This window comes from Rousettus aegyptiacus, unplaced genomic scaffold, assembly GCF_014176215.1.
Source record: "Rousettus aegyptiacus isolate mRouAeg1 unplaced genomic scaffold, mRouAeg1.p scaffold_m13_p_1, whole genome shotgun sequence".
NCBI classification, from domain to species: domain Eukaryota; kingdom Metazoa; phylum Chordata; class Mammalia; order Chiroptera; family Pteropodidae; genus Rousettus; species Rousettus aegyptiacus.
Window position 1 is genome coordinate 106,895,063 of NW_023416284.1, and position 288,358 is coordinate 107,183,420.

Genomic DNA, 288,358 nt, shown 5'->3' on the forward strand with positions numbered 1-288,358 from the left:
GGAGATGTAAACACAAATAAAGTCATCACCTTTGAGGAGCCTGCTCTGTGGTTGGGAGAGGCATTTAAGCAGGTATATATTGGTCCTAACCTTCTCTTTCTTTTCATTGTCAAACTTCCTGGGAGAGTAATCACCTGCTGATAACTCAGTCCCTGTGGGCCTCACAGCTCTTTTGAAGTAGCCATCATAAAAGTCAGCTAGGACTTCCTATTTTCAGCCCTCATCTTAGCGCTAACTTATCCTGGCACTTTTGCCAAATTAGACATCTTCCTGAGTAATTATCACAACATGGTTCTCCAGAGACAAAAAACTCCTGTTCCAGCTACACTTCTTACTAGCCATGAGGCCTAAGTGAACCACATGTCCTTTTTGAGATATAGTTTACCTGGCAACTCTGTCAACTAAGGATTTAAAAAGTCTCTATATCAGGATTATTGTGAAGATTAGATGGGGGTAATGTATGATGAGTTCCTGTCACGTGGTAGATGCTAAATAAATATTAGTCTCATTTCCTTGAATGACACCATACATTCTTTTTAGTTGTTTGCCTATTTCACTTAGAATTTTTACTAGATCTTTGTCCTCCTTATCTCCCTGTTTAGGCACTGCTTATGGGAAATTTGCCATTTTGGAATCCCCTCACCAACAATCCAGGGAAAATCCTAGAAGTCTAGAGATTCTACCCCTTCCCAATCTCCAGCTCCACCCTCCAACCCCAGTCTGAGTGGTTTTAGTGAAGCAAATCTGGGCATGGCATGTGCACCAGGCCTCGCAAAACAAAGTCTTGTATTCTCTTGGACAAATGGTGATTTGTTAAAGAATGAGTAGAGACTTCTCTCAGAATCACTGAGACTCCAGGAGACTTCTACTGAGGCTTCTGGGAGTGCGGCACTTTTTTCTACTGGGCTTGAATGTGTGAAGATGAAAGACCAGAGGCAAATGTAGCCATTCTGCTACCATGAGGGACAAAAAGCCCACGAATGGAGCTAAGCCAGAGGAAGCAGTGTCAAAAGATGGAGAAATAAAACCTGCCAACATCATTTGAGCCTCTGCATCGAATTGCAGCTAAAAATAACTTCTGGGCTTCTTTGTTTATATGAGCCATTAAGTCTTTTTTCTGCTAAAGCATTAATCCCTTTTTGGATTAAGTTTTCTGATAGTTGTAAGCAAATGAATTTTAACTGATAGAGAAATGTGTTAACATTCACTCCTCATTCATTTAACAAATCTTATCAAGTACTTTCTATGTTCTAAGGACTGTCCTAGGAACTGGACACACAATTGCAAGCTATACCTCATCTCTGCCTTCAAGCTTGTCATTAATTAAAAAAAAAAAAAAGGTAATGACAGTACAGTGCCATTAGAATAACAAAAAGTGGCTGGTGGCTGTACAGCATGCTCTGGAAGCAAAAGAAGGGATACTTAAATTATCTCAGGGGATACTTAAATTATCTCAGGGGATTCTGGAAGCCTTTCCAGGGGGTATAACCTACATGAAGACTCGAAGGATACATAGCAAGTCAATGGTGGGGGAAGGGATGAAGCATTTCATGCAGTAGGAAAATGGTTAAGCAAAGGCTCCAAGAAAATAGAGAGCACGAGACATTTGGGAGACCTGTAGGGAGTCCAATAGAGTTCCAGGGAGAGGGTCTATCAAGAATGTAGAGAGATAAGCAAGAGCTAAATCATGAAGGACCTTGAGTGGAAGAAGAAATTTGAGTGGAAATATGAAAGGCTCTCAGCAGGAGGTTGTGTGGACATGGCCACTTACTGCTGTATAAACAAATATACCACTCATTCCCACACCTGTAAATGCCATCTACTTCTAGGTTGATGATATCCAAATGTGCATCTCAGGCCTCTGTCCTAATCTCCAGACACACAACTTCATGTGGACATCCTATGGGAATCTCAAATGAATCTCTTCATCTTCCTCCTTTCTCTTTCATTCTGCTTGAGTCCCCAAATTCAGTTAATAACATCGTCCTCTTTCCAGTCCCTGGCTCTAAGCCCTGAGTCACCTTTCTCTCTTCCATTTTCTGTACCATACTCACCGGTTGCCAAACTTTGGCAATTCTATTTTCAGAAGGTCTCTTTCATTTTCATGTGAACTGAAGGAGTTTATATTTAATTTCCCCGAAAACTTTCCCACCGTCTTCTGGTAACTGAGCTGCGTATATGCAGGCCTGGCTATTCTTTGTGTCTGTGGCAGATAGATGCTAGGGTGACCCTTCATGTTCCCCACTTCCTGATGTGCATGCCTCTATGTGGTCCCCTCTGTTTTGAGTGTGAGTGGGACCTATGACTTGCTTTTACCCAGTAGTCTATGGCAAAGGTAATGGGCTGTCATTCCAGTGTTAATGTTGTATATATTATAGAAGACCTGTCTTGCTAGACTTGCTCTGGAGATTCTTCTTGCTGGTTTGATGAAGTTGAATGTTCATGTTGGGAAAGCTCACTTGGCAGGAAACTGTGGGTGGCCTCTAAAAGCTGAGAGAAGCTGCCAGCCAACAGCCAGAAAGAAGTCAGGGATCTCAGTCCTACAACAGCAAAAGAAAAAAAGATAAAATAAAAATCTGCCGACAGCCTAAGTGAGCTTAGAAACAGACCCTGTCGCAGTTTAGCTTCTAGATAAATCCTAGTGCTGTCCGATCCCTCAAGTGCAGGCTTGCAGAAGACCTGTTGTGTTTTACCCAAACTCTTGACCTATAGAAACTAAGATAAGAAACATGTTTTATTTTAAGCCACTTAGTTTACAGTAGATTCACATGCAGCCATAGAAAACCTACAATGTCCCATTTGCCTCACCAGTGATTGACTGAACATGGGTATATGACACAATTCCAAGCAATGAAACTTAAGAGGATGTTTCCTGAGATGCTTTCTTGCCCTAAATATGCATGCAAGTCAAAGGTTTGCTGCTTCTTTCCCCGGACCTTGTTATGTGAGGAGATGATTCTTACAAATGCAGCAGCCATCTTGCCCTTGAAAGGCAGGTCAAGAGAATAGCAGAGAAGCCTACATGTGACCCTGACATCATTGAATCACTATTTTAACTAGCAGTAAACCACCTGGAACTTTTTGTAAGCAAAATATTGCATTATCCTCATTATTTAAACCGCTTTTAAATGGGAATTTTATAGCTCACTGCCAAAAGCACTCTAATTGAAATCTTATAAAAGGTTCAAAACAAGGAATAGGCCTGTGACCAGAGCAGAGTCTCTCAGAGTCATTTGCTGGGATTAAGGTCCAGATAATGGACAGAGTCCAGTAGGCTTGCTAAACCGAGGGAGGAAATGAATCTTAGACTGCTGGAAGCTGTCTAGACCACATTCGAAGTCCTCTGTGCAGCAAAGAATAAGGCAAAATTCATGGAGCGAGGGAGAGACAGAGCAGTAATAAGTCCCTATGTTGTCAGCTCATGTCATTTGGTTCTGTAAAATAACCTCTTGTTCTTCCCGGCCAATAAATAAACTCTTTTGCTTGCCTGAGTTTCAGTTGAATTTCTATTACCTGCACTGAAAGAATCTCAACTAATATACTCTTTCTTCTATCCTAGTACCTGCACTACCTTTGCTTAATTTATTGCCTAATGGTTAATCTCTCTCACCCCTCAATCTATTATTTCTCTGTTTCTGGTTATACCATTTTCTCCTGAAAAGTCCCCAGGGCACATGGAGGGGAGCTATAAACCAGAATTCTTCAGACTGATACTCACATTCTAGCTCCAGCCTACCCTATTTTTTCACCATCTTCTATTACAGTGTTTCTTAAACTTTTCACTTTTTACCATCACCCACAGTAAGATGTCAGAGAGTCAAGAGGCTTTTAGAAATAAATGACAAAGGTTTATTTAAGGACCTTAGAGTTTACAAGCTGGAAACAAAACTAGACAACATCCAAAGTGTTCAAAGATATAAGAAAAACTTTATATTAAAAAATACATTCTTGAGAATAATCAGTCCTGCATTCTTAGCCTTTGAATGAGCCTGAGATGATAATCTTTCAGATGTCCAGTTGTCTGGTAATGAGTGTTAAGTGGACAGGTGGACATTCTTTCCTAAGGCCTCAGGGAGTAATCATAGGGTTATCTATATACCTATATAGAGATATCTATATAGGTATAGAGATGTAGAGATATTTCCAGGCATAACTGGAGAGTTTACAATTTTAAGTTCCCAGGCTACTTAAAGCAAGAACAGAATTATTTCCTCATGCCTCGGCCTACTTGATTTTAATAATTTAGCAGCTTGATCACGGTGATTCCATTTTATTTCTTCATTCTTTCTTCTAGCAACATTATATATAATGTATAAGTACAACATGAAATAATATACATTATATATTATAAATTATATATAAAATATGTAATTTATAATGTATAAGAAGAGAAAAGATAATGTATTGACACAGTAAAGATAAGTATTGTTTTGAAAAATGTTTATTTTAGCTAGGTATGTATGTGTATAAAGTCAAAATGTAAAAAACATGTACATTTATTTATATATAGTATAAATTATATAACATAATTACATAGATCATATGCTATAAAATTATATACTATAAATACATACATATAACATATGACATAATATACATAATTTATGATATATATGTATATATTTTTATGTTATGATACAACACACATATACATACACATTTTTACAAAACAGTACTTACTTTTGCTATATATATATAATACACTATTTTTTTCTTCTTTTATATTCCATTCATTCTTTTTAAAAATACCGATCGGAGCCCAGATGCTTGTCTCCTCGTGAGAGTAAGAAATGCTAGTGTTTTGCCGCTGTGAGCCTCTGTCACTGTTGCTGTCAGGGGTTCAAAACGTTCTGTGGGGTGAGGAAGGGGGAGCCCTGGTTTTCTTATGGGGAATGACTCTAGAGCCCAGGTTTCCCACCACAAGACCTGGGAAATTTGCCACTGAGGATGAGGTTGGGCCTTGTCAGAAACCCTGGGAACCCTGATGGTTCAGAAATGGAGTACAGTGAGCAGCTTCTCTTGGACAGTCTTCCTAGGGCTCAAGATGCTCAATATTGAACAGCTGCCTCTTGGGAACCTCTTAACGATTCCAGATAAAAAGAATTCATAGAGAGGAAGATGTCTAGGAATTTATTTCTGAACAACTACTTTTCAACACAGGAAAGAAGTTGACTTCTCCTCAATATCCATTTCACCCACCCTCCATCCTCTGCTCTCCAGCACCTTTTTAAGGAGTTTCCAGTGGGACAGATGTGCTCTCAACCTGGACAGCAAAATCCATATGAAACAGAAAGCAAGTTTGGAAAGCAGAAAAATAAACACATACAATAATCACAATGAAAACAAATAAGCACCTTGATGAACTGTTGGATAAAAATGTTAATGAAAGTACAGAACCTTTGCAAGACATATAAAACAGAACGGTACCTTTAGTTAACAAAGACAACCTTATACATTAACATCTTTCCCATTTTCTTAATGGGGACAATTTAGCCGATATTTAACATCCTCTAACATTGCTTTTTTTTATATAATTAATCATGGTGTAGAAAAATAGGAAATTTGGGAAATTCATAAGAAAGGTATTATATAGACCACAATTGAAAAATCTTATAATCTTTAAAAATACCAGTATTCCCTGAATTGGCAGTATGTTAGGTCACTAAGGTAGAAAAAAAGCAAAAGTTTCAGCTTCAGATAAGAAGGACCTTAGACATGGGTACTTTTCATGATCGATTAGTGACATTTTAAACTTTTATATTCAATTGTTGCAAAAACATTTAAAGGACCTCCCTTACCTTGAGAAACATGATAGTAATGAGGTTTTCCTTTTGTCTCTAATTCCAAGAGTCAGTTCTTTTAATATTTTAAGAAAAGTCTCTTTTTTTCTTGTCTCTTACATACATGAACAGGAAATAGAATTAGCATATTCAATATAAATCAATGTACTTGTAGGTTAAAAGTTTTCCCCAAATAGAGCTCATTTTATAATTTATTCAAGAGAAGCCTATAGAAAATGTTCTGTCAAATTTGCTGAACTATAACAGGCCCTCAAATACTTGAAATAGAATTACATGAATATGAAGAAAGCATGCAATAGTGTTGATAGAACAAGTTTCAGTTGAAATGAGTTGGCTTGCTACATATCCAGATTCTCACTACTCCCAAACTCTGTTATGAACACATTCCTCCATCTTTCTTTGACATTTTGTCCCCTTTTCTCATAGACCCTGCCAAGCCAAGCCATTATCCTCTTTTACATATGTTTAACTTTTTATTCTAAAATACTTGCAGATTCATATGCGATTGTAAGAAATAATGCAGAAAGATCTCATATGCTCTATCCATTTCTCCAAGTAGTAACATCTTGCTTAACTAGAGTGCAATATCACGACCAGACAATTGACATGAATACAACCTACCCACCTTGTCCAAACTTCACTAATTTTATATGTGTGCATTTAGTTCTTTACAATTTATCACAGTGCAGATTATGTATCCACAACCACAGTGAAGATACAGAACAGTTCTGTCATGTGGATTCCTTGTGCTACCCTTTTAAAGACACAGTCACCTACTGCCCTTTCCCCCCACCTCCCCTAACCCGAGGCACCTCCTACTTTGCTCTTCATTTCTATAATTTTGTCATTTCAATAACGTTATACAAGTGGAATCATTCAATCATTCAGTGTGTAACCTTTTTAAATCTCCTTTTTTTCACCCAGGGAAATCCCTGGAGATCCATTTAAGCTGTTGCTTAGATAAGTGGCTCATTCCTTTTTATTTCTGAGTGTTAACAACATGGTATAGATGCATGACAGCTTGTTTAACCATTCCCTGGTTGAAGGACATTTGGGTTGTTTCCATTCTGGGGCTATTATGAATAAAGCTGCTATGAACATTTGTGCAAAAACCAAAACCAAACTTAACAAGTGCTGGTTGCAGCTCATTGAACTGATTTCCACTAATGAGCCTAGACATACAATGTCGAAAGGAAGTCTTCAATTACTTGGCTCTACTAATCTTGTTCTCAAGCCACACTTCCCTCACACATGTCTCATAAATTCCCATCTCTCTACTCCTAATTAGGCTATACTTTGTGCCCAAAATAATCTCTGCAAAATATCTTTGTCTAGTGAAGTCCTACATAAGTTAAGAATGTGTTTGGCTATACATTATAGAAAACTTGATTACAGTGTCTTTTAAAAGAAAAGAGTTTTTCTATTTGTTTGTTTTTGTCTGTTTTTCTTCTACTCCATAACAATGATTGTGTAGAGCGACAGCTGGCCAACTTTTTCTATCAAGGGCCAGACAGTACAAATTTCAGACTCCTTGAGCAAAGAGGCAAATCGAACATATTATGTAGGCACTTAGGTGACAAATGAGAAAACGCCTAAGCTGCCAAATTTGCTTAAGATGGGTCACCTGGGTGGTGGGCATACTTTGTTCTAATTGCCTTCTGCTGCAGATATTCTTGGGAGAAAGAGCTTTCCAGTCCAAGGGGGAGGGGTCTGGCCAGATGGGTAACAGGGATGGCAACCTCCATGGTCAATTTCACTCTCTGCCTCAGACATTTAGAGTCCAGTACATCCTATATTCCTGTCGAACTTGGTGTGTGAACTTGATCAGCTGGCCAGAGGACTCCCGTGGTCACCAATCCCCAGACTGAGAGTCCACCACTCAGTCCCCATAAGTTTCCAACAGTGGAGTCACCAACACATTGGCGAACCATCTGTCCCCTCGGCACTGGAGATACTGTGGAGGTAGCTGCCTGCTGGCATGGGAGCAGAGGGGCAGAATAGGATGCCGTAGCTTGGCCTCCCTGACTCACAATGCTAGCCTGCTCAGGTGGTGCCCTTGAGGCATGCAAATACAAATTTGACCTGGAGACTATAGTTTGCCAATCCTTGGTGAGAATAAAGTAATTGTTAGTTACAGTTCGGGGGACGTGAAGATGTCAAGATTGACATCTTTGTGATTATCTTTCCACCACGGTCTCAAGGCAGCTGTTTCAGCTCCAACCATAACATATACATTCAAGTCTCAAGGAAGGACTATCTCCTCTACTAACAGAAGTTCTTCCAGCGCCAAGTCTGGCAGATTTCGTTTAAGTTGCATAGGTCAGACCTGGGTCTATAGTTTCAGTCTTAGCAGAGTCTTTCAAAATGGTAGTCAGTATACTGATGGCCACACTGAGTTTACACGGTCCTCACTAAGCAGATGATGCAGAGAAAAATGTTTCTCTTTACTAATAATTCCTGCAGTGCCAGAGAAAATGGTCCGGTTTGGGTTACATATTCATCCCTGCCACCAAGGGGTTAGGAAACTCTGACTGGCTACTGTAGGTCCATTCCTGACCTGCAGGCCAGGGGAGGAAGGGCCATGTGAGTGTCGGCACTGCCACGTGAGGGCGGGTGAGTTCCTAAAGGAAAAGATGCTGACAGAAGCAAACATCTACTTCAGAAGAGAGTCAATATATTGGTGCATTGAAGTATGATTATAAAGTAGTTATACTCAAGGTTTTAATGGGTTTTTAAATGCTGCTATGCTAGCAGCATTCTGGGCAGTATACAAAACAACTGATCATATTTGCCTTCAAGAAATTCACGGCCTGTTGGTTAAATATAATTCTTTTGATAATAAATGAAAAAATATTGAACAAAATAAATAGCGTAGCAATGTCACCCCGATAATTTTTAATGATAAAAAAAGGAAAAAAAATGGATGGCATATTCAAAGCAATAAGATTCTGAGTAACAGACTCAGAAGTAAGTCAATGATGTACTTTTACATAAAACTGAAACAGAGAAGATTTATACTATGCATCGACAGCTGCATTGAAAGTAGTGTATAAAGTGAGGTCCAAATACAGATTAATACCTTGGGAGGGTCGATTAAACCTCCTGAGTCCATCCAGCTTGGATTTTTTAGAATATGCCCTTAGATGAGAGGTACTCCATTGTGGCAGACATGTGGAGTGTCTACAGACTGTGATCATGTTTCACCTTTGCACACTCAAAGCATCTGGCTAGACATGAAGCATTTTATTGTGCCTGGCAGTACACCTGCAGCCTGGCTGTGACTCAGCTGGTCAAAGAACCTTTTCATTACCAGTGATACGGGACATCCTTGATGACTCAAGACATTCTAGGTTTCCTCACTTTCTTTTGCCAAGTTTAGAATAGAACAGAAGATATAGAAAGTAACAGTGGAAATCATAAGGAAAAGAGAATATAGTTACTGGATGTGTTATAATGTAATGGAGTTATCAGGTGGAGATGGGCAGAGGGCTTGGCTGTAGCAAAGCAAAGAGCAGGGAATCCTCTGAATGTGTCCTAGCCAACTCAGGCTTGTCTTTATTTGATAATTACTGAATTCAACCACCATACCATAGCATCAATTCCTACTTATTAGCCACAGTCAAAAATCTCTTAACAATTAGACAAGGATATATTCCAAGTGGTCACATACCCTCCCTAAAATGCAGTTATAGTCTCCTTATCAGTGACTATTATCAGAGTAAATAGTATAAGCGCTAATTAATATTTCTCTTGTCATTAAATAATGTGTCCATATTTGCATGATACCAGAAGTGTGAGACTGAGAATGAGAGAGAATATTGAAAGAGAAAGACACCTAAAGTGAATGCAGAGAGACCCACAGTCTCCATTCTGACATATCTGTGTGACATTAGACAAGTTTCTTTAGCTTTCAAGATCTCAGTTTTCACATCTGTCAAATGATATCTAAAGTCTCTTCCAACTCTGCGTTTAGAAAAATCTACTGTCTCTATTAAAAGCATTCTAAATTAGAACTCTTGGTTATCAATAACAGAAATTCACTTGAGCTAGTTAAAGCTAAAAGGAGATATTTATTAGACACTCTAGGGTTCGAAGAATGGTACATTAGTAAATTTCCTTTGACTCAACAAAACCTGGTTCTGATCCTACATCCCCCCTTGTGGTAGCAGGAACATGAAGGAGAGGGTGTACGCAGTTGCAGGAATTGGGGTTTGAGAAGCAGGGATGATATTCAAAATATTTAACAACCGCTATAGCCACAAAGGTACATACCAGCTGAACATCGACCTGGGTGAAAGGGGTTCAGAGTTGGTGGAATAGAGGGAGGAGTTGAGGGGAAAATAATGAGACAGAAGTAGCTCTTCTCCTTGCTGATTCTTTTCCCCCAATAAACAAAAATATTAGTACCTCAGTAAATTAGCATACAAAGATACATAGACATTTAATGGAAGTCAGGGGCAGGGTTGCAGCCAGCCTGAAAGAATGAATTGGAATTGGGGGCTTGAATGGCATTGACTCTAGATCCACCTCTTCTTGCAGCTTGCTGTTCTCGGCAGGGCTCCCTCCCTGTTCTCGTCCTCTCATCTCAAACTCTGTTTGCCTTGTTTTCCAGTTTGCATGCTCCTGAATTTACTTTTTTATTATTGTGTAAAATATCATGTTAACTGAGGAAGAACAAAATCTATATTCCTATTGAAAGGGGTCTAATTGGCAAAAGCTTGGGTCAAATGCCTTTTCCTGCACCATCTGACTGTGACCAGGGTGGTATAGTCATATTAGAAAAAAATAACAGCTGGGAGTCTATTGCTGTTACAGTGTGGATGGTAGCACAGAAGTGATATTGAAAATATTTAACCATTGGTATGAGAGAGGTGTCAACTACTGAGAAAGGACACCAGCCATACAGAACCAGTACAGCTGGACCAAGGCATGTTAGCTGGATAGCAGCCTGAAATGAGAAAGAAGAGGACCAGTTCCCTGAAAACAGGAAGTAGTGGTAAATTGGGCATTTAATCCAAGAGTAGTCTATTACAGAGTCTAAGGGGAAAAAACAGTCAAGCCCATTTTTAAAATAAAGTAATAGTGTTCCTTGAAACTTTTTAGCAATTAGAGCGATTATCTAAGTGTCCTTTTGGTTTCTATTTGCTTGTAGATAAGATTGCCATATGACAGTGTGCTAAGTGTTCCAACAATAAAAGAAAAATACAGCCTAAGACATTCTGCCTCCAGGAGCTTTCATTCTGATTTGAGAAAGAAGACCTAGGGAAATTTTACAGAACCAGGTATTGAAATGTGCACACAGTGAGTGCCCTGGGAATCGGAGAAAGGAGAGCTAGATACCCGTTGGCCAGAGAAATCAGGGAAGCCTTAAGGGAGTAGCTGAGGATTCCTTCTATGGCTCCTTTCAGCTGCAAAGACTTTTTTTAATTCTATGGATTAAAAGGTCAGTCCATTCTTTGGACTTTTTGAGTACGGGATTTTTTTAATCCATAGAATTAAAAAAAAATCTTTGCAGTTGAAAGTCAGAATGGAATTGCCAGGAACTTTGCCAAAGATTAAACACTAGTTTTCTGAATGAAATACTGACACATGCTACAATGTGGATGTACCTTGGAAACATTATGCTGAGGAAAAGAGGTAGGATACAAAAGCCACATCATCCTATGATTTCATTTACACAAAATTTCCAGAATAGGCAACTCTGTAGAAACAAAGATAATTTGTGGTTGCCAGGGGATGGAGAGAACAGGGAATGAGGAATGCTTGCTAATAGGGTTTCTTTTAAGGATGATGAAATGTTTTGGAATTAGATAGTTGTGATGGTTATACACCATTGTGAATATTTAAAAAAATTTAATTCCACACTTTAAAATAGTGAATTTTATGGTACGTGAATTGTATCGCAACAGAAACAAAAGCAATAGCAAAACAAAAACAAAGCCAAGAGGCTTCAGTTTAGAAATAACTTTTTTATCCTTTGTCCTCTTTGCTTTGCTCTTTATACTTATCTAACCTACACCTGTGACTGTCTGTCTATTCACTGACAACTACCTAATTGCTTCAAGTGCAGCTGAACATCCTCCCTGGTGACCCCACAGACACTTCAAACCCAACGCAATGAAAATAAAATCATGTTTTGGACTCCAACCATTTTCTTCTCCTCTTCTTACTCCCTTAGTTGATTAACTCCCCTGACCACTCATTCATTTAAGCCATCCATGTGTGTGTCATTCTTTATGTCATTCGTACTTTCATATGTTTAATCACTTAGCAATCTTTTTTAAAGACCCATCATATATCAGGCAGTATGCTATGTGCAGGAAAAATAGCTGGGCATGAGACTCACCTGGTTTCAGCCTTTGTGGAGGACACTGGGATAACTCCAACAAAGTTTGATGAGAGCTACCTCCGGTTAGTCACCAATGATATTGATTTTGCCTTCTAAATACCTCTTGAATCTGATCTCACATACGTGACTGCAACTGCTTCCTAACCAGCCTCCTTGTCCCAATTTCTCATGCCTCCAGCCTTGCTAGTTTTTTTTTTCCCTCAGCCTTGTTAGTTTCAAATTCACACTACTGCTATAAAGATTCTTCAAAAACAAAATGTCTCCTCATGAAACTTCCTTGTTTATGATTTTTAGTTCCTATAGTGATCCAGCACACCTGAGGAGTATATAACATGTTCCTATCAGAACTGGGGCCCATGACAGCAGTGATTGATGACATGAAGGAAGTTTACCCATCTTCTCCAGCCCTGGTGGAGAATCATAGTGTAGTTCAAGTTCCTTCCTAAGACATGCGGAGTCCTTCATAATGCTACCCTTGCTTACTTTCTCCAATCTCACTCCTTGTCATGGTCCCTCCTGTGTAGTAGGATGGATTTTCTTTCTCCAACTTTCCCTAGTGCCTGTGCTCTACATATCATGGAGGTGAGAATACTCCCCAAGGCAGAGAAGTTCATAAACTTAATATATCAATTCACCCAAGTTCTGTTAGCATATAGCTAAAGTACGCCAGGTGAAAGTTCTGAAGATCTCTCAGATATTTGACCCTGAGGCCTGTTCATGGGCTCCTTCCCCCACCACTTGACTTAAAGCCCCTAACCCAGTCCAGCAGCAGAAGTGGATGGAACTGAGTGACTGATAACCTCTCTAAGACTGAACACAAGAAGAGGTGGGATGCTGGGCAGATGAGAGAGTGGAAGGAATGAAAGAGTTTAAATGGACCAAAGAAATGGGGCAGCAGAGAGGAGGCAGAGGAGCCCAAAGAGAAGAATAACTCTCCTGCCTTTGCGCACTCAGTGCACAGATCACATGGCCCCTGCAAACGTTGGTACTCGTTAGAGAAACTGGTGGGCTAAGAGGAGCTGCTCCTGAACACTTTCTGTGAGGATTCTGTATCAGCCAGAACACGGCACCAAAACCCAAAGTAAAAGACTGCATTTACTTTCTTTTATATTCCTTGTAAGTTAATAGTGGCTAATAGTAAAACTTTGGTTATGAACTATACTATCTCTTCCTTCCATGTTGAGGGCTATAAGTGGGGGTCACATCCATATGCGCCCTACATACTAGGCATTGTCATTCCCTGCAAGTGTCCTGATGTCATGTGCCTCTGAACTTCTGCACCTGCTGTTCCTTCAGCCTGGAATGCTTCACTCCCCTCTTGTCTGCTTTTCAAACCTCATCTTTCATGACTCACATTGGAACTTTTGCTGACCTTCTCAGGACTAAAAAGCCAGGTGTCTAGAGAGCTAGGTGCCACTTTACTGTTTTTCTTAACACTCAGTACCTCTTATAGCCCTGTAACACTGTGTTGTATAATATTGTACATAATTATACCTAGAATTGTGTATCTATAATAAATGATGAAACAATTAATAGAATATCGCATTTTGAACAATAGCCACATGTCCCTTTGTCCACAGACTAAATCTTATTTAGCTTCTTTATAGCCTCCTAAACAATTTGCCTTCTGACCTAAACAATTTGCCAAATACTTTGTCAGAAATGTAGAGGGATCAGGGCTAATTCGGTTTGTCTAAAGAGAAAGACAGACAGAGAGAGAGAGAGGGAGAGAGGAAGGGAGAGGAAGCGGGGGAGGAGAGAGAAAGAGAGGAGAGAGAGCAAGAGAGCGCAGCCAGGCCTTATCCTATTGCAAAATTTACTGAACTCAATCTCAGTAAAATTTGATTAGCTGCACAGTTCTCTTCCAGCCCTGATGTAATAGATGGGACAAGAGATGTTGAATGCATCATTAAAGAGGAACATGGGAGGAAGGGGGACTGCTCAGATCCAAAGGAGCCAGTCATGCCCATTAGTGTTAAGGGAAGGGACACGTTGCCTATTACACTCATTGTTCCCTCCAAGAACCTGGGGTTCTTGGAATCTGAGCACACCCAGTCTGACCTCTTTTCCACTTGCTCCCACAGTATCACCAATGATGAAGCGGCTCTGACACAGCTTATGGTTGCCTTAGCAGGTTATCTCTTTTAATGTATATTTTAAAAAGAGAATAAAGGTTCTTATTTGTCATTGTTATGAGCTCAGAAGCACAGGGTACTCACAAAGCACCACACACATCACAATTGCTATAATTAAGTGCCTCATATTTTTGTCCTATAATAATCTATGGTTAATTCTAGCTCATGAGAATTATACTTAGGCACAAAACAATGAATGACAGCTATTCACATGTACGACTTTTATCAGTTATTTTGAAAAACATTGAAAATTATGAAAAAAATTAAGTTCTCCTGGAGCATCAACATCTACGAATAACCATTGTGAGTGTACAACTTTGTTTTTCTTTTTTTTTTCAGTGCATATATGTCTTTCTTTAGAAAAGAAACAATTAGATCACACTGCATGTTTCTCTTTACTATGCGGTCTCTGTGACTTCTGAAGACTATACAGTAGTGTACAGTGTTCCATCTCATGCATGGATCCTAGTTAATTTGGTCAGGCCTTCATCATCACATTTTACCCCAGAGACTACTTGCCTCATAAGCTTCCTGCTGGAATTTCTAGTTGGCATTGCCAGGATTCTAAGACTCTGGTCAAAACCTCCAGGCTGTTAGGTAATTCTTGGAGGCTCTCGGGAACATTTGGGGAGAAAGACCAAATAAAGTGGGCTCCCCACATCCAGAGTGGCTTCCCGAGTCTTCCCTGGGTGTCCTCAGAGCTGAAGGATCCCAGCTCCGGAGCAAAAGGTAATTAGAGATTTTCAATTTAATTGAGAGGGAGAATAGAGGGAGAGAAGAATTTTACTTTAGTTTGAGCTCTTTAGGATGCCAGTTCAGTAGGCCAAATTCCTGCAACTCAGTTTACTACAGATCTATTCAATTTGATACTTAAAAAGAGAAAGGGAAAAAAAATGGTTTATTTCTGTGGCACACCTTGCTGGGAACCCAGAATTATCATTGCCCATTCTCTTTCTATCTCTCTCTCCTCTCCCAGATGGGAAAACATGCTTCCCCTCAAGTGCTTTTTCCTATCCTCATTGTTTCCACCCCTAGCATATTCTCTTCTAGTCCATTTCTAGATCATTCTAGCATCTTCTAAGGGTTCTGAAGGAAATGGTCATGGACTCCTGGAATAACTGAATTTCAAATATGCTGAGCATTCACATTACTAGGTTTATTTTTTGAGCATATACGATGCGCTAGGTTATATGGGTATGGCAATGAATAGCCATAGCATGTATACAAACCTTGCTCTCTAGGAGCTTATAGTCTAATGGAGGAGCCAAATAAGTAAATAGGGAATGGCAAAATGATGCAATGCTGAAAGAGAGTGCAGCTGAAGATGCTACGTCTCCTTAGACCAAAGGTCACCCTTGACCAAACCATAACTTAACATCTGGCCCAACATCTGGGTCCTTGAGTTCATTCAGAGAGGTATACATATGAACTGGAGAAGACTCCAATTTAACTCCCTCAATCCTGAGGTCTGGGCTAGGGTATATAGCCGAGGTCGCATCTATTCTGAGAGGCCTTCCAGATGGGCACATAGACAGCCAGTTCTGACCTTTAGCTCACCCCTATGCAGTGGAAATAGACTCAGTAAACATAAACTGAATTAAACTGGTCAATTGTTAAATTGATTTTTTTTTCTTTTTAAATCATTAAAACTTTGAAACCAAGCCTGAATCAAGCATGAATCATTCAGTTGTTACTCATCTTGTCCAAGATTGCCATTTTCATCTTTCTTTCATAGTTTAAGGAACTGAGAGCCAAGATAAGTCTCCTCTTGATCAACATCAACTAAAAAGCTACGGACAGAACACTGTCACTGCTGGGGATTCTGACCCAAGCTGTCGACAAAGGGTGGTCTGTGCCTTTGCTCATTAGCCTAATGCGGATGATAGATGATCGACTGGAATGAACTCTAAGGGGTCCTGTACTTCCCTTAGCAACGCACCACGGAGGGTGGGGGGCTATGTAGCAAAGCCCAAAGGTTTGAGCCCCGATTTTCCATTGAGAAAGAAACAGAGTTCGCCAACCCAAAATATGCCCTTTTGAGATATTGATTATTTTAAGCTGGTTATTTTTAAGAAACAACAGATTTAGAAAGAATTTTTAAATCTTACCCTTACCTGCCTAAAGGAATATAGCCAGAATAACTTGCTTTACAAGAGAGCTATCACCTTAGTATAAATAAACTAAAAGTGGCAGATGTGGATGAACCTACTCTCCTCTATATCCCATTATATCTAGATGGTTAGACAATGGTTTGTTTACTAACTGTTTGTTCTTTCTCTTCTACTTGTGCATTGCCTACATCCCCTTCAAAGTGCCAGTCTTTTGCCTCCCTCTCCTTAGTCTCAAAGGGATTATAAATGTAAACCTTAACTACCCTATTTGTCTTGGAGTCCCATGTTCTTAGGAAACTCCTGTATATACATACATAATAAACTCGATTGTCTTCTCCTGTTAGTCTAACTCATATTAATTTGATTATTACACTAGGCGGAAAAACTTAGAAGGGTAGAAAGAAAATTGTTTTTCCCCCTCCCTCCCCCGATCCTGGACTAGTTCACATGGCTCTCCTTCTCAAGCCTTGAATCAAAAATTTCCCTCTAAAATCTTTCTTTAGAACACAGTCCAGATTGGGCTGGAGTTAGGCAGCCTGAAAAATCTTTACTCCTCAAAACTTTTGACATGAATCTTGGAAGTTTAATTCTTTTGATTTTCCCTTCGTTCAGGGATTGACCATACCTCCCCCTCCCCTAGGACGAAATGAGCAAGAATCAGGAGCAAAGTGAAGGGGATAAACAAAATTGTCAGGCCCTTTGAAAAGGGGGGAAACCAGGACCATTTACTGAGGCTTTTTAGTTGCAAATTTCTGCTAAAGAATAAAGAAAGACCTCATATTTTAATATCCACCTTTATTTGCCCTTAGATTGCTATGGTGCAATTATGTATTTTATTTCCTAAATTTAGGAATGAATGTTAAAATTAACACACACATCAACTGTTGGAATTTAGAAATTCATATTATTTTGTTAATACTATAAAAGGTTACCGGTTGGTCATTTTATCATTCATCTTTACAGTTTGCCATTTGAAACTCTTCAACCAGGAACTAGTTACCTCAGAGAGTAAGAGATCGAATGCAAGGCTGTATTTCCTCAAATATGCCTGGGTTTACTAAGGCCCAAGAGCAATTTCTGCATCTTGTGTCTCTTGCCTACATGTGTTAATTGATTTGCTTCCTGAATTGTGAATGAATTGTTATTATTAAGAAGTAATATGGGAAAAAATTTAAAAGGATTGAACACTCCAAGTGGAATCAAATTAGACTTTAATAAACCTTTACCATTTCATCACTGAATGAGATTACATAGACATATAATACAATAAAACCATTCTTTCTATTTTTATTTTTACTCTAATTTGATCACAGCTCATTAACAACATCCCATGTATGAAATCGGCGAAATTAGTGTCATGGTTGCTTTCTCACTTGGCCAGCTGACAGGGGATCTAAATAGATAAGCTAAGTGCGGATGGCTATCTGGTGGTGAAATGTTAAGGAATGGGGAGAATTGACTTAAGGGTTAGAAATATAAGTCTTCAAGATTCTTCACATTCCTCCTATGTGGTATGCATAGATAGCACGTCATTTCTTCAGTAGCAGGTATTGGAACAAGGATCCTATCAGCAACCATTTACATGAAGCCAGTACCTTTTCACCCACGTTTATCAAGAATTCATTATGTGCTAGGCACAATGTTGAGTGCTTAATGTGTATTATCTAATTTAATCCTACCAATAACCATAGGAAATAGGTATGATTATTATTTCCATTCTACAGATAAGGAGCCTGAAACACAGAAAGGTTAAGTGACTTGAAGGCTCTGAGTGGTGGTACTGGAGCTCAAATTCAAGATGGGCTGACTTCCAAGCTTATAGAGCACAATGACCCTCCTTTTCTCTGCTAAGATGGTGAAGAATTTAATGGCCCTCAGTTATTCTGTGAGATATATAAAAAGAAAACAAAAATGACTAGGGCTCTTAAATAATTCTGCTTCTTGTATGAGTTTTCACAAGTAGGTCTTTTTTCAGGATAGTGTACGCCAGTGTAAACTAGTGTAAACCAGGACACTAAGATGCTCTAGAAAAATGGTTTAACTACACCATGCTTCCATTTCTCTATGTTACAGTCAGGATAACAGTTCCCACCTCTTACATAAAAATTATGCAGTTTAGTGAAATGACGTCATCACATGGCTTCTTAGAAAAGGGATGCCATGTAAACACGCAGTAGAAGTGATAGAAAACCAGTGTCAGTGTGGTATGTATACAACATAAAATAGAAGAAATTCTCTTGTTAGAGTTTGAGACAAAAATAGCTCTTTAATCTTGCATATCTGTTTTTTTAATCATGTTGTATATTGCTGTGTCTATGTCTTTCAAGGACTATCTGAAAGGGAAATGTGTCTGATAGAATGTTGATTGGATTAGAAGTTTCTCCTTTTCAGAGAAAATATTGCAATATCTAAGAACTTGCCTGTTTCCAGCTTTTGGAAAAACCACAAGTCAAAATTGTATTGCTAGATGAGAGTGTTTCATGAAGTTTGGCTGTGAACGCCCATATACTAAGGCCATCCTGACTCTGCTTTATGAAAGATCCAAGAGCCTTTTATTATGATTCAAAAATAATAAGGTCACTTTAGGACTCTTTTTTCCAGAGTAGAAAATGGAAGAAGCTAGTAGAGATCCAAGTAGTTTTAAAAAGCATGAGGGATGTGATATATGTAATACTTCTGACTTGTATATTTAAAAAATGGTTAAAGGGGTAAATTTTATATTCTGCATATTTAACCATAATTAAAAATATTTTTTAAATTAAGATGGTAAAATTATGGTATGTGTATCTTAATACACTTTTTAAAAAGCATAAAGGATTAGAAGCTGCTATCTAATGGCTCTGGACCACAACCCACACCCACAGGTAAAAATGCTTAACATCCATTACACTTTATGATGCACTTTCACATCTGGCCCGCAGATGAAGTTTCAGAGGAAAGGAATGGAACATTTACCATTTTCTTACTATGACACTGAAAATGCATGAAAAGACTTGTTGATATTTTAAAACAAGAGAACCCTTCTCCACACTCCAGACAGAAAAAAGCTGCAAGAATAATCAACATGCACAGACTCATTAGTTCTCACCCAATAGCTCATTTCAGTTGGGTCAAGCCTGTGGTTACTAGCTGACCTGTAGTTTTGTTTCGAGAGTGGCAGTGAGAAGAAGAAAAGGGACTTTTTATCTCCTCTCAGTCAGCTCTGTTGTATATTTAGGATCTCTGGCTGGAAAATAAATACCTGTTAATATTGATGGTTCAATATTTTGCGAATACAGGCAAATTCCCTGACATCTTTAGGTTGATGCAGAGATGGTGAAGGCAAATCTCCAAAGGCCTACTGTGACATTTCCACCAGTACCTATGTGTGCTAGGCCCACGATTCTGTGGGAAGAACAACGGCCCTGAAGACCAGGACCTTGACTTTTTCCTAGTCTGAACTGTTCCAAATCTGCCATTTAACTGTTTAGAGTCTAAATGTCTTCATTTATAAATTCAAATAACCCCCAATGGATAACCTACTATCTTTGCTTCATGATGTTCTGCTGAGGAAAAAATAAAATAATGGATTTTCAAATGTTTCAAAAAGTGAAAACATTGTACAAATGTAAAGTGTTGTTAGACATGTCACTGAAGCAGGGTATAATGGAAAAGTGCCCGGTATCAACAGACCAGAAATAGGCCCGATTGTCTTAGAAAAGTGATGAAATAAATTAAATAAACCTCTTACAGAAGCTAGTACTGGTGGTGGCCATCTTTCCAGGATCTGGTGAGCTGCTGTTTTTTTCAGATGACGAAGGCCGCTTTTAGACGGCAAAGCCAAGTTGACTTGTTAATTGATGCTCCTACATCTTAAGTGTTTTCCTTATGGTAAAATATAGACAGAACTGTGGGTGATAAGCAAGTCTGGGACCAGCTGTGAAATTTCCTCTTTTCCCCTACTGCTTGTATGTGTAAATCATTGCTCTATAAGGACCAGCTAGAGTGCTATGTGTTGAGGATAGAGTGGCATAGAAATGGAGTCCTAGAATGCCAGTATAAGAAGTGTATTTTAAGCGTAAGTCATCGGAGAGTCTTTCATGAGTGTATCTCAGGGGTGTGAAATCGTGTGTCTCCAAGGACCCTCCTGGGTGTGTTATAACATGGTATCATGGACAGAATGACCCTGAATGTGCAGATGAGAATGGTGAGAGGTCGAGATTTGATTCAGTCTTGAGGTCCACGATGCAGTTTGTTGTTGTTTGTCCCCATCCTGAAAGACTTGGGAGCTGGCCCCCTGGGTCGGGTTCTTGTAAGGAACTGGACAGTGGTTAATATGTCCTTTCTCTCCCAACTCCTCGGGCCTTTAGCAGCTGAAAAGGGGCTGTGTGGGTCTGAGCCCTGTGTGGAAGGAAGAAGCGTCACTCAACTTTGTCCGCGGCGGCAGCACTGGCCGCAGCGGTGGGTGCTCGGGTCTGCGCACCCCGCCTCCCGGCCGGGAAGGGGCGGAGCTGGGCGCCGCCCGCCCCCGGCCGTCCCCTTTTCCCTGCCGCTCCCCAGCTCTGCGCGGGCCACAGCCGCCTGCGAGAAGCTGGTAGCCGGGCACGGAGCGGGAGCGCGAGCTGGGCCGGGCCGGACTGCGCGCACAGCCGCTGGCCCTGACAGTGAGTCGGTCGCGGGAGGCGCGGAGCGGGTGGGGCGAGGGATCAGGACCGCGCTGTTGGGGAGCCCCGGGGCGCGAGCACGCAAGGCGGAATGTCAGGATCGCGACGTAGGGTAGCCCCAGACCCCGAACCCGGAGAGGCGTTCCGTATGGCGATGTTGAGGAACCCGAGCCCCGGGGGCGGGTTGTCAATGCCCGGGTGTTGGAAACTCTCCGAATCCCAACCCTGATGGCGAGGCGGCGGGTTAGGATCACGACGCTGGGAAGCCCCCGTGCTGGGGGTGTACCACCCAAGGGGGCGGAACCAGGGTTGCCCCGTCAGCATTCTTTGGGCGCCCTCCGCAAGGCGGAGGTGAACAGAACCTGAGAGGGGTGTGCGGAGTAGAGGAAGCCCAAGGCGGGCGGGGCGGGATGAGGGAGCCCGAGGGAGGGATCCCTGGAAAGGGTAGGGTGGGGCCAGGCATGTGGCTTCTCCGGGGGAAGATGGAAGGGGCTTCTCCGACAGAGTAGGCGCGGGAAGCCGAGTTGTGCGGAGAGCCGGCGATGGGCGGGGGGGCGGGGAGAAGAGGGGGGCGGGGGACGGCTGGTTACATTACAGAGGATAGGGGGTTGGAGGGATAGAATGCCGCGGCGGGGGCTCGGAGGTGGCTGGATGGGTTCTGGGGCAGGGACTCGGGAACGTCCGGGCCAAGGCAACGCAGTCCCTTGGTAGAATGGGGTCATGAACGCCCCGAGAGGGCAGCCACTCGAGAGAGCAAGACCAGGCAACCTCAGACTGGACAGGTGGGGCCCCTGCACCCAGCAAGCTCTGAGAGTGGCGCGAATTTGGGCGGGAGAGGCTAGGGATCTGTCGCGGGGACCTGAAGGCAGCTCTAGGCCCTCAGGCACCGACTAAAAAGGGGGAGACCCGCAGGCCCGGACGGGCTGTTTGTTGTACCCTGTATTGTTGAGCTGGATTAGAAATGATTTTGGTCAGGGACACGATGAGAAAAGTCTGGGCTTGAAAGAATAGTTATGGAGTGAAATTTCAGTTGTATAGGTTAAGGTCTACCCGTGTGGGTGATTTATGTAGAACTCATAATAAAAGTATGTGCAATTTTTAGATCCACATGTGATACTTGCTCCCCCATTCTCCTGTACCCTGTAAGGGGCTGTTTTTGAGTAAAATCTGGAGGAAAATCAGTAACACACACACTACCCACAAATGTACGCAATTCTCAGCCAAGTGAACACGAGGAGTATTGTACAGTTTGGGGATTATTTGTGTTAATGAGGGTTCTCTTATTGAAGTTAATAGAAAGTTACTTACTTGGAAAGTGGACTGCTTTTGCCCTCTTAAGATGTCTACAATCTGTACCCACCCTTGAGCTGCTGTACCCTTGACCAGGTCACCTGGCAAGGGAGTTGGCTGCTTAGGACTTCAGTGGATGACTATCCAAAGTGTGCCTCTAAAGATACGCAAATGATCTGGGCAGTGTCTTTTGTTTGCTTTATCTTCTTTGTTTTTTGTTTTTGTCTTAGGCGCCAGTTCCCTTTATATACGGTAATTAGTTTATTTGGTATAATACCTAATTCAAGAAGACCCAGGGCTCAGGATTCTGTTATATGAGTTTCTCTATTGGAAGGTTCCTGGGTTTCAGTGGACCAGAGGGAGAGAGATGCCCCCCACTCCTTTCTTTTTGTGATCTGGATATGAGTGCACCTTCTGACACACAGATTTGGGCTTCCTAGGAGGATCAAGGACCATGTTAGCAACTAGCATTTGTTGGGCCTGTGTTTTTTTGTTGTCGTTGTTTTCTTCATGAAAAGGAAATCTTCAATAATTATTTAAGTTAATGGGAAAGCAATTTATGCATTTTACAAGTATTATTTCAGGGCAAGCTTTTTTTAATTAAGGGAGTGGACAGAACCTTGCACAAAAACTGCATTATCATTATTGCAGCAGCCTATTTATTCACTTGGACATAAAGTTAGCCTATTCTTCCAATTCTTTATCCAAATGTTAAAAGAAATATGCCAGTATTTATACATTCATGTGAGTATTTCTCCCCTTCAGAAGCCTCATCTTGGCAAGCTGTGTACTAATTCTAGTGATGCTGTCATTGCTGAGAATAATTTTGGAACTCGTGCTTTGGCTTTGCCTTGAGTTTGCAACGCATTTAACTGAATTGCCTCCTGATGGCAAACCTTCCTCAGCTGGGAAGGAGCCAAACACCTTGTGGGGCCGACTGTGGCCTCTGAGGGGGGTAGTCAAGGTTGGTAAGAGGAAGTATGCCCATTAAAGTAATGAGAGTCCTCTTGAAGGACTGGCAGTTCCAAAGATGGCATCCAGTAAAGGCACGTGCATGTGTTTAGCTTTGGGAAGTAATTGAAGTGCAGCCTTCATCTGCATGTTTATGCTTTTGTATATGTGTAAAAAAGTTGGACCTGTCACCTTATTATTATACTTTACGGCTTATTGACCAAGAGAAAATAAAAGCCTTTCTTTTCCCCTTGCAGGTACTCTTTACCAGGCCCGTTTCAATCACTGCGCATTTTAACAGACAACAAAAGACTTGTTTTCTCACATAAGAGGCACCCAGAAAGGCACTTGATCCATGTGTGTAGTTAATCCTGGTACTTGAATTTTTATGTGAAAGGATCTATATAGAAGCAAGGGAAGAGAATTTCTAAAAATCCATTTCCATTTTGGGATTTCATGGCACACAGTATGAAAAATGAATATACCCCCTTTCTTCCGTTGTTTCCTAAATTCCAATTTTTTTTTCAGGTTCTATAACATAAAGCTTTAAACAGCCATCACTTAAATCTTGATCTAGCTGTGATCTTGGGCAAGTTACTTCATCCCTTTTGGCCTCAGTTTCCTTACCTTAAAGTGAAGATGCTAATGGTATGCACCTCATGGGGCTGTGTTGAAGATTTAGTACAATTTATGCATGTAAACACTGAGTTCCGTGCCTGACACATAACAAGTGCTCCATAGAGTCTAGCAATTTTTGTTTTTGTTTATTGATAGTTATATTAAAATTACTTTGAGGCCATGTACAAATTTATTATTTCCCAGGTACTAATATTCCCTTCAGCTGGGCTTTGCAAATGAATATATGAATGAGAACATTTTGTTTTTATCCTCCTGGACTCTTAGTAGTTTTCAAAGAGTGACCTTAAAAGTAACTGTAGCTAGCTACTTTATTTTGAATTCAAATGTTTTTAAAAACAAACATTCCTGTTCTGATTGTGTATAAGGTATAATAGTTTAGTAAAAATCTGTAGAAAAAAAAGTTTAAAAGTTTCTCCTGTAATTTTTCCCTTTGATCCAATGAAATATTCTAATGAAATAGCTACAGTTATCTTGGCCTATATTGAGAGGGATGATTCCGGCAAACCTTTGCTTCAGTTAAACTTGAATTTTGCTCTGCTTTGTTTTTTAAATGTCAGAGAAAAATAATCTGGCACTGTGCTTTTAGCTTTTCCATAAATATTGCCATTACTTTTTTTCAGATTTATGAATTTTATTAAAGTATATGTTGTAAAATAGGAAGATACAAAATGTGGAAATATAATTTAGCACTGTTTTATCAGATAGTTAAGGATTGTGATTAAATAGATGTTTCATGCAATACTTGACATTTAGTAAGAGTTCTCTGTGTTTCAGGCAAGTATGTACAGGAGATAAAAAGAGATACAAGGAACACACTTTGTCCCGCAGAAGTTCACATAATGTGCTATTTTAGGACTATGCATTAGCACAAGTTTTTTTCCTAATGGCTTATGGGGGCAAGGATTAAATGGATTTCACTCATGTTCTTTTCTCTCAATATCTTGGAGAAAGCTAAGTATATAGCTCTCTCAGTAGTGTCCATATTTTAAAGTGGGTTAACTCTTTCAAGATTAAATCCTGCCATGCACCGGATTCCATGAAAAGAGACTGGCTGTAAAAGTACTTGGTGCATTGTGAAATGATATATAATTATAGGGTAGGGTGATATTACTGTTGCACTTAAAAAGTACCAGGAAACAATACACATGGTGGGTTAGACTAGAACAGTGGTTCTTAATGGCAAGAAGGGGAGAGACATTTTTGATTGTTACAACTGGAAGGCGGACAGATGTTACCTACATCTAAGGGGTAGAGGCCAGAGGTGCTGCTAAGCATCTTATAATACACAAGACAACCTCTCATAACACAGAATTATTCAGCACCAAATTTTAGCAGTGCTGAGAAACCCTGGACTAGAGCATAGGATCTGGAGGGAGGGATCAACCTGAATTAGCATCCTGGTACCACCAGTTATTAAATATACAACCCTGGATGAGTTCCTGAAACCTGAAAATCTATAAAATGCCTGTGTGAAGAGATATTGTAGAATTAAATGAGATACTTAACACAGAGAAGGTACTCAGTAAATGGTAACTCTTAATATTATATCTGGTTTGTAAATACTCCAACAGATGCAGCTTTGGTTTTTTAACCAATCGTGTACAGAACCAGTCCAGGTTTCTTGATCTCTTCCATGTGTCCAAGAAAAGGGCCGGGACACAGACTATGGCCTCCAGCATCCATGGTTCCTTTTGCATTCTGGCCCAGGTTCTGCCCTGCTTCTGCTAGGCAGCTAAGTGTAGGCTGCAGATCTCTCCGACCAGGTGAAGAGGACAGTCCCCTAGACCTCTCTTCTATACAGTAAAGACAAGCTGAGGATAGAGGAGCTTTCTGTTTCATCTGGGCTACACCTGGAAGGAGGAGATAGCCAGTCCACGAAGCCCCCTTTGATTGAGCTTATCTCCAGAGATCTACTGAGACCCCTATTTTTGCATGGTCAGAAGAGGCAAGAAGCAATTTCCTTTACTCTTCCTCAGCCCCTCCTACTCAAGCAAAAAGTTCTTGCAGGATCCCTTCACTTTTAGCAAAATCCTCCAAATCCACTCCAATTTTTGCTCTACATGGAGTTACCCAGCCATCTGGGGGGAGAAAGGAGGCCTCCCATAGAGCCCAGACTCCCTCCTTTGTTTTCCTGGAGCACACTGAAGCTACATGAGTAAGTAATTCACTCAGTTATCAGTGGAGCTTCAGCAGGGTGCGGATGGGGCAACATTCTGAGTGTGGAGAGTGTTTAGCAGACAGGGATGTAAATAACCCGGTGGTTTTTTAGCTGTGAGCTAGAAACCTCGAGTTCTGTGGTACTCAGTCCGGGCTATACAATAGAATCGCCATGGGCTGCCTTAGAATGCTGATGCCCAGGCCCCAAATCATTGCAGATAGGGCCTGGGCATCAGATTTTTAAAATGCTCCTCGGGTGATTATGCCCAGTGAGAGTTGAGGGTCAGAACCATGCCTTATGAAATTTATGACCTGCACCAAAGGAAAAAAAGGAAGAGAACTTAATTAAAAATATCCAAGTAACAAATATTATTTTGTTCAGTTTTTTTTTTTAGTGATGAATGTATGCCTGTTTGCTTTGTAAAATATGTTTCTTCTAATGGGTTTTAGTCCAAAAAGTTTGAAAAACTTTGTTTTAGAGCCTTAGAGGTATTAATATTGACAAATTTACTTCTTAAATGTTTCTGTGTGAGCATCTGCTGGCTAGATCTCAAAGTGCTTTTATATACCTTGTCAAATACGTTTTTGCAACCATCTTATGAGGCACAGAGAGCAGATATCATCATATTGACTTTTTTACTGAGGGAAACCTGAAGTTGGAGAGGGTAAGAAATTTGTCAAAGTCACAATAAGAAATGGCAAAAACAGAGGCTCAAACTTAGAGCTCCTGATGACTGGTGCAGGGCTCTGTTGACCACCTCTTTTTGTCCCTTCTGATTTAGCAGACCTTGTGACAAGGAACTGCAACTAGAGCAAGAGTATAGCTTCAGCACTATAAAAAAATATTATTGACTGAGCACTTACTGGTATTAGGAAGTATATTTATACTACCCCATAAAATTCTCAGAACAATCCGATGAGATTACTCTTATTAGCTCCCTTTCACACATGAGGAAACCGAATTGCAGAGAGTTTGTGACTTGCCCGGGGAGTGGCACTCTGACAGCAAGCTCATATTCTTTATTTGTGTTCTGTGTTGCCCCAGTACTAGTTTGTTGGCATTTCTCTAACTTCTGGACTCCTGTCTCTAGAGGCAATTTAAGTAGCAGAGAAATGGCCCTATGTCTCAGCTCAGGCTGCCATAACTAAATTCCACAGACGGGGTGTCTTGAACAACAGAAATTTATTTCTCACAGTTCTGGAGGTTGGGAAGTTCAAGTTCAAGGTGCCAGTACATTCAGGTCCTGGAGAGGGCTCTCTTCCTGCTTTGCAATGGCCGCCTTTCTTGCTGTGTTCTCAGATGACAGAGAGAGAGAGACAGAGAGCAAGTGCTGAGCAAATGCTCGTAAGCAAGAGAGTGAGCCGCTCTAATTAGTTTCCAAAGGCCCCAGATTCAAATACCATCACCTTGGAGATTAAGACTTCAATGTAAGAATAGGTAGGGACACAAACATTCAGTCCATAACATCCTAGTACCTTTAACTTCCGCTCATCTTTCCTTTTGTGTGTGGCTAGAAACTCTCCAGCCCTACCCCACCCCACCCAGTGAATAATGAGGAAAACAGTGTCTGCTGCCCAGATCTGCTCTAAGGAAACTTGCCCGGGCTCTTTGTGATCCTCAATGTCATGAATTACTGAAATTCATGGTGTGGCTTGGGTAGTCTGGCTGAGGAGGACACTTAACCCGAACACTTAACCATTGTAGAGTGAGATCTTGATGGCCTTCTCAGTGGTCTGGGAACCAAAGGTTGTCTTGTTCATTCATTCAGTCATCAAATATTAAGGACCAGGGCCTATGCTACACACTGGGGATAGAATGGTGAGAAAAAATGCAATCCTTACCCTAATGGCGGTTATAGTTTGGAGGTAAGTTTTAGAGATGACCTTCCACTTCAAAGGGGAAAGTATTTATCATCGTTCTTTAATACCTTCGCACAGGGCTAAAATCACCAGGCCAAAGCAAAGCAAAGCACAGGTCAATAGGAGGACACCAGTTGGTTACCCACTCGGAATGTTAGAGTGGAAGAAATAGACTTCACAATATCCCACGTGATAGAAACCACACTTCCCCAAAGGTGGGGAGCCGCTCACCCATATGATCAGAGTGATTTAAGCCTGGGGCTTAAGGAAGACTTTTCTTCTCTGCCTGTCTGTGAAGGTACAAATTTCCCAGCCATCTAGATAACTAATAACTATCAGATTCAATACTCTATCAGAGTGGTATTTGATAAATGAGCAAATTAATAATAATTATGATGACTGTTAATATATAACAGAGGTAATAGGAAACTTCAAGATTTTGGGACAAGCCCACTCAGAGAAGAGCCAAGGTTAGCTCTCCCCGGTTTCTAGGCTGAGCCAGTGCCTGACTAGCCAATCTCTAGTTCCTAGGACTGTAAAAATTTAAAAGTAGTCAGAGCTAGGGTTATGTGATTTAAGAGGTTTTTATTGGTCTTGAGACACAGCTAGCATTAAGGGTACCGATATTTATCTTTCTAGGGTGCTGTAGGAGAAGATTAAGAAAAACAAGAAAAAAAAAATCTCTATTCTTAAAGAATATTTAAGAGGTTCAAGATAAGTCTACAGTCAGGAAACAGGAAGAAGGCTACACTTACCTAAACCAGTTGAAGATGGAATTAAAATACATTTACTCTGCTGACTATTGCCTATAGATCATTTTTGTGTGTGTGAGAAATGAAACTTTTTGCTGGTGAAAACTATCTTCTCATTTTTGTTTTAGGCTCATTCTAAAGAGGAAAGCTGTGCAAAATATGGAAGAAAATGGAAAATGATGTAAAAATCAGTGTGTGATGGCTCTTGAATTAGAAAATTTATAATCTCCATGGTATATATATAACTCTGTCTAAAGAATTCATTCCAGGAGTCCCATCTTAGCTTTTCTATTCCTGCACTTAAGCAAGATAATGGCATTAATATTATTCTCTTGAGTTGCCATGAATGCTGAGCACTTTAGAAAGCAGAATTAGTCAGTTTCATGCCTGGGCTAATGCAGAGGTTGGAATTGGCTGAAGTACTAGAATGTCACCCAGACAGACAGGTTCAGGTGAAGCTCCACAAATGACACTGAAACTGGATTGTATTTCAGGAAGGTAGAAACAAATTCATCAAATCTCAGTTTGATGAAGAGATTCAGGTTAGTTCATGAAGTGCTATAAGTATTTCTTGAATTGCATGGCCTTTTATTCTCTCTCTGTAAAACATCCTGGATGATGATTTGTCGTTTGTGGCTAATGTCCCTGGAAGTAATGTCACTTTCTTAGTTGCTGCTGTCAATTCACATAGCGTCCCTGACAATGTTCTGTCTCATCTGGGATGTTAATCATTTTGGATCTTTGTAGCTGGATAGTTACTCTGACAGAGGAATACTTGGGAAGAAGAAGAAGAAGAAGAAAAAGGAATAGGTATTGTTGGGGGTACATATGGAATCATGCCAGAGTGGCAGAGGTAGAGCTCAAATGGGAAATCTGTCAGTTCATACATAGGGATTTTTCGACCATTTAATCAGTGCCTAATACTGTGCTAGAGTCTTTGAGGAATACAAGAGAAGCATAATGCATGGTTTTTGTGCTGAAGGAGGCTATAATACATTTGGAATATCAATTCTTTTTTTTTTTTTAATGTGAAAGAGTAAGCAAATTTAGACTTTATAGGTAAGTACTGGGCCTTGAAGCACTAGTGGCAGGTGCATGTCACTCAGTTTAGAAATGGGCAAAGTCAATGTGAGCTTTTGTAGTTGGTATATAATTCAGAAGAGTTAACCTGTGTGAGATCTTGAAAGGGATGACATGTAGATGAAGAAGTGGGAATTTCTCATGGAGAAACCAGCTTAGGCAACAGCACAGAGGCCAAAGTCAGAATAGCATTTGTGCGTGCATATAAGGCCCCGAGGAAATCACTTCATTTTGCGTCATTTCTGTCCAGATCGTGATGTACCACTTCACATATTATATGTTTATTTGTTTATACTCTGTCTTCTGCACTGGGTCACAGTGGTCAGCTACATAAGAAATACAGAAGGCAGGATTTCAGATCTAAATTTCTTTTTGCAGTGAGTGTTTGGAGAAAAGGAAATCATTCCATTCATTAGAAAATATTTTTCAAAGGCCTACTATGTGCTTGGCACAGAGATGATCAAGATTCCTGCTTTCATGTAACACATATTCTCTTGGGAGGAGACAGACCATAAACAAGTAAATCAGGAAATATTTTAGGTGAAAAATGCTGTGAAGAGTAATAAATCAGGGTAAGGAAGAAGGGAGTGCCAGTTTTAGATAGGTTAAGGATAAGAAGATAGATTAGCCCTGAACTTCCTGGAGAAGGCTGGATTACAACTTCATTGCCATTAAAGTCTTTGCTAATGGAGTTCCTGCTTTACTATTTATACCCATCTCATCCAGAACCCTCGCAACAATACAGATACAGTGGACATTTAGCAAGTGTTTCATAATAGTAATAGGAATGGTCTTGCAAGATGTGAATTTGGCCATATTTTTCTCATGACCTTTTACTTTTTATAACTATTTTTTAATTTAAAAGATATTGTCACAAGACAGTTGTGGAAGGAGGAGAGGGAGCCATGTAGGAAAGGACATGTAGGTATTGATGGCAGTAACATAATTATATCAGCTCTGTGGAGAAGATTGAGTGCAGCTGCATCAAAATTGTCACATGAAAAAAAAAAGTTCAGCCATTTATAATTATAATGACGTGGCTGCAGTATGTCTCATGACCTGGAAAACCACTATGACTAAATATATTAATCAGATTTCAAAGGAGGTTATTATAATACATCTACTTTTACTTAAGGACATACAGAGACACAAAATTGCTGTTTGTATTGAACGATTACTATGTGCTGGGCACTGTGCAGTGCACTCTGCTTACATTCTCTCTAAATCTTTGAAACAACCTCAGGAGGAAGATATTCCAGTCTACAGAGGGAAAACAAAAACGAAGTGGCTAGCCCAAGGCCATTACAGTTAGTAAGTGCCAGAGCTGGGATGTAGATTTTTTGTCTGTGAGAGGACGCTAGGCCTGGTGTGTCTGGTTTAATTACAGGCTCTCCTAGAGTACATACTGGCCTGGAGTTGTTGCAGGGTGGGATTTCCTGTCCCTCCTGCTCATCACCCTATCTAAGGGATTATTCCAGAAGCTGGGAGTTTCTGGGACTAACTCTGTGAATTTATATATGTGGTTCCCTAAACCTATTGGGGGCATAGACTCTGGAGACAAAAAGCAGTTGAGCTATTTTTCGTTATTTCATACGCCTACAGAACCGCATATATGTGTGTCAGATAGCTACACAGGCCATTAAAACTTGCAAGTGCTTTGCTCTCAGCCAGGGTTTTAGCAGCTCAATTTGGAGCCACCCAACAGCTCATCTAAACTCTGACTCAAAAATTCCGACTTGTACTTATGTGTATCTGATGAAAAGATACGGGACAATGAATATTTGATGGTTGTGGTTGATTTAGAAAGCTTTCAAAGCATAGAAAACTAATAGTAATCAACTTAAAACAGGTTAGATGGTAAAAAGGTTGGACAATGGACAACCTGGAGTGATGTTGACGTTGTCAATGCAACTCATGCCACCATCACTGGCCCCAGAACCACCCAGGTCTCTAGAGCGGCGGGGTTCTATCATGGCGCTTCTTTGACCTAGGAACAATGCCATCAAGACCCTCTCTGATATATAACATTACATTTATTGAGCACATGCTATGTGCTAGCAGTTTTACCTGATTATCTTCTCTCTCCCTCTCTTAAAACTTTCTGTTACAGAAAATTTCAAACAGACAGAGGTGGACGGAATGGTATAATAAACTTCCACATTTCCTTCCCTCAACTTCGACAATTATCAACTTAGGGCCAACTTCTTTGATTTTGAAGTCAACCACAGATATTGTTACCTGTGAGTATTCAGAATGTATTTCTAAAACATAAGGACTCTTACGATAATTCTTTAAACCTTACTACAACCCTATCAGTCAAGTACCATTATATCCTTATTTTATAGATGAAGACAATGAGACACAAGGAAGTTAAATTACTTGCCCAAGGTTGTTAACTAGTAAGTGAGCGAGTCAAGATTCAAACCTAAGGTGCCTATCTCCAGAGCCCATCCTATTAATCACCATGCTAGATGGTTGCCACCAGACCCTTCTGCTGTAGCTAATCCCACAGGCTGGAATTGGATCCTTGAAGTAGAAGTGTACACTACCAGAAACACAGCTATTGATTTCTATGAATTCAAATATCCTACTATTGCTGCAAAATTGGGTCTATTCAGGTACATAGGGACAGAATGGCTGTGAAAGGCTTGGAATTGTCATCTCCAGGAATGAAAAGAACAGTGGATCCTGTTTGGGCAGCAGAACTGACAAAGTACCATTATTCTAAGAGTGTTTGAAATGTTGGTGAAATCCACAATGAAAAGGGCTTAACAGAAAATATGACAGTCATTGGGCTGCCAAGGAAAGTAAAAGGCTTCTTTTAAAATGAATTTTCCTTTGGTTCTCTCTTGGCAGAAGGAATCAGTCTTCCCACTGAGTCTTTTCAGTTTGTTTCTAGCACAGCTAATTGTGTTTGTCTCCAGAATCACATGTCTGCCTCCTCTCCCTTGCCTTTTCTTAAGGTCTCTTGCCTGCTGTGTACTACTGTTACTGCCAAAAATGTTCTCCTCACCTGGGAGCCAGTTGGCTGACAACACAGAGTAGATGTTGGGAGGCTAACTCTGTCTCTCCAGAGATCTGACCTGGCCTCTGGTGTCCAAGCCCACCTCAGGGGAGAGGAGAGAGGTTATATAAGCTGGCTATGAAAGGAACCGTGTCGTTTGCCTTGTATGTGCCTACTTGGTCCTTCAGTGTTAAGAGCAAAGCAGAAGCAAGTGAATACGATTGGTTGAATAGTCTCAGGAAAGCTTAGCTAATTCAAGTTCAAGAAATTGATTCTCCATTTTCCCTATCAAAACAAGCATCGCTTTGACTTTTCTGCTTAGCACTTTCCTTTGTCTTTGGAATCACTGGCATTTCCTTGATTCTTAAACTTAAGTCTCTTTTCCTTCCCCCTCCCTCACACAGTCCCATTGTGGAAAGCCATGTGACTGCTGGAGGACCACCCAGCTCCTTAACCCTCTTGTCCATGGAATACTAAAAAGTAGTACTTGTCATGGTGCAGTTGAGGTACTTGTCAGGAAGAGCTTAAAAATTTCACCTTTGGCTCTCTCTGGGACATGCCAGCGAGGACCTCAGCTGGTATCCCTTTCAGGGAACTTGTATTTTCTTTAAACATTTATTGCAAATATTTTAAAATAGTTTTTATGATTGATATGACTTCCGCTTTTTTAAAAAGTCAAGTGGGAAAAACAGTGAACTGCAAGTTGCTTAGCTCTCCCATGTTGGATCTGCGCCGAGATGGCAAATACATGGCTCCGTGCCGCAGCATCCTCCTGAGTCTTGTCTCCCTCAAGAGCCTGTGGCAGAGATGGTGAGTCCGTCACGGCATCTCTTCCTCTGAGCTCGGCCCAGGCCTGGAGTGCCTCTCAATACAGGTCTCCAGGAAGCCCTTACCAACTAGGCTGGCATGAGGGTTGAAATCTATTTGCTGTTTGCTAATTAAGTGTTCTTTAAAGCCTTTCCCACTCTAAAATCCCATGAGCTTTTCTTGTGGTCACATTAGGTCGCTAACAGCTAGGGACCAGCTCTCCTCTTTCACCAAGAATCAAATCAAAGGGATCGGAAATGTTACCACCCAAGAATACTGAACCCTTTCTGGAAAGCAGATGACTGGAAAATGTTTTAAATGTTGATGGTTTGCGGAGGGTTTAGAGGTTGCGACACATCCTTTTCAACCCATAGTAGGTCTGTAGGTTGGTTGGCTCATCAGTAAGACTAATTAAATTCAATCTTTTTATGGGAAAAAATGAAATGCTTAATGCTCAAGGGGAATGAAAGGAAATGGAAGTCCAGAGCCCGTCCTTAAGGGCTTCCTATTCTGGCATAATAGTTGTATTAAGCTGAATTTAGATTCGGTGTCAATGAGATGCAAAAGCAAGAAACTTAATCCTTAGTTATAATTAACTTACTATCCGATGACTATCAGTCTTCTTTAATATTGAAGAAATTTGGAGGGTATTAAGAAGTAACAGGATTTCACTGATGAGATGTCTTTGGTGTTCATGACCACCTTATAAATAATGTACTGGGTTGCAGGAATTGCTTGGACCTGTCTGTCATCAGAAATCATTATCTTCTGATAAACTGTGCAGGCAGAAGCTGTACAGGCTGCTTCAGGCATGACTGTCCCTGAGAAGATTGACAGAGGATGCCAGGCTGCTGTCTGCGTCCTGGCTAAGATCAGGCTATGCAGGCATATGTGTGGGTTTTTTAAATGTTTTGCAAGAAAAAAGTCAAATCAGGGCTCATTTTGGAATGCTCTGATTTACTAGCAAGGACTGGTGGGAGGTACTTCATTTCAGAAGGTGGTGTGAGTAAGAAAAGGGAGATAAACATACAGGTCAAACAAGCATTAGATTGGTCAAATATTTTAAAGGTATTTTTAAAGAATCAAGTTAGATTTAGAGGCATCCTCCTTCTGCTTAAGTGTATACTGTTATTCAGCAGTGCTTATCTAAAAATCATACTTACGCTGAAATCACTTCTGGCTTACTATTATTCCTTACACTGTCCCTCTTTTGGGATGTCATGTGAAAAAAACATCATTTGCTCTTGTTATTTGGTAATAACAAGTAGTTCAAAGTAGTTGAATTCTCCAAAGGGGATGAATGGCTAGTGAGGCTGAAACGTAGTGAGCTGGGGAATAATTGTGACTTTTCAGTTGATACTACAATCCTTTGTTAAGTGAGCGCTGGGGTGGTGGAAATGAAACTGCAAGTACTGACCTTGAATTTTCTGGTAACAATAAGCGCTTGTCTCTCCCCAAGACCATCTGATCTGTGAGACTTGCTGGAATAGCTTCTGGCTGGTACTGTATCTTTTGCTTTCTAAAGACACTCTTGGACTTTAAAATGCACCCTTTGGGGTTAAAATTACCCTATTTAAAAGCATCTTATTTGAATGTTAACTCGACGGTGAACTTATGGAATGTTGGCTATTACACACTGACTAAGCTTAAAACTGGGAGTGTTATTTTCTGGACCTGCAGTTATCTTGTCTTTGGCTTATAATTATATTTGTTTTGTTATGTTTTGTTTTATTTTCACTTTAATTCAGAAATCTCAAATTGCCGACCTTTATTATTCTCAGTTTAGAGATGGCACTACTGGTGCCAGAAGAATTGTGGTTTATTTTTAAATGTGATTCATTTAATTTGATGATAGGATTTGGGCCTTCCACCTTCCAACTCACTTTGTCTTCAAGATCGATACAACCTCATAGAAGAAAGAGTTGTCCATTTTTAAATGATGTTTATAATGGATATGCCTTATCGACATTAATGATAGCGTATCTACTACAATATATCTTTGATTAATCAAAGTCTTCAATTACACTAATTTTTACAGACATAGTCTACTTAAAAAAAAAAAATCAAAACACAGGAAAATAAAGTCCTGCTAGAATTTTTGTTTAAGAACAACTTCCTAGTGGAATTGTAGGCTCACCAGAGACACACCGTGCAATCTTTTTAACCATTAGTACCTCCTTTATCCAAGCTGCATAATGATCACTGATATCCAGAAAGAGATGACTCTAAAATCCCATGAGCCTTTCTTATGGTCACATTAGGTCACTAAGAGCTAGGGACCTCTCCTCTTTCCCCAAGAATCAAACCAAAGGGATTGTAACTGTTACCACCCAAGAATGATCTGGATCGTTCTGATATGTCAAAACTATTTTTACTTACTTTAGGAAAGTGAAAAAATACGTTTTAGAATGACTTTCAATAAACGAGGTTGAAACAATTTCCTGAATAGCATGGAAGTTCAGGTTATGGCTTTTGGAGCAAGACTTCCTGTGTACAGTTTCTGGCTCCACCACTTCCTGGGTAACTCTGGGCAAGGGACTCAACCTGTTTCCTCATTTGTACTCTGTGGGGGAGGGAGAAACTTTCCTCTGCCCTTCTAGCTTCTTTCAACTGGTCTTAATTAAATCAACATGAGACATTAGCGAGAGAAAATAACCAACTTTAATTATACACATACTTATGAGAAACCCACATACATGAAAGGTTCAGACAGAAATGTAAAAATGAGGTATATATGGCATCCTGAGAATGAGGTAAGTTACCCGGGGACTGTAGAAGAGTGGAGGGTAATTCACAGGACAATAAGAAGAGCAGGTGTTCAGTGATTACATGGTTGCCCTGCCATGTAAGTGTCATAAAAAGTTATCTCTGGTAATAACTCTTATTATGGACAATGCCCCTAATTTAAGGGAGAGATAAAAGTTTCTTATGAGCCCACAGGGCGTAGATTGCCTTTAGCTCAAAATAATTTACATACGAAGTAGCATATCTTGGGGATGCCTGTTCTGAGCCCCCTTAACTCCATTTCGTATATGAGTTAACAACATGCAAAGGATTTAGAATTGTGCCTAGCTCAATATGTGCTCAATATATGTGAGTCATTATAATTATTATTGACAATTAAATAAAGAAGAGTACCAGGTTAAGATGAAGGAAAAACAGTATCCCTGGCTTGAGCGCCTGGGTGCGGCCAGTTACTGAGATAGGAACAAGGAGCACAGGGCAGAAGTAGGTTCAGTGGAAGAAGCTCAGTTCACTTTTGGTTGTGTTCACTTTGAAGTGTCTTTGTTATAAATGAGCAGATATCAAATGAGCATTTGATATACCCAATGCCAGAGAATAACTAAGTTTTCTGTGTACCTCAGATTCTCTCCTTGGTTTTCTTATGGATTTCTTGTGAGCTCTCCAAAAACGCGAAATTCTGTGTGTTTCAGAATATCCATCTGAATAATATTGAACATAATAATGGCACATAGTAGACAGTTAAGCAAATATTTGTTAGAGGGATAATTACTTTCATAAGGTCATAAGTATTTTGGGTAAAGACAATGTATGTGTACAGAAACACACACACACACACACACACGCACGCACGCACGTATGTACGTTCAAAGCCGTAGACATAGAAATAAGGCCACTATACTTGCAGTATGTCTTTCTTTCGCTATTCATTCTTGCAATGAGTATTTACTGAGCACTTATGTATTCCAAGTAGTGTTCTAGGTGTAGGAGATATATCAATGAACAAAACAAAGATCCCTCTGCTAATGGGGCTTATATTCTGGACCAGCAGCAGGTCTAGGGAGGACAGACAATAAACATAATAAATAAAAGTAATATATTAACATCACATCCATTAGGATGGCTGAAGTAAAAAAACCAAAAAACAAAAAATCCAAAAAAACAATGACAGGTTTTGACAAGGGTGCAGAAAAATTGGAACTCCTATGCACTGTTGGTGAGAATGTAAAAATGGCACAGCTGCTGTGGAAAACAGTATGGCAGGTCCTCAAAACATTAAAAAATAGAATTGAAATGATCCAGAAATTCTATTTCTGAGTATATAGCTACAAGAACTGAAATCAGGGTCTGAGATACTTGCACACCTATGTTCATAGCAGCATTATTCACAATGGCCAAAAGGTAGAAACCACCACAAAATGTCCAATGACAGATAAGTGGATAAACAAAATATAGTAACACATACAATTTCACATTATTCAGTTTTTAAAGGGAAGGAAATCCACAACATGGATGAACCTGGCAGACATTACGCCAAGTAAAATAAGCCAATCACAAAAAAAAACAAATGCTGTATGATTCCACTTATACAAGATATTCAGGGTAGTTAGATTTATAAAAATAGAAAGTAAAAGGGTGTTGGCCACCAGCTAGAAGAAGGGAGGAATGGGAAGATGTTTACTAGGTATGGAGTTTTAATTTTGGGAGATGGAGAGAGTCCTGGAGATTGGTTGTACAGCAATGTGGACATACTTAACACTGCCAATCTGTATACATAAAGGAGATCAGGGTGGAAAATTTTATGATAGGTATATTGTACCACACTTTAAGACAAAGTATGAGAAAGAAAATAATATATTAAGTCACAAAGTAAGAAGTGTGACAGAAAGCAAAGAAAAAGAGCAGAAGAAAGGGGGCTCTGGAGTGCTGGGGAGGATACAGAGGCAGTATCAGAGCAATCAGGAGGTCGAAGGGGAGATTTGGGCAAGGACTGGAAGGAGTTGTTTGTGTCTTGGCTGCTGTTATAATCAGTATCTAAATCGCCCAGGGCCCACAGGTGGTGTGTGGCAGTGCCGAGGCAAGATCAAGTGGTGTATCTGTAAAGTTTACACTGGTGGGCAGCTGATGCAGAAATTACAGCCATGGGCATTTTAGCTGGATTGGAAAAACAATCCGAAAACTCAGCATTTGTACTGATTATAATCAAATGTCATCTGACACTTGAGGTTATGTTACAGTAAAGAGAAATGGTTGTTTTTATACTTGACCCTTTCTAAAATCAAACTCTATAACCCAGAAACAACAATCAGGAGTTTGACTTTTTAGTTACTCTTAAATTTGCATATTGTTGTTTAAGCTATTTCCAATATGAATTTTAAACTTTTTTTTAAGACTAGGATTTTCAAGACTTCAGTTGACCTTTCTGTCAACTCCATAACTAAGGAGGGCAGCTCAAGAGTCCTCATTTCAGTTATTCGCCATCTGGTAGGTCATACGGTATGGATCGGGGAGCTGCTTATAAAAATCCCGTGACCTGGACATGTTTTATTACTAATTTATGAGGCTGGGATTAACAGGTATCAATTTGCCATCATTTAAGCCAATACTTAGTATTCATGAAAAGAATCGAAAGTGGTTTTCAGCATCGGATTCTTAAACTGATTTTTTCACATCTCATTTTTTTAACTGTGTCTAATAAGAAAGAAGTATAATGAACATGTATCTCTACTTTGGAATCTGAAAGAAGTCCCTTGCTACGCTCCCCCCCTCCCGCCCCCACCACACTGAACTTGGAGGGGAGGTGAATATGTATGAGTAGACAGGGACCTTTACCACTCCTCAATCCTGTTCTTGGCCAAAGATTCTGAAGCTACACTAGCGGCCTTTGAAAAAACACGTTTGTTTGTGACTCCCTCCCCGGCTAAAGTTGTACAGTAGTTGCTAAGGTCACAGGATGAGGTGGAGGGAGGAGGAACAGATTTCCTCTGTAAATTCTGTCTACAATGATGACAGTAAACATTGGCTGACTAGAAGGGCACAGCACCAATCTTGAAAATGCCCCTCCTCCCCTGTTTTTAAGATTTCTTTTAGTTCTGAAAAAATCCTTACAAATTTTTTGGCATAAATGTAATATTTTGGGTGCTTTGACAATAAAGAGCAAAGGAAGAATATTTTCCTTGATGCTTACGCATAAGTAGCTGCCTACAATCATTTAGCCACAGGTGGTCATTAAGATCAGAGTATCCTTCTGTGCCTCTAGTTCCTCCCAATGTAGAGGGTCTATGATAGAGACAGGCTTCTCTTTACCCCAAGGTGAAATAATAATACATGGGACTGTAGCGGCCATTAGGTATATACTGTTGTCATTAGATATGTGTCATTAGATGGTGATAGCAGTACTTCGTAGCATAAGAAGGAAAGCTCAGTGGATTCGACTGACATTCCTTGAGGGTCCACTCGGGCAAATATATGTGCCAGGCTCTAAGTGAGGAGAAGGAGGAATTTAATACCATGTGACACGGTACTTGCTCATAAGAAAATTATGGCCAGCTAGGAATATGTGAAAAGTACCCAAACACAAACAAGGACAAAGTTATATGGAATGGCATAATTTAAGTGATGCAAACTGACGTTTACAGGAGAATGGACGGAGGCTATTGCTTTGACTAGGTGAACTGGAAGGCATGGAAGAATCGGCATCTGAGAGGTGCCATCAGGGACACATAAAGTTTCCTGAGGAAGAGATGAGGAGGGGACAGCCTAGGCAAAGAACTGAAGAAGAATCCCCTTCTAGGCATATACCCAAGAAAATATGTATGAACTACAGCCTCGTTTGCCACATTAAATAACTAGAAACAACCTGAATGGCCATCTACAGGAGGATGGATAAACTGTGGTATTTGGAAAATATTCAGCAGAGAAAATGACTCAAACACAGAATCAGGTAGTAATTAATGTGGAAAAAACACAGAGCAAATATTAAAGGAAAGAAGGCTGCAGAATGTTAGGCACAAAATTTATATAAAGGTTAAAATATACAAAATGATATTGTTTATGAAGATTTAATTTCATGATGCTATTGTATTTTTAAATGCAATTGTATAACTGTAAGAGTGTCATAATGTTTTCATGTGAAAACATTAGTAGGAATGAAAAACACCAAGGTTAGTGTATAATGGCTGCTGCTGGGGTGGAACAGGAGGGAATGGGTGGACATAAGAGTCTAGGTCTCAGGTGCATCTGTTTTATAGACAGAGATACATGTATGCACACACACACATGCATTAATACATATACACATATATAATATATATATATTAAATCTGACTTAAATACATATTAAGAGTTAACAAACAGCTATTTGTTATGTTTTTCTCTATACTCTTTTCTGTGTTCTTTAAGTATTTCATAATTTCAGAATGAAAGAGAAAATCACAGGGCATGTAGTGCAATAGCAAATGGTATAGATCAGTGGTTTTCAAACCTTAATATGACCTTTTCTGAGAAAATATATTTTATTTTAGAAACCTAGAGATTCTTGACAGCACTTTCATATGTAGTTTTTACCCTGTTCTACTTTATTTATTCTGTGTTGTCCTGCATGAAACCAAGCAGTGGGTGATGTTTGAAGATGCCCATTAGGGCCAGGACACAGAAGGCTTGGCTGCCAGCCTCAGGAATGTGAGCTTTAGTTGGCAGAGAGGATAGAGTTACTGGCGGCTTTGGGACATATCATCATCAGACCTGAACTTTAGCCAAATCAAATAAGATGGAACTTGGGCCAAAGATGGGAGGATAAACGGTCGGTTAGGAAGTTATCACCGTAGTATAGCTGAGATAGTATATAGGCCTACAGGTGAAGTGAAAAGAAGGAATAGGTTTTGGAGATGCTGCAATTAAAAAAAAAAAAAAGATTTGCTGACTAGGATTTAGGGAAGGAGGAAGAAAAGGAGAAATTTTGCTTTGTTTTCATCGCTTGGTGACCGGGACACTGGTCACACCAATAACTAGAACGAGGTACAGGAGAAGTTTGGTTTTATTCACACAGCACTTAGGGTGCTGATGGGACATCCAGATGGATATAGTGAAGTCTTGGTTGAGTATTCCAAGGCATAAATTCATACAGGTCTCTTAATGTTTTATGATTTTCTGTAGCAGTACATAGTACTTGGTTAGGAAAAAAAACAAGTAGAAGTAATCAAGGTGGGCTGGGCAGGTCAACCCAGTGAAGGGGTGGAGGGTGAGGCATGCTAGCCAGGGTAGAAATGAAAGGGCTGCCTCTGGGACTAGTTTCTGTTGGGACGGCAGTGGGGCCAAATGAGGCAAGTGGACTAGGAGAGAAGGCTGGAGGACTGGGGGTTATGAGGAACCCTGAGTGTGTTAGCAGATGTGAGGAAATAGTACAGATGGAAGTCAGGGGTGTTGTAATGGAGAAGGAAGAACTTCAAAAATGAAATCTTGGAGTTGAAGTAATCCTGAGTGATAATCTCAGCCAAGGTAAAACTTGCAGGGTAGGCAGATGGGTAGCTGTAATATAATGAAGATGGAAGCTGGAACTCTGTGACAGTTCACCACTGTTGATCTGAATTGAGTAGTTTAACTTTTTAAACAAAGCTTCTCTAGGGACTAACTAATGATTTTTAATTAGATTAGCTGCTAATTTTGAATTACTTCCTCAAATTGTAGAAAAGGCCACACTGAAAAGTGAAGGGAGGTCTTCAGGAGTACCCTTAGGAAAGCCCTCGTGGAATGTTCTAGGGGCGGTGGCTTAGATAATACATCAGGATGTTACAATGACCCAGGATTCCTAGCCTGTCATCAGCTCAGAGGCATACAGGCCCTCACTTCTCATCTAGCTCTTCCTTTTCCATCCATGATTGATGGACTTTCTTCTGAGACACAGGATGTCTGGTTCTTGGAACACAGAAGTCAGAAGCAGTGGGGTCTGCCCATATCTTAGGGCCGATTTGGGTTAGGGCTTTGAATAGGTCCGTTAAATGATCTATGCTTCAGTTATTCTCACGATCAAGTAACACAAACTAAAAACTTAAAAAAAAAAATGTTTTGAGGAAGTTCCTTGTGCTACTCAATGAATTTCACAATTCTTCATAAAGGAAGATGCGCCAAGTTACAACATAATGATAAGGGATGCATTTGACCTGCTTGATGCAACAGGCCATATTTAATTCTGCCTGAGGCTGTTGCTAAACTCTACAGAGATTATATCTGAGCCTGAATATGAGAGAAAAGCAAGCTTTGCTAGGCATAGGAGAGGTACAGTTAATACTGGCGATGCGACATGTATAGCTTTTGCAGGGAACCAGGACAAGCATTTCTGCCTTCTATGCAACAAGAATGAAAAGCTGGGTCTTCTAACTCCTGCTACGATATTATTTTACTTTTTTTTTCTGCCTGGCTGCTCTAATCCTGCATCTTTAAGCACAAAAATACCAATGGTGGGAGGAGCTAGACCAAAAGAGAGCTGGTGATTAGAAATCCAGTTAACAATTTAAATACTGTCATGGATACCTACCACAAAGATGAACCACACACAGATAAACAACATCCAACTCAAATGTTGCTTCCTTTTGAAAATTGCCTCACATTTTCATTATCTCAGGTCTCACTGCTTTTACCTTTGAAGGGAAGAGGCCAAAGGAGAATCTTATTTCACTTTGTGTTTGAACAACTATCTCTTGACGCATTCTGGGCTACCTTTGCTCTGATAGTTGCTGATAGGAGAAATAAAGGATGTCAGTGCTCCTGTCTCAAAGAGCTTGCAACCCAATACATAGGAGACACAAGGCTCTCTACTCACACGGTAGTGAAGTGGTGCATGAGTCCGTGTGTCCTGTTACCAAATGTGGAGTAGGAAGGTAAATGTTCAGGGAGAAGAGACATCAAGATAGCTTAGAGAAGGTATCTTCCTGGCCAATGTAGAACTGAACCAGGGTCTCGAGGATATCTAAAGAGGAATTGAGGATAAAGTGACTTACTTGATTCTTGGTAGCACATAAAAAGTCTGGGTCTTGGGGCCACCCGGAGAGTGCACTACGTTAGCTGCAAAAGGGTTAACTTTTCATAGCTAGGGAAATTGCATTCCTTACATAGTTCTCCAGCCCAAACTTAATTTATCAGATTCTTCTGCTATGGAAAGTGCATTTCCAGGATTGATTTCCTGCCAATAGAAATCTGCAGCTCTCTTCAGGGTTCACCTCAGCTGGCCCAAGTCCCAGCAGGTTTGTGGATGGCTGATGCGGCTTCCTGCAGGAGAGAGGCTAGATCAAGCTGCAAAGCTGTGCTACTGAAGTCAAATCATACTAATGATGCCTATAGTTACACTCTTAGGGAAAGTCCAGGGAGGCTCCTTCCCTAGGCTTTAATTAATCGGTGTTTCAGATAGCAGAGCTTACCTTTACCCAAACAAGAAGTCTCTGAAGAAAAGTGATCATCACACCCAGCTCATCTGTTGATTGACCTTAGCCTGCTCAGTGTGTTCTAAACCATTCCCAACCCTTCCGAATTCTCCCACTTGAATTAAACACAGGCACTATTTATTGCATATGGAAGGTGTCTGCATTGTAATGATGCGTTTGGAAAGTCGTACCTGCACAAGTGAGGAGATAAGCTGAGATGTGAGAAGTATAGGAAGTAACAGTAAAGAAAATTCAGGAATCCCAACTGGAGAGTTCCAGCGAAAAGAAGAGATAAAGGCAGTCGGAGGAAACATGCTCTGCTCATCTTCCCCAGAGCACAATAGCAAATTAAGATTGTCTTTTCTTTCTCCTGTTATGGGGAGTTACAGAGGAAAAAGTTCAGAGGTGGAAGGTTACTGAGTCCAGAAGGTGGCATGTGTTCCGGACACACAGGGGTAATTCACCTTTGTATAGGCAGGGTTCAACCACACCAGGTACCCACATGGTCAGGGATTGACTTGCTTATTAAGGCCATTTGGGTTTGTGTGCTGTGGGAAAAGTCTTTTGACAATATTATATTTACTGGCTTTCCCAAGCTAAGAGAATGTGATTGCTACCTTAACAGTAGGCGTGACATACTTTTCCCCCTTCAGACCCCCCAGGACCATTAGCTTACATTATGGTGGGTTAATAGGTTACTCTTAATAATAATTTTATTAGTGTGATATGCTGACTAGTTCAGCTCACAATTCACCAAATATTGCAAATAGGTATATTCCTTTATAATGCTGGGTTTTTTGTTTGTTTGTTTGTTTGTTTGTTTGTTTTTGCAGAGAGTGTGTCTTAATATCCATTGTCCTAATTAATCATGTTTTACCAAGTTTATGTTTTCCTGTCAACTATATCTGTTAGTAGAATAACAGTAACTATTTTTCCAATTACAAAAGTAGTAAATGTATTTTGTTAAAAAGTACTAAAATGATGGTACCCCCCCCCAGAAGAAAAGTTAAATCTCCCATAATCCCACCCATTACCAAAATCTGTTTTAATTATATATAATACCATGCTTGTTCTGTGCCATATGAATATGTTTACAAAAATGGGACACATACTTTTAATTTGCTTCTTTCTTGTAATGGTGTCTTTCATTCATTTATCTATTCAGCAAATCATTGTTGAGCATCTATGTGCTAGCCAGCCACTGTTCTAAGTACAGGGGAGACTACAGTGAAAAAATGGGAGCACACATATATTTCACTTGCATCTTTCTATAACAATAAATGTAACTACATTACATAATTATTTGAATGTGCGCATGATATTGTATAGATTTATCATAATTTATTAAATCAGATCTTCCATTTTTTGGGTATCAAGATGCTATTTATGTTTGTTAGGTTTTCTTAAATATGGAGAGGATATGTGTTGACCACTTGTGAATATGAATCCATGTTAAAATTATCCCTGCTAATAATAGGATTCTGTCAGTAGTGCCACTCTTTAAAATATAAATAATGATATGATACTTGGCAGATGTGGCTACAAAGATTGGTTTGAGCCCAGCAGCCTCTCATTCGATGGATGACTGCGGAGATCCTGATGGCATCTAAGGCTGTTGGCAACTCCATCTCTGTCTCTGGTTAGACCAAAGGTTGCTCAAAGCATAGGTCCAGTTCTTACGAATGGACACCATGCTGGCATTTTGGCCACTGTTCCTTCTCAGCCACTTATGGTTATGCAGCGATGTGTGAAGCTGGGCTTCTGTGGATTCTGGAAGCATTTCTGGTGCCCTCTTTGATGGAAATTGCTTCTCCCTTTTGTTCCCCATCCAGCAACCAGCAGGCCTCCTTCCTGCCATCTGTGCGAGCACCCCGCACAGTGACACAAGGTGATGTCATAGAATCTGTTTGTTGATGATTTTGGGACATTGCTTGATCTTCCGTACAAAGCGAAACATAGCCCGGATGAATTATAGAATTTTACAGTATTCGAGTTTGTAGAGATTATCCCCCTATTTTATGGACTAGGACACTGAAGCACAGAGAGTTTGAGTGATTTGCCTCAAGTCTCATAGTGGTAGAGCTGGAACTAGAAGTCAGGACTTTTAATTCCTGGCCCAGTGCTTTTCCAGAGAACCAGTTATTCCAAATTTGTGGTTCTTTCAGGTAAGGTCCTTATAATAGACCAGGGAACACCATTCGTTTGGAGCACTTCTATTTGGTCTTTAGATAAAATGTCATCAGTACCAAATTATGTCTATTTCCCAAATATGGAGCTTTTAATTTAATTCTGTGCTTTGTTAACCAGGGAAAGGCGATTTAGATAGCATGCTGTGAGTATAGCAGAATTCAATGTCAGTGCACTGTGCACTTTCCTCCAACAGGCTGGTAAACAACTTTATCTCTAGGTTTACAATTGGAATGTCTCACTGCACCAGTTCTGCAAAGGTAGCTGCAACAAGTCACGTGTCTCTTTAAGATGAAAGAGGCTCGTTGGCTTTATGATCACTGTTGTATGGGTGAAGACCCACTTGGATTGTCTGATAGATTCTACTCAGATTTTGTGCCAGTCATGTTTCCTTCTTTTAGAGAGTTCCAGAATCTGATTTACAAATAGACTCAGTGGTAAGGAACTGAGACGCTTTGTGGCACTGATTGCTTTTGTAGGGCCAACTGCAAATTACCTTTGTTGCTGGAGCAAAATGGTGTTGAGTGGCATATCTGAAGTTGTATATTATCAAAAAATATTTGGGTGTAGTCTTAAAGTGCACTTTTGAAGGCATAATGGTTAAAAACCCAGTCTCTGGGTCCAGCTGTTTCAGGTTACTTCCTGACTCTGTGTATGTATGTATGTGTGTGTGTGTGTGTATATATATATATATATATATATATATATATATATAGAGAGAGAGAGAGAGAGAGAGAGAGAGAGTGAATTTACGATTTACTGTGTAGCCTTGAGCAAGTTATTTAACCTCTCTGTGCTCCTGTTTCTCGTCTGTAAAATGAGAATGATGATAAGAAATAGTAACAACACCAGATTGTGGTTGGGAAGTTTAAATGAGTTAGTATTTGTGAAGCACCTAGAACACTGCCAGCCATGTGATACACACCATATAAGTGTTTATTATTATTCTGATATTTTCATTCCATTTATTCATTTATTTAACAGCAATTTGTTGGAATATGTCCTATGTGCTAGGAACAGTGGTAGGTGAAAAAGATTCTCAACCCTCAAAGGATCTTTATAGATTAGTGGGCAGAGAGATATGTAATATAAACAGGGCCATTATATCTGTACATTAGGGAGAATACAGTGGCGATACAGGCAAAAGAAGAGAAAAAGGCTTCACAGGAAATCTGAACTGGGACACGAAAGATGTATAGGAGTTGGCCAGTGGTCGTCAGCGGCATGGGCATTCAGGGGATGTACAGAAGCACAATGGCCTGATAGCAGAGTAACTGGGACATAAAATAAAAGTGGCAAGGGTGGGATGTGGTTGGGGACATTTGTGGAGACACGTAGGAAGGGACCAGAGCAAAGGCCTTTATCCTACATAGTTTCCTGTGGGAGATAATGGGGATCCAAAGTAGGCCAGTGGCTGCACCCCCTGGGGCCTCCACTGCGGGGGAACTCGACAAGGCCGGTGGAAAAGGTTCTGAGGTGCAGTGAGGGCAGTGAGCATACCTGATACATGCGGTTGGATCTGTCCGGAGGAGGCTGGAGACACACCCAGGTGCTGCTCTGCTCATCCATATAGCTCCTACCTGAAAGTTAAAAGTTTATTTGATGGCACCTGACGTGTATTTTTATAGTGTTTTCAGGGGACCACGACAGTCACCAGAAGCAGGTCATTTCATTGTTTTACTTAATGTTAACCAAAAATAACTGCATTCTGGGTAGCTTTTATCAGTCAAAATTAGGTAAATAAAACCAAACCCTATGAATGTGTTCTTTAGTTGTTATTTATTTTTTAAAAGATGATCTAAATACACAATGTTTGGCTAAATATCAAATTACTGCTATGAACATAGGTTTTAACCTGCTCTTCTTTTCCCATTTTTTTCTTAGAGTAATTGCCTTTAATTTTTTAAAATTGTTTTAAAGGAGCACCTGAGATAAAACTTTAAGATTGGGCCCCTAATTAGTCCAAAGTATGATGTAACATTTTATAACACTTTCTTATAAATTCATGGTACAAATATCATACTCACATTGTTAAAATTGAGTTAAATAATAGTTCATATTAAAATAGAACTTTTAATTCTAATCTTATTGTAATCTGGGTCTAATTTAAATTCTTTATAAAGCTGTTAGGGGAGAAGGTATTACTAGGATTCCCAGAAATGTAACCAAAAATGTTAATTTCCTGTTTAGTTTTCAAAGATTGCATTAAAATCAATTTATAAGACAGAGCTATATTTATTTATTTATATTACTAAGTTATATCCTTCTGTTAGTTGTTTAGTTCAAATAGTAGTGTTTTAATGTGCATGTTTTGCCTCTTCAAAGTACTATCCAACTACTACTGCTCATTTTATTATTATTTATTCTTTTTTTTTCCTGAGAGGTGGAGCAACAAGAAGTTACCTTTGTTATGAGGAAAATGACACTGAGTAGTTGAATATCTTGGCCATGGCTACACAGCTGAGTAGAGCAAACATGAACAGCCAGTCCTCCTGATTCCCAAACCATTGTTTCTTTTATCCCTCAGCCTTGCCAAACCGAAAGAAATTGGTGTCCTGTGGCTAAGCCCAAAGAACTAGTCATTCAGGAAATAATGATTAGGTATATAATTATTTTATATGCTTCATATCATTTTAGACATGGGAAGTTGAACACCATCACAGTCCCTGTCCCTAAAGGAGCTGGGGAAGTAAGCAGAGTAAACTGATGATTGGGCCCCAGGAAGGAAGTGTGCAAAGCCAGGGTTAATGGTTGCTGGGAGTTAGGAAGCTCTCCTGGTAGAGCTGGCTCCTGGGTAGAATGTTGGTGAGTTGGGGTTGCTGGCCCAGAGGGTACTGAGGTTGTCATCATGTGCAGAAGCATGTACTGGAAATGGAGTGTGGTGCTTTTTAAAAACTCCCAGGATTATGATCTAAGCCATAAAAGTGACCTGGGGGTGTAGGCCCTATCCTGGAGAGGCAGCTGGGATGGGAAAGGTCAAGAGAAGAAGGTTGTTAATAAACGATGGTGAGGGATTTTGAGAAGGGGAGTGATGATCAGATTTACATTTCTAAACTGTCTCCCTGAGTCTACAGCCACACTACCCTGAACAAGCCCCATCGCATCTGATCTCGGAAGCTAAGCAGGGTTGGGCCTGGTTAATACTTGGATGGGAGACCACCTAGGAAGACCAGGTGCTGTAGGCATAAAAAAATAAATAAATAAATAAGGGATTGTAAGCTCACGAGGTCCTTGCAATCTGTGAGGTCAACCAAGGGTTGCCTTGCTTAAAAAACAAACAAACAAAAAAAACCAAGAAAACAAACAAAAAAAATCAACAACAACAAAAAAGAAAATAAACTGCCTCCCTGAAGTGGTTTAGAGAAGTGAAGATTTGAGGGATGTGAGACACAGGAACTGTCACCTGAGGACGAAAAGTCAGTTATGAAACTGCTGTTTTCATCATCTACATAAGTTCATTTTGAAGGCTTGAATTAAGGGACAGCAGTAGAAACGGAAAGAGCCAATGGGTTCCAGAAACATTGAGATTAAAATGAACAGGCCTAGATGACTGATTAGACCTGATAGGGGAAGGGTCAAATCTGGGCTGAGGGAGAAGTGTGAAAATGTTGAGTTTGAAATTTCCATGGGATATTCAGTTGGACAAATCTAAAGCTGTTGGATATTTAGATCCAAACCTCAGGGAAGATCTAGTAACATACATTTGGGAGTCATCTGAAGCCAAGGACATAGGAGAAGTGCCTGTGTGAAAGGTAGCACGGATGTGGGAAAGGGGGCAGATGGTGGAACCCTGGGCACACCACAGCGACAGGGATGGTGGAAGAAACCAGGTGAAACCAAAGAGGTTAGTGTCACTTAAGCCACGGCAGAAAGCATTGACCAGCAGTGTGAATCCCCAAGAGCTCAGGTGAGATAAGGATTAAACAAGCTAAAAGCTTCAGGGATGAGAAATAAGCTCCTGTCTTCTTTCTGCAATATCAAATCTAAACAACTTTCACTAATGCCATGGTATATACCCCACTTGCTTCCTCATTTCTCCGTACCAGCCCCTCTCTTTATGGGCCCATGAAGAAGTCGCGCCATTCCTATGCTCATGTTTTGCCCTTTCCTGGAACATCCCACAATTCATCCCTTCACTTGTCTAAGTCCCATCCAACTTCAAGACCTCTAGCACCAGTCACTTTTTTCCCACAGCTGCCCCAGTGTGCCCTGATGTGCTCTGCTCTGTAGAGACCTGTTTGGATTTTATTCCACTTGACACTTGTTTACATGCAGTCTGGTGGTGTTGGCTGTGGATTCATTAAGTCTACCTGACTCTTGTAAGCTGTGTGAGGTGAGGGCTCTTCTTCTTCTTCTGTGGCCTTTGCAGCCTGGAATATTGCTGAGCAGATAATCTTTAGTCTGAAAAAGCATTCTGGTTGATCAAAATTATTAAGACTTAAGCTTATCCAGTTCATGAGGATTCTTCAGAAAAATTTACGTTACAGCTGTCTCAGCAGAAGAGTTGGTGTAAACCTTGTGCAAGGGAGATCATTTGAGGGTAGCATCTTGGTAGCATCAGCTCGGGGAGGAGTGCTTTAGGGACAGAGGGCAGAAATGCAGGAGGGGCCATTCCTCAGAGCTAGCACTGGTAAGACTGAGAGACGTGTTTTTGTACTAACATCGTGATGCCAGTATGTGGTTTCCTCCCAAAAAGGCTCTCAAACTTTACAGCTGGCCCTTTGAAGCCTGTCTCGGAGCACCGCTCACTCTGGTTTGGTGAAAGCCTATGGAGGTGAGTGGACTCCCTGGACAGTGGCTGCTGAAGTTAATGACGATAGAAGAATTCTAACTTATTGTCATCACTGTGGCTGTTGTTGCTGTTCTCATATGAAGGGAGAATTTTATGGCAGTGGAAGAGGTGGTTGCTAAACAAAGGACAAAGAAATAATCCTCTCTCTTTCTGATCATTAGTTTAGAATTTTTCATGACCCTGGACTTTCAAAGAGAAATTGAGGTCCTTCTCACCCACAGATGGAGGACCTAGATCTTTGTAGCACCTTCATTGCTGAGGGAGGTAAGAGATCATATCCTGAGTTGGAGGTCATATTGGTTATGCTTCTGGAACTACTAGGTCACTCTGTGGGTGTTAGATTATACTCTCCAGAGGATGGAGTTATTGAGGAGCCCCTGAGATTGGTGTGCCTGCATTTTAAGGATCCTTGAAAAAGGGAAGTGAAGATTCTGTCAATTTTTTTCCTGTGCACCTTTTCCTTTGAAGTTACAGTTAACATCCTTTTGGTAGTGTACCTCTTTGCTTCTTAGTTCTATAAACCTGTTCCTAGTTTAGTTTCCATAAGTAAGAGAGAAGTAAAAATAATTTTCTCAAAAGAACTTGTCAACATAAAGCCATGAGGTTACGTCGGTGACATGAGTACCGAAGGAACTCTGCAGACACATTTTTGTGGAAACTGACAATAAAGCAGCATCATGATCTGCTCTTTTTCCTTTAGAACAAAGAGATGCCAGTTGTCTCCCATGTCTGAACTGGACTTGTTTCTAACTGTTAGACAACCAAAACCCAAGGTTTTAGTCTTTAGAAATTGAGTCGTGTCATCAGTTATAAGAACCTGCACTCGTGTTAGGCACCCTATTTTCGAGGATGCAAAGATGAATAGAAATTGTGCAGAAATTATTTAACTCTGGGTGCAGAATTGTCTGCAACTGCTTTGGATGCCCAGAGATGATGGAAACACTGTTGATCATAGACAGCAAGGCAGGTGGGGCTTGCCAGGGACCATCTTCAGGGATTCCTTCTTCTGCAGCTCATATCCGCAGTGACTCATCTCTCTTCCAATTGCAAAATCAGACCGATATTTTCGTCTGATTTTCCTCTCTGCTTCACAAGGTGAAAACCTGTATCTAAAGAATAGAGCCCTTTAATTCCCCCAGAGCTCCAAGCAGCCCAGTCCCCCCAGATTATATGCTTCTCAGCCAACAGCAACAAGGCAACTTGAAATGTTGTCCCATGTCCCATGCCCAGACCTAGATTGGGTCCACTTGATCCTGAGGCCAGTGTAACCAACCCTTTCCTACCTTCCCTTGTCCTCCTCCCTTACCCCTGCTCTGCTTTGTCACCAATTGCTACCAAGGTCAGTTGGAGGAGTCTCCATCTCGAACTCAACTCTCAGGCTCTTGGATCCCTCTGCTGGCAGACAGCAGAAGTACTGCTCAGCTTTTTCATTTTTTGTTTTTAAATGAATTAAGGTATTCTGATGACCATTTTCTTTCTCTCACTCTTTCTCTTTCTGATTTACACTGTAATGCTTAATAAGTTTCTCTCAGCGTCTTTCATTTTTATACTAAGCTCTCGTTCATGGCCTGTTCCTGGTAGGGAACCACTGGTCAGTACTGGCTAAACAAATGACTCAATACAGGGTTATAGGGGCCACTGCAGACATAACTATGAGGTATGAGGAGGGCATTAGATCTTCCACTCATTAACCACTCCCTCCTCTCCCACCAGTGATAGTCATAATAATGGCAAGGTTTTTTTGCAGACTTGGAACCAAATACTTTGTTAGATACTTTACAGGCATTATGGTCCACTAGTCCTTATATCAGCTTTGTGAGGCAGCTTCACTTTATTATTAGCTCCACTTCTCAGGTGACAAAGCTCAGGCTTGAGTTCATGGCTTATCTGTGGTGGAGCTCGGGGCTGGACCTCAGATCTTTGGTGCCACATCCTACTTCAAGCCACACAAATACAACTTCCTTATGTGCTCCAGGCTTTACAGGCCTTTATTTTGGCCTAAATGCTTTGACCTTGCTCTCTGCCTAGAGATTTCTTTTCCCCTTATCTTCTCTTGGGAATTCTGACTTTTCCTTCAAGACTCAGTCCAAGGGTCACTTGGTGAAGCATGCTCACCCCTCCCTCTCCTACCTTTTATTTTGGTTGTATTTGCAGAGGCCCAGTGAACCATTGCTCGCCTCCAGTGGAGCCCTCATCCCATGTTGGTCATGACTTTCCTACTTGTCTCTCGTAGCAGACTCTAACTTTGAAAGTAGGCAGCATATCTTATTGGTCTTTGTATCCCTAGCGCAGCCCAGCTCATAATAATAGATGTGACAGCAATACTTAATATGAGTGCCCATCTTGGGCCAGGCAGAGAAAGTAAAATGAGAGAATATAAAAACACTATATTTTATATTCTCTCATTTAGGCATCACAGCTACCCATACTATATGTAAAATTATTAATCCCATTCTACAGATAAAGAAACTGAAGGTTAGTGAGTTCTATAACTTGCCCAATGTTCCCCAGTGAGTGGCCAAAATCAGGGCTTGATTCCAGGGCTCCCTGAACTTTTTTCACATTTTGTTAACTGTCATGCCCTACATTTTAGACCTGAATAGATATTTTTTTTTCTCTTTAAATGTTGATTAAGAAATGTGAGTAAAAAGATTATTAATTTTTCTTCATTAAAATTAGTAGTGCCCTGAGAAACATTTGCTATATCTTCCCAGGAGAAAGGCTCTGAAGGAAGGGGGCCATTTAAATAAATCAGGTTTTGAACTTTTCTGAGGAAAAGAGTTTGGGAAATATGAAGTATAGAAGGTAACTGTAGATATGCTGAAAATCCATTTCTTGACTCTGTAACGTCACATGACTTTGCAGCTATTTTATGCAATATTTTATGAAATAATCACTGTGTTTATCTGGCTTATCTGTCATCTAAAATTTCCATGTGTAAGTTAAGCATTTTTGGGGCCTGAAATTCATTGAGTACCGACTTAAGTACCCAAGAGAGACAAATCCAAACTACCTACTTTCCAGAGCACAATTTAAAAACAAAAAGAAACAAAGAAACATAATCTTTGCAAGTAGATTTTCTGTTAAATTTAACATATTAATTTATGTTAATTTTGTTTAACTGTTAAAATATTTCCCAGAATATGCATTGGTCTTTACCAACTTTACTGATGACTCATTTGCCTGTCTTTGAGGTTCAAGTTACTATTGCATATCTCAGATTTTCAAGGTACCATTGAAATCAGTGAAAAATTTAAGATTCTTTACTCAAGAAATGTAGGCTATCATTAGTAATATCAATATTTATAATTTTTATACTTCAATATAGTATTTCATACTATTATAGTCAGTCCAATGATTATATTTTAATAACATCTAGAAAACTCCAAAGCCTTTAAAGGTACCCTTACTTACTTTTTAGATATTAAAACAGGGTTGCTACCATTCTCATTTTATAAGATGTGAATTTGCCTCACACTAGTGGAGAGTAGAGATAAAAATCAGAATATTAGGGTAGTAAGGGATCTTGACCCAACTTTATCATTATATAGATATTTTTTTTTAAAAAAAAAATGAGGATCAAAAAAGCTATCTGCAGCTCCCTGTCCTCCCTAGTACGCTAGAAAGCTACATTTCATTAAGAAAACCCACAGTTCTTTGCTCTCTTAGCTCAGTCCTCCTCTCACTGCATTTTTGCTGATTTTACTTTCCTTTAGGTCGTATTCGTGTCCTGCCGTGCTAGGAAGCCATGACGACTGCCATCTTGGAGCACCTGAGCACCCTGTCTGTAAGTGGGCAGCAGCTGCGCCGCCTGCCCAAGATCCTGGAGAATGGGCTTCCCAAGATGCCTTGCACCGTCCCAGAGACAGATGTGCCCCAGCTCTTCCGAGAGCCTTACATCCGCACTGGCTACCGCCCCACCGGACACCAGTGGCGCTACTACTTCTTCAGCCTCTTTCAGAAACACAATGAGGTGGTCAACGTCTGGACCCACTTGTTGGCGGCTCTGGCTGTCCTCTTGCGATTCTGGGCCTTTGCCGAGGCCGAGGCCTTGTCATGGACCTCTGCCAACACCCTGCCCCTGCTCCTCTATGTCCTGTCTGCAATCATGTACCTCACGTTCAGCGTTCTGGCCCACCTGCTGCAGTCCAAGTCAGAGCTCTCCCACTATACTTTCTACTTTGTGGACTATATTGGTGTGAGTGTTTACCAGTATGGCAGTGCCTTGGTTCACTTCTTCTACACCTCTGACCAGGCCTGGTACGAGCAATTCTGGCTTTTCTTTTTGCCAGCTGCTGCCTTCTTTGGCTGGTTATCTTGCACCGGCTGTTGCTATGCCAAGTATCGTTACCAGAGGCCTTACCCGGTCATGAAGAAGGTCTGTCAAGTGGTGCCCTCAGGGCTGGCTTTCATTCTAGACATCAGCCCCGTGGCGCACCGGGTGGCCCTGTGCCACCTGGCTGGCTGCCAGGAGCAGGCGGCCTGGTACCACACCCTCCAGATCCTCTTCTTCCTGGTCAGCGCCTACTTCTTCTCTTGCCCGGTTCCTGAGAAGTACTTCCCAGGTTCCTGTGACATTGTGGGCCATGGGCACCAGCTCTTCCACGTATTTCTGTCTATCTGCACGCTCTCCCAGCTGGAGGCCATCCTCCTGGACTACCAGGGGCGGCAGGAGATCTTCCTGCAGCGCCACAGTCCCATATCTGTCTACATGGCCTGTCTTTCTTTCTTCTTCTTGACTGCCTGCAGCACTGCCACTGCAGCCTTCCTGAGGCACAAAGTCAAGGCCAGACTGATGAAAAAAGATTCCTGAGGCTGGCAGGCAGGTTGAAGTGTAGAGGCACCCCATTGTGATTTGGGGAAAATGCGATAAAAAAATCAGAGTTGACTTTTCATTTTTGAGTCAGCTTTTAAATTAATACATTTTCCCAAGGATATGCTGTGGCTATGGCATTGAGAAGCCAAAAGATTCAAGAGTTATGTTGTTATAATTATTAATGAAAGGAGTATTCCTTTTTCCTCTGAGTCATAGCCTTTCAAAACAGGAAAGGAAGGGACCTTAGTTAAGATCCATGGGACACTGAATTAAAGACCTGAAAATCTAGTAGAATCTGACTCTGGCCTCCAGGGGCAAGTCCTGGAGCTGAAGGGAGAATTAAATTGGACTGGAAAACAAGGAGATGGCTGGTCCACACCATATTGGAATGGCCATCCTACTATGCTGGCCTTCGGTAATTGAATAAATCGACCCAAGGACCCGATTTCATTTGGATTTCAGATTGTCCAGGGTGGAGAATTCAGAATCTTTAAGATTCAATGAAACCCTTAGACATAATGAATTATTCACTTCCTCTGATTTCTGGTCCCTCCGCTCTCACCCACTCTTAACCCCAATCCTTTTCTCAGGACGATATTTCCCTGGCCGTTTTCTCTAGAGTGCTATTCGCTCCCATTCATACCTTGGTAATATATAGGCCTGTGAAGTAGTCATACTTGCAGGAAATGCTTGGATCCAAGTGGACAACCAGGAAACTTATTCTCATACTAAAGCAAACAGTATTAGAAAGTACAGTGCCAAAAGCCACCAGGAGACCTAGCCAACAAGCATGGATACAGTTTGGTGTCATGGGACTCCTCTGTGAATACCTGTGGACTGCAGGATTACTTGAGATCTATTAGAACTGCGTTATAGGCCAGAAGATCTGGGGCTTGCTCCAGGGAATCCTCTCCAGATTTTGACCAGCATCTTCAAAAAGTCCCTGGTAGAGTGCATTGGTTCTAAGAGTCCCTCTAGGGATCTGATAATTTCAAGAGGAACCCGAAGTCCAGCCTTTTAAATAGATACTGCTCCAAGAAGGACCTAATAACCATCCTAGTTCAGGGTCCCCAGGCGGCAGTTATGATTCAACTTAGAGCCGAACCCTTACAATAATCCAGTCCCGGGAGAGGTGAGTGTGTGTGCTCACTGTGGGTCGGTCCCTGAAGCCTCCTTTGGGTAAGAACGGTGAACCGGCCACCCCATAGCTAGAATGTTGTTCAGGACATTGCCGCCTACCAGCTCTTACTGGATAGATGGTACTAGCCATTGATGTGTTCTGACCATGCAGCCTCTCTGAGGACTGACTTCTGCACTCATCCAGGGAGAAGGGCTCCATTGACAGAAGAACCATGGAAGCCTTCTCAAGGCTACATTTCCTATCTACTCTATTTACTAAAAAGGGAAGTGGTTTGTTTGTACCCCAGTTCAATGAATGTCTTCTATTACTAGATTATTTTGTTGCCTTCAAATCTTTGTTTTCTTTCCTCCTCTGAGAGATGTATGGCTTTTGTGCCTTATAAATGAAAATGTATGAATACTACTTACTATGTGACCATGTGGAATTTTCAGTTTTGGGTTATTGGGATAAGAAAAAAAGAATTCATTGCTTTTCAACTAGTAGATGAAAGAATTGCTTATCAAAACACTCTTTGAATCTGTATTTTGGCCAAAAGAAAGAAAGAAAGAAAAGAAAAGGGAAAAAAAGATATTCAACTGAAGCTTTTCTTATAATATTTGTATCAAGAAAGTATATGTCTTGTCAACTACATAGTTTTCCTAGATAGATCTCTCTGTTACTTCTCAGTTATTAATCCTCAAATACCTAAATGTCTGTTCTACCCAAGTGTCTTACACAAACTTCTGGTGTCTAGGCCAAATTCACTGCAAATAAAGTTAGTAAAACTGAACTAAACGAGGGAATGGGTTGGACTAAACAAGGAAATGGAGGAGTTTTGCAAACATTCCAACTAGAGAGTCAGTTTAAAACAAGGAAAAGTATTTGAAATGTCCATTTGATTTATGTATTCAAAGACAATAGATATTCTTTTTAAAAGTTGGAAGGAAGATGTAAGTCATGCTCTTGAATATAACTATGATGGTCATGGTGGGCAGAGATCTTTAGGCCAAATGCAGGTATTTTCTAAAAAGAAAACAGGAAGTACAGCAGTGATCTTCAAATGTAGTACACAGGCCAATGCCAGCCTGCATACTGTAAATAGTCTCTAACAAGACCAGTACGAGATCGATTAAACTTTTAGGTATTGCCATAAAATTTATATTTTAATTTATGCAAGTATTGGTCCCTCAAGTGATTGGAAATTTAAAAAAAAAAAATTTTTTTTCACTGGAGATATTTGAGAAGCACTGAGGTACACGACTAACATCATTAAAAAATATCAGTATCTCATTAGCAATATATAAACACAGGAAATGTAGGTGTTTTTACTACTCAGACTTTTGTGGGGTTAAATATTCCTTTTAAAATGTTTTCATTAAAATGAATGTACCAGTAAGGAACAGATCTATTGTTTAAAATGAATAAATTTTCGATAAAGGAGATGATTATCTTTCTCTACCATACCCTCTCCAACAGTTAACATTTACTGGAAATTCTGCTGGTTCTCTTTTTTTAACTAGTACTTTCAACCTATTAAAATGTAAATGCCTCTGAAAAAACTAAACTCTCAATCTTTTACATCATGTGAATAAAATTTCTGATGGATTTGTATGAGAGGGGACAGCAGGATGCAGCAGACTGGGGACACGTTTACCTGTTTCCCTCTTGCCAAGTACTTCTTGACCTATATTTGCTAACGATGTAATGTTAATACTCTTAAGATGTTAGGATTTCATTTCCCACTTCAACTAAAAGTACCTCATTCAATAACAATATTCTCAGTCTTCTACTGGAAGCTTGAAATAGCAGGAGCTTAGGCCTCTGGATAAAGGTAGTTCATTTCTGTCTCTATTGCCCACCTGTTGGCAAATTGTGCGGTTATGCTTAAAACCATTAGGTTTTTCAGTTGCTGTACTGTAGTTTCAAGTGAGCCCTCCAGATGGCGCACATGTCTTAGGGCCCAGCCGTTGTCACCAAGGTCTCAGCCTATTAATTGTGTTGGTCCTACTGTTTTGCTTGATTGCTTGGCAGGGGAAAAAATGGAATGATTTTCTGTTTATGTAAATCTACTTACACAAATGACCATTAAACCGATTTTGTATATGGATTGTTTTACTGTTGATAAATACCTTGTGTCTTTGACATGGCCATTGACAAGGACTGCTTTGACAAGGCCCATCTTAAAGGTTTTATCTAGACAATCAGTCATTCATTGTGTGGAGAACGATGTCAGGACACTTTATATCCATCTAGAAGTAAGAAAATATAAAATCATAAAAAAATCTCTATACCCAAACTCCCCAAATACACATACACACACACACACCCCAAATCCTCACTTGTAAATAAATTAAATTGCCCCCCGCCAAAAAGCTATGGAATTGATTTCTGTGAAGACTTCAAACTAATTGAATAAATACTCCTAGTTTCATGAACAATAGTGTTAAAGATTTTGAATCAATGGGCTACATTTTTTAAAATCTAAAAATTATGAATTGTACTATAATTATGCTATCACTGATACTATAATGTGTGTACTGTGAAATGTAACACCTATCAACGAAAGGATTTTGTAGCCTAGCAGATTTAAATAGCTGTGAAAAAGATGATTCTTTAGGTTACTCTAGCTTCAGCTACAGTACTATCACAATAACAGTAAGAAAACAGCATTTCTCTGGCTCGAGGTTTCACTGGTAGAATTATGGATGTCCCTCTTGGACAAACCTTTTTTATTTCCAGCAAGGGCACTAGACAGTTTGCAATTTGACCACTGTTCAGTTATTGATTTATCCAGTATTTTGAGCACCTGTTGGTGGTAGGCACCATGCTGGCTCTGGAGATACTGCAGTGAGAAAAAAAAAAAAAAAAAAAAAGCAAATGGAGATTCTTAAGTCTGCTGAATGAGGATCAGCATCTTCTCACCTGGAACCACAAGGTCTTGGTCCCAATCACAGCCTGAGAGCCAGATGGCCTGCCAAATCTACAGGAGGCTTTGATTGACTTTGGGCCAGAACCTTTTCAAAGGCTTGAACTTCCTCCCTCTTCCCCCACAGAGGCTGGAGACAGCCCTCCCACCAGCAAGAAAGACTATCACATTCTAGCCATCTCAACCCTTCTGGTTAGTCCTGCTTCTTCTCCAGCCCTTCTCACTGTCCACTAGTGTTTTTATTCAGTCTTGGATATCCTTACACATCCAGACATAGGGAAGTCCTATATTTCCATAGGCAGTATAGACTTCCCAGGTACATAAGGTCCCATTTTCAGGAAAGCCTATGTAGGGTTCCAACATGAGTAGAGGTTCTTGATTTGGTAAACTGGAAATAGCATGCTACACGCTGGATGCCTCCTTTAAAAAAAAAAAAAAACAACACAGAAACAACCTTACCCTTTAAGAAATTTTTTTTTGGGGGGGGGCGGGGGAAATAATAGAGAAGGAAAATCATTGCATGAAAAATAGATTTCATTTAAATATTAACTTTGGGAGCATATTTATATAAGGTAAGGGCTTTTCTTACCCAACATGACTCTCATAGGAAGAGGTATGTGATGTGTTCTAGATTCTAGGAAGCCTTAACCAACTGAAATGCTACAGAATAACACCTTAGATCTTATGCTTTCCAAAACATTTCCACATCCATTTGAGCTTCTAAATAGTCTCCATTTAACCAGGAAACACACTAAAAAAGAGAAATGATGGTTCAAAGGCACACAACTAGTTGTAATGTTTAAACTCAAACTTATTTTTCCTTCAGATAAAGTCAAGTCTTAGCTGATCAGAAACATCAAATATTTGCAGAGTTTTTTACAGTGTGCAAAGCACTTCTATTTATTGTGTATACTGTAACCTAATCTCATTTTAACTTTTGATCCTAAATACCTCATGAATAGCCAGCATCATATCATTTATTTTCTGGTGAAAGTAGCTTCACACCATCTCCTTAGATGCCAAATAAAGCATTATTTGCACCTCACAGTCTTCTCAGAAGACCTAAAGTTCCATTGGCCCTTGCTGACCTAGATTATTAAGTAAAATCTCACTCTCCAGAGCTTCTTGAAAATGCCTTTGAATACTTGGATGAGAAACTCATCTAGTATTTAAAATCTTGCCAAGATTCTGCAGGCCCTCTCATCTTTCACTGGGATTGTCAGTTCATCAAACAATTGACTCTCTCAGGGGTTTTGATAACTGATAAGACTTTGAACATGGGATGAAAAAAAAAATGTTTCTGCTTTATAAAGGAGTTATGCAGGCTTAGTAGAAAGCCCGCCAAAAGTGATTGGTTATTTCTCATTTTCAAGTAATATATACTTACTAAAAAAAAAAAAAAATGCAGAGAAAATAGCAAATAAAAAAGATATCCATGGACACATCACAAAAATAAATTCCTTCAGGGGAAAAATAAGGCTATCTCAAAATATTGTCAATGATAGGTAAATTAGCAGTGTTATATAAAGCTTCCTGAAAAACCAGAAATTGGTAACTAGAAATTTAAGCAACCTCATACTTTTATTCAAAATAATAAAAATCGACCATCTTTGGCTCGGTTTATAGGAATACCAAAGTGGTTGCATTACACTCCTTTCTTATATTACATTATGTAGGCAATTTGATGATGCTGTGGCTGAGACAGTGACTCATGAAACAGCCAATAATACATTATCACGTGTTGAAAGAATTATTTGAAATGTCTCTCCAGAATTAAGCCTTCTGAGAATATTCTACTAGAAAGACCTTCACTGAAGGCAAGTCCAGCCTGTTGAACTGGTATATGGATTCATTGACAGTCACACCACAAACACTGAACACAACTAGGTGTCAGTTCCTGTTCTAGGCACCAGGGATAAAATAATGGACAAAAAACACAAATCCTTGCCCTTGGGAGCTTATACTGGGGAGCTGGTGTGTGGGGGGCGGGGAGGGTGCTGAAGCAAACAATGAAACAAATGATATAGTATGTCAGAGGTGATTGCGCCAAGATGAACAGAGCAAAAAAGGATAGGCTGGGGTTGGGGGTAGGGTGCGTATTTTTAACAGAATCAGGGAAGGCTACAGAAAAAACGTACCGGCTCTGTTTCTCTCCCATGAAGAGGGAAAAAGTGCAAAGGCCCTGACGCCAGCATAGCAGGAAGAGCAGGAGGCCAGCAAGAACGGAGAAAGAGCAAAAGAGGAGATGAGGACAGCCTTGTGAAAGCTTTGTAAGGACTTTGGCTTTTACTGTGACTTTAGGACAAAGAATGCTGGGAAAGAATTCTGCCCAAGGAAATTCAAGATACATGTTTATCTATATCAACTAATTATTACGTGCAGATTACTTTTCCTTTGGAAAACAGAGCAAATTCTGCTTCCTGCAATCTATACAAAACTGGGTTATCATTAAGTTATTCTATCTGTGGGCCTGGACTTGAGCTCTGTGTTCCTGTGGACTCACACTTACGCTCAGGGGATTCTTCTTAGATTTATCCTAGAGAGCATTTTCTAAGTACCTGGAACATCGACCACTTCCCAGACAGGTGAGAGTATTCTTGTTCTACTGACACTCATTTGTACTCTTGGTAATCTTATGGGCAAAAATGCAATGAAACATTCAGGGCAGAGTCTGTAAACTAAGAATACAGATAATATTAACAGTTTATATTATCTAGTGCTCACTCCCTGCCAAGTCCTTAACTGAGTTGTTTTCTTAGATTCTTTAATTTAACCCTCATACAACCCTATGAGGCTGGTACTTTTATTGCCCCAGTTTTATCAATGAGGAAACTAATAGAGTAAGGAAAATTTCCTAAGACTACCTGACTAGTAAGTCATGGGATCTCACAGAAACTCGGGCCTTTGAATCCAGAGTCCATATTCTGAAGCACCAAAATTAAGTGAATATAGAAGTTCTTTTGGTCTGATTCCCCAAGTCCTAATTGTGTGAACTAGAAGTGTAGAATCAATGTAGTATAGAAATGTAATGTAATTTTTTTTTTGTCCAAGTAAATGAAATAAACCTAAAGATAGAGTTCTTGTTTTATTTCCAGACATTTTGGCCAAGCAAAAGTCCTTAGTGTATTACCGTTGAAGCAGTACCAATGGTGAGATTCCAAAATGTATTTTGTGCTACAATCCAATGTGGACCTAGTCATGTTACAAATGTTAGTCTCAGAGGCCATCTGTAACCACCTGAAAGATCTTCAAGGACTTAAACCCCTTTTAAGAACCACCAAAGATCTTAAAATTATTTCCCTACTTTTTTCTAGTGCATCTTTCTTCTTCTTCAGAGTCTATTAAATATAGCCTATTCCATATTAAAGTGTATTTGAATACTATTCTGGACTATTCTGGACTTTTTCTTAAAGACAGCTATGGCAACATGCAAAACATCTCAACTCAGTGTTTTGTTTTTTTTCCAAACGAAAACAAATCATTTTGGAATCTGTCTAACTTTACTATAGGAATATAGCTCAGCACAAAGTTTGTGTTCAATAAGTGTTAGTGGCAATCGTTGTCATTAGTATTTCTATAGCTTCACATGAAGTAGGGTGCTATAGGTTCTGTACAAATGCGTCCACCCTCTCTGTGGACTCCCAAAAGTCTCCACCAGAATGGGGACTCTCTGCCCTTGGGAGGGATTTCTCTCCATTCATAACAGATTAAGATGGGTTTTATGTTCCCAGAGTTCAGCATATGATTTGGTGGGGGAATGTATTGCTTTCTTCCACATTCCATCTTTGACACTCTGTCTACATGTCGCCAACTATCACTGGCATCAAAGAGACTTTCCCGTGGTATCCAGACCTACACAGACAGTCTGGCAGTGCCTTATTTTTTCACTGTGGTTCCCATGTGTTCTCAGCCTATGGAAGAAATCTCACTGCTCCACTCACTAATTTTTTTACTTCTTGATTCCCATCTATTATGGCTTGAATTATGTCCCCCCAAAGATCTGTTGACATTCTAACCCCCAGTACCTCAACAGTGACCTTATTTGGAAATGGCAGTTGCAGATGTAAGTAATTAGGAGGTCATACTGGAGTAGGGTGGAACCTTAATCCAATGTGACTTGTGTCCTTATAAGAATAGAGAGACACAGAAGGAATGTGAAGTCACATGGCCTTGCGAAGGCAAAGAGACACTAAAGAAAACCATGTGATGATAGAGGTCAAGACTGAAGTTATGCAGCTGCAAGCCTAGGAATGCCAATTGATACCTTGATTTCTGACATCTAGCCTCCAGAACTGAGAGAACATAAATTTCTGTTTTAAGCCATTCAGTTGTGTTATTTTGTTGTGGCAGCCCTAGGAAATTAATACCCCATCCTAGACCAAGCTCAGTGTTTACCTCTCTATTCAATTAATACAATTTGCACTAACCAGTGGCTCTTTGTCTCTCAGCACAGCAAACACAGGTAGAGAATGGAACATGAAGACCCCATTCTGCCCCCACCTACATTCCATTAAAAGGAGAAATGGGATTTGCTGCTCTCAAGCATAAACTCAAAGGAAATACTAATGTGTAGCTTATCACAAGTGCAAATGCAGTAAACCTCTGTGGTAGGATGTTAAATACAGAGAAAAAAAGTCTGAATGGTCAGTTTCAGTGTGGTTAAATGTGTTTCCTATCCAACTCCACTCTGTTGAAGCAAGTGCTACTGGGCCCCACCTTGGCAATTGCCCACCTGGGTCCTTGTCTCTACTCCTTAGCTCTCACAACTGACTTGGGTCATGTTTGATAGACTTTTTCGGAGGGAAGAGAATTCCAAATGAATCAACTAGAGTCATAGATTGGGGTGGCTGAAGTGAGGAAAACGCAGCAGAAACAAGTTTTTTCCAATCCTTGGCAGGAGCCCATTGTAAAATAGTCTAAACCCAAATTATGTGATTTTGTGTCAAATGAAGATTTCCTGTGGGTCCTAAATCTGCTCCAGAATGATCAAAGTGGCTGACCAGGCACTCTTTTTACCTGAGATTCTAGAGACGAGGGAGTGATGAGAATGGTAGTGCTCTTGCTGAAAGACTCTCCCCTGCAAGTCTTATCTCCGTATTCAAATACTAGTCACATCCCCAGCCCTTTCAAACCTACAGGTGTGTAGTTAGGTTTATTTTTCAGAAATAATGCTGTACTATTTTTATCCAGCAGAGGGAAGTAAGAGCACCAAAATCGCTGCAGAAATATCCAGGATGTGCATGTGAGCACACACATGCACACTCTAGTCTTCTTGATATTTGTCCTGTGATTCTAGGTACTGAAGAACAATGTTACAGGATTGAAACAAATTCTGGATAAAGTCAGCTCTGGGCAAAAGGCTGTAAAAGAAGATGTCAATTTTAGGTAAGTGCTTGCAGCCTCTGCCACTCCTCAGATTCCCTGGGAGACATTATCCATCAGCATGTTGCCCTCTTTTAGGTGTGGCCTTCAGACAGTCTGAAGTTCCATATTTTCCATTCCCCAAGCTTCGAAACAACCTGCTAAGGTCATGCACTGTCTCTGTGGCCTTCTGAGTCCAGGCTTTATGCATAGTCTTCAAACCGTGGCACTTTATATTTTAGCTGCCAGGAATGGTAAGCCTTCTGCCTTCTATATGGTTCACAAAGTGAAAAATAATGAGTTCAGATTGAAGTGCAATGCATCTTGAGTAGTCATGTTTGGGAGAAATGAGATGTAAACCATTAATCATACTAAAACTTTTCAGCAGTCTTCTGCAGTTTTCTGAAGCCCTGCCTGTGTGTGTTTGTTTGTTTGTTTGTTTTTTCTTCCTTCTTCTCAGCCCCGTCCCTGTGCTTTTTAACACTGATGCAACACTGCCTGGCTTCTTCTCATCAGAGGTGGTGGCATTTTTATAATACAATACACCGGGAAGTTTTCTTCGCCATGCTTTTCTAGGGTCCGAAAGTAGTTAAATGTACTCTCTTGACCATTTAACTAGAGTGCTCTTCTGGGAAAGAAAGCTTTTTGAGTACAGGGCACTCCTCAAATAGAAACAGATGACACAATGGACAATAGCCTTAGGCGTGACTCACCCTTTCCAGCCCCCATGGATTCCTTCCCTGCCCAACCCAAGGAATACAAACCACAGTGTAACCATGCATTTAGTCCAGAAGAGCTCTTCAAAGTGTATCCCAATGCTATGGACTTATTTTTATTAAAAGAATAGAGGCAGAGATCATGAGAGTTTAAGGTTATATGAAGAGTAAGGAAGGATTATAGTTACCAGGGATTCTAGGTAGTCAGCATCAGTGGGGGAAGTGGGGAGAAGTGGGAGGGGTATCTTCTTTTTGAAGTTTAAATGTGCCAACTTGAAATATTCTCCCGATGTCTGGCTTCCATCCCAGGTCAGTCGCTAAGGTATAATCCAAAAGATAGATACTTACAAGTTTTCAGTAACTTCAACAATGCAAATTAATTCACTAATATTTAAAAAATGTATTAAATGCCTATATTAAGGTAATGTTAACAATAGACCTTGCAATTTAAAAAGATAAAAAAAATAAAGGATGGGACAAGAACAAGACACACATGTGGAAAGGGGAGAGGAACAGTTAGTAGAAAAGAAACTCTTCAGGCATGGTGCAGGAGACAGCCACCAGTAACTGTTTTAGGTGCTGTTATGCCCTGACTCGTATCTCCACGAACCACCAAGAAGCCGACACCGATGCAAGAGCAAGAGGGAGTTTATTTCAGACACGAGTCCGGACCGCAGTCCACACACCAACGCAGCAGTGAGTAGGAGGCGGTCCTGAACATGGGGCTTCAGGGGTATTTGAAGGGAAAAATCGTAAGCATGGGGAGCGATGTCTTGGCGTTACAGGATTGGTACAACGACCTTGTCGCTTAGCAGGATTGGCTGGGTGATGGCGCAAAGGAACAAGGCGGGGAATTTGGAGAGTTACTTTCCATAGTTGCTCTGATTGGCTGAGTCTAGGGTGGGGTGATCATCTTGCTATCTGCGGCTTTTCCAGGAACTGGCCTGTGCTTAAGATGGAGTCTTATACCTAAGACAGAGTCACTTTGGTTGTTCAGTGCCACTAGTGGATTCATGTCTTGAGCCCCCTGAGCTTCATGCCCATTAGTGAAACCCAACAGGGGGATTTGTTCTGACAAACTGTAGTAAAACAAAAGCTGCTGTCTGTATTGGCAGTAAACTACTCATGACACAGAGATACGCTTTCTGTGTCAGGCTTGCTAATCTATCATATTTCTAAACTGGCTCAATACTGTTAACCTAAAAATAAAAAGGCCTTTCAAAGTGAGAGGCAACAAGATTTATTGAGATCAATAGCAATAGCTATTCAGGCATCATTAACTCAAGCAGAAGACCGAATAATGTTCTGATTGGGAGACAAAAGCAATAGATATTTATGAGAAAGGGGAACAATTACACCAATAAAAGGAAGGCATTTCTATTGGTACAGCTAACATAATATAGCATACAATGTTTGTAATTTTCAGTCCAGTAGTCATCGGTGCAGTAGTCATAACTACTTTTGTTATCTTTGCAAAGTTCTTTGGCAAGGCACAAGGTTACTTAGGCCTCATCCAAAGGTTATTCTGCCCTGTTTTAACATTCCAAAAATTTGAGACTTAAGACCATAAGACGTGCAAGGAAGTTCCTCTGGCATGGCATCTCTGGCTCCATTTCAAAGTGGCTTTGTTTATATTATTGTTTAGATTATCAGAAATAGCTGGTACGATAATGAGATTCCTGGGCTCCATTTCAGACCTAATGGGTCCAGTGTCCGGACACCAGGGTTTTGTTTGCTTTTTATTTTTATTTTTCGACTCCTTAGTGCTGATGAATAGGCTTTTTTTTCTTTCCTGAAAAATGTTTCAGGAAAAGGATTGTTTTCTTTTAAACAGCAACAAAAGTGAGAACTTATGATCCTGACAGTATTTCACCTCATTTGTGTGTCTTTAGTTTTCTCTTTGAAAGAGCATTTTCCCTTGCCATTCTGATCATTGCAAATGCACAGCAGTATAGAGATCAGGAGAATTGAGATGAGCACTCGGTAGCTCTGCATTCAACAAGTATTGAATGCCCAGAGGCAAATATGCAAGTCCCGGCCTGCAATAACTCTTTGAGGATGAAGAACTGCAGGGGATGACAGTAGAATAACGAAAGGTAAGGGTGGAAAAAAAGATAATCGCAGCAGTGGGAAGATTAAGGCCAAGAAGGTTGTATTAGTTCATTGAACATCCTTAAGCAACGCAGATACAACTATGAATGATCCGCAGCCCTTGCCCACAAGAAGCACCACCAGGGTAGTTAACACTTTCAGCGGAACCAACCATTTACACTTCAGTGTGAACGGGGACGAAAGCCCTTTTCCCAGAACTGGGAGAAAAGAGTGCTTGAGCTCACGACGCCAGCGGGGCGCGGTTAGCGCTGAAGTGATGGGAAAAAAGGAATTTCCCTTTCATTAATCCAGGTGCCCCGGAACCTCACTAAGACAACTACGGTCTCCTTTCAACCACCTGCCTCCCACCCCACCCACCAGTTCCCACTTCCCAAAGTCTGGAGCGAGGAGGGGCGGAACCAGCCGCCCACTAACCGCGCCCCTTTCGTAGAGGCGGCCTTACCGCGAGAATGCGAAGTCCCGCGGGCTGCGCATGCGCACACCTGTCCCACTGGCTCTTCAAGCCCCGCCCACCACTCGCGGGAGTTTGGGAAGTTTGGCGTTGCCATGGAGCTTCAGGTAGCACGCGAGCGCTGCTCGTCGCTCAGGCAACCGAGTAGGACAAAACGGATGCACGGTAGACGCCGCGATAGCGGGCGGCTGCGACGATGTCCAACCCCATGCACGGCCTGCCCTTTCTTCCGGGCACGTCTTTTACGAACTCCACGGTGAGGATTTATCCGCTCATCCCCAACCTGTCCCAGTCCCCGGGTGCCCTTGGAGGGTTCGTCCCTTAGTACAATTCCATTTTCCTCCACCCAAGATTGTCCTCCCCCTTCTAACCTCCTCTTCTCTGCCGGGACCCTATTCTCTCTTCCCTGCCGCAATGCAGTTCTCTCGTCCTCCCCCACCCAGCCTCATCCTCTGTCTTCTGTACTTTGTACTTGGCTCCATGTCTCTCGTTTTTCCACTCCATCCTGGTCGTATATTGGCCACCTTCACTCCTCTTCTTTCTGCTAGGTCCTTCCAGCACTTTTGTTTTCTACAATTTGGTCCCACCTTCTCCCCATTCCTGTTTTATTTTTTATCTCCTTTCTCAATTGTTTCTCCAAAGTTAGGCTTTAAATACTTGCCCATCTTCCTCCCAAACTATCCTCTGCTTCGTAGGAGATAATTCCATTACAATTCTTTCAATCACAGTTGATTAGTTGGTATTTTTTCTTCCTTCAGCCCTATACTTTACACTCTAACAATTTTTTTTAAGATTCCTGTTTAGATTTTGTTTTGCTCCTTCCCTACCGTAAGTGTGTTTAGGTGCATTCTCTAGACAAAACTGAAGAGAGGGGGGAAAAGCTTTTTTCTCCTAACATAGTTTAGCCCAGATTATTTAGTATTTGTTTTAATTCTAACAGGATTACTGAAATATATGTTGGAATATTGAGATTCAGTAGACTGATTATCATAGATGAGCTAATAATAATTTATATTTATATAGTTTAATAATTTAAGATGTAAGTTCCTATCCATGGTCATAAAGTTAAGATGAAATATGTAGTCGATTTATTTTCTTTGGAAGAAGTAATTGAAATTGAAGATTTAGTGAGGGACTTTGGATTCTGAGTCTCTTCTTCAGAATTATTCCTGTATTAAGACACAGCATTATAGATGTTTCACTTCAGGGGACTTTTCAGTTTTATGTAATTTGGAAAATGTTGTGTGTACATTCTTGATCTGTGCAGGAGTAATCTAAGCATTTCGTGTTGGTAAGTGTGGGTTACCCACAATGCAGGCTTGAGCTGACTTAGGGAATTACAGAGGTGTGGACTGGAGGTGCCAGGCTCTATTTCTGTGAAAAATGCCACTGGAATTTTAGTAGAGATTGCATTGAATCTATAGGTTGCTTTGAGTATTCCGAACATTTTAATCATATTAAAATTTCCAACCATGAACAAGGGTATCTTTCCATTTGTTTGTATCTTCTTTAATTTCGTCAGTCTTGTAGTTTTCAGTGTACAGATCTTTTGCCTCTGCAGTTAAATTTATTCCTGAATATTTTATTTTTTTATACTGCTGTGAATGAGATTGTTTTCTTAAATTTTTTTTCAGATATTTCATTGTTAATGTATAGAAACAACTGATTTCTATGTCTTGATTTTGTATCTTCCGACTTTACTGAATTTGTTGAGTCGTTCTAATAGTTTTTAGGGTGGAGCTTTTAGAGTTTTCCAAATATAAGATCATATCATCTGCAAACAAAGAGAGTTTTACTTCTTTATTTACTGTTTGGATGCCCTTTTATTTCTTTTTCTAGTCTTATTGCTCAGGCTAGGAATTTCAGTACTCTGTTGAATAGGAATGGTGTGAGAGGGCATCCTTGTCTTATTCCTGATCTTAGAGGAAAAGCTATCAACCTTTCATCATTGAGTATGATATTCACTATGTACTTGTCATCTATGACCTTTGCTATGTTGGCTTATGTTCCTTCTGTACCCAGTTTGTTGAGTTTTTTTTTTTTATTGTGAATTCATGTCGTGTTGCTTTTTCTCCATCTATTGAGATGATCGTATGATTTTTATCTTTCATTCTATTAATGTGTATTATATTTATTGATTTGATTAAGTTCAACTATCCTTGCATCTCAGGAATAAATCCCTAATTATGGTGTGTGATCCTTTTAATAAGTTATTGGATTTGGTTTGCTAATATTTTGTTAATAACTTTTGCATCTTTTTCATCAGGGATGTTAGTCTGTAATTTGCTTTACTTATAGTGTCTCTATCTGGTTTTGTTATCAGGTAATGCTGGCCTTCTGAAATAAGTTTGGGAGAGTTCCCTCCTCTGCAGTTTAGTGGAAGAGTTTAAGAAAGATTTTCATTAATTCTTTAAATGCTTGGTAGAATTCATCAGTGAAAAACATCAGGTCCTGGACTTTTCTTGTTTGATTTTTGATTACTGACTCAGTCTTCTCATTCATTATTGGTCTGTTCAGATTTTCTATTTTTTCATGATTCAGTCTTGGTAGGTTGTATATTTCTGGGAATTTATCCATTTCTTCTCAGTTATCCAGTTTGTTGGCATATACCTGTTAGTAGTAGTCTCATGATCCTATGAATTTTTGTGATATCAGTTGTAATGTCGCCTTTCATTTCTGTTTTTGTTTGAATCCTTTCTTTTTTCTTAGTATAACTAAAGGTTTGTCAATTTTGTTTTTCATTTCAAAAAACCAGCTCTTATTTTTGTTGATATTTTCTATCATTTTTCTAGTCTTGATTTCATTTCTTTCTTCTCTGATCTTTATTTCCTTCATTCTGCCAATTTTGTGCCTAGAGCTCTTCTTTTTTTAGTTTCCAAAAGTGTAAAGTGAGGTGGTTTATTTGAGATCTTGTTTCTTTTTAAAATTTTTTGAAAATGTGTTTTTTAGTTACAGTTGGCATACAATATTTTATTAGTTTCAGGTGTACAACATAAAGATAGACATTTTTATAACTTACAATCACCCTGGTAAGTCTAGTACCCATCTGACACCATACATATAGATCTTTCTTGTTTCTTAAAGCACACATTTAGCACTATAAAAATTCCCTCTTAGATGTACTATTGCAGCATCCCATAGATTTTCGTATGTTGTACTTACATTTTTGTTTGTTTCAAGGTATTTTTTTATTTCTCCTTTGATTTTTCTTTGACCCATTGGTTATTCAGGGGGTATTTTTTTTAAATTTCCACATATTTGTGAATTTTCCAGCTTTCTTCCTGTTATTTCGTATCATTGTGGTCAGAAAAGATCTTGGTATGATTTGAAACTGCTGAGACTTTTTTGTGACCTATTTTATGATCTATTCTGCAGAACGTTCTCAGTGTACTTTAGAAGAATATGTATTCTGTTGTGGTTGAATGAATTGTTCTGTATATGTATATGTATATGTATATGTATATGTATATGTATATGTATATGTATAATTATGTTAGTTTTATTTGACCTAAAGTATAGTACAAGTATAAGGTTTCCTTGTTGATTTCCTATCCGACCGATCTGTCCATTGTTGAAAGTAGAGTATTGAAGTCCTCTGCTATTATTATTATTTTTTGTACGTTTCTCTCTTCAGATCTGTTAGTATTTCCTTAATATATTTAGGTGCTCTGTGGTTGGGTGCATACATATTTACTATTGTTATATTTTCTTGATGAATTGACCTCATCATTATATAATGACCATCTTTGTCTCTTGTTACTGTTTTTTAGCTTAAAGTCTATTTTGGCCAATGTAAGTACAGCTACCCCTGCTCTCTTTTGGTTTCCACTTACAGGGAATATATTTTTCCATCCTTTTACTTTTAGCTTATGTGTGTCCTTAAGTCTCTGAAGTGAGTCTCTTGTAGGTACCATATAGTTGAGTCTTGTGGATTTTTAAAAATTCCAGTTTGCCTTTTGATTGGAAATATTAATCCATTTACATTTAGAGTAATTATTGATAGATAAGGACTTACTGAGGCCATCTTATTGTTTTCTTGTGGTTTTGTAGTTCCTTTGTTCATTTCTTCCTCCCTTACTGCCTTCCTTTGTGAATTGATGATTTTCCATGGTGATATGCTTTGATTCCCTTCTTTTTATTTTTTTGTGAATCTACTGTAGGCTTTTGCTTTGTGGTTACTATGAGGCTTACATAAAACATATAACAGTCTATTTTATTCTGATAACAAACTTTAATCACATACAAAAACTTTACCCTTTTAATCCTCTTCTTTTATGTTTCTGATGTCACCATTTACATCTTTTTATTTTGTGTATCCATTAACAAATTGTTGGAGCTATAGCAATTTTTGATACTTTTGTCCTTTAACCTTTATACTAGAGTTAAGTAGTTAACACATCACCATATTACAATATTAGGGTATTCTGAATCTGACTTTGCTTACCTTAATTGTGTGTTGTATATTTTCATGTTACTAATAATACCTTTTTGTTGCAGCTTGAAGCACATGTTTCAGCATTTCTCATAAGGCAAATATAGTGGTGATGAATTCCCTCATCTTTTGCTTATTAGGGAAAGTCTTATCTCACTTTCATTTCTGAAGCACAACTTTTCTTTTTCTTTTTCTTTTTCAATTAAAGTAGACATTACCTCATGGTGATTAGATATTTATATAATTTATGAAGTGATTCCCACAAATTTGTCTAGTACCCACCTTGCACTATACATAGTTATTACAATATTATTGACTATATTTCCTATGCTATACTTCATATCCCTGTGATTATTTCATAACTACCAATTTGTTCGTAATGCTTTCACCTTTTAAACCCAGCCTTCCTACCCGCCTCCCCTCTGGCAATCACCAGTTTGTTCTCTGTATCTGTGAGTCTGTTTCCGCTTTGTTCGTTTGTTCCTTATTCCACATTTAAGTGAAATTATATGGTCTTTGTCTTTCTCTGTCTGACTTAATTAACTTATCATAATACCCTTGAGGTCCATCCATGATGTTGGCAATTGGTAAGATTTTATTTTTTATGGCCGAGTAATATTTCATTATATATATATATATATATATATATATATATATATATATATATATATAATGGTGTATATATATATATATATACACCACCTCTTCTTTATACAGTCATCTATTGATGGGCACTTAGGTTGCTTCCATATCTTGGCTAGTGTAAATAGCACTGCATTGAACATAAGAGTTCATGTATCTTTTCAAATTTGTGTTTTGGTTTTCTTCAAATAAATACTCAGAAGTGGAATTGCTGAGTCATAAGGGAGTTATATTTTTATTTTTTTTGAGGAACCTCCAAACTCTTTTCCACAGTGGCTGTACCAGTTTACAATCCCAACAGTACACGAGGGTTCCCTGTTCTCCACATCTTTGCCAATGCTGTTGATTTTTGATTTATTGATGATTGCCATGCTGATGGGTTTGAAGTGATATCTCATTGTGGCTATTTGCATTTCTCTGAGCATAGTGATGTCGAGAGTCTTTTCATATGTCTGTTGGCCATCTGAATGTCCTCTTTGGAGAAATACTTATTCTAGGTCCCTTGCCCATTTCGTTTTTAATTGGATTGTTTGAGTTGTATGAGTTCTCTATAAATTTTGGATTTTCACTCCTTATCAGATATATCATTGGCAAATGTCTTTTCCCATTCAGTAGGTTGTCTGTTAATTTTGCTGATGGTTTTCTTTGCTTAAACTTTTCTTATGCAAAAACTTTTTAGTTTGATGTAGCCCCGTTTATTTTTTCTTTTGTTTTTCTTGCCCGAAGATATATATTAGAAAAAATAATACTGAAAGCAATGTCAGAGAGTTTGCTGCCTATGTTTTCTTCTAGGAGTTTTATGGTTTCAGTTCTTACATTTAAGTCTTTAATCCATTTTGAGTATCTCCTTGTATTGGTGTAAGAAGGTAGTCCAGTTTCATTTTTTTCCTTATATCTATGCAGTTTTCCCAACACTGTTTATTGAATAGGTAGTCTTTACCCCATTGTATATTCTTGCATCCTTTGTCATAGATTAAATGACCATTCAGGCGTAGGTTTATTTCTGGGCTCCCTATTCTGTTTCATTGATCTATGTGTCTGTTTTTATGCTGGTACCATGCTGTTTTGATTACTATAGCCTTGTAGTATTTGATATCAGGTAGCATGTTACTTCTAACTTTGTTCTTCTTTCTCAAGAGTGTTGTGGCTATTCGGGGTCTTTTATGGTTCCATATAAATTTTAGGATCATTTATTCCAAATTCAGTGAAAAATGCCATTGGTATTTTGATATGGATTGAATTGAATCTGTATAATGCTTTGAATAGTGTGGATATTTTAACGATGTTAATTCTTCCTATTAATGAACATGATATATGTTTCCATTTATTTGTATCTTCTTTAATTTCTTTCTTCAATGACTTATAATTTGCTAATTACAGATCTTGTACTTCCTAAGTTAAATTTATTCCTAGGTATTTTGTTTTTGATGCAATTGTAAATGGGATTGTTTTCTGAATTTCTATTTCTGATAGTTTATTATGATATATAGAAATGCAACCAATTTCTGAATATTAATTTTGTATCCCACTACTTCACTGAATTCATTTATCAGTTCTAACCATTTTTAGTGGAATCTTTAGGGTTCTGTAGATATAGAATCATATCATCTTCAATTTTTACTTCTTTTCTAATTTGGATGTCTTTTATTTCTGTTTCTTGACTGATTGCTGTAACTGAGACTTCTAGTACCATGTTGAATAAAAGTGGTGAAAGTGGACATCCTTGTCTTAAAAGCACAACTTTTCTGGGTCAAATATTTTTGATTAGTATTGATTTCTTTCAGCACTTCGAATATATTATTTCATTATCTCCTGGCCTGCAAGGTCTCTGCTGAGAAATCCTCTGATAGTCTTATGTAGTTTCCTTTGTATGAGAAGTTTTTTCTTCTTTTACTGTTTTTAAAATTCTCTCTTTGTCTTTGATTTTAGACAGTTTTATTATTGTGTGTCTTGGAGAAGATAATTTTTTATTAAAATACCTTCGTGAACTTATATACCAACTTTCTCCCCAGAATTGGGGAATTCTCAGCCATTCTTTCTATAAATAAGCAATCTCTCCCTTTCTCCTTCTCTTCTTTTTCTAGGATTCCAATGATACATATATTATTTCTCTTGTTTGTGTCCTATAAGTCCCATATACTTATTCAAGTCTTCTTTAAAGCTGAATGGTCATTGAATTTTCAGTTCAATCACTTTATTCTTCAGCTCCAAAATTTCTATTTGGCTCTTTTAAATGTTTTCTATCTCTTTGTTAAACTTCTTATTTTGTTCTTGTAGTTTTCCTGATATTACATTGTTTTATGAGTGTTCTCTTATAGCTCTCTGAACATCTTTAGGACAGTTATTTTGATTTTTTTTTTTTAATCGGGTAGTTTCTGGTTATTCATTTCTTTGGGGCCAGTGACTATAGGTTTACTGTATTTTGGTAGAGTTATGTTTCCCTGGTTATTCAAAATCGCTGTAGTCTTGCATAGGTGTTTTCACATTTGGAGAAGCAGTCACCTCTGCCAAAATTTGTGGACTAATTTTAGTAAGGGAAGAGTTTAACCTGTATGTAGTGGTATGCTGAAGTACACTGTGATTCTGGGTCTAGTGATACAGGGCACCAATTGTGGGTTTGTGTGGCACTGGGACTGGCAGGGAATGGGGTGGGCATGATGCCTCTTCGGCTTAGACCATGAGAGTCCACAGCACTTGACAGGCACTGCATGGGATCTGCAGTGGCTGCAAGGGCTGTTGGGGTTTTCAACGACACGTCTAGGTCCAGCAGCTAGGGACCAAGACAAGCAGCAGTGGTGGCCACAGACAGTGGTGTGTACATACTCAGCTGCAGGTGGCAGTAGCAGTCGGCTACAGGAGCTGTTTGCAGACACACACATAGTGGTGGGGGCCAGAGTAGGCAGCAAGAGCCCAGAGCAACTATGGGCTCACTGGCAGCTGCAGAGGCCCTGATTATAAGTATGCTGTCCCATAGCTGCACAGGGGGAACACTCTCCACCAGGCATGCACACTGCTGTGGAGGCCTGTGATGGGAGTCAGGTCAGTTACATGCAGGTACATAGCTGGAGGGGCTAGCTCCAAGCTCATGTACAGCACTGGAGGTCAGCAGGGCAGTGTGCCTATGCTGGCATCTTGCACTTGAGCAGCTACAGAGACCTGAGCTGGCTACCCATGTATTTCCTTACCTCCAGCAGGGACAGGGAATAGAGAGAGGGGAGGGACTCAAGGAGCTCATATCAGCAAACATGAATTCCTGTGAGTGAAAAGCTGGTGAAATCTTCAGGGGATACGCTGCTGCTGTAGTTATACTTGCTATTAACTTCCAGTAAGTGGCAAAATCTGCTGGGTTTGTCCACTGAGAAATTCTCTGTGAACTGCAATCACTCCCACTGAGTGGCTGCTACCAGAAGCCCCTGCTTTTCTTCCCTGTTCCTAGCTAGCTTTATATACTTCAGCTTTGCTGGCCTGGGTGTAGTGAAACTGAAGTGAGACTTTCGTTTTGTGCCTCAAAAGACTAGAGAAGCTGGTTGCTCATTCTCTTTTCCTTTTCTGGTGAAGAGAACTCTTTATAGCTGGGAGGTTCCCTCTTGGAGCTGAACAATGCCAGTTTGGGGGATGGGATACTACAAGCAAAATGAAGTTGTCTTCCTTCTCCTCTTGTGCTAGATTATTTTCAGTTTCTTTGTTCTACTATGTTGCTTAAACCTCCCAAGTGGATTCTAGAGCTCTTCCAGAGCTGTTTTTGTTCCTTGATAGCTGCCTAAGCATTGATCTTTGTGAAAGGATGGGGAAACTGTTGTCATTTTGGTCCTCTCTGCCTTCAAAAATATTTCCTTTACACTTTTTTAATTTAATATTTTAGTTGTTTCCAATAACCAATAAAAATGTCTTCATTGTAAAGAAAAATCTGCATAATTTGGAAATGTATAATATGGACTGAGAACATTCTCCAAATCCAGTCTCTTTTTAGGCACATGTATGTATGCTTGGAATTATAGAACATGTATGATTTTATATGCTGGTTTTTTTAGGTTTATTAAATCAAACATTTTAAGTATTTTAAAGACCAGGTTGCTACATGGTCTTTAAAACCAATATTTTAAGGACTGCATAATAGTCTGCTGAGTTTTCTATCATTAATTCATGTTTTGTCTTTCTTATTGTTCCTAATGTTTTTACTATTGTAATTAACATTATAATTGTCAGTTTTAGGCACATTGTTCTTTCTAATAATTTTGGATTATATTCTTAAAATAAAGGATCAGGTGGAAATACTGAATTCAAGACTCTAAATATAAACATCTACTTTCTTTCCAGAGTCCTAACATGTGAATGTTATGTTATAACATATACGATGTGAGTGTCATTATAACAAGAAGGGTCTTTCACTTTAGGTAAAAATTGATTTCACAGAACCAGATCTAAGGTTCCACGGTTTATGGCCACCAGATAAGACAAAAAACATGGAAAAACTAGTGAAAAATTACGATATTAAGAAACTAAAACTAATTTAAGATTTTAAAGAACAAAATCTAAAAACTAATTATTTTAGTTTCTCTTGAAAAGTGAGCAACTAATTGATTAGGTGTGCCAGAGCAAGGCTTTAAGTTTTAAGCACAGGACACTGCTTCCCTCCTTGTTCCTGGCCAGATGTTTTTGCTTAAAATACAAGAACCTTCTAATATAGGTAAACTTTTGGATATGAGGTTTGTGGTGTTTATCAGCAAAGGTTTAAATTATGATATTTTTGAAAGTTAGCTCTTTTACCTAACAGACTTAATTAATGACACACTTCTTTTCTTCTTCAGAAAACAGCATTTCATAGAAGCCAGACACTGGGCTACAGGAACGGCTATGCAATTGCTCGACGTCCAACTGTTGGGATAGGCGGGGACCGACTCCCGGTCAACCAGCTGTCCCAGGCTGAACTGGATGAGTTGGCCAATATGGCACCAATTCTAACTTATGGCCCACCGAGGCAAGCCCCACCTGCAGATTTTATTCCTGCACATGTAGCTTTTGACAAAAAGGTATCATCTGGGAATTTAGGGTATCTGTTGAATTCAAATTTCTGAGAGCCAACAGTTTCCAGAAAACTCAACAATAAACCCCAGGTTTTCCAGAGTGCTTTGAGAAGAAAATTGTTCAAATGCCTCAACCTTTAGTCATAGACAGCTGAATTTAGGATTGAAAGAGCCTTTCTTTAGTCAAGGAGCCAGTTACAGAAAATAATTCCCCATAGACTTCATTGAAATATTTTCCAAATACAGTCAAAGAAATTTGGATAAATTCTGAATTCTTGAGTTCATATTGCTTTGTTTACTTCTCTGTGTTTTCTATTTTAAAAAAAGTTTTATATTCTGTAATGATGACAAATCCTTAATCTCTACAAAAAGCAAAATGTCATCATGACAACTTCATCAATTGTCAGTTTTTTCCAGGCTATCTCCATAAGCTTTTGTTTTTCAGGGAACATTTCAGGTTAGCATAACATAACCAGAGGGAAGCATAACATACTTGTTTGTGTCTTATTTACCCTTAGCTTTTGTGAGTTACCTTATTTCCATCTGTTCACATTTCCACATAATCCTTGATTTTCCTTGTCAGTGAGCTGCTACTTTTCACTAAGCAGCAGCAGTCCACATCCTGGCCATATAGCAGAATCACTGGTGGGACTTTTAACCCTTTTCCCATTTGCCCCGAGATAACTCGCAGATTACAGTCCTAACTGTACCTTTAAAGTTTGCCATGAAATGCTTCACCTTTAGTATTATTTTCGCATTGTTCTAGTATATCAAGTGTCTTTGGAACTAAATGACATCATTCTATATAGCATTCTGTTTTTAGTAGTTTGGTTGCTGAAAATGTCAAATCCTAGAAAATGTAGCATCCTATGTGAGCTACACTTTTTTTTTTTTTTTATAAACAGGAATAAGAAACTTAGATGCTTTCTCAGTCCTCATTGATTGTATTTTCCAGATGATTTTTATATATAACTGGGTCTAGAACTACTGACCAATTTTTATAAGTTAGCTTTCCTAATTTACTCCTATTTTTACCCTATTTTTTTTTTACCTTTTTATTTTATTATTTTGTTAAATTTTATGCCATTTTTATTCAGCTAGTCAACCTTTATTGAGTTCCTACTGAAACTAGAGACTTGAAGATACAGAACAGTTTGGTGGTGGAACTATACCATTTACATCAATAATCACTAGTTAAACATTTTAAAAAATGTATCAGCCACTGTGTTTCAATCACACTAGATTTATTTTCCTTATTTTCTTGATATTATAGCACTGTCTGCCTATTACAGGGTCTTCTTTGCACCCTTAAGACTTCATTTAAGGTTAATTACTTCGTAAAGACCCTATTGCCAAATATAGTCACATCGAGGGTTAGGATTTTAATATATGAATGAGGCGGAAGTAGGATAGCAGTCCACGTGGCCTCTATCACAACTTCTGACAACTCTGCTCTTATAATAGGAAAACAGCCATTAGCAAGTAAGTATTATTTACATAATTATTTGTGGATACTGAAGTTTGAATTTCATTTAATTTTCATGTGTTGTGAAATTTTATTCTTGTGATTTTTTTTAACCATTTAAATATGTAAAAAAAAATATCTTAGTGTGTATATGAAAACAGGTGAAAGGGGTATATTTGTCCTATGGATCATAGTTTGGCAAGCTTTTAGAAGACAGAAGTGATGAATATTCAAATCTCCCTAAGTGATTCTCTTTATAGGAGAGTACTTGATATTTTTTAGATGAGAAACTAATACAATGCCGTATCTCCTTCCCTTATGTATTATAGGTGCTGAAATTTGATGCCTATTTCCAAGAAGATGTTCCTATGTCAACTGAGGAACATTACAGAATCCGGCAAGTGAATATTTACTACTACCTAGAAGATGATAGCATGTCTGTCATAGAGCCCGTTGTGGAAAACTCCGGGATCCCTCAAGGCAAGTTGATCAAACGCCAGCGGCTAGCCAAGAATGACCAGGGAGACCATTACCATTGGAAAGACTTAAATCGAGGAATAAACATCACAATTTATGGCAAAACTTTCCGCATTGTTGAATGTGACCGATTCACACAGGTATAGTATATAGTTTTGGGAGTTTTGGTGTCCAAGGCATTGTTCTAATTTATGGATGGATACATTTTATTTATTAGGGTAAGAGGAAGACAGATAATCTGTCCTGTATGGATTATTATATAGATTAATTTGGTATGTGTGTATGTGCTGATATGTGCCAACACTATGTAGTGATGTTGTTTTTGTCACAGTGATACTGATACATATCCATTCAAATAAAATTAAACTCTCATCATAGCTTAACCATTTAATAAGAAACCAATTCACATGCCAATTCAAATAGAGAGTAGGGGAAGTAGCACCCTTGATGGGATGGAAATATGAAAGAGGCATCAATAATTTATCTGAAGTTTGAATTTACAAAAATAGTACTACTTCTGTTAGCAGATATAAGCCTAAAATTTTTTGTAAATTTATATTTTTTCTGTAAATCATACTTGCTATATTCTAGGGAAACTTACTATCTAAAGAATTTCTGAAACAAAGCCATTTTTAAAGGAAAATGCTTTTTTTATATTAACAAAAATCCTCTACTTCCTCTATTTCACAAATATGGATTTTTGACAGCTTACAATTGAGTGAGACCAACCTTTCTTTAGCACAAAATGCAGTTAATAGGCAATCAGTTCCAAATTTGTCTTAGTTAAAAGATGTTTTAGAAGCAAAGGTAGTTTCTGAATTATTTTATGCCTTTAATCTCATATTAGCTAATGCCAGATGTGATTAATTTTTACCATGTATTAAGCTCCTATGAATTCACTCATTTATTTTTTAATTTAATAATTTATTTATCAAATACTTACTGAGTGCCTGCTATGTGTCAGATGTTGTTCTAGGTTCCAAGTATAAGGCATTGCCTTTATGGAGGTTCTGGAGACAAACAATAAGCAACAAATATATATATATATATATATATATATATATATATATATGCTGATAAGAGCTGTAGAAGAAACTAAAGCAGAGTAAAGGGCATGGGAGTTGGAGGGGATTGCTATATATAAAGGCTGGTCAGAGAAGGCCTCATATATAAGATAGCACATGAACAGAGACCTCAAGGAAGTAAAGAAAGAAGCCATGGCTTCTGTGCTATCCCAAAGCAACAGAGAAAAATAATATAGAAGGTAGAGGTGCTAGACCATTTCTGAGATGCTGTCCCATTCAAACATGTTTTGATCTCTCATTGTTTAGGTTTTTCAGGTCCTTTTTTTTTTTTTCATCATAGGCAGTTTCAAAATTGTACCAACAATGAGAAATTAGAAAATGTTACAAAAAGTTAAGATATTAAAATTTTTTTTTACAATTGTATCTTTATGGACAATTTGCACATTTGAAGGTTGACCCCATAGCACCTGATCTAAGCCAGTTACACTCAATTCTCGTTACTCATGTTATATTCTGTAAAGTTGCCATGAACAATTAGCAAGTACTGAATCGTTGCTCCTAGGAGAAATACAGGGTTAGGTTCCTATAAGCCTCTGTTTACAACCTTTTCTTCAACTCGTCAGTACATAACCTTGTTTTATGTGTATTTCCACTTCAAGATGCCATCTTTAAAATATATTTGTGATTCATTAACACTGAACTCATGGCCACAGCATGTTACTTATGCTTGAATGAAGCTTATCTAACATATGTATTTTTTTCTTTAAGGGATATCACACCTGCCTTTTTCAAAAATGGTAGTAAAATATACATAATATAAAACTTACCATTTTAATAATTTTTATATGTACAGTATAGTGGCATTAAGTACATATTACAGTGTTCTTGCATTTAGAACAGAAGTCAGCACTTCAGCACTAAGATTGGAGCCATTTTAAATAGCAAAATCGCCAATGAAAAGCACGAAAGTAAAAACAAAATAGCAGTATATAAACCACAAAAAGGATACTTTTTAAGCGTGAAAGCTGAAATATGGCAGAATGTCACGTTGTTTAATCTCAGTGAGAGATGTGCATATTAGGTAACTCAAATTTTTATTACTTCCTGCACAAGTGTGAAGGACCACAAAAGCACCATAAATAATGACTTAGGGATTACAAATAAATTTTAGCCAATAGGTGAATTTACAAATATAGAATAATGAGTGTCAATTGTATTTTAATGACTGATGATAGACTAGAGCTGTGTATTTTGGACACTGATGATTAGATTGAATTATGTTTTAAATAATCGATCTGTTAGGTTATAAGTTGGCTCCTAAAACAGTTTAAAATTTATACACATCTTATCTAATTTGATGGTTTTTATTACGGCTGGACCTGTGAGTGGATAAGGAAGATAGCTGTCTTTATGGTGTAATTTGAACAACCATTTCTCTTTAAATATATCACCACCACCTCCATCCCTTCTTACCCCTCCTCATTACTTCAAATAAATGTTTTGTACTATAGACAGAGTGAACTGAATACATTAAAAATAATAATAATAAAGCTCTAGAAATTGGAAATCTAGAATTTATCTTCATTAAAGTATTACTGCTAGTAAAGCAAATGTGAATCCTAGTCCACAAATGCAGATGTGCAGAAAACATCGTTTTAAAAAAATAACTTAAAACCTACTTGAGCCCCCAATCCAACTGGGCTGGTGTTTCCATTTATCCTCAGCTTTGCCAAAGATTCTAAGCCCTAAGAATAAGGAAGTACTCCAGCTCTAAAGGAGTCATATGGGTAAGGTCCCTAGGTTGTCCAATGACTAAGGGCGCCTCCCTGATGCTTTGGTGCTAGGTAAGACCCTGGGACTCCAAATGCCTGAAACTGATGTACCTGATTGGCTGCATATTCTCAGAGCACCCTAAAGCACATGTGGTGTCTTGTTCTTCTGAGACCCCCCAACCTGTGTCTGTTTCCAGCCTGAGGGAATTTCCTCCTTTCTCTCTTTTTGCCCTCAGACATTTTCTTCCCTCCCTTCTTTCTGAGACAATAGAATAATTCTTCAAAGAGTTTAGACTTTAAGAGACAGGCAGAACAGTCAACCTGGGGAAGCTTCTACATTCCTGCCCAAATCCCTGAAGTAAGGTTAACAAAGGTCCTGGTTATCTATTGAAAGCAACAGAAAGGAGTAAAACATTTACTAAATAACTCAATCGATAATCCTGCTACACTGCTGCACCATCTCAAGGGAAAGGAGAATTTGTTGTTGTCATTATCTCCAGCTCAGTAGTTTAAATACATGTTAAGATCATAATATTTTAATATTAAAAGGAAATTGAAGACTGCCTAGTAAAACTTTAAATACTAAGATTACAAGCTAGTTAGCAGTAGAGGTAATATTAGAACCCAAATATTTTGGCCCTGAGTTCTGTATATTTTCTGTTGAATCATCCAAAAAGCAAACCACACAATTCACCCCCTAACCTCCCCACACACACAAAAAAATAGATTTCAGGTTAATTTTCAGTTCTAAAATGTAAACAGATATGAAATTGTTTTTTTCTCATTATCAGAAAAGACATAATTCATTTTGGTCCTTTAAAGGAGAAACAATGTCAAGTTATATTAAAAGATATGATCATGTCAAGTGCAGATACTTTCCTTAACTTTTTCTGTGACATGTAAACAGTTGATTTGTCTTTCCTGCTTTACTAAAATATCTTCTGGTCTAAAATAACCAGTGAGTATGCTTTCTTTTCTTTTTCTGTGGATGACACAATCATATACGGTGAGCTGGAAAGTTGAGAATTTGATTTCAGCTTAACTTTGTCATTGGGCAGCTTGCCCTTGTAACCTGATATGAATTATATATTATTTAAAACTATTGTTAGGTTTCAGATGTGTGTATGTAAGCAATGCTAGGACTAACTCTGTGATTGGTCATCTAACTAAATTTCATTGATCTGAATTTGTATTTAGAACTTTTTATATTGCCTATCATTTTTATAATATAGAACAGTTAAGGTAATTATCTATTATAATCTACATTATAGAGTTGGATCAACTGCTAAGACATGTTCAAGTTGCAAACTAATGGTTAACCTAGGCAGTGGCATTGAAATTATTGTACTTATTTTTACTCCATCAGTTAGTATTACTTTAAAAAGCTTCGAGAAAGATGATCATTATTTATTTTGAACTATTTAGGAATTTTTGGAAAGTCAAGGAATTGAATTAAATCCACCTGAGAAGATGGCTCTTGACCCTTACACTGAACTACGGAAACAGCCTCTTCGTAAGTATGTCACCCCATCGGACTTTGATCAACTCAAGCAGTTTCTCACCTTTGACAAACAAGTAAGTGACCTAGGCACCCGGGTAGGTTTACTGGTTTCCAAATATGGCACTGTTTTTTAGCAAGTTATTTGATAGATGTGTGTTTTGAAAAATTACATCTATAATATAGCCGTTTGGATATAGTACTCTTTTTCTTGTTTCATCTAGAGTTAGAGGTATAGGAATGCCTAACTTTTATATTCGAGATCCAAAGAAGATTGTGGAATTAAGTCTTGTGAGTTGCACCAGACTTTTAAATCCTGAAGCAATTCCTCAGCTAACATCTGCTTCCCACTTTACTTTTCCAACCTGTTGTTTCTTTACCAAATATGAGTTAATCTTAGAGAATCCTTTGGGAAAACTTAAATGAATTATTGGGAAATTTCAAAGCTATTGCTTATATATAGATTTCTAATGTTAAAATAATAATTTCACAGAAATTCCATTGTAGATGCTTCCTTGTTAAATTTTATATTAATGTATGAGTACAGAATGTTTTGGGTATTTTCCAGCCTTCCTGTCCTCCCTTCCTGTCCTCCGCACTTGTGGGCTGGTATAGAGAAACAGATTTCAGTCTTCTCTTTTGTGTACTAAAGGGAAAAGGAAAAGAAATCACCCTTAATGCTTCTTTGCTGGTTTTTTTTTTCTCTCACACATGTAATTACTTTTAGTTCAGAAAATTTTACCTAGCACTATCATGGTCTTTTAAGGACATTCTTTATATCAATCATATTTCCGTTATTTTATATTTAAAGATTGTGTTGTCGATAATGTTACTAGAAGACGTGTTGATGGAACTAAAAAAAAAAAAAAGACTGCTTAATAAAGGAAAATTCTTTTCAAACTAATTATGTATAAACCATTCATATGTACCTTTATTAATTCATATAAACCACAGTATAAATAGTGGTCCCCAACCTTTCAGTATCAAGAACTTATGCTCATATGTGAATCTAATGCCTGATGATCTGAGGTAGAGCTGAGGCAGTGATGCTGGGGACCAGCTGCAAATGCAGATGCAACAGGCTCCCTAGCCTGTTGTTCACCTCCTGCTCTGCAGCCTACTCCTAATAGTACCTGTCTGAGGCCCAGGGGTTGGGAACCCCTGGTATAAAAGATCCATTGCTCTTTTAACTCAGCTTCTCTTTTACTGAATAATATTTTGGATCAAAGTGAATTCTTTTGCAGCATAAACTTGTAAGTGTATTATTTAATATTTTCCAGCTGGTGTCATCTGGTACATAATTTAAGATGTTTTTGTATCTTGGTGAATATTTCTTTTTCTTTTTTTAACCATCTGAGATTGCTTCATAGCCTCTCTAGATAATCTTTTCATTATTGTCTGATATATAAATGCCAGAGTAGCTAAATTAAACTCTCTACTAGAAGAGCTCTTATTTAAGTTGCTACTTTGGATTTTTCAAAGGTTCTACGATTCTATGCAATCTGGGATGATACAGACAGCATGTTTGGTGAATGTCGGAACTACATCATTCATTACTATCTTATGGATGATACAGTAGACATTCGAGAGGTCCATGAACGGAATGATGGACGAGATCCCTTCCCACTCTTGATGAACCGCCAGCGCATGCCCAAGGTTTTGGTGGAGAATGCAAGTATGTTTGATTTGGTTTATCTTCTGATAATTAGGACCTTTTTTAGATCTCAAAGGCGTTTCTTAATCAGTGTTGTCATTACCCTTTACACTTTGGAGGTTCTTGCCATGGTCTCATAGGTGCTCAAAAAATGGCTTTCCCATAATTCTCTCCTTTACTTGCCTCTTTTCCATGTTTGCCTCTGAAATGGTCATGTAGAGATGACCAATACCCAAATTACGGAAACGAAACCAAAACAGCAGTGGGAGATTCATTAAAGTGTGGAAGAGCAAGGCTTCTGAACTGAAGCAACTTAAGATCAGATTTTTAGTGCCTTTCTAAAATAAGCTTGTTTTTAAAGTTGTAGCTTACCATTTCCCTATGTGCTTTCTTGACTTTGCTTCTCAGTTCAAATACTTTCTAAGTAGAGGTTTCTATGTGGGATAACTTAAGATTGGAAAAGTAATGTGTGTGACTCATAGAGGTGGAGCTCTATTGTGTCAACACTTACTCTTTCTTTGCTAGTGTAAAATAACCTAGTGGATTGGAAAGTGAGAAGGTAACAAAGTGCAGCAGATACTTGCCATCCATCAATATTTCCCTGGGATAAATAGGTTTACTTTAGTTATTGACTTAGTAGTTTAAGAATTTTCTATTACAAAAATGTCATCTTGGCTGAATGTAATGACCTCTTGCGTGGTTGAATGGCTGAAAGAATTTTGTAAAACTTTTATTGATTTTTTTCCCCTTTACTGTTTTTTTTGGAGTTAGGAGATAAGAAATTTCGGGTATTGAACAAGAAATTTGTCTTAGAGCTTATAAACAAATTGAGATTAGAGATTATAAACAAAGTGGCAGTCTGAAGGCTAAATTCAGCCTACCCACATATATTTTTTGGCCTGCAAAGTGTTTTTAAAAATGCAGTGTTATTTAGGGGCAAGGAGTTGGAGATTTCCATCACTGGGAGAGTGGATGAACAAAATGTGGTGAAGGTATAGCTTGGTAAATACGTAGTAGTTAGAAGCAACAAACAAAACGTACAAGAAAGCAAATGGGTACATCCTGAAAACATATTATGTGTAGAAAAAAAGAAGTAAAATGGGATGTATAATGCAATAACATTTACATAAAGTAAAATATTCAGCAAGCAATATACATAATGCACATACAATAACAAAGCTGTGCATTACAATGGCTTCACGTGAGGCAGAGGAAAATGAAATAGCGGAAAAGACTAAAAGGGAGTAAAAATTGTGATCATTTTAAAATTAAGAGAGTTAACATTAAAAATCTTTTTTTAAAAAAAAAAACTAGAATAATCACTCACACAACTTGTATTTTTAGATAGCAACAACTGTATCTGCCCTATTTCAACATAATCTGGTTGCTGCCTACCATATTCTTATATTTAGCCTCCTGTAGAACCCCCTTAGAGTTTTATGACATTGGGACTAATATACTAATCTTGGCCTTTTATGTTGCTTAAATGAGCCTGAAATTCCTGCCATTTAGAGCTAACAAACATTAGATTTACAGTAGATTAAGAGAAAAAATGGGAATGTATTTAGGGTAGAATGAAAAAAGTGTCACGAAAACTGAATGCCTTGAAATCTCAGGTTCCTTGTTTGTCTCTGCTTTATCAATGTAGTCTACATCTAAAATTTTCAATATGTAATCATCTTCTTCTGCAGCTTCCCCAGTTTTAACAAGGTTTCATCAGTAACATGGAGAGGCATATATAGGATCCTTTTAAGAGGAAGGAAACTTAACTTTCTGTGAAAGCGATTGTTAGTCATGTAGTAGCAGGATGGAAAAAAGCAGAGCTCCTATCAGCAATGTAATCTTTTAACTAGAACAGCAGTGTTAAAGAGATGGCGTTTAATTGACTCTCAAATGCGTTTATCCAATGGATGATTTTTACTGAATTTAATTAAACAAGAGTTTATGCCATGGGAACTATTTCGTGTTCTAAGTGCTGTGGAGTATAAAATGAAAATGTAACTTCCAGATCTAGAATCCCTGTTCTTAAATTACTTCGAGTGATTGGGGAGACAAGTCATAAATACACAAAACTGTTCAACAAAAACACAAGTGTAACTAGTTGTGTCAGAAGAAGAGATGTGAGCTAGAATGACTAAAGAAGTTTCTGTGGGAGAGCTGGGATTAGACCCCGATTTAGAATGGCAGAAGACAAAAGGAGAGAGAACTTTAGAGAGAAGAATAAGAGTGAGGGTTGGGAATTAGGAACAGGTATGGTATATGTAGGGGTGTCCAAGAGCAAGTAGGTAGTCAGAGAGTTAGTGTTGGACATTAACAGTAAATTATGGGAGTATCTTTCAAAGTTCTCTCTGTCAGGGCCTTCTTTTAATAGTTTAGATAAATCAAAATTATATTTTTATGAAAAATGGAGTTAAAATGTCTAAAAGTTCTCATGCTAAGAATTCTACAAGTTCTTTCTTTGTTGAAGGTAATTGCTAGTTACCAATATGTGGTGAGTAATGCCAAAAGAAGGATATTTGTCTTACCAAAAGCCTCCTACTACTCAGCTATTGAACCCAAGGCACTAGGTTCATAAAGTCTGTTAATTATCATTTAGACTGGCTTTCATTCTTTGACCTTGCCTTTTCCTGAGTACATATGTCAAATGACCTGAAAGTTGTACACTCTAAATATGTACAGCTTATTACAGTCAATTATACCTTAACAAAGTTGTAAAAATATAAATCTGTACCTAGATATGTCATAGTCAAACTTAAGAACACCCAATTCAAAAAGATCATAAAAGCAACCAAAGAACAAAATTACCCACACAGAGTGGGAGCTAGAATGATAGTTGACTTCTTAGTAGCAACAGTTTAATAATATCTTCAAAATGCTGAGAAAAAAATAGAATTTAATGCCTGGAGAAACTGGCTTTTAAGAAGGTGAAATACATTTCCAGGCAAACAGAGCAGATTTTATTAACAACAGACTCTTACTAGAAAAATTCTTGAGTGTACTTCTGGTAGGAAGAAAATGATTCCAAAAGTAAGATCTGAGCTGTAAGAAGTAATAAAGAAAGAAATTGGCAAAGTGTGGATAAATCTAAATAAACATTGATTATACAAACTAAATTAACAGTGTTGAATTTATGGGGATTAAAAAAATGTCAAAGTAGCATTAAAATATATTACAGTAATAGCAAAGGAGGAGAGGGATGATAGGATTCAAAACTGTATTTTTTAAGTTAAATGTATTGGGGTAACTTTCTTTAATAATATAATATTATTTTCAGATATACAGTTCTCTAATACGTCATCTGTATAATGCATTGTGTGTTCACCACTCAAAGTCTGGTCTCCTTCCATCACCATATATTTGATGCCCTTTCCACTCTTCATCTTCCTTCAATCCTCCTTTCCCTCTGGTAACCACCATACTATTCTCTGTGTCTATGAGTTTGTTTGTTTTTTAAAAACAACAAATTTTGGAAATGTTATTTTTTAAGAACAGACTTAAGGTATAAGGACATAAAAAGGTTAAAAGCTATGCATAAGCAAGTAGCAAAAGAAACTGATAAGGCTATATTATTATAATACAAATAGACATTAGGACAAAAAAAAATTCCTAAGGAAAAAGAGGATCATTACATATCACAAGAATTGTATTTACTAGGAAAATGTAGTTATTCTAAACTTGTATGCAATTAATAACATGGCTTTGAAATACATAAAGCAAAAATTTGTAGCCCTATTATGTAAAGAGAATGGACATATCCATCAAAATAATGGGCATCATTAAAACATTTTAAAATAACTGTTAGATCAGAAAGACAAATCAATAAGCATATATATGATATGAACAATATAATTATCATCATTTAATGAATGTTTATATGCATCAACATGGGAGAATTCCCATTTTTTCAAGCATAAACAAAACACTTATAAAAACTGATCAGTCAACAAATTTTAACAGCTGGGCTTTTTTATACTATATTTTCTGATTTTAAAACAAGTTTAGAATTCAATTTTGGAAATATAACCAAAAAACTCATGTATTTGGAAACTGAAAATTACATTTCTCAATAATTTATGAATAAAAAAAATACTATCAGAAAATACTTAGAACGAAATTATAACACAAATTCCCTCAGAACTTTTAGATAGATCTAAAGTGGTACTTGGAAGAAGATTTATAGCCTTAAATGCTTATTTAAGAAAGAAGAAAGACTGAAAAAATAAACTAGGCATTTTTCTTAAAAAATTAGAAAAAGAATGACAGAATAAATCTAAAGAAATTAAAAGGGAGGAAATAATACAATAAGAGCCTGAAAATAATGTAGTTGAAAATAAAAGTAACAGAGATTTGTCAAGTCAAAAGTTTTGTCTTTGAAAGATTAATAAAATGACAAATCATTTACAAGATTTATCAATGAAAGAAGACACATACACATATTAACAATAAAAGAGGAGGAGACATACTTAAAATGCATTAGGCGTTAAACAAAAAGTAATAGAATAATACCAACAACCTTATGCCAATACATCTGAAAACTTAGGTGAAATGAGAAAATTTTTAGAAAAATTTAACTTGATCAAGAAGAAATAAAAATCAAATATCTAACATTAAACAAATAAAATTAGTTAAAAGTTTTTACATTAAGAAAATACTGAGTCCAGATAATTTTTTAGTTTTTCCAAATATCTAAAGAACATATAATTCTAAGCTTAATGCCAATTCTTTTGTAGAAAAGAAAAAGAATTAATTTATTAAAAAAGACCAATAAAACTGAAGACACCATGAGAAAAAGCCTAAACCAAATATCAGTAAGTGAATACCAGCAGTATATAAAAAAGATAATTGCTGAGCAAACAAAGATGAATCCCTGGACAAAACACACACACACCACCCACCCAGATCTCCTGAAACATTATCGACTGAGGGAAATTCATGGAATCTTGAGCTATATCTCCTAATGTCCATCACTTCCTGGGGTAACTGAAAGGAATCTAGTAAGCACTAGACAATGGGAGAAGAAGGGGCTTTTAAGATGCATGACTGGGAAAATACCAGCCTTTCTTTTTGTATGATCAAAGGCCTGAGTTCAAGCCTTTCTGTCTGATATAGCAGAACCTTAGCCTCCTTCTCTATTTTTACATCTTAGCAATTATTAGGAGAATGAATACCAGCCTATCTCTCATGTCCCCCGAAATCAGAGTTCTGGGGCCAGTATTTGTGGTTAAAGCTATATGATGTGGCACGTTACCAGAACTGACTATCTTATGGTTTCCATGGAGGCCAGGCTGCAGGGAATCAATCTTAAACTAAGTCGACTCTTAATTGCATTAAATGGTGTGACAAAATCGAATTTATTCCAAAAATGCAAGGTTGATTCTACATTTCAAAATTTGTTCATTCCCCACATGTTTGGATTACTGTAATGATCTCACTGACTGCTTCTGCCACAGGGCTAGGTCAGACTGTCCTAATCTCAGTGATCGCAATTGCAATGGAACCATTATTTGTGTAATTGCTGTTGTTATCTGTTGCCCCAAACAGAATGTTTTCTCCATCAAGGCAGGAATTTTATCTATATCGTTAATTGTATTACTCTCAGTATTTAGCAGTTCACCTAGTACAGGATATGTGTGATCACTAATAATTTGTTGGATGAATGAATAAATGGATGGGCAGTTGAACTAAATAACTTGGAGTCATCTTAGATCTAATACTCTATCCTTATGGAAGGACGTTGTTATTCTTTCTTCCAGTGATGATTTTTTCTGAGCATTAATTCTGCTAAAGATTAGTGACCTGTAGTGATAGTTTGAGCTGAATATGGGAGAGAGACTTTACAAAAACCATCTGGGATAATATTTATGTGTCCTATCAACAGATGGAAATACACAGCCCTATGTTCTTCTGGGAATGTAGAGGAGGCCCTGACCCCTGACGAGAGCTGAAGACTGCACTCCCTCAGGTTTTCAAGAATGCGTGGCTGTTGTATTAGTCTTTCTTCCCATCCTCATTCATTTTTCCTTCCTCTCTTCCTACTATCTTATGTTAGAGGACTTCCCTCAGTGTGTGCTGGAAATTTCTGATCAAGAGGTGTTAGAATGGTACACCGCCAAAGACTTCATCGTTGGGAAACCACTTACCATCCTTGGGAGAACTTTCTTCATTTATGATTGTGATCCATTTACTCGACGGTATTACAAAGAAAAGTTTGGAATCTCCGATTTACCACGTGTTGATGTGAGCAAGAAGGAACCACCTCCTATAAAACAGGTAATGGAATACTAGGTCTGAGTGTAGTGAGGGAATTGATCTAATATAAAGTTGAAAAAAAAAAAAGAAAACTCATGTGACTACCTAGTTAGAAAATGGATAAAGCATATGTAATAATGCAGTTCACAAAAGGAGAAATATAAATGGCTAATGAACATATGAAAAGACCCTCAACTTAGTTGATAGAAAAATAGAAATGAAAATAATGAGGTTTTAGATCTATTTGATTTAAAAAGACTCATAATATTTGATGTTTGCCCTGGTGTGAAGGTGTGGACATTTTCATATATTGTTAATGGGAGAGCCAATAAGAAAAACCTTTCTGAGGGGCAGTTTGTCATCATTATAATTTTTTCAGAATAAAATATATTTCTTGCTCCAGAAAATCTGGTCGGGGACTATAATAAGATATATGTAAGGATGTGTATTATACCATTATTTATATAAAGTATAATGAGATAGAATAAATTTTAGAATATCCGCATAATTAAAAGACTATAAGACTGGTTTAAAAAAAGAGAGAGAAAATAAGGCTATGCACATTAACATGGAAAAGTGTCCATAACATTTTAAAGTGAATGTGTATACATGATATGATGCTATTTTTGTAAATTACTATATACAGTATCTTTTATATAGTGAGAAAAAACCTGGGGGAATATCTACCCGTACTATTAGCAGTGGTTAGTTTAACACGTGGGAATGGGGAGGTGGGAGGGAAGTAGAAAATGACAAGGGACCTTTGTTTTTATACTCTGTGTGGTTTTAAATTCTCTTTTTATACCAAGTCTTGTATTACTTTTATAATTTTTTTTTCATTTTGATTTTAAAAAATACATCTTTGAACCTTTCAGACACCTAGGGCATTTCATTGTTTCTTGCCTATTTATCAAACCTTTTTACTTAAACACTGGTTGACAGCAAAGCAAAAACTGATTCCTTGAAGAAGTTGGAAGAGGGTTTTCTTTCATTGCAACATAGCATTTCTTAGAATCACACTGAAACACAAAATTCAGTTCTGAGCACCACAAAAGTTTACTCTGATCTGAGAGTAAGTTCTTGGTGCTTTTAATGCACCAAAATAGTAAACTGATAAACTTGAGCCTTCAGAGTAGCTCAGCCACATATTTAGAGTTTTAACCAAGAATTGCATGTTTTAAAAATTACACATTATACAACAAATTCAAGAAGTATCTGAAGTATTAAGGCAGTGCAGTATCATAGACTGAAAGCACTGATGTTTGTTACACCTCTTTGGGTCAGGAGCAACTCATACAACCTCTCTTCTGTTGCCCGTGTTTAAAGTAGGGTGTTAATACCTGTGGCTCATCTATGTTGCGAGTGGGCATGTGAAACAATGTCACTGAGCTCTTTTTTTTTTTTTTTAAAGGGATCCTTGAATAGAAGGATAGAACGATTGAGTTGGTCCAGCTCAGCTCCCTGCCTTCTCCCTTTTGCTACCTGTGCTGCTTGTACTTAGCTTCCATTATACTGAATTTTGCGTGATTCTCCAGGTGTAGCACCCTGCTTTACTCTCCTGGACTTTTGCTAATGCTCTTCCACTTTCTTTAACTACTCTTCTAACATTTCTTCACATGGCTTTCTTATTCTTTGAAACTCAGTGTAGGCTAAGAAGGCTCTTCTAAAGTTCCAAACAGGGCTAACTACCTCTTCTGTGTTCCTAGGGTACTCTCTCCCTCCCTCCTCTAGCACTTATCTATTATGTAAAATATCTGTTTATGAATCTTTTCTACTAGACTGTAAATTCCTTGAAGACAGAGACTATGTCTTACATCTTTGTGCTTCTAGCACCTAACACAGTACCTAGCAAATAGGAAATATATATATGTAATATGTCTCTTGAACTAGGCTGAAGAAGATTGCCTATGAAGTATGTATTTGTTCCACAAAAAGGCAAGTAATATCTTAGGCAAGCCTTTTTTAAAACCAATATCTCATAAAAACAATTATAAAGAAGTAATTGGAGTTTGGTATGCTATGAGTTCCCGGGGGCCATAGCACTTCTGGAAGCCAGCGTAGGTGATGATAATACAGCCACACACTGCAGGATGACCTTTTGGTTGATGATGGACTGTATATACAATGGTGGTCCCATGGATTATAACGGAACTGAAAAAGTACTATCACCTGGTGACATCATAGCTGTCATAATGTCATAGTACAACATATTGCTCACATGTTTGTGGTGATGCTGATGTAAACAAACTGCACTGCCAGTTGTATAAAAGTATAGGACATACAATTATGTACAGTACCTAATATTTTATTACGATAGTAAACAACTATGTTACTGGTTTACGTATTCCCTATATTATACTTTTTGTTGTTATTTTAGAGTGTACTCGTTCTACCTATTTTTAAAAAGTTTATTGTAAAACAGTGTTATGCTAGCAGCAGCCTCACACATTTTGTGTTTACCCCACCTGTTGACTGCATCATCTTCTCGTGTTTGATTTAATCTCATGCTATTCTATTCATCATGGCCGTAAGCATACAAAATCCGTTGCTAATATAGTTAGTAAGAGGCCATGTCAAGTGATTGACCCGAAAGTGAAATTTAAAATGATTAAAGACTACAAAGGTGGAAAATTAGCCATAGTTACTGCTCAGTAGTCAGGCATGGCCCATTTCACCGTAGCTACAATCTTGAAGAACAAGGACAAAGGCAACAAGACTAACATAAATTTGAGAAGGGTCTATATCAGACATGGAGAAACTGCTAATGATCTGGATTGAAGGCCAGACACAGAAGTGTATTCCTCTCAGCACCATGAAGATCACAGTCAAAGCAAAAAGTTTGTTCAGGATGTGGAAAGAAAAAGCTGATCCTGACTATGATGTGAATTTACTGCCAGCTCTGGGTGATTTAAAAGATTCAAAAATTGTTATTTGTTATAAAATATGAAAGTGAGTGGTGAGTCTGCAAGAGCTGATGTGTAGGCAGTTGAAGAGTTTTAGGATATTCTAGATAAGGTTATTTTGGAGAAAAATTACTTACCAGAGCCAATATTCAATATGGATGAAAACTTTGTAGTCTAGAAGGGATTTTCATCTATAAGGAGGCCAAGTCAATGCCAGGTTTCAAGGCTTTTAAGGACAGGATAATATAGTTTTACTTAGGGCCAGTGTTGCAGGCTACAACTAAAACTCTTTGTGATCTGGCAAAGTGAGAACCCCAGGGCCTTCAAGCATATTAATATGCACGCACTGCCATTGTACTACAGGAGCAATAAGAAGTCATGGATGACATAGCTCATCTTCCAAGATACCCTCCAGAATTGCTATCCAGCAAAATGGAGAAGTACTGTTTGGAGAATAACATTCATGTCAAGATTTTCCTTATTGTTTATAGTGCTCCTGGACCACCTCCTTTTATTGGTAATCTTCATCCCAATATCAGAGAGGTATTTCTCCCTCCAAATACCACCTCTTTGATGCAACCAGTGGATCAGGAGTGACAGCAGCTTTTCGGGCTTACTACCTGAAAAGGACCATTGACCAAGCCATTGCTGCAACTGAGGAAGACATTGAAAAGGCATATCGATGGCAATTATGGAAGGATTACAACATCTATGACTTTATCAAGAACCTCGCTTGAGTTTGGGTTGATGTCACTATGGGCTGTATGAATGGCATCTGTAAGAAGACACTCAAGATATTCATCCATGATTTCAAAAGATTTACCAAGGATAAGGAGGTTGTAAAAATCAACAAGGCTGTGGTTGAGATGGCAAACAATTTTAACCTGGATGTGGATGAAGATGGCATTGAGGAGCTCCTGGAAGTGGTTCCTGAGGAACTGATTAATGAGGAGTTGTTGGAGCTGGAACTGGAATGCATAGCTAAAGAAGAAGCAAGAGAAAAGGAAGCTTCAGGAAAAGAAAAAGAAGAACCCTCAAGAGAATTCACAGTGAAAGGTTTAGCAGAAGCTTTTGCAGACCACAAGTTCCTTAAAAAGTTTGTAGACATGGACCCCAACATTGAAAGGTTTTCATTAATACAGATGAATGTTCATGGTGCTTTATCTGCTTATAAGCACATTTTTTATGAAAAAAAAAATAAAATAAAATAAACAAACCAAGCAAACCACCATAGGCATACTTCTGAAAAGATTGACACCTCCTCAAGAAGAGCAGGTTCTTCAGGAGATATTCCAGAAGAAGGCATTGTTATCATAGGCGATGACAGCTCTGTATGTTACTGTCCCTGAAGACCTTTTAGTGGGACAAGCTGTGCAGGTGGAAGACAGTGAAATTGATGATTCTTATCCTGAATAGGCCTAGGCTAAAGTATGTTTTTGTGTCTTAGTTTTTAACAAAAAATTTTAAAAGTTAAAAAAAATTTTAATAGAAAAAGCTTATAAAATAAGGATAAAAAGAAAATATTTTGGGTACAGCTGTACGTGTGTTTAAGCTAAATGTTATTACAAAAGAGTTGAAAAAGCTTTTTAAATTTAAAAGTTTATAAAGTAAAAAAGTTACAATAAGTTGAGGTTAATTTATTATTGAAGAAAGAACAATATTTTCTTATACATTTAGTGTAGCCTAAGGGTACAATGTTTATAAAGTCTATAGTAGTATATAAAGATGTCCTAGGCCTTTACTTTCACTCACCACTTATTCATTGATTCATTCAGAGTAACTTCCAGTCCTGTAAACTCCATTCTTAGTAAATGCTGTGTACAGTTTTACTGTTTTTTATCTTTTCCAGCAGTCCCCAAGCTTTTTGGCACCAGGTACTGGTGCTCCTATTAGAACCTAATGCCTGATGATTGAGGTGGAGCTGAGGTGTTGATGTTAGCACTGGGGAGCAGCTGCAAATACAGATGAAGCTTCTCTCGCTGGCCCACCCCTCACCTCCTGCTGTGCAGCCCTGTTCCTAACAGGTCACAGACCAGTACTGGTCTGCAGCCAGGGGTTGGGGACCCCTGTTTCACACAATATTTTTTATGGTACCTTTTCTAGTTTAGATATGTTTAAATACATAAATACCATTGTGTTACAAGTGCCACCGTATTTAGTACAGTAACATAGTATACAGGTTTAGAGCAATGTGCTATACCATATAGCTTAGGTATGTAGTAGGCTGTACCACCTAGATTTGCGTGAGAGCACTCTGTGATGTCCTTACAATGATAAAATCACCTGACGAGGTATATCTCAGAACGTATGCCTGTCATTAAGCGATGCATGACTGTACCTCTTACTATCAGTTTTTTTTTCTTATATAACTCCTTACCAATGAATATGATCACTGATTAAGAATTATAATAAAACCTTTCCCCTATCCCCACATTTTTGTCGGCATTCAATGGTGTATACAGGAAAAAATACCATGTGAACAGATCTACATTTTGATTAAGCAAACTAATCCACCACTTTAGTTTATGGATGGGATAGCAGTCCAACAGGACTTTGATCCTTCTTTTGAGCTACTAAAAGCTTTTAGCTCCTAGAATACTTCTTCCCATTCTCATTACCATAATCTTTTTTCCTCCTAACCTGTCTTCCAAAGAAAAAAATGAAAGGGAAGGCTTGGATAGAGAGCAAAAAGAACCGAAGAACCACTGTAGATTTTGTTTGTTTTGCCCTATCTCAGCCACTCTGCATAATAAAACTAACCCCCCTCCCATAGGTATGGCACACTAATCGTAGTGTTTGGTTAATTTATTTTCAGTAAGTTATCTATAATAAGTAATTCTATTACAACTAAATTCTCTTTGCTTATCCATAAAAGTCTTTGTCGGAAATGAGTAGGAGATCTCCATGTACCAAACAGCAAATACCTTTTAACTCTCCTCAGTCATTACATTTCACTCATTTAAACCCTGAACAATGTAGTTGGAAAGCAAGGATGGGAACCTGCAGCAGGGTCTAGAGGGATAAAGCTAGAGCCAAACTGATGACCAGGGACAGAAGTGGATATGAAGTGGATATATTCAATTTGAGAATCATGACACTCGTAGGTCAAGCTAATCTGCTAGGTCAGGAATAAGGAAACATGGAGTCAATGGCCAAATGTGTACCATCTCTGGCTGACTCTCTGTGGAGACATGCTGGCAGGGAAGAAGAAACCAGGACCAGGACTGCTAATTTGGTATGGAGCTGGCCCCTAACAGCAGTACGTGAGGGATTGTGGGACTCTTGGGGTCCATGTGTACTCATTTTGTTAAGAAAGCCTAAGCAGAGCTCTGGTGGATGGGTCATATGAGCAGGAGTATCTAGGAATGATGATGTTCATAAGCAGAGGAGTGGCTCAGCTAGTTTGGAATAGGGCCTAGGCAGTAGTTTGGTGCACAAGAGCCTTGGTGCCAGGACCCCAGGCATCAGGGCTGATGTTTAGGGAAGGTCTTCATTCCAAGCAAGGCTAATAAAGTGCCATTCAGGAAAAGCAGGTAGAAGCCTGTTGAAACACAAAGGGAATTTGAGAGGAAGGTGCTCTGAAGCTTACATCTACCTCCCTATTTCATAATTCCTCAACCTCCACTCTCATCTCCCAACCAGGCTACCATCATTTTTGTATTGATGCAGATGCAAAACAAGTTTAGATTCCACCATCGTGCATTTCTGCCTAGCCTCCAGGCTAATGTGAAGCTTACTAGTATTTGGTATCTCAACCAAGGTCTCCCTATCCATGGCAACGTCTATATTCATTGAGTAATGGTTTTGCTCTTGGAGCAAATTAGGTCATGGTCAATTCATTGGGTCAACTAGTCGCCTTCCAACCATGATGATAGCATTAACTACAGCCCCGGGAAATAGATGAAGAGTCAGTGTTCCAAGCACTATACCTAGAATGAACATAGCAGAGTCACTGGTTTTTGAGGGAGTACCCTGTTACAGATGGACCAGGGAATCATAGACACTAATTTAAGTGCCCGAATACAATACATATAAAGATTTGGGAGGGTATCTACAAGTGAAAAGCATGAGTTTGCTGAGAAAGCATAGCAAAGAGTTAGAAAAAGAACTCTGCCGAAGTCTGCTTAGCATTTTGAGAGAAAGAAAAACAGCCTCCGAACTACTTACATTTTGAGGCAAACAAACCTTAACACCCTTGAATGATGCTTTCATCTCTTCATGAAACCTGAATGAGAAATATAAGCTTATCCTCTATTTTCACACTAACTCACCAAATAACCTTTGCATCTGAAATTTGTTTGAGTTTGCTCCTCCACTAGGAGAGGAGAGCCCTGTGTGGACAAGGGGTCTGAATTCTCAGTAAAGTATGGTGACCATTTCTCTTCTGTGAGGCAAAAATCAAGAAATAAAAGTATTAGAAATATGGAGGCAGATAGGAAAAAAGTAGCAAGAACCAAGTCCTGACCCATCCCCACTTCCCGCCAACTCCAACACATACCACATACATACATATTTTGGGTAAACTGAGAAAACAGTTTCCAGATATGCCAGACTGAGGGCCACACCCTAGGACAAAGAAATCACAGACAAAAAACGAAACATGGGCTTCACCATGCTTTGATGACCACAGGAACCAGGATTGGGACTAGGAATAGGACCAGGTCATCTTGGCAGTAAAGGGTCAGTGGACATCAGCAAAAGTTTCAGTCTAGACCTGAGGATTACATTGTAGCATTATCAATCACTTCCATGAAGGGTAATCATGGTATAAAATCGATAAAGAAGAACAAAATATACGGCAGGTTATTTTTTTCTGACTGCATTTGTATATACAGAAATTGCTTATGAATTTGTAGATATTTTTAAAGAAATGTAGAGTTACTTTTAAAGTAATTTTTAACACAAAAAGCATCTGCTTTATTTCTTGCTTCCTGTATTTCTTCAGGAATTACCTCCCTATAATGGTTATGGACTAGTTGAAGACTCTGCTCAGAATTGCTTTGCACTTGTTCCAAAAGCTCCAAAAAAAGATGTTATGAAAATGCTAATGAATGATAACAAGGTGCTTCGTTATTTGGCTGCACTGGTGAGGATAATTTTTATATACTGTGATTCTGTTGTCTCAATACCATGCACAGTTGACTGCTTTGTCTATAATTATGTGTTTACTTAACACCCATTGGATCTAGTACCCAGCCTTTGGGCAGGTTGGACGGTATTAAGCATGATGCCCCTGAACCCTGACTTAGCTCAAGACCTATCTCCCTCAAAAATCTTCCTTAGATCATTAATCTCTCCCCTCTATCCCTCAAATTTTGACATACCTTTTTGCTTTCTTCATGCAGTTACGAAAGCCCAATATATTCAAATTAGTTGTGTGCGTTTGCAATGTAAAGTGATTGACTTGGGGGTGGGGACCATGTCTTACTAATTTACCTGTGCTATCTAGCTCAATGTATTTTATATTTATTAAGTGTAATAAGTGGAATTATACCAACTGAGTAAGTGTTGTCTTCAAGAGGCCATACGGCTAGGGATTGAGAGCATGGTTGGGAAATAGATATAAATTTAAATCCTGAATATTCCATTCACAGCCTGAATTACCTGAGACAAATTACTAATGGTGTTCAAAGGATAATATCTTTAAAAATGGAAAAAATGTAGAAATAGGAAGATTATTTAGAAATATTGACATAAATAGCAGAAATTAAGTAACTTACTTATGGGAACGGGAATTGAGAGTAGAGAGGGGTGTGTCAGATGATTTTTTAGATTTCAGGCAGATCTCAGAGATATCACAGGCTCAGTGCCAGACCACTGCAATAAACAAGTATCATAATAAGCAAGTGGAGGGTCTTGCCTTCAATTTGTAAAAACACATTTGTGAAGTGCAATAAAGTGAAGTGTAGTACAACAAGGTTTGCCTATATATAGTACATGTATTTGAAAATAAAACTTAAATGAAAACACAGTTGACTAATATCTATTTTTAAATGTTGACAAAAGCTTTAAATAAAAAAGTTCTAGAAAACTTGAGACCAACTAGAAAACTTCATACCATAAGAATTCTGACTGATGAAGATTTTGCAGTATTACTAAGTTCTTTGAGTTACCATTAAAATTCAAGAGGCTTGATGAATTACGATGTAGTAACTAATCTCCTTGAGAGCAGAGACCATGCCTTTCTAGACGTTGTAGGTGCTCAACAACTATTGGTTGAATGGGTAAAATGAATTTATGTACACACACTATTCATGAGTTAGGCAATATAATATTATACCCATTTTATGTTTCAAAACATAGGAATCAGAGAGGCTAATTGGCTTGTCCCAGGACTCAATGCTGCTTAGATACTTAGATAGAGGCACGACTAGAATTCAACCTTCTAACTTTCCACTCAGCATTCCTTTTTTTTTTTTTTTTTAACTAAGTTTATTGGGGGTAACATTGATTAATACAATCATATAATTTTCAGGTGTACATTATCATTTGACATCTGTATATTCTATTGTGTGTTCACCACCAAAGTCCAGTTTCCTTCAGCTACCGTATATTTGATCCCCTTTACCCACTTCACCCTTCCCCTCCCCCCTATATTTGACCCTCTTTACTCCGTCTATCTCTCCCCTCTGCCCCCACCCCCTACCCTCTGGTAACCACTAGTCCATTTGTCCATGTCCCTGAGGATCTGTCTTGTTCATCTGTTGCTTTTAGATTTATATCCCACATAATAAGTGATATCATGTGATTTTCTACTTTTTCTATCTGGTTTATTTCGCTTAGCATGATTATCTCGAGTTCCACCCATGTCATCGCAAATAGCAGTATTTCATCTCTTCTTATGGCTGAGTAATATTCCATTGTATATATGTGCCACAGCTTCTTTAGCCAATCATCTATCATAGATAGATGCTTCCATGTCCTGGCCACTGTGAATAATGCTGCTATGAACATGGGTGTGCAAAGATCTTTTCGAATATGAGTTTTCAAGTCTTTAGGGTAAAGACTTAGCAGTGGGATTGCTGGATCATATGGTAGATCAATTCTTAGTTTTTTGAAGGACCTCCATACTGTTTTCCATAGTGGCTGTACCAATTTGCAGTCCCATCAGGAGTGTATGAGGGTTCCTATTTCTCCAGATCCTCTCCAACATTTGTTATTACTTGTCCTGTTGATCATAGCCATTTTAACAGGTGAGAGATGGTGTCTCATTGTGGTTTTGATTTGCATTTCCCTGATAGCTAGCGATGTTGAATGTCTTTTCATATATTTGTTGGCCATTCGTAGGTCCTCTGGGGAGAAGTGTTCGTTCAGACCCTCTGCCCATTTTTTGATTGGATCATTTGATTTTTTGTTGTTGTTGATTCATATGAATTCTTTGTATATTTTAGATTTTAGGCCCTTATCGGAGGTGTGGCTTGCAAATATATCTTCCCATTCGGATGGTTGTCTCTTTACCTTGTTGACGGTATCGTTTGCTGAGCAGAAGCATTTTAGTTTGATGTAGTCCCGTTCATTTATTTTCGCTTTTACTTCCCTTGCTTTAGAGGTCAAATTTATAAAATCCTCTTGAAGTCCGAGTTTCTTGAGCTTAGTTCCTCTCTTTATTCTACGCATTTTATTGTTTCAGGTCTTATATTCAGGTCCTTCATCCATTTTGAGTTCATTTTGGTGTGTGGTGATAGACAACAGTCTAGTTTCATTCTTTTGCAGATGGCTTTCCAATTTTCCCAGCACCATTTCTTGAAGAGGCTTTCCTTTCCCCACGGTATGTTTTTGGCTTTTTTCTGTCAAATATTATTTGCACATATAAATATGAGTTTACTTCTAGACTCTCGATTCTGTTCCAGTGGTCCGTGTGTCTGTTTTGCTGCCAATATCGTGCCGTTTTGATTTGCTTTGTAGTATAATTTGCAGTTGGGCAGAGTGGTGCCTCCAGCCTCATTCTTTTTTCTCAGGATGGCTTTGACAATTCAGGCTCTTTTGTGCTTCCATACAAATTGAAGAATTTTTGTTCCATTTCTTTAGAAAATGCTGATGGGATTTTGATGGACATTGCATTAAATCTGTTTAATACTTTAGGTAATATGGTCATTTTAAGTATGTTGATTCTTCCTATCCAAGAACACGGAATATCTTTCAATTTCTTTGTATCTTCTTTGATTTCTTTTAATAGAGTCTCTTAGCCCTTCACATGTTTTGTTAAATTTAATCCTGAGTATTTTATTCTTTTTGTTGCAATTGTGAAAGGAATTATTTTTTCCACGTCTTTTTCTGACACTTCGTTGTTAGAGTATAGGAACACTATGGAATTTTGAACATTGATCTTGTATCCAGATACAAAAAGAACAAACGAATCAAAAACAGACTCACAAATATAGTGGACAATTTAGTGATGGACAGAGGGCAGGGGGGTTTGGGGAGGCTAGGAGAATGGGGTGAAGGGTTAAAGAAGTACAAATTAGTAGCCGATGGATGGTCACGGGGATGGGGAGCATGGCATGGTTAATGCAGTTAGCATTAATAGGTTGGCCAGATGGCGGGCCAGGGGAGGGAGGGAGCAATTGGTGGGATCATTTTACAAACTATATAGATGTCTAACCAAAGTACTGTATACTTGAAACTAAATAATTTAAAATTAATTTAAAAAAAGAAAAACTTTTCTAAACCCTCACATATATGGCCAACTAATTTTTGACAAAGGTGCCAAGACCATGTCCATGCGGGAAAGAATCATTTCCTCAACAAATGGCAATGGGACAACTGAATAGCTACAGGCAAAATAATGAAATGGGTATTTTTCTCACACCATCTACAAAAATCAACTCACAATGTATTGAAGACCTAAATTAAGAGTAAAATCTATTAAACTGTTAGAAGGAAACGTAAGGCTAATTCTTCATGACTTTGGATTTGGCAAAGGCTTTTTAGACTTGACACCAAAGCACAAGCAACCAAAACAAGGTAAGTTGTACTTTATCGAAATTGAGAACTTTTGTGCTTCAAAGGATATCATTAAGAAAGTGAACACACAACACATGAAGTGGGAGAAAATATTTGTATTCATATGCGTGTCTGAAACGGAACTAGTATCTAGAATATAAAAAAGACTCTTACAATCCGATAATTACAAATAAATATCTAAACTAAAAATTGACTAACTAGGGGATTGTTTTAGAAACTATATAAATGTCTAACCAATATATTATATGCTTGAAATTAATAATACAAAATTTTTAAAAACTGACAAAGTATTTTGCATTGGTCAGCTCAGGCTGCCATAACAAAATGCCATAACAAAATGTCTTGTAGTTTCAACAAGACATTTATTTCTCACATTTCTGGAGGCTGCGAAGTCCCAGGTCGAGGTGCCAGCAACCTCGCTTTCTGATAAGGGCCCACTTCCTGGCTTGCGGACAGCTGCCTTCTCATTCTGTCCTCACGTGGTGGACAGAAAGAAGAAGAGAACTGGTCTCTCTTCTCCTCCAATAAGGACACTGATCTCATCATGGAACCCTACCCTAGTGACCTCATCTAAACCCAGTTATCTCCCAATGTCTTCACCTCCAAAGACCATCAGATTTAGGGGTGAAGGCTCCGACATTGAAGTCTGGGGGACACGTGTTTAGTCTATAACAGACCCAGATAGACATTTCCCCAAAGAAGATATACAGATGGTAAATAAGCTCACGAAGAGATGTTCAACATCATTAGAGAAATGCAGATCAAAATCACAGAGATACCACCTCATACTCAATAGTATAGCTAGAATCCAAAAGTCAGATAAATGTTAGCAAGATGTGGAAAAGGTGGAACCCTCACGCACTGCTGGTGGGAATATGAAGTAGCGCAGCCACTTTGGAAAACAGTCTGGCAGTTCCTGAAAGGATTAAATCCGGTTATCATACGACCCAGCAATTCCACTCCTAGGTGAAAACCCAACAACAACAAAAAAACATATGTCCACACAGAAATTTGTAACTGAATGTTCTTAGCAGCATTGTTTGTAATAACCAAAAGATGGAAACAACTCAATTATCTATGAATGTGCGAATGGCTAAACAAAATATGGTATATGTATATTATTCAGCCATATTAAGGAATGAAGGCTAATATATGCTATGACATAGACGAACCTTGAAGACATTATGCTGAGGGAAACAAGCCAGTCACAAAAGACCACATACTATATGATTCCATTCATATGAAAGTCCAGAAAAGAGAAATCTATAGAGATTGAAAGTAGTTAGTGGTTGCCTCAGGCTAGGGGAAAGGGATGTAGTAGATGGAAATGACAGCTAAAGAGTAAGGAGTGTCTCAAGGTGATGAAAATGTTCTAAAATTGTCTCTGGTGATGGTTGCACGTACCTGTGAATATAATGAAAATCATTGCATCACACAGGTTTGTTTTCTTTTTTATTATTATTATTATATGTTTATTATATGTTTTCTTTTTTATTATAAGACTTAGGGAAAACCAAGTACTTTAATAAGAACCACCCCCTTCCTCACGAACATGGAAGAAGAGAGGAGCAGAGGCAGGGAGAAGGGCCCCAGGGAAAACAGTCCAGTCTCTGAAGTTTCATCTAGGTGGGGACCAGGTGTAGATCTCCAGGGAGGGCCCTCTCCCCTTGTCCCTCAGAGAGCTCCAGGCCGCCCTCCAAGCTCACCAGGGTACGACGCTCCTGAAGGCCACGGAGATGCCCGACACCGTGCTGATTTCACTCCTGTGCAGAGAACGCTGAGACAGGTTGCACACCTCCATCGTCCTGTGAATATAATGAAAACCATTGCATTACACAAGTTTGTTTGTTTTCTTTTTTTTTCGTGGAGCATACAGTTATGATACGACCTTGGGAAAACCAAGTACTTTAAAAAGAACCACCCCCTTCCTCACAAACATGGACGAAGAGAGGAGCAGAGGCGGGGAGAAGGGCCCGGGGGAAAACATTCCGGTCTCTGAAGTTTCATCCAGGTGGGGACCAGGTGTAGATCTACAGGGAGGGCCCTCTCCCCTTGTCCCTCAGAGAGCTCCAGGCCGTCCTCCAAGCTCACCAGGGTATGATGTTCCTGAAGGCCACGGAGATGCCCAACACGGTGCTGATTTCACTCCTGTGCAGAGAACGCTGAGACGGGTTGCACGCCTCCATCGTCCACCGGACTAAGTCCTTGCACCGTTCCCTCCAACAGCTGTTTGCGTCCAGCCTCCGGCCGATCTCCTGCGCCACAATGCCAGCCTCCCCAGAGCTAAGCAAATGACTTCGATTTAAAATGCAGGGAGAGCGGCTTGAGCTCTCCTGTTGTTGACTCCGACTCTGCCTCGTCCATCCACGCTTACAGTGGTTTCACCTGGGCCCGTTTACTCAGTTTGATACGATGCTTCTTCGCAAATGGCTTCGAACAGATATGCTTTACTATGAATTTCCAAAACCTCTTGGCCAATCCCCGACAGCCCTGGCCACGGCCCAAGGAAGAGGTTGGGGACACACTGTCAGGCTGCTCAGTAGGAAAGGCGTTTTCCCCATGGATTCCTTCTCGGGCTTTGCTGCTGCATTTGCTGCTGGTGACATACATAGAAGACAACTCCACTTTGCCACGCTGCAGCGCCGGGCTAGGGGTGGCAGTCCTGAAGTCCGGGCTGGGGGTGGCAGTCCTGAAGTCCAGGCTGGCTGGGGGAGTGGCTGGCTCTTCGGCCTTCTGACCAGATCGCTGATCGTCGTTGGTCAAGAAAGGACCGTCGCTGTCGGGGGAAGACTCTGCACCAGGGAATGGCCTTACTTTGATAGTGCGGTGCTTCACCTTTGGTGTTTTGTGATTCAAAATTAAGTATGTGGCCAACACACTGTTATACTTTGCACCTGTGACCGCCTCTTCAATTTTTTGCTGCTCAAAGCCCAAGTTTAGCATCTCCTGGACCACCTTGGGGTTTATGCTGTCACTGGGCTGCTCCGTATAAGGCTCAAGTTCCTCCTCCTGCCCCATATTTACCCAGGGGTCTTTCATCAATTGTTCGAGAGTGACTCGTTTTTGGGGGTCGAGTATCAAAATTTTTTTCACCACGTTCTTGCACAAAAAGGACACAAAGTAGGGGAACTGGAATTCTCCTCTGGTGATCTTCCTCCGTAGCACAGGCTCGTCTATTGCCGTAAATGGCAATTTGCCCGTAACAGTTTCGTAAAGGAGAACTCCCAGGCTCCATACGTCGGCTCCGGGGCCATTGTAGCATTTGCTCAGGAAGACCTCTGGGGCGAAATAAGGAAGGCTGCCACGGACAGTACACATCTTGCGGCCAGCATATGCACTGCTTAGTCCAAAGTCTGCCAACTTCACATTGAGTTCCGCATCCAAGAGTACATTCTCTGCCTTCAGGTCCCTGTGTATGATGTCCTTCTGGTGGCAGTAATGGACGGCCGAAATCAGCTGACGGAAGATGCGCTGGGCCTCGTGCTCATTCAGACGGCCAAAACGCCGAAGATATCCAAATAAGCTCCCTCTGCTCGCGTGCTCCATGACGAGGAAGATGGTGTATTGAGTGTCAATCACTTGATATAGTTTGACAATGTTGGGGTGGTTCAGTCTTTTCATGGTTTTCACTTCTTGTCGAGGTCTGTAGGCGCCCCGCCGATCAATGACTTTGACAGCCACCTCTACTCCTGTAATAATATGTCAGGCCAACTTCACCACGCCATAAGTGCCCTCTCCAATGGTTTGCAAGAGCTGGTAGTGACCAATACAAGGCTCCTGGACGGGAGAGATGGCTGCAAGGTCATGTGGCATAGTGACCACTCACTACACTAACTGATACTACTAGCACTGTAAACTATACTAGCAGACAATACTAACTATGCTAACTGTGCTAATACTAATAAACAATGCTAACTGTACTAATTAAAGGTACTAATACTAATCAACAATGCTAACTATACTAATTAACTGTGCTAATACTAATCAACAATGCTAACTATACTAATTAACTGTGCTAATACTAATCAACAATGCTAAGTATACTAAGGATACCAATACTAACTCTACTAAATGTACTAACAATGCTAACTACAAATACTAACTGAGAAATTGTCAAAGAAAAAGAAGGGAAAACAAAGAAAAAAGAAAAATATGAGAAAAGAACAAAGACAAAAACCGAGGAAAAGAAAATAAAAAAGGGAAATAAAAGGGAATATATAAAGACAAAAGAAAAAAATAAGAAAAAGGAGAATGGAAAAAAATGAGAAAAAGAAAATAAAGGCAAGAGGAAAAATAAGCAAAACAACAACCAAACAAGGAGAAAGCAAGCTAACTAGTCCAGTCCAACAGGTCACCACAGATCAGCTTCCTGGGCTCTACGGACAAAAACCTCAGCCCAGTCGGGGCCTTTTATAGGAGTTTTTTGTAATTCCATCACAGTGGTTTATGAGGTCAGAGCACGACGTGGACCAATCACGGCTGGATATAAACCAGTGGTTTCCTCACTTCTTGGCCTCAAGATCTTATATCTTTTATACTTAAAAAAAAATAAAACAAAGCAAAACCAAAGCAAATAAGGACCCCCGAGAGCTTTTTGTTTATGTGAGACAGTAAAGATTGATATTTGCTTTATTATAAATTAAAATTTGTAGGATACTTCAGTGACCTTTTCATTTATAATTTGAAGATCTGTAATAAATTTTGTCCTTTAAAGGCCTTAGAGTGTCTACACTTAAAATATTCAATTCTTTGTTCTTAAAAATGATGCTACAAGTTAACTGATACCATGCTACTATAGGAAAATGTCCTCTTGAATAAGATAAGGTACATCATTAACATCTGTAAAGCTGAGAGGAGGCAGCTTCATCATATTTTTGCCAATAAGATAATGAGCAGATTGCTCAACAGAAACCGTGGAGACCAGGGGGCAGTGGGTTGATGTATTCAAAGAGTTGAAGAGAAAAAAGCTAGTAGCCAAGAATCCTATATCTGGCAACACTATCTGCAAATGAGGGAGACCTTAAGACATTCACAGAGAAACCAACGCTGAGGAAGTTCTTTACCACTAGACCTGCCTGGCATGTAGCACATCCTTCAGGTTGGAATAAAAGGACACTGGGCAGAGACTCAAAGCTTTATGAAGAAATTAAGATCTCTGCTGACACTCAGTGCATGGAGAATTATAAAAGCTAGTATTCTGTGGCCGTGCCACGCTGAACGAGCCCAATTCCATCTGATCTCAGAAGCTAAGCAGGGTTGGGCCTCCTTAGTACTTGGATGGGAGATCATCCAGGAATACCAGGTGCTGTAGGTGTTAAAAAAAAAAAAATGGACCAAAGACCTTATCAGACACCTCATTAAGGAAGATATGCAAATGGAAAATAAGCATATGAAAAGGTATTTCACACCATATGTCATCAGAGAAATACAAATTAGGGCGACAATGTGATACTACTACACATCTATGGGAATGGCCACAAACCCGAACACCGACAACATCACCCGAACATCTCCTGCTGCGGAGATGAAACCACAGGAACTTTCTTTCATTACTGGTGGAAATGCAAAATGGTACAGCCACTTTGGAAGATGGTAGTTTGTGAGAAAACTAAACATACCCTTCCATATGATTCAGCAATCACACTCCTCGATATTTACCTAAAAGAGTTGAAAATCTCTATCCAACAAAAACATGCACATGGATGTTTTTGGCAGCTTTATTCATAATTGTAAACATGGAAGGATCCAAAACGTCCTTCAGTAAGTGACTGGATTGATAAACTATAGTATGTCTAGGCAACAGAATATTCTTCATCATTAAAAAGAAATGAACTATCAAGCTGTGAAAAGACATTGGAGAAAGCTTAAATGCATGTTACTTAAGTGCGAGTGAAAGAAGAAAATCTGAAAAGGCTACATACATACTGTATGATTCCAACTATATGACATTCTGGAAAAAGCAAAAGTACAGCAATAATGAAGAGAAGAGTAGTTGCCAGGAGTTGGAGGGCAGAAGGAGGGACGAATAGGGGGACACAGAGGATTTTTAGGGCCATAAAAATCTCTGGATGATACTATAATGATTGATACGTGTCATTATACATTTGTCCGAGCCCATAGAATGTACAATATCGAGAGTGAACCCTATAGAAACAATGAACTTTGTGTACTCATGATGTGTCAATGTAAGTTCATCAGTTGTAACAAATGTACCACTCTGAGGGGAGATGTTGATTATGGGGGAAGCTATGCACATGTGAGAATAGGAGTCTGTGAGAAATCTTTGCCCTTTTAATTTTACTGTGAACCTAAATCTGCTTTAAACAACAAAGTCTTTAAAAATTTTTTCATCACATTACCAATGTATTATTACTGAGAGTAATAATATTGAATCTGCTCTGATTTTTAAAAAACACGAACTGATATAATTTTTCACTATTATCAGTAAAACATTAATTGAAACATATTTTACAATTAACCGAGGCTGAGATCCTCTGGCGAAGACTGATGGGCTCCGCTTCTTTTTTTGCATGCTCTCCTACCATTAAAAACTCTTGAGCATGAACATCCTGATATATGTGTGGATATTTATTTTTAAATATGTACATGTACCACTGTGCTGATATATTCTGTACACAGAGAGAATAGAAAATTTTAAAAGATGGCATGAAAATAAAGATAAAGTAAAATTCAAAGACCTTCTTGCTCAATCCATATGAATTGTGTTGACCTTTCTTTTTTCCTCCAACTGCTAGCAAAAATAAAGCAGGGAGCTATTTAAGGGCCTACCAGGGAATACAGTTTCTGGCTTCAAATTGTGCTCTTTGCTAAAGAACTTTAAAACAAAGAGCAGGTCAGATACTTACTTGTGCATGTAGTCTGTGCTATGTTGGTGTTAAGACTTTGGGTTTCCTTCAGAAACTTCCAAATTGGATTAACTTTGAGCTCACCTGTGAACTCTGGGAAGAAAATGAAAATGAATCATTGTAGAGCCTATGGCTTTTTCTTTTATTTCCTCCTTTCTTCATATTGAAGGAACACATTCGAGATCTTTCTCTTATGACACAACATTAAAATGACAAGCCTTTGTCACTTGTCTATAACACAAGGTGTGTCATGAGAGTCTTCACGGGTGTATGCATTTAACTATTGAATTGTTCTGTGCTTCGTTGTTTTTACTATTTAGGTTTCCAGTGTAAATTGTATAGAAATTGCGGTCAACTATGGGACAGCTTTTATTTCATCCTCAAAAGGACTGACCCAATGACAATTAGTTGACTTTCCTTGCTTGCTTTTTTAAAGTACGGTTTTCTTCTAATTATAAAAGAAATACAAGTGATTATAAAAAATTTTGGAAAATACAAAAAGCAAAAGAACAAAATTAAATCTCCTACATTTTATTAACTAGAGGTAATACCAAGCCAGTCTTTTTTTCATAAGAGCAATGTTTTTCAAAATTAAAGTCATATTGAATTTCCCCTTTTATTATTAACTCTTAATACCTAACCATTATGAGTATTTTTTCATGTCATATATTGTTCAAAAGCTGAATACTTAATGACCACAACCATTTCATCAAGTAAATATATTATAATCTAACCTTTCCCTTATGCACACTTAGGCTATTTCTAATTTTTTGTGTGTGCTTTAGCTTTTCTCTAACTTTATTGAAAAGTAATTGACAACTATAACTGTCTGTGTTTGTGATGACTTTATATACATATACGTTTTGAAATGATTACCACAATCAAAATAATTAACTATTCATCACCTCACATAGTTAACTTTTTGTGTACATGGTGAGAATGCTTGAATGCTTAAGATCTGCATTTAGCAACCTTCGAGTATACCACACTGTGTTGTTATTCGTAGTCACCATGCTGTATATTAGATCCTCAGAACTTATTCTTCTTTAACTGAAAATTTGTATCCTTTGACCTACATCTCCCCAATTCCTAATATTTTATAACATTTTTGCAGTGAAGAGTATCTTTACATGTAGATGCTTTACTGCATCTCATTATTTGCTTAGAATAGAGTCTAAGGAGCTTGGATTTTTCCAAAATAAAGAATTTAAGTATTATCAATAGTTTTGATGATATCCTAAAATTGTTTTATAGAAATCATCCACTAATTAATGATGTATGGAGTTCATGTCACACGACACAGTTATAAGTGCTATTATCTCTTAAACATCTTCCTGAGGAACTGACAAGGAAGGGGCATGAATCTTCTATAATTTCAGAAGTGTTCTGTACCTTGATTTATGTGGTTTCACTGTATGTGTGTGTACATGCATGTGCGCATAGAGGTCAAAATTTACTGAGTATTACATTTAAATTTTTTGTCCTTTACCATATATATGTTATTTCTTGATATTTTTAAATTAAGTTTATTGATGTAACATTGTTTAATACAATTATACAATTTTCAGGTGTTCTTTATACTTTGACATCTGTATATTCTATTGAGTGTTTACGACCCCAAATCCAGTGTCCTTCAGCTACCATATATTTGATTCCCTTTACCCACTTTATCCTCCACCTACCCCCCTGTATTTGACCCTCTTTACCACATCTACCTACCCCCTCCTCACTTACCCCCTACCCTCTAGTAACCATTAGTCTATAGTCCATGTCCACGAGTCTCTGTTTGTCCTGTTCATTTATTGCTTTTAGGTTTATATCCACACATGTGAGTGATATCATGTGATTTTCAACTTTTTCTGTCTGAGTTATTACACTTAGCAAGATTATTTCAAGGTCCACCCACGTCGTCACAAATGGCCGTATTTTCTCTCTTCTTATGGCTGAGTAATAGTCCATTGTATATATGTACCACAGCTTCTTTAGCCCACCATCTATCATAGGACACTTTGATGCTTCCATGTCCTGGACACTGTGAATAAAACTTATGAAGATAAGTGAGCAAATATCTCTTCAGATGTGGGTTTTCAAGTCTTTAGGGGTAAATACCTAGTAGAGGAATTGCTGGATCATATGGTAGAACAAGTCTTAGTTTTTGAGGAACCTCCACACTGTTTTCCACAGCAGCTGCACTAATTTGCAGTCTCACCAGCAGCGTATGAGGGTTCTTTTGCTTCGCATCCTCTCCAGCATTTGTTATTACTTGCCCTGTTGATTATAGCTATTCTAACAGGTGTGAGATGGTATCTCAGTGTGGTTTTGATTTGCATTTCCTTAATAGCTAGCGATGTTGAGCATCTTTTCATATATCTGTTGGCCATTTGTATGTCCTCTAGGGAGAAGTATCTGTTCCTGCTCATTTTTTGACTGAATCATTTGCTTTTTTGTTGCTATTGAGTTGTATGAGTTATTTAGATATTTTGGATATGAGGCCTTTATCGGAGGCATGGCTTGCAAATATATTTTCCCATGTGAATGGTTGTGTTTTACCTTGTTGACGGTTTCTTGTGCTGAGCAGAGTTTTTTAGTTTGATATGGTCGCATTCATTTATTTTTGCTTTTACTTCCCTTGCCTTTGAGGTCAAATTCATAAAATCCTCTTTAAGTCCAAGGTCCTTGAGTTTAATTCCTATGTTTTCTTCTATGCATTTTATTGTTTCAGGTCTTATATTCAGGTCCTTCTTCCATTTTCTGTTAGTTTTGGTGTGCGATGATAGAAAACAGTCTAGTTTCATTCTTTTGCAGGTGGCTTTGCACTTCTCCCAGCACCATTTATTGTAGACGTTTTCCTTTCTTCACTGTATGCTTTTGGCTTTTTTGTCAAATATTATTTGCACATGTAAATACGGGTTTACTTCTGGACTCTTGATTCTGTTCCAGTGGTCTGTGTGTCTGTTTTGCTGCCAATACCATGCTGTTTTGATTACTGTTGCTTTGTAGTATAATTTGAAGTCAGACAGAGTGATGCCACAGCCTTGTTCTTTTTTCTCAGGATGGCTTTGGCAATTCAACGTCTTTTGTGCTTCAGTACAATTCTGATGATTTTTTGTTCCATTTTTTTACAAAATGCCAATGAGATTTTGATGAGAATCGTATTAAATCTTTATAATGCTTTAGGTAATATGGTCATTTTAACTATGTTGATTCTTCCAATCCAAGAACATGGGATATCTTTCCATTTATTTGTATCTTTTTTGATTTCTTGTAATAGGGTCTTATAGTCCTTCTCATGTTTCATTAAATTTATTCCTAGGTATTTGATTCATTTTGTTGCAATTGCAAAAGGAATTATTTTTTCCACTTATTTTTCCTGATACTTCATTGTAAGAGTATAGGAATGCTATGAATTTTTGAAGGATGATTTTGTATTCAGGAACTTTACTGTATTTGCTTTTTGTTTCTAGTAGTGTTCTTGTGGAGTCTTTAGGGTTTTCTAAATAGAGAATCGGGTCATCCGCAAATAGTGACTGTTTGACTTCTTTGTTTCCTATTTGGATGCCTTTTCCATTTTTCTCTTGTCTGATTGCACTCGCTAGGGCCTCCAATGTTATATTGATTAAGAGCGGCAATAGTGGACAGCCCTGCCTTGTTCCTGATCTGAGAGGAAGGTATTTAGTTTTTCACCATTAAGTATAATGTTGGCTGAGGATTTGTCATATATGGCCTTTATTATGTTGAGTTACTTTTTTTCTATACTAACTTTGTGTAGTGTTTGGATCATAAATGGGTGCTGTATCTTGTCTAAGGCTTTTCTACATCTATTGATGTGATCATATGATTGTTATTTTTTAAATTCGTTTATGTGTTGTATCACATTAATCTATTTGCACATGTTGAACCATCCTTGTGCCCCAGGGATGAAGCCAACTTGATCATGGTGTATAATCTTTTTAATCTGTTGCTGTATTTGGTTCGCTAGTATCTCATTTAGGATTTTCGCATCTGTGTTCATGAGAGAAATTGGTCTGTAGTTTTCTTTTTTTGTGTTATCCTTACCAGGTTCTAGTATTGGAATTATACTGGCCTCATAAAATCATTTGGGAAGTATTGCCTCCTCTTTGAATTTTTGGAAGAGTTTGAGGAGAATAGGTATTAAATCTTCTTTGAATGTTTGGTAGAATTCACTGGTGAAGCCATCTGGTCCTGGGCTTTTACTTTTTGGTAGGTTTTTGATGATTGTTTTAATTTCCATACTGTCGATCAGTCTGTTCAGATCTTCCAGTTCTTCTTGATTCGGTCTAGGAAGTATTCGTCCATTTCTTCTAGGTTATTAAATTTGGTGTTATATACTTTTTCATAGTATTCTTGTATGATCCTTTGTATTTCTGTGATGTCAGTCGTAATTTCCCCTTTCAACCCCAATTTTGTTTATCTGTGTCCTTTCTCTTTTTTTCTTTAGTGAGTCTAGCCAGGGGTTTTTCAATTTTATTAACATTCTCAAAGAACCAGATCTTCGTTGCATTTATTTTTTCTATTGTTTTTTGTTTGTTTTCAATTTCATTTATTTCTGCTCTAATTTTGATGATTTCTTTTCTCCTGCTGACTTCAGGCCTCATTTATTCCTCCTTTTCTAGTTTTTTAAGATAAAGCGTTAGTTTGTTTATTTGGCCTCATTCTTGTTTTTGGAGGTAGGCCTGTAATGATATGAACTTTCCTCTTATGACCGCTTTTGCTGCATGCCAAAAGTTTGAATATGTTGTACTACCATTATCATTCGTTTCTGTATCTCTTGATCTCTGTTTTTATTTCTTCTCTGACCCAGTTATTCTCCAGTAGCATGTTGTTTAATCTCCTTGTATTTGTGGTTCTTCCTGCTTTCTTTTTGCAATTAATCTCTAGTTTCACAGCATTATGATCAGAGAATATAGGTATGTTTTCAGCCCTCTTATATTTGTTAAGGCTATAACACTGCTACGATAGTGTTTTAATATGTGGTCGATTCTTGAGAATGTTCCGTGCATGCTAGAGAAGAATGTATAAGCAGCTGTTTTGAGATGGAAGGCTCTGTAAATGTCAATTATGTATACAGTTGGACTGAAGTGTCATTTAAAGATGTTATTTCCTTATTGACTTTCTGTTTGGATGATCTGTTCATATCCGACAGTGGGGTCATTAGGTCCCCTGCTATGATAGTGTTTTGATCTGTTTCTCCCTTTAGTTCTGTTAGTAAGTGCTTTACATATTTCAGGGCTCCCTGATTGGGAACATAGATATTAAATAGTGTTATTTCTTCTTGGTGCATGATTCCCTTTATCATTATGAAGTGTCTCTCAGTGTCTTTCTTCACCTTTTTTATTTCGAAGTGTATTTCATCTAATATTAGTACTGCTAGTCTCACTTTTCTCTGAATGCTATTTGCTTGAAATATCATTTTCCACCCTTTCACTCTGAGTCTATATTTGTCTTTGGAGCTGAGATGTGTCTCCTGGGGGCAGCATACAGTTGGGTTTTGGGTTTTTGATTCATTCTGCAACTCTGTGCCTTTATATTGGTGAGTTCAGGCAATTTACATTTAGGGTGATTATTGAAATATAAGGTCTTCTTATAGCCATTTTATCTTTTTCTTTCTGGTAGCTCGATGTTTCCATTCCTTCCTTGTCCATGTGTTTCTGTTTTCTTTATTTTGGTTGGCTTTTGTGGGTTTTGCCTCTGGTTCTTCTTGTTTCATGTTATATATTTCAGTTTTGAATCTTTGGTGTGTGGTTACCATTACAAATATCTAAAGGATAGTTATATATGTACAGTTGTCTGTTTTCTCGTGTGTGTGCCTTATCTCCATTCTCCTTTGCGAATTTGGATCTTTGAATCCTCCCCTTTTTAGTCATTGTTGTCTTAATTTGTCCCTTATGTATGCTGAACGTTCATTACTATCTTTTTATAACAATTCATTGCTTATTGTTTAAGCTATAATGCCCTATTCTTAATAAGGGTTACACTCCTCTGCTTCTATTTGCCTGATAGTCACTTTATTCCTAATTATGAATTTTTGTTGTTGTTGTTATTTTGTTTTAGGAGAGCTGACCCCTTTCACTATTTTCTGTAGTGCAGGCCTCATAGTGGAGAATTCCCTCAATTTTTATATGTCTAGAAAGGTCTTGATTTCTCCTTCATATCTAAAGGAGAGCTTAGCTGGATACATTACTGTAGGTTGGTAGTTCTTTTCACTTAATAGTTTTAATATTTGGTTCCATTTCTTTCAGGCTTTTAAGATTTGAGCTGAGATGTCCAATGATAATCTAATGGGTTTTTCTTTACATGTGACCCTTTTCTTCTTCTTTACTGCCCTGAGAATTCTTTGTCATTGATTTTTGATAACTTTAATACAATGTGTCTTGGTGAAGGCCTGTTTAGGTTGAGATAATTGGGTATTCTTTTGCCTTCTTGAACTCCAAGCTCCAGCTCATTCCTTTGCTTTTGGAAATTCTCATCTACTATTTGTCTGAAAATGCTTTCTCATCCCCGCTCCTTTTCCTCGCCTTCCGTAATGCCCATTATTCTTGTTTCTTCTCCTGATGGTATCAGCTAGTTCTTGTATTTCTCTCTCATTATTTGTCATTCTTCAGTTTCTCTCTTCTTCCTTCTGATTTATTTCTAGATTTCTGTCTTCACTATCATGGTCTTTTCCTCCATTTGGTCAACTCTTATTTCTCAGGCTGGCTATTTCATTTTTCAACTCTTGCAGTATGTTCTTCATCTCCAGAATATCTGTTGTGTTTTTGAGGGTTCCAGTCTCCTTGCTCTGCTCATGTAGTTGTTTTTTAATTCCTGAAATTGTTGATATGATTTGTTTTGGATGTGATCGTGGTTTTTCCTGAAGTCTGTCATTTAAGTCACATATTTCTATGTTTGTAAACTTATTTTCTGGAGATTTTTCTCTTCCTTTCTGAGATGCCTTGTCACTTTGGTTGTTCATGGTGTTTAATGGACTATTTCTCCACCTGGACATTAATGGATATGTATTCTGTTGTTTTTTCAGAAAGATTTATTAAATAAAGGTCTCTCTTTAGCCTGCTGCAAAGAAGTCGCTCTAATTTTGGTTTCCAGTAGGTGGCATCTAAGCCTCTTGGATCCCTAGCTGTTCTGGTAGCCTTTGCTCAGATTCCCCTCCACAGTAATTGGTTTCAGAGGGTGTGGCGGGAGGGGACCTCTGGGTCAGGTATTGGGGGCTGTGGCTCAGCCTTGGTTTTGCAACTGTGCTGTTAAAAATCAGCTGTCGTTTCTCTGCTGTCCCTCCCTGCTTCTCTGCTTTCTGCCATGATGACTGGGCCCTCCGGTGGGCACTTCTAGGCAGGGCTGATCAGGGAAATCGCTGCGCCTTCACGCCTCCCCCTCCTCCTACAGAGAGCTCTGGAGTCCGGGAGAGGCAGGTTCTTTATTTCTCTCAGTCCACCACCCTTCACCCAGGGTTCTGACCTGTGGTAGCTCTTATGCACATATCCCACACTCAGATGTGCTGGAGTGCAGTTTGGGTGTTGTTTGTTGAATTTTAGGTGTTCAGCTTATTGCTTTTTCAAGGGGAGAGATATAGAGATGTCTCTCCACCATGTTTCTGCTGAATCCTCTCTTTTTAAAAAAAATTTAGAATATATTTTTATTTTACAATGTAAATAATTTGGAAATATGACAATATATTCAGTGTAAGCAATTTTAATATTGCCATCTTGTATGTGAGAGAGGCAGTAGAGAAAAGAGTATTATAGGTATTTTTACTACAGGAAAATAGTTACCAAAACCCTCAAGAAGGTGACATGAGGAGTCACCGCGAGGAAGGGAAGTTGGAAAAAAGTTTTATTTCTGCAGCTGTGAGAATCCTCAACCCAGCGTTCTTTTGATCAAGAACAAGTATAAAGCTTAGGCTATGAAAAAGAAAAGGACCCACATGAATTTATAAATTACATAATTGTAAGCTTACTTTCCCTACCTGAAAATCCTAAAGAAATTATTACATAATTGATTATAAAAATTGCTGATTAATGTTAGATATTGCTAAATGAAGAAAAAGAATACATTTATATTGACTGCAGTATTCTATGTGTCTGTGTTACTATAGTCTTCAAATAACTCCGGCAAATGTTATATGTCACAAAAGTTTTAAGAGTAGGTCTAGATAATTTGGATCAACCCTGCTGCTAAGGACCACTATAAAAACTGCTGTGTGTGGTGTGTGTGTGTGTGTGTGTGTGTGTGTGGTGTGTACTACTGCTTGAAGGTACTGAACAGGTAACATGCAAAGAATCACTGAGCAAGAACCAGGAAAATATTGAAAACTAGAGAGGCGAACCTCAAAAATGAGGCCATTTTTCTCCTAGGAATGTTTGTGGCTTTCAGAAGTAGTACTTTTGAGGGAAGACTGCAAACCAGGGCCTATCAAAGGCAGAAACACCTGGTAAACCCTCTGTGCTTTATAGTCTGTAAATGGCTAATCCTTGAAGGGACTGTTATCTGGTTTTGAATGATCTCAATCCCTCAATTATCTTAGTTCCAGAAATTAGATTAAGGCAATACTGGATTACTAATGACCCTTGGTGTCTGGCAGAAGCAAATGTAAATTTTCTGAAGATAGCATTACCCCAGACTTCAAATTATTTCTATAAATAATTTAAGAAATACGATATATGGCACTCATTCAAAAACAATATTAATAATACAATATCCAAAAATACAAAAACCAAGAAGATAGGAAGAAAAATCAGTAGAAACAACAGACAATAGAAATAGATCCATAGGGGCTTTAAAAAATGGTGTTATCAAACTCCAGCTGTCAAAAAAAACAACTATATTTACTTGTTTAAGGAGATAAAAGATAATTTTGAATATTTCAACAGATAACTAGAAATAAAGCATTTCCATTTTGAAAAATTATCACAGTAACAAAAGAAAAAAAGATTAAATGCAGCAAAGTATTTATTAAAATTCATCTATTATGGTTTTAAAACAAAACAGTAAATAGGGGATAAAAGGAATTTTCTTCATCTAATAAAGGATCTCTACCAAAAATCTACTGCAAACAGTATACTCTGATGAAATGCTGAGACTGTAACTCTCTAAGATTAGGAATAGGCATGACTGCTTTTTACCACCTTCTGTTCAACATTGTACTAGTACTGGAGGTCCTAGCTACAGTAATAAAACTAAAAGGGAAATAAAGGCTGTAAAGATTTAAAAGGAGGAAATAAAACTGTCATTATCTAAGATGAATGATTATATATGTAGGAAATAGAAAAGAATGTACATTTTACGTTAAGAGAGTCAATGTATAAATAGCAACAAACAAAAAATAAAGTTAGAAAAATGCTATTTACCATAACTTCAAAAATATTAAATTCTTAGGAATGAATTAAAACAAAAGGTATTTAATACCTAAAATGTTATTGAGAGAAAATTAAAGAAGACCTAAATGTTTGAAGGAACAAAACATGTTAATTGATTAGAAAATTCAGTATTATAAAGGTATTTGTCCCAAATTGATTTATGGTTTCAAAGCAATTACAATCAAAGCCCCAAAAGCTTTCATTTTTGTAGACTGACAAACTTTGTGATTTATGTGGAGATTTAAAGCACCAAGAATAGCCAAGATATTCTTAGAGAACAAGATTGGTGGATTTGCTCAACAAAATATTGCAATATATTAAAAAGTCATATAAAAAAAGACAATATAGTATCTGTGCAAAGATAGATAATTAGGTCTATGGAGTAGATTAGCCCAGAAACAGACCCCCACACAGTTAAGATATATGACAAATAAGACACTGTTGAGAGGTTAGGTAAGGACAGTCTTTTCAATAAATTGTGTTAAAACAATTAGATATTTATATGGGGGAAAAAAAGAAGAAAATTTGAACACACCTCATACCAAATACAGAAATCAGTTCTGAGTGAATTTAAGATTTAAATAAAAATGACAAAGCAATAAAACTTCTTAATGATAATAAGATTTTAACCTTGTAGTTGGGAAAGAATTTTTTCAGCAGGGCACAAAAAACAGTAGTTGTTTCAAAAATTAATAATTCGACTACATTAAAATGAAGAGTTTCCATTTCTCAAAAAAACACCATTAAGAGAGTAAAATAAGGCAAGATCAGAGTGGGAGATGTTACTACGGAAGTCAACTAAGAGCTCATCCATAATATCTAAAGAACACTCTAAAATCATTTTTTAAAAAAAGCAAGAAATTGAATAGGCATTTTACAAAAGAGGATATCCAAAAGGCCAATAAACATGAAATGGTGCTCAGCCTCTTTAGTGATCAGAAAAGTGCAAATTATAACCGCAAAGAATTGCCTCTTCTCACCCACCAGGATGATTAATGTGTTGATGAGAATATGGAGCAACAGGAAATCTCATTTTCAGTAACATACTCACTTAGGAAAACAATTTGGCCTAATCAAGTAGACTAGATTGTGCCAAAAAGGTACACTATATGTACACCAAGAGATAAGAATGTTCATAACAGCATAATTTATGATAGCCAAAAATAGACCTAAATGTCCATCTGTAGGAGAGTAGATAAATAAATTATAACATATTTATGCAATGATTTGAATTCTGTTGAGCAATGGAAATTAATGAGCTACAGCTACACATAACAAGGATAAGTCACATAACAATTTTGAATTTAAGAATTCAGACACAATATATACATATTATGTAATTTTATTTATATGAAAATAAAAAGGCAAAATAAAACTGTTTAGGTTTTCCTGCTTTGTGGCAAAACTAAAGAAAATCATAAAACTCAAAATAATGTCTTTTTTTTTGGTAGGGGAGTGATAGGATATTGAATTATTGAACAATACTCTTGAAAGGGGTCAAGGTCATGAAAGACAAGGGCAGACTGAGGAACTGTCTGCCACAGATTGGAGATTGAAAAGAGAGAACAGCTACATGCAATATGGGACCCTGTGTGGGGGGATCCTGAAACAGAAAAAGACAGAGGGGAGGGGGGTTGAGGGGCTAGGAGAATGGGGTGAAGGATTGAAAAAGTATAAATTAGTAGTTGATAGTTGGGCATGAGGATAGGGAGCACAGCACAGGGAATGCAGTTAGCATTAATATGATGGCTAAGTGGAGGGGAGGGAAGGGGGGGAGAAATTGGGGGAATCGTTTTATGAACAGTATAGATGACTAGCCAATGTACTATATACTTGAAACTAATTTAAATAAATTATTTAAAAACTAAAAAAATAGAGCATAAATGAAAACAGGTAAATTTGGGGTAAGGACAGTAGTTTATTTAATAAGAGTGTACCATTGTTTTTTTCTTGAGCTTGATAATTGTACTGTGGTTATATAAGATGTTAATGTTAGGGGAAGCTTGGTGAAGAGTATATGAGAATTCTCTAATATTTATGCAACTTTTCTCCAAGTCTAAATGTAGTTCAACATAAAACGGTACAGAACATTTTTTAAAGTTTTAAAATACTTCTTTCCACCAGGGTTAACCTTTGCCACTATCCTCCCTATCCTCTTGGTACAACCCATCTGTAGCCCTGCTCAGAACTTTGTATTTTGTTCTTAGTGTAATGGGAATCCTCTGGAAATTGGAGAGCAGAAAAGCGATATGATTTGATTTTTGTTAACTATATTGTGGGTGTTTAAAAAATTTTATAGATCAAGGAATGATATGAGGACATTATTTTATTAAGAGGAAACCCAATGTCTTTCTTTGACAAACGAGAAATTATTACACAAAAAATTCCATGGTCCAGATGAGAAGATAGTGCTGAAGTTGCAGTATGAGAGGATTTTAGTCAAGAATAAGCATGTCTGTTTTTAAGCTTGTTCAATCTGGAATTTGTTGCTCAAGGGTTATGTGATCGCGCTCAGCGATTTGATTTAGGAAAAGTCTTGTCTACATGATAGTTTCTCAGAATCACCTTCAACTCTATGATACGTATTACTCATTTCTCCCTTAAGTTTTCTTTTTAAAACTATGTATATAGATGTATTTGTTTAAAGAACTAAACTTTGCATAATCAACTTAAGTTGAACATAATGTCAGCCAAGAGGTCTCAAACTGGCAGCCTGAGGGCAGAATGTAGCCCACAAATTTGCTTTGTTTGGCCTGAATAGTGCTTTAAAAGGGTTGAAATCAACATGTTAAAATCAAGGTTTTCTACAGTAATCCAGATTTCTATCTTCTTATGAAAATTGGAAGATATAGCAACATTGGGCCTACTTTCCCACAAGGTGACAAGTTACTGGAGTTGGGTTGGGGTAGCCTGCTTTAGATGAGTCATATCCTTTCTAGGCCACATGAGTTCTCCCACACTGTTCATCTGTGTTACAGTTTATCTAGTAGGTTTATATTATAAACCCTGTCCCTGTAGGGTAAATTTGGGGGCCTCTGGATAGTTTATGTACTTTCATAATATTCCATTTTCTTCACCTTTCTAGGAATCCCCCATCCCAGAAGACAAGGACCGCAGATTTGTCTTCTCTTATTTTCTAGCCACTGACATGATCAGTATCTTTGAGCCTCCTGTTCGTAATTCTGGTATCATTGGGGGCAAGTACCTTGGCAAAACTAAAGTTGTCAAACCACACTCTTCTGTGGAAAACCCCATTTACTATGGACCTAGTGACTTCTTCATTGGCGCAGTGATCGAAGGTAAGTCTACACAGTTTAGGCTTTCCTACTAGCCAAATGAATGGATTCTTCTTAGTTGTAATTTAATTCATTTAACCCTTGTAAGAGGCAGTTAGGCTGCATTCCAGCCGAGATAAAATTAATATTCTTATATATGTGGTACAGTGTCTTACTCTCTCTCCTTATCAATTAAACTGTAAATTAGTTGCATTCGTTGGCTATAGATGTAGACCCTGAGCTTCTTACACACTGAGCAAATGACTGCTAATTAGTATAAAGAGCTATTGAAAGTTCAGTAGTCTAGCCATAATTGCATATCTGTGAATTTGTCATTGGAGGATCAGTATTATTTTACTCCTGATTGCATGATAAAAACATAACCAATCTAAGTGTATTTCTACCCTCTCCCAGTGTTTGGCCACCGGTTCGTCATCCTTGATACAGATGACTATGTCTTGAAATATATGGAGAGCAATGCTTCCCAGTATTCACCAGAAGCACTCTTGTCAATTCAGAAACATATTCAAAAGCGAGGAGCTCCTACAGCAGAATTGGAAAAGTATGTTTGATTGTTTAGGATCTCTTTTGGCTTTGGTACAATTGAGATATTCAGGAAATAGTTCTTGACAAAATGAATGGGTAATCACATTTTAGATTTTCAGATTTCCCTCACCAAGTAGCAGTTATTAGTCATACACAGAAGGTTTTCTGAGTCCAATATAACAAATAGTAAATTGTAACTTTTTCAGCTTTATTTAGCAAATAATTATCAAATACCTAGTGTTTGTCAGATACTATCACTAGGCTCTTGGGCTTTAATATTAAACAAAATAGAAAAGAAGTCGCTGCCCTCTTGGAGTTGATCTTCTAAGGAGTGGGAGATTGCCAGTAAACAGCACAGTAAATTATACAATATATTGGGTGATGAATACTATGGAAAAGTTGAGCAAAATAAAGGTGATAAGGATTTCTGGAGGGTGGTGGTGGGTTGCAGTTGATCAGGGGAAGTGGTCATACCTTGAGAAGGTGACGCTGAGCAGCCACTCACAGGTAAAGGAGTTAGCCACGTGGCTCTCTGGAGAAAGAGCTTTCTAGGAAGAGGAAGTGGTGAGTGCTCATGCCCTAGTAGCAGCACATCTAGAGTACCAAAATAACACTGGCAAGAAGTAGGTCAGTGACAGTAGCTGGGATGGCATGAGAGGAAGAGAGGAAGAGAGATAGGAAACCAACAAGGGGCCCAGTTGTTAGGACCTACTAAGTCTTTGGAAAGATGTTAGTTTTTCTCTGAGTGAAATGGAGAGCCAGGTGGAGTTCTGAGTAGAGGGAGCGGCACCATTTGACATATTTTAAAGAACTATTGTGTTATGAGTAGATTAGGAGAGAAATTGGGAAAATATTGCAATAATCTAGGCAAGAGATGATGGTATGTAGACCAGGATAGTATCAGTGAAGGTGGGAAGAAGTGCTCTGATTTTGGACTTATTTTGAAGGTATATTATAGATATAAGAGAGAGTAGTTAAAGATGACTCAAGGTTTTTGTCCTGAGCAACTGGAAGGAAGGAGCTGCCATCTGAGATGGGGAAGATGTTCATCTGAGATGAGATAGAGGAGTTTTTTGGGGGAGGGGAAGATTTCCGTTTTGGATAGACTAGGATTAAGATAGCTATTAGATAGATAGCCAAGTGGAGATTTTAAACAGGCTGTTGGATATATAAATCTGGAGTTTAGGCAAGAGATCTGGGCTAGAGATGTAAATGCAGGAGTGTTGGCATGTAGATGATATTTTAAGACACAAGGCTGGGTGAAATCTCTAAGGGAGTCAGTGTCAATAAAGAAGAGAATGGCCCAGGGAATGATCTGTGGGGTCCTCTAACACTCAGAGTTGAGGAGAGGAGACTGAGTAGGAGAACTAGTAAAACAGGAAGAAAACCAAGTGGGTGTGGTATCCTGGAAGCCAAACAAGGAAAGTACAGAGTTTGTACAGTAGTATGGGACTGTAAAAATGTGCAAAACAATATTAATAATCGGGAAAATTTAATATTGTTCTGTGACTTTTAAAATTTTTTTTGTCAAAATAAGAAAAACTCTGATGGTTATAATATATAGGGAAATGAAAAAAATAGTAAAACTAATTTTTATTTAGTACATGTAATTTAAAACATTGGCAACATTGAGAATTGAAGTGTTTTATTTCTTTGTAAAAAACTTATCAAGAGTAGTTCGAACATTGCTTGCTTTTTTCATCATTTAACGTATGATACAGAGTGAACATCTTTTCTATGCCTTGGCAAATTGGCATATTCTTTTCTAAGTTTGGAATAGCTTCCAGCATTTTATTATTTTTGCTTTCAGTGTTGTGAAATATCTCCTAGAGTTCCTTTAAAGACAGTAAAATATCTCTGAGAGTTTTTAACAGCCGTTTTTTGCTGGCATCTGGGATATGTCCATCTTTTTCATTATAGCTACTTTTAAATGTTTCAGGATCTCAAAAGCTTTTGTATACGTGGTTTATACCTATTGATATCTACGATATTAGAGATTATATATGAGACATTTAAAAATATTAATGTAAAAAATAAACCTATTTTATGTTAAGGAAAATAACATGAGTTTTATGAAAAATTACTATATTTTCCCAAACCAAAAAAAAAATTAGTGAGAAGAGTGGTATTGTTTTACAGTTTTGCAACTCTCTTTAACATCTGACTTTATTACTAGAAGACAGCTCTATTTTCATCTGCCTCTGTACTGAGCCTTCTGTGATATAATTCATCATGTAACTTTTGGAAAACTCCACTGTGAATTTTTGAGAAAACAAGGGTGAAAAAGTAAACCATGATTTAGGATTATTATGAGAATAGTTTTCACCTTACAAAAGGGTCTTGGGGACCTCGAGTGCTGCTGGGATTACTCTTCGAAACATTAATCTGTGGCAATGGGCAGGAAGCTGGCAGAATGTGTGGATACAGATAATGGTAGGTGGGTACATATGGTCGAGGGGTCCTTCTTATTGTGTCATTGGTTTCAGTGTAGTAGTACAGTAGAAAGAGTGAGGTTGAGGAGATGTTGGAGGTTTCAGAAGAGAGGAAAGTTGTGAAATGCTCTATTCTATTGACTACGTAAATAAAATAAAATGAATATAAAAATAAAATGAAAATAAAAACATAGAATTATTTTATCTGCTACTAAGAAAGAAAATTTCATTTATAGATGGTAAAATATCATTTACCATCAATTAAAAACTGCATCCTGATTCCAGAGATGTAAAAAATGTGAAAAAAAAAAGTGTTGTCTCGAGCCTGATGAAATACGGCAACTGTCTAAGAAAATGGGAGGGTGAAGGGACTGGAGAAGCATAGTTTGAGGGCTGGGCAACATTAAGGCCTGAGTTGAGATCATGATCATGCATTTAATTCAAGTACTTCTTAAAAGTGTTTTCTGTAATTTTTTCATGTGTATGCAAATACCAGCAATAATGGAAAGCTTCTTGCTTTAGCGAACTACCAGTAGATTGTTTTTTCTCATTTAGTAATAAGGAAAAGATAGTGCCGTGACCCTTAGAATGAGATACCAATAAAAATAAAGAGAAATTCAAGTTCTAGCTTAAGAGGTCCTTTGCTATCCTTATTTGAGTCACCACTTTTCTCTCTTTTGATGGATCAGAGAGAGAGAAAATACTAGAAGAGGATAGGAATTCAAGTGGCATGCCTTTCATGTGTTCTAGCCATTCTGTCTCTGGCTTCCACTTCCTCCCATCTGATAAAGAAAGAGGACACACAAATCCTTTATTTGACTAATCTTCGCTAAGAGTAATTAAAGTGGATCCCAAGTACTTGTCAAGCCTGAGTAATTTTTATATCAAACGTTAGTTCCAGGATGAAATTTGGAGTTAGCCATTTCTTTTTCTAAGCCAGAAAATTAAAATAATGCTTCAGTAAATGGGTATCAACATCATCTGAAGTTCTTTTGGGTTTTGGGTCTTCATTGCAATATATTGGACTCAAACTTAAACAAATACTCATTAATCCACCCCTCTACAGGATCTCTACATGTGTGAATAGCATAAATACATACATGTATTCAGACATATTATTTTTGTTCCATTAGCATGCCAATTTGAGCTCTTCAGCTTTTCCCCTGCTTTGTCCATTGTCCTTAAGCCCCAAGTTCTTCCACATTTACTTTGCATTTGGTCTCAAATATGAGAGCAAATGATCCAATGTGAACCTCTTCAATTTTCCCACTATTTACCTTAGAATGTTTCTGTATGATTACCCGTCTTCTCTTTGACTTCTTGTCAGAGATAAGTAGTTCACATTTCTGACTGCTTCATAAAACTTCATAAATTGCTTTCTTGAAGATTATTGTTTCCTAATCTAATGGTCTCTTGTCATTTTTTCATTAGTTCAACAGATTCGATATTTCAGCTTGCATCATCTACTAGACTTTTGTAAATTATTAGGCAAATATATGAGAGAGAGCAGTTGGAAAACTTTTTTGTAAAGAGGTCGGTAGTGAACAGTTTAGGTGGGCCATACTATCTCCGTTGTAACTACTCAGCTCTACCTGTATAGCATGAAAGCAGCCATAGACAAATGTAAATGAATGGGTGTGGCTATATTACAATTCAGCATTATTTAGAAAAATAGGCAGCAGACTGGCTTTGGCCTGTGGGCTGGAGTTTGCCAACCCCCTGATCTAGTATTTAGCCTTTTCATCTACATATAATATAAATTATTCTTTACCACCCCTGTTTTGGACCCTTATTCTTTTTTTAATTTTTATTTTTCAATTAGAGTTGACATTCAGTATTATTTTATATTAGTTTCAAGTATATAGTACAGTTGTTGGATATTTATGTAATTTATGAAATGATTCCCCAGTTAGTCTAGTATCACCCGGCACTGGACATGCTTATTACTGTGTTACTGACTATACTCCCTATGCTATACTTCACATTCCTGTAACTATTTAGTAACTGCCAGTTTTAAACCTAGCCCTCCAAACCTCGCTCTCATGTGGCAATCAACAGTTTGTTCTCTGTATATATGAGCCTGTTTTTGGATGGTTTGTTTATTTTGTTCCTCAAATTCCACATGTAAGTGAACTCACATGGTATTTGTCTTTCACTTAGTATAATACCCTCTAGGTCCATCCATGTTATTGCAAATGACAAGATTTCATTTTTTATGGCTGAGTAATATTCCATTGTATATATGTACCATCTCTTCTTTATCCAGTCATCTATTAATGAGCATTAGGCTGCTTCCATATCTTGGCTATTGTAAAAAGTGCTGCAGTGAACATAGGGGTACATATATATTTTCAAATTTGTGTTTTTGGTTTTATTTGGATTAATACCCAGAAGTGTAATTAATTGCTGGGTCATAAGGTAGTTCTATTTTTAATTAACTTTTCCGTAGTGGTGGCTGTACCAGTTTGCAATCCCACCAACAGTGCACAAGGGTTTCCTTTTCTTCACATTCTTGCCAACTCTCGCTCTTTTTTTTTTTTTCAATTGATTTAGCGATGATAGCCATTCTGACTTAAGGGTGTGAAGTGATATCTCATTGTGGTTTTAATTTGCATTTCTCTGCTGATAGTGAAGTTGAGCATCTCTTTATCTGTCTATTGGCCATCCGAATGTCCTCTTTGGAGAAATGCATATTCAGGTCCTTTGTCTATTTTTTAATTAGGTTGTTTGTGTTTTAATATCAAGTTGCATGAGTTCTGTATAAATAATTTTGGATATTAACCCCTAATCAGATGTATCATTGGCGAATTTCTTCTTCCTTTAGTAGGTTGTCATTTCTTTTTGTTGATGATTTCCTTTGTTATGTAAAACTTTTTAGTTTGATGTAGTCTCATTTATTTTTTCTTTTGTGAAACCCTTCTTTTTGGAGTTCTAATAAGTCAGAGCCTCTGTTATTCCTTCTACTTCTCTAGAAGCCTATTTGTTGTATCTTTTCCCTACTTCTATCTACTAGATTGGTGTTTCTCGAGGTCCCGTGTTTGGGCTTCTAGTTTGTTTTCTCTAAGCTCTCTTAAATCTCATCTCATTGCATTGTCTAAATAAGGTGCTCTCCCTCTTGACCATTCTTCTGATTCTTTTCTAAGATTCCTATCTGCCTGTAGGGTGTGTCTCTATCTAGCTGAGTCATCAGCACCTCATACTTTGTGCAACTAAAAAATGAAACCATTGTCGTATTCATCTTTCTAGCATACATTCTCTTCCTCCTCCTTCTTTTTGTTTATCTGTCTCATAAAGTTGTGGTAACAGTGAGTTGTGATAACAATAAGTTGTGATAATATATGTAAAGTACCAGGATAGTGTCTAGCACACAGGAGGGAAGCAATAAATGTTAATTCCCCTCTTTCTCTTTCTCTTAATCACAGCGGAGTTCCTTTTGTCTTGATTTGAGACCTTAGAGATACTTTTGACCATATGCAAGTTGCTGCTAATTTCTTTTTATTTTATTCTACAATATCTCTTGCATCTGATGTCTCCATTTTATTCTTACCACTATTTCCTAATTTAAAATAGTCAGTTAGGAGTTGCATTTCTTTGTACATAAGAAAAACAACAATAATAACAGAAACAAACTTATATTAACCCAGCGGAGTTTTATATTTCTTAAGGAACACAATGTCCGGAGGTCAGCAGTCTGGATCTGGCGTGGTGCCTTTAGAATGCCAACAGAGACCTGACTTTTTCTATCTTAGACATCCTTAGCAAGTAGCTTTTGTCCTCATGCATTTTACTCTGTGGCCACAAAGTGAATGTTTCATCTCCAGCATTGCATCTATATTCTAGTCAGGAAGAAGGGGAAGGACAAAGGGTAAAAGACTGAAAAGCCAATCTCCTCACGTCTTTCCTGTTTTTAAAGAGCTCATCCAGAAGCCCCACCTAGCAACTTCTGCTTGCATCTCGTCGCCTGGACTGTATCACACGACCATTCCTAACTGCTGCTCAACACAAAATAAGGGCTCTATTAGGAGGGAGAAGAGGATGACACGCCACTGTCTGTACTCCCACTACTGCTTACTTAGGCGTCCTCTATGTCTCCTAACTCATCTTCCCGCCTCCACTGACTTCCTTAATCCATTGTACACACTGTTATCAAACCAGTCATCCTGGGACTTGGCGCCAAATTCATCACTTTTTTGAGGTATAATTGACAACATTGTACATATTTAAAGTACATAATATGATGATTTGATATACATATACATTATGGGATGATTTTAACAATCAAGTTAATTAACACATTCATCATGTCACATAGTTACCATTTATCTTTCATGTGTGTGGTGGGAATGCTTAAGATCTACTCTCTTAGTAAATCTCAAGTGTACAGTACAGTATGATTAACTATAGGCTCCATACTATATATTAGATCCCCAGAACATACTCATCTCATAACTGAGTTTGTACCCTTTGATCAACATCTCTCTTCCCCCTCATCCCCTAGCCCCCAGCAACAACTGTTTCTACTCTCTGTTTCTATGAACTTAACTTTTTAAAGATTCTACATATAAATGAGACCATATAGTATTTAACTTTCTCTATCTGGGTTATTTCAGTAAGCATATGTCCTGTAGGTTTATTCATGGCATTGCAAATGGCAGGATTTCTTTCTTTTTATGGCTGAATAATATTCCATTATATTCCACATATTCCGTTACATGTATATCACATATCCATTATATATAGTCCATATTTATTTATATATATATACATACAGATGTGTAATAAAATCATATTTTTTAAATCTGCCAATGAACACTTACATCGTTTCCAAATCTTGGCTCTTGAGTATGAGAGTGCAGATGTCTCTTTGAGGTACTAATTTTGTTTCCTTCCATATGCATCCAGAAGTGTGATTGCTGGATCATGTAGTCGTTAGTTTTATTTTTAACTTTCTGAAGAACTGCCACACTGTTTTCCATAATGACTGTACCAATTTACATTCTCACTGACAGCGGGAATATACAAGGTTCCTTTTCCCTGGATCATGGATCGAGAACTAGGATCAGCCCTGAACATTTGCAATTGAAATGGCCACACTTTAAAGCTCTAATATATTGTTGGTATCAGAGTGCTCCCCATCCCCCCTCAAAACAAAACAAAACAAAACAAACAAACAAAAAAAAACATTAGCAAGAACAAGATCACAGACTATTTACTTCTTAAAAAAATACATGAATTCTATTTAGTCTTGCTAAGTGTAGGGCTTTCTTAGAGTGCTTGTAGCAAAATATTCTAAGAACAGACAAAACCACGACATCTCTCTTACCTATGGGAGATTAATCACCCTATAAAATCACATTTGCCCTTATGGAAAAGTAAAGGTAGGGCATTGGAGGGCTTGTCACAGAGTCCACACCTAGCATGTTGGGAGCCTAGCCACCTCCCTCAGTTGGCAGTCCCCGTTAAGGATAGTCAGCTGTTCCCTATGATCCCCTTGTTAACCCATGGAACAGACCTCACCTTGAGTCTTGCAGCTCTCCTAAAGAACAGGCCCTGGCTTGGGCCCCTGAAATAAAGTAGGTGCTGTAACTGTCTTAAACAGTACCACCTGTTGCAAGCTCTCTGAATTTACTCTATTTAACTCAAAGGCAGCAGATGTCATGGGGATTTCCCCCGTTGTAGGTAGCAGTACAATATCTGGTTTCTTCAGGGAATGAGGAGTTATCTTCTCTTCACAAGATGATTAGATGATCACATTTTAAATGTATACACTCTGTGGGTCAAACTCCCGGGATGATATGGAAGATTGAGGTTTGACTGCTTTCTGCCATTAAAATAGCTCCCTGGCAGTCATTCATAATTTAGTATATAAGATTGGAATCATAGCTATCAGACAAATATAATCTGCTTCTATAATAAATAGTGCTAGACAGCATTTAAATATTAAAGATTTTGATTACAATTTTATTGTTTTTGTCTTACTGCAAAAGTAACACATGCCCTGAATAAAAACACTTAAGGAATAAAAATTTAGGAAATACAAATAGAAATAAGCAAAATTATTTCTTAAAATTCTGTAACCCAGAGGTGACTGCTTCTTATATTTTGTTTTAATATGCATATAAAATGGAATGATTCTATAATATGATTTACCAGCTTTTTTTCCTTTGATAGTATATCATGAACATTTATGATATCATAAAATATTACATTAAATATATTAAATAGTATATTGACAGTTTATTTTTTGAATAGGTATTAGATTTATATGGGCTTATGTATGTGAAGGGACCAAAGAAAAGTTTTGCTCCCTCCCCATCTTCCTTCCACCTACTCTTCTTCCCCTCTGTTCTCCATATGCATTCCCAGAGTTTCTTTGTTCAATACAAGCAAATTTAAATATATATTCTTATTCTCCCACAACTTTTTACACAAAAAATAACATGCTGTACACACTTTTGCACCTTGATTTTCTCACTAACAACTTATCTTTCTACTCTTTCTGCAACATTGTCAGTGCTGGATTATTATTACACTGCCTGGTTGTAATGTATATTATTTAACCAATTCCTGATTTTAGGACTTTTTTTTTTTTTTTTTACATTTAGGGTATCCCAAAAAAGCTTTATAGATCTATCTTTCTGTACATCTCATGATTATTTCTTTAGGATAAATTATTTGAAAATCTTTTTCTGGGCTGTCACTTTATGTTTCTAAATTGTTCCTTAAGGATTATATCACTTTATACCTCTTCCAGCAAGGTTGCCACCAGGTAAAAAGGGAAATAAGTTAAAAGGCCCTTTGGAACAGCAAACTTTTTGAATATTATATACAAGAAAGAATAGGAACCAAAAAAGCAATGGTGATTCGGTATTGTGAAGGCCTAGAAGGAGAGAGTTTCAGTGAAAGGGGTTGGGTAGACTTGCAAAAACAAGTTAGAACTCAAGTGAGATGTCATTTCTGGTCTTGCCTCTGATGTGAGCGCTGGGATAAGTCACCGTGGTTCTCATGTCAGTTTTCTCATCACTGAAAAAAGGAGGAGCGCTCACTGAGTTTATTTGAGTCCCATTTTATTCCAAAACAGATTTGTGAAGATGAAACAGAGTTTTTTCTAGCTCTAAATTTTTTTAATGTTATAACTGTACCTTCATGTTCAGAGGATATAAAAATCAGGCTTCTGCTTATTTTGGCTATGATTTGAAGAGATTAGATCTCCCTCTCCTCAATATTCTGGGTTACTAACCTCTCTTCATTTCAGTAAATGCTAAGCCTAAACTTCTCAATCCCCCACAGAGATCAGTCTCTTAAATTCCATAGATAACCTTTCACAGAACTCAGAATGAATTGGAGAAGGAATGTTAAAAGTATAAGTGATTCCTGACTACACAGTTATAGATAAGTATTTTTAAAAGTCAGACATTTATTTCAAGATGATGTAACAAATGATGTTGGTCTGCAACAACATTAAGAGACATTCATGTGATTCCCACAAACAAGGGACTTGGAATGGTGGTTTTGCTGGAATTGACTCTCTGGTGATTCAGTAGATGGCAGCAAGGGAGGCTGCGCTTCTATTCAGAAACTGCCGCTAATCAGGCCATTGTGATGTAGAGGTCAGCCCTCAGCCAGCTGTGCAGGCCAGTGTTCAGCTATTGGTCAGATCAGCACCAAAGCTGTTTGTCTTCAGAAGCTTCCCCGACTTCACCAAGTGAGAACTTTGGCCACTGAGATAAGATTAGTCAAGAATAAATACCATGTTCAATCACTTCCTTCTTTTCTCTATAGCAAGCACACTGAGGTGGATCCAGGTGTGCAAGAACTGGAAGCGTTAATAGACACAATCCAGAAGCAACTGAAAGATCATCCGTGGAAAGACAACATGCTTGAGGCATTTCAAACTTGTGACAAGGAAGCTTCGGGATATGTGGACAAAGAGACGTTCTTTAAAACCTGTGCCTCTCTTAATGTCCCAATTGATGATTCCTTGATTAAGGAGGTCAGTGTTCGTTCCTCTTCTGGGCTGATTGGAGAGGCTGAGCAACATTCATTCTCTCCTGAATGCAACTGCATCTGTATTTTGATTTAACTGGGGAAGATCTAAGATGTTGTAATCAGATCTCCTATTTGGTCCTGATTATGGTTTTCCCCTTGGCATTCTTTTCTAATTGCTGTTGCAAGACACTTCTTTGAGTGGTATGGGGCTAGATAGCATAGGGCAGCTCGTAAGACATGCCAGGGCGGAAGGAGGTTGTCCTGGAGAGGCAGCCACCAAGGGAAGACTCAGACCTGGATTGAGTGGGTCAGTGGGCAGCCTTTGATACCCTTCACGGCCAATAAGTACGCTAAACCCATCAGTAGGAGCAGCATGGAAGAGGGCATGGCCACTACCCAGAGACAGCAGAAGTCACATGGCCAGCTGCAAATGGAGAATGGACATCAACATTCTCCTCCTAGTATTTTCATGACTGAATTGAAGAGGGCGTTTCATGAACCCTCCCCTTTATTTTTTCATTATAAACTCCTTTAGCAAGGGTTTCCCTAGAAGTCAGAACAAAGTTTCTGCCACAATTGCCAATTACTGACTTATTATCATTGAGAGTTCTCACTGATTAAGAACACTGAGGTGCTATAGACCTCAAAGATCTTTTGGCAAAAAGGGATGCTCAGTTAAGATTCACTTAGGGAAGTCTTTTTTAGAGCTAGAGTGACTAGGTGGGAGTTAAGGATATTTTGTAGATGGGAACATTAGCAAGGAGTTAGAGAGGCAGAGAGAAGAAGAGTATTTGTTCATGTGGGTCAAAAACCCATTTAGCTTCCCAAGGCCCACATTGATTTCATGCCCAGATTTTGATTTTTAAATCACTTGTACTATCTGTGACCTGACATGGGAAAGAGGGATTGCAGTCAGTGGAGAGTGGGACAGGGGAGGTGGGTGGGATGGATTTGCATGTGTCTTATGAAAGTAACCACAGCAAATCTCCTACCACTCAAATGAGTGTCAGGGGACATGGTTTGAGCAGTGACATAACTAAATTCTCCTATTAGGCTGTGATAGCAGCAACCTGCTATTTTAAGAGTCTTACTCTGAACAGACTGGGTAGACAGAATCTTGTATTTGAATATAAAAACAATTAAAAATGCTTTGTTTAAAAAAAAAATTTTTTTAATGCCAATGCCTTTATAAATACAAATGTTAGTTCTGAAATTTTGGGCAGGCCATTTACTCCATCTGAGCTTTGGTTTTATTGTGTAACAGGAAAATAGCGGACTTACCTACCAGGTTCAGAGGATCATTGAAGAATCAACTGAGGATATAAAAACTCTGAACTGGTTTACAGGGCTGGGGATCATTTTTAACAAGCACGCTCTGCAGTTACACAGAAGGCAGCCTGCATGTCTGTCTCACCTGCTCTCTTTGCCCTTTTCTGCAGTTAATCAGGATGTGCTCTCACGGAGAAGACAGGATTGACTACTACAACTTTGTTCGTGCTTTCTCAAACTGACCTGGCTGATGAGAGAATACAGTTTTTTGAGGTTGGACCTACACTTTGAAATATAGTTTGTACTCTTCACAGAGGGATTTACAGAGCTCTTGAAATTATATTTCTTTTTTTTTTTCTTATATTTTACTACTACTGAAGTCTAAATTAAATTGTATCTTTAGGAGCTAAGATTGCCTTATTTAGGGAGGTAGGGGTGATAGGGGTGTTGTGATGGTTAATTTTATGTTTCATGTTGACTGGGCTTTGGGGTGCCTAGATATTTGGTCAGACTGTTTCTGGGTGAGTCTGTGAGGGTGTTTCTGGATGCGATTAACATTTGAATTGCTAGACTAAAGCACATGGCCCTCCCCAATGTAGGTGGGCCCCATCTAACTCATTAAAGTCAGAAATAGAACAAAAAGGCTGACTATTCTCCAAGTAAGAGCGAATTGCCCCTTCCTGCCTTCAAACTGTGATATCAGCTTTTCCCTGCGTTCTGACTTAGACTGAAACATTGGCTCTTCCTAGGGCTCGAGTGAGAGTGCAGGCCTTCAGACTAGAACTACACCATCAGCTCTCCTGGGTCTCCAGCTTGCTAACTGCATGTCTTGGGATTTGTCAGCCTCCATAACCACATGAACCAATCCATTATAATAAATCTCGTTCTTTCTATATACATCCTATTGGTTCTGTTTCTTTGGATAACGCTGACTAATATAGGTGTACAGTGATTATGAACGATAGAATTTGCTCAGAGAAGCATCATTTGGGGTGTTGGAAATAAGCACACAGTGCTGGTAATGCCGCCAAGCCAGTGCCCCACCCCCACCTGCCTGCTTGCCCCAGTACTACAGGGAGAAACACCACGTGTTTCTCAAACTGGTTCTAGACCCATTAGTGGACCTGCATTTTTTAAAACATGGAATAAAATAGAAAATATCAGAGTGTGGTACAAATAGTAGAGTATGTACTGTTTCATGAAACTTTCAACAGAGTATGTATTTATTGGGTCATGATGTAAAATGTATTTCTTGATGTGGGTTGAAGTAAAAAAAAAAACAAAAACAAAAACAAAAAACTTTAGAAACTGCATTTAGAGAATCTGCCTTGAGATGGGAGTCAAAGACTAGTAACAGTTACTGGTTTTCTAATGAGCTCTGGCAGACTTTCTAGAAGCAGAGCTGCTACCAACTTCGTCCTTATAAATGCTGTCTCAGATTCCTCCCTGCAACCTAAAAAGTGGTATAAATGAGGATGGAGTTATATACAATCCAGGATGCCAAGCCCTCTCTGAACTAGTGGGAAACTTCCCTTGGTTTTACCTTTCCTAATGAGCCAGGCCACCTCTAGCTAGTTTAATAAAAGGGCTGTAAATGTATTATGTTGACTCCCTCTTTTCTGTTCCAGGTCAATATCTCAAGAAGAATCCATGTTTTGATTTGTTTTCTCCAGTCACTCATAGCTATTAAAAAAATCCAACTTTCAAATATTTAAAAGTCCATTTTGGTCTAAAATAAAAACACAAAGCTCTATCCTGCCTGCCCCAGCTTTGTCCTGCCTGCCCAAGCTTAGAAGCCTGTAGTGTGCTTTTCTGTGGGGGAAGGAGGCGGGGTCGGGCAGGTGCATTTCTTCTTCTGGTTTCTGTTCCCTTTGCCTCCATTTAGCCATATTGCTGTTTCTGGCCTATGTAGTGTCTGGGGCTAAGGCCCTAAGGGCTGGCTCTTTCTCTCTATGGGGGCACTTTTTTTTTTTTTTAGCTTCAAGTGTACAGTACATCGGTTAGACATATATATAGTGCACAAAACGATCCCCCAATTGCACCCTCCCTCCCGACCCTCCACCTAGCCAATGTGTTAATGCTAACTGCATTCTCTATGCTGTGCTCCCCATCCCCGTGACCTTCCCTCAGCTGCTAATTTATACTTCGTTATCCCTTCACCCCATTCTCCCAGTCCCCCAAACCCTTCTCCCCTCTGTCTGACACCAGATTGTCTACTATATTTGTGAATCTGTTTTTGATTAGTTTGTTCTTTTTATTCCTTAGATTCTGCATATAAATGAAATCATACAGTGTTTATCTTTCTCTGTCTGACTTAAATACCTTCTAAGTTCATCAAAGCAATATCTTTTTCCATCCCATCCCTTTTCATATGTAGGAGTCTTGCTTTCTTCTCCTTTCAGCCACTCTATCTTTTGGTTGGAGCACTTAATTCTTTTCCATTTAAGGTACTTGTTGATAGGAATATAGTTCTTACCATTCTTTATTCTTGTTTTTGATACGTTTTTTCTTCTTAAAGAAGTCCCTCCAACATTTCCTGTAATACTGGCTTGGTGGTGTTTGATTCCTTTAGCTTATTTTTGTCTGAGAAGCTCTTTATCTATTCTTCAACTCTAAATGATAGGTTTGCTGGATAAAATATTCTTGGTTGTATATCCTGGGTCTTCATCCTGTTGAATATTTTTTGCCAAGCCCTTCTGTCCTGTGTAGTTTCTTTTGAGAAATCAGTTGCCAGTCTTATAAGTATTCCCTTAAATATAATTATTTGTTTTTCTCTTGCTGCTTTTAATATTCTTTTTTTGTATTTAACCTTTGGCATTTTCATTATGTTGTGTCTTGGTGTGGGCCTCTTTGGATCCCTGATTTTTGGAATTATCTGAGCTTCCTGAGGTTTTATGTCCATTTCCTTCACCAGGTTAGGGTAGTTTTCCATCACTGTTTCTTCAAACGGCTGTTCAACATCTTGATTTTCTTTAGTTACACCAATCAGACGGATATTTGGACCCTTAATATTGTCTCATATCCTCCTTAAATTATTTTTATAGTCTTGACATCTTTTGATGCCATTCTGATTGAGTGTCCTTGGCTTTCTTGTCCTCTAGATAGGGCATTTAATCCTTTTCTTTATTCACCTTGTTTATTCCTTTGTTTATTCTATTTAATATACTTCTCATCTCAGATACTGTGTTCTTCATTTCAGACTGGTTCCCTTTTATAATTTCCATTTCCATTTTTATGTTTTTTATTTTCTTGTTGAAGTTCACACTGATTTTATCTACACTTCCCAAAAGATCATTGAGCATCTTTATAACCAGTGTTTTGAACTCTGCGTCTGTTAGATTGACTCCATTATATTTGGATCTCTGTTCTGTTCTCTTGTATGGTTTCTGCTTCTTTGTATTCCCATTTCGGCTGCCTTTCCATGTCTGTTTCTATGTACTAAGCAAAGCTCCTAAGTCTCTCAGTCTTAGTGTGGATTTGTGAAGTAGGTTTCCAGTGGCACAGTCCTGAGAGGGGTTCAGCTGCAGGCCAAATTTAGCCCAAGCCTCTGCCCCTCCGGGGCCACCTGTTAAGATTCAGCAAGCAACCCACAGATGCTGTGCTTACAGTGCCTCAAAAGGCCACACCAGAAACTGAGGCCAGCTGACTCCAGTGTGAGTCTAGGCGCTGCTCAGCAAGGAGCATGTGACTTGCTGGGGCTATACCTGGATGTGGCATGGGTGGAGCTGTGAGTTGGGGGAGGTGGAGTTTCAGGGAATCCTCTGGGCAGAGCAACCTCTGTTATCCAGTTTGATGATGTCTCTGTTAAAGCAGTGCTGTGTCTAGCGCACTGAGAGGGCTCAACAGAAAACAATGGACCCTGCCTGCACTTCTGTACAGAGCAAGTCTTGCCTTGGCCCTTGCTCTGACAATGTCTCCCTCTCATTCCCTGGTGCCCCTTGCGCACAGCTGAATTGGCACTGGTGCTCAGAGCACATGTCCTTCACTCGAAAATCCACTCGCAGACGCGGTGCCTTTAAGAGGCATCTGCCGCTGCTGCAGCCTCCATCGCAGCCACTTGAGACCTGGCAGCCCCGCGCCCTGGCCCCATCCTTCCTTCTGCCGTTGCAGGGTGATTTCCTGGATTTCTCTCTAGTTGTATGGCTTGTTCATCTAGATCCCAGGCGAATTTTCCTTGCTGCTGCTTCTTGTTTCCTTCACAACTTTGATTTGGTCGCCAGAGGAATGAACAAAACCTCTGTCATCTATGCCATTTTTTTCGCTCTCTCCAAGGCACCTTTTTAAATGAGTTCTTAGGACACTTTCTCACAGGAAATCTCCCAGTGCACCATCTCAGATACAGATGGCCCAGTCTGCAGCCGACTGCCCGGCTCTAACATTCTACTCCCTCCAGACTCTGCATCCTCTCGCGTGGGGTCCCTTTAAGGCTGACTCACCCTCCCAGTGTGTCCACTGCTGCCCATTGTTCTCATCTAGATCACTCTCTTGGCTGTGCAGTTAGGCATGTCAGCCGGTCCCCTTCCTCAAGACTTGTTTTAGGTAAGAATCAGGCACCTCTATTACTGTGCTCTTCAACTCCAGGGGATACCTGTCAAGCCCAATTCTGTTAAAGTGCCACTGTCATTTAGCTTGTGGAGCTAGCTACAGTCTCCTGATGGCCCCTTTCAAGAAATCCATGTCCTCCAATAATTTCTCCATCGCCCTTGCCTCCCATGGAAGAAGTCTGCAAAGGTTTTGGTTTCTCTTCAGCAAGTCTTTCATGGAGTTACACCAATCTGTAGCAAATGGAGATCCTTGCCAAAGTTCATCGTTAGCCAAAATGGAGACATTAGGAAAAAGTCTCATTTAATCAACATCCTCTTACCCACCCTTTGAGATCCGAATATTCATAGTCTTCTGACATCTTTTCTTTTATTCTCCTCAACCTTTTCCATTGTAATGGGACCAGGATTAAAATGTCAACCCCACTGCAACTGTTAAAAGTGTCTCAGAACTGTCTTTGAATAAGGTCGACACAATTCATATATATGCCATAAGCTTGCTGTCTTCTACTCACCTTCTAAGTTTACCCCAGATGTTGAAGGTGAGACCTGCTAACACCAACACAAGGTATAAAAGCTACCTCACAGAAGACCAGAGCCAGCAGGTCATTTCTGTGATGTCCGTGTTCACTGCTTACCTCTGCTAGTTTATACAAGGCAGTCGGGTGTAGGGTCCACACAAGTCAGAGCAGATCAGTTTTCCTATTGAGATCCTGAATGGAAGTTCAATCATTAGATGTCACTTATGCTACCTTTTGCTACAGTCACACCTGGCATGCATCTGGAGTCCTGGCTCAGGTGATGGAAGAGAGTCAGCCTGAAGCAAGCAATATTGTGGGAAGAAATAACCACCCTTTCATTGGGCCATCAGGGATCTGAGAAAGAATTAGTACCACCTATTACTGTTCGTAACATGGGCACACTGGCAGCTGTGGCTATCAGATCCAAGGATGCATACGAGATGGTTTAGGGTGGCTTATGGATTCAAGGGTAGGAAAATGCGCCTTTGGGTGAAGATTGGCCATGAATTATCACTACTCAGGCCCTAGGTCCGTACTCGGTCTGTACCACCAGGGGGCTTTGAAAATACCACTCAATTAGGGTTTATCAAACTCCTATCTACAGGCTTTGAGGGTATTTGGGACCAAGTGGTAGAGAAGACGCCTCTAAATGTTGTTGCCAAAGAATCAAGTCACTTGGGTCAGTGACTCCTGAATGTTTTGCTCACACCCGCCCCTGAGTATGTAACTACACTCATCTGGGCTCTCGCCAAAGATGGTTATGGAAAACATAGCAGGCAAAAACAGCAGGCAAAAGGCCATCTACCTGACATCAGCCTACTGTTATTAATAATGCTTGGTCATCTATTCAGTACCAACACTAATATTTGGTGGCTGTTACATACAAACTGAATCCCATTGTTTACTATGGTAGGCATTAGGGATGGTATGCTTCCTTGTGGAGCTTCCTACCCACAAACCCTATGTCAAGAAAACTCCTTTCCACTTTTGTTCTTTTACTGTTACAGACTCAAATAAAAATGCTTATTACTACCCAGCATTCACTATAATTCTTTCTCCTTCCTTAATGCAATTCCCTAATTCACATGAGCACAGTTGACAAATGTCTCAAAAGATGTATAAGAAATTACTAATGTTGTGAAAACTATTAGAAATTAGGCTAAAATTGATGCAAATCATTTTTCAAGGAAACATCCAGATAAAGGAATATAAGGAATTACACCAGAGACAATTAAACTGATAATTCTATGCCTTTTATTCAGTTATTTCAAAAATATTTGCTGATCATTTATTTCAAAATGTACATTTAAAAAATCCATACAAAACTGCAATTTGTTTTCAAACCAGACAGAAACAGTGGAAAAGGATTTTCAAAAAAGTTCACTGAAAGTAAAAAGCCCCCCTCCCAAAAAAAAAAAAAAAAAAAAACTTTTACATGAGCATAAATACGGCAGGTACAAATTTTCCTTGAGTTCCTTGTTGAAATTTGGTCCATAACATGAACAGGCTATAGTAGAAAAACAAAAAGACACCTTTTGTCCACATTTGCATTATGAGTTGCTCAGGGCACCAGCAGCCTCAGCTCATCCTTCAGATGTTTGTTAGAGGAACTGAAAAATGAGGTTTATAGTCTCATCACATAAACACTTGACTCTGTACCCAAGGACATGGTGGTATTTATAATCACAGCCAGATCCTATCAGCCGAATAAGGCTGTCTGCACGTGGCGGATACTCAGAAAACTCCTTCCTCTCCACGTGAACAGGAAACTAGAACGTTTTTAGGCAGAGTGATGGTGATGCCTCGGGTGTCACAAATCTCATTCCCAGACACTGACTTATTAATGCCCCATCATGAGGATAGTTTTTTTTTTTCCTTTTCAAAAGATTTTTAAAAAATATATGGACTTTTAAGATGATGCTACAACATTCTACTAGAGTGTCACAGAAACCCACCCAGGATCACGAGAATGACAGCAACAAAGGGCAAGTGGCTAACATTTCTTCTGTAGGGGATGACGACTGCCCCTCCCATGGGTCCGTTGCCTCCCCTTCCCAGGACTTTAGAAGGGACAACAAGGCCTGTGGAAAGACCACTGGCTGGGAGGGTTATTGCACAACCCGGAAGAGCAAGGAAAAGGCAGGCAAGAGGCAGAGGAGAGGGGAGCTGCTGCTAACAAAAGGTAACACTGAATTAGGAGCTCCTAGAAGTTCTGCAACAGCTGAACAAGACCCACTGTCAAACAGGTATCTATCTATGAGTTAACACTTGTGACTGGGGAATAAACACATTTATAATATAAACTTTGGGTTGAATGGGAAGCAAAACAGATCAGTAGAGGGTATAGCAAGGGTACCTTTTTTTAATAATCTGGGTGGGGGCGGGGTGGGGGAACCGGAAGAGCAGGTCTCAGAATGTCTGGGCCAGAGGCACGCCGGGGCTTAGTGCTCCTGGAGGCCTCGGAGCTTACCTTAATAGCTATATGAGGCACTGGTGCCTGCATTAGGCCCTCGCAGGCTTCTGCAGCCACACACGTGGGCCAGAAGACTGACATGAGAGAAACCAGAAATAGAACACACCACAGACCCTAACACAATTGGGAGGTGGCAGGGTGAGACGAATGAGGCAAAACTGTCACAATCCCTGTCTCTTTTACATGTAACTGTGCCGGGGTCCAGTGTTCTTGGCTGCACGTGACAAACAGCCCTAGAGCCCTGGCAGCTGGGGGGGTTGGCCACACAGTACAAGCGAAGGCCTGAAGACCACACGGCAAGTAAGGCACTTCTTACTCAACAAAAACAGGATCTGCTTGGGACAAACATGTGGGTTGCCGAACACAAGAGGCCACACAGAGTCAGTAGGTCCCAAAGTCTCAATGCTTTTCTGAGACCTCCAGAAAAAGAATGAGTGAGGGGACATGAGGCAGCTAAGGGGAGGACGGGGGTCTTTTTCAGCCTTTTGGAAAGAAGAATTAATATTTATGTGAGAACCGGAGTAAAGAGTGAAAAGTTAACAGAGGCTTCCTCACTGGGCTAACCATGGGCTAGGGAGGGATTCTATTTAGGTTTCAAGTGATCTGGGAATGACCCAATTCTTCGGCTGTGCCCCAAGTCCCTCCTGACAAACAGGGCTGTGAGCTGGGAAGGCAGCAGGAGGGAAGACAGACCACTCCGTTGTCCTGACTCAAAAGCCTTCATTAGACTCCATGAGCGAATGGAAGCCTATGAAGATCAGGAACGAACATCTATCCGCTTGTGACACTGAGGCCCTAAGGGGAGTTATGTTTTTCTCTCAGGCTTAAGAAAAACCAACTGAATTGACTAGAATGGGAGAAAAGCAGCTCTCCTCCTGGCTCAGCCTGCTCCCCTTCCCCTAGAACCTTCTCCTACCTTCGGAAGGAACACATGTAATTTATTAATAGTGCAGCTCTCAGAGCCTGAATGGTAAAAATGACTTTCCCATCACCGAAACTCTAAGAAGGGGAATCGGCAGCATAGGATGCTCCCGTCCCACCAACGGGGCCTCCTTCTCCCTCTCCTGCCACTGCCATCTGCTTGCCTCCCCCCACACACTGGTGCCAGTTAAGATGTTGAGAGAGGCAGCGGTTGCTGAGGTAGATTAGCATGTGTTCTCCGGCTCTCAGTGGGTGGTGCTGAGCTGGCCTCTCAACTTGGAGGTGCCTGACAGGGTCTTTGCAGATGGCTTGGCATGCTGGGAACAGGAGAGTGTGTTTGAAACTGAAGAAATTAGCCAAAGTGGTCAAATCGGGACAAACCAGCCCAAACCAGCTCACAGGATGAAGTGGAACTGAGTTATTTCGGCCCCTGGCAACAGTTTTTGAGCCAACGTGCCAAAGACTTGGCTCTGCTCTGAAAGAAATGGGCCAGGGATGCCAGTGGGGTGACAAAGCACCCTACAGTTACCCTCTCGTCCCCCTCCCCTCGAATCATTCCTGAAGCCCAGCTGGTGACACGTTAGCCTTACTCATGGGCTCAGGGAGTTCTACAGAGCAGCAAAGACCTAACTCCCATCACTAAACAAACGTTGTTCTTTAGGAAACAGAACCTGGGTTGGCAGTCCCACCTCTGAGGCACACTACACCACAACGCTGGAGCCTGCAGGAGACTTAGGGAGCACAAAGCCGTGTGGTCTCTGGTAATGAACACCTAAACACCTACGCACATGGAGGCTGCTTGATGGCAGGATGTGAGCTGCTGCTCAGCACCCCCCCAGCCAGCAGCACACCGCACGTATTTGCTCAAGGCATGACGCCACAGTTTAACAGGGCTCACCTGGGGAAGCAGCCTCTTGCAGAACACACCTCTTGCAGAACACACCCAGGACATGGCCCAGAGAAAACCGGGCTGGTGGCTGGGCTGAGGAGGCTGCTGGCTGAACAGCCCTGCCATTGGCAGTCACCGGGCCAGGGAGGGAGCCAAACCCAACTCCAGCCATGGCAGGGCTGTTGGACTGAAATGGCCAAGGGTTTCCACATCAGGTCTGTCAGGTCAATGCCAAGCTAACCTTTTACCAAGGTTTGCTTTGCAGCCCAGAGAAGTGTCAGAAGATGGGAGAAACGCCTGTTTTCAATAACACTTCCTAAGGGGAACCAGAAGGAGCCAAGGGTAGTTCGTCCCATTTTAGCCACCTTATCTAGAACAGAGAGATGAGGGTCTACAGTGGTGATAGAAAACAAATCCCTCGGTCTCTAGAAAATTTAAATTGGTTTCTGATACAAGTGACATGGAGAAAGGGAAGTTGCCTTAATGAAAAGACTCGCCTCCCCTTTTTGGATAATAAGCCAAAGTTTGGCTTCTACTGTGATGCCAGAAAACAGAACAGCAGCACATCGAATGACACTGACGTTCCTGTGCCCACCAAGAACTGCTCCCACCGCTGCGGCAGAACTCGGGGGCTCTCAGGACCTCTGAAAGCCTAACTTCTCTGGAATCCTCACAAGGCCCCATCAGGATGGGGAGGCCTTGTCTTTGGGGGGTGAGGAGGAGAAAGACTACATGAGGGACAAGACAGAAAGCCTCTTGTTGGCACAGCTGTGCTGCTCATATACACAGCCAGCCCTGGGTTCACACTGTCAAAAATGTTGTAGGTGCACTCAACGAACATCAGCAGATGACAATTCCAAAGAACACTCAACAAGAAAAGCTCGAGGGTGAGTGGCCCAGGGGACTCTCCCTTGGGCCCCAGGGGCCAGCGGGGGCTTGGTGTGACTACAGCTAGAGATGAAGTCAGGCAGCAGGCTGGCCCCTCACACGGCTGCCTGGGTCCGTGCTTCAGACCAGCAAGTGCCCGCTGGGCTGTTAACTGCTGTGGGATTTGGTTTTGAATGCTGGTGAATGGTTGAAAAAGGAAGTGCAGCTCAGGCTGCTGAAGAGAGGCCTGGGTCGACTCCGTCATTTCTGCCGCCCTTACCTCTCCTGAAGCCTGCTGCTCTGTACGCTTTGCTCTTGCTCTAAAGTGGGAAGCCTTGTCCTCCCTTCAGCACTGCCCCAGCAGAGCAAGAGCAGGCTGGTTTCCAGTCCCAGAACAGCCGCTGGCAAACTGTCTTGAGTCATGGGACCCAACACAGTTAACACCGTCCTTCTGGACGAAGCCGTCAGGTCACAAAGCCAAACGCCTTGGCATCTACAACAAGCAGTGGCACAGCTGGGCCTCGAGACGGTCGTGCAGAACTGGAATCATACATCTCGTCAGTTAATCAGCACCTAGGAGATGATGATCCAAGGGGGTAGGTCTCTCCTCTTCTTGCTCATCCACATGGGGGCCACTGGGGAGCCTGCGATTGGCCCCAGGCGGAAACTCCTTGGCACGGGCTTCTGGACTTTGACAGGTCCTGGGGGCTGATGCTGGGTGTTGGATGCCAGGACAGCAATCTTAGCTCCCTCTCATTGTAAAAATTAAGATAGAAAAATTGCACAATATGGTAAAAGAAGTAAAAATAGAAAAAAGCAGCCGTGAAGGAAGAAGAGACAAGCAGAAAGATAACCAGAACCTGGGCTTCTAGAAAACCCAACACAGGACAGAGGTGAGGACATGAGATGGCTTGAAGGAGAGAAAGAGGAAGATTTTTGGTTTTATTGAGAATGCTTTATGGAAAAAAAAATAAAAGAGAAAGCCAAGAAGAAAGGAAAAGCCCCGTTTAAGACAGGTTCCTGCTGTTTGAGATGGAGCATCACGAGCAGGAAGGGGGAGGCCGTGACGGAGGCTCCCCGCTGCCCTGCTCGGCCCCCACAAGAAGATTCCTGTTCTCAGCATTTTGGCCTTAAGGAGACTTGAGTTTCTTAGTCCGTGGGGAGGTTCCATTCTCTGCTTTCACCACTCCATTTTCATGGTAACCTAGAAAGTAAGGGGAGACAAATATGATGGTTTTGCTGGTACCAGAGCAGAAGGAAGGGTTTGAGGGCATGGGCAGCCCAGCTGCTACACACAAGATTGAGCCGAGGAGACCCCGGGGCTATAGCTTCCCACAGCAAACGGACACCAGCAGACTGCCCCCGGGGGCTCCTGCATTCCCCAGGCTCTTGCTGCCAGTGGCTCTGTTTGAGGTAGTTGATCTCTGAAGATCCTTAAGCAGGAGAGAGCTGGAATGACGCTGAGTAACCCAGGAACAGGCAGAGGCCTGCCCACCCAGGCCTGAGGCTGGGGGCTGGACCCTTACTGAAACCACTGAGCTGCTGTAGGTGTCCTCAGCTGCACTCGGGCCCCCTGCAGGGTAGCCACACACTTCAGCAACAACTCCAGGGAAGTCGAGGACAGAAGGGAGAACGTAGACAGTCTGTAGGGACAAGGCCTTACCCGCATGCCTGACACTCCCCTAGCACTAAAAAAAATCATTTTATTGTTGTCAAAAACACGTGCTTGCTCCAAATTAAAGAGGCACATCTGGCCCCAGCCTCACACCCCATACCCACCCAAGCCAGGTATGACTCGTCATCACACCCTGCGGCGCACGTGTCTGGTTCTAATACACTTGAGCCCTTGCCAAGCAGGCCACACCTGGAGAAAGGCAGGAGAGTCAGAAAACAGACCCTGGTACAGACAGGCCCCAGGCTGGACAGAAAGTGCAGTGCTGGCAGTGCCCTAGGACCTGGAGGGGTGGGTGGTTAGTGAAATGTGGGAGAGGTCAAAAGAGAAGTGGGTGTCCCATCCCTGCCGCCCACCTAGCACTGTGCCACCTTGAGTCATTCCTGGAGACAGAAAAAGAGCCAGCAGCCTGGGAGGCGGGGGCAGACTACGACATAGAGCAGAGGGCAGGTGAGGACAAAGTGGCCGTGCAGCTCGAGAACAGGCACAGAATCTGGCTGGGGTCCAGAAGCCATCCTGAGGACACGCTTCCTGCCAGAGTTCCCCACCCAGCCACTGCCCTGCCCCATGGTTGCCAGAAGGGCTCCTGGCCTGGTCAGGGCCAGCCCCGCCCACAGCCCGTCCCTGGCCCACACCCAGCCACGTGCCAGTCAGGTCCTGGCAGGAGTTGAGGAGCCCCAGGCCCAGGGGAAGGAGTACAGACGGAGAGCTGCAGGACGGGTCTGGGTAGAGCCCAAGGAGCTGGGCCCTGGCTCCTTCCTGCCCCAGACAGAATTCCCCACTGCCTGCCCGCAGGCCTTGGCACTCACCAGATTCCCTCTTGATGAGCCTGGCTGGTAGTCTTGGGGCAGCTGGGACTCTCCGCTTGGCACTCTGCTCGTTCCAGTATTCCCGCCAGTGCCGCAGCTGGGAGTGGATGAAGCGCCACATGAGCCAAGCCTGGGCCGCACACACCAGCAGCAGCACGCAGAGCCTGCAGAGGTGCAGAGCATGGGGCTCAGAGTGGGGCTCAGGCCACAGTCCAGAGCAGGGGAGGAAACAGGTCAGAAACCCTGCCACTCCCATGGCCTGTCACACTCGGCCCCGGCGCACCCCACCCTGGAAGAGCACGGGGTTCATTCTGTGCCAGTCTGTGCTCTAGCACAGGGGTGGTGACAGACAGACGGAGGCTAGACAGACCAGGAAGGAGGGTGTGACAGATGCCTTTGAAGCTCCATAATCATAATGCCCCCTTGCCTGGCTGGGACCCATGGCCTGTCCCTTTTGTACCCATAACACAGACCACAGCTCATGTCAGCTCCATAGATATTGGAAGAATTCAAGTGACTTGCTTTATGATATAGCAGAAATCATTCTAGAGTGGCTTCTCATTTGCAAGCCACTTAAATCTGAGCAACCCTGGACGAATGAGAACCCTCCCCAGCCTAAAGGTCTCACGGAAACACAATGCTTCCTCGCTGCTATGGGAGACCACTAGCCAAGGTGTGGACAACACAGACACGAAGAGTTCAAGCGCAGCTGTAACAATCACTGAGAAGCTGGATGCGAAACCTCCCGTGCACCATGAAGTGCTGGGGAAGGGGAAGGGATGCCCGTGAGGGCTGAGGCCCTGACTAGTCTGGGCGGGCCGACGCTGGGAAGTGAAAATGGTTTTGATGGAAGCAGAAGGCTGGCATCTCTCCTCCCCTCAGGACTAATGTCCAGAGATTTCCAATTCAATATCAATGTGTGGAAGACTTAAGGGTCTGCTGCCTCCTGATCTTCTGTGGAAGTTATGCAAAGTCCAGGAGGCTCTTGGCAGCTCTCAGGGAGCCCTGGATTATTGCCGCAGGCTTCTGCCCAACTCACCTGCAAAGCAAGGTATTGAAGTTCCCTTTCTCAGGGTCAAAGGCCTGGTTTTCCATGCGAGCAAGTCCAAAGCCGATGGCCAGCACGGCGAGGGTGAGGATGAAGAGGCGGGTGACCCCAAACACAGCAGCCCAGGCATTAAACCTGCTCACGGAGGTGAAAAAGGGACATCAGACTTTAGGGTCAGTGAGGGAACCTTCGCTCACTTGAGAAGTGACCCAAAGTGGGAAGAAGGTTCAAGTGTGGCTGAGTAGGGCGCTGGAATGATGAGGTATCTATCTAGAATAAAATGCCCCAGAAAACAAAAAAAGGAACTTTGGGACACTGCCTACAGATAAGGGGGCAGCTGACACCCAAGGAAGGACCCTCCCACCAGCCGGGTCCCAGGGGAGGCTCCTGCCTCTCACTCCCCGCCACCCCACCTGCTGCCTGCATCAGGCCAGCCAGCCCCGCTGTACCACTTACAGCTTCTCGTTGTTCTCATCCGCAAAGTAGAAGAGCCGGGCCATGTGGAAGAGGAACTCGGTGGAGTACTGCAGCAGCAGCAAGATCAGGCCTAGGCGGCTCAGGCTGGGGAGAAACAAATGAGCCTCACGGTCCCTCCCAGAGACCATGGAGGACAGAGGCAAGCGGCCTGCAACCCCGGGCGCTGCTCTGCACTCCACGTTCCCTGGCTGGCCCTGTCTTATCCTTTAGGATTCAGATCTGTTGTCACACCTTTAAGAATTTTTCCTAATACTGAAACTTGTGGCTTTTCACCTGTCCTGCCAGGGTCAGGTACCCCTAACCCACTCCCGTAAGTGACCCTGGCTGATGCTCTTCATTACATTTGTCACCTTGCATCCATCACCTGGCCCAGGCATAAAAAGTGCTCAGAACAATTTGCTGAGCTTTGCTTGTAGAAATACGAGGGACTGCCACTGCCTGATTTTTTCATTATCCACGTCTTCACAGCTAAGAAGTGCGTGAAGAAGCAAAACTCAACATAATGCAAAACTCTGTGCTAGAGAACTAACCTCTAAAAAACGAGCATCCACTCAGACATCAACCCCTCTGCTCAATTCCAGGCATGAAGTTGTTACTGACTTTCTTAGGCACTTTGCTGTAGATGGTCAGCTGTCATTAAAACAAACGCAAAGTGAAATGACAGGTCCTGCTGAACATGCAGGGCTTCAGGAAGTCAATGAGATAACGCAGGAGCCACTCACTCATTAGCTCACTCACGCAGGCAGTGCGCGGTCCATAAGGATCTGGCCAAGTCCACCCAATGAGACCAAAGAAGCGCAAATCTATCATAACAGTCACTGGATCCCGAGAGAGGTCAAAAGAACGATGTCCAAACTACCTAATGTCTTCGCATGGCACAGGAAGTCCAACATGATCCTGCCCGTGACCTCACCTCAAACCTCACTTTCTGTACTCCAGCCACACTGGCTTTATGTGCACTCCCACTTCAGGGCCTTGCACCAGCTATTCCCTTCGCCTGCCCAGCTCCCTCCCCAGATCTCACCATACCTGGCTCTTGTCATTCACACCTCAACCTGAGTCACCTCCTCAGAGAGGCCTTCCCTCACCACACCAAAGGTGCAAGGGCACAACTTGCTCCATTACATTGCCCTGCTTTATTTTCTTCACTGCACTTACCACACAGGAAACTATTTACTTATCTCCTTATTTATGGTCTGCCTCCCTGAGAACAGACACCCCAGGAGAGCAGTGCCTGTCTGCCTTCACCCAGATATAACCACAACTCCTAAAGCAGCCCCTGGCCCACAGGAGGGCTCAGTCAGTTTTGAGTGAGTAAAGGCCTCCAAAAGCCAAGCTCCTCACCAAAATGAGACACCCCCCCCCACACACATCATTCTGCATTTCAAAGGCCCATCTTCTGTGAGAAATCCTGCAGCCAAGGGCTTCCTTTCCCCACACCCACTTCTGAAAACAAGAACAAGGACAGAGGAGAAAGATGGTCACTGTCCCCAAATGAGCAGAGATGTGACTGCCAGCCTCATTGCGAACAGGACAGGCGTCATTTTGGAGGACCTGCTGCTCCCTGCTCTCTCAGTCCTATCCTCATTCCAAAACAAGAATTTACAGAACTCAGCGCAAACAGGGTCAGATGCTGCCCTTCTCTTTCCCTATGACATGTCAGATGTAGCGTGGAGCATCTCACATCTTTGGGAAGAAGTGGTGATACAGCAGGGATCCAACAGCAGTAGGAAGCTTTCCTTCTATTACGATCTGCCTATACATTCTCATCTGAGTCCTCGCCACATACTGCTGGGGTAACAGGGCAGACTGGCTTCCTCGGACCTATTCTGCAGGTGACATATGGGTGTCCAACACAAAGGTGGAGGTGACCCCACCACCCAGAATTCACCCTTCCAGACCCATCTAGGAATTGATGCTACTCTAGGCCTCCAGAGACAGGTGAGTAGGTTTGAGAACTGCCTTCCTCCTGACCCTGTTACCCAGAATCCACCATCCTCACAAGGTATCCGCTGTGAGGAACTAGGAGATCATGGGCACCACGAACTCCAGATCCTTAGCAGAAAGCTACACAATGCTCAAGTTCCCAAAATGCTGGTCTAAAGAAAGTAGAGGGTATTTCTGCTATACTGCATGACAACATTCAAGAAAAACCCAAATTAGTGATGGCATACCCTATTCATCAATATGAATCTTTTCATAGAAAAGAATCCACAGCCAAACACTATAGTAATTCTCTCGACTTCTGACAACCAAGAAGGGACTACTCTCCGTTTTATTACAAATCAAAGGGAAGAGGGTTCCAGGGCTATGAGCTCTGACAGCTTCCGCCACTGGTCACGTGAGTTTAGAGCCCAGCTTCAAGATGCCTTCACCTAAAAAGTCACAGATCAAGCGCCAACATCCTTCAGAAGCTTCCCCTGGTTGTCTCAGGTTGAGGTCGCTGTTCTGGGTTTCCCTGGCAGATGACATGTCACAGCATAGCACTTATCACACTAAACTGTCCTCCTACTATGTCTGCAACTGTCCCCTACTACGCTGAGAGTGAACCACTAAAGATAAAGGAATCTTCCATCATCCATCTCTGTATTCCCAGGTCTAAGCCTGGTGTTTGGCACACAGAAGGTGTCTAATAAATGCCTGCTAACTGAATGAAGGTCTGGAGAGATGCACAAACAGGAGGGCAAGGAGATGTGGCTGCCTCCGGAGTCTCACTCACTTTAGGAGGTATGCTCCGGCTATGTGGACCAGATACAGGCAAATGTACTGGAGCTGGCGGGGAATTTCCTCCTGCAAACAAAAGAAGCAGACAGAGAATGTTCTCGTCCCCAACGGAAGATGCAGGAATGGAGGGGAGTGTGAAGGGGCGAGGGCAGGCCAGGCCCCCTTCCCCACGGCCGGCCGCAGGGCTGGGCTGCTTTAATGCAGGCAGTCCCAGGTCATGGCAGAGACCTGTGCACCAGGCTGCTGATTAAGTCTGAGGGTGAGGCAGCAGCTGCGGGTCCACAGTCAGAGGGCAGGGTTGGGTTGAGAAAGAAGGGACAGGGACTGGGGAACAGGGCTTTTGGAAATAATTCAGAAGGAAGCTATTAAAAAAAAAAAAAAAAAAAAAAGACTGTGGGAAAGGCAAAAACTTTTCCATCCGCCACCCAGAAGATGAGAGTTAGAACTCCCTCAAAGCCACATACATGTCTAGCGTGGAGGCAGGGAAGAGACACTCTCATGGAGGTCTTCCTGGAGACTTCGACAGGGGCTGACTCAGCATTTTTCTCAAGCCACCAAGACATCCCCATCTCCACCCAATGCTCTGTGCTTCCAGAGGAGGGACAGAGAACTACTGGGAATGGCAGGAGGGGAGGACAAACGGCTTCAAGAGGGGGAAGTGAGTACTCACCTTCCGTACCTTCTGGAAGTATAGCTCAGGGAGAGCGTGCAGCCAGTAGGCCAGCTGGCACAGGTAGAAAAACTTCACCTGGAAGCTGGAGATAAGGGAGAGAGTTATGCAAGAGGGATGGAGAAAAATGTCCCTGCAGTGTTTAGTAAACAAAGGAGGGAAAGGCAAGGGCCAGGCCTGGGAGGAGCAAGAAAAGGAGGCAGGAAGGTCTGCCAGCACCACACTGCTGGGCCGGACCCTGCTCCACAGACAAGTACTCTTAAAGGGACACAGAAAGTCCAATGAAAGAAACAAAAATGATGAAAAGTAGGCAGAGGAGGCAGGTCTTCAGCCTGGAGAAGAGAAGGCTGAGGAGAAAGCTGAGTCTAGAGCACTGTCAATGGAGAGGAGGGTGGAGCAAATATACTGAAGAACGAATGGATCGAAGTAGCAAAGGAAGGATCTCACTCAGCTTCAGGGCCTCTGTAGTCATTGTTCTACAGAGTCTTAGGAAAGGCAAAGAGTGGTCTCCTGAGGACATGGGACCAGCTGTTGCCCTCAGGGTGTCTCATCTGGAACAGGAGAGGAAGGGGATGCTACCTCCGATGAAGAACCAGCCATGGAAGGCAGGAAGGGAAGATGTGCTGTGAACATGAGTGAGTCACCAAGAAGGTACAAAGCCGGAGAGCTTTATAGAGATGCTCTGCTCCTGTATCTCTCACATGGTTTAGGAACCTGCTACAGACTGGAAGTCTGTGTCCCCTCAAAATTTATCTGTTGAAATCTGAATCCCCAGTGTGACAGTATCAGGAAGTGGAGCCTTTGGGAAATGATTTAGTCATGAGAGCAGAGCCCTCACGAGTGGGATTAATGTCCTCGTAAAAAAGGCCCCAGAGAGCTCCCTCTCTGCCTCCGCCCTGTGAGGACACAGAGAGAAGGCGGCCATGTATGAACAGGAAGTTGGCCCTCAGCAGACAGGGAAACTGTGGGCACCCTGATCTTGGACTTCCCAGCCTCCAGAACTGTGAGACATACATTTCTGTTATCTATAAGCCATCCCAGTCTATGGTATTCTGTTATAGCAGCCTGAGCTAAGATGGTACCTCTGAGGTAGGGGCTGGTGCAGATGACACCTCATTTTGAGATCCTCAAGTCAAGGAGACTGGGAGGAAGCAGCTCCCAGACAAGTCTGCCTTCCACGATACTATGCCCTAACAGGCTCAGGATATGGTTGGCCCCATGCCAGCTGGCCCCCTGGTGTTCTGGCCACATTTTAGGATGAGGAAGCCAGTGGACCAGCTGGCTCCCCCCAGGGACCTAGTCATGAGCATACTCACGGGAGGTACACGTGCGGGTAGTCTTCCCAAAGGCTTCTCGGGTTTGTTAAATATCCTTCCTGTGGTGGGAGAGAAGAGTTGGCATTTAGAGATGTGAATGTAAGACCTGCTGGGGCCCTGAGCAGGCCCAGGGGTCAGGGACGCACCTAATCTCCAGTTGCCAGAAAGACAAAGGAACAGAAATCGTGAGAATGAAGGACCTCTCCATTGGGGATCTGCTGGCATCTGGCTAGTATCTTTACTGTGAAACAGAGGTGACAGAATAGGAAAAGTCTGCAGGGGTCAGAAATCTGTACCTGGATGTGGGCCTTATAATCACACTAGTTATAAGCTCTGAACAACTTAGTCCCCAAGCTTCAGTTGGCTCATCTGTAAAAGGAGGATAAAAATACTTGCCCTCCCGGTTATTGTTAGAAATAAATGTGACAGTTACGTATGTTTATGTGACAATGTCCAGTATTATGCCTAGCATGTGGCACTCAGGAAATGCTTGTAGAATGAATAAGCAAATGGACTCCAGAATCACTGTCTACTGGAAAAAGCCTAGTTTGGTTTTTCATATCATCATGGGCCTCGCTATGACATCTCACCCCATAGGCCTCATAAGTATAACATCGTTATTGCTAGCTGCCTCCATTACTATGCAAGTTCCTGCAGCCTGTGGACTTTTCTTGCCCTTCTTTACCTCTGGCAACTAGCCCAGGGCCTCTTATAGAGTAAGGGAATATAACCCCAAAACCCTCTCATCACAAAACATCTAGAAATGCTGGATGAAATCTAATAAATATTCTTTTAAATGCAAAGCAGAGCTTACAATAAGAAAGGAAAAACCTCTGAGACTCCAAAAGGACAGGGAACTAAAAGTTATAGCAATAAGGTAAAGGTAGAGGGCCAGGGTCTCTGTGCCCAAGTGGGAACAGAAGACTGTGCCTTGGGAGGTGACATCTGAGACCCTTGTATAAAAATTGGGACCCTTAAGGCGCTACGACCTCAGAGAAAGAGTAGACCAGAAAGAGTCTGACAACCAACACAGGAAGATGAAGAAGCTGCCTACTCACCCTGGGCTTGGGATGAAAACAGAAATATTATCGCCTGAAAATTTGTAACCTCAGGTTTGCTTTCACATGGGTTTGTAGTTCAGATTTATAGCACCTGTGTGACCCAGGAATCATCAGGCTATGAAATTAGAATTAACAGTAGTGTTGTGAGCCAGTGATACCATTGGGACATACTCTCATCTTAGAATGTACAGGATTCTCACACATAAAACCTTGCTAAAGATGAGTTTACAATCCAAGATAATGAAACACATGAGGAAACGAATCACCCAAGGACAGGTTAGTTTGAACTCATTTCAGAACCAGGAAAATAATGGGACAGATGTGAAGGATCTCTTGAACCAAGATGATTTTTCAGCAGCACAGCTGAAATCTGAGCTGGGCCACCAACTTCCTGGTCCAAAAACCTCAGGCCTGATTGCTTCAGTATGTCAAAAAATTAATGAAGCTGGTGGCCTTCATGAGGAGGCTGAGAGCACCAGGTAGGCAGTGCTCAGGAAAAAGAGGCAGCCAACAAGGTTTAGTGAGACGTACTCCAGGTTACCACCTATCAGCTCCTCAGTTTACTTCCAAGTGAGGGCTGATCCACCATTCTGGGATGTTTCTAGTACTGTCCAGAGCCCCAATCCCACAACCTGGGGCCTCATTAATACAAGAACCTGATAGGTCATCTGAGCATGCGTATGCACCAGCGTAGCCATGGAAACTTAGATCTGAAGGAAAAGGTCTCATCCCAAACCCTCAGCCTCATTTTTATTTGGTCTCTTCTCATTACTACCACCCTTTCTCCCACCATCACACACAGACTGAGGCTCTGGGGCATGTGGAGGTGGAGGAGCACTTTCTGACACCCACATGGCTGCCATACAACCCGGCCAGTCGCACACCTGGCTTCATGAAAATGTTGGAACTGGGCACACAGCGATTCGTGGTCTTCCACTCCCTACCTCATTCCAAGGAAATCACAGAGGTGAGAACATTCCTTCCTAGAGGAAGCAGTGATGTATTTAAGGAGGAAAATGGTACTTCTGGGACTGAGGTAGAAGAATTTCTGCCAAAAAAAGACTGGCCAAGAGAGGCAGCACCGAGAGAACTCTAAAGCCCAAATGATCTTGATTTTAAACAGGAACCCAACCCAGTTTGGCCCCTTTATTTAGGAGACTAGGAGGTCAGAACTTTGAAGCCAGCAAGCAAAGTCCCTAGAAAAAATGCTGCTTGTTTGTGAATGTCCAGTCTTCAGGGACTATGCAGGAGGGGGTGGAGGGAGGAGAGCATTGGGAGCCAGAGGAAAAATGACTCACTGCTCTGAAAACAGCCTTTTCCAGACCTCAGGCCAGGCAGCTGCCTGAGAGGGACCTGGGGCCTGGGCACCTCAGGACTCAGGCGTGCCAAGTACCTGAGAGCCCAGGGAGCCAGGTGTGGCAGAGGGAGCACCAATAACCCACCCCGATTCCTACCCACTGACAGGTACCGGCAGAGGGTCTGCGGGAACTTTTGAAATCCTTTGTTCTCTCTGGTTCTACAAATCGACCTATGAGCTAAGTGAGGCCTGAGCTAGAACAATCTTTCCCCTTCCCCCTCTCCCAACAGCCTTCCTTTTTGGTGTATGAAGAACAAGAACCACTGAAACAGCAGAATCTAGTCATAACAGTTGCTACCTAGACTCAGATATACCTCATAGCATTTGTCCTACGGGCACAGCCAAGAACTGAAGTTCTGGTTCAAGTGATCAGTCCATTAGCAGAACTCAGCCCTAACACAAGCACCAGCGTTCAAGGTGTTCCCACTACCATGTTCTCACTGAGTACTGAACTTTAGGTTTTAAAATATGAAGTGAGGCACCCCAAGGAAGTCAGACAGGGAAGTTAGCCCATCCACCTGGCCATACTCCTATCACTCTGCCTGTATAAACGCAGAGAGAAACGTCTGAATCAAACACCAAAATAAAACTGGTTATTTCTGGAGGGAGGGATTTGGGGTAAATTTTTGCTTTCTTTTTTCAACTTTCATGTGTTGCTTATTTTAAGAATAATGTTCTATGATGTTTATACAAGCGCTCCATTACTTTAAAAACTGTTGAAGGACGGAGCAACAAGATGCATGTGCAGTCCGTTCATTCTCACAAGCATTATTTAGTGAGCGGTTAGTTTGTGCCATGCACTGTACTAGGATAGAGCAGGGAGCACAGTGCCTGTCACAAGCAGCTCAGAGTCTAGTGGGAAAGGCAGACAGCAAAGAATATGCACGTGAACAAGAAAAGCACCACAGTAATGGGCACGGTGCAGAAAATACAAATTGTAGGGGTTCTCTGAGGAGGCGACATTTAGGTGGAGGCGTAGCCAGCAAGAAGGAACCAGCCATGGGATGTCAGGGGAAGGAGGATCTGATCAGAGGAACAACAACAGTGCAAAGCCCAGGAGGCAGAAACAGCAGGAGAGTCATAGCAACCAAGGGAAGAACGTGGGGCTGGGGCCAGTGGGATGAGATGGGCGAGGCCAGCATGGCCTAGAGCACAGGGGTCAGGAAGAAAAAAATTTCACTACAAGTAGGATAGGGGATTTTAAGCAGAGGAATGCATGATGTGATTTACGTGCTGAAAAGGTCTGTCTGGCTGAGCAGAAAATGGACTGGGATGGGAGGGTGTAGGAGTAGAAACAGCCTCTTTCTAGAAGGAAGATACTTAGTGATCCAGACCAGAGCTGATGGTGGCCTGGACTACAGGTCAAGGTTTCCCAACCTTGGCGCCAATGATATCTGAGACTGAGTAATTCTTTGTCGTGGGGAGTGTCCTGTGCACTGAAGGAGATTAAGCAGCACCCCTGGCCTCTACCCACTAGATGCTAGTAGCACATTGCCAAATGTCCCCTGGAGGGCAAAATCTCCCCCGGAGAGAAGCACTGGCTGGGGGATGGAGGTACAGGTAGAAAGCAACCGACACAACCTCAGTGTGTTCTGGAGGAAGGGTTGGCAGGGCCTGCTGATGACCTAACTGGCTATGAAGGGTGAAAGAAAAAGAACCAAGTAAAACGTGCATCAAAACAAAAAATAAGATTAAGAAAAAAAAAGACCTAGCTATTTTTACTCCTTTTACAAAACTATCCTCTCTTCAACTGCTTTCATTCCACATAGAATGGTACAGATGGAGTAGGTGAGGGCTAGGAGCTACATGGTGCTATTAGGAGGTGGGGTCACAGGAGGTTTCCAGGGTCCCCTAGGTCTCCATTTCCTGTTGGAGATGTTGAGTGGGGAACTGGCTCTCACCATAATAAAAGCCTGTTATGAGCTTCCCCAAGAAAAGTGCTGCATTCTCCCAGACTAATTAGCATCATCATTTTCAAGCCCTTGAAGGCTGAGAGAAGCACAGACAGAGCAGTTGAGCATTTCACACTCTGGAAGGAGTGTTAAGTAACTTGGCTGTTGGCCTCCAATCTGGTCTAAATGTGTCACAGCTGCTGTGGAATGTCTGGGGTGAGGTAGAAAGGGTAAAAGTGATTCATTCAGAGATGAGGCAATGCTTCTCCTGAAAGACCAGTTAAATGTGCGTGGTACCCTGAAGCTGTTCTGCCTCAAAGCTGCTCAGGGTCTCCAGAGGCAGGCATGAACCAAACAACGAGCAGTGGGGAGAGGCCTGAAATCCCGCAGTACCTAGACTTCGTAGGGCCAGAATGTGAGCTGCACAACAGCAGGGGGCGCTACTCACACAGACTACCTGTAAGTCCGTGGGACAGAGTAACGTGTCAGCCCTGCTTGAGAGGGCAGAAGTCTTAGGTCCTGCGTTCACAATTCCTAGTGTCCTGTTCAGGAAAACTGTTTCGAAACTGTTTTGTGATTAAATGATAACGGAGATAAAAACAATGGACAAAAGAACATGTTGACGTTTCTGAGACTATGAATTCAACGCTCAGCTCTTGAGACAGAGAGCTCCTTGGGGTGTGAAAGCTCATCACTGTCACTGAAGGAAGACGACGGGAGTGAGGGTGTCAGTAAGGGCAGCAAAGGAGATTTATAAATGGTCACACGGGGCTGCTGAATTTTCCAACCCCAGGCCTGGATTTCTCATAGAACAAGTCTAGCTCCTGAAAAACAGACCAGGTTACAAACAGGTGGTGCTGGTGTGGTGAGAGGGGGTGGTGAGGATGCTAATTAAACACTTCCTAACAGGACAGGCCGGATCTTGTTACAGAGAATCCCAAAGGGCTGTCACATTCCTTTGCAAGAAGGAATTTTGCAGTATCAAAGGCTGTTTGAAATAAGAGTCCTATTGTATAAAACAGGGAGGTAGATCACTTCACTGGTCCTCCAGGCATTTGTGGAAATGGCAAAGACTCTCACAGGGTTTGATGTGTAGACAAGAGGATGCTGGACTTGCTTGCACTGGACTTAGAATCAGACACCCCCGGGTCCAAGCCCTCCCCTGCTACTTCAAAGGCACATGACCAGGGCACACAGGGAAACTTAAATGTTTCTATAATCCATAACACGGGTACCCAAATGAACATAAAACTTATCTTATGGGACAGCATTTGTAGGAGGGCCCTGTAAAATGATACAGTGCTATCTAGGTACATAGTACCATTACTGTAACCTCACACAATAACTATAACGAGTAATTGTTTTCCGGACAAGTTCACTCTCTCCAGCTCTATCATTTGGCCTCTTTCTCACCACAATACCATGAGGATGCAAAAATAGCTTCAGTTTTAAGAAACTGCTCCAAGTTTCCACACTGCTCTTACTCCTTTTCTTCCCAGCTAAGCCCTTTGAGGTGACCTTATTAGCAATCCAAGCTGAGCCATGCTGCCTGGCGGCCCAGGCGCCACCATTCCGCAGTCCCGAGGACCACTCACCGTCACCACCACGTAGAAGCACCATATCACTGAACTGAGATGAAAGACGACCAGCTGTCCAGATTCATTGAACTTGCTGTGTTTGACCTTAGAGAGATGAAGCCGTTTGCTGATTTTCTAAAGAATAAAGAGAATTCCATATATTAATATATATGAGTATACTGGTAACAGGCAGGTTTCAAACTCCTGTTCCTCTTTCTCTCCATGAAAGGGCCGAAGTCTGAAGCCAGCCATAATACAGGTTCTTCAGTGCAAGCCTACTGTGGGTGCACACAGTGCTTCGTCTAATGCAAGCGTTTTAAGAAAGCAGCAGGGTTAATGGCTTCAGCCTAGATGTCAAGAAAGTAGCTCCCAACCAAGCTACATATGGCAGACCCATAAGGACACTGTCCTATCATATTTCAGGCAGTTCACCCCCATGTAATAAATACTGCTGTTGCATGCGATGACTGAAGAAGGCTGTGAGAGGGGAGACCATCTGGTCAACATGCAAATTAGGGGGCAAACAAGTTCAGAGCTGCAGCTTTCTCCTACGCGGGCTCCTGCAATCCAAGACATCTCCCCAGTTTCAGAATCTAGACACATCACTTACATCTAAAATGTACTCCTGAACCACGGCATGCAAGATGATGGTGATGAAGATGTAGAACAAGATCGTGACCAGGTCCTTCGGCCCGTAGTGGTAGTGCACTGTTTCGCTGTCTGAGGAGATAATAATAGCCGCGTCAGCATCCTTGGTGTGAAGAAACGTTCTGGGACCCAAAACTGAAAGGAGACCTGAAGGAAAATGCTTCCCTTTTGCTGTAAACCCCAGACTTAGAGTAAAGAGCTTCCTCCCTAGACTCCTACCCAACCAAAGTCTTGGCCCTTGGGAAGTGCCAATGGGGAGGGCTAAGGAGAACCAAGCATACCACGCTTTTTGATGGCTGCATCTCCTGAGTCTGGACAGGAGAACACAGTGGTTACAGGCTAGGGAATGGAGACAACTGATCTCAATCACACTGGCTGTGTGACTATGGATAAATGAGCAACCTCTCTGAGCTGCAGTTTCCTCCCTTGTAAAATGGATTATAGTTATGCTTCATGGAGAAAGCATAGCATGAAGATTAAGAGTCTGGACTCAGAAGCTGAGTTGGTGTCACAGCTCGTCATTTACTTCCTATGGGACTTAGGGGCACCCCTACACATGACCTTTCTCTGCCTGTTTCCTCATCTGTAAAATGAGGGTAACAGCAATCCCTGTGTCATAGGGTTATTATGAGAATTAGGTGAATAACTGCGAAGTACTTAGAACAAGGTCTGGCACAAAGTAACTGCTATACATGTACTTGTTATTGTTTTTGTTGTTGATGTTGGGAGAATTACATTACTGTGAGAATAAAATATATAATTTATAGGCAAGATGCTTACCATGGTGCCTATAACCATGGTGTAAGCATGAAATAGATGGTAGTTTATTAAACTATTATTTAATAGTAACCGCTTAGATGGAATCCCAGATACAGATGTTTCATAAAGCTCTGCTAGACAGTCTCTTTCTCCACAGACAGAGGAGGATTTACATCCGTGTTTTCCAGTTGGCAGGCCACAGGGTTGCAAGAGCTTGTGAACTCAGATCTGGTAAAATCCCCTCCCGCCAGCAGGCACACAGGCCATCTTTCCAGCTGTGCTGCACTCGCGCTGAGTCACACACACATGAGTCATCTGTCTTTGCTGAGATGCAGTTACCAGAAGAAGGTCGATGGATTTCAGGGTGGCCACGGAACGAAGTAGAACTGACTGGGTCATTCTGAGAGTCAAATCCCTGGACTGGGAGAATGTGACAATGGGCAGTGGTGAGGGGATGAGATGGGTGGCAAGGACAACACCTGTGGGAGGCGCTGGACTGTTGAAATGTGGATAGAAGACACCGCCCCAGCTTCAGAGTGCAGAGGCCGCTAGAAGACTGACAAGCAAATGTATCATTACCCATAGACGGGCATGTGGTACCAAGAAGCAACACAGCAACACAGGGAGCCAGGGCAGATGAGGGCCTGACTCCAGCTGGGGTGGAGGTGATGGGCTAGCAGGTCACAGTGAACAGGAAACCCAGGAATAAGTAGGGGTGGTCAGGGACGGGAGTAGGGGAAGCACCCTGGGCTGAGGAGGCAGCACCTGCAAAGGAAGCAGAGAATGAGGCCAAAGTGCTGCGGGAACAGGGGAGGCTGTCATGGCACGGGAGGAGGCTGCTGTGAATGGCCCTGGGTGCCATGTGAAAAGGTGTGAACTTTATCCTGAAGGCAACATGGAAACATCAAAGAAATCAAATTCAACAGGAAAATGATGAAATTTGAGTTTTGGAAAATTTACTCTGACAGCAGCAAATAGTGTTGTGCCTAGAGATAAAGACATCAGGTAAGGAATCACGGGGGCCTGAATGAAGAGAGGAATGGAGGGAGGAGGGCCTTAAGGGATAGAAAACCGTTAAGATTGGGTGACTGACTGATCCACCGAAGGGGCTGAGATCTGGGAAGGGGAGTCAGGCTTTGAGGACAGGAGAATATGCTGGAGGTGAGAGAGAGATGGGTTATGGGACTTGGCTTCTCCTTTCATCCATCTGCGAAGCTGGGGTTATATCTTCCCTGCCTTCTACATAAGGGAGGATCAAAGGAGACTAATTAGACGGCAGCATATTTTAAAATTACAAAACTACTAAACACAAAGTTTCATCACGAGATGATCATTAATATGCAAAATGGGAGTTAGACAAACAAGCATAATCCAAAAGTAGTGAAATAACACCTGTTAATACTGGATTATTCATTTTGAAGCTTATTTGGGGTCACCTACATTCCTTACCCCAAGTACCATGGTTCCAAAGAAATGTGACCATAGCCTTAAATCCTTCTTGAAACAAGAATAAATGCTTGAATTAATATTCTTTTGTTCCTTTGCTGTTGAGAGCTACATAAATGTTTGGTCATCAACCAATAAACCGTGTGCAAGGCTCCATGCTGGGCACTGGGAAGACAGCATTGAACAAGGGAGGCATGCCCCTGCCCTTTTGGAGCTTAGCAGGTACACACCAAATTCTCATGTACCGAAAAACCACAGGCCAAAGAACTACAACTCAACAACAACAAAAAAACAAACCACTAGATTTAAGAATGGGCAAAGAGCTTGAATAGACATCTCTCCAAGACTACACACAAATGGCCAACAGGTACATAAAAAGGCTCTCAATACCACTGTCAGTAGGAATATGCAAATCAAAACACCACCTCACGTCCATTAGAATGGCTACAATTAAACAACAACAACGAAAATAGAAAATAACAAGCATTGGCAATGTGTATAAACTGGAACTTTTTGTGCACTGTTCGTGGGCATGTAAAATGGTATAGTCACTATGGAAAATAGTTATGGTGGTTCCTCAAATTAAAAACAGAACTACCATATGATCCAGCAATTCCATTTCTGAGTATATACTCAAAAGAACTGAAAGCAGATCCTGAAGAAATATCTGTACACTCCTGTTCATAGAAGCATTACTCACAAAAGCCAAAGGGAGAAACAACCCAAGTGTCCCTCAGTAGGTAAACAGAAAAACAAAATGTGGTATACACATACAACGGAATATCATTCAGCCTTAAACAGTAGGGAAATCCTGTCATATGCTATAACATAGATGAAGCTAGAGAACACTTACGCTAAATGAAATAAGCCAGTCCAAAAAAGACAAATACTGTACGACTCCATCATATGAAGTTCCTATAGCAGTCCAACTCACAGAAACAGAAAGGAGAATGGTGGTTGCCAAGGGAAAGGAAAAGGGAGAGCTGATGTTTAATGGGTACAAAGTATCAGTTTTGCAAGACTGGTTGCCCAACAATGCACTTAACTCTACTGGACTGTATACTCAGAAATGGAAAAGATGGTAAATTTTGTATTATGTATATTTTACCATAATTTAATAAAAAAAACAAATGCCAGTGCCCAGGTGTAATAAGTGCTCTGGCGTGGACTGAGGCTGAGGGGGAAATAACAAAGAGCAGAGGGTGGTCGAGGAAGGGTGGTCCAGGAGAGGGGCACAAAAGTCAAAGTGTGCAAGGGGAGAGGGCTGGCGAGGGCGGAGTGCAGGCCCTTTGAGGGAGATGCCGATGGACTGAGCAATGGAGTGAAGCTGAAGAGCAGGGGAGGGGCAGGCTGCAGAGGTGGGAGGGCCTTGTGACAAAGGGCGCCCTTACAGGTCACGGCAAACTATCCGAAAGGCAATGGAAAGCTACTGGAGGATTTTAGTCACCAATGTACTTACAAAGATCCCTCTCCCGCAGCATGTGAAATGGGTTGGAGAGGCAAGGATGGAAGCTGGGAGAGCAGTCGGAAGGCGCCTGCAGGGACTCCAGGCCAAGGGGGTGCTGGGTACCATGCACTAGAATGGCGGCAGAGTGGCGGAGAGAAGACAAGTTCAGATAGATGTGGGGGACGGAACCAAAAAAACAGCTGATGTACTGGCTGTGGGGAATGACTCTTAAGTTCTTTCTGGAATCTCATCTGTAATCTGTAGCCCTCCACAGTTTCACAATCTTCAGCATGTGTTGTCTTGCTTTATCCTCGTAACCATCTCATGAGACGGGCAAGGAAAACTGATGAAGACACAGGGTTCAGTGAATTAGGGGACAAGGGGCATATCTCATGTCTCCCAGTGACCAAAAGCCTCCTCGGGGTCAACCTGACCCCCTCATGCCCTCCTCAGACCCCACGTCCTTGCTGGTAAGAAGCTGCCCCTTTGATCTCTGTCTCCTACAACCCCGAACTAGCAGAGGCATAGCAAACACTCCGAAGCTTTGCTCTGACTCATACACATTATCTCTACTGCTTCCCCTTATCTGCTATCTTCCTACTTTTGATCAGAGCAAGAAAGTAAATTGGTTTGGCCCCTTCTACTTTTGACAGAACTATGGTAGTTGTAACTTTGTATTCTAGGAGTCTAGAAATAAGTTGATATTTTTTATTATTTTTTTCTTTTTAAATGTTTGGTTGCCCACTAATTCTTATAAAAATCCCCTCACTACCAAGTTAAAGCTCCTACTCTTTTAAACACTGCCCCTTTCTCACATGATCTCTCAGAGAAAAACTAGCAATGGCTTGGCAGTAACCGATCATGATTTTTTAGAAGAAAAACTGTCAGCATATTTCTGAGCTATTAGACCAGGGAGGTGATTCTGGTCACAAGTTGCAGCAAAATGTCTACAGAGACCAGGTGGGGAACACAGATGAGCAAAGTGGTCCGGGTGTCTTAAGATAAATCCTTATGACACAGAGGTCTGCTGCATTAAATAGGATAGTCTTCGCTTCCAAAATACACTTTCCACTGTTTTTCCTTCGACATCTCATCCTCTTGGTCTACCTTTCACGTTTTCACTTTGAGAGAGGAACAAGTTTAAGAAATACCCACTTTCCTTTAACCTCAATAAAAGAAAAATGCCATTTAAAACTGGGATAAATGGTAACTGAAAGTCTCAATGTCGGGACACACTAGAGAGAAGTGGTGACTGTGGAAAACTGCAAAACACATGCCCCGAAGGGGTGAAGGAGGGAGTGGGGAAGGTGCTTCTCAGCCGCTGTGGCTATGGGAAGGGTACAGCCCAATGGGGCCGGATTCTCAATATTTCAGAAGCAAAGAAAGCATCTTCACATGAAATCATCTGATTTTAAAATATTGATGACTAATTCAAAAAATTTAAAAACACTTTATGGGCCAACATGAAACTGGCCAAAGAAAACACATCTGAAGCCAACTCTGACCACAGGCCACCAATTTGCACTCTCCGGCCTAGATGACCCTGATACCTTTCCAGCACCAATATTCTATGAGTCTTCTTCCTATACACCCCCAAGAAGTATGTCAATATGCCCTACTATAGAAATAAATCTAGGTTTGGAAGAAAACACCTTCAATAATGATCTCACTATAGATAAATTATCCCATCTCCCATCAAAATTGACATTTGCTTTGCTTATTAAAAGAGAACTAAAATAATCAATAAAGAGGATTGGTTGTTTTGACAACCCGTTATCAGATGTCCCTTTTCAGGAGTAACAGCCTTACTGACCTCCTGTTTTGCTTCCTATGACTAATAGGTATTTTCCTGTTTCCTCTGATGTCACCTGCAAGTACTTCTCCTGCATGCCTTTACATGTGCCAATCGCATGCTGATATCACCATGCAGGCTCTGACCTCCTCCCCGTGACCGGAGCTGGTTGACGGCCACTTGTGTTTTTCATATCTTTATTAGAGTTCGGGCATCTGCCAATGAGACTTCTACCTGTGCCTGAAAAACTGGTTGTTTAAGGAACATCAATGCGCAACTTAGATGCTTCTCTCTTGCCCGGTTTCCTTCCTCACACCTTCAAATCTGGATTTGTAAAATTTACTTTTTAATGGTTTCTGTGCTTACTCTGTTTTCACATTATTTGAATCTTATAATATATTGAAAGATTCAAAATAATGTTAAATATATATGTATATTATATGAACTTAGACATGAAAAAAACTCACTATCAGAAAAATCAAGAGGCAAATGATAGCCTAGGGGAAAATGTTCACAGTTCAGATCATAAACAAAGGGCTAATTTTCTAATATGTAAAGAGCTCCTAGAACTGGAAGATAAAAAATCCAACAGAGAATGGGCAAAGGCTAAGAACAGTCAATTCACAGAAAGAAAAGACCGCAGATGGCCCTTATCCATTTAAATGATGCTCAGCCTTACACAGAAGAGAAATGCAAATTAAAACTACAATGCGATACCATTTTGCACCTATAAGATTGGCAAAAATCCAAAGCTTGACAATGTGCTCTTGCTGAGGCTGTGGGGAAACACTCTCACATACTGCTGGCAGGAATGCAAAATGTACCACTTCTTTAGAAGGGTAACGTGGCGGTTTCTATCAAGATTACAAATGTGCCAGCCCTTTGATGTGGCAATTCCATTTTTGGGAATTTATCTTATAGTTAATGTCTGCCATGTTCAAAATGACATGTGCATAAGGTTATGCACCGCAGCACTGTGTTTAACAATAAACCAATGGGAACAACCCCAATTGTTTTCATCTTCAGGGGAGTGATTAAATAAGGCACAGTTATAACACACTGCAGAATGAAGCTGTGGACCAACAGCATCAGCAGGATCTGTGAGCTGAGATGCACATTCTTGCACACCGACCCCAGACCTAACGAATCAGAAACTCCCGGAATATGGTCCAGGAGTCTGTGCTTAACAGCATCTCCAGGTGATTCTGATGCCTGCTACAATTTAAGATGCACTGATGTAAACAATGGAGCTGCCTTTAAAAATTAAAAAAAGATCAAGAAGAGGTAAAACTAACCAGGAAACTTGGAAAGCAGAACGGTGGTTGCTGACTAGGAGAAACATGAGGAGGCTGGGAGTGCTGTACTTTGATCTGGATGATGGCTACACGGGTGTGCACATATGTAAAAATTCATCATGCTGTATCCTTAAGAATATGTGCACATGGCTGCATGTGTTATACCTCAATAAAATTTCTGAAGAAAATGATGACGTTCTCTAAGTACTGAAATGAAATGATACCCAGGATACATTATTTAGTGGGGGAAAAAACGAGATACAGAACATACAGTATTCTACTTGCTATGTGAGAAAGGGAAGAAAAATATGCATTTGTATCTGCATAGAGAAACACTGGAAGGTGACACAAGAAATTCTGTAAGAACGCACAGGGAACAACGGTGATTACCCACAGGGGACTGGGGTGTCAAAGGAAGGGAGGAAGGGTGGGAACAAAACTTTCACTGACTTTCTGTACAGACTTATATTTGAACCACCACATGTATGTATCTTCTATTCAATGTTTTTTAAGTAAATAAATCTTCAAATTCTTCTGGCTTTGTATGAATAAAATTTTAAAATGGTGTCTTCCCCACCTCATTGCTCTGCTTTTTTCCCAGGGGGCCCAGACCAGACATGAAAAGACTTGAAGCTCATGTCTGGAGCTGCCAGTTTCCTATCATGGGGTCCAGGGTCTCTCTGCCTCAGTTACCACTTCTAACAGTGGGTATAATTCTATCTACCTTTTCTTGCAAAGCTATAAGAATGACAGACAGCTGACTTATAAACTGTAAAACGCTACACAAAAAGATGAGATCATTACAATTGCTTCCAACAGAGAGAATCAGAAACTAAAGGAACAAAAGAGTTACCAACCAGCACACACACAAAAAGCACTCCCATCAGGGTGCTCATGGAGGATAACAAATACACCTATAAGCCATTTACTGAGCACTTGCTCTGTGCCAGGCACTGTAGTGAGCATGTCTTACAAGTAACAGCATTTATGCCTCACAGTAACCCTGAGTATTATCAGCCCCATTTACAGACACAGCAGCTGAGCCCCAGGACTCTAGCCATGCTATTGATGCCAGGGGCTACCTCCCATAGGATCTACCTCTAACACTTAGGTTATGAGGGTGGAAACCTCATCAATGGAACTAGTGCCTTATAAGAGACCCTCCAGAGGCTCTTAGCCCCTTCCACTATTGATATAACAGCAAGTCTGTGATCTGGACAAGGGCCCTTACCTGACCACACTGGTACCCTGACCTGACTTCCTGCCTCCAGCTGTGAGTAATAAATTTCTGTTGTTTATAAGCCACCCAGTCTGTGGCACTTTGTTATATCAGAATGAATGGACTAAGACGGTAAGTTTAATAAGGAGTTTCTCTTTACGAAGAAAACAAAAAGTCGAGAGTTAGCTGTTAAGTCCTGGGCCAAAAGCTCCCACTCTTTTTCAGATGGCCTCCAATACGGCCAGGGACACTGAGGTCTAATTTACTTTTTCTTGTTCGAACAGACAGAACCCTTAGAGTCAAAGGGGATCTTGGTGACTGTTTGGCCCAAGGGACTAGGACAGAGCCACATCTCTGCCTCCCTGGTGGGGTTCCCCCTGTGCCCACCATGTCCACCACCCCATCTGGCAAACCTAACTTTCCCGCAGTGTCCCTGAGCCCTGGACTGCTTGGGGTGTGAGCAGCCCGGCCCTTCCTCTGCCCTTACCAGTATATCGTTGGGAATGTCAATCAACTCTCTGCACCTCAGTCCCCCTGGCTGTAAAAGGATCAGGCCAACCTATATGAGTCTCAAGTCTCCTCCAGCTGGACAGGCCACAGATCTGGGTTGGACAGCTTTCGTCTGTAATCAAGTAAGGCTTCCATCCCCAGAGCCATCGTTGCCTACCTGTCTCTTCCCTTTTACATCCCCCACAAGCTCATCTTACAAAGAGGGGCTCAGTTTGATATGTGGTGCCAATCTTCCAAGTACATGATACAAGCACAAGACAAGACTAACTCCTGCCAGCCAGCACAAGGAACAAAAACACAATTGAGCCCTGGACAAAGGCCTTCAGCTGAATGAGGCTTTAAAAACATCTGTCTGTGGTTGTTTTTACAGGGCAGTGTGTCTCATCCTAGAAGGGACCGTGAGAATAATGGTCAAGCTATGGTGTGGGAGGTTCCTGGGCTTTTCATTTCTACCTGCAAAATGCCACACAGCAGCTGATGGCCATAAAATCAGTTGGGACCAACAGAGCCTGTGGATGGGTCCTTGTCACCTTTGATTACTGCAAAACGAACCCTTCTCTGGAAGAGGACCCTTACCCTCAGCCTTTTTTGCTCCAAGTGTACAGCAGCAGGCAGGCTCAGGAATGTCAGAGCTACCTTGATTTCTACCCACATTCCCTTGCAAACATGTCTATGATTTCTGAGGGAGCAGCAGCCTCAGCATGAAACCACATCCACTCAATGGTATCTTCCACCTCCCCCAACCTCTCAGACCAAACACTTAGAGAAAACAAAAAATTCTAAGAGAACAGAAAGATGCAAATGAGTCAATGGATTTTGTGGTTTGCCCTATCTTATCTTTGGGGTTAGAAGAATGAGGTCATTTGAAAGACCTACTTGGAGTTATTCATCCAGGGCACTTACAGCAGTGATTCTCAGAATTTAATCAGGAATCACACGACTTAAAGGTTCTGACCCAGTAGGTCAGTGGTGGGGCCTAAGAGGCTTCATTTCTAACAAGTTCTCAGGTGATGTCAATGGTGTGGGTTTGTGGACAAAGTGAGTGGCAAGTGCTTAGGAGGCCTCCCAGGCCCTCCTGTCTTCAAGAAACACTGGAGTTGAGACTGACCATTGCCCTCGATTTTGCAGATGAGAGATGGAAACTGAGATGTTAAAAGGGGTTTGTCCTAGACAATTCAGCAAATTAGTAGCACAACGCAAAACAACCTTGTAAATGCTTAGCCTATCTGAGGTCACCTGTTCTACATCAGAAGGGAAGCCAGCAGGCCTTGAGTCTGTGTGAAGAATCAAAGCTCTCGTCTTTGTTGACCTTTTACAGTCTATATATTTCTGGCCATAATGCCAGAGGCTTTGCAGTACTTTAATCAGAAAGAAGAAGCAGAGTATCTAGTGGTAAGACCAGAGAGAAATACAACGTTTAATTTCTTGCCAGAGGTGGGAAGGGTGTGTGGTAGGCAGATAAAATACAGGAGGCCAGTGAAACTTGAATTTCAGATGAAGAATAATTTTCTAGTTTATTATGTCCCCTGCATACTGAGCTATATTTACACTAAAAAAAAAAAAAAAAAAAAGTATTTGTTGTTTATCTGAAATTCAAATTTAACTGGTATTCTTGCATTTTTATTTCCAAAGTCCAGCAAAGTGGGAAAAAAGAGAGTAGGGATTAGGTAACAAGGAACATTTCCTGCTACATCGCTGTTGACCTTAAAGAAAACCACAAGGATGCTGATGCTCCACCAGGATGCACCACTTCCTACTCCAACGACCGTGCCCATATCCTCTTTCGGTTCATGTCTCTGAATGAAGCTTAACCTTCTTAACTAACTTATAATGTGATAAAATCATACTTCTATGGCTGGTTATGCATTAAATTGCGTCCCCGCAAAATTTGTATGTCAAAGTCCTCATATCCAGCACCCCAGTATGCGACCTGGTTAGGAAACAAGGTTGTTGCAGGTGTAATTAGTAAAAGAGAATGGGTCCCTAATCCAATAAGACGGATGTCCTTATAAAAAGGGGAAATTTGGGCACAGAGACAGACACACACACAGAGTGAATGTCATGTGCAGATCAGTGTTACGCTGCCACAAGCAGAGAACTACAACTAGCAGAGAGGCATGAACAGATTCTTCCTTAGAGCCTTCAGAAAGAGCTTGGCCCTGCTGACTTTGATCTTGACTCCTAGCCTCCAGAACTGTGAGACAATAAACTTCTGTTGTTGAAGCCAGTTTGTGGTACTTTTGTTACTGAGGTCCTATAAACAAATGCTTGGAGCTAGGAAGAAGGAGTAAGTAGAAGTGGGAGCAACACAAAACAGGCAAGAAAATTCATCAACATTACCATTAGCTATTTTCCATAGAAACTTGAAAACCTCAGCCAACGGAAGACACAGGGATTTAGAAATGGTAGAGTACTTTGTATGAAAACATTCACTGCTCTACTAAAATTCAAATTTTAAACATTAAACATTTGAACAAGTTACACGCTATCTAAAGAAGAAACCTCAGAAATCAGAATTCACCTTGGTTATACAAGGATACATTTCCAAGCACCTCTAGCCTTAAAGAGATTGGGGAGAGGGTTTTAAAATTCACAACCTCAACAGACCCCTTACAGTGAACTGTTTTTTTCCCCATGAGAAGTTTGCTTTCCTCTAGTATTTGCAAACCAAACATTACTCTACTGGGCTGGTGATTAAAGAGCTCAAAACAAAATTAAGCAGGCTATTCTGATTTCATTGTCTCTCTTGATTATTTGCTTATTGTGTATTTCAAATAGTTTCAAATGGCAAGATTTAAACAAAAGATAGGCTATTTAACAATACTTTATCCTCTCTTTTTTTCTAAAGTAAATGAAACCTCCTCAACTCAGTATGAATTGTAATGTACCTTCACCTTTACCTAGGCTTTGTTCCGGCCTGGAGGATTCCAGCAACAGAACTCAATAGCCCCTCCCTAGAAAAACACCAAACCTAGCTGGCTCCAGTCACACTGGCCTTCATTTACTAAATGTGCCAAAGTGGTAGTTCCTCGGTTGACGCATTTGTATGTGCTGATTCCTCTGCCTGGAATATTCTTTCTTCTTCTGCCCAGACCGTCTCTCTGTAACCCTAATACAACCTCCTACACAAAGCTCAAATACAGCTTCTCAGAAACATCTTCTGTTATGACTTTTATTTTCCTTATCATATAACCTTAGAATTAGATGGCAGAGGGTATTGTGGCATACATATATAAACCCCTTTAAAATTTACATACTACTTGACCCAGAAATTCCAGTAATAAAAATTTATCCTAAGAAAATAATCACAAATGCAGGCAAAAATTTAGACACGAGAATGTTTACTGTAGCACTGTTTACAAAATAAAAACTGGAAACTTAAATATCCAATAATATGGGACTGAAGAGAAAATTTGTGGTAATCCTTATTAAGAAATACTCTACAGCTTTTCAAAATGTATTATGGAATGGAATAATAATTAACGACATGGAAAAAAGGTTCATCATATACTAACAGCAGAAGTGGGTTGTGAATCAATGTGCTAAAATGTTAACCGTAGTTTTTTGCTGGATGGTGGGGTCATTTGTGACTCTTATCTTCTTATGTTTATCTGTATTTTATAAATCCTCTCTGAAAGGCATGTATCACTTATACAAATGTATTTTGAACAACATTTATTTAAAATTAAATTTTGAGCAGTCACAGAAAGATAACACTATGTGATTAAATGTGCACAAGGTACCTAGAATAGTCAAATTCAGAGACAGAAAGTAGAATGGTGTTTGCCAAGGGCTAGGGCAGGGGCTTAATTGTGAGTTATTAGTTAATAGGTACAGAGTTTTACTTTTGCAGTATGACGAGTCCTGGAGTTGGATGGTGGTGATGGTTGTACAACAGTGAGAATTACTTAATGCCACTGAACTGTACACTTAAAAACGGTTAAGATAGTAAATTTTATGTTATCTACATTTTACCGTAATTTTAAGAAACTTAAAAAATTAAAATCAGTAAATCATAAGTACAGCTGGGTCTAGAGGTGTCTTAGTTACTAAGATTTTTAAGAGCTAGGAGAGAGAAGCCTGACTTTGACCTTGGATCACAAGGCATTGAGCAAAATAATTCGCTGCGCCCACCAGTGCTGGAGGGTTCTTGGGACCAGCAGGCATTTGCCTAGATTCCTAACTACTGTTGCTGGCCATGACGTTTTCTGTCCCACCTTTCATGAGCATGAAGATTTTTCACTCTCTCTTGCCAGTGTCCTTTCTTTGATTCTCACATTAAGGAAGTGACTTGGCTGCCCCAGAAGTGTGACTTCTCTCAGATCCTGACTACAGGGATGGGTAGGGGCGGGGGGATGGGGCAGGAAAGTCCAGAAAAAAATTCAAAATTACATCCTCCCTAGGCCATGGGTTAAGGTATTTGTCCCCAAAGTCCATCAGCTAGTCATTGGTAGAGCCAGGTAAAGAAAGGAATCTCACCTTAAAGCTTAGACAATTCACCTCTCTACTAAAAAATGAAGAGAACTAGATTTAGCTAACAAAACTTCCTTCTCTCCTCATCAAGAGGGTACCCAGTGCTTTGCAATGAGAAAGAGGAATGATGCCTGAGGCCTGGTGGTGGGGCCTGAGGGCTGGATGTATCCTGCAGTTGTATCATCACAGTGGTAGGATGTTGGATGCTGAGTTCAAATATCTAAAAAGATCACACATGTACACAGGAGAAGGAAGTTTTTCAAGTCCTTCAGAGTTAACAGGGCCAGGGAAAGATATGAAACTAGTGCTTTGCTTACCTGCTGTAGGCACACTAACGTTATACTGAGGTAAAATAAATAGGAAGGCAGTCTTGGCAGTGACCTGTAACATAAAGAAAAAAGTTCCAATTTAGTGTATAGGTTGCATCAAAAGAATCAAGTGGAGCCTGCTACCAGCCCCGAGGGCCCACCCCTTTTATATCTCAGACACACAGGCCTCTCCAATGAAGGGTTTTACCTAAATCAGAGTTAAAACCTTTTTTTTTCCTTTTATTTTTCTTTAATAACATCCCTGCCAATACTTGCACTAAAGACAATCCTGGACCCTGGATGGTATTTAGATTTCGAATCACTGCAGAAGGAATGAAATAAGCTGTGCACGGTCAGCTGAGAGCTCACAAGCTAAGGGTACAAATCTGTCAGTCATTCTTTCATTCATTCAAGTATTTATTAAGTTAATTCTAGGTAGCCAGCATTATGAAAGCCCAAAACCAATAAAAAATAAGGTCACAGCCTTCTGGAAGCCTAGGACCTAGCTGAGGTTTCCCCAAGCATGTTGAGTTAACTGCACAGTGGTCAGCGGCCCCAAATGTCTAAATCTGAGCTTCAGAAACAGAGAATTCCAGCTGCTAATTTCACATCTATCCTACTATGGGCATGGGGCAAAACATAGCATCCCACGCTGCTGGTTTATTTCGAAAGCTGCCTTTAAAATCTTAGTTGTGCTCTGCAAAAACTGTGTTTGTTACCTGGTTATTAATAGCCAAATTAATATTCTGGCAATTTAGGGAGGAGGTTACAAAATGGTAGCGGGGCAGGGGGGTGGGGTGCGGGGCGGGGAGGATGGCGGCGGGGAGGTTCGAAGCTTGAACTCAAGTACTGACTGTCTGGGTTCCAACTCTGCCTCTGCCATTTGCTGGCTATGTAACCACAAGCAAATCATCTTATACCTAGGGCCTCCCTTTCCCTGTCTGTAAGATCAGGGATATCTGTAGTACCCCCGATGGTCTGGGTGACATTGTCTAAAGCTCCCCAGATGTTCCTGATACACAGGTGGGGTTGAGAAGCACCACCCATACTGTTCTGGAGCACATAAGAGCCAGGTGAGGAGGAGGTAAGACCCAGGCCTTTTCCAGGAGGCCTCTGGAGACACCTCATCATAGAGTTACTGCTTCTCCTCTGAAAAAAAAAAAAAAAAACGTGTGAACAATGCACCGTGGATGTGGTAAATACACACTGGACATGGCAAAAGCAGCATGCAAACCAGGAATGATGCACTGCTGCCCCTCCAAGTCACTGGGACTCCTGAAACGCCCAGAGAGGGGTTACTATATCCTTAGCCTTCTCTATCCATTAAAGAGCAAAACTTCCTCTGTCAACCAGACCCATTTCTCTACAGTGGGTCATTCACTCTTTGTACAGAGTGAGGTACAAGCCTTCCTGTGCGTGTGCTGCTGTCTCAGCCATGCTGCCATGCTTATAAGGAAAAAGCCAAATGAGGCTAAGCATGAGAAGGCGCTCTGGAAGACACAAAGTCCTTTCCAAACATGCAAGTCTTCTCTACCTCCACCCCCAAATCTGATTACTGTTGTCCCCAACACCTTTTTCAGAGTAATCTCAACCTCCCTTCCAATTCAGTTTCTTCTATTTCTTTAGAAGAAATGTACCCTGTTTCGGCCAAAACATACTACTCAATACTTCCTTTTAAGGGTTTCTCATTTTGAATCCCATTTCTATGGCCTCCCTAACCCCTCCCCCCAAAAAAAACCCTATAGATCAGAATCTCACTTATCTTTCATAACCCAGCTCAACTGTTACTCTTCTGTGAAGCCTCCCCCACCTGCTCATAGGGTATGATGTCTTCTCCTATCTGCCCTGTACCACACCCCACTGTGCCATCGATTCCATGCGCTCCTTTACAGCTCTCCTCAGGTAGCACTCTTTGAAGGCAGGGACTATGTTGTCTGTTTTCATGCCCTTTCCAAGTAACTAACCCACATGCACGCAGTAAGTGCTCAGTAACTACCCACTGGATAGGAGGAAGAATAAAAAGCTGAGTCTGTCCTGGCTTGGTTCACTCAACTGTATTTGGTCCTCAGCACTGTCACCTATCTGTCACCCACAGCCTTCTCCCTGAGACCCATCCAGCTGCTAAACCAGCCGAACATGCCACCACCACCACTATCACTCTAGCCACAGTGGCCTCTTCTTGCCTAGACTCTGCCCATGTTGGTCCCCCCCGCCCTATCTATATTGCATACCATGACTCCTTTGAGTGTAGACCTCATCTTCTCAGGATGAAATCAAATGAGAGAAGATCAAAGAAGCTTTACAAAATGAGAGAAAGGAAGGAGGAGAAAGGCAGGTGTAGGCAAAAAGGAAAATTTAGCCAACCCTGGACTGTGCCCCAGGCACAAATCTCTCAGTTGGTTTCATTTAGAAAATACACTCGTCTTTTAAGTTCATGGAGTGGGGTAGAGTGGAGGGGGCCTCGTGAGGTTTTGGCTGACCAGCATCCACTCCCCCTTCTGACTGGCACAAGGGTTTCCTGAGGCAACAATTCTCCTCAGCTCTGTGTGACAAGAGGGTGCGTGTGCTGGGGGGAGGAGGAGGCGAGGGAGGTTGTCACTGAGGTGACTGCATTCCTCCTGGAAGGATGAAGGGGCCAGACACTCTCCCCAGGAAAGGAGACCAACCAATCAGACAGTCTCTCCTGGGCTCTGAACCTTGGGCAGGAATGAAAGGAGTGCCAGTCAATGACGTGTGCCTACCCAGATTGTTCTGCCGTGGTTCCCATGGCCCTGCCCCTGGAGTGCCCCTTTAACCACGCGAACCCCCAGAGAGCTTCCTTAGGTTGACCGAAGTCCATTTCTAAGACACATTATAACTCCATGTGTAGCATGCTAGTGTTCAACCCTGACTGCACATTCAAATCCCTGGGGGAGCTTTTTAAGCTCTCTATGCCTGGGCCACCCCCAGCCAATTAAGCCTGACCCTTTGGGGCATCAGCATGTCAGCAGGCTCCCCAGAGCATTCCAATGTGCAGCCAAGTCTGAGAGCTACACATGCAGAACCTGTCCTTCATCATCCTCTCAAAGCAGCCCTCTCTGTCCAAGTCTGTTTCAGAATCTTCTGTGTCCTTCATAGCATTTGTTTAATTTAATCAATGTTTTAGGTACACTTTTATTTTAACTTCAAAAGATATACACATCCCTTAAAAATCTGAAGCCATTCAGAAATATGTTAAAAAAATACAAAACAAAAAAACAATATTCATTCTATGTTCTTTGTTTTCCTTCCTTTCCTAAGCTCATATTCACGTCGCCCTCCACATGTTTGGGGCTAATTCTCTGAAAGCTTTTCCCATGCATTTATTCATATGGAATTTATTTCATTTCATTTTGACATTATAACTTGGACTGTGTTTATACAACTTGACCCAAAGGATTAAAGAGTGAAAAATTTTTTAAAGAGCTACAACTTATTAAGTAATACTTAAATCGCTTTAGCTCTGTTGATCAAATGATTGTTGCTATATCACATAGAGATACCTACTACGTGCTCAGCACTGGGATGGAGCCCAGGGAGAAAGAGAGGACACACACAAAATTATAAATGTAGACAGATGACAGGCTGAGGGTTAGGTAATGGCACAATACTGGCTTTCCTACTTAATCGCCATATTCATTTAACAAGCCCTTACTGAGCGCTGGCTGTGTTCCAGACACTGTTTCAGGCTATGGATTGAAGATAATGAAGGCAAGTAAGATCCCCACTTTCCTAGAACTTATACTCCAGTGAAGGGACACTTTAAAAACAAGTACAGATAAACCCTATAAAGCTGTGTTCTTAAAATGGATAGATTTTTATAGTGTATAAAGTATAACTCAATACAAAGTGCTAAAAAAATTTTGGCCCCAATGGAGCTGGTATTCAGGTTTGCCCCCGTGCAAGTGATCTTCATTCTTCAGAGATTGTGTATCTGAAGGAGAAAGGAGTGATCAGCCCTTTATGTCCACTGATTAAAAAAACAAAAAAACTTTACAAAAAAAACCCTCTATTTCTTCAGCATAAAAACCACTCTCTGTGCTTTAAAGAATCTTTTGGAACCCCAAAACCACTCTATAACCCTCTCCCAGCCTCAGACCAGGGACAAAACAACCAACAATCTCTTCTCCGCAAGCACTGGCTGGGCTTATTTAAAGCAAAGAGAGCTGAGAAACAGGCACCTATTAAAAATGTCTTTTCAATTATTTCCCATCCCTCTAAAGCTGTTTATAGGAAACATTATTGAGTTTAATAGCATTTTAAATGCCACGTTCAGCAGGTGAAAGGTCAAAAGTGACAATGTGCTAATACACTAATGCAAAGGGAGAACACTAAATTATGTAGGAGGGGCTCTCTCTCTCTCTCTCTCTCTCTCACACACACACACACACACACACACACACACACACAGAGTGCACCATTGAACTTTTAACTAAAACAGGGCATCAAACCCAAAGGCAATGACATTGAGCATATTTGTATAGCCATAATAAAATCAAAACCATTCCACATGCCATGATCTATTAGGGACACACGAATCTGAGCTCTTGGTTGCAATGAGACCAAGGATGCTGGTCAAACAGCTGCTTCTAGAAAGTGTAGTGAACTTGGACTCCAGTCGCAGTTCTGCTGCAGGGCAGCTGGGTGACCTCAGGCAAGGGATTTTACCCTCCCCCCACCCACCTATTTTTCAACCATTAACAACAATAATAATAACAGCAATTAATGTTATCAAGTGCCTAATCAGTGCCAAGAACAATTTTAAGTGCTTTATATAAATGATCTCATGTAGTTCTCACAATGACTACAGGGTGGATACTAACAATATCCCCATTTTACAGAAACATGGAAAGGACAAGGCCAATTGAGGTGGTTAGAATGGATGTCCTTAAAGGATCTCTCCAGCCTCAGCCCCAAAAGGCTCTCATTTCCTGATTCCACTTATTTGTCAACACCAAAAACAGCCTTACACTGACAATTGGCTGAGAGGTCTTCCCAAAAGTTTTAAATATATTACTGCTTCTCCATCTTGTGAAGACAGGTCTAGGTATCACCTATGTCTGACAGAGTGAGAAAGTAAGTTAACCTCTCAAGTTAACCCGCCGGCCTGCCAACCATGGGCACTGGGCACACCTTGGGTTCCAAATGCCCCAATCTGTTCTTTTTTCACTGCAAGCTGATACGTGGGCGCCAAAGGTAAAAGACAAGAACTGTGATGAAAGCAGTCTCAACATTCCTTTTAGGTAGTATTCAATCCTTTGCTTCAGTTTTTTCTCAGCAGACACAGCCACATCTCGCACTCGGAAGGGGCTACATTGGTAGATGAGCAACAAAGGACAAGATAGGGTATGAGACCTTTTTTCAAAGAAGCAGCTCTGCTCCAAACTGCTTCTGTCCCCTGAACACCAGCGCTCCCACCTAAGGGCTGAAACACAAAGAGTAATGTGTGGCCAAACCAGAAACTCCATGACTGACCCGTTTCCTTCTTCCTTAGGAGCACAGGTAAAGCCAAGTGAAATCTCTTGCAACTCAGCCTGTTCTCAGGAAGCCAAACAGTCTTGACTCTGGCTCTCCCCAAATTGATTTCGCATCTTTCTGCTGAGGCAGTGGATAGGAAAATTTCAGTCAGACAGGAAAACATTTGAAAGTTACGCCCTCTTGGTGGAAGAGTTTTTTTTCCTTTTCTTTTATTTTTTTAAATAAGAGAGTCTTTTAGCCCTTTTTTACTGAAGTGTTTGCTCCTCGAGGTTCTTGCTTTTTGAGAGGCCCATGCATTCAGCTCATCACCTGCACATACGTTGTTTATGGCTGGGACTCAATGTTTGTGGTTTGCAGCCCCTCCATCGCTCAACAGAAGGCAGATACAGTTGAAACAAAGATGCTTTTCACTCTTGCTTTCTGAAATTCTCCGTTTTGGATGACCAGAGGCTGCTGGGAGGGCCGAGTATCTGAAACCAGGGGGCTGAGCTCTGACACTACCTGTCTGTGTGGCTTTTAGTAATGCCTATCTGGTTTTCTCTCTTGAAAACCTGCCTGAATATAGAAATTAAGCAAAGCTAAACACACACAGAACAGATTCTCTACAAGCCTATGTTCATATACTCAGTAGACTCACTATTAATATCATGATCATGTTTCATATTAGATTAAAAAGTGACAATGCATATTTATGAGAAAAACCTCTAATTGGAATAGTCACAATAAAATTGCACAACTTTATTATATTCATTTTCCCCAAAGTCTAAACTTTATATTAGGATAAAGAGAATTCAGAAAAAATCACTTATAGTTTTAAAAATCTTTGAATTTGACCTTTAAAAAAAAAGATACATACAAAGACTGAACTTGCCATGCTATCCATCCCCAATCTGGGAAGTTAATCAAGTACCGAAAAACAGGAGGTGGCCAACGGACAGTCCTTTCCTACATACTCATGACTTTATTAAAACTTTATGAAGACTGCGTATTTATGTCATCTATGCTTTTAAAGATTAAACTTGACCTACTATGTGTCTTACAGACAGCCTTAGATAAAACATATACATTCACATTAAAGTAAAATACATTTCTTCTCCGAAGGCCTTAATATATAGATACTCTTATCTTCGTCTTAGGAGCCCTAGATCAATATATCTAATACTCTTACTTGATTATATACTTCACTCACCTTCACCTCCCCTCAACAGCTTTCCCTGTATTTGGATTGTAGAGCATACTCGTTAAACCATTCCTCACAGAAGCTAAAAACTAAATAAAAATAAATGCTAATGCAAAATAACTTTTAAGAATATCAATGTTTTTAAAAATGTATTTCTCCTGTACCATATGGCAGAGTTCAGATTACTAGTTGCTTTATGGATATTCATAAAACACACAGGACAAAACATGTTTACTTTTGGCGAAAGCCACCTGTTCAGATGCAATGACATCTTAAAAATAAATTAAAAATCAAAAACAGAAAAAAGAAAGGGTTTCAGAATGTAGAATTTTAGGTGATTTTTGGTGCGTTAAGATTAGGTAACATTTTAGAAAAGAAACCACTGCATCAACATATCACAGTGCCATTTTAGCTGCTGTTTTGGAAGAAGCTTTAGCTCCATAAGGCAGGAAACATAAAGAGAGAGGATAATTTTAATCGTCACAGATGTGTCTCCGACAGCCAGTCACTAATCACTGGCAATCATCAAGAATAGGTGCCAGGGCCCAAGAAACTTATGGCATTTCCTGGTATCTGGGGAAATGAAAGGTTCATTTCATATTCAGGGGCCCAAAGACCAGGCAGATCTCGGTGTAATTTGCCTTCATTTTCTTGTTTAGTCTTCGGGAAGGAAAGACTAGACAGACAGTGATCTACTGCAACCACTTTTAATTATTCTCTACCATCTGGAGAGTTACCTACTCAAAACATCAGCATGTAGATCCCTACATTTTGACTGAAGAAGTCAGGCATGAGGATTAGAGCTTGCTAGAAAAAATGAACTTTGAGTTCACAGTGACAGAGCACGAAGCAGTCTCCAGGGGCCATAAACGAGGCTTGTTCACACGGGAAGCCTTCAGATGCCTCTGGGTGTTGGTGTCTATGTACAAAGAGAGAGGCCCTATCCCTGCATGTCCACCTCCACTCATATTTACACTAACCAAACGAGGGCTGGAAGGCACATAAACGATTTTTTAAAATAAGCCATTCTATAGGAATTTTAGATGTGCGATCTCTGTTGTCCCCCTTTCCATACACTCCTACTCCACTGAGGGGTGTGTTGATGAACGAGATTAAATGATGGGTTCCAGTGAATTGGCCACTGTGGTACCATTCAAATACTACTAAGAGCCTTACTCTTTCATACACAGCAGGAAGTTGAGGTCAGGCCCAGGAGCTCTAGCACATGCATCTTGATTCTGCCTCACCTTTATTTCCTAACATCCTGTTACAATGCATCCTGCTCCTAGGGGCCAGGCATTACAACTCCACTCTGGCTGGCATCCAGTCCATTTTGCATGAGTCTGCAAAGACCTGCCAAGGACCATCAGCATGAGGGCACCTGATAAGTGAAGCTTAATGATGATGATTTGATTCAGCTGAATTAAATCAAGGCCAAGAAAGTTAATGAAAAACACCCACCACTCAAATATCCCTGTTCCTCAGCAAGGAATATTCACAAGGGGATGTTCCAAATCGTCTTCAAAGTGGAGAAGGAAAATAATGTAAAAGGCAAGAGTTTCCAGAAAAATGTGCTATAGATAAATATAACATACAAATCAACCCCCAAAGGTATGGCCTGAGGTAAACACTACCCACACTCTGCCACAAACCAGTCCCCACATACCCCTAAACTGAAGAAACAAAGTCTCGTCAAATGAGATTTAGGGTGAAATACCAAATTCAAAGATCTCCCTCGCCCCTCACACAGCTATAGCAATAGAATTACAAAATTTTGTTTTATGAATAGAAAGTGGTAGTTTAAATAACATGTAAAAATCCATGGTGCTTTTTCTCAGCCTCTCAGATCCCCAAGAGGCTGACTGGGACCTCACACACAGAGAAAGGCGGCCCAGGAAGAAAACCAAACATCAAAGGGAGAGGCTGGACCCCAGTCTGAACTCACAGCTGGTCCTCAGAGGTTGACTGGAGTATGCAGGCACACTCGTCTCGGGCACAATGTGCAATACCCCACTTGCTGATGAATCCGAGATTCAGCCTCTGAGGAAGAGCCTGGGGGCCAGGTGTCCCCCGCCCCAGGCCTGCTGAGCAACAGTGGAATACAAGAAGGAATAGAACTGCCTGGGACACCAGTAACCTTAAGCTTTGGCCGAGAAGCACATATTATCTTTATGCAAGAGAATCACACAATGAGAACAGGATGAGAGGACACAGACACACACACAGATACACAAAAAGGGAGAGGGAAAGAGGAAAGACTCTCCTGCCAAGGCCTTGTGGGGGGCAGGGCGGGAAGTGGATATGTTCCTTTCACTCTCCAGACAACACTCTGTCCCTTCACTATACACGCACCCGGAGGCAAAGACCAAGGCTGTAGAGGGTAAAGCACCATCCTCAAGTACTATTTTTGCCATCTCTCCTGACTGCCCGGGAAAGACGACAGAACCATTTTCCTAAAATACCACAGGCTCTTCATGACTTCCTAACGCCTTGGAGACAATCAGGACACTTGCCTGGCATCTCAGAACTCCACAGGTACCCAGCCACACCTTTTCAACCCCAGACATAAAATGTCCCCTACTCGCCATTCGAAACACCATCCCAGTCAGGAAAGGCACCACAAAAATCCAGAGTCCAGTCAGACAAATCAGTATGCAAAAGCTCATTTCAACACAACAAAATCATCATTATTAGAGGTTACATACAGGCAATTCAGAGAGGATCTAAGACCCCCAACCCCCATGTAGAACATTACATCGAGGTTTTGCCTGATCTGTATCCTGAAGGACCAAAAGAAGGGAGGAAGGGGCCTATGTGCACTAAGGTAGAGAAATAGGAGAAAAATAACTCCCAGGAAAAAGGGAAGGTTTGTGTATGAAAAGTGATGAGGCTGGAATGCTCTATGAAGGGCCCTTTATGGCAGATATAAAAATTGTACTTTATCATACATGCGTGAGGTAGCTACTTATGGTTTTAAACAGGGAACGTGATGAGGTTTCCATTGCAGAGAGCTCATTCTGCTCACGGTGTAGAGAATGGGCTGGGGAAAGGAAGGTGAGCCAGGAAGGTAGAGACAAGTTAGGGAGGAGGTTCCTATAAGAAGGGACAACATAGGTCTGGACAAAGGTAATGGGAACAGACACAGGACAGTGTTGGGCAATTTTCAGAAGACTCAATGGCTCAATAAATTAAGACGAAAGAGTGGTCAAGAGTGGTGCTCTGGTAGTGTCCAAGAAACAGATGCACAGCATATAATTTAAATAAAAGGCATTATGATGGTTATTCAGAGTGGTGTGGATGGTAGTATCACCAACTGAGAGAGAAAACAGGACTAGTCAGAGGCCGGAGGAAACCAAGAAGGGAGGAGATGTTGTGAGGAGTCGGTGCTCAGCACAGGCAGACCGTGGGGTGGACCAGCCAACCTGGGGCTGATGTAGGGGTTACACAGGGGCAGCAGTCTTAAGATTTTTTTTTTTCTGATGGGTCCCAAGTAGCTGGAATGGTGCTCAGCATACAGGAGGGCCCCAATAAATATTTGTGGACTAAATGACAGCTTAAAGAGCCATCATATTAGGGAACTAAAGGTCCCTGGGGACTTTGCTGAGTAAATACTGGAGAAAAGGTAGAAGCAGAAGCTGGTGTACATGGTGAACTGGAAGCAGCAGGCTGGAGACCGAAGTCTGGACTGCTGGTTGGGATAGCTGGGAGCTAAAGGGGGTAGGAAGTCGGGGAGGGATGGGAGAAGCCTGAACCTATGAGTGGTGAGGAGAAAGACCAAGGAGAGAAAAGTGGTTGGTTATGCAGAAAAGTAAAGGGAGAACCAGAGAGGAATACAGCAAGTCAAGGGGTATTTCTTTAGAAAGTGAGATCTAGGACTACAGGAGAGGGTGCCTAAGGGGGAGAACTGGCCTTGGGCAGCTTCCCTGACAGGCCCCATTGCCTCCCTGTTCCCCAAGCCCTCTGCTGCCTCTGAAGTTCTGACACTTGTCTAGATATAGAGAAGATGCTCAATTTATCCCCCTGGAATTGATGTAGTCAGAGGAGGAAAACAGGAAATTGAAGAGGAGTTGGAGGACTTGAGGAGAGAAGCGAAAAACAAAATTAACATTCCCCCCTCCTTTACAGTCACAACAGGACTAGGAAATCTTTCTGCTGTCTAGTTAATGAATTCTTTTGAACCAGTGCTACTCTCAGTATGACTTTACTTCCTTCCACTTGTTTCCCAAGAGAAAAGGCAGGGCCACCTGGATGAACTGACAAGAGGATGGCTGTTCTGTGGGTTCCGAGGTGGGGAATTGTTAGGGTGCTGGCCAGAAGGCCATCAGGAGGCCTCCAGCTTCCTATCAGTCCCTTAGCCTTTACTGTCTCTGGCAAAGCTGATGAGGTTCAGAATCAGGACCTGAACGCATGCAGTTCAGCATCTGGACATGGGCCAAGATCCACATTCTAAGGTATGTAGTAACTGCCACCATAGCTACAGGGGCTTTCCAGGGCTTTCTCTTGGATCTTACAGTGACCACACCAGGATTTCTAAAGAGTTATGTCAAAGAAAGCAATAGGTGTGTGGGGGGGGGGGCGGGGGGGGCGGGGAGGAGGGGTGATGGGGGGAGGAGGAAGGTACATGTACACAAAGCTGATAAGACACTTTCAAACCCCAGAAACATGTCTTTGTTTAGCATTGTCTCTAGAAAAAGAGTTTTAAAAAATATAAACTCAATCCTTCAATCACCAAATATTTATTGAGCACATGCTCTGGACAAGGCACAATGCTATAGGAGATACAAAAATTGTTAAGACACACTTTGTTACTTCAAAGGCTCAGAGACCAAAATCAGGAGCTAGGCTATCAATCTAGTCCAATTCCCTTATTTCAGAAATTATAAAATTGACCACCCTTTATTGAACATTGACCACAAGCCAGGAAAGGTTGATGTATTTTATATGATTACCTCATATAACCCCCAATAAGCCTGTAAGGAACAACAACAACTAACGTGTAAGATCGTATTAAATGCCTGCTGGGCACTATGCTAATAAACACCAAACAGGATTACCTCATTTAACCTCCAATTCTAGAAGCAACTACTGCTGCTACTGCTACTACTATTTACTAAGCCCCCATTACATGCCAGAAACCACTTTAAACACTTACAGAAATGAGCTCATTTCATCCTCCCAGAGGCTTTATTGTACTGAATAAGTGAGACTCAGAAAGCTTAAGACACTTGCCCAAAGGCACACAGCTGATAAGCCCCAGAAGTGGGATGAACTCAAAACCCATTGGACTGTGACATCTGGATTCTTAACCACCATGCCACCTGCGCAGTGTGCCTAAAAACTAATAATGATCTAAGTGAGCCTCTGAAGTGTGAAGAGTTAGTTTTAAGACAAGAAAGGATGTCATGAATCAGGATACAATTAGGCAAAGGACAAGGGAGTCTCTTTTTCCTTTCTAAAGGCAGAGACCATTGTTTTATTCATCTCTGCATGGCCCCCAGGGTCCTTGTTAAGTGGTCTGGATTTGGAGACCTATGGATCTCCTCTAGGAAGACTTCTGGGAGAGGATGAGGGTTAGAACAGAATTATTATAGTGCTCAGAATGCACAAGAGGAGGTCTCCGAATGGAACAGTCCAGCTGAATGTAGTCATGGTGGCTTTGGGGGACCATCCAACGTGTAGGCCAACTTTAGATCTCAGCTGTCTCCATTTTCCTCAAAGAAGTAAGTCTAAAGTGGTAAGAGGAAAGGAAATCTGGCTCTCAGACCCTTAAAGCTTTTACTCATTCGAATATACATTTATTCTAAAAGCTACTGGGCCCCAAAGTCAACTCTCTTTGTCTACTGAGTTCATCAGTGGAGATGTTCTCTATTCCAGCACAGTGTGCATTTCAAACCTTGCTTCCCTGAACGATTCAAGTCCAGATAAAGAAAATCCATTGCTTCCCTCAAATAAGGGAAGCAACATTGTAACATAAAAACTCTAAATCCTTGTTTTTGGCCACAAAATTCTAAAAGCTGTCCCATATTTCATAATTTACCAATTAAATTTTATCAGTTACCTAATGGACAAATGAGTCAGCTCCTCCATGTGAAACTGTCAAGAAAGTAATTTCCTGTTACATACAGGTATTGAAAGACTAGTGATAATTGGACATGGTGATTAGAATCCCATTTATGCTATACTGGTAACACCTCTTAGTTCCTAAGGGCTGAGTGTGCAGAGCCCTAGGGTAAGAGAAGGAAATGGGTTTAAGTGGTAGTTGAATATTATCTAAACTACCCCCAAAAGATGAAGTGGAGGCTTTGATGTGCTGCCACTTTTAAGAAGCAAAGGTGATCCTAGGCTCACCAGAGACGGGGGCAATAAGTAGCTTAAAGTAGCTATGTTACACTATTTGGCTTACTGCAATCAGGAAACATCTGTCTAAAAAGCCTGCTGTCATAGTTTGTAGTATTTCAGGAGCATCAGTCTCTCACTGTGCCACCCTTTCTGATTGCCTGTGGGCATAAATGAGGCAGGATTCAAAGAGGAGATAGACTAGAATCTACCAGTGCTACTGGGCGAAGTAATTCTCCACTTGCCCCTCCAGGTCCATTTTCCACCCTGCTCTGTGTCAAGAGATGAGAATGGATGACCTTTACGGAAGTACATCAATGGGCTTCCCAGACCTCTGGTTTCAGCTGAATCTGCAGGAGATTAGACAGCAGAGGAAGAGTGTTCATTACCCACCACCCTCTTTGCTGACCAGATGTGGCAGTGACTTGATCCCTATCAAAGGTCCAGCTCCTCTCTTCTTTGGCCATAGCTTGCTGGCATTACCTCAACCTCATCCACTCTCTTGCTTACATCTTAAAAAATTCTGTATCCACTCCACCCCCGTCCCATCAAGCTTAGGGTGATCTCCCTGCTTTTGTAAGCCCTGATGTATTTTACCAACTCTTGTTAATAGTGCCTTCAATAACCTTGTTAATAGTGCCTTCAATAACCTTTCCTTAATTACCTGTCTCCTGTGGGACCCTGACGCAGTTGGGATCCTCGACTAAAAGCCTTAATACTAATACCACCTGATAATAATTAACCTGTTTAATTTAATACAACCACTGGCAACAGGGCACTTCAAATCAGCAAAAGTCTCTCCTATACATACTTGCTTATAATATTTCTTGGGAAACTAGGAGGAGGTGGACAGTCACTCCCTAAGGGCTAAGTTCCAAATGGCCAACACTATTGACAACTTGGATCAGAAAACGCTTTCTTTGTGTGGAACACCCCAGGACTGACTTCTCACAAACTCTGATCAAGACAAACTCCCTGCTGTGGATCAGTGACATCCTGAGTGTCTCAGGGAGCCTTTACTGAGGACAAAGGAGGGGGACATAGACACTAGAGAATACCACTGACCTGAGGCTACAGTAATGAATCCCAGGCCTGGCTTCATGAACATTCAACATGATTTTGGAAAATCACACCCACTATGAATGGGGATTAACTTTATACTGACAACTAAAATCTTTTAAATAATATCGAATCTGCTCCAGTCAGGAAGTGCAGTTGCTCTGCCTATTTGGTCCAAGCACTTAGTAAAGAGTTACTTGGGTGGAAGGGATGAGCCAGGGAGTCTCTAGCCCAGTACCTCCTGGAACACAAAGAGATTCTTTTCCCTTTTATTTTTTCAGGACAGCAGAAATTAGAGTGAGGGTAGGCATTAGGGGGAGGGTGGATGAAGGAGGAGGGAGAGTCTGCAAACAAACCGGCCATTTATCTCTGGGGTGTCTTTCTACCTTTTCCTACAGCTGAGTAGCCTGGGGGCAAGTTGTCTGCCAAGCTTCCCCGCCCGTGTAAACACTCCGGCACCAGCTGGGGTTTGGAATCTGCTGAGTCTCTGCCAGCTGGCGACCTGGAGATGGTCAGATTAAAGGAATGCTTAATGAGTGAGGGGGTGGGAGACAGAGGCTGTATTTACACAGAGGGGGTCTGCAGGGGTCAGTAAGGCACTGGCCGAAGGGGCCTCTGGAAGTGGAAAAATATGAAGGGAAGAGGAAAAGGGGTTTCAATGTGCCCAAGCACCATGCTCCACCCAAATGGCTCACGGCTGTTATGTTCATTTATTTTTTTCCTTTTAAAAACTGACTTCTTTGTCCCCATCTCAGTCCCCTGCCCCCTCCCCCTATCTCCCAAACCAATTACACACAGCCTTTTGAAAGTTTCGCAGCTGGCTGCTTGAGAAGGCTCAGCGTGATCAGACAGCACGGACACTCAATCCTCCACAATCCCAATTTGGGAACGTTAACACGGAAACCCAAGCCACGTGCTGACAAGCAGGCCTTGGGCCACATTCAGCCCCAGCTGAGGCCAGTGTGTGTGGGGGGTAGGGGGGGATGACACAGCCAGCAAGCAGCCATCCTGGCCTCTAGCCTTACAGATACTTCAGGCTCGCCCATGCAAAGCTCAGGGGGCAAGGATTCAGGAGAGATGGCCCATCTGACAAGACCACCAGGCCATTAGGCCCTTCTGCTGCCCTGCAGAGGGTACAGGGATGGGGGTGGGCAGGGAACAAGAACAGACTGAAGTCAAAAGTCCTGGTGGCCACACCTGCTAGGAAGGCCACCTGCACCCCTACTGAAGCACCTGCAAGTATCTAAATACCAGATGCTATATATATTACCAAGAAGAGGAAGCAGGCATCGCTCAACAGCAAAAGAAAAGAAGTACTGGGAAAAGGTGAGACCTGCTCTTCAGCACCTCAGCCACAAACCAGATGGAGCCTCAGGCCACGGCCATCTCCTTCACTAGGCCTTGGGGTTTTTACCCCTTAGCAGGTGTTCTCCGAAGTCCTTTTGCTCCCATGGAGTCTTCCCCGTGCTTCTGGGACAGGGATTCACCTACATGTGCAGGGTTCAAGCCCGGCTCTTCATGCTCCCTTAGAAATCCCCGCCACAGTGGCCACTTGCATTCCGGTGACACTCAAATCTACTTTTCCTATTGAGATCTTTCTCCTGAGGGACAGTCCTGCATCTTCACCTAAATAAGCGCATTGTTAACTCCCATTTGGCATGCCGATAATCTAACTTTGTGTCTTTATTCCAAAAGCTGGTACCTAGGAGACATCTAGATTTGCCCATGCCCTAGGTTGCAAGCAAGGACTCCCCACCTTCCCTTAAGGCCACCTATGACTTTTTCCTTTCTTATGTTATTAAATCCATTATTTTCACTCATGGTGCTAATCAAGACTTCACACTGTCATCTCTCAGCAGCCTGTAGAAGAGGCTTCTAACTGGATTCTCTGTCTCTAGACTTAACTCTCCTTCCTCCTCACTTAGACAGGACAACCACGCTATAATAAACAACAGGCACCCCCTTCGTGGCCCCCCACTGCTTAAAGGATAATATCTCTTTAATCTGATGTTACTGAACCTCATTTCCTCTCCACCTTTGACTATCACAACTCCCCAAAATCTCAAAACAACAGTCCTAGGTGTCCTAAAGGATATTCTAGACCATTACTTCATGAAATATTCTCTAAGGCTGACAAATTTGTTTGGTACAGATATACAATATTCATTACTACTATATCAAAGGCTCTGACAAGTCCTGACGTAATGAAATCCGTTTGGCCTAGCATTTCCCAAGCCTATGTGGTCCAGGAACTTCTTGCAGCATTTCGTCTATTAAATGCTTTCTTAGATTCTCTGAGTGACTTTTCTTGCCTTGAATGCCAGCCCTCCATTTGCGCTTCTGCTTTAACTTTCCTGCCAGAGCCAGCTCCGTCCTCACCTCCTCCAGAAGCCTTCCCCACCATCCTGCCATCAGCGCCCTTGCTGCTTCCTTCCCTCACACCTGAAGCACCAGCTGCCTATACCTCTTTGCTGAGAGGCAGGAGGACACAATGGTTAATAGCCTGGATTTTGAATTCAGAAAGATCTGTGTTAAAATCCCAATTCTGCCCTCACTAACTCTGAGATGGAGTTGTTCAGCTTGCTCACTGGAGAGAGAGGTAACAGAGTCTATTAAAGATCGTTGAGGGGATTAGTGGGATTAGAAGGTCAAGTCTAGCACAAGGCCTGGCACATCACAGTATTCAATAAGTAACAATTATTCATTTTTTTATTTTTTATTTTGGCTTTGTCATTTATCATATTCTGTGTATCTTCCAAATGGGAAGCCACTGGAAGCCCCAGGGCTAAGCACTGTCCATCCCCTACCCCTGCACCTACATAAATCTACCACTAGCAGCTTCCCCTTCCACCAGACAGTCAGTAAATGCATACCCTGGGCAGGAGAGCAGAGCCATCAGCCCAAGTCTATCAATGCTGAGCAAGAAGCTATAGATCCAAATATTCTCCGAGGCAGTCAAGTACTATAACTTCATACATAAAAGCCCCTACAGGTCACTATCCTCCCCTACCCCAACCACCTGCTTCCTGCACCCATGAAAGGGTGAGAAGGCCCTTGAGAAACCAAAGTGAATGGGTCTCACCCAAAAACACACCGGGCGGCCTATTTCTGTAGCCCCACAACTGGGCAACGATGGGATGGATACCAATGTGAAGGTTTAAACTTCGAATTTTCAAATGCTCTTTCTAAAAGCTTAAATTTTACCACAAGCCATTTCATTTCATATTGACTCGTTCAGTTAATATCTGGAACTGAGAAGTTTCACATCTATTAAAATCCTGACCTGTGCTTTTCTTGATGCATTTTGTGTAGTAGTCTCTATGAATGGTTTAAAATACACTAATTTTACCCTCTAAGCCACTCTTCAAAAGGCTTCTGAAAAGCAAAGCTTTTATTTACAATAGGTAAGAATAACATCTCTAAGATCAAGGGCACAGGCTTATCTTCAAAACATCTCCAAGCTGCCCTTCTGTACCCCCTTCCTTCTCTGAGTGCTCGCTATCTCTCCCACATACCCCAATTTCCATTCCTAGCTCCAGCTTCTCTCCCTCCCTCTCTCCATTAATCTTTCCTGCTCTCCAAGCAATAGGCTCTGTCACTAATCCAAATCTTCCATCTTTCCATCTCCAAAATGAAAAGAGCTTTAACATACCTTTTCTGATCATCAAAATGCTATACAGTTTGTTGAAAACACACACACACACACACACACACACACACACACACACACACACACACCAAGCCTGGAGAAAAAAATAAAAATTAGTTGAAATGCCATCACACAGAGAAAACCACAAATTGTATTTTGATGTTATCCTTAGAGATATCTTCTTATAAAAATAAAATGAATCCAAATTTTTACAGAGAAAGGCCCACACAATATGCCATTCTGTAATCTGCTTTTTAAAAAATCACAACCATATGATTTGGACATCATTCTGTGACGCTGCATATGGAATTATGTCATTATTTTAAATTGACCTAACAAATCCTTTAATGGTAGGCATTTAGGAACAACCTCATCTTTTTAAAATGTTAGCATCTCAAAATATTTGGATATAATATTGATTGGGGTGAGGGGGAGGAGAATTTGGTCTGTGCGTTATTATTACAATCACGAAAAACCAGCGTCCGGGCATAAGAACAGAGTAAAAATTAAATCAGTCATGCTAAGTGAAAGAGCTTGAAAATATCTGTTTATAAAAGTGGTATTCAAATAGCAAAGAAAGTCCTTCAACAAAAATAACTCATAAAATGCAAAATCCCCATTATTTTAAAAAATGCAATGACAGTGAGGTCACAACCTCAGTGTAAAATATTTCAAGCTGCTGATCTCTACTTAATGTAACCTCATCTTTTTCTTTCAGGCAGGAAAGGGAGACAGCAGCACTGAAGCCATTTGATCTTCGAGAAGGGGAAAGGTGAGAGGTGATTCTGGGGCTTGAGGCACTTGAAGGAGGCTTTCATGAGGAGAATCGGGCTGAGGGCTCAGGCTCAGAGCTCACTCAGGAGAAGCCCCAGCAAACGGACTTGACCTGCACATTTCTTAACAGTCCTGGTGACCCAGACAGCAATGTTTGAATATAAAAGGTGTAGCTAGTGAGAGATGGATGTACAGACCCTGCATAACTATAATATGAAAATGAGTGGCACAGAAAAATGGCTTCCCAATGTGGCTGCAATAGTCATTCAATAAATTAACATCCATGAATAACATGGACAGAATCCTTAATGTCAGGCTCTGTAAAAGTGTTGTATGTGCATTATTAGCTTACCTGAGCCTCCCAAAAATTCAATGAAAAAGGCACAATATTTTCATTCCCATTTTACTAACTGATAACCTAGGGCAGTTAAATAACTTAATCAAGTGATCTAGTATCTTATCTATCTATATATCTGTAAGAATCAAGCAATTTGAATTCAAAGTATACACTTCCAACCTGTACCCACTTCACGGTATTTATAAGCCCCGCAAAATCTGGCACGGTGAAATGGAGATTCAGGGTACACACATCCAGATGGCTAAGGCCTCAAACCTGCAGTCTGTTTTTCAGGGGAGAGAGCCTGTGAGTTAATCATAATAAACCTTCTCTGTAAGGAGCCCTATGTACCATACAAGAATGCCACGACTGTCTTTCACTTTCAAGAGGTCTCCATGGAAATGCACAAAACCAAATGTGACCTAGAGCCAGTCCTCTCTAATATGTTTAGTTTTACACATGCCCCTGGTCTGGGACTTTGGCCACGTCACCCTGGTCATTTTTGAGATGTAAAACAGACTAAAAGCTCTTAGCAATAATCACAGAAGTCATTCCTGAAGGAAGCTGAGCTTGCAAGCTGAAAGATGGTATATTTAGCTTAAACATGACGGATGGAAGGTCTAGGATACTATATTTGGGCAAAACCGTTGATTTGAGGTTTGGTGAAGTTCTGGGTTTGGCAGAAATGTCCTTCTCCCACCCTGCCCCCGCCCCAGGCCACATGGGCATGGCTACAAGGCTTGGCTTTGGCTCTCGCACAGGCAAAATCCAACAACTTCTCCCTAGGCTCTAGAGAGCAGAGGCGGCACAACTACTCCAGGGAGTAACTGGGTGAGGTGAAGAACAACCAGCAAGCAGCCAACAGGAAGCCAGAAGAGAAGAACTCTGAAGCACTGGTTGGTAATGCAGTCCCATGAAGAGGCACAGAAGTCCCCCTAGGATCCAACCCCATAAGGGGGCACCACACAACTCTAGCCATACTGAACTGTAACCACTGGTGACAATGATGGATGATTTTCTTATCCATCCTTCTTTCTCATTAGCCTGAGCAGGAGTGTATTATTTTTTATTTTTTATTGTATGCATGTATGTACGTATGTATGTATGTATTATGGAGGGAGTGCACTTTAATCAGTTTCATGTCCCAAGCACCTTCAAGGGGTAGATGTTCAATTAATGTTTATGGAATGAATATAAAAGAGTCATGGAGACTGGTGACACAACAATGTGAATTCATGTAACAGTACTGAACTACATATTTTAAAAAATGGTTAAGTTACTAAATTTTATGTATATTTTGCCCCAATTAAAAAAAAATAATAGCACATATTACAGGAAAAAAGGTGGTGGCACTTAGTTCTAATGCTCACTGTATGAAACTTGATGAAGCGTGGGTTGAAAAATTTGAGTTTAAGAAGTGTGGGGGATGGTTTAACTGGATAACTGTTATCAACAATGGATCATGATGTGAAACAAAAAGTCACAAACAGATGACAAATATACTCAGTAGGTTCTTCCCAGAGGAAGTTAATAAAAAGACTTCTAGAAGAAGTCTTCTCTTCCAGGAAGAGTCAATAAAATGTATAAGCAGTTTCCTTCCAGGGAACTCCGCTCCAATAATTCCAACAAATATACTCTTCCTCACACACTTCCAATCCCAACCTTAGATTTAGCACTCTTATTTACTGAAAGACAGAGAAAGCTGTTCAGGAACCCACCTTCACTCGCACTTCCTTATAGGATGGGAGGGTGCTGGAAACACCCTCCCATCCTATAAGGGAGATCTGTGGATATGACATTACAAAAAAACTACTTGAAAGAGATGGTCAGACAGGTCTGAGAAATGATGGATGCTACTTTAACAAGTTTATATAATATGTGAATCCCCAAGAAAGGGGGCACGGTAGAAAGAGTTTCACGTAACTCTCTGAACCAGAACCTCCCAGCTGCCCCAGGGGTTTTAGGAAACATCAGTGTAATGGATATGACAAGTTATTTGGAACATCCTGAGCTCACATACTGGCTTCCTTATTTACTAACAGTGTGATCCTGGGCAAGTTTTTACAGTCCTCTAGACCTTATTATCTTTCTCTTAAAAATGGAGTACAGGACTCGGTCTCTGAAGTCAGAACTATGCACTTTGAGTTCTGGCTCTGGCATGTATAATAAGGGGAGCCTGGTCAGGTTACTTAGTCTTTCTAAACTTCAGTACAGTGGGAGTAATCAGAGTATCCATCCCACTGGGAGGACTGAATGAGAGAATATATATAAAGTGTTTATTACAGTGCTGAGCACCAAGTAAGCCCTCAATATACATTTGTTATTTTTGACTCTATAAACTGTGAAGTGCTCATCTCTCAGCTTAAATAGTTCATAAGACCTACTATACTATATTGACCACAAACTTATCTGGCATTTAGTTACATGCTGATATGTAGTATTATATCCTACACTGGTATCTACTGAGTCAGATATAATTCTTATCTCAAGTTCCTTTTCCTCCAAAATAGAAATGGGAGAGCTAAATGAATTTAAATGATATGCACACTTATTATAAAAAAAAAAAAAAAAATTAAAGGGAAACATATATCTTTGAAAGCTAAAGTCTTCCATAACCTAACCTCCCTGAAATATAATCAATGTTGACAGTCTGCTGTGATCTTTCCAGATTTTGCCTGTGCATATATAAACAGCTTTTTATTAAAATGGGTTCATCTTATACGAACTAATCTGTAACCTATTTTTCCCCCTCCAACATCAGTCCATGTCAATACATAAAGGTTGACCTTATCTTCTTTTAAACTATAGAGTATTCCATCATATGGCTATACCATAATTTACTCTAAATCAGTTGGATAAATGGATATTTAGATGGCTATTTAGGTTGTATCAAATGCAAGAAGGCTTTAGGGCAAAAGCTCTGTCCTGCATATTTTTGCATCCCCACTGAGTTAGCACAGTGCACGTAGTAAAACTTCAGTAAATTCTGTTATGTAAACTCTGACAATACTTGCCTCTAAACCACAGATGATTATTGGGCTGCAGTCTATTAAATATAACTCTCAATAGCCAGAATTTTTGTGTGAAGCCTGGATAATAATGAGCAACAATTGCAACGCTGGCCCTGACATATTACTCTCAGATCAAAAAGACAAACTGTTCGATATAATTTCAACTTTGGCTCCTTTTTCTGTATTAAAATTATTTGATGATAATGGTTGCCAGACGGTGGGGAGGGAGAGGGGGAAAGTAGATGGCGTAAAAGAGGTCAAATATGTGATAACAGATCTTTGGGTGGTGAACATACTATGCAATATATATATGCCTAACTGTTGAATTGTACATCTGAAACGTACTGGATTTTGTTAATCAATGTCACCACAATAAAAATAAATAAATAAATAATAAAATAAATAAAATCAAAAATATTTTTTTAAAAAAAGACAAGTCTATGGCCATGCTACCCTGAACACAACCGATCCCGTCTGATCTTGGAAGCTAAGCAGGGTCGGGCCTGGTTAGTACTTGGATGGGAGACCACCTAAGAAGAGCAAGTGCTGTAGGCGTCAAATAAATAAATAAATAAATAAATAAATAAATAAATAAAATAATTTTTAAAAAGACGAAAATTATTTGGTGACCCAGCAATTCCACTCCTAGGTATATACCCAAGAGAACTGAAAATACTATGTCCGCACGAAAACTTGTACATGAATGTTCATAGCAGCATTATTCATGTAGTATGGTGAAAACAACTCCAATGTCCATCAGCTGATGAATGAACAAAATGCGGCATTTGCACACAGTGGAATATTACTGCCATAAAACAGAATGGAGTACTGATACATGCGACAGCATGAATCGACCTTGAAAACCTCATGCTAAGTGAAAGCGGGCTATAACAAAAGTCCATACGGTGTATGATTCTATCTACCTGAAATGTCCAGAATAGGCAAATCCAAAGAGACAGAAAGTAGATTTGTGGTTGGGGAGTAAGGGAGCGATGGGACGTATCTGCTAATTGGGTTACTTTGGGGGATGATGAACATGCTCTTCAATTAGCTAATAGTTGTAAAACATGGTGAATATACTAAAAACCACTAAAACTGTACACTTGAGATGGTGAATTTTATGATATATGAATTATTTCTCAATTAAATATGGAAAAATTTCTCTTAAAAACTGGTTATCAATTGGTGACTCTTTACCACTTATTTACTGAAAGACTACTACATGAGAGCCAGCATGGTAAATCCTGTGCCAGGTGCTGGAGACACACGGTGAGCAAGACCCTTCTCCTGCCCTAGAGTCAAGTGGAGTGTGTCAAGGCCACACACCACTTAGGTGGGGGCAATAAGAACTGTGACAGCATGCCCAGGGAACGTAAAATGCTGAGGGTGAAGTAAGCGCCCTGCCCAGGGGCAAAGGGGGGCTTTCCAGAAAAGCGGGCTGTGACCCGAGAAATAAGGAGCAGAGGCCAAGCGAAAAGTGGGAGAGGAAGTCCTGAGGGAAGAATTTGCATGCAGGGCCAGAGGTAAGAGAAACATCATGGAGGGGCTGAAGGATAACCTACAGGAAAGATTCCCGGTACACAAACGCACCAAACAATGTCATCTGAGTCCTGCTATGCACCGGAGACTGTGCTAAATGCTGAGATTAACAGTGAACAAGATCAATGCAGACACTGGTTCAGCGTTCAGTATATAACTGCATATTTTTGCAGATACATGATAAATAGTCTATGGCTAACTAATTCCTTGGTTTGAACATAGTGTTTAAAAAGGACACCAACAATTTGTCAATATTAAAAAAAAAAAAACCCATGTGTGTACATATATATATATGTATATATATATATGTACACACACATACACATATAAAAAATATACATACATACATATATATGCATACACACACACACACACACAAATGCACTTAGATTTGGACCCAATCGTCCCATTTCTGGGAAAATATGCTACAAGATAGGCCTGTATAGGTACAAAATGATGTACATACCAAGCTATTCATCACGGCACTGTTTATAAGAGCAAAAGATTAAAACGACCCAAGTGTTCATCAAAAGGAGACTGGTTAAATGAATTACAGTGAACCTGCACAATGGAAGAGTATGCAACCTTGACCCAAATGAGGAAATTCTCTGTGTGCTGACATGGAAAGACCTCTAGGAGATTTTGTTAACCAAAAAAGGCAAGTGCAGATAATATGCTTCATTTTGCCTAAAAGAGGAGGCAGGGAATATACACATCCACACATAAGTATATATGTAAATCCTACCATATATTAATAGCTGCTTATATCTGCACAAACAAACTCAAGAAAGATACAGAAAAAATTTCAAAGTGGTTACCTGGAGACAGTGGGGAGGAGCTGGATGAGAAGAGTTGGGGAGGACAATTCTCAATGTATTCTTTTTTAACGAGTATTTTTGATTTTTGAACAATATGACTGTATGGCCAAAAATTGCCTATTCAAAAAAAGTCCTTTTTAAGCTTTAGAAGGCTAAGATTATAGGTTCTCCATCTGTGTGCTCATGCCAGCATTCCTAATGTGCTCACAGTCATCTCTTAGTGGTTACCTGAGAACCCAGAAGAAACAGCTTGAACGGAAAAGTTGCAAATGACCAGCAGCAGCGGCAGCAGCAGTAGAAAAGCAACTCAAATCACACACTATCCTGTGTGTGCACTAAACCATCTTCAATCAATTCACACAAACTACCCGTCAGGCACAGAGGTGCTGGGGATACTGAGAAAATGTGAAGCAACCCCTTTCCTTTCCAGGGGCTCAAAGCACTGTGTGGAGCCAGCCTCGGCCCTACTGCCTGTGACCTTCCCAGTACAAATCTGACCGAGTCACTCCGTGCTCATAAATCTTCAATGGCTCCCTACTATCTAAGCCAAGGAGCAAATCCAAACTTTCAAACTTTTGAACATGGGCCTCTGTGGCCCGAACCCTGCCCGTCAGTCCGGACTCATCTTCCATCACTTTCTCCCTTAAGCCCAACCCCTCACTTTGCGTTTGGCAACACAGAGCCACATACTACCATACCTCCCTGGCCCCATCTCTAACCATTACATATGTCCTCTCTCTGCCTGGAACACTCACTCCCCAGCAAGTCTGCCTAGATAATACACCTCAGGCCCAGCCAAAACTGCTCCTTTTAAAAATGAACTGCCCCTAACCCTCCCAGGGGGGTTATGTTCCTTTCCCTGACTCTCACTCTACCTGGCACACACAAGAGCAGCAATGACACTGTCACCTCCCTAAGGACTCGTGGCTCCATGATGGCAGAATTTTCGCCTTTTCATCCTTTATCCTAGCCCCAAGAACAGTGCTTGGCAGACAGCGAATGCTCAGTCTAAGTCTGGCTGAATGAATAAACAAGAGACATACAGAGGCAGGCAGAAAGCAGGGGTGAACTCTATAAGAGACGAAGGGCCAAGGAAAGCGTTCCCAGCAGGTGATGCCCGTGCAGTATCAGAAGTGAGCATGAAAGGAGGAGCTGTTAGATAAAAGGGGGAAAGACTTGGTTGAGATGGGAGGACAAAAGCGGGGAGGCATGAAAGAGGAGGAAAGGTTCAGAAGCCACAGGTATGTGGTTTGTGATGAGGGGGTGGGGAAGGGGCAGGGCCTGAGTGAGGTATCGAGGACAAATGTTGGTCAGACTCAGGAGGAGCCTCAAATGCCATGCTAAGCAGCCCAGACTTTAGGTGGGAGGCGCAGAAGGATTTTATATAAGGGATACCCATGCTCAGCTCCATGTCTGAGGACAATCAGTGGTAACTATGTGGAAGAGGGACCAGAGAGGAGACAAGAAGCTGAAGACCAGGTTAGGATCCACTGTAACCATTCAGGTGAGAGATGTCAAGGGCCTCAGCTAAAGCCAATGAGCGGGAAGGGTCAAGAGGGCACTTGGGAGCAATTCAGGAGGTAAAACTGATGGGACTTAGTGACCAGATGTGGAGGATGAGGCAAGGGAGAAATGACAACTGTGGGTTTCTGTTCTGACATATGCATTTGTTTTACTTCTCTCTTCTGGAGACTATGTAAACTACCGTCCGTCATGGAGGTAGGTAGAAGGTATTTAATAAAATTGTGGATGATCACCAACAGGCCTTGGCAGGAAAACCCCTAGGCATAAAAAAGGGTGCTAGAAATCAGATGAGGGAAAATCTCATGACATCTGTCTCCAGGGGTCTGGTAAAAGTTTAGACATGGAAGGCACATGACAGATCAGCTAGTTCTTTTGGTCGAGCACACTTCAAAGAATTATTTACTGACACCTCTGTCAGCACTCCCCAACAAAATGTGGGTGACCTTAGTACATAGTGAGTGCTCAACAACTTTGTGAATGAATGCTGCACATAGGCCATGCCTGTGTTACTCACTCTTCCACCAAAACAACCACAGTAGTGCAACAAATATGTCAACAAATATGTTTGCACACTTCCATCTGAGATGTCAGTGTCTTGCAGAGTAGGTATATTTACTGAATGATTTGAAAAGAAAGAAAACTGAATATCTGGGTGGTTGAATAGTTTTAAATGAAGATATTTCACAGTATGGATAATAAGAATGTCAAAGAAATGTTTCTTTCACATTTCTTGGGTAATAAAGTATCCTGTATAGCAGACCAACTTTGTCTTTTATTTCATGGTTCTATAACTGTGGCTTGTCAGAAATTTCTGGAGTTGAATTATTCAGGATAGCCAAATGTTCCATATTGCTAAAGATTTAGGTATTAAAACTTTAACATTAATCACTACATATGAAAATATTTCTAAAAAATCTTTCTGAGTATGTTGCACTTCCATGAAATTATAAATAAGCATTAGGATCAGGTACTTTACTAATCTACCATAACCTCGAAATCTACTGAAGCTGTTTGTTCGTATACTAAATGATGCCAGGTATTCATGCTTTTTTTTTTTTTCATTTTTTATGACTTCTAAGTATTTAATAATGGAGAGCCCTCCCACTTGTCAGCTACCACTAGTCTACCTACCCATGTTAACTTATTCATCTGTAATCTTGGGAACGAAATAATCAAGCTTGATGCAACTCTATGTAAAGTGTAGGTGGGATGTGAGCAAGGGCCTAGGCCACTAGCTTAGGCGTGGCATACACAGTGTCAGGGCCCAGGTTTAGGGCCACTACCCTGTTTCTCACTGTGTTCCACAAAGCAGTTTCACATAGTCAAGTTATCGTTCCAATGCTTTGCAAATGTAGTAAGAACAATAGGTAACATGTATTGGGCTCTTACCCTGTACCAGGACTTCTCTGAAGTGCTATATTTATATTAACGTTTCTAACAGATTCGTATTAACCTTGCTAATCCTCCCAACTACTCTATGACATAATATTATCCCCATTTTACGGATGAGGAAACTAAGGCAGAGAGGTTAAATAATTTACCAAGATGGTATTGCTAGGACATGGCAAACCAGAATTTAATTTAAACTATGGCCATCTGGTTCTAGGGCCATGACCTTAGCTACCGCAATCCATGGCCACTAACGGTTCCCTAAAAGAACCACACCTCAAGGATCCCTTCCCATTTATTTCTACAAAATCAAACAAAAACAAACAACAAACACTCAGAAAGTAATGTGTAGACCAGCGCTGTCTAAATGAACTTTCTACGATGATCAAAATGTTCTATAGGTGTGCGACTGAGAACCTGAAATGTGACTAGTGTGACTAAGGACCTGAATTTTTTTATTTCACTTCATTTTAATGAATTTACATTTAAATGGCCAAATGTGGCTATTTAAATAGCTACCTATTGTATGGCGGGGGCTGCTTTTGGTGACTCAAAATTGTGATATTTCAAACATTAAATGTAATGGATAATTCCTACTTGAAACTAGCTTTGGAAGAAGGTAATTAAGTACTGATACATCACCCCTCAACATTTTTTCCACCCCACACTATTTTTAATTCAGTCTCCTAATTTTGAGAAAGAACACATTTGGTCACAGGAGTTGAAGAGGCCTTCCAGATGAAGTGGGAGCTTGGAGAAGTAACAGGACTAGTTGGCCAGGTAAAGCATAAGAGCACTGCTGGGGTGTGGGTGTGCGGATGGCAGATAACACATCAGGTTTCTGACATTAGGTTCACCCTATTCTGAGAGGGACAAAAAGCCACGGAAGAGTGTATATGTGTGTAATAAGCAAATCACCAAACATGAAAATACACTCAAGCCTAGGACCCCAGGCCACACTCAGAGAATTAGCATGATAAAACCTGACTTGGCAGACCAGAAGGCACGGGCCATTCTGAGGCAGTGACCTTCTTGCTCATCCCCAGTCCCCTGGTCAGCCCTGGAGGGGCCACTGGAAATCACAAACCAAGCCAACGCCCTCTGCCACTCCTAACTCCTAACGATTCCTTTCTAATTTATGGATTTTCTCTTTCCCCACTACTGGTTCCGCTAAGCTGTATAATATGTCAAAACCAAATTTAGACTAGAAACTGATTGCAACTCAAACAAGAAATGAAACCTAGAAGTGGAGACACTAACTCAATGGAGGCACAACTTTATTTTGACTAATCCTAAATCTATAGAGCTGTGGGGGAGAGGTGCCTCCTTCCCTCTTCTCCCAATTTCTGAGTGACAATTTAAGTTTCACACACATATTCCAGCCCTGCTCTGCATAACCATGCTAAGAAGCCATGACTGAGCCACAAGATAGCTGACACCCCCAGGAAGCAAGTGGGACCGAGGGGTGAAGGGGCTGACCTGGTCCCCACAGCTACTTAATAGCAGAGCCTGGGGAAGAACCAGGCCTCCCAGGTCCCAGTCCTCACCCGTCCACCAAACACCTCCCTGCTCCAGCCACAACTCATGTCTCAAGGACTCTGGAAGACGAGTGCATGTTCACACTTCATGCCAAACTACAATTTTAAAAAAATTCAGCTATCAACCATTCCTTTCCATATCAACGTCCCTCTTCCAAACAACGGTCACAAAATCCATATAAACAAGTTATTGCCTGCCCATCGAGGTCAAAAGTTGATCCAGTACAAAGTCAGACTACAAACAAAATATACTCAAAACTCCAGAAGTGTTGGGTCTGAAAAGTTCAATTCTGCTCCAAGCTCAGAGGAATTCTCAGCAGGAAACCAGGCATTGTGAAGCAAGCCTGCAATTTCCTGCAGGACTCCAGGAATTGCTGAAGGGAGGCTGTTTATCCTAGGAATGCTCCTCCAGGTCAGGAGCCCCCTGACTGCTCTTAACCTTCAGGAAAGGAGCTGATAAGACATCCCTGGCATCTCTAATCCTAAAGCCACATTCTACATTCTCATTGACTCTCAATGCTATCTTCTGGCACATTCCAGCACTGCAGGAGGCAGAGAGACCAGACCGTAAACACTTGTTGACTAACCAGCCCTGGGCATTCTGCAAAGCAAGCGGGAGGTCACCAGAGGAAGGAGGGGCATGTTTGTAAAACTTACATCTCTACCCTTTATCCTGAGGTAGGCACACCCTTCTCCCTCCCCCAAAGCCACAGAAGTCCTCAAAATGGTGGTTGAGTCACTACAAAGTCTCTATAAAAAGAGTATCTACATCTTTATAATAAACATTAAGGAAAAACTGATTAAATTAATAACACCTTGCCCTTGCAAAATTCAGTTTTATTTCAAAACTATCTTCCTACTTCAAAGACAGGGTGATTGAGGCTTAAAGGATTTTGTCCTTCTCACCCCAGGCATGACTGTCACCTCCGTAAACTGAAAAGGAACTTTACAGATCATGTTGGAATTTGATGGTAAAAAAATCTTAGGAAGCCATATGGAAGTTCTTTTAACCTCAACTAAGGTTTCAATCAATAAAGGCCTCCTAGTACTAGAAATTGCACCTATGCATGGGCACGCAGATAGGCGCATGCAAACACACACACGCACACACTGCCTTTGGTCATTTCATTTATTCACTAGGCTATACGGTACAAGAGTCCCAGCTATGCCTCACAAGATATCTAGAAGTGACTGCCACTCCTCTCCTCTGACTACTGACTCAGGGTGTTAGGTCTCAAGTCAATAAACCACTGCCTTTCCACCAATAGCAATCGCTTGAGGTTGTGACCCAACAAACACTCTATAAGTGTGTAAGCTGCACCTGCCACTTACATCGGGTTCAAGACCTGACTCCTATCCATAATAGTTTATCAGCTTTAAGCAACCACAATGTGACCTCTTTGAGGACAGGGACCCCACCATATTCATCTGCATTTCCAGAGTTCAACACAGGCAAACAGCAGGCACTCAGTAAACATCTGCCAAATAAATGAACCCAGCACACTTAAGAAAGATATATCATTTTCAAGTCTTCTACACAAAGGTCGTGTCTAGAATTCCAGTAGGCATATGTGTAAGTAGAAAATGCAGTGGACTTGAGTCAGAAGATGTGGGTTCGAGCCCCTAGAGTTTGCTAAAAATTCACTCTTACTGTCCTGGCCAAATCTCCCAGTCCTAGGGAAGGGGGAGTCTTATTTCCCTCTTCTGTAAACACAGAAGGTTACTTCTTGGTTTCCATTTCACCCTTAAACTTGTAAAAGGCAAAGAAAAGATGTGCCCTTGAGCTATGGCCACAATATTAACCTGACGATAAGGGCAATGAAAATAAAACAGCCAGAGGCAGCTACTCTTAACACAGATGTTGGCTAATAACAGGCAGTAATTTTAACAGCAGGTAAAGCCCATTTGCCTATGTTCACATGTGATACACACATTTGAGTAATTCTCTGTAGTCTCTTTCAGGGAGATGCAAATTTCGATGATTGTTCCAGGCAGAAAAGCCTCCAAGTGGAACAATGACACACAGACATTACTTCCAGGTAATAAACAGATTCTACTCAGACAAAGAAAAATAAAGCAGCCTGTGGCTACATTCCTGTAGACGCGCTCCATTTGTGGAAGCACCGGGGCTGAGCTCTAAATGTGAGCCAGACGTGGCTGAATTCTCATTTTGGCTCCAACTCTGTAACTCGGAGCGGATGGTCCTCAGCCAAGTCTCTCCTCTAGAAGCCAGGCTCTGGATGGGTATGACAACCCTCATAAACCATCCAGATTACAGGGTGAAGCTAGTAAAGCATTTCACAGATGTAAAGTGTTGCCAACTCCTCAAGACAATTGAGGAAAGCTGTCAAGAGGCAACGTGGCTCAGGGTAGAGAGCCACAGAACAGCACCTCACCTAATCCTGGGCTCCCACAAACTCACTGGAGGGCTCCAGAGGCCTAAGAGACCCCCACTTACGATCTGGCTACATTTCCTCTAGTGAAAAGCAAGGAAAGCTGTGTGAACCTACATTATCCAGAAGAGCCTCCTGCAAAGCTCTCTAAACCACACAACTAACTCACAATGTTAACTGGTTGTGACTGTCAGGCTTGATTCTCTTTTATGTGGGGACATTTGACACAGTGGAGGTAAATCAAGGCAAAGCATTAGATTTATAAAAGATAAAAGTCTGCTCATGAAATAAGAAGCTGTGTCAGGAGCCATGTTAGTCGTTTTACTGTTTTATTTTCCTTTCCTTAACCATTAGGTAGGTATCACTGGATACCAGATACACAGCACTGGATAAAAAGGTTAAGAGATAGTATCAGGAAAGTTCCCACCAAAGCCTGCTAATAGTGCTCTCTCTGATTAGAAAGCAATTCTGTAGTTTGAGAACTCTAATCCAGTCTTATCAACCCTCTGGGCTTTGTCATTTATCAGGGTGGGAATGGGAGGTACATCAGTTATGCCACAGAGTGATTTCTGGGGCCCCTGCCCATGAGGAAGCAGATCATAAAGAAGCTCATGCTTGCCAGAGTGAAGTTTTCACCATAGCAACACATGTTACTCTACAAATAGTCAGGACTAAAGCGCTCTGTTGCGACCGGTCTGGGCAGTGCCCCCAAGAACTGAGCAACTGAGGGTTCAGAAAACAGAGGGGGCAAAAGAAAAGTGGCCCCTATTGGGCTTGCGGGGCAGCCTCCTCATGGTTTTTCCTCCTCCGCACAGCTGACAGTGGCAGCACAGCACCAAGATCTTCCAGCACCCACAGCCCGTGCTCTCGTAAGGTGGATGGCAGAGAAAACAGAGGTAGAGCAGCTGCATCACAGGCTCACTGAGGAAAAGAGGGACTCTTGTAGACGAAAGCAGACAACTAGCAGTGGAGAACTTGGGGGGAAAGGGCTCATCGCAAAGCGTTTCACATCTAAAACGAAATACAATGAGCTGGTCTGATGGTAGAAGGTCTACTCAGATCCGACAGCGTGGTTGTTGAGACTCTGGGTTAAGTGCCTTTGTGCCAGGCACAGGGCTGGGCATCTAGACAGGTATCAGTCTTCATCCTGCAGTCAGGGTTAATAACGCACTAATGCCACCCTCCTGGCTATCACATTTTGCCAAGGAAAGAAATAAGGATAACAGATGTGCCTTGTGTCCTGTAGGACAGGGTGATGCTTGAGGACATACCAGGAGAGGAACTAGTTCCAACGTTTTGCTCTGTTGCTCAGATCACTGAGCAATGAATGTAGAAATCCAACCACAGAACAAGGGCACCCAAGAGAATCAGCAATCCTTCCCAGTTTCCCCTGACTAATTTTTCCGGTACACTACTGGTGGACCACGTCAGAGGCTAGAGAGGAAGATGTGTAAAGCCAGGAACTATAAAAGCTTGCAAAGGGAAGTCTTCAAATGTGCATTAAAAGTTAGTCAAAGAAAGACAACATATGTCCACATATGTGCTGTTTATATACTTCTTTGTATTAACACAATATTATCAGGCCTGTTTTATAATGCTAATATTAAGAGACAGGACCAGAAGCCTCACTTTGGATTATGATGCCTAAAGGTATATCTGGGAGGATGTGAACTGGTGCCATAGAACCCACATGCTAAGATGTGCAACACTACGGGCTTCCACTGTACATGCTGCAAATACACCACCCTGACAAGTCAATTAGATACAGGGAAGAAGGAAGTTTCTGGAGAAATGGTCACTCTACCACACCTGGCTCCAAAACAATGAAAAACCAAACACCAGCCACTACCGCAAAATTCCTCCAAGTCCTAAACTTTGAAGTTATCACAGACCAAACAGGAACCAAAATTACAAATGATGGGCCCAGAATTTTAGAAACATTTCCCTGTTGCAGAGCCAGCAGAGCTTGCAAATGAGCTTTAAAATAAGCAAAGTTTCTGTCAAGAAATGACATTTTAGAGGTAATGTGTAAGTTGCTTTCTCTCTGCTCCATGCACCCCCTTTTTCTCATTCTGTATGTGCTAATGAGAGTTTCCCTCTCTCCCTGCCTGTTTCATTTTGAAACGTGGCACTGAATGGGACACTGGAAATTGAAGAGAAAGGGAGTAGTGGGAGAGACTGCTTTCAAATCTGACACACGCATCACACACACCCCAATTGGTGATACACACACACCCCAACTGGCCGCCCACCCTAAAGGACAGTCAGGCAGGACTCCACCTAAGACAGGACTGAAGGACTAAACTGTTGAGCAGAAAACTCCCCTTGTACCACCTCTCCCAAAGCAGAGTTAAGAAAGAGAAAGCTGGAAGGGAAGGAGGGGGAAAATAAAGCTCCACATTCCTGACATTTTTTAGCCAAGTGCTGTGGCTGCACATAACAGCTCTATTCCAAACAGCCTGCAGGACAGAAAGAAAACCTGAGTTCAGGGTAAAGAACCTGCCCCCTAACTTGTATGTAAATGGGAGACGGAATCTTAGCATGGCCCAAAACTAAACCAAAAAGAAGAGGAGATTCACCCTTTCATGTGTATTCCCAAAAGGAAGTGATCCCAAGGGGAGGAACTGGAGTCATCATCTCCCAGGGGACAGAACTGAAGTACTGGGGTGTCTGAGGGGAAAACTAGCCAGCTGGAGAAGTGGCAAGGCAGGAATGAGATAGAGATCGGTAAGGTGCTGCCTCCGGTCTGAGGAGAGGGGCCCAGTTCATTGGCAAAGGCTGGGCAGGGGACCCCAGAGGCAGCAGTGGCCAGGAGACTCACTCTTTGTGGAAAGAATTATAAATGAGTTTTCCTGACTCAGCTTCTGAATGAAGGAATTCTAGCTGTGCCCAAGTTAGAAAGCCAAGAACCTGCCACCTCTCCTCTCTTCCGGTTTCCTCCTTCCCTTTCCACCTCCTTCTGTCCTCACTTCTAGAAAAAGCGTGTTAATGCCGGACTGCTCCCTCTATATATATCCCTATATATACACATAGACACCACACCTCCAGGGGAGAACCCAAAAGACTCTAAGTGACATTTAGTAAGTCCTGTGCTGGCTTATGAGGCAAGACCCCTGGCTTTACTACAAATGTAAAGATGCCCACATGTGTTTCTCTGAGGACCCTAGAAATAAATGAGCCGTTTCTGCTCTCATTTGGTAGGGAAAGCAGAGTTCCAAAAATCTGAGTTCCCTTCCAAATACCTATCTCTGTGGAGACTCAGTAGGAATAGACAATGAAAATCTACTATGTACATAGCACAGCAGAACACACATCCTTCATAAGGGAGGTGCTGCACAACCCTCCTTCTCCCGGACCAGCACATACCAGCAATCCCACAATGTGCCTTCCAGAAAGAGACTCCTGCCCTATAAGCCCAGAGGCACAGGTCCAAGGTTCTACAGGATGAGGGTGGTAGGAAGAGGGAGCCTGCAAGTATGTCAGCCAAGGCCTGTTCCACACTCCCCAGTCCAAATCCAACAAAGGGTGGAGAGAAGTTTTGTTGTTGTTGTTGTTATTGTTTCCTTCTTTGGGCCTTTTCTCTTTTGTTAGGTACTCGGAGTAAGGGCTCCTAGTATTTTTCAACTCCCAGAGTGCCAGGTTTAATATACTGGCCTTTCCAAGACTACAGAGGCAGGGAAGGCAGGATGTACCAAGCTTAAATATTAGGCAGCTCTTTTTGAACAAAGATAGAGCAGGTAGAGCCACAAATCTGAACAAATGCCAGAAATACAGCAGAGAGAACCATAAGGCTATGCAAGAGACTTCGCTGGCTGCAGAGCGTGTGGCTATGAGGTCTACAGCTGTCACGTGTGTCTTTCCAACCACACCCTCCAAGACTGGTGACACGGCACTGGGAGGCCTCTTAGAATGGAGGACAGCAAATAGATACAAATAGGACAGAGGGTATTTGCTGGACAAAACATATTCTCTCTTATTTTGTTAATCTATTATTATGATAAATAATACTAGGACCTCAGGAGTAAAGCGACTTGTTTTCACATTTGTAGAATATGTTATGGCTTTTGTTGCTTACATGAGCTCAGTTAAATCTTACAATAAGCCCACGAGGAAGATAGTTTTTACTAACAATGGGGAAACTGAGGCTGCAGGGAAAGATTAGTGATTGAGCAGGGACTGGGACAAAGGAACAACCCTGGCTTAACAAAGCCCTTTCCAATATACCATTAGAGCTGCGGGGGTGGGAGAAAGGAGGGAGGGATTGAAATAAAAGAGCACTACCAAGATCTGAAGAGCAGATCCCAATCCTAATCTCAAGTTTATTTCCTACAGACGCTGAAGCCCAGCCAGGGACCCTCACCAATCTAACCTCGACTCGGCCACCATAAGAATGTCTCCAGCTTGAGAGCAGCTTCACTGGCCAATTAGGACCCTTGTCATCCATGGAGAGGGGATAGGGAGCCCAGAGACAGAGACACTGAAGGAGAAATTAGCCACACTAGGAATCCTCCATCCACAAGTTAGTTTACAAATGGTTACAGCTTCCTAATCCCATTCCTGAGAATGCCGATAAGCAACCCTACCCACAAGGGAGGACAAGGCTCTGCCTCGGAGTAGACCACTGTGATAGTGAGGGGAGTGTCACTGACGTATCTCACTCTTGAGACAAGATATACCGACAGCAAGCCCTATACTCAGCTTCCTCCAGTTCTCGTTTTTGAATATCAGTTTTTTCCCTCTCTTGGGTGCAGGAAGCCCTTTTCCATCACATCCCTGGGATCCTGACCCCCTGGGGCTTACTAAAAGTCCCAGTTCTGTGAGGCCTGCAGTAACTCGTGGCTGTGGGGGATAGGACTCCGTCTTCTCCCCGATACAATACTCTCAAAGCTCTGAGAGCATCACTTCTCCCCTAAAAGCAAGGGTATCCCGGTCCCTCTCCTTGGCCCTGTAACAGGGAGAAGCTCTGGGTCCACCAAAGACGGATCTAAAGGAACAGTCCACAGAGTGATAAAGGGTATATGAAAACTGGCGTTTCAGGCAAGAGCAAAAAAAGGTGGAGGGGCCGCGTGGGGAGGGCGGCAGAAGGGCTCTGCTGGTATGGGGCCAGGGCACCACGTGAAGACTCCTAGCAACATTCCAGAACTAAAGATGTAAAAGACCCTGAAAATACGGTGGGAGGTGGAAAAGGGTCGGGGTCCCTCCCACTGGAAAAGCCCGGAAGAGCTGGCAGCCTCCTCTTGGGAGACGGAGTTGTGCAATGACTGCGGGTCTGGGAGTCTCCGGGCTTGGCTCCCGGACACCAGAAAGGAAACCCCACTGGTCGGCCCAGGGTGGCAGTGCTGCGGTTGGTTCGAGGCCAGGAGTAGGATTCAGAGCTGCAGAGAGCGCTGCAGGATATGGTGGGTGCTCAAGGGGTCCGCGGAGCCGGCGGGGTTGGGGGAGGGAGGTGGTGTCTGGGCTGACTAGGAGGCCAACGGGGTACAGTGCACAAAGCCAGGGGTGCAGAAAACGTACATGGCAGCCCCGCGTCCCAGCTCAGACGAGGATCCCGGCGACCTGCAGGGATCTGCCGGGCGTCGCACAAGAAAGGGCACCCTCCTTCCCCAGTCTCGCTCACCTCGAACATAAGCCCGATGAGGACGCAGAGCACCAAGCAGAAGCCGATGTCCGCGTGGTTGTGGATGACGAACTCCTGGCTGAAGAGCGGGTAACTTTTCGTCCTCCTGCGGAAAGCCATGGCAGCGGGCGCGCAGCGGCCGGCCGGGCCCGCACCCTGCGCTCAGGAGCCGCGGCGCAAACTTCTCCAGCCCCGGCCCGGTCCGCCCGCCGGCCCGCCGCGCTCCCGCCCGCCGGCCAAGCGCCCAAGAACTTCTGGGGCCCGCCCCCTTCCTCCGTCCGCCCCCGCCCCCGCCGCCCGGAACCGCCCCCGGCCGCAGCCCCCTCCTCAGCCGCGGCCCGCACTCCGCGGGCTGAGCGCTCGGCCCCGCCCCCCGCGCGCTTAACCCTCGCGCCGCCGGGGTCGCTCCGCGGCTGGGGCGGGTGCGCGCGGCCCCGGTGCCCCTCGCGCCGGGCTCCCTTGGCTGCGCGCCCGCGCCGCGCTCGGCCGCATTCTGGCTACTGCGGCCCGGACGCGTCCCGCGCGGGCCAAGCAGGCCGCGGGGTCGTAGACGCCGGCCCTGCCCTGCCCGGACAGGAAGTGGGCCCAGGTTTCCCACTCCTCGGCGCCCGCTTCTTCCTCCGCGGGAAGGGAAGGGCCGGGGAGGCCGCAGGCCCGCCGAGGGGTGGCCAGGCAGCCGGATATTCCCGGGGTTGCAGGCTGTGGCCCTGGGGCGCTGAGAGTAGGCCAAGTTCGGTGATGGAAGGGAAGCAGCAGGCCGGCCTTCTCGCTGTCCGCAGCGCCCTGCACGGATGAAAAATGAATGGACGGTTAATCAAGTATTTATCGGGAGCTTGCAGTGGACTAGGCATGGGTCAGATTGCTGGGATCATGCTGCAAACAAAAAAGCCCCTGCCTGGGGGAACCTGCGTTCCAAATGCGGTCAGTGGGTGGATTGGTGCATTTTTGCTCTCTTGAGACCCTTGCGTTAGTGTAAATTAGTTTAACACGTCTTATCCAAAGTCTGCTTTCAATATTAATTGATCTGAAGAAGTGAAAGAATAAACACTGAAGAAGGAAAATAATTTTCCTATTGAAAGTTTGTTTAATATTACGTTTTAAAAAATATTCCAATGAAAGACAAAAGGTATTTTTAATAAATTAATTTATATTGGCAAATATTGGCCTTATTCCCACCAATAGAAAAAGGAGTCACTTTTTAGGCGTACAAAAATACACAATGAACAAAGAATTATTAAATTCCTATTCACTCTTTGATTAAGTCCATAGATATTTCACTTCTCGGTAAACGCAATTTCTTAAAAATGGCAGTGTATAAAAAGATGGAGACGACTTAAGGGCGTTCTTAAATAAATTTTAGATCCAAAGTTTCTTGACCCTTCAATATTTAACATACCGTCTTTGGTCTTTAATTCCTTTAATTTAAGAAAATGAAAAAAAAAAAACTAAATGGAAAAAAAAGGACTAAACTCCATTTAACTTCAAGACTGACCTTCCTTAAAGTTGAACCTTATTAGTATTATGAGAAGTAGAAAGATCAAGAACTCTAGACCATCTCGAGTTTCCATCTGCGAAAGGTTTTACAACTGATCTTGAATCAGGAGGCTTTTGCTAGAAATAAATGATAAAGATTTATTCAAAGGTCTTAGGGTTTGCAAATCAAACACAACTGGGTAGAATCCAAAGTGTTTCCAAAAAAAGAAAAGCTGAGGGATCTTATAGTAAAAAGTACTTTCTTGAGAAGAATCGGTCATTCTTAGCCTCTGAAATGGTCCGAGGTGGTAATCCTCTAAATGACTGGTGGTCTGGTTAATGGACCTGGACTGAGTGGTCTGGATATGTAAACAATCTTTTATCCTCTTTCAGGGGGTAATCAGAGGGTTTTCTGGAGGTTGGATGTGTATCCAGGCATTGGTACAGGACTGGAAAGTTCAAAAGTTTAAATTTCCAGTCTTGTTAAAACATAAATAGAATCATTTCCTCATACCTCAATCTACTTGACTTCAATAACTTAGCAGCTTGACTATAGTGACTCCATTTTATTTCTTTATTCTTTAGTATTCAAATTTTCAAACTGCAGCTACATCTATTAGGTTGAACCCCATAACATTGGTTTCTGTATAGGTCAAAACTGGAATGTCAACATTTCAGATGGTTCAAACTAGTAGTTTCCTAGTGTAAGGATGGGAACCATTTGTAAGGATGTTGTGTGAATTTCATGCAAAGGTGGGATGTTGTCAACCTCTTAGCATTAAGGTTGAAGCTGAAAGTCCTGGGAGAAAAGTATTATACCTTGACATTTGTACATGAGAAACCTAAAGCAAAGGGAATGGCTTAGCCAGTGCTCATGCTGCTGACTGCCAGCTCTGGGCCCTTTCACATATAATTGAATGATTAGATAAAGGGTTCTGAAATGCATGATTTGATATTTCGCTACCTTGAAACCCCGTAGAGGAAGAATTAGATGTATACTTAGCCATCACGCCATCTCTAAGTCCTAGTTTCAAAGCTATCTTCAACCCCAAATGGCTCTCTTCCCAACCCCTCTCATCCAATTAGTCATAGAGCCTATGAATTCTTACCTCAGAATCTCTCCCGCCAACTCCCACCTCTACCATTCTTCACCTGGCCCACTCACTACCCAGGGATGCTCTGCCTCTAATATCATCCCCTTTAACACATCATTCCATTAAAAACGTCAAGTAAGCACCTACTAAGTGCCAGATACTGCTAGTTACCAGAGATAGATAAGACAACTCACGTTTTGTAGTTTTAAAATATGTCCTCAAGTTCTTTGGTATTACTCCCTTCAGGAGATGGCTATTGATACCCCAACCCCCTTGAGTGTGGGCTGCACTTAGTGGCTCACTTATAACAAATAAAATAAGTGATGGTGCAACTTCCAAGACTAGGTAATAAAAAGCATTTGATTTTCTCTTTGCTCTCTTGTCTTGGATCACTTGCTCTGGAGTAATCCAGCTGCCATGTTATAAGGATACTCAAGCAACTTTATGGTGAGGTCTACATGGCAAGGAACCATGACCTCCTGCCAAAAACCAACACTTACTTGCCAGGCTTGTGAGTGAGCCACCTTAGAAGCAGATACTCCAGCCCTGGTCATGTCTTCAGATGACAGCAGTCCCAGCTGACCTCTTGACTGCAACCTCGTGAGAGACCCTGAACCAGAACCAACCAGATAAGCCACTCCCAAATTCCTGACACACAGCAGTTATGAGATTATAAATGTTTGCTGTTTTAAGTCATTAAAACTTGTCGTTTGTTATGCAGCGAGAGGTAACTAATAACCCTGTTGAAGCTTATAATCTTTTAGAGAAGACAGAGGCATCATTACAATTCACTGTGATGATGGTGAATCAAAGAAGAACTTGAAATATATATAACCTATGAGTGCTACGATAACCTAACTTAATTCTGTCTGAGATATAGGGAAGAGGACATTTGGGCTGGACCTTTATCTAGAAGTATTTTAGAGAAAGCAAAAGAGGGGTAGGAGATGAATTATGAAGACTTAAGGTAGAGCTGGATTGTAATGGATTTTGAATGTCTTGACATAAAATTATGACTTTCGACGTATACATATATCAAGTTTTCACATTGTATACTTTAAATATCTTACAATTTTAGTTTTAAATTACAACTCAATAAGCTGGAAAAAAATTTTAATTGTGACTTCTGCAAACAGTAGGAAGGAATGGGAAATTTTAAAACATAACCAAATTTGTCTTTAGAGACATGTAAAGGGTTAATTAGATATGGTAACTACTACAAGACATACAGGAGTTGGAGTAGTAAAAACTTTGGGCTAGGATGACATAAATGATGGTGGGGCCATTTAAAAAATGGAGCAACAAAGGAAGAACAGGCGAAGAGAGAAGAAGATGGCCTCAGCTTTGAACAAGCTGGGCTTGAGGGGTCATGGGACATTCAAATCAACACTTTGACAGGTCACTTTGAAATTGCTGGGTTGGATTGAGGGAGGAAACACCAGAATTAAAGGCATTTGTGGTTCATCTCCCGTGGGACTGTTGAAGCTGTAAGGTTAAGTACGTGTTCCTGGGAGAGTATGCTGAATGAGAAAAACCTTGAGGTCTACATGATCCTAGGGTACCCCAACACTGAGAAGAGAGGAGGAGAAAAAGGAAAAAGTGAGTGTGACACATGCATTTCACAAGGGCACGTTAAATCAGGCAGGATGAGAGTAAGACAAAGTCTCTAGAAGCAGGCATCCTGGCCTTTGAGAGCCCACCCTTAATTGGACACTGGAATAAGTTTAACAGTGGGTAGAAAATGAGAACAGGAGGAGTGAAAGCAGTCTATTCTTTTAGAAAATTTGGTAAGAAAAAGGGGAATAGATGGTGTTTGAGGGGATATAGAAGATCTAAGGAAAGATTTTTGAATTATACTTATTTTGGGGGGATTGGAGCATGTTTGGAGACAGAGAAGAAACAAGAGAGGATTTGAAATACTGAAAATATTAGAAATATGGGAGATCACTGATTAAACCAAGGAGGAGAGTAGAGGGTGACTCTAGCAACAGGAGGAAAGAAAACTCCTGAGAGGATGGGGCTGGAACCGAGGAGTGGGTGAATATATAGTTACATCTAGAGGTAGCGGAGATAATAACCTCCTGTGTTTATATTGCACTTTACGGTTGCCCTGTGAGGGAGGCAAGATGGTCATTAGCAACCCCTTCTTATAGCTGATCCGAGACACATGAATGACCAAGGGCCACCTAATTAGTAGTGGGTAGCTGAACCAGAACTCAGATCAGAAGTTCCCTTTGCTGAACCATATTGTACCCTTTTAGGCTTCATAAAGTATGGCACTGATGAGGTAGGCACCATCTGTCCCTCTCTGTGTCTGTGTTCCGCTCACAAGGCCCTTGTTCCATGTCCCTTTGCCTAAAAGGTGACCATCCTTCAAGTGAAAGAGCATGTACCTCTTCCTTCACAAAGCTGTCATCAAGGCAGTAGACTGGAAGTGTGCTCATAACACCGTGCGCGCACCTCTCAGGTAGCAACAGATTCTCCTACAATCCGTGTGTTTGTGAGTTTTGCCCCACTTTGGATGGTTTGACCCTTTAGGGCAGAAATCTAGCCATTCACCATCATATTCCAGCAGCATCGATTATCCCACATGGTATGTTTTCATCAAGTGTTGGTTGAATGAATGATTGAATGAGAGATGCTGTGCTGTGATTGGCATAAATGTGACCACTAGCCCCAAGAAGTGAAAAATGTGTTTTCCCACATAACACGATGGCCCCTGTTAGTTTGTTCCCAAGGATAAATGATTCGTCAAAGATTAAAGTCTTATTATCCTCCTACTTTGCCACGCTGTATTTGCTTTTGTCTTGAGCTTATCCTTCGTCATTAGTAAGTGGCTGCAACAGCACCAGGCATTCTATGCTTCATACAAGACCCAAAATTCAGATAAGAAGAGGAGGGGCATTTTGAAGTGTGAAGAAAACTTTCCCAGAAACGCCAGAATCCCTTATGCCTCGTTGACCAAAATTGCATCACATGACTGTTCCTAAACCAGTCATTGGCAAAGTGAGTGGACCTGACATAATTGGATTAACTTCGCCAGAAAGTCATCCTCAGAGGGACTGAAGAAATTGCCAGGCTTTTCTGAAGATCCTGGCTACCCCTTACCTAAAACAAAATAAAAATTCTAGTGCCACAATTGCTGCAAGTGTTCTCATAGGTTAATATATGTAATTAATATCTGCAAGTTCCAAATGTGGCTAGTAGACGCATACTGTAAGCTTAAATGTGAACTTGTCCTTGTGCACCAACAGCTCCCATACTCATGTTCAACACATCCTGTGATGAAACTTAATTCAACTCTATTCTGCTAAAACTCAAGCTCCAAATGCAGGGATCTTTGTTTTGTTGCTATCAGTAATGCTTAGAACAGCACCTGGAATATAGTAGGATTCAATAAATATTTATTAATTGAAAAAAAAAATCTGATGGCAAAGAAAAAGGGGAGGGTTTGCACTCAGAAGCCCCCGCACCATGATTTTTTTAAGGCTCTTTATTCTTTATGTTTTTGCTTCTTTGCCTCATAGGACACACGGAACTTTTGCCCAAAATGAGCCTCGCTTTCTGGTTTCTGTACATTAGGCACATGAGCTTTGCAAATATCATAAACCTAACAGTCACTGTTAGAGCGTCTGGCTGAGAGAGCCACAGCTTGATAAAGTGAAGTAAGTGCTTGTGCTCTGGCAGTCTAGCATATTATGTCCAGCTCAACAGCATCTTTCACCAAAGGATGAAACTTCGCAGCCATCAGACCTCCTTGTTCCCACTATTACAGTGGTTTAGTGTAACTAGGCATATACCGAGGGCAAGGTGGTGGGAGTGGTAGGCTGTGGGGGTGGGCACCAAAGTCTTGAATCATTTGTAATTAATTTTAAAACAATGATAAACCTCTAAAGGCAATGATGTCCTGGATTAAACCCTGCAAGAGAAAAAGGACATTAATGGAAACACTGCTAAAATCCAAATAAAGGCTATAGTTCGGTTAATAGTATAATACCGATGTTACTTTCTGTGTTTTGATATATGTGCCATGGTTATATAAGCTAAGTGAAAGGTATATGGGGATTCACTATTCTATTTGTGCACCTCTCCTGTAAATCTAAACTTACTTCACATTTAAAATCTTTTTCAAATGTTAAAACTGACTAAAAATTGGTCTCCCTTTTTACTATCACCATGATAATTGTAAACCATGTTAGTGATAAAAACACTTTAACCTCTCACCTAAATCTTTAGGTCTAAGTTCTAAGCAATTGTTGTAATTACTGTTGAGTCTTAATATATATGTAAAGTTCAACTTAACACATTTTTACTATGATGTGGTCTCAGATGCCCACATTTGTTTTGAGTAAGTTCAGATCCAGTTTGGAATTGTCCAGGCTTAATTTCAACATAGTCATGTCTCCAACCCTAAGATACTACAGAATCTTGCGTTTGGACTGCAAATTTGAAACAACGATAGCACAGTGATTTTAAGACAAAGAAACAGAACTTGGTGCTTTAATTCTGTCATTCTATGTGACCACTTACAGCTTCCTATTATATTTAAAATTCAAAATTACGAAACAGTGCAAAGTGCCATGTCATGTATCATGATATTTGGATTCTTTTTTTCCATGTAGAGGAGTAGGGTGTTAAAAACAATCAATTCCATGCATTAAATATGTGATAAACAAATGTAATTAAGATTCCAGGTGTTATAAACTACTTTAAAGATCATATATCCTCTCCCCTCATTTTATAGACAGAAAAGAAGGCCCAGAAACTTGCTGTAGTCAATAAGGATTTAGTGAGTTGAGGCAAGGATAGGAGCCTCTGTCTCCTGACCCAGTGCGCCTAGCACTGTCTCTGCATCTCATGCTGTTCTCCTTTAGCAGACAGGCAATAACTCAGAAAAACCAAGTTGCTTATCCAATGTCAGCTGGTGACTCAGCGGCAGAGTAAGACATGGGAACCAGGACTCCTGACTGCTCAGGGCTCTCATCACTGCCTCGTTTCCTCTTTCCAGCTCTCATTCAGCTAGAGACAGATTAATTCCAGACGACTAACAAATGTTCCACCTGACATTCAGATGGGAAGAGGGGGCCATTTTTAAGAAGAGATGCAGCTCAAGTCAACATTGGAAATGAGTAAATTTCAGTCAGAATTCCCACAAATAGAGAAACTCTGAATACAACATTTGGGGAGCAAGGGGACAATTTTAGGTGTTGATTTTCACTGAGTTCTCCAATTTGGGAGTTATCGTTCAATGGACAGTATCCTGGGAATTTAAACTATCCACAAAAATGCTTATCCTTAATTTTTCTTTTTTCAAGGAGAAAGCAATAATTATCAGAATGGCACCTTCATGATGCAGTGGGCCATCACATTGAGGAAAATCTCAATAGCAAGAACTCTGTGGAAAGAAGATTTTCATGAAACACCGTTACTAGACTGCCCTGCCTGCCTTCCTGGGCAGCTCTCTTCTGGACTAGGGTAAAAGGTAGACAGTATCTTGATTAAATTTAAGCGACTCCCTGTAATCCTTTTTTACCAGTCATTGAAATTCATCCTCTCTCTGTTTCTCAAATCACACACAGCCCAGCGTTAGGCATCATTCATTTGTAAATTATCAGGCATGGATACTATATGCAACTACTGTGATTCTGTCTTTACATGGCTCCCTATCACAATAATTGGTTAGGTATGCCCTGCTCCCCACTGAGCTACAATTGACCTCCAATCGCATGCTCAGAAGGATGATGGATGGGTGGATAAATAGATAGATGGATGGATAGTAAGTAGATGGGCAAAGGGTAAATGAGTGAATAGTTGGATGGGTGAGTAGATAGATGAGTGGATAGATGGATGATCAATAGGTAGATAGGTGGATAGATGGGTGAGTGAGAGTTGGAAAGGGGATGGTTGGATATGTGGAAGAGTGGATAGGTAGATGAACCAATGTTCAATATGCAGAAATCTATCCCATTCCATCTTTATATTGGTGCCCAAGGTACCTCTATAGTGAAGGATTCCCAGGGAGATTCTGCTTCACACAGGACATACGTCCACAATCAAAGCTTTATTTAGGTTAGGTAGAACTTTGCCTTGGGGTAGACTTCAAGGCCCTGAAAGACAGGAATCATAGTTTTCCATCTACACGGCTTAGGAGCCAGCTCATTCCCTGGTGCATAGTGGGTGCTGAGTGAATATTTGTAGATAAAAATGAATGAATGAATAAATGATTTAAGAAACACAAGGAAGACTCTTCCTGACCTTGAAATTTATCCCTGCATTCTGATTTTCTGTGCTTATATTCCAATATTAAAATTTCATTCTTTCATAAATCAATTATGCACTCAGAAAGTGTCCAGTTATGATGCAAAATATTCTGAATGTTAAATGCATTAAACCCTTGCCATCTGTTGTTTCTTTAGTAGGGATTAACTGGTCACATTGATGTCTCCCTTGATTCTTTACCGATGCGGTTGGACATGGGGCAGGTCCAGAGGTTTCTCTGAGTGGGCTGAATTCAGAGATGGCCCTTTACAATAGGAATCACCAGGGCTGTGGGAAGAGACCAAAAGATTCTCCTCTCTCCTGACCTCCACAGCTAAGCCCTGGCCACAGTGCCTTCTCAGCAGCCCCTCCTCCTGATAGGATGAGAATTCCTCGCTTTGTCCCACTGACTTCTACAAGCTGGGTAGGGCACTGAGGTGAGGTAAGAAATGGAGAAGAGGAAAAGTGAGAACAAGAAAGTAAACATGAGAAAAGGGGAAACACAGGACAGTAAAGGGAAAAGAGAAAAAAGAGGAAGCGAGGCTGGATATGGGCAGGGGGTAGATTATATTTGCAGCACAATGCCTCTAGTAATAGTATCATCATTATCTTGCCTGAACAGATGTGCAAGGATTCCATCTACTCATTATACAACATGAAAATGGAACACATTTCTATCAGCCTCATCAAAAATCTTGGCAGATGCTGTCAGAAGGTGCACGCTGCTTCTGAGATGTGATTTTTCAATAGTGTATACCGTACTTTTTGATTGGGGTTGGGAAAAAGAGGAAAAAGGCATTGATTGTACTACTTTTTAAATTATTACTATCATTATTTTGAAATTCCTCTTTCCAAAAGGGTTTTGCCTTAGACCACACTGAACTCCTTCAAATAGCCATGTCAGCATGACCTGTGGTCTGGGGCCGACCAGCAGTCTCTGGGTCACATCAAAGCTCTGTTCCAAAGGTTCGTACCTTTGAAATAGTCCCCTCTGTCCCATCTTGAGGGCATGTCCTTTGTGGCTCTCACCTCCCTTTACTCCACCATTATTCAAAGCTTCTTTTCCCCTCTATTTCATTTTTTCCCTGACTTCGATGTCCCTGTCTAGCACTAAGACGTCTGAAATGCGTGGTTCAAGCAAAGAGCATTTTGTTCCCAGCTGAACGAGCCTCAGGGAGACCGGCAGTGCCAGAGACAGGAGTGGGCACCGTTATTCACTGAACTAAAGCCATGCAGTGTGCTAGTTCCCCATGACAAACACCACCTTTCCCTGGGAAGGCAGCCAAGGCCTGGAGCCCTGTGTAGGAAATCCCCTGTGAGAGGCCCTTCCTGAGCTTCACAGAAAATGGTTCTTTTCATAGGCTCTGAGTCCCCTTCCTTTCTAGCCATAAAGGCCCACATCACATCCCCTGTCCCGGCCTTCCACACTCTGTTCACATGCCAAGTGCCCCCACCCAGGCGCCTCATGGCTCCTGCATCCCTTCTGCTTCCCCCACCCCCTGCCCCGCACCACATCAGCTGGCTTCCCCAGTCATCAGGAAGCCTCTTCCTTTCTCTGGTCAGGCTGCCTACTCCCCACCATCCAGCTCTCGGTGCCTCTGACACGAAACTGTTCTATGCCATGACCTAACATCTCTAGAGGCTCCTCACAGGTTGAACAGAAATGATTTGTTGACTTTGCCAGATTAGCAAGGGGGCTAAATTCCACAGATGTCTCTGTCCCTATATCTCAAGGCTCAGACCTTCTGCTGGATAGCAGGAGTGAGGTGATGGAGATAGCCTAGGACTCGGGGAGAATAGCTGCAAAGATCACTCTTTATGGAACAATTACTTGCTGGCAGGCAATTATCTAAGCCTTTCTCATGGATTTATGTATTTAATCCTGTCAACAACCCTCTACAGTAGGCACTATTACTAGCCTTATTTTACAGAGGAGGAAATGGAAGCCCAGAGATGGTGAGTAACTTGCCTAAGGCCCCAGACTAGTAAAAGGCAGACGGACCAGAGGTGTGCCTGGAACATGGCACTCTGCACCCACCTGACTGCCTCTTCTGGCATGCCCTGTGGGTAGCAGAGTTCTTGGATTTCTCTGCCTCTCCTTAGGTGGTTCATTTCAGGCCAGCCATGCTCATTTTTTAAGTCTCTTTTCCCTAATCAGAAAAATTATGGCAGTGAGATGATTTCTTGGGGCACTTCCCTAAGGTGGTGCTGTGATATTTTTTTCCCTTAATTATAAAGGTATTCAGAAAGATCTCCAAACTTTCTGGACTTAGGGCCAGTTCCAGGTAAAGGGATGAAGTAGGTAGCAGAATTGAACTTCGGTGACCCCTAAAGTCTCCATCTGTGTAATGTTTCCTTCTGTCCTGACCAGGCCTTTGGGTTCCAGGGTGGAGTTCCAGGGTGGGTACAGAGTTTGTCTGTCACTCAGTGACTTGGAGGACACACAGACCCTGCACATCAAGATGAGTAAACCTGAACCCTTTATTTTTTTTCAGTGTCAATACTAATTTTTAAAAATTGAGGTATAATTGACATAACATATTAGTTTCAGGTTACAGTGTAATTATATTTGTATATATTGCAAAATGACCACCACGATAAGTCCAGTTAACAGCAATCGCCATACGTAATTACAAAATTATTTTTCATGAAAGGAACTTTCACGATCCACTCTCCCAGCTACTTTCAAATATGCGATACAGTATTATTAACTATAGTCACCGTGCTGTACTTACATCCCCAGGACTTATTCATTTTATAACTGGAAGTTTGTACTTTCCAACCCTTTCTCTCATTCCCCCTGCTTCAGGCAACCACCAATCTGTTCTCTATATCCATGAGCTGGTTTGGGTTTTTTGTTTTTGTTTTTAGATTCCACATATAACTGTAATCAGACAATATTCATTTTTTTTGTCTGACTTATTTCTGTCTGACTTAGCATAATGCCCCCTAGATCCATCCGTGTCATTGCAAATAGCAAGATCTCAGGGTTTTTATGGCTGAATAATATTCCAGTGTGTATATATACCACATTTTCTTTATCTAGTCACCCACTAATGAACATGTAGGTTGTTTCCGTCTTGGCTATTGTAAATAACACTGAAATGAACACAATGATGCACATATCTTTTCAAGTTAGTGTTTTGATTTTCTTCAGATAAAAACCCAGGAGCGAAATTCCTGAATCATATGTGAGCTCCTTATTAAAAGAGAGCTGTCCTTTGAGTACATCCTCATTTGTAACAGGGGTAAACACTCACTAGTGCTAAGCTCAGTTGAGCTCAGCAGTTGCTCTGTTCCAACTCTCTTGTGCAAGAGGGGAGTGACAGTTCATGCTTTGATACGAGACATGTGAATGAAAAAGGGACTCCGCGATAAATCTGACAAGTTCAGTGACTGGAAGCACCCTCACAGGGTGTTCTGATCATAAAATCCTAACAGGGCAAGTAGGTCACGGTGGGTAGTCACGCCTCAGGAATATAACTTCTTCAGTAAACAGTGTATCTTTGGCTTAAGCAATCCCTGTCCACTGTTCTTGTGCATCTAGGTTAATACACCTTTGAAATGCTAGTGTAATCTTTTTCAGACCCCTTGGTGGTATAACCACCCTCAAGGGAGCACATAACCTCGTTAACTATCCTGTACCTTGCCTTCTCCCACCTCTATGTAATCTTCCTTATGTTCTCCCTTTAATTCCAAATGTATAAAAGAAACTTCAAAACTGTGACTCTCCAGAGCATTTGAGATCTTGCTTCCCAGGGTGTTATCAGTTTGGCTCAAATAAACCCTTACATGAATTCTCTACAGGTTTGGACATTCTTACATCGACAGAGTCATAAATATTATTTCAGATACCAGAGGCCACACGATTAGATAAGTCACACTCCTCTGCCAGGAATCCCTTAGTGACTGGTTATTGCCTGTAGGAGGAAGTTTGCATCCTTTAGCGTGGCTTCAAGGAGCTCTAGGAGCCCACTCTCACCTTTCTATCTTGGCCTCTGTCTTTCCTAGAAACTCATGAGTACCTCTCCTGCCAATATGACTGAGCCGATAGCATATTAAGAGCTAACCCTTACCTTTGGTGGAAGATTTGTAGTCAATTCTAAGATGAACGCTTTTTCTCATTTTAACGCCTTACTGATTTAACATTGCTCTTACAATTGATGGCATGTGATTATTTATTTGGCAGCACTTTTTCTTTAATAGTGATAAGTAAAATAATGGTTTATCTTGCAATCAAAGGCACCTCAGGTTTGATGAAGTATGGTAAGTACTACTTTCCAGGTTTGAGCTCCAGAAGCTCAGCCAGAGGCTAGGAACCTGTGTGCCCATTCTCTGAGTCTTTTTCTCCCAAACGGGCCTGGATCCTGGTGAAATGGGAGTGATCTCTGGGGGTCTTTATGGCCCCTTAGTTATAACTGTGGCTGATACTTAAAATGTTTAATGACCAGATGAATTAGAACAGAAGACAGGTGAAAACAATTGTCATGTCTGTCCTGGAACTTACCTGATCCCCACGGAGACTTAAGAAATGAGCATGGATGGCCTGAAGTCAACCACCTAAGGACAGACAGAGGAATCCAAGAATCTCACTACCCCCAGGACGTGCAGGTGGGTGCAGAGTGCCATGCCCCAGGCATACCTTGGGTCTGCCTCTTACTAGCTTGGTACCTTGAGCAAGTTACTCACCATCCCTGGGCTGGAGTGACATGACCATCAAATGGCAGAACTGGGATGCCAATGTAGGTCTCTCTGACTTCAAAGCCCTTGCCCTTTCCCTTCCCCATTTGACATTTTAGAGGAGACACTGCTCAACTCAAGTCTTGAAGGACTGGTTTCCCTCATTGCAGTATAAGCACCTTGAGCACAGGGAATGAGTGAGTCATTCTTTATTGACCCTGCCAGAGTCAGTGCGGGCTGGTCAAAGTTAACAACTGCCCCTGGGAGCTTGGAGGGGGAAGCTGTGATTTGCAATGTTTTCCATGTACATACTCCCATCATGTCGGACTTCAATCTCTCAGTGTGACATTACCAAACAATGAGTGGAAAAGAGATGTGCAGAAGTATGGTAAGTACCATAATATGATATATTTCTACCACACAGACACAATAGATGTGAATAACCTCAAGAACACAAATCATGGTAAAATGTAGTGAAATAATCAGGAAGTAAATGAGTTCGGATTATTTATTACCTTTGTTTTAAATCTAATTTATTCAATTTTAATTTTATGGAACTTAGTCTTTAATAGTTATGGCGTTTAACAGCTGGCTTGCAAATTTCCTGAAAATTTAACAATTAAGTTCATGACTGGTTTGAGCTGGCTCCAGCACACCACTGCTAGAGTCTAGTCCGAGGCTTTGCTTTTAATAGGCACTCTGGAATAGTGGTGTGGATGCTAATAAAAAGAATATGATTATTCACTAATGAACTTTGAATAGAGCTGGTAATCCAGATCCCATATTCTTTCTTGTGCCTGAGGATTTCTTGGTTTCATCACTCATACTTTTAAGGCTAAACAAACAAATACTAGTTGAGGGTGGAAACCAAAGAACAGCCAAGGCTCCAACTAAGGGCTGTGAATGCAGGACTGCCCAGCGTCCGGGAGGGGCCCTGTGACTGCTTCCTGTTCCAAACGGTCCTGTGCAACTGGACTTGAGCAAGTCCCCGAGCTGTAACTGTCTTCTCCCCTTGCCCGCAGCAGAAGTACTGAAGAAAAAGTGCCAGTTGTATTATTATTCTATTACATTCCAGAAAGGACAACTTCCCAGGAAATGGGGAGCCGAGAAATAAGTAAAAATTGCAGTGAATTGTAGCTTCCCAAAGACTCAAAGAAGTCCTGCACTTTGGCTATCTTAACCTTTTGTTATGGGTGCAGTGCTGATGTCACTGGAAACTGGAGTAGGCAGGCACAGTTTAGGGAGGGAGAGGGACAGCTGGTGAATCAGCTGTGTTGCATTACACTCAGCGCTCTCCCTGTCTTGGTTCAGGGATTGTACCATATATGGACTCAGGCTTGAGAAGGCGGGCCCGCTGATTCGCTTCGAAGGCTCCCTTAAAATTGCATTTTGGGATTAGGTCATTGTTACCAGCAAAAGGGAGACCCCAGAAAGGTTAGTCAGCGTGAAGAAATCGGGGCCAACTGTGGTCTGGCAGAGAAAAGATAAAAAAAGAGGGTGCAGCCCCTTTCCAGCCTAGCTGCCCTGGGAATGAAGGCCAGAGCCTGAGAAAGCTGTGGGAGTGACTCTTAGCAGTGGTTCCAAGGGGAGGGACTCGCCAGAGGACCAGCCCCCTTCTGCAGATGCCATTCTGCCTCTGGCTGGCCTGGGGCTGTGTGTAGGCCCTTTATCCTGAAGCTGATTCAGACAAGACCAGTAACTCCAAATTTTCAGATGAGAAAGGCAGCTTCCCTGACTGTAGGTGAAGGTAGCTATGATGCTGCTGAATGTACAGAAACCATACTGGCCAGATGAGGCACGGTCCGGGCTCTGAGTGATCCTGAGGTCAAGACGGGTTAACCCAGGTAGAACACAGCCAGTTAACCTCCAACCCCCCACCATCGGGCGGGACTGGGTCAGCCCAGTGTGACACAGCTGGGAACGTGGAAATCCAGAGAAACAGAAAAGGAAAGGGGGTTGGGGTGTGATCTGGGAAAGCGGCTTTTAACAGATGGCCAATAAATTAGATCTAATTTGTAAAGATTAACCAAGTTTTTTTGTTCTTGTTTCAGCAATTTGGTTGCTTTAACTTTTTTTTTTTTTTTTTTTTTTAAGGACCAGCTTGAATGATTTCAGGATGCTTCACGGTGGACCTCTTGATTTGGTTCAAAAGACCAGAACCATGGAATACTCTACAGTGAGAATGAACTACTCTGTATGCAAAACCCAGACAAATCTCACAAACATAATGTGGAGCAAAAGAAGGCAGACACAAAAGAGTACTGTGAAATCCCATTTATATCAAGCTCGAAAACAGACAAAATCGATCTGTAATATTAGAAGTCAGGATAGTGGTTCCTTTGTTGTCCCTAGTGACTAGGAGGGGCAGGAGGGCCTCAGGGGTGCGGGTCATGTACTAATTCTTTGTCTGGGTCCTGCTTACACAGATGTAGACACACTGAGTTGTCCACTTATGATCTGTGCACGTCTCTGTATATTATATTTTAATCAAAAGTTACTGTAAGAAAAGGAACCAGAGTAGAATCTTGTCAAGTAAATCTTGCGAAGGAAGAGGGAATGAATACCTGTGTGTCATCCAAAAATAGCCTCTGCAGGTCAGCGAGGCAGGACGGCACTAGCACCGGGCTAGGCGTCAGAAAATCTGATATCCAGCCCCACTTCTCTTATCCACTGGTGCAAGGGTCTTGGGAACTTAACTTCCCTGCTTCTCACTTCCTCTGCTGCAGAACAAAGGGGTTGGATTTGATTAAATGATTTCAGAGAGAAGACTCCTTTCCCACCTGTTTCAGGGGAGATGGAAGAGGATTGAATGTTCATTTTGCCTCTCATGTGATTTTCTTATAGACGAAACAGTACCAGTTGTATTATTATTCTAGTACATTCCAATGAGACTCGATGAACTCACAGATCAGTTTTCACACTGTCAAAATACATACACATGTGTGTACACTCACATACACACACACATATATGCACACCCAGGAGTATTTGACCCTCCTAGCATCTTCTTATTACCTATCATCAGCCTTGAATTTCTCACTCATCTCCCTCTTCACCTTCATTTCCACCTTCCTTGACCTTAGTGTGCACACGTCCTAGAGCCACCATGTAAAGTGCCACACACTGGATAGCTTAGAACAACTGAAATTTGGGGGTCTCATAATTCTGGAGGCTGGAAGCCCAAGAGCGAGTGTTGGTAGGGCCGCGCTCCCTCTGAGGACTCTCACGCTCTTTCCCAGCCTTCTGTCCTGGGTTCTAGTGGTCTCAGCTGTTCTATGGCTTGATTAACACGAGAAGTGCTTGCAATGGTGCCCAGCGCAGTTAGCATGTGATAAATGTTGTTAGCTACAGGGACAGAACATCAGATAGTGTCACCTGCATTTTACAGTTGAAGGAACTGAGACACATAGGCTAGCACAAGGCTAACTCGAGGCAGATCCAGAACTGAAACCCAGGTCTTCTGGGTTATGACATTGACTTGTTAGGTTATCTGGCATGACTCGCTGTCCAGTCTTTGGTAATAATAATAAAGATGACAGTTACCTTTTACTGAGCATTCACTAAATACTAGCTTATTACCTATTAGGGTGGTATCATCTCTGTTTTAGAGAAGTATAAGTTGAGGACAGAAAACAAAGCTACATCAGCCAGCTACTGATGGGGAGCCAGTTCTCTACAACCCCTGAGTTTTTAACCACTTATGCTCCATACCCTCTGGAAAGTAAAAGACCACTGTAGCTGCTTGCTCTATAAATGACTAGGAGTTGCCAGGACGAATTGGGTGATATTTGTAAGTTCCCCAAGGATCAGGAAGAAAGCCATTTCTAACCGTCCTTCCATCCTTTACCCTGTGGCGTCAGTCACTGGCCTCCCATAGATGTCCCATATGCTTCCATGGATGGATTTGCTGATCAGTCCCCCAGAGCTTAAGAAGCCAGGCCCAGGAGTGGAGAGGCTAGAGGAGCCAGATGAGCATTTGATAGCCAAGGCCAAGGCTGGGTGCCAGTAGGATTGTCTGATGCTATCCAAGAGATAGAGGAGGACCCAGTGCCAGAAACCAGAGGGAGCCACGGTATCCCAGCACAAAGGCATTGTGGCACCTATCACATTTGTGAAAAGAAGAGAGAAAAGAATGTTACTTCAGACTGTGGCCACTAGTCCTAGAAAGGGGAATGTTGATTTTTGCAGGCGGTTTCAGATGGCTGCCTGGGAACACCTTCCTAGTTTGAGATTTAAAGCAAAGGCCAAGTGTTAGCGGCCCTTTGTGGGGCTTTGCCCAGGCTGGTGTGACATATGTGCTGATGCACACACATGGTGTGGCTGGCAACTGGGACAGACAGGACTGTTTAGGCTTCTGTCATTTCTTTCTCATCCTCTCTGGGCAGCTCCCCTGATTAGGGTCGTCACCAATCCCTGTGCCCTGCCTCTGCCTCCTGGGGCCCCATGGTGGACAAGCAAGGTTAAATAAATCAGTTGAGGCAGGGAATAAACGTAGGTATGGTGGCAGAGAAGGGGGGGGGGGTGAGATTATTGCCATTTTTTTTCCAACAGAATTTAAAGAGCTTTGTCAAACATGATTCTGTCTCTCACGTCCCCCTCCGGGTGAATAATTTACTATGGCTTAAGGGGCCACAAACACAACAGCCCTGACCCTGGAATGGACTTTGAGGTGGAGGCAAAATTAAAGGTTGCCCTCCTCCCTTGACTTCCATTTGGACTGCCCTGCAACTCTCAGGGCATTTAGAAGGTAATATATTAAGAGTTTTCCCAAAAGAACAAGGGCCGAGGAGGGCCGTGGCTTGAGCAAAAGGCGTTTACTCCCATGGAGGTGGGATTTTTATTACTGGTTTCAACATCAAGGAGGTGTGAACGTTATGTACAAATCCTGACAATCAATACCACCTGAGGAAGGCCAGGAAGGGGGTCCAAGGGCCAGTGCTTCTCACACTTCAGGTGCACAGTTTGGAAGCACCTGGGGTCTTGTGAAAATGCACAGTCTCAGTCGGGGGTCCAGTCTGTGTTTCCAGCATGTCACTGCTCATGATAAGACCACTCTGGACTAAGAAATACTTCTGTACTTTTCTTGACATTCTCCTAAACAAACAGACCTCCTCCCACCAAATCATAAAATAAAAACAGGGAAATTGCATTTCCTGAAAGTGTTTTACGTAATCCCCCAAATTAGGAAGGAATCGTGATACTGTATTTAGAATTTTAATCTGCTCTCCTCTGCCACCAAGAATGGCCTCATGCTTGATCAGGTCAGAGGGTAGGGCAAAGGATGAGGATTACATGGAGAGTCTTGGGCAATCTTATAGAACAAGCAGAAATGATAGCATTAAAACTACTTTTTTTTTTTTTTGCTCTAAAATACATTGTTAAAGCTAGCTTTAAGTGATATGGATGTATAAAATTACTAGACGATTAAAGGCAAATTTTGTTTATTATTTGTGTTTTCCGTATTTCTCAATTTTTTTTACAAATGAACTTGTGTCGCTTTAATTTTTTAAAAGCTAAATTTAAAACATACTGTACTCTCAAAGTTCATAGGCCTTTCCCTGGTGCTAGAAACCAGAATGGATTCTTTAACATCTAGGGGCCGATACTGCGTATATCGGTACACTCTGCAGATAACTGAACCCAGACAGTCTTCTGGGGTTAAGGGGACCGAGCCGGTGGAGCAGGTCGGCGTTGCATCACTGGCACTGAAGGGAGGAGAGAGAACATCTATGGAGGAGCACCCAGTCTCTGCCTCTTGACATCATACTGACCGCTTGCTAGCCCAAACAAGGTCTGATTTATTTTAGTTTCTATGTCTGTGCAAGTCCCATTTGTATAAATGACAGTCTGACATCTTGATATATGTTTACAAATCAATGAGCAGATGACCTAAATCAATGAACTGTGATCTTGTGCATTTTATAGATGTGAAAGGCAAGTTGGGAAGGGAGGCTGGAGAAGGCAGAAGTAATCATGGAAATGGAATTTTCATAAATCAGTTTTCTGTCCTGTGGCATTTCCTTTAAATCAGGGCATCCTGGTCCTCAGAAGTGCTAGTGCAGCATAACTTTGAATAAACACAGTCCTCTCTTATCAGCACGGTGCTTTGTATACAGTAGTTACTTATCTTTTTGAATACACTAATGTTTCTTTCATAATGGTCTGAGCATAGAGCACAGAGAAATTTTAGGAATTGCTATCTTTTCCCACCTTTGCAAAGATGTCTGCATCTATGGTCACCCAATACCTGTATGTAAAATAGAATGAAAGAATATTGAAGCAACAAGATTTAGGAGGATAGAAACAACAAAACAGATGACTAAGAAACAGGAAAAGGGACAACTCTAAAGGTAGCAATTTTCTTTTATGTGTAAAGATAGAAGATGGCTTTACAGTTTTCAAGCATATGATTCTAATGATGGGGGCAATAAAATTACCAGAGGGCCCCCTTCTTAGCCCAGTGTTTGAGAATGAATTCTATCATCTTTTACTTTTGTGGCTGATCTCTCTGCTGTTTTTTTTGCCAATCCCACTTAATTTTGAAGAATCTTTATCTTCATGCTCTGGGCTGCAAAGGTAAATACAAACAACATTCGCATTTTTTTCATTTCTTTGTTCCTCTATGCCCTTTATTTCCTTGACCATAACCATTCCCATCAGGTGTCTAGTATTTTAATGGCTTCCTCTATTAAAAGGGAAAAATTCCTTTATACAGAAGTACTAACATCTGATAACAGTTTAGAGGAGCACAGATAGCTTCCATTCCAGGCAAAATGGTGAGCAGACAAAATTTGTCTTCTAAGGATCTCCTCAACTATTTTTGATCCTCCGTTTTCAGTTTCAAGATGCTCCTACTTCAAGAGCAACTTTTTGAGGCTCTCTATTGACTCACAGAAGGCTCCCTGTCTACAACCTTGCTCTAACTCCCGTACTTCCCCCTCTTACCATCCCATTAAAACTTACTCAACCTTGTCCCAGTCTTCAGCATCTTTATCATAAGTTGACCAATTGTACAGGTCCCCTTTATAGTGAGAATTAAGGACAAGTGCATTTTCGAGATGATAGACCTTCAAATCATCCATTATAAGTCACCCTGCCCTCTGGTCCAGGGGTCCAATAAAGGAGTTAAGTTGTGGCCTAAGTGGTCAATTCTAAAGCACCTTCTTCAGGCCCTATGGACATCAGTGACTCGTCAGCGGTATTGGAGAACCAAATTACTCATTAAGTAAAGCAGGTAAGATGAAAACACAGGTAGAATTTTCTGGTGTGGATCACTGTGTTTGCATTATCAACTTTTGATGCAAGATCCCTGGCTGAGCAAATTGAGACTTGACCAGTTAAATTTCCCTGCAGTGGATTCAGCACATGCCCGAAGCCTCTGTTGTACTAAAGTGCACCCCCTGGCCACCCCGCTAATGGTAAGTGGGACCTGCAGCATGCACAGCATGTCAGGAGAACCAGAAGACCAGATGTGGGGCTTAGCAAGAACCAGCCCTGAGTTCCCACGTTTTTGCCATGTCTTACCCCGGTCCTACACCAAACTCCATAACTGATTATGGAAAGCGGTCTGTCACAGAGAAAAGCAGCTGGGAAGACTCTTGTACATCCTGACTGCTGGAGTATGCTAGCCTCAGCAGCCCATGAAAACAGTGCTCCACTCATTTGCTATTGGAGGCAGCATGACCTGGAGTTCTCAGACTCAGGGTGAGTGAATGCAGACTTGAGAAGGTAACTCTCTGCAAGAGGGGGTAGTGTGCCATCTTTGTTATGCCAGGCTACAGTGATATCTGGGTTGGAACTGCAAAACTTCTAATTTAGAGTATAGGTTGGGGTCCTGGTCAGGAGTTTGAGATATGGTAGGTTGCACAACCCCAAAAAATTTTCCAGGGGATCCTCCTAACCAACAGTCACCCAGATCTGACTTATTGTTGGCTCACAGAAGGCTACTAACACAAATGGATCTCTCCATCTGATTGAGGATGTTGGATTTAGGGCAATCAGAAAAATATGGGATGTGAGAAATGGGGGGAGGGTGTACCACTTACTTTCTGATCTGAGGGTGAAGGTGATTGAACCAAAAAAGACCCTAAGAAGGTTAAGATATAAGCACATATAAGTGTTACCAGTTCACACCTTGAATATTTATCAGCCTAAACTTATTTATCTTGAGAGCCCATATACGACGTTGAGACATTAACACAGTTGTAAAACTCACAGACATAGCATCAGACAAATCTGCGTTTGAAATCCAGCTGTACTCATTATGTGATCTGGGGCAAGTTATTTAACATTTCTAGGTCTCAGTTCCCTTATCAATAAGAAGGAGATGATAATAACAGTACCTTCCAATTAGAGTTATTGTGAGGATTGAATGAACTGATGCAATCAAAATGATAGAACGCTGAATTATTTAGTAAGTATTCAATAAGTGTCAGCTATAATCTTGGAATGTGAAAGCTCAACATTTAAAAAAATAGACGTCAGGTTTACTTGAGTCTAATTTATGCACAATAAATTTCATTCCTTTTGGCAGTACAATCAAGATGAACAGTTCTAACACTCCCCAAAAGTTCCTCATGCCTTTTTGTCTCCAACCTCTTCGATCGCTACCCTTTGCTCCGGGCAACTGCCAGTCTATTTTTTGGCTGTATAGTTTTGTCTTTTCCTGAATGTCTTATAAATGGAACCATCTAGTATGTAGCAGAAAGCTCATCACTTTCAAAGGCTGATGTATATTTGACATCCAATAAATTTCTAAGTGTATTTAAAGAATCAAGTTACAATTTTTGTTCCAAATCAGATGATGTATTTCCTGTTGACTTATAGAAGAGGTATTATATTTTGGAAATGCCTCCTGACTTAGTTCCTTTGTGGGTAAGTAGCTCTTCCTCATGTACTATCTATGTGTCATAAAGTCTCAACCTTGAGGCTGGAGTTGGCAAGGAAGAGAATATGATGTAGAGGAAATCTCAGGTATTCAGAAAGGGGAAAGAAAAGGAAGTTTCCTTTTTTGCCTGAAAGGATGGTGGGAAAAGAAGATAGAGTCATGTGAGGCAAGAAGTGAATGATATGGTTTTCCATCTCTCCATTTTTGGGAAGTCAGGGGAATTGTGGAGACAAATGCCAAGGGTGGGACTTTTTTTTTTTTTTTTTCAATTCATGGCTTGGACTATGGGATCAGATTGCCTTGCAGCCTGCCCTGCACCAAACCTAGGACATGACCACTGGTAAATAAACTTGGTGGCATGGTGACTGTCTCATTTCCCATATTGTATGGAGGGATCCTTGACTGTCCCTCATGGAGAGGAGAGAAATTAGCTAAGTTGAGAGTGGCCTACTGTGATAAGGGGAGAGGACTTTATATAAGAGAGCATGAGTTACTCATCTACACCAAGGGTGAGAAAGAGGACATGGCTTAAAGGAGTCGAACATGAGCAAGAGGCTGGGGGGAGTCAGGTAGACAGGAATCACCCCCAAACCCTGGCCAAGAAGCCAGGTGTTGAAGCACACCTACAGTTAACTTTGCTGGATGCAAAGGTCAGTAGGGAGAGCAGTGAACAATGGTAGGGATTAGAGCATTCAGGGATACTTCTTGGATTCTAGAACCCCTTTAGTCCTATGATGACTCAGTGACGCATCCCTCCCCCAAGCCCACCTCATGGAAGCAGAGGGGATGGGGGGAATGAAATTGAAAAGACTAAGCATTTTTCCTCAGTATTGTTTGAATTATTGCAGCAGACTAATATGACTCAGTGGGTGAGGGCTCATGAGAGTCAAAATCTATTTTCTCAGCTCACCTGAGCACAACATGTATAAGTCTCTAGCCTCAGTAACCCCCATTACAACTTTACAGCTATTTTTTCTTCACTACTGATTAATAACTTATTACTTCTTGACCGTGCAGCTTTAAGAATCTTGGTCTTGCAACTTCTGCAGAAGCTGGACAATTTAAGGAATAGCACATTCATCTCTCTGTAAATAATGATTTTTAAAAAATTGTTTTTTAACCCAACACAGGAATATAAAGTACAGCATAGGGAATATAGTCAATAATATTGTAAAAACTATATATGGTGTCCGATGGGTATAAGACTTATCAGAGTGATCACTTTGTAAGTTATATAAATGTCTAGTCACTTTTTTTAAATTTTGTAACTCAAATAGGTACTCCATAACTTATCTTCAAGTTCAGAATTCCACCATTCAGATTTATTCAAATGGGCCCTCTCCTTTTCTTTTTGGATACACACAAAGGTATGCTATGCCATTAAATTCATTTCCACAGAGCAAACATGAGCTTTGTATAATGAGTAATCGAAATGGGATTTGGCTGCTGGGAGAAGATTAAGAAAATGATTATAAATAACAGGAAGAACAAATGCCTTTTATTTGAGAGCAAATAAATTTTAAATGTTAGAGCAGGTTGCAATGCCACGGTACTAAAGTAATTAGTAGTTCCTACTGAAAAAGCTTAACACAGGAGAAACTCCAGCACCAATTATATTTCCCGTGTATAACTGTGCAGGAAAAATATGAGATTTAAGAAGGTAGGAAAGAGAGTTCCTTGCAGACCTCCGTTAAAACTGGATGTTGGACACAAATGCTCTCTGAAGTATGTATTAGTTTTACCCTTTCATCACTCTGAAGCAAGGAAATCAATGTAGGGAAAAGGTGGGAGGTAGCATTTTGAAATGCATTGGGAAATTATAAATGATGAGAGCTGTTGATAAAGCTGATATTTATAGCTCGATCAAGATTTTATGTTATTTACATCTGTATTACAGACATAATCAAATCCTGCTAACTCATTCCAATTTATTAATGCTTGTTTCCATTTTCAAAGTCACATGAGACTCTTGTTGCAGCCAAATAGACATGAGACAGAGATATTCTGAGAGGGTCACTTGGAACAAAATTTAAAATATAGCCATTTAAAATAAAGGCCTCCCAAGCCAGACTGTACATTTTGACACAAATTGGATCCAAGTTGACATCATTGAGGATATATTTTTGTTACTTATCTACAAACACAAATTCTTATGCATGATGTTAGGTAGTGCCTGGGCATAAGAAATATTCACTGATTTGGGGGAATTTCTGATTCTGAAACTCTGAAAGAATTTCCCCCAAATTTCCACCTTCAGATTCTGTACCTGGGAGAAACATAATCGAACAATTACCTTTGTCTTAGCCCTTCAGTTCACTTCCCCTAAGTCTTAAACTCCCCTTCTTTGGGTGAGCCCTTCAGCTTCCTTCCTTCCTTCCTTCCTTCCTTCATTCATTCATTCATTCATTCATAGTACTAGTTACCTACTACTGTGTAACAAATTACACCCAAGACTTGGTGACTTCAAACTACACATATTTGTTATCTCTTAGTTTCTAAGGGTCAAGAGTCTGAACTTAGCTGTGTCTTTTGCTTTAGGGTTCTAACAAGGCTATAATCAAGATGTTGGCCATGGCTGGCATCTCAACTCAAGGCTCACTGGGGAAGCATTCACTCCCAAGCTCAATTGGCTGTTGGTAGAATTCAATTCCTTGCAGGTTGTTGGACTGAGGGCCTCAGCGATTCCTGAGGCCACCGTCCTTGCCACATTCACTTTTCCGACATGGCAGCTTGCTTCATCAAAGTATATAACCTGAGAAAGAAACTGGCAAGATGAAAGTTACAATCTTTTTAAATCTAATAACGGAAGCGACACACCCTCAACATTGCCACATTAAGAAGCAAGTTACTCAAGGTAAAGAGATTATACAAAGGCTATGAATACTAACAGGTAGGGGTATCTGGGGGCCACCTTAGGGGTTGCTAATCACATTTGTCAATAATTTATTGAGCACCTCCTAGCTTCTTGACATTGTACTAGATGCTGGGAATGTAGAGATGAACATCCTGCTCTCATTAAAACTCACAGCATATGTGGGGGGAAGGAGCAGAGACATTAAATAGACTATTGCAATTGCGATAAGCATGCTAACTTAGAAATACAGGTAATAAAGGGGCCACCCTTGTCTAGGTTGAGGGAGGTAGGATGTCAGACAGGGACATTTCAATGGAGACTTTAAGAAGAAATGGCTCAGAAAAGGAGGAGGAAGGAAGTTTTCCAGGCAGAGGAAATGGCCTGTGCAAAGATCCTGAGGCAAGAGAAATCATGTTGCATTTGAGAGAAGAGTAGCTAGAGTATAGAGTGAGACAGTGGGAGAAGCAAGAGAAAGAAGTGAGTCCTCGTCTGCTATATTAAGAGTTTAATCCAGAGCCAAAGATCAAAGGGAAGCACTTGAGAAGTGACTTGGAAGATCACTTCGGCCACTTTTTTCTTCTCCTGCAAGTCTTCTCTCTACTAGCCTGCGATCATCCTTGAGGCTGTGACCATGCTCAGATATTCCTGAGTGGCCTGACGCCTCTTCATCCTGTAGCAATATCCTGCTGATAGTGTATCATATAGTCCCAAAAGCTCCTCCTCCTTCCATGTACAGGATTTTTCTAGCAGTTTTCAAACCGTTTTCAAATGGAACCAGATATAGATCCCTAATATGTAAAATAATCAAAAAAAAAAAAAAAAGAAAAGAAAAGAAAAAAGAAAAAAAAAAAAGAACCACGTGGATTAAAGAGAGTTACAGGAGAAGGGGGCAATTAGGAGCACCCTCCCTCACATTCTCAAGGGCTTTCCTGAGACACCTCTCTGGATCTCTAGGACTCTGAAAATCCCAGTTTGAGAAACATGTCCCCAGGCCACAACTTGACCAACTGTTATCCCCAAGGACTCATTCTTTCATTAAACTTTTGTTGAATCCTTACAATGAATCAGGCATGAAGTAGCCACTGAGAATACAAAAGTCACTAAGATGTAAACTCTCTGTCTAAAGAGGGAGCTCATGTATGTGGGTGAATGACTCACTGCGTTACCATGTGATGTGAAATCATAGAGGGCTGGGCAAGGAACTGTGGTGGCTCAAAGGGGACATGGGTAGGGAAAACTTCAAGAGTAGCTGAAGCTTGAGTGAAAAGAAGTTTGCAGGTGAGCAAGAGGCCTAGTGGTACTTATCTCTGAGGATCTGCCCTCACATCTGCAATCACTCCCTTCACTCTGCCCATCTCATACCACACTGTCTAAATGGGATGCCCTTCCTCACTGCGCTAAAACAACTGCCCTAGGCATTAAATAGCAAGGCCTTGATTGATTCTCCAGGTTCTATAACAACCATAGTGTTAAAAGCTTGAATTGGACTTTTAATTTCTTGAGATTTCTGGATTGAAATAGAAGATGAGCAACTTTACACAATTCTATACCCCAAATTGCCTTTCCCTGCTTAGAGGAGGGATTGAGCAGAGAACGTTCTTTGTATCCCACATCAGAGCATATCCTCCCTACCAATGCTACAGCCTTTGACCTGACTGGCTTCAGAGTCCTAGACTAGGTTCACTCATCATGTCAGGCATGTTCTGTTGGTCTCTAGAATCCTCCATGCTGTGCCTTGACAATCCAGAATTCTAGGGTGAGATGGCTTCCATCTGCTAGCTATCCAGGGATTTGACTGACCATTCATAATGACAACTAAGAACTCATACCAATCCTAAAACAATAAATTCAGTGAATTTAAAGACTTGAAACGGTAACGGGTGCAGCATTAGGCCAAGACTATGCAGTATCAGAACAAACTGGCCATTGAGAGGAAAAGGCTTCAAGACCAGATATTGGGTTTTGCAAACCCGGAAGTCTGTCATTTAATTGTTTTATCTCTCAGTGAATCATCACCATCTTTTAGCTCAGCCTCAGGCTAGGTTCAGATAATAACAGCAGTGAGTCCAGCTCAACTTTTTTTCTCCTCCATAAGGTCTTCCCTCCAAGAAAAAGTGACCTCTGTCTTTGTTCTACAAACTCAGATCACCTCTTGATTTTTCCACATGTTGTAAAGTACTTGCATAGTTTCTCAGGACAACTACACCCTCTTATAATGTTTTATTAGAATTTTATACTGTGTTTCTTCTCAGGTGTTGCACTTTGTCTGCCGGAGTAGAATGTAAGCTCCTTTCAAGCTCAGGGAATGCTTTACCCATGTTGATATTTATGGTTCTCTCCCACCGCCAGTAGACTTAGCACAGTGTCATACAAGTAGGCACTCTAGAAATATAAGTGTGAATGAATAACCAAGTCCCTCCCAAGGTATACAGAGTCAGTCTCGTTGACATGAGGGTGACCTAGCCAGAGCATATGTGCGGGAAAGAAGTTCCTGAGGCAATCTAGGAGGGCTGCATCTGATTCATACCTGGTGGGCAATGTCCACAGATCCGCAGACCAGGTATATGTGAAAGTAAACATCTTTATGTTTGTGGGGGGGGGGGGAGGGCGTGAAAAAAAGGTCCCTGATTAAACCTGCATGGAGGGTGATTACCATTTACTTAACCCTAACTTGGACTACATATCACCAGTCTTCACTTGCACTGTTTCTTTTCATCATAAGTTAACCATTTTTACCACATTTTATATATTTACCCAAGAGAGTATTTCTAGAAAAAAACACAACTTGAAGAGTCTAAGAGCAGCATGGTTTTTATTTCCTTTCAGCTGTTGCTATTTGCCCAGACTATGGGCAATTAAGAGTTTCATCTTCTTCCACCTAGATGAAAAGATGGAGTGGAATATACAACCAGAGTGCCATGATGCTCTTACTCAAAGACAGGATTTGCTATTTAGTGCAAGTAGGAAGTGTGTGCTTTTAGCTCTGGATAATCATATCAGGAGGGGTTTAGGCTTCTGTTCTTAGGACAGTCCCTCCTGGCTTTATGACTGTTACCATCTGGTAACTTTCTTCCTGCTTTTAAAGGTGAAGAGAGTGGGGATATTATGAATTGTTTCTCAGGCTTAAGAATATTATGTTAATAAATTACATTTTGTCCATCTCTTTCAGAAAAAAATATACACAAAATGTGCGGATTCCTGGACTCAGCTTTTCCATAAGCTGGATCCTCTTCCTCACTCCCCTATTTCTGGCAACAGGAACATTTTCTACCTGACACCTTTCCAGAGGTGACTAGTCAAGTCTTATCAGCCTTCCTTTCCAAAGCCTGTGCATCTGTCGCTTTGTACATACCTCATTTACTTACTTAGTGACTATTACCTAGCATCAGTGAAACACGAGTTATTGTATTGGTTGCAGTGAATAGAAATAAGAAAAGACTAAAAAATATATAGAAGTAAGATGGTTCTCATCATTAAGAAACATAAAATTTCCTAAGGGTCACAGTTATCAATTATTTCTCAGTTTTTTCTCCTCACACATGAGAAATTAAAGTTCCAAATCCATTCTTCCATCTGCAATCTCTTATTCATTTTCTCTACCAAGCACTCCAATGTCAAATTAATATCTCTAAATAAACATTTTAATTATGTCTTTTTGTGAAGTTAAAACTCAATAGCTCTTCACTGCTCACAGGGTAGAGATCAAACTCTTAATTTAACTTTTAAGTTCAAGAGCTTCTAAAATCTGGAATAGACTTATTTTCTGATCTTACTTCCCATGACTCTCCAGCATAAATTTTCTGCTTGGACAAATTAGTCAGTTTACTATACTAAATGTATACATCCTTTTCTCATTCCAATCTATTTATTCATGTATTCAAGAATAGACTGGATGTCTTCTGTGTGGCAGTGCTATGATAAGAGATGGTGCATGGTTTCCATACTCAAAGAGTTTTTTGTTTAGTCAAGGCTACAGACAAATGAAATGACCATGGCAATGACAGGAGAACTAGATATAAAGAAGCATTGAATATGATGGGAGCACACAAAACCACACCTAATCACCACAAAGAATGTTAGAGAAAAAGATATCTAAAGTAAGTAGAAGTTAGGCAGTAAGTTGAAGAAAAATGTGTACTACACAGAAAAAACAGTGTCTTCAATGTCCTTGTGGTGGGACTGTGTTGGGTTAAAGAAACAGAATTTGAATCAGAATGGAATGTGAAATACAAGTGTGTGTGTGTGTGTGTGTGTGTAACAACCCCAAATCTTTTAAGAGCAAGGCCTTAGAAGAACAATATGGGATATTTGCCTAAATCAATACAGAGACAAGTATAACACCTAATTGTAATTTCATATCAAATTCTTGCCATAAAGACAATAGCCACCACTGGTTGAGTGCTGAGTACATGCTCATGTACTCATGACTTAGTGTGAGATACTTATTATTACATCCATTGGCAATGAGAAAACCAAGACTCAAACGGTTTAAGTAACTGGCTTGAGGTCTCAGGATTGTTTGTAAGTATTTGCTTATATTAACAAATAAAGCTGAAATTTGAACCCAGTACTATCTGACCCCAAAGCACAGGGAATTTTAAGGTTTTGTTTAATTGAACTTTACTCTACATTACTCAAAGATATTTTAGAATATTGCCCTTCCATCATCCAGAATTCTCATAAATTCAGGTGTATAGGCTATTCCACATTTTGCCTAGAGTGGTAGGTACATAACAAATATACAAAGCATTGGATAAAGAAGTGAAGGGTAAAGGAGGACTACTGTAGGGCAGAAGGTGAGGGGTGTTTTAGGGTGATTCGTACTGATGAGACATGGGGGGGCAGAATTTAAACCATTCAAAATGAGTAGAACTAGTGTTTCTCTCACTGACTTTAACTCAGGCCCATGCATGATAGTAATATCTAGTGGGTTGGAGTGAAATCGCTTCTCTCCTAAGGCCCATTTGAGAGGTGTAATGAATGTCTTCTTACACAAGTCTCCCTTGTACAGAAAAACACAAGGACACAGAACTGAGTCCTCCAAAAACAGGCCCATGTCCAGGATTTAAAAACCACCAACCAACCTGTACCCAGAAACAGTCATTCATTTAGACGTGCAGGAACTGAACGAAACGTTCCAAACCAAACGGCACAGGGTAACAAACAAACAGCAGCAGCTCGCTTGCTCGCATGAGGTTTCCAGGAATTACCCTGCCCAATAAAGAAAACAATGACCCAAGTTTGCTTGTTAACCGGTTCAAGTCTGAGAGGATAACGCTGAGTTTTCAGGCTGTTTTACTATTTAATAATGGAAAAAATAACAGAAACAATCCAAGACCTTGAAAATAGGTTAGAAACTCAATGAGGAACTAGGATATTTCGGCTGATATTCCACCACCTACTATTGACCCAAGGAAATAAGCACACAGATGCTTATCACAACATTGCTTGCGATTGCAAAACCCCAGAAAACAACCTACATATCCATTAGTGGAGATAACTAATAGACTAGTGTAGTCCTATTGTGCAACAATATTATGCAGCAAGAAAGAGGGAAGTACTAACAGCTACTAATAAGTACTCAGATGGCTAACTCTCCTTGTCATCTAGTTGAGTGAAAAAAATGTAAATTGCAGAATAATGTGTGCAGTTTAATAATACTTAAGTGCAATAATATCATGCAACAAGAAAGAGAGAGGTACTAACAGGTACTAATAAGTACTCAGATAGCTAGCTCTCCTTGTCACCCAGTTGAGTGAAAAAAATATAAATTGCAGATTAATGTATGTAGTTTAATAATACTTAAGTATTAAACAATAGTATTAAGTATTAAAAAATAGAAAATTTGAGGAACTTTACATGTTTTCTGAGAGTAAAAGTATTGAAAAAATGTTCTAGAAAGATACATAGCAAATTGATTAGAACGATCTGGAGAAGACAGAATAGGGGTTGTGGGCAAAGTGAGGACTTCTATTTTATTTATAATATTTAATTTTTTATAAGCAGATATATTCATGTATCAGTTGTTCAAATAAATCATAGTTAACCTGAAAACCCTGAAAAAGAACAGGCCTTAAGTTTCCTAATAAGAGGATCTCACACAAATGTCTGTCAAATTCTTGTAAAGAAAAATTCTTAAAGAAATTTAGAATCCTTAAGAAAGAATTTCCATTAGTGGTAGTGTATTGAGACTATGAAATCATGTTTTCTATTTGATCTTGTTTTAAGACTACAAAACAGATAACCAAATAAAACTGTGAAGACTCTCTTACTGAAAAACTTTATTACTAGGAAATATTTAATGAGTAAACTTAGGAGTAAATAAGAACACCCTCCACCCCAAAATAAAGTAAAATCGAGTAAAAATATCCAGAGTTACGCTTAGTTTTCAAATATGTGAGCAATCATTGATTGAAAGACACTAATGAAAAAAAAAATGATGGTCATAATAGCCGCAAAAAAAGCGTAAAACACACTAGAATACGGAGGCACTGTATTACCAAAACTTTATTAAGAAATATACAAGTAATTTGGAATGAATGGAAAGGTAGATTACATTCCTGACTGAAAAAAACTGTTGTAAAGGATGAACAAATCCTTCTCAAATTAATTTACAAGATTAAGGTAATCCAATTGAAAAATCTCAATGAAATTTTGTTTTGTTGTTGGAATTTGAGGACATGATTCTAAAATTCATTCAGAAAAACAGATTGATGAGAAAAATCAAGGTTTTTCTTTTTGTACTATATATTAAAATATAGCACAAAACATCAATTTTTAAAATATTGTGCTAAATTGTTATAAGAATCAAAAGAAGAATTAATGAAACAGAATAGAATATTTGTCCTGAAACGGATCTGTCTATTAATATTTGTATTTGAGATAAATATCACAATCCAATCGTGAAAAAAAGGATTATTCAACAGATGATTTCAAAAAATTGATTATATGAAATGAACAACTAAACTAAGCTTAATTCCAGTATTTTTGCTTAAAATTTTCCATATAACCATAATATATATAATTTTAATTGAAAATGTAGATTAAGATGTAGTTAATATTTATAGAGAAGGACATTCTAAACAAAAAAGAGATCATAAAAGGAAAGATTGTTTTGAGCATATAAACAGTTAAACTTTATAGGGCTTCTGAGTTACACAATTACAGAGGAATAATGGTAGCACCTGGAGCCTGCACAGCCCCACACAGTCATTCTTCTGTATATCAAAACACAACATCATCCAAATTAAATACAGGCAGAACTGAAAAGCATTTCCTCAACATATATGACAAAGAGGTTCAGAGTGATCCTTTTACAATACAGAAGGTCACTTCCTTCTTCTTTTCAATACTTCCAGTAACTTCCATCTAACTCTAAGTAGAGACCAAAGTCTTTTTAGTGGCTTCAAAGTGCTCCATTCCACTCCAGCCACATGGGCTACCTTGTACCTTGAACCAATCAGGCATACGCCCATTCCCTGGCCTTTGCCCTTGCTCTTTCCTCTGCTTAAGGCTCTCATCCCTTTATTTTCTTCAGACCTCTATGTCGCTTTTCCCATAAGGTTACCTCTCCTCAGGGGCTTCCTTTATTTCCCTCCGTGGTACCAAACCCCACCAACATTCTATGTATTTACTTGTTTCTCTGTTTTCTGTCTCTTTGCCTCTTGCATATAAGCTCCATGAGGGCAGGTGTTTTATTTACTTCGATCACTCCTGTATTTCCAGCATCTAGAATAGTGCCTGCATCTAGTACTCAGCATTTACTTGTTAGATGACTAAATAAATAAACGTATTAATTAGTACTTCTATTTATTTATTTTTCTTCACAAAGCTTTTTTTTTTTTAAATTAAGTTTATTGAGGTAACATTGGTCAATACAATTATATAATTTTCAATGTTAATCGGTACTTTTACTACAATTAACAGAGAACCATTTGGGCTAATTTAAGATTGACTAAGGACATGAAGTCAGCAGGACCTGTTACTAAAACCACCACAAGAACATTATTAGAATCTGAGATTGTTCTCTCTTTTCCGCTTCATACTTACCTTTCCTCCAAGAGACTCATTTCTGTTTCTCAGAGCACATGGGGCCCAGAAGCACCCAAATTTTACTGTAACTTGTCCAGCTACTTGGAGAGAGGATGGCTTGACTCTGTTGTTCTATTTCAAATCCCTGGGGAAGCCTATAAATAATGTGGTTTAGATTGCCATCTATCCCAGGACCAATTGACTATGGATGGGTAGGGTGGAGGCTGGAGTCAGAAATTCACTATAAAACCATGGCTGCCTTCTGGAACCATACAGATAGAGGAAAGGAAAATTTCTAATAAGGGGTGTTAAGTGGATAAGCCAATAGCCATCTACTACAACATACGATTTTTCCTTTTGGATCAATTGTAAAAAAATGCCAATCTCTAATTTAAAAATGAAAAATATATGAACAGAAAATTTGTGAAAAAGAAATACAATTGTCCAACATATTTTAAAAAGCACTTGGCCTCATTTATAGTCCAAAAATAATCTATAAGATGATGGTATGTTGCTGGGGAACTATTTGCCACAATATGACAAAAGCTTAATATCTTTAAGAGTTCATAAACATTGAAAATGAAAGATATTAACACTGCCTAGAAAAGGCAAAGAGTATAAAAAAGCTGTTCAAAAAGAGAGAAAGCTTCCAATCCATGTTTATAGATTGGAAGATATAATATTTTTAATATGTCTGGACCATCCAAAAACAATATACACATTTAATGCAATTCCTATTAAAACTTCAATGGTGTATTTTCCAGAAACTGAATAATTCATCCTAGAATTTGTATGATATCTCAAGGAACACTGTGTAGCCAAAACAATCTTGAAAAAAAAAAAATAACAGCATTGCGGGTCTCATATTTCATGATTTTAAAAACTATTACAAAGCTACAGTAATCAAAACAATGTGCAACTGGCATGTAGACCAGAAGAATAAAAGTCTGGAAATAAACCCTCACATGTATAGTCAAAGATTTTTCAACAAGGATGCCAAGACCATTCGATGAGGAAAAGTCTATCCTTTCAGCAAATGGTGTTGGGAAAACTGGATATCACATGCAAAATAATGAAGTTGGACCATTACTTTTTACTACGTACAAAAATCAACTAAAAATGGATTAAAGACCTAAATGTAAGACCTAAAACTAAAAAATCCTAGAGGAAAACATTCATGACAGTGAATTTGGCAAAGATTTTTTTAATATAACACCAAAAACACAGGCAATAAATGCAAAAATAGACAAATGGGACTATATCAAACTTTAAAACTTCTATACATCAAAGGAAGCAATTTACATAATGAAAAAAATATGAAATGGGAGAAAATATGTGCAAATCATATATCTGATAAAGAGTTGATATCCAGCATATATGAAAAACTTCTACAACTCAACAAAAACAAAAAACAACACAATTAAAAATAGACAAATGACTTGAATAGACATTTACTCAAAGAAATTGTACAAATGGACAACAAGCATATGAAATGACAACATTACAAAACAACATTAATGATGTTTAGCATCATTAATCATTACAGAAACGCAAATTAAAACTACACCTCATACCCATCAGAATGGCCACTATCAAAGCAAAACAACAAAAACAAACAAATCCCAGAGAATAACAAGTGTTAGTGAGGCTGTGGAGAAATTGTAACCTTTGTGCACTGTCAGTGGAAATGGAAATGGTGCAGCTGTTATGGAACATTATATAAAAGTTTCTCAAAAAATTAAAAATAGAATTACATATGATCTAGCAATCTCATTTTCAAGTATATATTCAAAAGAATTAAAAACAGGAAATAAGCCAGTTACAAAAGGACAAATTCTGTACTATTCCACTTATATGAGGTATCTAAAATAGTCAATCAGAATCAGAAAGTAAAATAGCGGTTGTCAGGAGCTAGGAGAAGGGGGAAATGAGAAGTTGATGTTCAATAGGTATAGTTTCAGTTTTGTGAGATTAAAAAGTTCTAGAGATCTGCTGTACAACGATGTGGACATACTTAACACTACTGAACGGTACACTTAAAAATGGTTAAGATAGTAAATTTTGTGTTATGTGCATTTTATGAAAAGAAAAAATCCAGGTGGATTTGTATATGCATTCAAGTTTGAGATGCACTATTCTACATACTAAAAACCCTGACATTGCACCAAGAATTTCAAAACTTTGATACCCTTAAAAATTATTTTATTGATGTTGTCTAGAGAGTAAAACAAAACAGTTAACCAAAGCAATTAATGAGATGAAAAGAGATAACGAATTACAACTTTCAAAAGTAGCATCCCTGAAGGAAATTTAATGTTGATTTACAGATACAATGCATATAAGACTTTCGCTAATTAACCAGAGTGGAAAATTCCAATTGTTAAAAAAAAAAAAAATGCGTTAATGGTCAATCAAAGAAATTTGATGATCTCTCTTTTAGGCATAATGACCTATCTGGGAAGATGAAAAGAAAAATATACAATATTCCCATCTATCAAGTTGTCAGATACAAAATAAATACAATGTTAAGAAACATATTAAGAGAGATCGGAACGGAGACATGGTGGAGTGAGAGACATCTCTGGATCTCTCCCCTTGAAACAATAATAAGCTGAATAGTTAAACCTCAACAAAGAACACCCAAACTGCACACCAGGACGTCTGAGAGTGGGATCTGTACATAAGAGCTACCACGGGTCGGAAACCCAAGTGTCGGGTGGTGGACTGGGAGAAACAAAGAACTGCCTCTCACAGCCAGAGCGTCCTGTAGGAAGAGTGGGAGAGAAGAAGGTGAGGCGACGTCCCTGAACAGCCCTGCCCAGGAGAGTTTGTGAGTTCCATGTAGCCAGCAGCAGGGTCCAGTCATCAGGGCAGAAAGCAGAGAAGCGGAAGACAGAGAAACCACAGTTGATTTTTACTAGCCGCAGTTGCAAAACTGAAGCTGAGCCTCAGCCCCAAACCCCAATCCAGAGGGCCCTTACCCCCATATCCTCTGAGACCAGTCACCGCGGAGGCCCAAGTGAATCTGAACAAACGCTACCGAAACTGTTGCTAACACTGGCAAAGAATGAAACTGAGGATAGCAAACATGGTTAAATAACTACGACAAAATAAAGGCATTATATAAAAGCATTATTAAGGCTTTATATAAAGCAGGGATCCAAGAGGCTTAGATGCCACCTACTGGAAATCAAAAGAAAAGCGTTTTGTTTTTGTTTTTGTTTTTGTTTTGCAACAGGCTAAAGAGAGACCTTTATATATAATAAATCTTCCTAGAAAAACAGCAGAATGATCAAATGGAGGAAAAGATCAGTAATACTGAAGACAAAAATTTAGAAATAAATCCGAAGGAAGAAGAGAGAAACCAAAGAATCAAAAATAATGAAAGAGAAATACAAGAACTAGCTGATACCATCAGGAGAGGAAACATAAAAATAATGGGCGCTATCGAAGGCAAGAAAAAGGAGCAGAGACTAGAAAGCATATTCAGACAAATAGTTGTCTGAAATCTAAGGAATAAGCTGGAGCTTGGCATTCAAGAAGTTAACAGAACACCCAATTACCTCAACCCAAAAAGGGCTTCACCAAGACACATTGTATTAAAGTTATCAAAAGTCAATGACAAAAAATTTTCAGCCAGGAAGAAGAAAACAGTAACTTATAAAGGAAAAACCATTAGATTATCATCGGGCTTCTCACCACAGACCTTACAAGCCAGAAAGGAATGGAATCATATATTTAAAATATTAAATGAAAGGAACTACCAGCCTAGAACAATATATCCAGCTAAGCTCTCCTTTAGATACGAAGGAGAAATAAAGACCTTTCCAGACACATAAAAATTGAAGGAATTCACGATGAGGTCTGTGCTATAGGAAATATTGAGTGGGATCAGCTTACCTAAAACAAAATGACCAAGAAAAGCAAAACGAAACCATAATTAAGGGTAAAGTGACCACCAGGCAAATAGAAGCAGAGGAGTGCAATCCTTACTAAGAATAGGGCATTATAAACTTAAATAATAAGAGGTGAATTATTATAATAAGATAGTAATGAACATTCAGCATACATAGGGACAACTTGAGACAACAATGACTAAAAAGGGGAAGATTCAAAAAGATCTGGATTCGCAAAGGTGAATGGATATAAGGCACGTGTAGAAGAAAATGGATGACTATATATATATATAAACTATCCTTTACATATTAGTAATGGTACTCACACACCAAAGATGCTAAACTGACACAGCTCTTTGTTGCATTTATTTTCACATTTATAACATAAAACAAGAAGAACCAGAGGCAAATCCCACAAAAGCCAAACAAAATAAAGAAAACAGAAACACAAGGACAAGGAAGAAATGGAAACACCAAGCTACCAGAAGGAAAACGTAAAATGGCTATAAGAGGACTTCATTTTTCAATAATCACCCTAAATGTAAATGGGCTAAACTCACCAATAAAAAGGAACAGAGTGGCAGAATGGATCAAAAAACCAAAACCCAACCATATGCTGCCTATGGGAGACACATCTCAGCTCCAAAGACAAATATAGACTCAGAGTAAAAGGGTGGAAAATGATATTTCAAGCAAATGGCATTCAGAGAAAAGTGGGACTAGCAGTACTAATATCAGACGAAATACACTTCGAAATTAAAAAGGTAAAGAAAGATACTGAGAGACACTTCATAATGATAAAGGGAATCATGCACCAAGAAGAAATAACACTTATTAATATCTATGTTCCCAATCAGGGAGCCCCGAAATGTGTAAAGCAATTACTAACAGAACTAAAGGGAGAAATAGACGAAAACACTATTGTAGTAGGGGACCTAATGACCCCACTGTCATATATGAACAGATCATCCAAACAGAAAATCAATAAGGAAATCACATCCTTAAATGACACATTAGACCAACTGGACATAATTGACATTTACAGAGCCTTCCATCCCAAAACAGCTGCTTATACATTTTTAGTGCATATAAAACATTCTCAAGAATTGACCACCTACTGGGACACAGAGATAGCCTCATCAAATATAAGAGAGTTGAAATCATACCAACCATATTCTCTGACCATAATGCTCTGAAACTAGAGATCAATTGCAAAAAAAAAAAAAGCAGGAAGAACCACAAATACATGGAGATTAAACAACATGCTACTGAAGAATAACTGGGTCAGAGAAGAAATAAAAACAGAGATCAAAAGATACATAGAAACAAATGATAATGATAGTACAACATAGCAAAACTTCTGGGACACGGCAAAGCAGTCATAAGAGAAAAGTTCATATCATTACAGGCCTACCTCCAAAAACAAGAATGAGCCCAAATAAATAAACTAACACTTTATCTTAAAAAACTAGAAAGGGAGGAACAAATGAGGCCTGAAGTCAGCAGAAGGAAAGAAATCATCAAAATTAGAGCGGAAATAAATGAAATTGAAAACAAACAAAAAACAATAGAAAAAATAAATGCAACAAAGAGCTGGTTCTTTGAGAAGGTTAATAAAATTGAAAAACCTCTGGCTAGACTCACTAAAGAAAAAAGAGAAAGGACACAAATAAACAAAATCAGGGTTGAAAGGGGAAATTACGACTGACATCACAGAAATACAAAGGATCATACAAGAATACTATGAAAAAGTATATCACACCAAATTTAATAACCTAGAAGAAATGGACCAGTACTTAAAATAATACAAACTTCCTAGACTGAATCAAGAAGAACTGGAAGATCTGAACAGAGCGATTGACAGTATGGAAATTGAAGCAATCATCAAAAACCTACCAAAAAGTAAAAGTCCAGGACCAGATGGCTTCATCAGTGAATTCTACCAAACATTCAAAGAAGATTTAATACCTATTCTCCTCAAACTCTTCCAAAAATTCAAGGAGGAGGCAATACTTCCCAACTGATTTTATGAGGCCAGTATAATTCCAATACTAAACTCTGGTAAGGATAAACAAAAAAAGAAAACTACAGACCAATTTCTCTCATGAACACAGATGCGAAAATCCTAAATGAGATACTAGTGAACCAAATACAGCAACAGATTAAAAAGATTATACACCATGATCAAGTTGGCTTCATCCCTGGGGCACAAGGATGGTTCAATATGTGCAAATCGATTAATGTGAAACAGCACATAAACGAAGTTAAAAAATAACAATCATATGATCATATCGATAGATGTAGAAAAGCCTTAGACAATATTCAGCACCCATTTATGATCCAAACACTACACAAAGTTGGTATAGAAAAAAAGTAACTTAACATAATAAAGGCCATATATGACAAACCCTCAGCCAAATTGTACTTAATGGTGAAAAACTAAAAACCTTCCTCTAAGATCAGGAACAAGGCAGGGCTGTCCACTATCGCCACTCTTAATCAATATAACATTGGAGGTCCTAGCGAGTGCAATAAGACAAGAGAAAAATGGAAAAGGCATCCAAATAGGAAACAAAGAAGTCAAACAGTCACTATTTGCGGACGACCCAATTCTCTATTTAGAAAACCCTAAAGACTCCACAAGAACACTACTAGAAACAATAAGCAAATACAGTAAAGTTTCTGAATACAAAATCATCATTCAAAAATTCATAGCATTCCTATACTCTTATAATGAAGTATCAGGAAAAATAAGTGGAAAAAATAATTCCTTTTGCAATTGCAACAAAATGAATCAAATACCTAGGAATAAATTTAATGAAACATGAGAAGGACTATAAGGCCCTATTACAAGAAATCAAAGAAGATACAAAGAAATGGAAAGCTATCCCATATTCTTGGATTGGAAGAATCAACATAGTTAAAATGACCATATTACCTAAAGCTTTATAAAGATTTAATACGATTCTCATCAAAATCTCATTGGCATTTTTTTAAAAAATGGAACAAAAAATCATCAGAATTGTATTGAAGCACAAAAGACATTGAATTGCCAAAGCCATCCTGAGAAAAAAGAACAAGGCTGTGGCATCACTCTGTCTGACTTCAAATTATACTACAAAGCAACAGTAATCAAAACAGCATGGTATTGGAAGCAAAACTGACACACAGACCACTGGAACAGAATCTAGAGTCCAGAAGTAAACCCGTATTTACATGTGCAAATAATATTTGACAAAAAAGCCAAAAGCATACAGTGAAGAAAGGAAAACGTCTACAATAAATGGTGCTGGGAGAAGTGCAAAGCCACCTGCGAAAGAATGAAACTAGACTGTTTTCTATCATTGCACACCAAAACTAACAGAAAATGGATTAAGGACCTGAATATAAGACCTGAAACAATAAAATGCATAGAAGAAAACATAGGAATTAAACTCAAGGACCTTGGACTTAAAGAGGATTTTATGAATCTGACCTCAAAGGCAAGGGAAGTAAAAGCAAAAATAAATGAATGGGACCATATCAAACTAAAAAACTCTGCTCAGCACAAGAAACCATCAACAAGGTAAAGAGACAACCATTCAAATGGGTAAATATATTTGCAAGCCATGCCTCTGATAAAGGCCTCATATCCAAAATATCTAAATAACTCATACAACTCAATAGCAACAAAAAAGCAAATGATTCAGTCAAAAAATGGGCAGGAACAGATACTTCTCCCTAGAGGACATACAAATGGCCAACAGATATAGGAAAAGATGCTCAACATCGCTAGCTATTAAGGAAATGCAAATCAAAACCACACTGAGATACCATCTCACACCTGTTAGAATAGCTATAATCAACAGGGCAAGTAATAACAAATGCTGGAGAGGATGCGAAGCAAAAGAACCCTCGTACACTGCTGGTGAGACTGCAAATGGGTGCAGCCGCTATGGAAAACAGTATGGAGGTTCCTCACAAAACTAAGACTTGTTCTACCATATGATCCAGCAATCCCTCTACTGGGTATTTACCCCTAAAGACTTGAAAACCCACATCTGAAGAGATATTTGCTCACTGATCTTCATAACAGTTTTATTCAGTGTCCAGGACATGGAAGCATCAAAGTGTCCTATGATAGATGGTTGGCTAAAGAAGCTGTGGTACATATATACAATGGACTATTACTCAGCCATAAGAAGAGAGAAAATACGGCCATTTGTGACAACATGGGTGGATCTTAAAATAATCATGCTAAGTGTAATAACTCAGACAGAAAAAGTTGAAAATCACATGATATCACTCACATGTGTGGATATAAACCTAAAAGCAATAAATGAACAGGACAAACAGAGACTCGTGGACATGGACTATAGACTAATGGTTACTAGAGGGTAGGGGGTGAGTGAGGAGGGGGGAGGTAGATGTGGTAAAGAGGGTCAAATATAGGCGGGTAGGGGGAGGATAAAGTGGGTAAAGGGAATCAAATATATGGTAGCTAAAGGACACTGGATTTTGGGTCGTAAACACTCAATAGAATATACAGATGTCAAAATATAAAGAACACCTGAAAATTGTATAATTGTATTAAACAATGTTACCTTAATAAACTTAATTTAAAAATATCAAGAAATAACATATATATGGTAAAGGACAAAAAATTTAAATGTAATACTCAGTAAATTTTGACCCTTATGCGCACATGCATGTACACACACATACAGTGAAACCACATAAATCGAGATACAGAACACCTCTGAAATTATAGAAGATTCATGCCCCTTCCTCGTCAGTTCCTCAGGAAGATGTTTAAGAGATAATAGCACTTATAACTGTGTTGTGTGACATGAACTTCCATACATCATTAATTAGTGGATGATTTCTATAAAACAATTTTAGGATATCATCAAAACTATTGATAATACTTAAATTCTTTATTTTGGAAAAATCCGAGCTCCTTACACTCTATTCAAGCAAATAATGAGATGCAGTAAAGCATCTACATGTAAAGATACTCTTCACTGCAAAAATGTTATAAAATATTAGGAATTGGGGAGATGTAGGTCAAAGGATACAAATTTTCAGTTAAAGAAGAATAAGTTCTGAGGATCTAATATACAGAATGGTGACTACAAATAACAACACAGTGTGGTATACTCGAAGGTTGCTAAATGCAGATCTTAAGCATTCAAGCATTCTCACCATGTACACAAAAAGTTAACTATGTGAGGTGATGAATAGTTAATTATTTTGATTGTGGTAATCATTTCAAAACGTATATGTATATAAAATCATCACAAACACACACAGTTATAGTTGTCAATTAATTTTCAATGAAGTTAGAGAAAAGCTAACGCACACACAAAAAATTAGAAATAGCCTAAGTGTGCATAAGGGAAAGGTTAGATTATAATATATTTACTTGATGAAATGGTTGTGGTCATTAAGTATTCAGCTTTTGAAAAATATAAGACATGAAAAAATACTCATAATGGTTAGGTATTAAGACTTAATAATAAAAGGGGAAATTCAATATGACTTTAATTTTGAAAAACATTGCTCTTATGAAGAAAAGACTAGCTTGGTATTACCTCTAGTTAATAAAAAGTAGGAGATTTAATTTTGTTCTTTTGCTTTTTGTATTTTCCAAAATATTTTATAATCACTTGTATTTCTTTTATAATTAGAAGAAAACCGTACTTTAAAAAAGCAAGCAAGGAAAGTCAACTAATTGTCATTGGGTCAGTTCTTTTGAGGATGAAATAAAAGCTGTCCCATAGTTGACTGCAATTTCTATACAATTTACACTGGAAACCTAAATAGTAAAAACAACAAAGCACAGAACAGTTCAATAGTTAAATGCATACACCCGTGAAGACTCTCATGACACACCTTGTGTTATAGACAAGTGACAAAGGCTTGTCATTTCAATGTTTTGTCAAAAGAGAAAGGCCTCGAATGTGTTCCTTCAATATGAAGAAAGGAGGAAATAAAAGAAAAAGCCATAGGCTCTACAATGATTCATTTTCATTTTCTTCCCAGAGTTCACAGGTGAGCTCAAAGTTAATCCAGTTTGGAAGCTTCTGAAGGAAACCCAAAGTCTTAACACCCACATAGCACAGACTACATGCACAAGCAAGTGTCTGACCTGCTCTTTGTTTTAAAGTTCTTTAGCAAAGACCACAATTTGAAGCCAGAAACTGTATTCCCTGGTAGGCCCTTAAATAGCTCCCTGCTTTATTTTTGCTAGCAGTTGGAGGAAAAAATAAACTTGTCAAGGTCTGTGCAACACAATTCATATGGATTGAGCAAGAAGGTCTTTGAGTTTTACTATATCTTTATTTTCATGCCATCTTTTAAATTTTTCTATTCTCTGTGTGTACAGAATATATCAGCACAGTGGTACATGTACATATTTAAAAATAAATATCCACACATATATCAGGATGTTCATGCTCAAGAGTTTTTAATGGTAGGAGAGTATGCATAAAAATAAGTAGAGCCCATCAGTCTTCGCCAGAGGATCTCAGCCTCGGTTAATTGTAAAATATGTTTCAATTAATGTTTTACTGATAATAGTGAAAAATTATATCAGTTTGTATTTTTTAAAAATCAGAACAGATTCAATATTATTACTCTCAGTTCTTACATTGATAGTGTGATGAAAAAATTTTTTTAAAGACTTTTTTTTTAAAGCAGATTTAGGTTCACAGTAAAATTAAAAGGGCAAAGATTTCTCACAGACTCCTATTCTCACATGTGCATAGCTTCCCCCATAATCAACATCTCCCCTCAGAGTGGTACATTTGTTACAACTGATGAACTTACATTGACACATCATGAGTACACAAAGTACATAGTTTCTATAGGGTTCACTCTCGGGATTGTACATTCTATGGGCTCGGACAAATGTATAATGACACGTATCAATCATTATAGTATGGCCCTAAAAATCTTCCGTGTTCCTCTATTCGTCCCTCCTTCTGCCCTCCAACTCCTGGCAACCACTCTTCTCTTCATTATTGCTATAGTTTTGCTTTTTCCAGAATGTCACATAGTTGGAATCATACAGTATGTATGTAGCCTTTTCAGATTTTCTTCTTTCACTCGCACTTAAGTAACATGCATTTAAGCTTTCTCCAATGTCTTTTCACAGCTTGATAGTTCATTTCTTTTTAAAGATGAAGAATATTCCGTTGCCTAGACATACTATAGTTTATCAACCCATTCACTTACTGAAGGACGTTTTGGTTCCTTCCATGTTTGGCAATTATGAATAAAGCTGCCAAAAACATCCATGTGCATGTTTTTTTTTGTTGGATAGAGATTTTCAACTCTTTTGGGTAAATATCGAGGAGTGTGATTGCTGAATCATATGGAAGGGTATGTTTAGTTTTCTCACAAACTACCATCTTCCGAAGTGGCTGTACCGTTTTGCATTTCCAACAGCAATGAATGAAAGTTCCTGTGGTTTCATCTCCGCAGCAGGACTTGTCAGTGTTCGGGTTTGTGGCCATTATGATAGATGTGAAGTAGTATCACATTGTCGCCCTAATTTGTATTTCTCTGATAACATATGGTGTGAAATACCTTTTCATATGCTTATTTTCCATTTGCATATCTTCCTTAATGAGGTGTCTGATAAGGTCTTTGGTCCATTTTTTTTTTTTTAACACCTACAGCACCTGGTATTCCTGGATGATCTCCCATCCAAGTACTAAGGAGGCCCAACCCTGCTTAGCTTCCAAGATCAGATGGGATCTTTTTCACCGTGGCACGGCCATAGAGTACTAGCTTTTATAATTGTCCATGCACTGAGTGTCAGCAGAGATCTTAATTCCTTCATAAAGCTTTGCGTCTCTGCCCAGTGTCCTTTTATTCCAACTTGAGGGATGTGCTACGTGCCTTTACTATCTTTTTCTCATTTTTTTTAATTCTCCTTTTTCTTATTTTTTCCTTTTTTCTTTATTTTTTCCTTTTATTTCCCGTATTTTCTTTTCCAGTTTTTTTTCTTTGTTCCTTTCTCATATTTGTCCTTTTTTCTTTGTTTTTTCATTTTTTTCTTTGAAATTTTTTCAGTTAGTATTGGTAGTTAGCATTGTTAGTACATTTAGTAGAGTTAGTACTGGTATTGTTAGTATGGTTAGCATTGTTGATTAGTATTAGCACAGCTAGCATAGTTAGTATTGTTGATTAGTATTAGCACAGTTAGCATAGTTAGTATTGTCTACTAGTATAGTTTACAGTGCTAGTATTATCAGTTAGTGTAGTGACTGGTCACTATGCCACATGACCTTACAGCCATCTCTCCCATCAGGGAGCCTCGTATTAGCCAGTACCAGCTCTTGCACACCATTGGCAAGGGCACCTTTGGCGTGGTGAAGTTGGCCCAACATATTATTACAGGAGTAGAGGTGGCTGTAAAAGTCATTGATCGGCGGGGCGCCTACAGACCTCGACAAGAAGTGAAAACCATGAAAAGCCTGAACCACCCCAATATTGTAAAGTTATATCAGGTGATTGATACTGAAGACACCATCTTCCTCGTCATGGAGCACGTGAGCAGAGGGAGCTTATCTGGACATCTTCAGCGTTTCAGCTGTACGAAGGAGCATGAGGCCCAATGCATCTTCCAACAGCTGATTTCGGCTGTGCATTACTGCCACCAGAAGGGCATCATCCACAGGGACCTGCAGCCGGGGAATGTGCTTTTGGATGCAGAACTGAATGTGAAACTGGCAGACTTTGGACCAAGCAGTAGGTATGTTGGCCGTAAGCTGCGTACTTTCAGTGGCAGCCTTCCTTATCTCGCCCCAGAGGTCTTCCTGGGAAAAGACTACGATGGTCCTGGAGCCGCCGTATGGAGCCTGGGAGTTCTCCTTTACGAAATTGTGACAGGAAAATTGCTGTTTATGGCATTAGATGTGACTGTGCTACGGAAGAAGATCCTGAAAGAAAAGTACCAGGTCCCCTATTTTGTGTCCTTTTTGTGTAAGAACATTCTGAAAATAATTTTGACACTCAACCCACAAAACCGAGTAACTCTCAAACAATTGATGAAACACCCGTGGGTAAACATGTAGCAGGAGGAGGAACTTGAGCATTATACGGAGCTGCCCAGTGACAGCGTAAACCCCCAGGTGACCCAAGAGATGCTGAACTTGGGCTTTGAGCAGCAACAAATTGAAGAGGCAGTCACAGGTGGAAAGTACAACAGCATGTTGGCCACATACTTAATTTTGAGTCACAAATCCCCAAAGGTGAAGCACCACACTATCAGAGTAAGGCCATTCCCTGGTGCAGAGTCCTCCCCCGACAGCGACAGTCCTTCCTTGACCAACAACGATCAGCCATCCGGTCAGAAGGCCGAAGAGCCAGCCACTACCCCAGCCAGCCTGGACTTGAGGACCGCCACCCTCAGCCCGGACTTCAGGACCGCCACCCCCAGCCTGGCCCTGCAGCGTGGCACAGTGGACTCTTCTACCTATGTCACCGGCAGCAAGTGCAGTGGCAAAGCCCCAGAGGGAATCAATGGAGAAAATGCCCTTCCTGCCGAGTAGCCTGACGGTGTGTCCCCAACCTCTTCCTTGGGCTGTGGCCAGGGCTGTCGGGGATTGGCCAGGAGGTTTTGGAACTTTGTAGTGAGGCACATCTGCTCTAAGCCATGTGCTAAGAAGCGTCATGGCAAACTGGGTAAATGGGCCCAGGTGAAACCTATGTAACTGTGGACGGACAAGGGAGAGTCAGAGTCAGCAACAGGGGAGCTCAAGCCGCTCTCCCTATATTTTGAATGCCAAAGTCGAAAATGCTGAGCTTTTGGGAGGCGGGCAATGTGGTGCAGGAGATCGGCCGGAGGCTGGACGCAAACAGCTGTTGGAGGGAACGGTGCAAGGACTTGGTCCGGTGGACGATGGAGGTGTGCAACCTGTCTCAGCGTTCTCTGCACAGGAGTGAAATCAGCACGGTGTCGGGCATCTCCGTGGCCTTCAGGAGCATCGTACCCTGGTGAGCTTGGAGGACAGCCTGGAGCTCTCTGAGGGACAAGAGGAGAGGGCCCTCACTGGAGATCTATACCTGGCCCCCACCTGGGTGAAACTTCAGAGACTGGACTGTTTTTCCTGGGGCTCTTCTCCCCGCCTCTGCTCCTCTCTTCTTCCATGTTCGTGAGGAAGGGGGTGGTTCTTATTAAAGTACGTGGTTTTCCCCAAGTCTTATAATAAAAAAGAAAACATATAATAAATAAACATATAATAATAAAAAAAGAAAACAAACAAACCTGTGTGATGCAATGGTTTTCATTATATTCACAGGTATGTGCAACCATCACCAGAGTCAATTTTAGAACATTTTCATCACCTTGAAAAACGCCTTACTCTTTAGCTGTCATTTCCATCTGCCACATCCCTCTCCCCCAGCCCAAGGCAACCACTAATCTACTTTCAATCTCTATAGATTTCTCTTTTCTGGACTTTCACATGAATGGAATCATACAGTATGTGGTCTTCTGTGACTGGCTTGTTTCACTCAGCATAATGTCTTCAAGGTTCGTCTATGCCGTAGCATATAGTACTGCTTCATTCTCTAACGTGGCTGAATAATATATATGTCATTGTAGAAATATACCATATTTTGTTTATCCATTTGCACATTCATAGATAACTGGGTTGTTTCCATCTTTTGGTTATTACAAACAATGCTGCTAAGAACATTCAGTTACAAATTTCTGTGTGGACATATGTTTTTATTTTTGTTGGGTTTTCACCTAGGAGTGGAATTGCTGGGTCGTATGATAACTGTATTTAATCATTTCAGGAACTGCCAGACCGTTTTCCAAAGTGCCTGTGCTACTTCGTATTCCCACCAGCAGTGCATGAGGGTTCCACCTTTTCCACATCTTGCTAACATTTATCTGACTTTTGGATTCTAGCTATACTATTGAGTATGAGGTGGTATCTCTGTGATTTTGATCTGCATTTCTCTAATGATGTTGAACATCTCTTCATGGGCTTATTTACCATCTGTATATCTTCTTTGGAGAAAGGTCTATCTGGATCTGTTATAGACTAAACACGTGTCCCCCAGACTTCAATGTTGGAGCCTTCACCCCTAAATCTGATGGTCTTTGGAGGTGAAGACTTTGGGAGATAATTGGGTTTAGATGAGGTCATTAGGGTAGGGTTCCATGATGAGATCAGTGTCCTTATTGGAGGAGAAGAGAGACCAGTTCTCTTCTTCTTTCTGTCCACCACGTGAGGACACAATGAGAAGGCAGCTGTCCGCAAGCCAGGAAGTGGGCTCTCATCAGAAAGCGAGGCTGCTGGCACCTCGACCTGGGACTTCTCAGCCTCCAGAAATGTGAGAAATAAATATCTTGTGTACACTCCCCCATCTGTGGTATTTTGTTATGGCTGCCTGAGCTGACCAATGCAAAATACTTTGTCAGTTTTTTTAAAAAAATTATTATTAATTTTAAGCATACAGTAGTACATTGGTTAGACATTTATATAGTTTCTAAAACAATCCCCTAATCAATTTTTAGTTGAGATATTTATTTGTAATTATTGAATTTTAAGAGTCCTTTTTATATTCTAGATACTAGTTCTGTTTCAGACATGCATATGAATAGAAATATTTTCTCCCATTCCATGTGTTGTGTGTTCACTTTCTTAATGATATCCTTTGAAGCACAAAAGTTCTCAATTTCAATAAAGTACAACTTACCTTGTTTTGGTTGCTTGTGCTTTGGTGTCAAGTCTAAAAAGCCTTTGCCAAATCCAAAGTCATGAAGAATTAGCCTTACGTTTCCTTCTAACAGTTTAATAGATTTTACTCTTAATTTAGGTCTTCAATACATTGTGAGTTGATTTTTGTAGATGGTGTGCAAAAAATATCCAATTTCATTATTTTGCCTGTAGCTATTCAGTTGTCCCATTGCCATTTGTTGAGAAAATGATTCTTTCCCCCATGGACATGGTCTTGGCACCTTTGTCAAAAATTAGTTGGCCATATATGTGAGGGTTTAGAGAAGTTTTTCTTTTTTTAAATTAATTTATTAATTCTATTTAGTTTCAAGTATACAGTACATTGGTTAGACATCTATATAGTTTGTAAAATGATCCCACCAATTGCTCCCTCCCTCCCCTGGCCCTCCACCTGGACAACCTATTAATGCTAACTGCATTCCCCATGCCACGTTCCCCATCTCCGTGACCATCCATCAGCTACTAATTTGCACTTCCTTAAGCCTTTACCCTATTCTCCTAGCCCCACAAATCCCCCTGCCCTCTGTCCATCACTAAATTGTCCACTATATTTGTGAGTCTGTTTTTGATTCATTTGTTCTTTTTGTTCCTTAGATTCTGCAGATAAGTGAAATAATATGGTATTTATCCTTTTCCATCTGACTTATTTCGCTCAGCATAATAATCTCTAGGTCCATCCATGTCATTGCAAATGGTAGGATTTCATTTTTTTAAATGGCTGAGTAATAGTCCATCATATATATGAATCATAATCTAGGCATGTCAAGACTCTTAATTTAATTACATCTGCAAAGACCTCTTTTCCTTAGCAGATAACATCTGCAGGGATTAGGACTTGACATTTTTGGGTGGCCGTTATTCAGCATATTACACTTGTTATCCTGTCTACCTGTAGTACCCTTTTCTTTCAGTTTCTTCCTCCTCTTTAACACTTCAGGGTGTTGTGAGCCAGAAATCACAGATGAAGACTGAATATCTATAAGAACTATTTTTTGTCGCTGGAATGACCTAGCATCCTAAAGTTGTGACACTCGTATGTGAATCTATACCAGCTTAACTTTAAGGACATATAAAAACTCTCCTCCTTCATAGCTCTGATCCTAACACAGTGTTGATGTCACTGAATTACATCTTTATACATTGTATGTCCAAAAACATAGACTAAAAATATTTTTTTACTACATTAGTCTCTTTAGTCAAATAAAAAACAAACAGTGCAGCTACAAACTAAAGTCACAATAGTACTAGCTTAGAAAAAAAAAACTTCATTTATTTATTTTTATTTATTTATTTTTTAGGCCTCACAGATTGCAAGGACCTTGTCAGCTTCTAATTCATTATTTTATTTTTTATTTTTTACACGTATAGCACCTGGTCTTCCTAGTACAAACCAGGCCTGACCCTGCTTACCTTCCAAGATCAGATGAGATTGGGCCCATTCAGGGTGGCATGGCCGTAGACTCTTTGGTCCATTTTTAAACTAGGCTGTTTGTTTTCTTTTTGTTGAGTTTTAAGAGTTCTTTGTATATTTTGGATAATAGTATTTTATCACATGTGTCTTTACAAATATTTTCTCCCAATCTGTGGCTTGTCTTTCATTCTCTTGACATTGTCTTTTGCAGAGAACAAGTTTTTAAAATTTCAATGAAGTCCAGTTTATCAATTATTTCTTCCATGGATAGTGCCCTTGGTGTTGGTGATGTGCTTTTCTCAGTGAAAAAGACAATCATATAGCTTGCCCCATTTTCTCCAAAACCACACATTGGCCCTCATTGTTGGGGTACTAATAATAATCCAGAAAATTATAGATCATTGTAATACATTGTTGTCTCATTAGAAAATATCTCATTCTCTTTTTAATGAGAAATATGAATAGATGTATAGTATACAAAGAGATAATAGGCAAAGTATGCATAAGTAGTTTATGAACAAAAATAGTGCTATGAATATTTCTATTAATAATATATAATACATATCATTACCAAACCAAAGCAATGATGTGACTAAAATTAGCATTGTTATTGATATTAGTATTAATTTTTAAAACATTCAACAGATGGCACATTACGTTTTATCTAAGCTCATTCTTCAATTGTAATACTTTCTTGGCCCATTAATATACCTGTGGAAAAATGTGCTGAGAAACTTGTCTTGCATTTTAAATGACCTTTAAAAATTAGACACACCATCTACAGCCATGCCACCTGAACAAGGCCGGTCACATCTGACCTTGGAAGCTGAGCAGGGTCAGGCCTGGTTAGTACTTGAATGGGAGACTACCTAGGAAGACCAGGTGCTGTAGGTGTAAAAAATAAAAAAATAAGGAATTTAACTGACAAGGTCCTTGCAATCTGTGAGGTCAACCAAGGGTTGCCTCACCTAAAAAAATAATAACAATAATTAATTAAATAAAAATTAGGCAAACTCTTGTGTTTTTCTATGTTGTGTTATATTTGGAAATTCCAAGTAACTGATTACTTAGATAGATAAAATGATTTTATTAATATCAAATCAAGAAAAAAATATCTGTAGTAGTATTTTCTTATTTTTTTCTATAAAGTATTTCCAGACTTTTTTTCAATATCTGGGTAGATCATAGAAGAGTGGCATGGTTATGAACATCAACTACCATTCATGCTGCAGTAAGAAAAAGGCAAGAATTTTAGGCCTATATTTCAGTCCCATCTGAAGAGATCGTTTCTCCATCAATATTCCAGAAATCCAGATTACTCCTTAATCTCCAGGCAGTTCATGTGGACTCAAATTTCAGAGGTGTAGATGGTATCAAGACTTAAAGAAACCCTGAGGTCTAGAGATAGGAAGGAGAGAGACGTGAAACCAGAGAGGGACTACTGCCACGAACGGATCAATGTGTGGACTTTATTCCAAAGTTTCCTCAAACAGAGATAGACCAACCATGTGTCATAACACCACACTAAATCGACACCTCTAGCTACTCATGGCCTTACTTAAACATTGATGCGATCATAAAACACAAAAAAGTGAGAAGTCATTTCATTCCCCTCAGATCTCATAGTAATTTTGTCAAGCCTAGAAGGCAATGTGTCAGAAGGGCAAAAATGAAGAGCCAAAAGGAAAGGATACAAACTAAATCAAACCAAACTAACAACACAAAAGCAAACAACAAAGGCTTTCTAGTTTCTGTACTAGAAATAGTGAGCAGATGTTCTTCAGATCCACTGAAAAATGGCCTTAAGTTGAATAATCAGAATTTAGACATATCGTAATTTTGGTACAGATGGGATAGAGAGCCCACAGGATTAAAAATCTAGTTATAAATAGAAAAGCAGAAGTAGTGGGTGAGGATATTTTCAGAGGAGAGAGTTAGTCAACATGAGAATGGGTTACTGAGGTAGGTCATTCAAAGGACATTCACTCTCAGCAGAGATTAAAATAAGATAAAATCTCACCCTTCTGGGCCGGTGCAAATTAATTCTCAAATCTCTCAAGATTTTGCAATGCTAGGGTTCTCTGTAGGGTATAATTAAATTTTACTATCAGATTTGTCCTGTGAAATGTCAAGAAACAGGTATCTCTCATCCTGTCCCTACCAGGGCCATACATGGACAGATAACAGGATTTGGATTTGAGGGACAATCTTCAGGACATTAAGCAATGATCCTCAACACTGGCTGCACACTATAATTATCTGAAGAGCTTTAAAAAATATTGATGCTGCAAGCCTTGTACACTGAAAGCTATAGGACATCACTGAAAGAAATTAAAGACCTAAATAAATGGAAACATCTCATACTAATGGATTGGAAGGCTTAGCATTGTTAAGATGGTAGTACTCTTCAAATTTATACACAGAGTCAACACAACTTCTATCAAAATCTGGGATGGTTATTTTTGTAGAAATTGACAAGCTGATCCTAAAATTCATATAGAAATGTAGGGGACCCAGAACAGGCAAAACAATCTTGAAAAGGAACAACAAAGTTGTAGGACTCAAGCTTTTGACTTCAAACTTACTAAAAAGCTACAGTAATGAAAACTGGTACTGGCATAGGTCAGACATATAGATCAATGGAATAAAAATGAGAGTCTAGAAATAAACAGATTTTTGATAAGGGTGCCAAGACATTCAGTGGGGGAAAGAATAGTCTTTTCACTAAATGGTGTTAGGACAAGTAATATTGTGATATACAGTAAGAAATACATATTTGGTCTTATATATAAGTCCCCATTTCTGGCATAAAACTCCTAAAACCCTTGAAATTTCCTAAGTGATAAGAGCCATAGAGGAATCTTTTGCTATGTTAATGGAGTGACTTTTGGAGAGCACCTACAAATCTAGGGGGGCTAGTTGTCAGGAAAAACAATGCAGTCATTTAAGTTTTGGAACTTGTAGTCCTAACCCCTTAACCTCTGGGACAAGGGGCAGTGGAGGGGAAGGGGGCTGAAGGTTGAATCAATTGCTAATGGCCAATGACTTAATCAATCATGCCTAAGCAATGAAGCCTTCATAAAACCCCAAAAGGACAGGGCTCCAAGAGTGGGGAGAGTAGGGCACTCAGAGCATGGAAGTTCCATGCCCCTTTCCCCATGTCTTGCCCTGTGCATCTCTTCCATCTAGCTGTTCCTGAGTTATATCCTATTGTAATAAACTGGTCATCTAGTAAGCAAATGTTTTCCTGAGTTCTGTGAGCCACTCCAGCAAATTAATAGATCCCAAGGAGGTGGTCATGGGATCCATAGCCAGAGTCCAGGTGATAACCTGGACTTGCTACTAGAATCTGAAGTGAGGCAGAAGGGTTGGAGGGACTCTTGTGGGACTGTGGAATCTGATACTATCTCTAGGTGAATAGAGTCAGAATTGAACTGAATTGTAGGTCACACAGTTGGTGTCAGAGAATCGTTTGGGAGTGTGGAGGGAAAAAAACCACATACTGGAACAGGATGCAGAATCGTATCTAGTGATGAAAAGCGGAATCAGAAATAGAATTACAGGATGACTGAATACCCACAAGCAAAAGGATAAAGTTGGGCTCTTACCTCATTACATATACAAAATTAACACAAAATACATCAAAGACATAAATGTAGAGGTAAAACCATAAAACTGTAGAAGAAAACAGGTATAAATCTTCATGACCTTGGATCAGGCAATGGTTTCTTAGATATGCTACCAAAAGCACAAGCAATAAAGGGAAAAAAAGGAAAACTTAGACTTCATCAAAATTAAAAACCTTAATTAAGAGCATCATAAGAAAATGAAAAGACAACTCACAGAATAGGAAAAAATATTTGTAAATCATATATCTGCAAGTCATATATCAGCTATCACATATCAAGAAGTCTATATTCTAGTATTCAGAATATATAGACTCTTACAATTCAACAATAAAAAAAAGTATAATCTGATTTAAAAATAGGCAAAGAATTTGAATAGACAGTTCTTCAAAGAAGATATACAAGTGGACAATAAACACATGAAAAGATGCTCAACATTATGAGTCATTAGGAAAATGGAAATCAAAGTCATCATGAGATATTACTTCTTCATATCCACCAGGATAGGTAGAATAAAAAAGACAGATAATAACAAGTGTTATTGGGGAGGAAGTATGGAAATTGAAACCCTCCTCACACATTGCTGGTGGGAATGTAAAATGATGCAGTCAATTTGGAAAACAGTTTGACAGTTCTTCAAAAAGTTAAACACAGCATTACCATGTGACCTCATAATTTGACTCCTAAATATATACCCAAGGGAACTGAAAACACATACCCACACAAAATCCTGGACATGAATGTTCATAGCAACAGTATTCATGAGAGCCAAAGTGGAAACAACCCGAATGTCCAACTGATGAACGGATAAACAAAATATGGTACAGTTATAAATGAAAAATTATTTAGTCATTAAAAGGAAGAATATAATGATTCATACTACAGTAAATATGGCCTTAAAAACATTATGCTACGTGAAATCATACATACTGTATGATTCCATTGTTTTAAAATGTCCAGAGCAGGCAAATCCATAGAGACAGAAAGTAGATCAGCGGTGGCTGGGGCTGGAAGGAGGAAGGAATGGGGAGACGCTAAAGGGTATAAGTTTCTTTTGGGGGAGATGAAAACATTCTGGAACCCAGGGTTGGCAATGGTTGCACAACTTTGTGAATCCACTAAAAAATCACTGAATTATATATTTTAAAAGGGTGAATTTTATAGTATACAAGTTATATCCCAATTTTAAGATTCTATGAAAAATATTAATGACTAATCTCTACTCAGATCAATTCAATCCAAATATTTGGGGATGAGGCCTGGGCATTTGAACTTTTGAAGCACAGCAGGTTAGTAATCTACTACATTAAACAAACCACCAATCTTTTTTTTTTATTGTGAATTTATCAGCAGAGATTAAAAAGATTGTTTGACCCTCTATTGCTCTAACAGTTAATTTTGATCAAGACACATGGTAGGAAAAGGTCTAGAGTAATCATAGCTAAAATTCACCAGTGCTATCAATTAAGGAACATGTTAACTATTTCATTGTATTATAATGTGTTTTTTAAAAACAGTTTTACCCAGTGTTAATCAGTTAGCATGTTCTTACGTGTTCTCCACATCGTAATATCATTTAAGATTTTGCAAAGGATGTAACATTACCCTTAATTACATTGTCAACATAACAATCTGTAATACCAGAGGGCTTTTTTGTATGTTTTTTTTTTTTTTTAAATATACTCCTGCTTCAAAGTTCACAATAGGATAACCATGGTAATCCCTAGCTCTGAGGATTTCTCCCTTTGGACCCAGGAGTGGGATGCAGCCCCAAGTAAAGGCAAGAACCACAACTGCCCAGTGGTTTTCGATTTTACTTTATCATTTGTATACTATCCCACTTAACTCCAAAAAGGAAGTTGAAGTAATTTGATTGTTTATCTAAGAAAGTAGATTTAGGCCCAGAGCAGGCCTGATAAGCAAAGTATTAGGTTTCTAGTATGGCTCCTTATGCAGAGAGATATGAATTTAATAATTCCCCCACTTACCCTGGATATTATGTATCATTTTGGAAAATGAGTGTTTTCTACATGGTCTAATTTCATGATGAGAAGCAGCAGGGACAAAGGCATGAAGAAGATACAGATGCAGTAGAGTTCTTGTACACTCTACTGGGAAACACTTTGTTTTTGCTAAAATGCTAGAATCGTATACACTTTTTTTATTAGAGAGGTTTTACATATTTAAGTTATAACATTTCTGAAACATGTAAGTCTCTAAATCATGGCTTGTAAACTTTTAATCTCTTAGTAATAAGTATAATGGATGAAATGCAAAACACACTCCTGGAGCATACCAGAGATCTGTAAAATAAATCTAACTTTACTAGTTTGTATTCCTATGATTCAGAATTGAAGTGAGTAAAAGTAATGTGATTAATTATTCGATCTAGACTGCTTGCTGTTCATTTCACTAGCCTTTGCTAATATTGAATTACACTAATTATATTAATATTTAGTTTGGTGGGTAGATTAAATGGAAATAAGATTAGTACAATCTATTGAGGTAAGTTCAACATTGGGGTAATATTGAATCTGTTGAATTTAGAATTACCCTAATAATAACAGCAATTTAAACAAAATTTTTACTAGATACTTCTGTCCTAGCCATGATTAAGTAATTGGAACCACACAGCCTTACCACTATAAACAACCACAAAACTAGGTAAAATACATAAAATAACTGTTTTCAGAAACTGGACAATGGTCAGGGAGGGCTATAATCCCTAAAAAAGGGAAGCAAACAAGATAAGTTCCATACATACAAAAAAAACTTCACTGATAAATTACTTCAAACACTTAAGGAAGAAATAATACTAATCCTACACAACTTTTTTTTAGAAAATAGAGAAGGGAACACTTACGAATGTGTTTTATGAGATCACATTTACTTTGATATCAAAACTAGAAAAGACATTATGAAAAAGGAAAATTACTGACCAATATTATTATTAGCTTAGATGTAGAAGTCCTTAAAAAAATTTTTAGCAAATTGAACCCAGTGACGCAGAAAAAGAATAATCTTCACGTTCACATAGGGTTTATTCCAAGAATGAAATATTAGTTTAACATTAGAATACAAAATGATACAATTTAACAAAATAAAGAAGAAAAATCATATGATCATCACTGTAGTTGTAGAAAAAACATGTGACAAAATTAAAAACTCATTCATGACGAAGTTTTTCAAAAAACAAACTTCCTCAACCTGATAAAAGACATCTACAGCTAGCAAGATACTTAACGGTGAAAGATTAAAACACTTTCCCACTAAAATTAAGATCAGGGCAAGTCCGTCCACTCTTACCACTCCTAGGAGAAGTCTTAGATACTTTTATCAGAGGTCTTTAATAGAGTAATAAGACAAGAAAGGAAATAAAAGGCATAAACTGTAAAGAAAGTAGTAAAACAGTCCTTACCTGCAGATGACATGATCTGGTACATAGAAATCTTAAATAACTTAACAAAAGCTACCAGAGCTATTAAGGTGAATTTAGGAAAGTTTTAGGATACAAGGTCAATATACAAAACTCAGTTGTATTTCTATATATCAGCAAGTGAACATTTAAAAAATTAAATAATTCAATTTAGAATATCAATAAACCCTTAAAATACTTAGGTATGCATTTAATAAAATACATATAAGATACATAGCATGAAAACTACAAAAATTGCTAACAGAATCAAAGAAGACAAACAAATGGAAAGACTATTATTAAGATGGCTGTTTCTAAGAACTGATCTACAGAATCGACACAAACCTAATCAGAATCCTAAAAGACTTTTTTAAAAAAGTTAACAGATAGACTAAAAATTTTAATAGGCATTTGAAGGCCCTAAAAGAGATAAAGCAATTCTGAAAACAAAACAAAACAAAACAAGACAAAACCAAACCAAACCAAACCAAACCAAAGCTCGAGGATGTGCACTATTTCAAAATAACTATAATGCACTGGATAATCAAGACAATGTGGTACTGGCATAAACACAAATAGATGACTGGATTAGAATATAGAATATACAAGAGTAGATCCACACATATAGAGTTTTGAGTATAAAAGAAATTCAATGGGGAAAGGAAATACATCCATCAAACGGCTACTAAGCAGAAACAACTGGCTATACATGCAGAAAAAAAATCAATTGCAACTCACACCTCACACCAAACATGAAAATTAACTTGAGATGAACCAAAGCTTTTAATATAAAAAGCAGAAACCGTAAAGCTTCTAGAAAGAAAACCACAGGTGTTATTTTTGCAACTTAGAGGTAGGCAAACATTTCTTTGTCAGGATTCACAAAACACTAATCATAAAAGCAACAAATTGATAAAAGGAACTTAATTGAAACGTAACTTCTGTTCATCAAAAGATACTATTAAGACATTGAATAAACAAGCTATATATGGGAGAAAACATTCAGAACATATAGACAAAGGACTTCTATTCAGAATATATGAACAACTACCATGACTCAATAATAAAAAGACAAATCAATTTTTAAAAAATAGTTGAGAAGACTTCTGCTTCCAAAACGATGGAATAGATGTACTTTTTCCTTATTCCTCCTGCTAAGTACAGCTAAAAACTGGACATTTTATATAAAACAAAGATAAGATTCTGAAAGGTGGAGAGAAGGCAGACCAGCTTTAGACCTCAGGAACTGAGGAACAAGGTGGCGAGTTCCCTGGATTTCCCTTGCCTCATATATCCCGGAATGGATGCTGGAGACGCCAGGGACCTGGAAATGCCAATGGATGCACACACACATACTCCCCTAGAAAGATCTGCTGGTTCTAGCTAAAGGACCAAAAGGGAAGAGCCCAGGAAGACATTAAATTCTTAGACAATAACTATTCTATTCTAGCCAAACACTACAAGAGGAAATTGCAACCCCCATCCCTAATTTTACCATCAAAACACAAGTAGGGAGCCCAGACTTCCACCTTTGTGAGGTTATAATAAAGTACCCTGACCACTCCTCTCCCAGTAGGATGATTTCAGAGATCACAGAGCTGGAAAAAAAGTCTTGGTTTTACTTGAGTCTCTAATTCCAGTTGTTCAAACTTTTTTTTTTTTGGGGGGGGGGAATGCTCTGAATTACCCTTTTAGTCTAAACTACTTTAATGAGGTTTAATTAAGAGCCCTAATTCAACTTAAATTTTTTTTCCCTGAGGTCTAAACTCTATTTTATCTCAACTTTTTATCATTCCAGGCTTCTTACTACTTAATTCTCCTCTTTTCTTCAATTGTGTCAGCCATGCTTGCCCCACTTCCTTCAATGTTTAGCCTGTATCCTATGTTGCATCTCCCAACAATGCTTTTTGTTGAAATAAATTTTATTGAGCTATAAGTTGCCTGCAGTATGCATCCATTTAAAATCTACAATTTGGTGAGTTCTGACTCATGCATATACCAGTGAAACTATACTACAGTCAACATATGGAACATTTTCATCACCCTTAAAAGTTCCATCTTGCTTCTTGGCATCCATCCCTCAGCCCCAAGTGTTCTTGGATTTTGTTTGTTTGTTTCTGTCACTGTATTTGCATTTTCACTATAGTTTGTTTTTACCCTTTTGGGTCTGGCTTTCTTCACTCCGCATAATGGTTTTATACGTATGTTGCATCGATCTGTAATTTGTCCCTTTTATTGCTGTGTAGTAATCCGCTCCATGGATATATACCACATTTTGTTTATCCTGTTTGGGCTATTTCGAATAAAGCTGCAATGGGCATTCACATACAAAAAATAGTGGTATAAAGTGTATTTATTAATAGGAAAAGATGTTCATGATTGATCACTAAATGAAAAAAAAAAAGAACGGTTTATATAATCTGAGCCAATTTTTGTAAAGAACACATTTGTGTAAGTAAGTAAATGCATAGGGAAAAAAGCACAAAATATTAATGATGGTCATCTCTGGCATTGAGATTACATGATTTTTAATTTAAAAATATAATAAAATGGGTAAAAGACTGGAACAGTCACTTTGCAAAGGAGAATAGGCCAATAAGCACATGAAGAATGTGTTCAGCATCCTTAGTCATGCAGGAAATGCAAATGAAAGTCACGATAAGACACAACTGATAGCACTGAATGTTGGTAGACAACAAGATGTCTCATGTATTACTAGTGGAAATGGGGAACTATACAACCTCTTTGAAAATTGGTCTGGCAGTTTCTCATAAAGTTAAACATGCAGCTACCCTATGACCCAGCAAATACACTTTTAGGTATTTACCCAGGAGAAATGAAAACATTGGACACAGAAAAGACTTGTGCATGAATGTTCATAGCAGCTTTATTCATAACACTGAATACTCCAGGAAGAAAATCAGATTTTAAAAACTGTTACCTTGTTCCTTTCTCCTTTTCTAGCCTTGCCCTCAGCAACTAGAATAATAACAAACTAGAAATAACTCAAATGTCTGTCAGCAGGAAAATGAATAAATGAAATGGGTACTTCCATATAAAGGAATACTACTCAGCAAAAAACAAACAAACAAACAACGACAACAAAAAACTTCAATTCTGATACACATGGATGAGCCTCAATATCATCATACTGAGTAAAAGAAGCCAGATACAAAAGTGCACATACTATAGGATTCCATTTATATGAAGTGCTAAAGTAGGCAAAATCATCTATGGCAAAAGAGTTCAGGACAGTGGTTGCTTGTGGAAGTCGGGGTGGGCAGGGACTGACTGGAATGGGGCTCAGGGGATATTTTGGGGGTTATGCTGGTAATCTGTATTGTGATGGGGTATGGGTTATACAGATATGTGCAATTGCTAAAACTCATTGGACTGTGTATGTAAGATTTGTCATTTCACTGTAAGTTACACTTTCATAAAAATGGGAAAAATTAAAGACATACAAATATTTTTGTTAATCTAAATTTTCAAACATACAAAAAAGTAGAAAATGTACTTTACTGAGCATTCCATCATATTTGAATAATCGTTTGCTAACTTCAGTTACTGGCAATTAACTGCTTAAGACACACATCACAACTGATCTCCACATGTTCATGACCCAAGAATGATTGTGTGTTCGCTTTCTAATGAAAGGCTTTTTTTTCCCCCTTGACAGGTCTCATGGTTTGAGAAATGGCTGTATTTTCTAACCTTTCCAGGGATTTCAATGGAATGCCATAATTTGACCCATTGACACCCATTGGAAAAATGTGGTCATTTTCAACTACCAGTAGGGCTTCATTTTTTAGGGTTTTTTTTTTTTTTTTTTTTTTTTTTTACTAGTCAACATTGCCTTTAGGAGGAAACAACCAGGATTGACTTCTTTATTTTAAAAGAAGCTTGATATTTTTTCTATTTCATTAACTGAAGAACTACAGTGATGGTTTATGTTATACTATACTTCTCTTCAATCACGTTTTTAGAAGATGAATTAATGAAAAAGTGAGGTAGATTGGGGCTAGAATGCCTTTTTTTTTTTTTTTAGTAATTATTTACTATGTGATCTCAAATAAACTCCTTAATCATTCTCACCTTCACTGTCCACATCAATAGCCATCAATACCTATCTCAAAGTATCATAATGAAGATTAAATACTATCTGTAAAAATGCCTTGACATACGCCAGTAGCTCAGTAACTCTTTAGTAGAGACAAGAATAAAGAATGTTGCTTCCTCTGTATTTCAGAGGTAGACATACTCAGAAATCTGGACATTCTTTGGGGAATACATAAAAGTCAAATTTGAACTATTTTACAGGCAAGGTGGCTGTGGGAGGCTCAGGATGGGCAGGAGTGGGAGGGCTGAGAGGTCATCACTTCTTGTCTCCCTAGAACATCATAAACATTTTATGATAATGAAGAAAATATTGTTTGCAGTTTCTATTCTCTATGAAAGAGTACGAGGACAGTCATTTCTTCTTCTTTTTGTTGTTGTGTTTGTTCTTTATTGCCCACCGAGAAGCACTTAATCTGGGGCCCAGCTGCTGTGAGGGAGGCCAGCTTTCTCATTAGCTGCTGGTGGAGACTCAGGTCAGCGCAGGGCTCAGTGATGACTTTGAAACCCTGAACAATATTCCTCACTGTGCGGACAGGGAGGGCATGCTCATAGAGGTCTCTCTAGTGGCCAAACACTAACTCTGCCCTTCTTTCAGTTTTGTTAAAAGACAAGACCCTTTTCTGTCACCTGACTCCACTGTGAAACCCAGCCAGATCTCTGTAATAAATTATCTGGGAAGAGAAAAGAACAAAGTCAAACGTTCTGAAATCTGACTTTCTTCTGGGAGTATTCAGAGTTACCTATTTAGAAAGGACAGGATTGCACTAAGGTGTGTGCTGGGAGGTTTGCAGGCTAAAGTTTGTAGGAAAAGTATTTTTTTTTTTAAATTTAAGTCATCATCTTTAAAATGTTCATATTAAGGGTGAAATGCTTCTATGCTTTTTTTAAAAAAAGGAAAAATAAAACAGGTTCAGAGTGTTACAAAATAACACTGGACATTTGTACAGCATGATGTAGGCCTCCAGTTGACTAAATTTTTACAGCAATTCTGTGAGGTGGGTAGTGTTAGTGTCTCCCATTTTATAAATGAGGAAATGAAGGTTCAAAGAGCTTACGTGCTTGCTCACATAGATGGTAAGGAATTAAACCAGTTCTGAACCCTGGCATCCTGGCTTGCTCCAAATCTTTTCCCACTAGATAAGCCCTTAATGCTGGACTCCAGTTTCAGTTCTTTTGAGAATAGTATTAGGTAATTGAGCTATCAGAAAATCAACTTTGGGGTAATCTTCCCTCAAGCACCGAGTGATAGTGGGAACTCAGAGAGTAAGGGGGTAAGGCTAGGATGTAGGAACCAGATATGAGATGCTGCACATAAACATCTCAGCAATGGCTTACAGGGCAAAGACTCAAGAGGAGCCTCCGATGGACTCTCTTGAATTGGATCCCCTTTCATAAATCTTCTTCTGAGGTTACATCTCTTTTCCAGACTGGGAAAAACCAATGCAGAGTGAAGAACAAAGGAAAACAGAAACTTATTTCCACAGTATCAAGAGCATCATCAAAATGAGGAAGAAATTCATGAATGTACACACATAATTTTTTAGATTAAAATCACTGTGTCCCAACGAGTACAAAGCTTGTTTGATTTTTGTCAGCCCAGTGTATTTTGTTATGTTGAACACTGATATTACTTTTTTAACAGAATTTTCCGGTAAACCTCCCACATCATGACAAACTTCCTATACCCAACTGCTGTTACGCTTCATAAGCCAATCATTACAGGCAGGAGAGCTATAAAGAAAATTCTTGGCAGGATGTGTGCTTGAAGGTATCAACGTCTAAGGAAAGGCAGTTTTTATTTTATTTCATTTTGTTTTGCTTTACAAAACATTGCTTTTTACTTGTTGTATGCCTTTTGAAGTTACAAATGATTTCTTTAAGATAGAGATTTTTAGTTTAACATAGTTCTCAGTACCTGAAAAATATTCAATAATGTTGTTGAAGTGAATTTTTAACATGTACTTCCCCTTGACCAAAAAAAGAGCATTTTATGAGTCTTTGTTCTATTTAAAATGAACTTATAAGAATAGGCAATCTTTGGAAATTGCAGGAAATAATTCCTGAGGACTGTGGTCCAAGTTTAAATTCTGGGTCCTCGAGTATATATTTTTTAAAATGGCTCTTTGATCTTTTATTAAGTACAAAACAAACACATAGCTAAAGTAAATCTCCTCTTAAAACAATGGTTACCAGGCTTGACTGCACATTGGAATCATCTGGTATGGAATGTATGGTAGGATTTTTTGAAAATACTGCTGCCAGGTCTCAGACACAGAAATTCTTATATAATTGGTCTAATCTATAGCCCAGTCTTCAGGGTTTTTGAAAGCTTCCCAGGAGATTAAAATGGGTAGCCAAAGCTGAACATTGCTATCTTATATGAATAAATACATTTAGTCAGTACCTATTAAGTACCAGGTACTACTGTGCCAAGCACCTGTTATTTTTTATTCTATTAACATGGAAAGTGTGACTCAAAGAGTTCTGTTGGCTTATAGTTATACAGCAGTTGATTGTTAAAATTGGAAGGTAACAACAACAAAATATGTTTTATGATCTTACACTCTGCTATTTACATAGTTAAAGGATGTGCTAGTGCCTGCAAAAGCCAATGGAATGCATCGACCTTTGAAAATGAAGGCATAATTAAATGGAGACTAACTCTTTACGAGATGGGAAGAATGGTCTTGAAGATGCTATGTGAAGCAAGTTTTTAAGTGTATATAGAAATAAGTCGGGGTACAAAGCCTGTGGGTTGTTTATTTTTAATGCCATATTCTATTTTTCAAAACCTAGTAATGTCTCCTATTGAATTGGAAATTGCAAATGAATGTTAAGAAGGGCCTGACAGCTGCTCTTACAGAGTTCAGCATCAGAGATGTGTCCTGAGGAGCAGGACCTGGGTGACCACCACAAAGAAAATACGGGCTGAGCTCTCCATGGGGTGGGACTCATGAAGGAACTCTGTAGCAAAGTCAGTTCATTCACTGCCTTGTTGCAAACTAGCACGCAGTGGGGCTGAGATTGTTTATCACTTACAGATAGCCACACTGTTTAGAAACCCAGGGAGCAACTATTCAGTTAAGATCAATTAAACTAAGAAAAACAAAACTTCGATCAAACCCAACTGTAATTGTGATAGAGAAGATCAATGTCTGCATGAAGGTGGCTTTCGTGTGTGTGTGTGTGTGTGTGTGTGTGTGTGTGTGTGTGTGTTGGCTTGAATAACCCCTTATTCACAGTGCTATGCCTCTGGTGTCACATCAATGCTTCCTTTTTCTCTTTAAATTTCTCTCCTTTCAAGGTCTCTCCTCTATCCTTGTTAACTGTTTGTTTGTCTGTTGGCTAAAGAACATATAGAATAAGCAGAACTAGTGAACATTTTAGAGTCCTGTCTGGAGCAGTGAGAACTGTCAATTTCAGAAAGAAAAAATAGAGACAAATGCAGATGGGAAAGGGAAGTAGACACAAAGAATGAGGCGGGTAGAGGAACTGACATGCAAGTACTTAGGCAGAGATAGAGAAGAATAGACAGCATAAAACAAAGAAAGAATGAGACACAGACAAGGCAAAACCGAGAGGGAGAGAGAGAGAGAGAGAGAGAGAGAGAGAGAGAGCGCGGGAGAGCGAGCGTGAGAGCACACAAGAGAGCAGAGAGAAATTGACAGAGAAATAGACAGAGACGCTTAGAGAGAAAGAGAAATGGAAAGATTGAGAAACAGACAGAGGCAGCGAAGAAAATCAGACAGGAGACAGAGTTGGTCAGAGATGATGGGAGGAAAAGAAAGAGAGAAAAAGACATGCTAAGAGAGAAGAGCATGAAGGACAGATGAAGGCAAGCAGGGAGAAGAAAGTGAGAGGAGAGGTGTAGCCAGGCAAGAGTGTGGAAAGTTTTATATGCATTCTCACAGAGAAATGAGAAGCCTGACTGATTTGCCAGGGGACAGCCTTTCCAGTCAGGGCTGTTGAGGAGAGTTTGTTTAGTCATCCTAAATAGAAGGATTCCTTCTTCCCCAAGTCCAATTTGGGCTCCATCTGCAGGGCAGTCTGGTAACTGTGGCTTTCTGTGCCAGCACTCTGGGCCATGGGAAGACCTCACAGAATTACAGAGTGTTGGGACTGAGACCCTCTTGGTGGACATGTGTGGTTTCTTGGCCAGCCCCTATCCATTTACTGTTTCCAGTAACAGTCTCCAATGTTTGTGAGGGAGCCACCCTCCTCTGCCTTCAGTCCCTGTGGGTTTTGTGGCATTGACAGTACCTCCCCACCACCCCCATTCCAGGTACAGTGTGTGACCCAAGTTTGGCACAGGAACCAAGCATCATTTTCTCTTGTGGTCATTGACTGGTTCATGGACAGGCGCGTAACTCAAGAGAGGCAAATCAGAGCCAATCAGTCTCATTTTGGGGTTTGTTCGGGCTCCGGGTGTGCCCATAGATCCAGACTTGAACCATAGAGACATGTTGGCTGGAACTGGGGCTGCCATCTCACCAACATGCATAGTCTGAAAATGAATCCAACACACAGAGTAGCAGAGAACGAAATGCAGAACAACTGGGCTCTTGTGGGCTCCTTCAAACACTGATCAAGCTGTTTCTGAAGTGAGAACTGTCTCTGGGCTTTTTACTCACAAAACCCAACAGATTACCTTTTCCTTTAACCCTTTAAATGAGTTTGAGTTAGATTTTCTGGCACTTGCAACCAAATCCTAATCGATAGACTGTCTTGGAGATCATATGTCACCACATTCTACAAAAACTGAGTTTAAGTAACTTACCTAAGATTTTAGCCTGTTGGTGGCAGCACATCAACTGAGGTTTCATCTATCATGTACCCCCTTGAACTCACTCTTCCCATTGTCTCTCCTTATTTTGTTTTTAAATGAAGCTACAGGGCCCATTTCAAACAAATATTTTTACTCTAGTGACTTCATAAGCCCTAGAAATGCCAGCCCTAAGCAAAAGTGCCAGCCCCAGGCAATGTTTATCTTTGCTCAGCCCCTTCCCCTTTTCTTTGATGATGTCCTCTCTCTCCCTTGTAGGCATGGAGACAGAAGAGGACTGATATTACTGACACTTTCATATGAACTTACAAAATAGAACCTTTACCTTCTAAAAGAGAACAGTAAAAAGATCCCAGTGGAATAAATTTCTAATGCAGGAATCCCAAATATTGTAGCATGTGGTTAGAGGACATACTTTGGAGTTGCTGGACCTCCTTAGAATTCTCTGACGTGGCAGTAAGCACTCGGTTCAATACTTAGAAGATTGTAAGTGAAAATTTACTGGAGAATCCTGAAAAATGTCTCCTATGTAACATATATCGAGAGCAGTGGTTCTCCAACTTCACTGTTCATCAGAATCACCAGAGAACTTATTAAAACAGCCTGCTGAGCCCCATTCCCAGAGCTGCAGCTTCAGTGGGTCTGGGGTGGAGCCTGAGAATTTGCATTTCTAACAAGTTCTTAAGTGATGCTGACACTGCAAGTCTGGATGGCAGCACTTTTTGAAGATCATTTGCAGATTTAAAAATACAACTCAGAGAGCTTTGCCAGGCAGCATCAACCCTCAACACTGCTTTGCCCTAGTCCTAGAAGTTAAGCCCACCACACCCCTCCCCCACCACCACCAGCAGAGATGCCTGTTAGAGCTTGGGGTGCAGCTTCAGCGATGGTGGGAGGAGCCCGTGGTGTCCCACAGGAAAGCCCGTTTGTTAATCAAATGTGGACTACAGCCAGGAGTCCATGAGTGCTAGAATATGCTGATACTTGTTTGGTGGGAAAACATTAAAAAAAATGATTTCAGGGTTGTTTTTCCTTTTGCTTCCAATAATTCCTATTACTCCAGGAACTTACTCTACCTATGCTTCTGCCCCTACTCCATTCTGGGCAACAGCTAGAACCAGTATATTCTCATTGTGCCAAGGAAGAAATGATGTATGACAAGAAACAAGAAGTCTATTTCTTGGCTTTTGTGTTACCTAGGTACACGTGTGTGCGGCCAGTGCAGTGACACAGGACACTGCACCCAGAAGGGCCTGGCACTTGGGTATAATGCTCTGCTGTGGCTGTCTTTAAATTCTCAATAGATTTGTCTTTAAATTTGTGATCTGTAAAGCAGAATAGAGTATGAAGGGACAACAGAGTGTGCACCAGGGGCTTGGAGCCTTGGCTCCTGTGCAGTGCACTGTCTCTTGGGTTGGGTTCTCCACAACTTGCTCCCATCCCCTGGTACCACAAGCCCCTCTCGGCCTCCCACACTTGGCATGGGCCTAGGCACAATTGCAGGGGGTGAGGGTTTTCAGGGTCTAGTGCACACAACCCATGACATCTGGGTTAGGATTCAAAGCAGCCTCTTTTGCCTTAGGCTGCAGGCTGCAGGTGTACAACTTAGTGGGGTCTCTCGCTCCAGGGACTGAGTGTGTACCTGTGTGAAGGTTGCACTTCCTTGGGGATCTCTGTGGGTTGGTGCTGTGGGCCTGTGGGAAGGAGAGATTGACTCCTCAACCCTTGGTAAGCTCTGCATTTTTATTTTTGCATTGGGTCTGGAGAATGATGTAGCTGGCCCCACATACAAGCCTGAAATAGTTACCAGCACACTCTGCACCTCGGAATAGCAGAGATGTAATGAAGTGCCGTAGACATCCCCACAGGGTTTTCATTTTCTAGCATTGTGTAGAAAAGGAAGACCCATCATTTGAACCTCAAAGCAGTAAAAAATTGAGCTGGGCGCAAGCTGAAATGGAGGAGCCATGGGTCTGGGATGACTTAGCAGTGACCTGCACAGTCCAAAGGCCAGACAGGAACAGGTATACCTCAGGGGATGCCCGCATGGAAAGACAGTGACCCAGACTAGGGGTGTGTGTGTGTGTGTAAATACCACATTGACATGTTAAACTCCTGTTGTCAGATGAAATGGAGGTTTGAAGCAGAAAATAAATTGGCTAACAGAAAAAAAAATATTAAATTTCTTGCCTTCCTGAATTTGTGGATTGAGGTTTGTATCTGCTACATTTGCTCAAAAAAGGGGAAAAGGAGTTTCAGAAGCACGGGGTTAAGAACATATAGGAAAGGACTTCTCTCACAGGGCTGAGAGCTGAGAGAGACTGCTCCAGCCTGCCAAGGAACCACTGTTCCGAGGATCTAAGAAGAGAACTATGAAAGTCATCCACAAAACCTAAATTACCCAGGGGTCAAGAAACTTAAGGACTGAGGCTAATCAGAGGAAGCCAATAGAAGAAGCAATATCAAGGCATACTTCCTTTTAAAAAGTTGTTTAAATCATACACGAAAACATTTTGTTCTATTATGGATGCACGGCCCTTTCGTACTTTATTTAGGAGAACATTTTCCCTTAAGCAACTTAAATAAAATGGTTTGGGGAAAAAAAAAATATTGGTTGCTAGGGATCCCATCAGGATGCAGGGGAAGAACGATATTTGATAAAAGTTAGCAGGAACTGAGTCTCAAAAAGGCTGAAAAGATGAAGTGACTGAGAAGCCTGATTTTTTCATTGGGAAAAATTTGGGGGCCATTTTTTTTCTGTTTATCTATCTCTTCTAACTTTCTACAACAAACCTGTTACACTTGTGCAGTTTTTACAAGGTGGACCACCTCTAAAATGAAAGAAAATTTGGGGACTCATAATACTTGTAGTGAAGATGCATTTACGATTCTAATCCTCCTTTCTCTACATTAGAGAGGAGAGAAGGTTAATATAGAAATAAAAAAATCCCCAATAGATGTAGTTTCATTCTCTTTCCCATTAGCTGAATCCAATATAAATGAAAGAACAAACCTTCCCAGAGAGCAACCAGAAAGAAATGGAGGCAGGGAGGTCCTCCGAAGGGGTCCAGGTGTTTAGAGAACCAAAGTGCACCCACAGGAGCCTTCTTCAAACAGTTACCTCAGACCAAGTAACAGCTGACTGTGGGATGTACCACAGTAGTTTACTGGGCCTTTGGGATTATCCCATGTGAGTGGGGGCAGGGGGTAGATTTTGTGGTCAGACTAGTCCCATGTCAATCAAAAGTCTTGTATAATCGAATATGTTCCAGGGTGTACTAAACAATGCGAAGCTTGGATAAAACCAAAACTTACTGTGTCAGAAGTACGTGAATGGTTCCCTGGAGCTCCCTGGAACTGGATTTGACTTACAGAGGGTTTTAACTTGTTCCTTCAGTACCAAACCTACCATAAGAGAGAACTCTTGATATAAATGCGGTTCATACCTGTGATAAATCAGGACAGAAAACACCACAGTACCCAGAGAGAACAAAAGGAAGCAGAGAAAAACAGACTCAGAGAGAAATGGCATTCGATAACTCAGCACTGATAGTTGACTTGTTCTTACGGAATCAGACAGAATGAAAAGGTCCCTCAGAAGGAGGTCAGGTCTCTGACACATTCGAAAGAGTGCATTTTACTTGGCTGGGTGCCCCACTCCACTGGTGTAGCCTCTGTGTAAAGAGAACTGGATCCTGGTTCTCAAAAGCTTGTGTTTCCTCCATGTCAGGGATCCCGTTTAGCACATGATGGGAATTTTGCCCTCATCAGCATCAGTTTTCGAAACTCCTCACATGGCTAGAAAATTAAAAGGGAAGCAGAGGCCCTTTGGGATGTTTCATATCATGAATCATCAGTCCCTTCCTGACTCTCCTGGGGATCCATCCACATAACAGAGGTCCCATTGACTCCTGTGGTTCCTGTCAAAGCCAAATTCAAGAATGGAAAAGATGAGCTAGAGTCGATTTCACATTGGACTCATAAGCTAAGTTCTGTCACAGGCAGGGGTCAGAGCAGTTTAGGATTAAAGAGGCATAAATAAAATAGCCTGCTATTCAAACACTTGGGGGTTTCTAGTATTCTGATGGTAAATGAATCCAATAATTTGTATGCAGACTATTTAGAAGAGGAATGAACAACAGGGTTCTGCAGTATTCTTTTCCAACATACAGTTCAGCCTGTTGGGGTGAAAACTAGACTATAAATATGTGCAACTAAAGGAAGGGATTTGTTGGTTTCATTTTACTTTATTTTCATCCTAGCACTGGCAAGGGAGGAACAGAGTTTAAGAAAGTCTGTTCAAGTCTATGTAATTCAAAGCATTTTCAGAGATATAGAAACTTTGGGTATTTAAAATGCTCGTCTGATTTAAAAGTGCCAACAAGAAAAAAATTTTATTAACTTAGACTAGATAGATCCTCTCCATATAGTATCCCTTACTCTTTCAGGGAGAGAAGAGAGGAGAACTGAGCATGGCGCGGTTATCAGAAATTTGTTCTTTGAAAACATGTGTATTATAAATAAATCATACAACTTCGATTTGTTCACTCTTTCATTCATCCATTCACTTTGTTTAAGTTCCTTCCATGTACCAAGCCCTGTGCTAGGCACAGAGTAAATAAACTGAAATAGGATAGATACTGGTTCCAAATAAGATAGAGTAAGTAAGCTTGTTTCTCTCACTGACTGCTGTTATAAAACCTGGAGAGGAGGGATATACATGGAGGTAAATACATAGAGCAGGTGTTTATCATGAAAGGTAAGTAGGCATAGGTGGATTGGGGAAAAGACCCGAATTTAAGCACCATCAAACTGGTGGTGAGCCTACCACTTCTTTCCCGTCAGTATTCCCCGGCCTGAACTCACGGCAGCCAAAAACCTAGAAGTGAGCACTGACAAGAACGGAAAATGCTTCGGAAGAAGCCCTTTAGTTCTAACATGAGCAGTGAAAAAGGGTCTCCAACAGCATTCAAAGAAAATGAGGGAAACTCCCCACTTTCCTTTTTCCCTCTTTTTCTTTTCCTTAATCTCTCATATGACCTAGCGTATGATGGCCCATGGATACCTAAAACTCTGAGGGAGAGGAAATGTCCTCTCTGATTGAAAAAACTGTGGTCCAAGAGAGTGACACAAATGTCTGTTGCTCTTTCCCCTCTGTCTTCCTGCTACTTGGCCCTGTAACAAAGAATATGATTTTAATTTTGATGTTGGAGTGCTCACAGCTTTTAGGCCTCACCACTCTCCCTTCTCTTTCTGCCCCGCATCTGGGCAAAACTGACAAGAAAGCTCAGATTCTCTTTTGTAACTTGTGGGAAATTCAGCTCATAGAGCTGCGGCCCACATGTTGGAACTCTCGCCCCTTAGCCATCATACACACCAAGCCAGTCTCCTTTCCTCAACCAATTTTCAAACCAGCTTGGGAGCCCTCCATGCTCTCTCCAGAAAGTTTCCTCATACAAGTAATAAAACTTTTCATAGCCTCTCGTTGTGTGTGTGGCATTATGCATCTTAATATCCAAACCAAAATTCTGGGTAGGTGGGGATCCTTCCATTTCAGTCCCAAACATGGGGGCACTTATGGGAAATGCACGACCATGCAAATAGCAAAAATTTCTGCAAATAGCAGAAATCACCAGCAAGATCTCAGAGAGGAGGCAGCTGGGGGCATTGGTCAAATTATTTAAGAACTTAGGCTTATTCTATCTAAGCTGTGCATGCAGGGATCTGACCATAAAGAGCGAATCATAGACTTTGAGAAATGAATCATGGGAGAGATCACTGCCCATGTGTTAGACTGGCCACTAGGTGGCATATATATCAGCTAGATCTGAATCGAACTGCAAAGGCTTTGAATACAGAACTGGCATTGAAACCACAACCCACAGATAATTGGTCAGAATTTGCAGCCTGAAACCAACTGGATAGATTGCCTGCTAAAACAAAAATGTCAGCATTCCATAAGATTTAAGCAAGACCTAGAGTCTCAGAACATAATAATATGTTCTTAAAATGTCCAGAATACAATCCAAAATTATTCAGCATTGCAAGAACCAGAAAAATCTCAACTCTAATAAATATATACAATTGTTAAATTTCATTAAATGTACACAAAAAGTCAGACTTACTGTACGTTAATTTAAACAATTTAAATGATGTCCTTTGCTTGTGAGAAGTACACAATCAAGCACAGGAGACCGAATATAAACAGATAATGATGTAACCTTTAGTACTTATGATGTTAGAGATCTGGATAAGACATTGTGGGAGCACAGAAGGATACCTAACACAATTTTGGGAGTAGAAAATGAAAATCAGGAAATTGAGACCGGCTTCCTAGAAGAACAGATGTTTTAGATAAGTCTGAAAGAATAGGGAGACGAAAAGGAGTTAGGTGAAGAAGTGGAAGAAGAAATTCACACTTAAGGGGCAGCAAGAACAAAGATGTTAGGCATAGGGAACTATAAACAGTTGTTTTGTAAGGGAGGTAATTGCCAAGGAGGGGAGTAGCAGAAAAAGGTGGCGGAATGCCCAGGCCATGAAAGACTTCAAATATCATCAGATACCACATTTAACCCTATAGGTCATCCTATCTGGAATCTGATCTTAGTTCTGTCAACATTAGCACAATGTTCATAATGAGATCATGGCATCCCTTTGGGTTTTGATTTCTTGTGGCACAAACTATTGGTGTGTGTACTGATGCCTATCTGATCTCCAGTTTTTCAGTCTCCCTTGAAACTAGGTTGGCTGTGTGATCAATTCTGCCTAAGAATGTGAGTGAAAGTGATTCATGAAACACTCAGGGCTTGGAAAGTCTAGAACATCCAGGTGCCTTTCCTGAACTCTCACCCCATTTCACATTGACCTTAGAGGCCATGTGCTGAAAGGTCATGCAACAAGATGGAAGGGACTTAGATCACTGAGTCATCACTTGGAAGCAGTAGATCTTAGGTTGAGTAATACCAAGGAAGAGCCATAGGCCAAGTCAAATTAAAAGACTGTATGAGTTTTGCCAATTGAGTTTTGATTACCCCATTGGTTTGTTTTATAAGACTGGAGGATAAGCACAGTGGAAATATTACAATATCGACTAGATCTTACAAACAAATTATAAAATTTGTTCCGTGAAATGAGTTCCCTGATCACTATGGAGCTCTTAGGGGATTCCTCAAGTGGGGAAGACTATTTTCTAGGAGTATTTTACCTAAAGCTGAGGTTGTGGCTCTGTAGCATGGGAATGTTTCCACTCAATGAGAAAACATACAAATCTTTACTAATACGAATTCTTATCCTTGAAAAGGGGACAACTGAAGGAAGTCCATTTGCCAGACCTCAAAGGAGCCTAAAGGCAGAGAGAAAGGCCCCATAGAGGTATGCCTGGGCCTTCTAAAGTTGTGCTTTGGACAGAGTTGATATTTTTGGTATACTTGGAACACTGTCTTTGGAGGTGGCTTCCAGTAGTATTGTTTTCCCCATAAAACCATTTTGTCAGTGTTCCAGTAAGTTGAATCATGTACATATTGTAATATATAAAGTTGTATCCAATCAGAGAGCAGTGGCTGGTCATTTGGACCTACCCATAACTTTCTTCTTGGGTCAGATTTACAGCTTTGTTCTAATAATTTCTTTCTATTTTGTTGTACAGCTAAATGCTGTGCTCCCATAATGTTATCTTTTAAATGCCCACTTGCTTCAATTGGAAGCACAGGAGCTTCCAATGGAGGCTGAGATTGTTTTAATGCTGCTAATTGATTGGCCAAATGATTACCTTTACTTTCCTCTATGCTTACCATTGACTGTCCAGGGATTTTCTTAAGAGTTAGCTTAAGAATTAGGTAATTGAATAGCCTTAAAGAGTTCTAAAACATAAGAACTCTTTTTTATCTTTTGTGTGGAAGAAGTCTAGAATCCTTTCTGTGTCCAGAGTATACCAAAGCCATGGGCAACATCAAAGGTGTATCTGCTGTCAGTATAAATGTAAGCATTTTACCTTTGGCCAAATTTCAAGCTCAAATTAATGCATAGAGCTCTGCTAGTTGAGCAGAAGTGCCTGAGGCATTAGACTAGCCTCAATGGTTTTATTTAGAAAGACAATTGCATGACCTGCTTGATAGTGGCTGTTTCATCAGTAAACCAAACTACTTCAGTATTTTTAAGAGGTGTTTCCTGTAAATCAGTTCAAGGGGTTAGTAGCCTGTTAATGTCAGGCAGTCATGAGGGGTTTTGTTGGACGGCATAGGAAGGAGAAAAGCAGGGTTCAGAGTATTATAGCAAGCAATAGTCACATTAGATGAAGACAATAAAGAAAATGCTTAGGAAGTCAGTCTGCTAACAGAGAAGTGCTGAGTATGATAAGAGTTAAGTAAGGCTTCCAGTGAATGAAGCATGTAAAGAGTTAGTGCGGAGCCCGCTATTATCTTTTCTACATGCTGTAGTACATCAGCAGTGATCACAATAGCTTTCATCAAAAGGAGGGAGACCTCTAGCCACCAGATCTAATTGTGGACTATAGTATCCAATGAGTCTGTGTTGGCTTCCGTATCATTGACTCAAGACAGCTAATGTATTCCCTCTCTTTCATGGACAAAAAGGAAAAGAAGCAATTAGTAATTAGGATGCCCTAAAGGAAGCAGATCATAAAGACTCCCTTTTATTGAAGGTTTTCTGAGACTCTTCTGTCCATATGAGGGGCTCTTTCTGGTCAGGTTAAGAAGAGAGTATGAAGGTTGACCATAACGGAAAAATTAGAAATCCAATTTCTACAATATCTGACCAAATATAAGAATCCTGAGTTGTCTTTTAGTCTTGGGGATAGGAGAAGTCAAAATGCACTGGATCCTATCAGGATCCAAGAGGAGATCTTTATCAGTAACTAGATGTCCCAGATATTTAACTTGAATTTTATGGGCTGAAGTTTCTCTTTAGATACGTTGTCCCTTTTTTGCTAGTTCTCAAAGGAGATGGAGGCTATCTGCAAGGGATGTTTCTTCAAAAAGTGAGCAGAAGAGGAAGTCATCCACAAATTGTAAAACGGTAGATAGAGAATTCTGTATTGGCAATACCTGCCTTTAAAATTTGGGAAAAGTAAGTCAGACTTAATATAGCGCTAAGGTGTTACTGTCCAAGTATACTGATGTCCTTCCTGTGTGAAACTGCATAAGAATTGGCTTTCAGGATCAATAGGGAGGCTAAAAAAAAAAAAAAAAAAAAAAAGCACTACGAAAATCTGTAACTAACCAAAAAGAATTTTCTTTCTGGTGGTATGACTGAAAGTAAGGTATGAGGGTTAGGCATGACTGAGTGTTGAGGTATGACTATGTTACTTATGGCTCTTAGATTTTGAACAAATTTCCATTCCCTCCCATGAGATTTTTTAACAGGGAAGATAGGAGTATTACAAAGGTTCATTCAAGGAATAATGAGGCCTTGTTTGAGATATTCCTCAGTGATAGATTTGATTCCTTCAATGGCTTCTGCATTTAAAGGGTATTGATGGCTACTGGACAGAGGTTTATTTTTGTCAATTTGAGTTTTCATTGCTGGTGCAAAATAAGTGTGACCTATATTGGTGGCATTTTTTTTTTTTTTGACCCAAGTCAGAATGGAATCTAAAAGAGGATTTGTGTCAATTAAAGTGACTGAAAAAACTGGAATAGCTATGAACGAGTCCATGGATGAGTCCTCTTGAGGATCATTAGTTAGAAGTTCAAGATGAAAGAATATTTCCACCTTTTGCGAGAAAAAAATATGGGCTGTGTGAGCTCTCAAGAAAGTCTCATCCTAAGGGACGAAGAAGATCTGAGGGAACCAAAAGAAATCAGTGGGTTTCTTGAATAGAAGCAGGTTGAAAAGGAATCAGAAGGGATTTAGAGACTGCCAAGGGTTGATTGGAAACTTCCACCATTTGTTCGGTTTCAGTACTCTGAGGAAGGAGAATGGTGCAGCTGGTGGGGTTAAGGACTGATAAGGTGGCTTTGGTATCTATCTGGGCCTTAGTTACCTCATTCCAAATATTTAGATCAATTTTTCCTAAAGAATTAGTTAGGAGCATGGGAAAATCCCCCTTTGATCCTTAGAGCCACCTTATTGCTGAGAAAACTTAGGTTGAAATCTTTGAGGAGGATTCACAAATTTTATGAGTTATTGGCCTTGTAATTGTCCTTTGAGATTTTTTTCTTTTTTAAAATTAAGTTTATTAGGGTAACATTGGTTAATACAATTATATAATTTTCAGGTGTACATTATCATTTTACATCTGTATATTCTATTGTGTGTTCACCACCAAAGTCCAGTTTCCTTCAGCTACCATATATCTGATCCCCTTTACCCGCTTCACTCTCCCCCTACCCTCCTATATTTGACCCCCTTTACCCCATCTACCTCCCCTCTCCTCACCCACCCCTTACCCTCTGGTAACCACTAGTCTATAGTCCATATCCATGAGTCTCTCTTTGTTTGTCTTGTTCATTTGTTGCTTTTAGGTTTATATCTTACATATAAGTGATATCATGTGATTTTCGACTTTTTCTGTTTGGCTTATTTCGCTTAGCATGATTATCTTGAGTTCCATCCATGTTGTCACAAATGGCAGTGTTTTCTCTCTTCTTATGGCTGAGTAATAGTCCATTGTATATATGTACCACAC

At 40.4% G+C, this 288,358-nt stretch overlaps 3 protein-coding genes and 2 pseudogenes across 11 annotated transcripts; 4 read left to right on the plus strand and 1 right to left on the minus strand.

Annotated features, from left to right (window-relative positions):
* The first annotated feature begins 20,921 nt into the window (after positions 1-20,921).
* PAQR8 (progestin and adipoQ receptor family member 8) lies at positions 20,922-58,758 on the plus strand. Of its 6 annotated transcripts, none has more exons than XM_016129648.2 (3): positions 20,922-21,039; positions 31,879-32,008; positions 54,432-58,758. In XM_016129648.2, exon 3 carries the CDS (start codon positions 54,464-54,466, stop codon positions 55,526-55,528), a length of 1,065 nt encoding a protein of 354 aa, XP_015985134.1. In that variant the 5' UTR covers positions 20,922-21,039; positions 31,879-32,008; positions 54,432-54,463; the 3' UTR covers positions 55,529-58,758. The 6 variants fall into 6 exon arrangements, with proteins under 6 accessions (XP_015985134.1, XP_015985124.1, XP_036074673.1 ...); XM_036218780.1 differs by lacking the exon at positions 31,879-32,008 and adding an exon at positions 50,877-50,979 and having other exon boundaries at positions 20,945-21,039; XM_036218783.1 differs by lacking the exon at positions 31,879-32,008 and adding an exon at positions 48,451-48,524 and having other exon boundaries at positions 20,946-21,039.
* Positions 48,990-49,108, plus strand: LOC118605629 (annotated as a pseudogene).
* A 9,550-nt stretch (positions 58,759-68,308) lies between the features above and the next one.
* Positions 68,309-137,756, plus strand: EFHC1 (EF-hand domain containing 1). 3 transcript variants are annotated; one of them, XM_016129609.2, is made up of 12 exons: positions 68,309-68,473; positions 78,100-78,321; positions 80,110-80,397; positions 84,480-84,629; positions 86,035-86,227; positions 92,256-92,476; positions 100,304-100,444; positions 123,645-123,858; positions 124,249-124,396; positions 134,595-134,805; positions 136,241-136,343; positions 137,699-137,756. In XM_016129609.2, the coding sequence occupies exons 1-11, from the start codon at positions 68,414-68,416 to the stop codon at positions 136,310-136,312; spliced, it is 1,920 nt and encodes a 639-aa protein (XP_015985095.1). In that variant the 5' UTR covers positions 68,309-68,413; the 3' UTR covers positions 136,313-136,343; positions 137,699-137,756. The 3 variants fall into 3 exon arrangements, with proteins under 3 accessions (XP_015985095.1, XP_015985105.1, XP_015985089.1); XM_016129619.2 differs by lacking the exon at positions 137,699-137,756 and adding an exon at positions 136,820-136,965; XM_016129603.2 differs by lacking the exon at positions 137,699-137,756 and having other exon boundaries at positions 136,241-136,965.
* A 4,607-nt stretch (positions 137,757-142,363) lies between these two features.
* TRAM2 (translocation associated membrane protein 2) lies at positions 142,364-211,701 on the minus strand. Of its 2 annotated transcripts, none has more exons than XM_016129586.2 (11): positions 211,443-211,701; positions 174,792-174,855; positions 161,496-161,605; positions 160,904-161,020; positions 154,999-155,057; positions 153,683-153,767; positions 153,008-153,078; positions 150,268-150,372; positions 149,803-149,946; positions 148,764-148,927; positions 142,364-147,486 (listed from the first exon to the last, which is right to left on the minus strand). In XM_016129586.2, exons 1-11 carry the CDS (start codon positions 211,560-211,562, stop codon positions 147,413-147,415), a joined length of 1,113 nt encoding a protein of 370 aa, XP_015985072.1. In that variant the 5' UTR covers positions 211,563-211,701; the 3' UTR covers positions 142,364-147,412. The 2 variants fall into 2 exon arrangements, with proteins under 2 accessions (XP_015985072.1, XP_015985079.1); XM_016129593.2 differs by having other exon boundaries at positions 148,764-148,860; positions 211,443-211,697.
* LOC118605602 lies at positions 197,061-197,179 on the plus strand (annotated as a pseudogene).
* Positions 211,702-288,358: the final 76,657 nt, after the last annotated feature.

Bases quoted from the DNA above. Each gene is read 5' to 3' on its own strand.
- PAQR8 (XM_016129648.2), top strand. From the start codon at position 54,464: ATGACGACTGCCATCTTGGAGCACCTGAGCACCCTGTCTGTAAGTGGG.
- EFHC1 (XM_016129609.2), top strand. From the start codon at position 68,414: ATGTCCAACCCCATGCACGGCCTGCCCTTTCTTCCGGGCACGTCTTTT. The intron at 86,228-92,255 runs GTATGTTTGATT...ATCTTATGTTAG, and splicing joins GGTTTTGGTGGAGAATGCAA to AGGACTTCCCTCAGTGTGTG. The intron at 123,859-124,248 runs GTAAGTCTACAC...ACCCTCTCCCAG, and splicing joins CATTGGCGCAGTGATCGAAG to TGTTTGGCCACCGGTTCGTC.
- TRAM2 (XM_016129586.2), bottom strand. From the start codon at position 211,562: ATGGCTTTCCGCAGGAGGACGAAAAGTTACCCGCTCTTCAGCCAGGAG. The intron at 174,856-211,442 runs GTGAGCGAGACT...TTTATGTTACAG, and splicing joins TCATCGGGCTTATGTTCGAG to GTCACTGCCAAGACTGCCTT. The intron at 153,079-153,682 runs GTGAGTACTCAC...TTTTGTTTGCAG, and splicing joins ACTTCCAGAAGGTACGGAAG to GAGGAAATTCCCCGCCAGCT.